The sequence below is a fragment of the Peromyscus eremicus genome, chromosome 13 (assembly GCF_949786415.1).
Source record: "Peromyscus eremicus chromosome 13, PerEre_H2_v1, whole genome shotgun sequence".
Lineage (NCBI taxonomy): Eukaryota > Metazoa > Chordata > Mammalia > Rodentia > Cricetidae > Peromyscus > Peromyscus eremicus.
The window spans coordinates 41,523,134-41,811,491 of NC_081429.1; the positions used below are offsets into that span (position 1 = coordinate 41,523,134).

Here is a 288,358-nt window from a genome sequence, read left to right on the forward strand (position 1 = left end):
CTTACACAGAGTCACAACATTGTGAATGCTCCATAATTGACCTTATTGTCATTGTAAACAATGGCAACCATGGTCCTAGTGACAAAGGATGAAGATAAAATGTGTCAAATGGGAGCTTCAATGGACAATATTTTGAGAGAATATGCGTCAACTTGGTGTTTTCGAACTGATAGCTTGAGTAATTAGTGACTCTAATAACAGAAATACCATTATCTTTTTTCTAATTTCAATAGCTTGCCAAGGCTTATGGTTTATAATATTACAATTTGTTAATCAGAAGACAAACAAACAATAAACAAGTAAAGCCAACAGCCTACCAGAAGTACTCCAATGAGATTCACCATTGCTTTAGCAGTTATTGCTGCTGGTGGATTTGATTTCTCTCTTTATTAGATACTTGATAAGATTAATAACTGTAACTACACCAATTTTTCAACATTGTATTTCGCATATAATTTGAATTTTGAAGTGTTTTAATGGGAAACTAATTCCTAAGTTGTTAAGGGTTAATGGTTATTTGTAGTTATTTTTCTTAGATAACCTTTACTTGTACTCTTCTTGAAATTTCCACTTTTAATATTTGATTTAAAAAATCAATAATTCTCAACCCACTACAACATCCTTTTCATTATTAGGAGTCCGAGTACAGCTAAGTCCCCTGCCAACTAAAGATAAGGTAGTGTCCACTAACAGAGACCATTTATGTTTGAAACAAGATAATCTTTTACTGATAATCGGACAATGAAAGCTTAGTCTGTAATTTAAGCAATTATGTCACTAGTAAATGTTTTGTATCTTCTACAGAGCACCTCACATGACTCCTTATACAGCAATCAGCAAGTGGTAAAGCCCATAAAATACTTTCTCCATAGAGAGGTAGAAAAGCTAATTAATCTAGCTTCTGCATCACACAGCCTTTGATTTGATACTCGATATTAATTGTTTTTAACTGTGTGAATGTTATGTTATTTAGTGTGTCTAAACCACAAATGGCTCCTGGCAAGACCTCATACCATTAGAACAAGATTAACAGAGGAGAATTCAAAAACACTCATGGGGATTGTTTGTTCTGTATTTTTTTTTTCTTTTCATTTTTGGAGCGGGGTGTGCTCTGTGGGATAGAAGGCAGTTTAGAGGAACACTGCAGCCCAGGATGAACAAAGAAGTAACTGACCGCAGCTTGTGAGCGGGCTTCGTGAAGCAGAGGTTTCTAAGGCTCCTCAGCAGAGGGGAGGTTTCTAACGGTCTCCTGCTGACTTCAAATGTGTTCACAGCCTGCACGCAGCAGCAGCCACAGTGGAAACTTACTGGTGTGATAATAATCACTTTGACTGAGACTGTGGTGCAGACCCTCTTCCTCCAACCAGAAATCCCCCAAGTAAAGGCGTCACCCCCTGGGGAGACACAAAGATGTAACGACACAAAAACAGGTGTGTATCCCCCTGACATTCAGAAAATCTGGGTGTGTTAAGCAGTTTAATCTTCAGATCCTCAGAGTGCAAAAATTAGCAGGAGTGAGCACAGGGCTATGTGAGTTTTATGCACCCAGAGCAGAAGTGTCTTTAAAGCATGCATTGAGATTTTTTTTTTTTTTTTGAGACAGGGTTTCTCCATGTAGTTTTAGTGCCTTTCCTGGATCTCGCTCTGTAGATCAGGCTGGCCTCAAACTCACAGAGATCCGCCTGGCTCTGCTTCCCGAGTGCTGGAATTAAAGGCATGTACCACCACCCCTGGCGGAGATTATTTTGATGTATGATGGACAAGTGCATATTCACAGTCATTACGTCAGAATCATGAAGATCAGGATCGGGCCAGAACCACTGGTTTGATCATCTGTTGCCATAACCATCTATTACTTTAGCAAATAACTTCAAAATCTCTTTTTGTAACTACTTTGGGCAATTTTCTCTGGTGAAGCTGAACTGTGCTCTTTAACCTTATGAGGGGCTTTGTAGAAATAAACACACATCACAAGGTAGTTCAAGGATACACATCTGAAGCGTCATTTAGTCGCACAAATCATTTTTAACCAGACTCAGCCTTTCTATTACTTTGCAGATTACAAAATGCTCAGCCCTTTCTTGACCATGTTTTCTACATCAGCCCTCTGAGGTCGTTAATACACTTAAAATATTGTGACATGATAAGATATTCTTCTATTACTTGCATTTATGAAGTATAATGAAAGCAAATCTGAAAATATTTAAATCATAGAAAACACTGAATATCATAAGTGTAGTTTTGCTATATTGACCCAAGAGTCTAGTTCTTTTAAGGAAGACTCACTGAGCATTTGGACAAGAGAACACAAGAGGAACTGTACATCCCACACAGGCAGACAGGGATGTCCCCCCCCCCCCACCATGGAGCTATATGTCTTATTCATTCTTTTACATGCCTTTATCTTGCACACCAGTCAAATTCAGAAGACTGACAAACAAAAATTCTAAAAAATCAACAGCATGTTCTCCCTACAACTGTGACTGCCGGTGCCAAGAGAAAGGCCAAACTTCCCCTCAGATTTAAAACCTCTGTGGATGCAAAGAAGGGCGGATTAATGGGGAACACATTCACAATTACCTAGAGATCATTTTCAGTATGTTTTCCCCAGAGCAGGCTAAATTTAACAGAGGGTAGAGGATAAAGCCCAGGCATGCAGAAGCATGTTTGATACATGATTTACATTTAATTCTCCACAGGTAACTAGAATATTCTGATTATGATGTATTTGTACAGAAATCGAGGATAATAATAAGTAAATAAGTAAATAATGAAAGCTAATGATGTAGCATAGAGGCAGGGTGCTTACCTGATATGCCCAAAGTGGCTGGGCTCAATCTCCAGATCTGAAGACGTTACAAAGAAATTGTAGTAAAATCTATATCATATTTATAACTCCAAAATTAAGAATTCAGATTACTTACCAACATTTAATAATCTTACATAACAATCAGTTTGTGCCCTTACGTTATCTTAATCGAATTTGTTACGGTTCCAGCATCAGGCCACCGAGGCAAAGCAAAGTGGCTCTTTGCTAGAGTGAATATTTTATAATAATTTTTAGCTTAGAATATAAGGCATTGTAAATAAGGAACCAAAATTAGTCATAGGAAAGTATACTCTAACTAAGCAAATGAGTGCTATTTCTTGTTTATAAGCACAAAGAGCCCTCCATTTTTATCACTGAGTGCTTTTTTAATCTAAGCAACTAATATAAACTCTGCTTCACTTATTCATGTTACTTACTTCAAGAGCACCCAGGGGATTGTGGGTGCTGCACCCTAATAAAATTCCTGCAAGTAGGAGAGAAAGAGTTAATTCTATATATCCATATAAAAAATTGAGGCATGCACATATTAATAAGTTAACAGGAGTCTGTAGCTAGGCCAGGAATAGAATCCAGGTTACATATTTTTAGACAAGTGCCTCTTTGATTTTCACACACAATATGATACTTACCCATATGTTTTAAAAGGACACAGCTTTCAGCAACCAGAGTAGTAAGGAAGCAATTTGAATAACCCCAGAACAGAATATGAATCTTCATGGCGTGAGTGTAAGGGGGGCTGGAGTCTTCTCTTCAAACTACGCTGGCATTCCTGCACTTTTTCTTCCTTCCCTAAACCCATTTCTCCACTTCCTCTTACTCTAAGGCAACTCCGAGCTCTCAAGGACGTACCAGCAAGGGTACCAGCTGCTGTCACATTCCAGGCATGATGGCAAGCACTTGACACAAACTGTCTCCTGTGAGGCTTTGCAACAATTCCATATGAGAGATGTTATGCCCAGTTTATAGATAATGAAACTGGGGCTCTTTGATTTAGCAAATGAAAATGTGAATCCTTGAAACATTTCCCTGGGGCTAATGAAAAGCTTATATCACAATTTTTGTTGTTGTTTATGTTGGGGTTTGCTCCAACTTCCTCAACAAAAAAAGCGCGGGGGGGGGGGGAATGGTTAACTGAATGATGTCCAACAATGACTGTCTTTTATCCCTTCTGACGCACAAGCTAGGGAGGCAGAGACATTGAAAGGTCGATACTCTGGGCTTAAATACAACCTCTCTTATTCACGACTTAACTTAAATCTCTTGTTGCTATTTTCTTTCAGGGTAGTATTAGTTTTCACTATCTCACAGGTTTTTGAAAGGATAAAAAAGAGGATAATGCATGTAAATACTTAGTTTCCCATGCGGCACATAAACACTGCCTACCAAATGCCAGCCTTAGCCATTCTAAAAACCTGCTGAAGGTCCTGGTTGTGACCAAGGGTCCTCTCCATTCTAAGTCACAGCAGGGGGAAAACCGCACAGAGCAGCCCCTGGTCACTTATGGGTCCTCAAATAACATAACAATACTTAGCATGAGAGTTTTGCTGCCCACTTTATTGGGACCTAAATTGGCTCTACCTAACCCTCATCAGGATCTACTATTGTATTTTCGGGACTAAAAATGTACCAATTTATTTCATTCTCAAAACTATACTGAAGAAAGATGTTATCAGCACGGACAGGAAACAGATACATGAACTTGTTAACCACTCTTTCAATAAATTACAGACGAGAGTCGACGAAGCCAGCGCCACAAGCCCAGGGACCTGGCTGCAGAGTACTCACTTTGCCACTTTTATGACACTGTTTCTCACGGTCCTATGTGCTTGATTACTTTATTCTCAATCACTCTACTTCACAGAAAGCAACGATAAAATGTGTTTTATCGCTCCCCATTCCCCGTCTTTTAGAGCCTTGGAGGTTTTTGTAATATTAGATAGGCAGCATCCAGGCTGTGTCTTTCGCGAGAATAAAGGGAGATCTGATGTCTTATTACCTGGCAGGACCTTTGCTTTGGAATTACAGCCCTCCGAGTTCCACAGCTGATCACTCCATTTGCTGCGGTGTGCTCCTGTGTCAAGTCAGCACATTACTGATGTCCTCTGAGTATTAAAAATTGAAAAACAGTGACCATAAAACTTGATACCGCTCATTAAATTAAATGTAAAATGAAAATCTTGCATAAATAAAATTTAGTGTTACCTCTTTTTAACGTGAAGGGTAATATATTTTAAAAAAAAAATCGTGTATTTTAATGCCCTGAAAAAATTTCAGCAGTAACAAGTCATCTGCATCCTCGGAACGTCAGTGTGCAAATTCTTTAGGAACAAGCTTCACGCAGCTGCAAGTTAATCCAAGTTTTTGGTCTTTTATGCTATGTAGAGAGAGAGATTTGTGCCAAGTCTTCCAATCATGCCTTTACTTTCTTTCTTTTTTTTTTTTTTTAAAGATTTATTTATTTATTATGTATACAGTGTTCTGTCTGCACATATCCCTGCAGGCCAGAAGAGGGTGCCAGATCTCATTACAGATGGTTGTGAGCCACCATGTGGTTGCTGGGAATTGAACTCAGGACCTTTGGAAGAACAAACAGTGCTCTTAACCTCTGAGTCATCTCTCCAGCCCCGCCTTTACTTTCTTATAAAGCCTGTATGTACATACATACATACATATACATACAGAGAAGGAACCAGAAAACATTGTTTTAGTGTGTGTGTGTGTGTGTGTGTGTGTGTGTGTGTGTGTGCGTGTGTGTATTTTGTTTGTTTGTTTGTTTGGTCAGTTTTGTTTTGTTTTTAGAAAAGATCTTACTTTATAGCCCAGTCTGACTTTAGATTCCTTATCCTTCTGCCTCAGCTTCCTGGGTGTTGGAGTTACAGGTATATACTACCACACTATGCTTTACTATGAGACTTTCTTTATGAGACTCCCTAGGTTTAGGCATATTTTCTTCCTTAAGTTAAGAGGTATGTCTCAGCACTGCGGCAGTCAGCCTAGCCTACAGTGGCCTCCATAATCTGTTTATGGTACTGGGTAAGTATTGTCACTTTCAATATACAACAAGTGTCGCAAGAATGGAAAGTACCATCTTATGATTCAATTCCATGCTGTAGTTCAGTGGGTTAATACCCTATATAGCAATCACCCATGCATACTTTTCAAGGAACAACCAGTACATTTTGTAATTAGGGTTTTCTATATGAAATGCATTTAAAGTGGTTGCCATGGTTCAATTTCATTATTATTATTTTTTTTTTTTACTAATTCCTTCTTATTATCTTACAAATTCTCTGTCCATGATGGCTCTGGGGTAAATGTTTCTTCAGCACAAAGAATGATGCGCTATGGGCAGTATCTACTTCAGTAAGAAGAATTGGAGTTTCTTGACTCTTTCGGTACTACTCCCAAGTCCTTGCTTCTATTTAGAGGGTCAGATTTCATTCTGTACCCTCAACATCCAAGTACAAACTCGTGACGGCTCCCTTAAGGTTGTGGTAATCATAATCATTTCTTGATGTCAACTGATTGTACTAAAGTCTGCGGCCATGATCTTAACTGTCAGGAAACCCAGCATCCTGATGCTACCTGTGAAATTGAACTAAACACGGTGATGCTGATTCTCACTTATTCTCACATGGCTGATGTTAAAGCATTTTTTCCCCCTCTGTCTGCTGATACCCTACCACCCTGCCTCTGACCATTTCCACTTCTGGGCACTATGATTTTCTGAAGCTTTAATAGCCAAAACTTTTCATTTACTGGTATATGAAATATCAGTTCATATAGCTTGCCCCGGAGTTGAAAGGGACAGCACGTGTTCCTCTGGGATTCCTTTACCTCATGGATTCAGAATCACCATTCCTCATCTGGAATAGGGATCAGCCAGTCCGGCAGGTCCCATTTCTTCCTCCCACTATGGTTGTTTACCCTTAGCCAGAAATGGTCTTCATTTACTGAAATTCCCGGATCAAGGATATTCCAGCTTACCCCTCAAAATTCTAATAACTTTGAGCCTCACAAGTTAGGAATTCCAGGGCTTGAGCGGATTCCTACTTAATGGCAGTTTGGTTTCATTACTTTCTTTCATGTGCTAGCTTCAAAATTTCTCTCATTAATAGCCTTTGCCAAAGGAAGTGCACCTCATATATTAATTCTGCTTCTCCAGGAACCCTGTTACTTATTTTAAATTTTGTGTTAACCTTAACATTTTTCACGCATCACAGTTCATTTTAGACTTAGCACCTCTGGCGATGCCCTGACAAGCAGGATCATCATAATATTTAAGTAAGTGACCTTTCTTCTTATGTCTCACCAATTTAAAAATCTGATCTGGTCAGTGATTTTTCTGGGAAGTTACACTTTTTTTTTCAGTACTTTGTTCTTTTTCTACTGCTGTTATCATCTAACAATATACAAATGCATGAGCCCATAGTGACAATTCCCTTAGTAACTTCACTTTTACTTTACTGGCTGAAACTATCTGCGAACTAAAACAAGATTTATAAAGTTCTATGCTTTCTAGAAAGGAGACTTCCAGGTGAAGGTGTCCTTACAGTTCAGCTTTGACCTTTGTACCAGATGAATAGATTCCATCTCTTTCTCTGTGAACAAAACCTCTCTAATACTCTCCTAGGCTGATTATTATTATGGTTGAACACTCTGTTTAGGCCCGGAAATTGTGTTTAAATGCATTCCATCATCACAACAACCCTGTGAGGTAGGGATTATCATCACCCACACTCTCCAGATGAAGTACCAAACCACAGAGGTAGCAAATTTTTCCCAGAGCCCAAGAAAGCCAAGCTACAGTTCAGCCAGGTGAACACTGTTATGTCCCACCTTACCTTGTTTCTGCTTCCCTTTAATTTCACACAAAATGCTCCACGATTCTACCAATGTTTTGAGAAAGAATGTATCTTTTCAGCATATAACATAGTTTCATCTTCCTTAGTAATCATTTGGTTTCTCTTAAACCTAGGATTATCAGATCCTCTCCTCATATATTCCAGGACTGAATATATATTCCTCTTTGAGAGGCTCTCACGTCACAGTTACTTATGTCCCAAGTTCAGTTTCACCTTGTTGCTGATTCATTTTTCATCTACTCTGGCCACTTGGTAATGAGATGGGGGGGGGGGGGACCAAGAAAGAAATGGAGGAGGGTTTGGCCAGATTAACCTAATGTGTGTCCCTTAGAAGTATATTACATTTTGACAAATATCAAGAGGAGTATGTTCCTTGATTCCTATTCCTGGTCTTATTGGAAACATCAAGAGAGGGGACATTTACAAGGTTAAAGTGGGAAGTGAGTTTGGAATTCATTGAACTCAGTATCTCCTTTAAGCTCTCATAGGAGAAATGGCCTGCCTACAGTTAATGGCCAGCTAGTTAAAAAAAAATTTTTTATAGGTAATGCTTTTGGTAGATGATCAATAGTTTCAAAATAGCTCTAAATTTATTTACATTAACTTCAGCACTTCCTGACAATTATTTACTTGAGTTTACCTTTCAGTAAATTTTAAATATATCTATTTCAACAGTTTGTGCTTCTAAGGTGTAGCTGTTTTTATTATGCACATACACACACACACACACACACACACACACACAGGTTCAGAATGGATAAAAAACTAGACATGTGATATGAAAACTTCTACTTTAATTAGGCAACACATTCTGGCAAACACATATGACAGTAGTATATACAAAATATCTACAGAATTTCTGCTGGAGGAAACTTTCTTAAAACGACAAATATGCTCAGAAAGACGGCAAGAACAATAATGCACAGGTTCTAAAATTGCTCTCAACTATAGATGTGTGTCTGCTCAGGAGAAGTACACAGCATGTTTTTGTTTTACCTGCTCCTCCCTTCTTGCTGTAATAGGTCTCTCCCATCCTAATGCTCATTACCCTTGATTTTATATATATATATATGCTGTCTCAAATGGAAGCATGGGCTTAAGAAAATCATAACTATTACAAAGAAAAAGTCTTTTTTTAAAAGACTTTTCTAAGAAAAAGTCGTAACTATTACAAATCAAGATCTAGCATTTATTGATAAAAATCTGCCTGAGAAGGGTAAACTGGAAATCTCGGAAGGCAGAGAAAATTTATAAATTCTGGAAAATCTGCAAGTTTCAAATGTGTTAGAGCTGTAATTATAACCAAACTCATATCCTCTCCTACATCTGATATTCATATTAAAATCAAAATTTAAAGATAATGTGGAAACTAAATTCCACTGTACATCATATGCTTCAATTATGAGATTACACACATTTGCAGACAGGAGCTTGTGGGATGGAGGGGCACTCATTTAATGGAAAGATGATGATCTCAAATAAAAGAGTGGTTTCCGTTCAGCTCTTCCACCTTTTGAAAATAATAAACCACCTCTCTAACAAGGGCTTCCTCTGTGTAAGCATCCTAACGTGGTATGGTTCACCTGGCTCCTCCCACCCAATGAGGAAGAGGCAGATAGCACTAAAGTGGACCATGTACACTTAAGACCCATGGTTTCAAATATAGACACAGATACATTTTAGAAAGGGAATGTGTTACTTTTTCAAAGAAAATTGCAAGAAGTGCCCTGATCATTATAACCAGTCTGGCTGCACCAACATGGTCAGAAAACAGGATGGAGGAAGTGGGAGTTTAAAAAGAAACCCTGGGTTTTCACTGTAAGTGTTGATGTGCATTTAAAATATCTGCTTCATAAATAGACAAAATTTGCTTATCAGCTTTATTATAACCTTCCCACCTACAAGACTACGATGATGCCCACTGTTACTCTTCTTTTATAGCTTTGTTCCGTTTTCATGTTCATTCATACATCACCTCCATCTCAGAAGTAGATTTAAGACCGTTTCTAATAAGACCAGTGCTCTAACCCCTGAGCTATGGAGCCCTCACCTGAGACCATTTTTAATAAATAGAAGGCTTGGGAGATGGATCAATGGGTCGAGTGCTTGCCACGCAGGCAACGACTTGAGTTCAGTTCCCAAAACACATGTAAAAGCTGAGTGTGGTGACGTTCGTGCCAGTAATCCTAGAGCTGAAGAGGTAGAGACAGGTGGATCCCCATAGCTCGTTGGTCAGACAGCTTTGCTGAGTCCATGAGCTCCAGGTTAAATGAAATACACCGTCTGGAGAAGTCAGGTGAAGCATGTATGGGGAAAATGCCTGACATAGACTTCTGGCTTCCATATGCACAGGCACACATGTACACCAGCATCTGTGTGCAGTGTGTATCTGCACACAAGAACGTGTACATGCAACACACACACACACACACACACACACACACACACACACATAAATAAATATGAAAGACTGTGCTAAAAAGTTGAGAAAGTGGGAAAACATGAAAGTGAACAGAGAATGAAGGCAGGAAAAGGATAGCAGCTTGCACAGCATTGTAGCCTTGTATTTCTGGTTTTCTGCAGCCTATGACTGTCATCCTTCCGTGAACTGTGTCCATGGCATCAGAGACAAGCCCTTAGCAATGAGAAACAGTAAAGAAAGCATAAGAACCCCCCAATGCCTCAGGCACATAGGATAAGCCAGTGTCCTCTAATTATTTTACAGTTTTGCCTTCAATGGCATAATTTCTAAAAGAAGGGACCAAATACCTAAAACAGAATTCTGGTCAGCGTTATTTAGGGCTGGAATGCATCCAACTCATCATCTAAATTTTAAATTACAAATCTCACCCTTCCAGAAGTTCTATCTTTTTACATCGGAAACAATATCACTTCTCTAGCCCCGTCCTCATTAGCAGGCATAGAATCTTCACATGTAACTGAGGCTTTCAAATATTTGCTTTCATTTTCTTGTCCCATTCCAGACCACACAAGCAGTCTTCGGTGTCTTTCAGATGCACACCCTTCTAATCAAAAAACGAGTCTTAGTGATGTCAGAGGCAGAGACTGGCTCCATAGCAACTGTGACAGGGACTTCTGCAAAGATGCACGTTTCTAGAGGCATTATGCTTGTTACTCACAATAACGCAAAGGTCTTGCAGTAAAATTACCTTCTGATTCTGGCAGGAGAGATGAGGATTACAAAGAGCCTAAGGCTGTTGCTTAAGCACGCTCCTTGTGCCCATTGAGTTGTATTATTTTGCAACCAGGTTTCTGCCTTTTGAGAGCAAAGGTTCAGAGCCTCGAAGTGACACCAACCGCTTTTTAGCAAAGTGATTTAATTGACTGTGGTCTTCAAACTATTTGTAAAAAAAGACCTAGGATAATTTTGTCACTAAATTTTGTAATTTCCCTTTTCACATATGAAGTCATTCTGCTCCTTTAAGAAAGCCCGCTGAGTTACTATGGAAGGCATTGCTCCTACAGGTTCTAAAATATCAGTCACCCTTATAGTTCATAGAAAGAAAATCAAATTCTATTTTAGTGAAGTTTTCATAACAGCCTTTTGGTAATAATGTGGAAGAATCATGATATATTTAAGAGATATTAATTCCAGTAATAGTCATTTATCTTTGATGTCAGAGAGAGACAAAGGCTTAGGGAATGGAAGATTTACGATGACATATTATAGACTCACTTTCTAGATCTTAGATTTTTTTTTTTACTCTTCCTCTCAAACGACAGATAATGAAGCTTTATCAACTCCCTTTTATTAAAGCTAAAAATATATCCCTTAATAGGATCATAAACATTTAATGAAACGCACAGCTGTACTGAATCTTAAAATTAGGTGAGAACGGCCAAGTAGTTCATAGAAAAGTAAATCAGCATAATTCTTACAATATAAGTTTACAACCCTGCTTATTTTAATTTAATATGTCCCTGTGTCTGACATCTCTCCCGAAGTCCAGATTCATATTACAACTTCTAAAATTAACCTGTTATCCCAAAGTGAGTCCATTTTCTTTCTAAGCATATCTGTTACAGGTCAGTACAGTAAGCTTAAGTTTAAGAAGCTAGATGAAGATGCTGACACTTTCTTTATTTCTGTCTACTGTTTTCTGAGAATATTGAAATTCTTATTATCTCTCTATCTTAAGTTAGAGTTTCCAGGAAAAGACTGAGATGGAGATTTAAGTGAGTGTGTCTTGCAAGAAGTACTCTCCAAGATAAGAAAGGTGAGGAGGCAACACAGCCACCTATGACCAACCATGGGCATGTTGAGTATAACTTTGGCTCTATCCCAAAGGAGAGATCTGATAGCAGCTCTATTCTGCTTAGCCAACATGGATGAGATATGCAAAACCTTGTCTCTGTCGGTGATCTGGTAAAAGTCAACTATGGAAGATGTTAGTCCTCATGGTCCTTCTAACAAAGTGGAACCAGAAGGATTCTAGAAACTTAAGGCCAATTCCACAGTAAGGAGACAGTTTGGAAACATAAGAGGAAAGCCAAAGTACCTGGAAAGAGCCAAAGTACCTGGATATGATAAAAGGTGGAAACAGGTATGGGGATGCACTGTGTGTCCGCTGTAGCCTTCATACAGGTCCCTTTTTCAAAGTAATGCTTAAACAGGTAACTATCCTTATTCCTTTTCCATTTATTTACTTTTACATTATTCTTTGTTCCTTCTCTGTGCATCCTAGTGGTGGAGGTTGAGGAAATCAGTTGCTGACAGTAAGGAGCAACCATATGGGTCCAGGCTACAGTTCCTCCTTGTACTGTGTTCACAGTTTAATAAGACACCATGAACTGTTCTAGCCAGCTCAGAAGTTCAACAGCTTGATTGTGAACCATTTCCCTAGTTTACTATAATCTCTTTAGAGTTGGAATTTGATGTAGGCTTATGTAACAAAAAACACAGACCATTGTTCTCCAGATCATTGGAGGCAGCACAAATTGTAGTTTCAAGGACCTGGTCTCCCACCAGCTTTATATTACAAGAAGGATGCTCTAGCATCATCCATCACTTCCTCCTTCCAAGCAATAGGCATTCAGGAAGATACAAAGATAAAGCAAGTGGTTTACACTTGAGGTAGCTGTTACAGGAGAGCTATTCATATTTATAATGGGTCTGAATATGCCTGTCTCCTAGGTGATTCCAAACCCAGTCAAGGTGACAAGATTACTCATTATAAGTCCATCCTTTGTCAACTTGACATTCAAATGCATCATGCTTTCAAAGTCTACTAATGTCTTTGAAATTAAGATGATAATTCCATCTTTTCCCTCTCCCTTTCCTTCCTCCAAACCTTTTCATGCACCATCCCCCTGTTCTCTCTCAAATTCATAGCCTTTAATTCTTTACATATACATTACATATATACAGCGGAAAGAAGAGGCAGAAAGATTGTCAGAGCCAGTGGTGATGGAAGACACCAAGCAAATTGGGCCTCCCAGACACAACAAAACTGATAAGCGTATGAACTCACAGAGACTGTAGCAGCCTGCACACAGTCTGCACAAGTCTAAGCCAGGTGGGGTCCCACTGTTGAGAGGTAAAGTAGACCCAAGGCCCTTTGCCTAATCCAGAGCTTTCTCCAGCTGATGACTGATCTCAAAGGAAAAGAAATCAGTTTTCTCTAACAGAGTCTCACTGGGTATACAAACCACACTTAAGGACAGGCCCCCGTGCCCAGCAGTAGATAGCCAACAAAAAAGTAACTCAACGGTATTTTGCGAAGGTTTTATGTTTGATTTTGTTTTGTCTCATAATGCTTTGTTTGGGTTTTTGTTTATTTGTATGCATTATAGGTCTTTTGCTTATAAAAATTAATTAATGATTTAAAAACTACAAACTGCCCAGTCTGTAGTGGAAGAGAGGGTTAAAAAATTGTAAGAGCTATAGAAACAGTAACTTTACTGTGTTATTTCATCTCCTGGAAATGTCGGGTGAGGTCTCATCAATGTGGATACCTGTGGTGATTTGAAAGAAAATGGCCCCATAGGCTCATAGGGAGAGGGACTACTAGGAGGTGTGACCTTGATGGAGTAGGTGTGGTGTTGTTGGAGGAGGTGTGTCACTGGGAATGGGCTTTGCGGTCTCAGATGCTCAAGCCAAGTCCAAGTGTGGCAGTCTCTTCCCTCTGCCTGAGAATTCAGATGTAGAATTCCTAGCTCTTTCTCTAGGATCACGTCTGCCTGCACACCACCATGCTTCCTGCCATGATAATAATGGAATAAATTTCCGAAACTGTAAGCTAACTTCAACTAAATGTTTTCCTTTATAAGAGTTGCCATGGTCATGGGGTCTCTTGACAGCAATAGAAACCCTGACTAAGACACTGCCTAAACAAGACCCGAATAAGGACGATATAAATAGACATGCATGCATGAAAGGGGGGAAATGTCATGAGGCCTCAGTGCTAGAAGAAGAAGTATAGGTAGCTAAGGAATCCTGAGAGCAGGAAAAATATTCATCCCCGGGGAGAGGCCCCAAACATATCATATTAACCATAACATTGCACCTCAAACCGCAAGGGATCATGGCCGTATCCTAACGCAAATGTATTTAGTTCATCTGTAAATGTGTCCAAATTGTTTACAGTTCTAACTTTGTCCAAAAATCTCAGCGTTGGGCTGGAAACGTAACTCAGTGGTAGAGCATGTGCTAAGTCCTGAAGTCAAGCCCGGCATTGAAGAAACAAAAACAATGCAAACCAACCAAACAAAAGCCCAGAAAACAAGCAACTTCTCAGACTGGAGAGATGGCACAGCAGACCAGAGTTCAGTTCCAAGCACCTACTTGAGCAGCCTGCTGCTGTGTGCAACACCATCTTCTGGATTAGGTGGACACCAACATTTGCATAAACGTACCCACATTTAGACACACATATACGCCCGTAACACAATTTTTAAAAATCTAAATGTCCAAAGTATTTTCTGAGACTACAGATAAAGTGTAGGGTGTGTGTGTGTGTGTGTGTGTGTGTGTGTGTGTGTGTAAGGGATAGTAGTGTATATGTATTTGTGCAGGGGTATATGCCCATGTGTATACTTTTAGAGGCCAGAAGTTAACATTAGACTTCTTTCTCAATCACTCTCCACCTTATTTTGTAAGACAAGGTCTGTTACTAAACCTGGAGATTCACTGATTGCTTAGACTGGTGGAGCAGGCCCCTGAGATACTCTCGTTTCTGACTCTCAGCTCTCAGATTACAAACATGCACCTCTGCACCAGCCATTTATGTGAATGATGGTGAGTCAACCTTGGGTCCTCATGCCTGTGTCGCAAGCACTTCCCTCACTGACTCACCGTCTCAGCCCTTAAGACAAACGCTTAACTGTGACCCTCTATAAAATCAAAACACAAATTACATGCTTCACAATGCACAGTGGCACAAAGTAACATTTCCATTCCAGAGGAGAAGACAAGGATGCCAGCCAAGAAGAGGGGACCAAAGAAAGACTGAAGCACAGCAGGGGTGACACTGAATGCTACTGCTCCATGTCCAATACACAGGGTTTGTGGTAGCATCATCTGCATCCCACTCCTGTAGTTTCAGTGCATGGCCTTTCTCTTGAGCCTGCTTCACCTTGTGCCTGAAGATTTCCTTACTATGTCTCATGGTCCCGGCAGCTCCAATATCTTGAGATCTTCATTAAAGCTTAGGCTTAACCTTCCTAGAACCATGGAAGAGTTGTTCAGGGTCTTCTCATAGGAATCTGGCTCTGCCACACATGGCCTGGCCTGGGCAGTTTTCTACAACCTTGGTACAAGCATCTGCCATACCATAACTCTTAGATATTGCCGGTTTTAGAAACCAAAACCACGTGGATTTGGTTGCCAAATTCTGCTGCCCACTTCTACCACATCTACTGTCTTCTGTGCCTGGGAGGCCAAGTGTGGGCAAACACTTCCTTGGATGGTTGATTTGAGGCAGGAACTCCTTTGGGGATATTCTCTCTTCAAACTGATAGTTTCTGATAGTTTTCTTCTTCACAAGTTGGAGCCTTTGATGAGTGTGGCCCTGCCTTCAGGCCACCTTTTCTGCTGTACCCATGAGGAGCACATGGTTCTCTTCAGTGGGCACTCATCTCTTTAAGAATTATAGCCACTTTCTCTACATCGACTTTGTCTGTTTCTTAAACTCACAACTCACACCCCTTTCCTCTCCAATGTGCACATTTTACATCTTTCTTCTGTCTCTAACTATAAAGCTAACTAAAAACAATCTGAGGTTCCTGTCCATTAGGGGGTTTAAGCCATATTCAGAGTGGGTCTTCTCTTACTTAACTTCTCTGGAAACTTCCTCACAGAGCCCAGAGGTATCTCTCCCGGATGATTCTAAATCCAGTCAAATTACCAATGCAGATTAACATGACACCTTCTTTGGCTGATTTCAGTATATCAACTTAGCCTTACTATGCGGAGACAAGGAAATAAGTGCTCACATGGTTCTCCCGATCCTGACCAGTTAAAGCATACACCCGTTTAAAGTACTTCATCCAGTCACTCATCACTAAAAGGGAAACTTCAAATGAAGGCATTATCTCACCAGATCATGAGCTCAGAGTTAATGATGAAAATAAAAAATAAGAATGGGTACTATACTGGCTCCCTCTGCCTCCACATCCATTTCTTTTATCCCATACCACTTCATTATATTCAACCTGCTTGGATACTACAGAAATAATCTCACACAAAGACTAAGCCATGTATTATAGGTGTCAAAGAATTCAAAATAGATTGCAGTGATCACACATGAAGAACGGCATGTATCCAATGATCAAAATTCACTCGGTAACTTAAAATCATCTTCTTTACAGTGGAAACACCAGGAGCATATGATTTTGTCCACTTTCTGGTGCTGTGAGGAGCCATCCATCACCCTGGCAGGCCTGCTTTCCAATAGCAAGTCTTCCACTTAGACGCCACGAAAGTTTGTGAACATTCTTGAGGACTAGATCCTCATCTGGAAGTGTATCTACTGGAGGTCTAATTTGTGTTCTTCAAGGGTATACTAATGTGGATTTGAACACTCCATTTTACCACACAAATGGACCTAGCATGTGCTCTGATTCTTCACATTCAGAGCATAGTGAATGGCTGGATATGGAACTGGCCCTTAGGAAGAAATAGCTTTTTCAAGGGATACTACAGTTTTCTTCATGTGACATGTAAATAGGGAAAAATAATCTTACAGGGCGAGTTGCAAGACAGTTTAGTATTTAACGAAGTTTCAAGGGATACTACAGTTTTCTTCATGTGACATGTAAATAGGGAAAAATAATCTTACAGGGCGAGTTGCAAGACAGTTTAGTATTTAAAGAAGTTTCCTCCCACATAGTGGAAAGAAAGAACTGACTCCCCCAAACTGTCCTTTGACCACACAAACATGCACACGTAATAAAAATATAATTCTTTAACAGAAAATTACCATACTGACCAAGATACTTCCTTCCTGCTGACTAGCTCTCATAGTACCAGAAGGTGCCTTGCAGGCTACAGGGGGAGAAAAGTCATCAATAGTCCTATGCAGCAATAAACCCTAAGAACTATAAATAATGACCAGAGTGACAGTGACAGAGAAAATGAGAGTCAGTTTTCTTGAAGGGTTGACAAGAATATATGTATATCACAAACTGGATTCAGTTGAATACATATTTGGAATACAAACTATGGAGGGGATGGGAGGATGGATGGGTGGATCTGGAAGGAGTTAGGAGGAGGAGGAGGAGAGACTGAATATGATCAAAATATATTGTACTATATATGAAATTCTCCAATAATTAATTGAAAAATTACATTTAAAAAAAACTTTGGAATAAGCTCCTGTCAGGAGGTAGCAATTATGGTAATATGTGCACCAATATTTTCGATGAGAAGATAAAATGTTCTAGGAGAGGTAGTTCCATCTTGCTTCTTGGAATGTGGAAACTCTACTTGACCTCAGAACTAATCTTAGTGGAAAACAATCAGTTATTTAAGAAAAAAAAAAAAAGATTAGCACTGTAGTTTCTGGTGACTCACTTAGCAGTTGGACTTGCCCAAACTGGTTCTGGCTGTTCCCTGACCTGCATCAGACAGCAATATCAAAGCTGGTCTTGACTTCTAATGTGTTCTAAACCTTCTATTTTTTCGAGTTACTGAGATGGATTTGTATTCTTTCATCTCTATTTTTTTTTCCAAGAACAAAGCATCTTCCTATTTGTAATTCACACAACCTCAGGTTAGGAATAAGCATTCTACTGGTATTTTATACAATAAGTTTTGCAGGACAAGCCCAAAAGAGAAACAGGCTTCATAAGTTTCCCAAGAAAACCCGTTTGAAACCTTTCCACCTATTTCACTGTATTTCTATAATTTTATTGAAAGTCTCACTTATCTTACTTAAATTACTTACTGTCTATCCTGTGCAAACAACCTTTGAAAACACGTGTTAAGCTAGGTCAAGTTGTGAACCACTGAGTTTATTCTATCATTTTTCATTGCACAGTGCATTAAAATACATCTTTGGTCGGTAGAGGAAGAGATAAATAGTACAACAAATTGAAGATGAGCGACACTCCACTCCGCTGACCTTTTGATACTGGGAGAATGGCGTCATGAAAAAATTCACAGGCCCAAAATACACATGCAGGATCTTATCTACAAAAGAATAAAAGACAAAAAAAAAAAAAAAAAAAAAAAAAAAAAAAAAAAAAAAAGACCTAACCACCTGTCATTTCAGTCTACCATACCCGTGATGGGGGGACTTGATGAGATTGTATTTCTCACAGTCTGGAGTCTAGAAGGTCTAAGATTATGTGCTCATAGACCCAACAACAGGTAAGGGCCCTTTCTAAACTTCAGATGAACATTTTTTCATTGCCCTACACCTGGAGGGGAAGAGAGATAATATGTGTTGTCCTGCCTCTTCCCTAATGGCACTAGAGCTTCTCATCATGACCTGCTTACTGTCAAAGATCTAATGCTTACACCACAAAGGAGACTAGGATTCGGTATATGCATGTAGTGTGGAGTGGGAATCATCCTGTCCTTGCTGCAGTTTGTCCCTGTGTCAATTTAGAATCTCAGCTAACCACGTTAAAATTCAGAATTACGTCAAATGCTTAAAGGGTGCATCAAAACTCAGCACTGACCTGCATGCTTAAAGCACATGTGATAGTTCCTCAGGGACTAGCGCAGGGTCACCTGAAAGAACTCGACAGCTCTTCACAGCTTCACAGCAAGCACAAGGCCTGCATAAATGACATTAAATCTAATCTAACGCCTAGAACTAATTTTCATTTGTATCATCACATAGGAAACTGAAACGTCATTCACTCATTCTAGTATCTTCCCCTTTCGGGCCCAGTGCTCATTATTTAAATCTTTTGTTTTTGTTTAAATTTTGCCAATCTTTTTTTTTTTTTTTTTGGTTTTTTCAAGACAGGGTTTCTCTGTGTAGCTTTGCGCCTTTCCTGGAACTCACTTGGTAGCCCAGGCTGGCCTCGAACTCACAGAGATCCGCCTGGCTCTGCCTCCCAAGTGCTGGGATTAAAGGCGTGCGCCACCACCGCCCGGCAAATTTTGCCAATCTTAACCCATTGCTAGAGCTGTGCTGTTATGTTATTGACTTTTTAAGGAAAACATAGTTTATTTCACTGATTTGTTTATCTGTTCATCATTTTCTATTTAAACTAATTTTTTTCATCTTTTCCTATTTTCATATGGAATATATAGAATACATGAGTTAAAGATGCTTCATTAAGAACATAATATACCATTATGAAAAAACTGCTGATTTCTAAACCTATACAGGCACTGATACTTCAATTCTAATTATTACTATTTATGACATTATTTCTTCTCTGAACCACAGATTATTTGGAACTCAAGTTTTTAGTTAGCTAACACAGAAAGCTTTGCTTCTCAATTATTTTGTAAATTAGTTGCATTTTGGCCTAGAAGTTCATTCTTCATGATATTAATTTCTTGTTATAAGTAAATATTTCTTCTAAGCCTAATAAGTGAGTTATTTCATACAAATAATCTATATCACTTGAAAGAATATATATTTTGTACTTGTTTGAGAATCTGCATTGATCAATTGATCAAGGTTTTAAGTGTTTTGTTCATACTTTCTTTACCATTACCTTTTTCTTTTGTTTCACATTATTAATTTTCAAGGAAAGTCTTTAACTATTTAATTCTGATATATTCTTGTAAATCTACCTATTTTTACTCTGTTTAAGTTGATATCATATTCTTTCATGTCAACAGCCTGAGAAGTGTTTCATGTGTTTGATGAGTTGCACTATAATTGTATATACTACTTAACACAGTGTTTTAATATGATCCCTATGCCACAATATATCTAATAAATAGCATGTGATATCTTATTTTCGATTCACATATATTATACCATCTTCTGTGAACACCCTGTTAATGTAGCTGGGCTTTTGAACTCTGAGAATCTTTTTCCTTTAAAAATGGTATCAACATATTTCATGAAAAGGACACACGGTGGATTTGCATTTTTTCTCACATATTATTCAAACTTTGTTTACCACACACTTCCTTCTTTCATTTTCCACAATTTTGTCTTCTAAAGAGCTAAATATTTTCCCCTTTTATTTTCCTATAACTGGTTCAGAAGTGTATCTATATTATAAAAAAAAAAATACATTTGGTTTGGTTAAGAATGTGTAAAGGTGCCGGGCGGTGGTGGTGCACGCCTTTAATCCCAGCACTCAGGAGGCAGAGCCAGGCGGATCTCTGTGAGTTTGAGGCCAGCCTGTGAGTCTGTGAGTCCCAGGAAAGGCGCAAAGCTACACAGAGAAACCCTGTCTCGAAAAACCAAAAAAAAAAAAAAGAATGTGTAAAGGTAACCATGCTATGTAAGTGGAGCTTAACTAAATAATTTATATTATTCTAAATGATGGATTACTAGGCGACTCTACTTGCACTAAATGTTGACTCTGTAAATTTACTGACAAAGGACCATCGCGAGTTACACAGTTTAATAAGAAAATCCAAGAAACATCTGTGAATATGCATAATACACTACCGTTTTCATACACATCAACAGAGAATTAAATGAAGAAATATGCACAAAATATCTCTTCAAATAAATCTCTGAAACAGGCAGCAGTAGTTGTCCTTGAAGGAAAGAAATATGTGGAATGTGGAATGAGAGTAGGTAGAAAATACTTGCCTTTGAATACCCTGGCATACAGTATGTACATGCGTGTGTAATATGAACATGTGTATATGTTATGATTTTATTTTAATCAGCACCTCTTATCCGAAAATTAATCAAGGAACTTAAAATGTTTTAAGCCTAGTTTCCTTGCTTTTGCAACCTTGGTCTATAATACATCAGTTAGGTTTTGCTACTTAACTGACAACTAAAAAAACTTCCAGGAGCATTCAACAACAAAGGATCATTTCTTAGTTGTGTATTCTTACGTAGGCCAGTTTATCATTGACTGACTGGTCTTGACCCTGGGCCCCAACTGCTTTAGTCCCTGATCTGCTCTGGGTATCTCTGATCTTCTTCCCCCAACCAGTGGCTGTCAGAAACATATTCTTCTCATAGCAGAAAGCAGGAGAGCAAGAGCAAATGCAAAAGGTCTGTACCTCTCGAGCCTTTGTCTCAGTACATCTGTCAACATCCCATCGACCAATGCCAGATACACACCCAAGTACAAACTCCGTGAAGGAAAACAGTTTCCCGTGTGGATGTTGGGTGTGAAGAGTGAATGAATACTTACTAAGTAACAACCAAATATATTACACCTTGTTCTTTTTTCCATTTCCATTTCTTGGAAATATTGCCTAAACGGGTCTCCTTTTAAGTGAGTGTTTACTTTGATTTTCTAAATCCCTGCTGATTTCTTACCAAACCCTGTTCCTTCTATTCCGTTTGTTTTACCTGGTTCGCTTTTCCTCTTAGTGAAATAAATATTTTAGTACGTAATTCTTTCTGCAGGAGTCCTTGAATAGTGAACTCTTACTGTCTTTACCTTGAAATGTGTCTTGAAGGACAACTGGGCGAGTTATAGAGAAGTGTCTGGAAATCAGACTTAATAATTAGCTGGGTAGTGAACCGTATCAGAGTATGAATTCACATCCCTGCCAAGGCTTTTATACAACAGCTGTAATTATGAAAGAAGTAGGCTCTAGAACAAGGAAAAAGCCAATTTGACTACCCTCAGATGAATCTGAGAATTGAGACCGCAAAACATTCCCACCATCAGAAGCAGTCATCGGCTCCCCAATGTAAGAAGACAACTGTTCTCCTCCTTGACAAGCTCGTGACATCCTCTTTAAGGCAGCTGCCTGGAAAAATAAATCCTATATGCTGCAATTGCCTATAGTAAACTTTATTGACTCTACACTCATTACCACTATCAAACCCAAGTATGCATCAAGAGAAACTATGAAGTCTCCCCACATCTGAGATACTGTAATGTTTTGCTTATTTAGATCAACAACTTTCTGAGGAACATGAATTCTAATAACACTAGACAAGGGTTTAGAAGGTACAGTGGGCCAGGCTGGCCGAAGCGAACAATATGATATACCTATCATAAAGTCGGAATTCACTGTATATACTTCAATGACTGAATCGAAAACTTAGAAATTTGTTATCACTGCAATATGGACTCATTGATAGGTGATGGCTGAGGGTGAGAGTCTAGGAATTCTCCTGGTAAGATGAAAGAAATAGTTTAGGGAGATAAGTATGCCCAAGGAAATATATGGTATAAATTGTTCTCATCTACCTTCCTATTGAGTATCATGTGAGCCCTTCAAGTGCATTCCTATAAAACACTGAGGGGCCACTAGCATCTTTGAACAGCTAGCTCTATAAAATATGACCTATGCAAGCTGGCGAGCGGGGCAGAAAATGTCATCACTGAAATAGATTTGCATGAGGCCTTAAGTGGGCAGTCTCCCTGTTAGTTACCCAGAACTGGTAACTAAGCCCAAAAGTTCAGGAAAAAGAGTCTTAAGTAATCTTCCTCTCTAAATATAGTAGCAAGTAATTGAGTAAATCATAGAAGCTCGAGATAAAGAGGCAGCTGGACTGGCAATCCTCTCCCCACTAACTGCCATCCCAGCTGTACTTTTCTTCACGGTCTCTATAAACAGAGAGCCAGGCAGAGTGAGGTAATGCGGGTTTTATCCACCCTCCTTCCCACAGCTAGTAGAAGACAATGAGGTGGACTGGACACTTCCTTTACCAAAGACCAATAAGTAAAAGCTTTATCACTTGTAAAAATGTGGAAGCACCTGTATTCACTTTAATCACTGGATTCTGTGTTGTTGTTGTTTCTTTCCTGAGCTAACTATGGTCAAGAAACATATAACTGAAAAATGATGACGGAGCAAACACAGAAAGACAATGCGTTCATCAGCTCTATTGCCATGGATCATAGTAGAGATGTCTAAATATCCAGTGAATCAAGGAACATAAACAGAGGTGTGGATTATCTTACCAGACTTTACAGAAGCCCACCAAGAAGACAATCAGCCGAGAATAGCCATGGAGGACAGCAGAGACAGCTGAAAAGCACAATGTCAGTACAGAGAGCTCCATGGAAACGAAATCTTTGTCAAATACCACCACAGAAAGGCAAAGTTTTGGCTGTGAGCTGGCAAAAGTCACTCAAATACAATGAAATTCATTTCTTCGTCTGTTTATTATTTTGTATGTATATGTATGTGTACTGCAGAACAATCTGGAGGTTACTGGAAGTGCATGAAAGATGGTTGGAAAGAGTCAAGGGTGACAGCTATGGTAGCCTGTTGGAGCAATAACCAGCAAATACTTCACATCAAATAACGCCTTCTCCGTGGCAGGGCACTCACTAAGGTCATTCAGATATCTTGCTAAGTCACGATATAGGGTTCCCTTTGTCTCTTTTGGAACACAACAGAAATTTTACGTTCATGTATTTCCCTAAAGCTAGTCTTACTGTTTCATTAATGAGACAAACTCTTACATTGATGATTATTTCTACTTTTTATAAAAGAAAAAAAAAACAAAAAAAAAACATGTCCCTGTTTTCAGGAAAGCCAAACTGTTGAAAGTTTCTCTCATTCAGCAACTTCTGCTTGGCTACTTAACCAGCCTGGATTTGTCCTTCACGGCCAGATAAGTTTCTGTCATTATAAAATTTGGCAAGTTAAACCTCTAAACTTTAGAGACATGAGGAGTATGTGTCACAAGAATGGTGGAAGGATGAATAAGGGGTTAATTACCTAAGTATATGATATTTCTCAATTACACAATAATAAATGTTAAATTTATCTTCTGCAAATTTAACATATCACTTCAACAATTTAAGTCCTATAAACTTAACAATTTGAGTCATATAAACCCAAAAGATTAGGCTGTTCATTTCAACAGGACGAGTATGGCTATATGGCTGCTCATTGTGTTTAATAATAGGACTAAAGAGTGAAAACCACCTCTAGTCTGAGAGCAAGGGGGCCCCACCCCCCGTGGCACTATGTGACATTTGGCGGCTCATTATCACACTTCACAGAATCTCATGTCAGCATGTCAGATTTCTCTAAATTTTGACAGAATTAAAGTAGTGCCATTTGATATAATTGATATTGTACAGTTAATCAGTCAGCGGCTCCACCACAGAGTCACATTCTCAAAAGGCTTAATTACTGAACTGGGAAGATTTTCTGCCATCTGGAAGTTCCTTCCCAAAGTTCTGTTCCTGAATTTTATGTAGGGTTCACAAAAATAACTTGGTCCACTTAGAAATCATGCCCTCGATTTGGAAATTAAGATTGTTATTTTTGGAGTTTCATTTGGCCTGGAGATCACAGAAACCTTATGAAAAATAAACGAGCAATGGTAAAGGAGAAAAAAGGAAATAAATGGAGAGATTTCAGCCCTGAGTTCTACCACTCAATAGTTATGTGATCTCGGTCAGGCTCCTAAAAGGATCTGTGCCTCAGTTTCTTCTTCCATAAAATGAGGATATAGCTATAACCACACTTTGGGATTAGAATAACGATTAAATGTTTGAACTATTGAAAGGCATTTAGACCTCTGATGGACACATCACTTACCTAGTGTAAGTGCTTGTTATTATTACTATTAAGATTTTCAGATTCATGTTCTCATATAGAGAAAAACACACCATTAAAATGTTGGTTTAGGGAAGCAACTCATCAATATGATATAAAGATTGTAGATGTATGCACTGAATGTTAGTACTCCTAAAAAGTACTATAGGGTACTTATACAACATGACGTAACTTCAATATTTCTCTCTAGGTCATGCAACTGAATCAACAAAGAAACCTCAGAGACCAAAAGGACCTGACAGTTATCTACAGAATATTCAATCCAACAGGTATAGAATATATATTTTTCTTAGCAAATCAAAGACCTTTGTCTGAAATAAATCACAATGCATACCACAAAGCAAGCCTAAGCAAATACAATAATAGAAATAATTCATTGTATATTATGAATTTGTGATAGAATAGAATGAGAAATAAATTACAAAAAGCACAGAAAGTACATAGATAATTAGATCTCGAATAATACACTCACAATGAACAGTGAAACCGGGAAAAAGATTAAGATTCCACCAACTGAATGGATATGAGAGCACAATTTATCAAAACTTTTGGAACACCACTGAGACAGTTCTAAGAGGAACTTTTATAACTATATATAGTTATACTTTAAAAAAATCTGAGAACTCCTTTATTCTCAGAAATCAGGAGGCAGAGGTAGGTAATAGATCTCTGTGAATTTGAGGCCTGCCTGGTTTATGTAGCAAGTTCCAGACCAGCCAGGATTTTATAATGAGATCCAGTCTCCAAAGAAAAAAAATCTCAGAGATTTAAAAGAAATGATCTAATGGTGCCCCTCAAGAACTCAAAAGAGCAAGAACAAACTAAACCAGAAAGTAATAAGTGTCAAGAAATATAAAAGCTCTGGTAAACCTTGATGAGTCGTCCACTTATAGGACAATATGCAGAATCAAAGAGTTGATTCCTTGAAAAAATAAACAAGATTGACAAACTCCTAGCCAAACTAACCAAAAGACAGAAAGGGAAGAAAAGTCTTAAATTAATAAAATTAGAGATGAAAAAGATGTTGGGATAAATTATAAAGCAATCTGTATGATTATTAAGGGATAATTTTAAAACATATTCAATACTGGAAAATATAGAAGAAATGGATAAAATTGGGGCATGTTTGATCTACAAAAAATTTAACAGTAACCAAAGAAAAGCCCAGGACTAGATGGAGTGACAGCTGGCTTTTAACCAATCCTTTAAAGAAGAGCTTACACCAATATTCCCAGAACTATTCCAAAAACTATAAAGGGAAGGCACACTCCCAACTCCATTCTACAAACCAGTAGTATATTAACACCAAAACTATCTACATCAGGGGAGAGGGGCAGGGGGATAGGGAAACTACAGTCCAATTTCCTTTTTGAACATAGATTTAGAAGTTCCAATAAAATATTTGAGAAATGAATTAGAGAGCACATTAAGATGTTATGACATGTCGAAGTTTCACCCCAGAGGTGCAAAATTGACTCAACATATGCAAATCAATAAATGTAATATAATGCATAGACTTAAGAACAGAAATCACCTAGTCAGCTCAGACAGATGTAAAAAAAGCCTTTGATGAAGTTCAAAATACCTTAATGACAAAATCCCTCAGAGAACTAGGAATGGAAGAAATATTCCTCGATAGGATAGGGGATACATATGACAAGTCTGCAGAAAACATTATACTAAATGATGCAAAACTGAAGTGTTTCCTCTAAAATCAGGGATGAGACAAAGGACCACTCTCTCTACTCTTATTCAATACAGTGTTAAGAAGAGAAAGGTATAAAGGAATCCAGATAGGAAAGGAAGAAGTCAAAGTTCCTCTAGTTGTAGACAACATGATTCTGTACTTGAAAGACCTTAAAAACTCCACCTGAAAACTCTCACATCTCATAAATGTTTTCAGCCAAGTATCAGGATGCAAAAAACAACGTACAAAAGTAAGGATTTTTTTTTCTGTATACCAATAATGAACTTGCCAAGAGAGAAATCAAATGGGGGCAGAATCCCATTTGTAATATATTTAAGAAAAGTAAAATACCTAGAAATAAACCTAACCAAGACCTTGAAAGACCTCTACAATGAAAAATTCAAAACACCAAGGAAAGAATTTTAAGAAGACGAGAAGATCTGCCATGCTCACAGCTTCGTAGCTCTATTGTTTAAAAAAAAATGGTGTTGCCAAAAGTAGTCTATAGATTCAATACAACCCCTGTAAAAATTGGCAGAATATCCTTCACAGAATTAGAGACAATAATCCTAAATTTTATTTGGAGGTACAAGAGACTCTGAATAGCCAAACATCACTAAACAGAAGGAGCAATGTTGGAGGCTTTGCAAAACCTGATCCCAAATTATAATACAGAGCCATAGCAACAAAGCTGGAGGGTATTACACCAACCAGATGTGCAGACAAATGGAAAAGAGAGCCCGATGTTAACCTGCACAGCTATAGCAGGATTGTTTTTAATCAATGGTGTCAAAATGTGGAAGAATAACAATGAAATCACCAAATGGTATGGGGAAAACTGGAAATCCAGAAGTAGAAGAATGAAACTAGATCCCTATCTCAAATTCCACAAAAATATCAATTCAAGATCTATTAATCATCTTAATGTAACATGTGAAATTTTGAAGTTGCTTAAGGAAACTATAATTGAGGAATGGATAAGCATAGGGAAGGAATTTTTGGGAAGGAATCCAATGGCATAGGAAATAACCTTAAAAATTCAGAAATGGGATTTATAAAATCAAAGAGCTCCTGACAGCAAAGGAAATGATCACCAGAATGAAGAGACTAGATTGTGAGGGGAAAGGTCGGCTATCATCAGAAATGGAGCAACACCTATCATATATGAAGAACTGCCAATAGTCATCCATTCAACAAGTGGGTCACTGAACTGAATAGGTAGTTCTCAAAAAAAGAAAGACAATATATGAAAAGTTTTCAATATTAGCAGTCATCATAGAAATGCAAATTAAACTGTTCTCAGATTCCATGTCACCCAGGCAGAATGGCTATCAAGAAAACAAATGACAACAAATCCTGGTGAGACTGTAAGAAAAGAGAGGCCTTATACAGGGGCTATAGACTAGTCCACTTACTATGGAAGTAAGTACAAATATTGGTCTAAAAACTAAAATAGGAACTGGAGAGATAGAGCAAATACTGTTATTGCAGGGGACCCAAGTTCATTTCCTAGCACCCAGGACCAGCTGCACACAATAGCCTACAACTCCAGCTTCCGGGGATCCAGCGCCCTCTGCTGGCCTCCTCTGGCACCTGCACTCACATGCACACAGCTCTACTATTCTGGGTATTCAAGTGGAGAACTCCAAGTCAGTACAGCACAGAAATTCTCATGTAACCATGCTCTACACTATGCACAATAACTCAGAACTGCTCTAACGCAGATGTCCATCAATGAATGAATATGTAGAAGGAAGTTTGGTGTATGCACACAAAGGAATTTTATGTAGCTCCAAAGAAATGTGGAATCATAATTATTGTAAGAAAAATGGGTGGAACTTAAAATCAGTGTGTTACATGAAGTAAGCCAGATTCAGAAAAGCCAATTCTCTCATATCCTTAATCCAGATTGTGTGTGTGTGTGTGTGTGTGTGTGTGTGTGTGTGTGTGTGTGTGTTGTGAAGCCTGGTAAAGGGGCTATTATAGAGGAAAGGGGGGTCTTTCAGGGAGGGGAATGTGACAGAATGCATGTGAAATGAAGCAGGAAGTTATTGAGGGTCTAAGGGAACCAGCTGGAAGGCAGGGAGAGCCAGAGATGGGAGTAAGAGACTGGGAATGAACAGGAGCAAGGTGTATTGGTTTATATGTGTGAACATGTCAAACCAAAATACATTACTTTGCATGCTATCTTAATTCATTTAATATTCAAAACAAACAAAAAAAACCACCAATCTTCATTTGGTACAGGTTCCTAAATTTGAAGCCTCTTTTGTGTAAAAGATAGAATTAGATTCCTACTATACTCCATGCAACGCTAAGAGGGTGAGACTCTATACACGGTAAAAAATCAATTGAGGCAGTAACTAAACGTTTTCAGGAATGGACGTTTAGATCCAAAAGTAACAGACTCATCATCTCTGATGCTGCTAATGATACAGCACTGTGAGGAAGTGTGAGAAAAACAGAGGACAGAGGAAATAGCGGGGCAAGAAGTCAGGTGGGAAGCAAAGGACATAAGGTCTTAAGAAATGGGGAAGCTGGGGCTGGAGTGATGGCTCAGTGGTTAAAAGCACCAACTGCTTTACCAGAGGACCCAGGTTCAATTCCCAGCACCCCCACATGGCAGCTCACAACTGTCTATAACTCTAAGATCTGACACCCTCACACAGACATACATGCGTACACCAATGCACATAAAGATAAATAAATTGTTTTAAAAAAAAGAAATGGTGAAGCAAATACAGGGAGGTAAGTTTCGAGTGTCATAAGAATGAGAACACTGTTGACTTAAAAGAATTAATTTTGTAAAATATGATTATATGGCCAATATAACCTTAGTTTCTAATCTAAAATTTATAGTTAATAGTTTACATCATTTTTTCATTATTCTTAAAAAAACAAAACAAAAAAGACTCTTAATTTGTAGCCTACAATGACTTCGACTATCCATTCTTGTACCTCAGCCTCCTGAGTGTTCACATTACAGTTATCTGCCACCATCATAGGTGTCTATTATTGCCTTTTTTGTTAGAGATGCATGGTGTGTTGTATGAAACACCATCATTTATTTTTCAGATCTTAATATTGTTATCTACATGACTGAGAACATACCAAATTATGTTACCACACTTAATATAAATTTTCCAGTTCCATCCATTTTTCCTGATAGTTCCATTTTTTCATTATGGGTGAATAAATACAATTCCTCTGTGTAAATTCCTTCATTGATTTACATTGTCCTTTCATCTGTTAATGAACATCTAGGATGAGAATTCCTCCTTTTTTAAAAAAAAAAATTTTTAGAATAATTTATTACTGTATGTGTACATGCTTTGCCTGAGTGTTCATCTGTGCACCACATGTGCCTCTGGTACCCACGGAGACTAGAAGGGCATCAGATCCCCTGGAACTGAAGTTACAGATGGTTGTGAGCTACCATGCGTGTGTGCACTGGGAACTGAACCCTGGAAAAGCAGCCGGTGCTCTTAACCACCCAGCCATCTCTCCAGCAGAAGACCACTCTCTTCCTTTGTAATAAGAGTTTTCAAGGATTTCATATGTGACTGGTACCTTGTGAAATGCACAACCTACCTTTGAAACACATCACTGCCTCTGGCCAAAAACAGGCCTGTATCTCTGAAGAGCTACAATGAAGTGTCCATCCTTGGAAGAAATAAGCTGGCTAGAACCTGTTCATAGGATTCAGGAAAACTTGTAGAAATGAATCACAAGCATAGACATGAGCCTATTGGAATAAAATTCTGTACAATATAAAGCTTTTTGATGTAAGAGTTCTCATCTGTAATTCAGGATGCAATGTCCAGGGGAAAGGTATAGATAGTGTTTGATACTCTATAGAGATGCTTCCTTGAAACTTGACTTAGACCAAATGAGAAGACTTTAAAAGCTAGAACATCCTTGGTGCAATGTTGAGAAAGTGGTCTGAATGGGTATATAGGTGAAAATGGATTGTGTGAGTGTAGAGACTGCATGGGGAGATTCTATATTCCAGAGATGACCACAACATCATTTTCTTGCCATTTGCTATTTTAGAAACTTAGTGTGCTCCTATCAAAAGGTAGTTTGACTCCCCTTCTGTTGAATCCAGACAGTAGTGGTAGCTCTTTGTATGAAAGGAATGCAGCAGAGCTGACAGGACAGGAATTGTGAGGTTAAGTTACCAGTTAATCTACTGAGAAAATGACAGTATGCTAAGTAGACTTGGTAAGTGTCGGATGGTAAATGTCCTGTATTCCTTAGAAAAACTATAGGAGTCAAAGATCGGATGCTAAACTCCACAAAAATATATGGACTGACTATATTCTTTAAACACAACAGGGCAACTTTTTAAGTAAAGGTATGAACACATGTCCCAGGCACCTCATGTCACAGAATTCCCTCTTTTACATTGCACACGTGTCTTACAGGGGAGAGAAATGACTTTTCTTCAGTTCCACTAGCAAAGAAGGAAAGCGATGGAGCCTGGTCCAATTACCAGGGTAAAAATGGACCCTGCCATCATAACAGAACTCAATGATGACCTAAATGACAATGATGAAGGGAAACTCTCCCAGTGCGAGGACTGTGAGCAGGACATTTGGTACTCAATTCATTTAAGAAGAAAAGTGATCCAGGGTGAGAGACCCACGGAACCATGGCAAATGGTGAGGTTTGTTTTTAAGTGAACTAAAAAAGGAACCATCTTGAAAACTGACTACAAGAACATCTGTGAAGATGGCATACAATTGCATCTATCAAACATACTGTTCACAAAACAAAAGGGTGGTGATTCACAAAGAACAGTATGACATCCTGCAGACACCAACTGAACTCTCCTTTTAGCCACCCTGGTGCAGGAATGCAGAGGTTATGTGGGCATGGTATAGTCTGTACTTGAAGTTTGTGGCCCCTCTCTCATCTAGACTGACCTAATCGCTACTACAGCCCAGATGCTGAGTAGCCAATCATCAGCAGTGAAGATTAACATGGCACAGCATCAAGCCTTGAGGGAGATGGGACAGCCAGTTTGGGGCAGGTTTACAGCATTGGATCTGCCTTCTTTCTGGGGAGTGTGTGCTGGCCATGAAGGAGGGAAAGTATGAACTGGTAGCTGGTAGCAGAGGAAGAAAATGTTAAGTGTCAACTTTAATCTCAGCACCAGCTGCAGGTATGGAGTATGGACGTTGCAGGGGTTTTTGCTTTGTTTTGTTTTTCACTCATGTTGGCTTTAGAGAGACAGTGTCCTCTACAATGTAGATGAAATTCTAAACTGTCTTAGTAAATAAGAAACACAGAGCCAAATACAGAGTTAAAGCCAAAGAGATCCGAGCAAGAGCCACGACTACCTTATCTGACCACCTCCCGCTGTCACTTCCCCTGAGAGAGAGACCTTCTTCCTGTGACTTTTTTATTGCCTTTCTGTTCTGCCTTCTCATTGGTTCTAAACCCAACCACATGACTTTCTCATCATTGCCTGTCTGTACAGACCTCCAGGTCTCTACGGTTGGTACTGGGATTAAAGGTTCAGGTCACCACGCTTGGCTGTGTCCTTGACCACACAGAGACTCTACCTGCCATGTGATCAGATTAAGGGCGTGTGCCACCACTGCTGGACTTCTACGTAATGGCTCACTTTTACCTCTGATCTTTAGGCAACTTTATTTATTAACATATAAATAAAATCACATTTCAGCACAAATAAAATATCACCATACTACCATATTTGACTTTTACATTTTTCTCTTTCAAGGGAAAAGCAACAATAACTTGTTCTAGGGCTGGAGTGGGGGTGGGGATTAAAAATAAAGGTGAGAGAGATGCATGTGACAGAAGACGCCAGCAGATGTAAATGTTGCAAATGGTGGGTGTTACTGAACATCTTCTAGGCATCTTCAGATCCTCTCAGCTCTGTTTCCAGGTACTTGAATGGCATTGATCAGCCATCGGACAAGTGCAAATAGATAGCACTTTATGCCACATCCACACATATGGCCCTTAAGCACATACTTGAAATACTAGGCAGGGGGATGGGGGCAGTTTCAAGTGGAACCTAGAGATGGGTGTGCTTTTGCCCAATGGAAGATAAAAACTAGGTACATAAGTGTGCCTGTCTCGATCAGGTGCTTCAGATACCTTTCCAGAAGGTTCTATAGTAACTAGTAATGCCCACCAAACATGTCCCTTTCAGACCTTCTTTCTTTCCTCACTGTACCCCCTCTCTCCACTCTTACTTCCTAAGATAACACTCTGATTGAAGGCTCATCCATAAGCCCAGGTCTCAAGGTCTGTTTGAGGGCTACATAGGCTAATACACAGATATATTTACATTCTTGGGAGAACAGAGCTGGAAATGCTGAATTCAAAACACAGGTTCTCAACACGTAGCCCAGGCTGGCCTTTGGAACTTGGGACTCTCCTGTATCAATCAGCCCTGCAAGTATTAAGACTACAGGGCAATACCTTCTTGCCTGGCTGGCTCAAAGCACATTTTTAAACATTAGGTGCATGTGGTTGAAATTATTTTCCAGGGCCAGGTGTTAGTGGCACACACCTTTAATCCCAGCACTTGGGGGTGGGGTAGCAGAAGCAATTAAATCTCTGCATTCAAGGCCAGCCTGGTCTACAAAGGAGGTTCTAAGACAACCAGGGCTACACAGAGGCTCAAATAAATAAATAAACAAATAAATGAATGAATAGATAGATAGATAGATAGATAGATAGATAGATAGATAGATAGATAGATGATAGATAGATAGATAGATAAAATTTTTAAAAGGACAAAAAGAAAAGAGATTGTTTTCCAGGAAAATTTTGCCATTCATTATGGATTTACTCTTATTGGAAATATATAAATTAGCCATTTCTTCCATGCTCATCAGCACTCAGCATCGTTCTCTTACTGATCTATGTTTCAAATGTAATTTTTTTCAAGTTTTGGATTTTCTAAGTTTTAGGTTTCTATGTGAGAATAAACATAAACTTTATTCAGTAAATATGTGTTAATTGCTCACTCATTTATATTAAGAGTAAATTGTATACTTTATCATCGTCCTAACCATTTCATGTAATTTTACTTACAGTTATGAAAAAAACTCATCCTTTCTTCCACATTGAATGCATCTTTCCAATGTGCTATTTGCCTTTTACTTTTGTTTATATTTTTTTAGCTTACTAGATAGAGTTTTTTATTTTTATTTTTTTATTTGATCTATCCTTTGAAACTTTCCTACATGTACACAATATGTTTTTATTGTAACCACACTCTAAATTCCTCCCCTCCAACTTCTCCAAGAGTCCCATGGTGGTTGCCTCCTCTTCCTGAATATAGTTAATGTTATTTGCGTGTGTGTCCATGTGTATGTAGACACCCTCTGAAACGTGGGCAACCTAGAAGAGGTCACACCCTTGAAGAAAGAGAATTCTCCATTTTTGTTTCTATTTCAATGCCCAATTGGTTGGCATCAGAATGACACTGTTTTAGAGAGTTGAGTTTTACGCTGTCTTAATTTAAAGTATGTCTCCTGTTTGGGGGGCGGGGGTGTTTTTGTTTTCATTTTTGTTTTTTTAAATCTCGGGAATTCCTATGTGGTCATTCTTTCTAAAATCCTGTTGGTATGTTAAATTTTAAGAAATGACTCTCACCAGTGCTGGTGGCACACGCCTTTAATCCCAGCACTTGGGAGGCAGAGCCAGGCGGATCTCTTTGAGTTCAAGGCCAGCCTGGTCTAAAGAGCGAGATCCAGGACAGGCTCCAAAACTACACAGAGAAACCCTGTCTAGAAAAACAAAGAAACAAACAAATGAACAGCTTCTTGAGAAGATTCCTATCCTGTAATCATTCTAATAGGATTTTATCTAAATAACCAAATCTGATGAGTTTCCTTGGTCTCTACCCCATGGTGTGAAGTCTATACAACATGGAACACCAAATACTTCACATGTCTTATGACTTTCTTTCCTACCTCATTCTTTGCCACTTTCTCTTCCTTTTCCTATCCCTACTCAAAGCAAGCCTCTAAGATCTGTTCACTGTTTCCAGAAGGAACAAGTCACTCTGTTCTTAAGACCTTTGCCCAGGCTGCCCTGCCGACACATCTTACTCTCCTGTTGTTCCTCTTTGCTGTCTACCTACCTCTTCATTTAAGACATCAGGTCAACCTCCACCCCAGCAGCACTCATAAGTGACTTACATTTAATTTTCTTTGCTGTGTAATCTAAGTATCTTCACAAAGCACCAATATCTTCACATCCCATACTTCATGGTCGCTGTTAGCCAACCCTTAAGATAAGGATGGTGCCCAATGACAGTAGCTCCCAGAATGGAGCCTTATAAAGGTCAATTAATACATGTTGGTTGTTAGAACAAATGATTATTAGTTTCCCTGCCTTGAAAATAGGAATGCTTTTTCAATAAAATAATCTTATATAATAATTAAAGTATATAAATGTCTGAGAGGGCTTTGAACACTAAATATTCACACAGAACATGTGAAGCAGTGAAGGTGTAAGGAGCCGTTCCCAAATAATCAACATAACTACACAGTGAATTTGATTTAACCCCATGATCCTTAAGCACAATTTTTTTTTCCTTGAAAATAGGAGTATTTTTATTCTTTTCTGATAATGTTCCTTCTGAAGTTACACTGAAACTCACTAAGTGGTGGTGTCTTATATGCAGTGTGAAATCTGAAGCCACCTAATTTTTTTTTGTTTTGTTTTTTGTTTGTTATTTATTTATTTATGTTTTTTGAGTAAAACCAAAACTTATTCTAAGCCACAGTCATCCTAGGGTCCCCCCTGCCATATAGCCTCCCTGGTTCTATGGGTTGTAGTCTGATTGTTCTTTACTTTATATCTAGAATCCACTTATGAGTGAGTACATACTGTGTTTGTCCTTCTGGGTTTGGGTTATCTCACTCAGGATGATATTTTCTAGTTCCATCCACTTTAAGCACAATTTTTAGTTTTAGAATTTTTAAGTTTTTTTCATCAGCACTTAAAAATATGCTTATGATAGATAATCATGGTTATTTATCTCTAACCTTTATATTTGTGACATACTCAAGTTTAGAAAACTTTCCTGTGGTAAAAGGTTGTATTGCTCAAATTTTTACAAGTAGTTTCATTCAATTATCTCAAGAAAAAAAATCATGGGTTCTGGAGTCTAAAAACTTTGTGGCTATTAATATTCACCTGAGAATTCCTTTAAAGGGCAAATATGAGCTAGGAATGGTGACTTAAGCCTTTAATCCCAGCATTCAGGAGGCAGAGGCGGGCAGATCTCTTTGAATTTAAGACCAGCCTGGTCTACATAGCAATTTCCAGGCCAGTCAGGGGTATACAGTGAGACCCTGTCTCAAGGGAGGAAGGGGCAGGCTGAGAATCCATACTGAATAAAATATTATATTTAGTATAGTAATAGTTTGGGAAACTAACGAACTATTGAAAAAACAAAAGCAAGCCACCCATTGAAAATGACTGTAAGTGTATTCAAAAGCTGTATTCTCCTAAAGCTTTCAAAAAAATTAAGCAAATATTTTTGTTTAATAAATTGTCACACTGATCTATAAAAGCTGTTTCACGTTTGTGGAAGATTTTAAACATTTTTCTTTAAAAATATCCATTTACTTATGTGTGTTTTAACATAATACACACTACCATGTAACTACTCTTCAGTTACTTAAAGTCATCATGTTTGTGATGAACTGACAGGGATAACATTGAATTAAGCACACTGACATGTAATTTAAGAAGCAGGGGTAATCCAGGGCTGGGAGGATGGCTCAGTGGGTAAAGTCCCTACTACTTAAGCATGAGGACCTGCCTTCAGATCCTGTTCTAGCTTGCTTTCTGCTGCTGTGATGATCAAAAGCAGCCAGAAGGAAAGAGTTGCTTTCAACTGACTGGTTAGCATCCCTCAGCAAAGGAAGTCAGGGCAGGAACTGAACTAGAAATAATGGTGGAATGCTGCTTTCCTAGCTTGTTCTCAGGGTCAAACTCAGCTACCTCTCTTATTCATCGCAGGCTCACCTGCCTAAGAATGGCACCACTCACAGTGAGCTGGGCCTTTCTACATCAATTAATAATCAAGAAAATGACTACAGGCGCATCCACAGGCCAGTCTTATGTAGTAATTCTTCAACTGAAATTCTCTCTTCCCAAGTGACTCTTGATTGTACCAAGTACATGCATACAAACACAAAGAGAGAGAGAGAGAGAGAGAGAGAGAGAGAGAGAGAGAGAGAGAGAGAGAGAGAAAGAGAGACAGAGACAGGGAGGGAGGAAGGAGAGAGAAAGAAGAAAAGAAGAAAAGGAAGGAAGAAGGATGAAAGGAAGGAAGGAAGGAAGGAAGGAAGGAAGGAAGGAAGGAAGGAAGGAAGGAAGGAAGGAAGGAAAAAAGGAAGGAAGAAGGAAATGGATTCTGAATCACATGCCACCTCTGAGCTTCTTCCACTGTGTAGACACCTTTCCATGTTGAGTTTTACCATGAAAGTGCTTCTATATTTTTGTTTCTTTTTTCATTTTCAAATATCATGAGAATCTGCCATTAATTCACTTACCTTTTGGTCACCTCTGCTGATTTTAAATCTCTATAAAAGAAGTTGGGCCGGGCGGCGGTGGCACACACCTTTAATCCCAGCACTAGGAGGCAGAGCCAGGCGGATCTCTGTGAGTTCAAGACCAGCCTGGTCTACAGAATGAGATACAGGACAGGCACCAAAACTACACAGAGAAACCCTGTCTCAAAAAAACAAAAAACAAAAAATAAATAAATAAAAATAAAAAATAAATAAAAGAAGTTGGATATAACGGTGCACATCGTTTATCCCAGCACTTGGGAGGCAGAGGTAGGCACCTCTCTCTTAGTTTGAAACCAGCTTGGTCTACATAGAGAGTTCCAGGACCATCAAGCCTACATAGAGAGACTCTGTCTCAAAAACAAACAGCAACAAAACCAACAAAATATGTCTGAAGAAACAACTTTTATCTTCTTAAATGTCATATATATAAACAGAAGTTTGGTTTAGGTTTGCCCCACAGCACCATGAATTAAAACGCTTTCCTCTCAGTGAAGTTCTGTTAGGTGTTTGGGAAGGTAAGACTGGTCTAAGGCTGCCTCAAGAAACTTGCAAATACCAAATATCCTAGGCACTTACCAGTTCTCAGCCTGAATCCTTTTTCTCTTATGGTTATCACTTTTCAGAGTTTGACGCTCACCTTTCACAGATCGGTATCCTTTTTTACAATTACCTGCCCAGCCCTTTCTTGTTGCGCTCTTACTGCCAGACACTTCATCCAACAGATCCAAAGTCAAACTTGAAGATCTTGGCTTGTACCTTTTGTGTAAAGAAAAACAAGTGATGCAGGATCGTAGGCGTATAATTTGTAGTTAAAACCCATTAATCCTTCCCATCTGGTTGACAGTCCCTTTCAACACCAAATGAAGAAGTCATACATTGTTGATGCTTAAATGCACTCATGATCAATGAAAATCTATTTATTTGTAGCATTGGGTATATGTTGTAGGGTCGACCAAACAAACTAAGTATTAAATCCGTAAAGGATAACTTTAAAATATATTTTCACCTTGTTTGGAAGCAGAAAGACTAAAAAGCAAGACTGCCAGGGATGATCTAATATCGTGTATTATGCAGACTGCCAACAAGGAACTTCTTACGCTATATAGAGTAGGGACTTATTTCATCTTTTTAAAATATGTCCATAAAAATCATATGTCTGTTTTAATACATTGAGCAAACAATTCAAGGCAGTATCTTATGTTTAAGCAAACACTCTGAGAGTTATAGAAGAACTTACAACATTAAAAAACTTTTGACAGATATGCCATTGATATTGAAAATCTGCTGCACCCCTTTTTCACATCAGGGACACTCCTTCACTTTAAAGGCATACTTTGGGGACCATCCCTAGGTTGGTAGCAGGGTGCCTCTGTCTATCATGCAGACAGGCTTCTCAAACTTGCTCGGGAGTGTCAAGGGCCTTCTCAGATGCAACACTTCACTCTTCAATAGTTTCACAAGAAAACTTCTAAGTCTGTCTCCCAAGTTTTTAAACTCATAGATATTTTAAGGACTTTATTCCTCTCTATTTTTAGATACCCTTGATCAAGCAAAAATGCTTTATCTATTTACATTTCCTGGTTTGTTTGTTTTGTTTTGTTTTTTTTTGCTACTTTTAAGTACACACTCCTGTATATAGAATTTTTTTTTCATTTCTGCAAATGGTTGTTTTTGAAACAAAACAGCTTGCTTTTTTAATTAGCAAAATATTGTACGTTCAGAGTAAACAATCCAACCATATCTAACATGTAACATATGCACTTCTATTTCTGCTTTGTACATAAATGAAACCTGTTTTGCTCACTTCACATCTTGTCTCAAAGATTCTATGTCCATATCAAGAAAGCTTATCTACTTACTGTGTGTATTTAAAAAAAAAAATTGACATGTATCCCCATGTATAAGTAATAGGGATTGAAGAAGTCAATTAAGAGATTAGTCGTACATGGGGAATACCTTATTCACTAACATCAAATTTGGTTCCTGTTTTATTATCTGAATCTATCCTAGATTTAAAATGATTGGAAAACAGGAACCAAATTTGATGTTAGTAAATAAAGGATTGAATGAGTCAATTAAGATTCTATTTATAAAATAGAATTTCTCTGGTCATTGAGAGATGATTGAAAATGTTTTCACATTCATCTGGCTCACTTGTTGGATTATTCTTTGTTTCTGTGTGTGTGTGTGTGTGTGTGTGTGTGTGTGTGTGTGTGTGTATGTGCACGCGCGGCCATTTGTGTTCCTGTGTAGGTGCATATGGGGAGGTGGGGGTACCTTAACTTGTATATGCATGCATGATGGAAGCCAGAGGACAACCTTGGCCTTTTGTGTGTTGATCCTGTTGGAGCTATATTTGAGGATAGGACCTTCAAAGAGGTACTTAAGGTTAAATGAGGTGACATGATTTAGACCCTAATCAAACATGACTGACATCTTTAGAAGAGGTAGAACCATCAAGGAAACTTCCCCATAGAGAAAAGGCAGCATGAAGATATGGCGAGAAGCGGGGTCATGGATCTGATCTGACGCACCTTCACCTTGAACTTCCAGACCTGGGAACCTGTTCATGAAACACAAGTCTTTTTGACAGCAGTTTTTTTTTTTTTTTGACGGAATAACATCCTTCTCAACCCTAGGATTGGGATGCTATTGACTTAAGGTAGTTTTCCTGCTTTATGATTTCATTTTTTTCCATTGAAGACTCTCATTTTAAATTTCAAAATATAATTCAAAAGGAAGTAGAGTTTCAACATATTTTTGCAAATGCTAGCCTTTGGGTCTAAAAGTTTGGAAAATCCAATTCACCTATTGAAATGTCACCTGTAGAGCTAGATAAATTCCAACAGATTTTACACTTGGGTTTATTTCTGGGCTCTGGGCTCTTCTATTGCCCTGTCTGTTCATTGTTTTAATTGCCACACCTTAATCATACAATTTAATCCATCATAGGTACATTAAATTATTTTTTATTGTTTGTTTCCTTAAAATTTCTGGATATTTCTAAACATATAAGCTTCCAAATAGATAAAAATTATATTGTCATGGCAAAAAGAATGGAATCTATATGCTATGCTTGTCAGTGAATTTGTAGAAATTTCACATCCTTACAGGATGTGTTGTCGCAGCAAGAACATGCAATCTCTCTCCATTCATTCTCATATTTGTTGGTGTCCTCCCCTTGACCAGTCGGTGTGTATTTTATCCTCACCCAGATTCCATGTATTTTTGGTAAATGTATTCTTAACACCCTTTGTAGTGGGTCTGGGCTCCTCCACAGGGGGAGAGGAGTCACCCTGCTGTGTTGGTTTGAGTCTGAAACTTAACCTCTCCTCAGATCGGCCTTTTTTCTAAAAATGCCATCCTTGAAGAACTTTGATGGGTTTCCTGGTTTTTTTTTTGGGGGGGGGGGGGTCCTGGGCATTCTATGGCTTAAATGTGGAACCAGAAATCTTAAAACGAGAGGTCTCCCTCTGCTTCACAACATCCACCTTGTCACTGTTTCTCAATAGCAGCAAACGTGACCTGGGTAAGCTTTAGTCGCTTAGCAACAAATGGACTAGCTCCTCCCCTCCCCATTCTTCTAGAAATAAAGGCTTAAGCCTCAGGGCCCTGAAGGGAAACATCATTTTGAACTCACAGTGAAGGACCTTTCTTCCTTAATCTGCCTTTGCTCATTTTCAACAGCCCCTCCCCCTGTGCTGCATTCCAAAGGTAGGTAACAGGATGGATTTATAAAAGGATGCCTCATCCCGCATAGCGGGTGCGGAGGAGCCTATAGTGGAAGGTGTCCCAGAGAAGACAGGGTACCCGGAATCCCCCGCTGACTTAGGCTTCAGGATAACATCCTTGGAGACAATGGCTATCAGTCAGTGCTCTCAAAGGAGGGACCAGGAGCCGGGCTCTTTCCAGAAGCAAAGATACATTTCCCTACCTGTTTCCCCTCTGACAATGTGTTGTGAGTGTGGATCCGTGGTGTGTCCCCTTTCTTCCTGCACTCTATTAAGGTTACAAGAAGCTACCAATTTACTCTAGCATCACTCTCCTCTTCAAGCTCCTCTCTTTCGTTTCCTAAATATAAAAACTGCATCTGACGCCCTTCTACAGCCTTTTCACCCAGGGCGGCCAGCAGAGGCTGCTGGGGTTGTCCATTTTCTATACTTGCAAGAGTCTGCTGCTGCCGAGGAGGAGCTAGACACGTGATTAAGAGTTTTAGACCTTTGGCTGGGACACTATTGCAAACAGCAGCTGACTGGACAGCAATCAGCTTTTCTAGTGCTGCTGTGAATTTGCCAGCTGTTTATTTTAGGGGTGTCTTTTCCTCACCTGACAGACTGCTTTTTGACCTAATTTAAGGGTTTATCTGATAGATAAACTAGTTGAGTACTGTTTTCACTAATATCTACTAAGAGAAATATTTAATAATTGAAACTAAATGTGTGAAATTGCGTTAGTAAAGGCCATCAGCGTTGAGAGAATTAGGGCTGTGTTAATGCTGTCACAACTCCTTTGCATATAAATGACATGTTATCAATTAATGCTCCTGTATCGGTTGATTGTCATCCCTATTTTGGAGACAAGGAATCCGAGGCACAAACAGATTAAGAAATTTGCCCAAATCCAGGCTAACTGACTTCAGAGGGGGAGCCTACCCCCCCCCCCCCCCCCCCCCCCCCCCCCCCCCCCGTCTTCTCAGCTTCCAGTTTCTCTGCTTTCTGCCGTTTTTTACTCTTTGTACCGCAGTGAAAAATCTCTTCGCTACCTTCTCTGGCATACCCATTATATCCTCGCCACTTTAGAGCTCCCCTGTCCACATGAGGAAGATCCTTTCCTTCACCTGAGGGAATTCACTGAACTGCCAAAGACACAAAGTGAGCGGAGACTGGGCTCTACATTCCAGAGATGCCAGCATGGCCTTGGAATGCAGCTGAACTGCTTGGAAAAGAGGCCTAAAGGCACCACCATTTCTCAGGACCTGTCTGCTGCACCCACTCTTCTTTCTCATATATTAACTGTTTGGGGTTTGTTTTGCTTTTTTTTTTTCCAGAATGTTCTCAATTTCCCAAAGAATAATACTCTAAAGATGGCGTTGTCCTTTATTTCGGTCCTAAGCACTACTGTATTGGGAAGAAATCCCTATGACATCTGTGGTCTGTGTTTATAACCATCCCCCAAAGTCAGCATGTCTATCCCCTCTATCCCCCACACACTGTCATACTGGTCCTACTTGCTTTAATTTGATCTGAGTCCCTCATATGAGTGGTAGAGCACCTGTCCTATACTGTCATAATCCTGTAATTATTTACTTCCTTTTGATTCACCCCATTATAGACGACCTTTTATTTATTTCATCTACATAAGGAAAACATTTCCCTCTCCCCATTATCAACTTAAACTATGAAGATTAAATAACCAGGGAAACTGTTGTTGTAGTACATGGTGTCCATTTAACTAGGGTGCCTAAAATGTAAATCTGAAGAAAACTGGCACTAATGTTAATATTTTATACAATGTAATTGGTAAGTATATTTATATATTGTAAATTGATGTTTATCTACCAGGAACCTAAATGTCTTTATAGATGGCACATATTTATCAAAAAGTCCCATTGAGACCAGGAAAAACATTAAAAGAACATTACCATGCTATATGGCACAAAGTTCTCCAGTTTCTCGTTTGTAGTTTGTATTCTGGGATGTAGCAATGAATTAGATTCTGGATGTCTGACAGAATTTCACTGACTCCAGTAAAAGTCAATGGAAGTTTTGCCTGCGTCAGATGGTGTTCCTGAAGTTATTTAAACCTAAGTATGAATTTGGACTAATAGAGAACAGAGAATTGATTAAACTCAGGTGCTTTATAATTAATGTGTAAGTCAAAAGCATTCCAGAAAGTTTAATTACAGAAACTGTACCAAAGGAAAACAAAAAATTTAAAAATTTGACACATACAGTAAATTCATTCAAGATATGTTAATCCTGAAAATAGTGAGAGAAAGACCAGTTCCACAATTTTGAGTCAACTTTGAAGCAGGCTTTAACTAAATACTGGCCAGGCTGATGGACTCTGGCCAGGATCATCTCTGGGTTCCCAGGAAATGGCCACGAGTCACATTTTGCAGAGGAGTAAAAAGGCAAAACTTCACGAACACAGTATTTCCCATCAGGTCCAACCATGGACAAGCATGCATCCTGACACATTTCTTGCCCACTACCTCCTGCCCACATCCAATCAAGCGCATCGGGTGCAAACAAACTTTTTCAGGGGAGTGAAAACATGTGGCTTGTTATTTCCCAGTAACCAAAGTCCCCCAAATTCCAAGAAGTTATCTGTCCTTGGGCAAGTGAGGCTTCCAGGTTAACTTTGGCGCTTACAGGTATTGTATATTTTAAGGAAAGAATAGAATACATAAAGTGGAATGGTGTTTGCTTACAGAGGTAATTAAAGCACTGGCTGTAAGGTGCTCGTTCCGCAGGAGGACTCATCAATTACACTATTCCTGGAGTTCTACTAACAAAAGCAGTGGCTACTTTTCCTCTAATGTGGTAAAACACTCTGACCAAGGTTTAGAGTCCGTGACAGCAGAGCAGAGGCATGGCAGGTCAGGAAGCCAAGACTTTACATTTTGTACTTCAAGCAAAAAGCAAAGAGAGCCAACTTAAAACAGCAGGAGTCCTCAAACTCTCAAAGGCCGACCATATTGCCGTACTTCCTCCAGCAAAGCCACACCTCCTAAGCCTTCCCAAACAGCATCGCCAACTAGGAACTGATTATTCAAATACAAACCACGTCTCATTTAATCCACATCTCTCATATTTATGAAAGAGTATAATATACGTGTGTGCATGTGTGTGTATGTTTCATCAATGCTTCATAAACTAACATAGGGGAAAATGTCTTATTTCTGCTATAGAAATTCAACAGCAAAAAATTACTAAACATCACATCTATAAAAGCAAATAAAATAAATTCTTTTCTCATTACTAGAGGCCTGCAAGAGTTCTATTTCTGGTTTTGCAAGGATTGATTATGAAAACCATTAGGATTACATTTTTTTTATAACAACTTCTTATCTTATATCTGGGAATGCGGTATGCTTTTCATGAATGTGGCAGCTAATGCAATTTTATTCTATATGAATTACTCCAAAATAGCACCATGTCTCTCAAGGAAGATCCTAGGTCTTGAACAATGACTGCGACACAGGACATCATGACTGTTCTCTGCAGGTAAAGAGGAGGGTCACAAGATTTGTCAATCCAGGAAAATGAGATTTGGGCCAGAAAGAACAGAGAGTAGAGATAGGAATTTTATTTTTAAAAGGGAGAAATTATGATTGATATAGGATTGTAAAGGTACTGTTCTGGTTTTAATTTAAAATATATTTCATCACTTTTTAGTTATACTTCATACATCCTCAAAAGAAGGGTGAAAAAAAAACCTTAAAAAATGACAGTATTTGACTGAAAGCTGACCTTATGCCCTCAGTAAGAGGGTAATTAACTCTCTGCTCAGTATTGAATTGTGACCCCAGGATTCTTGGATTCACCTTCTCACAAATCTGATGTGTGGCTATTTAAGATATAATGTTTCTATACTGAATTATTTCCATAATAAATTATTTTTGTGGCTCTTTTATTACAACTGAGATGGTTTTTCCACATAGAAAAAAATTAAGGTGGGGGTATAAATGATGGTAGAATGAGTCTTCTTTACTATATCTTGGAAAGATTTAAAAATATATATAATCTTGGTTTGTTTGTCTGAACTATAAAGAGTGATCATAGTTAATATATTGATTTTCCTTATTTACTTATATCTCCAAGAAAATATTTTAAAATGTGTATATTGTTTTTTAGTGAAACCTAATAAATTCCCCTGAAAATATAGCTCCTGGCACACCCCTATCCAGGCAGAATATGCAGTATGCCAGCTTCCCAATTCAAGGGGAAGAAATTAAAGACTTTAGAGCTAATCAAGAATAAGCTTTATGTGCACCGAGAAACATACATAGGAGGAGAGTATTTCTAACTGTCCTTTAGCGACTATGACTGACACTAGCCATGATCTAAGGAAGCAGGCACTAATAGCACATGACTTCACTCTGTAACATTAGAGGCAAATAGCATGTAACACAGCATGGAGTGAATAAACTAAATGTAAATGACCCAGGAAAAAAAGGCCACTGATGGTTAATAAGCTGCAATGTCAACGGGCCAAACAGGTAATACAGATGAGGGAATAGGGACTCCGCGGCACAGCTATGTAGCTGGGTGAACAGAGGGCACAGTGACAAATTAGAATAAGTCCCGCACCCCCCAAAATGGGTGGGAGAGCTAATGGCTTTTCCTCATGCACAGTTTTTCTTTTTTTTTTTTTCAGAAAGAGCCATGTGTTCAACATTGCTTAGCATATTCCTATCTATACTCCTGCTCAAGTATCCTCAATTCTTCTCTAAATTTAAAACCATTATACACAAATAATGGAAAATGTTACATCCACTCACAACTACTCATTTGAATTCCACCCTATCAAAAATAGCTTCCTACTTTGTGACAGGGCAAGACAGTACAGGAGCCTCCATCTAGCATTCTTGCTGAGACCATTTCAGGTTTAACTAGAATTTGGTCCCCTTCATGGAGAATCCCATGGAAAATGACCAAACTCTATTATAGGAATCCAAGATCAAGATGTCCCAGCTAACTTACCTTACCTTCTGTTTAAATGGCCTGCTTGTATGGAAGCCCCTCCAGCCAACTGCTTATCTTAACTTCTGTTAAATTGCTTGCTTGTGCCAAGCTAGATGCCAGGACATGGTTTCTGGTCTTCAAAAACCTCTAACTCCGGACACTCTGGGCTACACCGAGGTCCAGAATACCTGAATATAGTCCCAAACAGCTGGAATAAAGATGTTCACTAGGCTATAAACTGAGTCAGAGTGATCATCTCTGGTGGGCTCCCCATAACAATTTGGCAGTTCCGCATGGGTATTTCCAAACAATGGATTCCTGATTCTCCCCTTTTAGAATTCAGTTAGAATCTCATTGTTTTATCCAGTGAATGACTCCATCATTTGCACTTCCTTAAATCCCTTGAATCCACAAGGAAGACCTGTGTACCCTGTATTCAAATCCACCCAGAGCAAGGTAACTCCAGGCACATTTCTTTCATCATCTGCTCTGGGTTCATATACACACACACACACACACACCACCACCACCACCACCACCACCACCAACAACAACAACAACAACAACAACAGTTAATTAAAAAAAGAGACTATGAACTTAAAATAGAGAAGGACGGATATATGGGAGGATTTTGAGGGAGCAAGGGGAAGGAGAAAATTACATAATAACATTACAATTTAAAAAGTAAAAGAAAAAATTTAAAAAAGGATAAAATATATGGAGGTTGATGGGAGTGTAAAACTAGTGCAACCACTATGGATTTGGTGTTGAGGTTTCTTCTAAAAACTAAAAAAGAACGGCCATATCCCAGCTTTACCACTTAGGAACATATGCCCAATGGACTCTACAGAGATGCTTGCTTAGCCATATGAATTGTTGCTCTCTTCACAGTAGCAAGGAAATGGTATCAGTGTAGATGTCAATGAACTGATGACTGGAAAGTGAAAATCTGTTCCATATGAGCAGGGGAACTTTATTCAGCCATCAAGAGAAATAAAAATTTTCAGGAAAATAGATGGAACTGGAAAAAATGTATTAATTATGATGACCCAAGATTAGAAAGACAGATACCACAAGTTCTATCTCATATACAGATCCTGGCGTCTAGTTGCTAACTATGTATATCTAAGGGGATGGGGGTGTATGAATATGGGAAAAGGCCAGGAAGTTAGAAAGGTACCATGAGAGGGGAAAAGAGGATGGGGAAGACAACTGTCCATGTAATATATTAAAGTGGGAGGGAGAATATCTGGGTGGGGAATGAAAGAAATGAAGTGTGCATGAAATGCCTTAAGGTTTTACCATTGCTTTGTAAGTTAACTTTTTAAAAATTAAAATTTAAAAAGTGGATGAGTGATAGGCGGCTGAGATTTAGATTTAGTTATATAGCCTCAGAACTTTGACTTCTGCCACTGAACTGGTTGACTTATAGAATTCAGGTAGCTTGTGAAAAGTCTCAGAAATCACAATAAGGTGTTGTGAAATAATCTTTTTGTACACTGTGAAGAAGTGTCACTTGGACTGGTTTAACAAAATGCTAAGTGGCCAATAGGTAGGCAGGATTTATGAGGCAGAGAAAATGCTGGGAAGAAGGGCAGAGTCAACAGCCGAGTCAGAGGGAACAGATACGCAAAAAGAGAAATAAAAGCCACAAGTCACGTGGCAACACGTAGATGAATAAAATGTGTTAATTTAAGTTATAAGAGCTAGTTAGAGACAAGCCTAAGCTATCAGTCAAGCTTTCATAATTAATAAGAAGTCTCTGTGTCATTATTTTGGGGGGAGCTGGCTGGTGGGACAGAAAAAGACTAGCAACAACAAGGAGTTTCAATTCTACTGTTAGAGTGAGAAGCTGTCTAAAAATTTATATAGAAGAATGATACAACTAGATTCATATTTAAGAAAGATGCTTGGACAGCAAACTGAAGATCATTTTCTAATGAAAGGAAACCTTAGGAAGATTCACCTTTCTCACTAATAGAGGCTGGTGGCTGAGACTAGACATGAAAAGAAAGGGGCTAATCAAAATTTATTTATAGGATGGATTCATTAAGACTGATGAACTGGGGTGGAGGATAAGTGGAGTAAGACACTAATAATAGTTCACATGTACCTATCTACAATATGTATCAGCAGGTTTAGGGGAAAGATTACTTCAATGAATTTAGATATCAATATGATCTATCATAAAAATAGTTAGATATACTCAATATAGAGATGCTGAGGGTTAGATTATGGAGTCACTTAGTAGATAGCTTAGCATTGGAGCTGTTGATGGAAAAATCATCCAAGCAGACCATGGAGATCAGTAATCAAATAGAACCCAGGATAGAACCATGAAGAAAAACGTGCAAGAAGCATGCAGAGAGAAAAGATCTCGTAAAGCAGAGTAAGAGGGAATGGTAAGTAAGTACAAGGAAAATTTATTGTTGGTTGCCTAGATAGAACTAAAGCAACCTACTGAAGTGGCTAATATATTCTCAAGAAGTAGTATGCACCAAGAGATGCTGAATCAAATTACATCATCATTCAAAAGAGTTAATGTGTAAAGCCATCAGAACAGTAGATAGACAAGCTGGAAAGACATAATGGGTTGATCAATACAATGTCATGCTTGGTATTAAATATGGTATATGATAAATAAGCAATAACGGATGGCAAGGTGCTGGGAAATGTCAAGGAGAGGAATAATGACAGAAGATATAAAGGGAAATGAAATATCTCCTGAGGCTAATAGCTTGTATACCCATTTCCCCTCAATCTCCCTTTTTTATTCAAAACATACCTGTAAAAGTTTTCCAACACATTGAAATCTCTAGATACTGTTCATTATTAACATATGCAAAAGGACTCCACTGTAGCTAGCACAGCTTTCCACACATTTCATCATAATTCAACCATGTTTCTGTCAGCTATTATGACAAGGATAAAGTAATTTTAAGGGCAAAATCAATTTTCAGTTGCTGATTCTGAGAAGCTGTGCAAGATCTTTTAGATTATTGTTTGGTTCGTCACAAATGTGGTATTTGTTTTCAATGTAAAGTACTTGGGGTAAAAGTAGAAATTAGTACTGAAAATATTTAGTATAATAACAGCTCACATTTATGGAGATTATTATATACTTTCAAGCGTGATACATACATCAGCTAGTTTGATGCCTTCAATGGCCATAGACGATTTTTGTTCTTATTATTGCTGTTTTACAAATGGAGAAGCCGAGACCCAGAATTTGCACATTTTCCTCATTCAATAGCAGACCCTGAAATTCTTTCATCCTGATTCCAGTACCCAAGTCATATTCCCTTCAGCTGTTCTGCCTCCAATGTTTCATTATGCAAGCCAATCACTTACTAATGTTCACTTTGTGGCTAAAACTAAATCTTATACCAAGAGGCCTCTCCATCGTTTTAAATGATGCTATATTAATATTTTTATATTTACAGTTGGAGCAAATCCTATTGTGTTGTTTTCTGAACTGAACAATCACACAGAAACTAAACTCAATAATGAGCCACTTACATATAGATTTTAATATGAAATAAATATAAAATTGTGATCAATATTTAATCTCTTACAAATAATGGGCTTATTTCCATTTCCTGGTGAGAAAACCTCTGGAGACCCAGCCAGCCAACAGCATCAGTGACTGGGAAGGGAACACAGCTTGGTCAGGTATCTCTGAAGTCGTTCCTTGCCTACTCTGTTTCAACTAAAATGATTCAAGGCATGTGCAGCACACCGGAGCTCATCTTACTGCATTCCCCTTTACAGTCTTCTGTGATTTCTTAATTGTTGGTGGGTGTTTTAATTTACCAATAGGTATTTTTGACCATTTTATTCTTAAAAGGCTTTAAGAATCTAGATAGGGCTTCTTAACATTTTATATTTAAAATAATAGTTAAATATCTTTTTATATTTAAATTTCACATAAAACACAATGCCTTTACATTTTAGCATTTTGGAAAACAGAATTTAATGTGATACACGCTGATAAAAACCAAGCAATATGCTGGCTATGATGGGTGAGCTAGAGTCTGGCATGACTAAGCCAAGTAATTATGTCACTGATTTTTTTTTTTAAATGAATAAATGTCTGTAATTCAAATGAAAGATAACTGAGTGTGGAGTGAATACATAAGTAAGAATGTCTACTTTCAGGTCTATTCTGCACAGAGGTAATTGTAGAGATGATAGAGTCTTGCACACGCATTCAGGAATCATAGTCAGAGGAAGCTGTGTTTCTCAGAGAAACTGACAGCAGAAATCTTGAGCCCAATCCAACCTTCGTACTAGTGGAAGCAGGATCTGCTTGATGCATTCAAAACTTAAGTACAAGGAGGTTGGGAGGGGGATGGGCATGGTGTTGGAACTATCCAGTGTTTTGATTGCAGTGACAAAACATGGAATGAAAACGTGCTAGAATTGAAAGAATTTCATGCAGGCTCAGATGCGCACTACACTTTCCACAAACAAGTGCAAATAAAACCGAGGGATCTGAATTGTAAAGCTGTTCGGATACATCAATTCCATCACTGGATTACAATATTGTATTCTAGTATTGCAAAATGTTATTATTTGGAGAAAGGAAACAAAGCTCACCCCGATAGATCTTTCTGCTTTATTTGTCACAATGGTATACAATTACTGCAATGAAAATTTCAATTAAAACTAATCATATGCCGGGCAGTGGTGGCACATGCCTTTAATCCCAGCTCTCGGGAGTTTGAGGCCAGCCTGGTCTACAGAGCAAGATCTAGGAGAGGCACCAAAACTACACAGAGAAACCCTGTCTAGAAAAACCAAAAAAAAAAAAAAAAAAACACCAAAAAACAAAAAACAACAAACATATACTTTTAAATTAATTTTGTTAAACCATGAGTTAAAATAAAATTCATATTAATTAAAAAAAAAAAACTATTTCTAAGGTGGCACATCCACGCCCAGCCCAGGTCTCCAATCATGTGGCCATGCATCATTTTATTAAAGCTATGATGCAGAAGGAGCAGGGTGGAAAAAAGGACATAGTTAGCCCTATCAAAAGTTGTAAGAATGTGTGTAGTGGTCACACGTGCAGGCTCTGGAATCAACAAAATGTGGGTTGGCACATCCAATCTTACTAGACATGCCAGGATGGGAAATTTTTTAACATTTCTCTACGACTCTGCTTCTTACCTTTAAAATGGAGATTATGATGCTACTAGTCGTGGTGTGGGTTTTGGTTGTTGTTTGGGTTTTGTTTGTCTTGTAAATAGGATCCTCTAACGGCCACAGACTCCCTTTGTAGCTGGTGTTGAACTTGAACTCCTGGAGCTGCTGACTCTACCTCCCAAGTTCCGAGATTATAGGCATGTGCCATCACACTTGATTTGACTGATTTTTCTTTGTTTGTTTCCCCTAGCTGAGGACTGAATCCAGGGCTTTGCAGTTTCTAGGCAAGTGTTCTATCAGAGAGCTAATTAGACCCCTTTATTGTTTGTTTGTTTGTTTGTTTGTTTTACTTTAGTGAGTAAAATACTTAGACTTTCCCAAACATTTATTAAGTAGTCAATAGAGACTATATATTAGTAGTACGGAATTCATAGTATAAAAGAGTCTGTTACTTTAATGGCATGCTATAAGACTAGGTGGCTAGGTAGAAACTGAAAAATATTCTCCCTAAATGGTGCAGAATAATCCCCTAAAATATCAATCATTGTTATGTGAAATATCATCTTATAGAATTTGCAACAAGTAGTTGCAAAGACCTAAGTCCTATGATGCTAAATAATCAATGTTTTCTAGTGAGAACAATTTTTTTTTCATCTGTGTGGATGTGTGTGTATATGTCTGTGTGATGCGTGCATGTGTTGGGAGGGGGGAAGCACATGTGTACATGAGTTGGCATGCATGTGTGTTCATGTGCATGTGGAGGACCAAAATTGACATCAGACATCTTCCTTGATCTCTTTCCACTTTTCTCTGTTGAAGTAGGCTTTCTCAGTTGAAAACTGAGCTTATCAATTGACTAGTCTTAGCTAGCCGATTTTTCTGGGGATATCCCATCTCCGCCTCTTGAGTCCTGAGATTCAGGGGCTTGCCAAGATTTTACATGGATTCTGGGGATTTAAACTCTGGTCCACACTCTTGTATGGCAACCACTTTATACACTGAGCTATTCCTTCAGCCTGAGAAGCATATTTTTTTTAAGCCAAAGTCTCTGCTTCCTGTTATAAGTTGCTGCCAGAGTGTGCCTGGTAATGAAAGTCCTATGTGGAGATATTGCTCGATACTGTCCAAATGTATGAGCATCACCATTACCTCTGCCAGCAAGCTTTTCTACCTGGAATCTATCCTTTGTGGCCAGTCTCAAATCCACAGTACACACCATCATTTGGATGCTGGAGAATGCAATCAGAAATGCTTTCCCAGGTGTTGTGGATAACTTATTGTTTGCTTCTCTGGCTACTGTGTGGGACACATACATTTAAAAGTACGGCACTTAGGGTGGTAAGTTTATGTGCCAATTTTAATGAGCTGAGAGATGTTCCATAACTGGAAAATTATTTCTGAGTATATATGGATAGATGAGGGAACTAATAGATATGTGAGGATAGATGAGGTGGATGGATAGATAACCTTCTAGAAGAGGTTAGCAGTTAAGTAAGGAAGCAAGATCACTGTGACCAGTCCTTTCCAGACCTGAATAGGTCAAAGAGTGCAAAAGACTGAATTCTTTCTCTTACTTCTTGGGCTGTGTGATGGTTTGAATGAGAATGGCCTCCATGGGCTCATATGTTTGAATACTTGGTCCCCAGTTAGTGGAACTATTTGGGAAGTATTAGGAGGCGTAGCCTTGTTGGATGGGGTGTATCACCGGCAGTGGGATTTAAGGTTTCAAAAGCCCCGTGCCAGGCCCAATCAGTTTCTCTCTGTCTCTGTCTCTCTGTCTCTGCCACTATCTCTGTTTCTCTCTGACTCTCTCTCTCTCTCTCTCTCTCTCTCTCTCTCTCTCTCTCTCTCTCTCTCTCGCTCTCTCGCTCTCATCTCTCTCTCCCCCTTTCCTCTCTGCTTGCTGCCTGCTCTCAGCTGCTTCTCTAGCACCATGCTCGCCTGTCTTCTGCATGCTCCCTGCCATAATGACAGCAGACTAACCCTCTGAAGCTGCAAGCAAGCTTCCAATGAAGTGCTTTCTTTTTGTAAGTGTTGTCTTGGTCATGGTGCCTATGCATAGCAATAGAACAGTAACCAAGACCGGCTGAGACATCTGTCCTCTCCTGGTCTGGAACATCTGAGCTTTTGAACACCAGACCTCCCATGACTTGGTCCTCTTTGCTCTGCAACTTAAATTATACGTCTTCATACCCCAGTTCTCAGCCTTCGGAGACTGGTTTTCCTTGCTTACTTCTCCACACAGACAAGAGATAGAGGGTCTCCATTTCATGGGCACCAATCACCATACTAAATAAATCCATGTACACCTGTGTGTCTGTCTCTGTCTTTCTATCTGTCTCTGTCTCTGTCTCTCTCTCTGTGTGGGAAGGTTGTGGGTTGTGATGTAGTGTGCTATGTGTTTGGGTTCTGTTTGTACAAGCGTATTGCTGGATCTTGAGTTTCTTTTTTCTAAGTCTTTTCTCCTTTCTGCAACTTGGTGGCCTTTTCATACTCCCTCCACAGAGCAGACATCATCAAGATTTCAGAGTTAACTTGTCAAGGAATATCTTTGAGTGCTACTTCTGTGCTAGGCACAGGCTTTACGTGTAAAATTGAGACCTCTCTTCTAAAGACAGAAAGTGTAAGTGACAAAGGGACAGTCACACACCTTCTTTGCGTTCTTAGCTAAGTTCGTTTCCCTTTGGGGCTGTTGCGAGACAAGTTTCTTGCAAACTCATTCTAAGTCTGGTGACCTTTCTGGTCTTTCAAATATGTGCCTATGCCTCCTAATGTGTTTCTTATCTTATTCTAGAGTTGACAAGTGATATCAGTGGACTCTAGGTTCAATCTCATAAAGCAGTAAACAGAAATTGTCAGTGTTTTACATATATTGATAGCAAGATGTATCTGAAACAAAACCTAAACATCCTAAACGATTTCCCAGAGAGCAGCTCTGAACTCTTTCATATTAATTTAAGGAGGTCAGAGGTCACACCTCTAGGTTCTTATTCTAAGTAGAATATTTTATATCCTAAACACCTAGCTGTAGTAGTTATGTCTCCTTTTACAAATGTTATGATTATTTCCTTGACTATTGAAGTAACACTAAATGCATGTTATTTAAAATGTCAAAAACTAAAACAAGGCAATCAACCAAACAATTTCTTGAAAATTATCTCAAATTATTTCAATTATACAGTTTACCACCTAAAGTTTGTTTCAATTTTTCCTACAAAATATAAAACTTTTATAAAACTAAAAGTTAATTTTAAAAATCATGGCTGGCAAAAATAAAGACAAAAGAGCACAGATATAATTTGTCTTGCATTTCAATTTTTCTGTTGCTTCAAAAATCTCTCCTTCCTGTGAAGCTATTGGCCAGGAATATGAAATACTATTCATTGTGTAGACAGAATTTAACATGCGTCTCCTTTTCCTTTTTAAGATCTCCTGCTTGATTTGTCAAGAATCAATCAGATTAAAAAGTAAAAATCATTCTAAGCTTCATCTCAAATAAAGAAAAGACTTGCTCAAACTGACAAGATGTGCTGTCCTTCATTTATAATCATAAGGCTGACATCCTGTCAATATCACTCAGCATGGAGCTGAACAGTGATGGCAGCTTAATGCTGAGCCATGTACAAAGAGTCAGGGAACATGTTATGTGGGAGATGGATCTGAACCGGGGCTCTAAATAAGACTGGGACTAAGCTGATTTTGGTCCACACAGTAAGAGTTAAAATAGTGTTAGGGGCAAATTTTTCCCAAGGTGTGAGTTTCCTCCTGCCTCTGGGATAATTACTGAGAATTAGCATGGCCTGACTATGTTGGCCAATAGCTGTGAAAGGTCATAAAGATAGTATGTGTGTAGACACAAAGATCTGTAGAAAATTCTCTTATGGCTAAAGGGAGAAAAACATTAGAATCTACATGCACATTTATGTTAATCTAAAATAAACACATTAACATATATTTATAGTGAATACCAGTGGACCCAGATACTCTTAGTAGATCTCTTGTTGTTGGTGTGTGTGCTTCTCCATACAGACAAAACTAGATTTCAGATCCATATTTTTTATTAGGTGAGACCATCCTAGACAACCTTTGACCCCAACCCAACCAAGGGCCCTCAGTCTTTTTTCTCGGGTAGGATTTCTTTTTTGCAACAGTACTTAAAGTAGGTAATTCTGTAATCCCACGGTACTGTAGTAGCCTGCATTGATTTGAGAAAGTGCCCCACACAGTCCACATTTAAAGACTTGATTTGGGGGTGATGCTGTTGGGAAAAGTTGGAACTTTTAAGGGGTACATCAGAGTAGAAGGTCTTGCTCCATAATCATCTTAGTTCATTTCTCTTCCTCATTTTTGCTTCCTGACCTTGCGATGGGCACATATGACCACGGTAATGTATTTGCTGCCTCACCACAGACCAGTGTCAGGGGTGAGCTGATAGACAGCAGCAACTGAGACCGTGAGTCAGAATAAAATGTTCATTTTTTTATAAACCAATTGTCTCAAGTATTTTGTTATCATGATAGAAAGCTGATTATAATACAGGACTATCTAGCTCGTTTCATATTAATCTACTTGCTTGTTTTTATTTATTTATTTATTGTTTGTTTGTTTGTTTGTTTGTTGAAAATGAATTTTACCATATGGACCTGGCTGGCCTGGAATTCACAATATAGACTCACTACACAGACTTTTGAACGTATACCGCTTCTTCTGCTGAAAAGTACATTTTTATAAAATAGATGTCTTAGGAAGAAAATAACAATTATTACTCACATACGGTACATTCCAATTCCAGTTTGCCGAGGAAAGAGGCAGCATTGGAGACTCTTTGCTCACTCGTAGTAACCTGAGCTTTCTGAGAAATAAAGTTCTCCAGCTGGAGGATTTGACAGGGAGAGCCTTGCTTGGTCCTCCATTTTTAGTCCCTTAGACTTTACACGTATGTGGGTAAGTGATTTCATGGACATGCCAGGTAACTTTTATTGGTCTCTTCAGACCTACGCCTTTTCCCCTTTCCTTCGCCTCCTCACCTGGGAGCTTGATCTCCAGAGTTTCATTCAGGGTCTGTCTCTCTCTCTCTCTCTCTCTCTCTCTCTCTCTCTCTCTCTCTCTCTCTCTCTGCCTCTGTGGTATTTTGTATAATCCTGGTAACACTGCCAAATAGATATCTGCAAAAAAACATAAATAGTCCTTCCCTCCATGGTAGAGGTCACATTCTCACCCTGAGTGCAGTAGTAATTACTTTTCTAAAGAATCACACTAAGGTAGGTGTCTATATAAAGGAGGATTTTGCAATGGTATCTGCTACCACTTTTTTTTTTTCAGTTGAAACAGTAGAAATGAATTTGTCATATTTTTAAAAAGCAAGTTCCATATCCTGGAAGATAGATCACTTAAAAATACAATTTTCTAATGTGGCTAACATATTTCAGTGGGTTTAAAAGGTATTCATCGGAGACACAATGATCAAACTTTTGATTACTCTGTGAAAACTGCTAATTGAGATGGGGAGGACAGAAATTTAAACTCACAAGTAACACTTTAACACACTCTGAGCACGACTTTGGAGATAAGATTGAAAATCAGAAACCTCCCAGTGCAGATAAATAAATACACTTTCACTCAGCCCTGTCTCTAGTTGGTCAGGGTCTCTAACAATGAAAGGCATCAGTCCAAAGTATTACAGTACACTGAATTTCCAAACAGAATGCTTCATTCCTTGCAGAGAAAGATTTAAACCAAGAATTTTAAAAAAAAAACCCACATTTGCTAACAACAACAAAACTCAAGATATTAAGAGCCTGCCTCTCTGGGTCACAAAGAGGCTGAGCATCATTGGCTCACTGCATTATATTATATGAGTAAAAATAAACTTTTATATATTGAACCATTGTGATTTTAGTGTTTAGTTACAGCAGCTATTTTGTCTTGATCAATACAGAAATCAGCACTTTGATATGTGTTACAATTATTACAGCCCCCACCCCATCCCCACCCCAAAGAAGTGGCATTGGTTTAGTTCCCGGCCAGCAAAAAAAAAAAAAAAAAAAAAAATGATGAGGCTAAAATCTTGTAAACTAGGTGTTTGCAAAGTTCTACCTCGCCTCAGCAAGGTCAGTGGAGCTGTTGTGAGAAAACGTGAAAGGCAAACCACACGGCTACCGAGTGTGTAGCTGTAGGGGATGTATGTCGTTGGAAAGGTCAAAATAATACTGTGTGGTCCACAACAGGAGCAAGAAAGAGATGTGCCCGCGTGGGCTCGGGCTAATTCTGAGTACAGAATGGAGGGAAGAAAGTCCAGGGATCAAGGATCTTACGTGGTTGGATCTAGAATTATAAAAAAAAAAAAAAAAAAAAAAAAAGAGGCTCTAAGTGGCAAAGGACTAGTGTGAGATTTCTCCAACAATTCAGTCCTTCAGTAAACATCCACATCCTTCACATCCTTTTCTACCATGGCATATTGTTTCAGGGAGCCTCAAGGTGCCTTCCACTAAGTTGAAGGAAAAGCATGAGGACTAGGAAACAAAGAGTAAAGCAAACTTAATAACTGTCCAATATAAACCTTGGGCCCGGGAAGGATGTGGAAGCAAATAGATCCAATCCTTACTACATACAGAAATCCTTAAGAAACTGCAGTGTCAAAGGAGCTATGAGCCTGGGCCAAAATAGCCTTCAAACAAAGCTTGGTTTGAAAAAAGAGGAGGATGAGGGCCGCCCAAGTGCCATGGAGATGACATTCCTCAACGACCGGCTCAATTATTGTCATGCAACATACTGATTAAGAAGACACTCTCAGCTGGGCGGTGGTGGCGCAAGCCTTTAATCCCAGCACTCGGGAGGCAGAGGCAGGTGGGTGTCTGTGAGTTCGAAGCCAGCCTGGTCTACAGAGTGAGTTCCAGGAAAGTCTCCAAAGCTACATAAAGAAACCCTGTCTCAATAAAACAAAAACAACCAAACAAAAACAACCAACTAACCAAACAAAAAGAAGAGGACAGTCTCCAGCCAGGGAGGTGTATCAGAAGGTAAGGGTACTTTGCCAAGCCTGAGAATGAGTTCAATCCCAGGACCCATGTGGTAGAGAAAATAGATTCCCTCAAGTTGTTCTATGATCTGCAAAAACACCAGGTGGCCCACAGCCTCCTTCAGTAGATAAATAAATGTAATTTAAAAATTGAAAGGTAGCTGGAGAGATGGCTCAGCAGTTAAGCACACTGACTGCTCTTCCAGAGGACCCAAGTTCAATTCCCAGCACCCACATGGAAGCTCATAACTCTCTTGTAACTCCAAGACCTGACACCCTCACACACAGACCTACATGCAGGCAAAACACCAATGTACGTAAAATAAAAAAATAAAATGAAAATTAAAAGAAGAAAAATAAACTTAGTGAGAGCAGCCAAGGGGCACAGCAGTGGGATTTCTTAAGCATCTCAGGAACTGATTAAAAAAGACAAAAGTGTGCCATCTTGAGCATATAGCATATTACACTTGGATCCCTGGACTTTTTTCCCTCCATTCTTTAATGCTTAATCATATCACAAGGACACTTGCTCAACTATGTTCATAGCAGCTTTATTTGTAATAGCCAGAACCTGGAAACAACCGAGACGCCCTTCAACCGAAGAATAGATAAAGAAAATGTAGTGATGTAATGTCATACATTTACACTATGGAGTACTACTCAGCTGCTGAAAATAATGACATTAGGAAATTTGAAGGTAAATGGATGGAACTAGAAAAAAATCATCCTGAATGAGGTGACCCAGACTCAGAAGGACAAACGTGGTATGTACTCACTCATAAGTGGATACTAGATGCAAAGTAAAGGATAACCATGCAACTATCTACAGACTCAGAGAGGCTAGGTAACAAGGAGGGCCCAAGGAGGGATGCATGGATCTCCCTGGGAAGGGGAAATAAAGGAGAGCTCCTGGGTGGACTGGGGACGGGTGAAGATGGGACATGAGGAATCAGGTTGGGGGTGTAGACGGAGGGAAAGAGTACTGAAAGAGATGACAGGAAAGTGGGGGACATTTCAAGGTCAGGTAGAAACCTGATGCAAGGGAAACTCCCACGAATCTACAAGGATGACCCCAGCTAAGACCCCTAGCAGTAGTGGATACAGTAGCCTGATCTCCTGTGATCAGACTGGTGGCTACCCCTATCTTGGAGAGCCTTCATTCAGTAACCAATGAAAACAGATGCGCGTAACAAGTACTCAATAAACGTTTATGTTTCCTGTTTATTGTATCTAAAAATTCCTAAGTTTGAGCTGGAAGGATGGCTCTGCAGTTAAGAGCACTGGCTTGCTTGGGCAGAACAGAGGGGAAGGGGCAGGTACCTAGCAGTTACCTGCTGCCTACTAGGGACGGTGCATCAGGGGTAAAGCACAGACAACCACCCCTACACTGGCTGCTCTTCCAGAGGACCTGGATTCAATTCCTAGAACCCACATGGTAGCTCACAATCATATATAATTCCAGTTCCAGGGGATCCAATGCCCCTCTTCTGGCCTCCATGGGCATCAGGCAGGCATATGGTACATAGATATACACTAAGATAAAACACCTACACACACAAAATTCATTCATAAGAGATTAAAGTAAAACTCACAGTTTTGGCAAATCTTAATGCAAGCAATCATGTCGCAATGTCTCCCCTACATCCAGCTCTCTTAGCAGCCTTGGCTTGCTACCCAAATGACTATGTTCAGAGTCCTTCATTGCCACATTTCATCACAGTAGTGACAAAGCTGAAGTGGCTGAGAGAATGTAGTGCCTGTTCATAAAAACATTTCAAGTAAAGGACTCCAAGTTCCTTCCAGCTGTAAATTCAAATCTCTGCTGTTACTTACGGCGGAAAGTAGAGCACCGAGGTCCCTACTGAACTAGCACTGGCTGAGCTGAGCAACAGGGCATTGAGATGCAGTAAAGACAGTTATCACAGAACTAACTTCTACTCAAGTATTCTGTTCTCTCTCTCTCTCTCTCTCTGTCTCTCTCTCTCTCTCTCTCTCTCTCTCTCTCTCTCTGTCTCTGTCTCTCTCTCTCTCTCTCTCTCTCTCTCTGTCTCTCTCTCTCTCTCTCTCTCTCTCTCTCTCTCTCTCTCTCTCTCTCTCAACTTTGCACGATTAAAATTTGCAGCTGAGCCAGGCGGTGATGGCACATGCCTTTAATCCCAGCACTCGGGAGGCAGAGCCAGGCGGATCTCTGTGAGTTCGAGGCCAGCCTGGGCTACCAAGTGAGTCCCAGGAAAGGCGCAAAGCTACACAGAGAAACCCTGTCTCGAAAAGAACAAACAAAAAAACAACAACAAAAAAAAAAACCTTGCAGCTGTGTGCATGTTAAGAAAATTAAACGCAATAGGCTACAGCTTTCCTACTGTAAAGATATGAACCACAGTTTCAATACTGTAAAGGTATGGACCGCAGCTTCAATACTGTAAAGGGATGGACCACAGCCTCAGTACTGGGAAGTTGATACATATCAATTTGAGACTGAACACGTTGCTGCTGCGAACATTTTGTAAATTTTTATCATTCTTTCCAAAAGCCAAGCTGGTTACCATGGAGATGATTATGATGTCACAGAGGATGATGACTTCTCCTAATCTATAAGCAGCAAGAGCAGATGTGCTTGTGAGAAACAAAGATCTTGTTTCCATACAAATGTTCTCAAAATAAAACACAATGGGAGAAAAATACCCTGAGCACATAATGTGAAGAAAAAATAATGCTTCTAAATAGAATGTTTTACCAAGTTTTCCATAAAGCCTCAGCTGTTACTCAAAGCACAACCAGCTTGAACATGGATAGCAGACCTGAAATTACAGTATTCACAGAATTAGCATTCAGCCTGCATAATCTTCCCCTTTCAAAGGCTTCATGCATACTTTATGTGTGCACAATCATAGAAGCAGGTAATGAGAGCGATTTTGATTCCCCCTTTGTTATTATTGTACTTAGCTGGATAAGACCTAATAAAAAATGCTTTGTTAAAAATAAATCTAAGCAATAATTTATTAATTCTGTTGAAAAGATCTTTTGGCTCTTACATTGAATGCTTTCTCTAAAGCACACATCTGCCCATCGATATGGAACGCAGCTACTTTTAGTAAAGAATCAAACTTAGGGGCAATCTGTAAGCGACAGTAACTTCTATTTTTTTTTTTTTATTATTGCACACCACAGTTAATTTCACTTTAATTATTAGAATTTTTTAAAATGATAATAAAAATCTATGAGTTATCAGCTTCTGAAATGCAATAGATGTGATAAAATATATCAAATGAATGGATTATTTCAAAATGTATTGTGGTGTTTCCATTATATCCCTTTGGGTTTAATCCTGATACCTTGCCTTGATGGTCATGGATACTCTACTAAATTAACTCCTTCAAATTTCTCTTTCTCTCTCTCTCAATATGTTCAAATATTTCTTAGATGTAATTAAAGTTTATATAATAAAACGAGTTAATTATAATAATGTGCTTAGCCCTTACAATAAAAATAAAAAACACTACATCTAACTTATGATGTGTGTGCCAATAAAACTGCAAGCTCTCAGATAGCTAAATGAAAGCTATGAACAGTAGAAAGTAGACAAATCAGCTGTTTCGATAATTTCCCTTAAAAGAAACTCCCATAGAACGTCTTTTTAATGGTAACATGGAAGATTAAGACCAAGACATATTAAGTTTGAGCTCTGTATTGCTATTAGGTATCCGTAGACTTTACTTTCAATTAAGCATCCCAATCAATTTTTTTGTTGTTGTTGAGAAACACAAAGTACTAGAAGACTTGCATTAAAAGTAAAATTAAGAAAAGAACAAGAACTAAAGGCTTCCTGTGTTTTCCAGTCTGACTTAAAAGAAATTGAGAATAGTCAACAGGTGCTTCTGAAGGCTTAGCTTTAATCCTAGTTCTACTCCAGTGACCATATCGAAGTCATACACTATTTTAAGACATAAGCTCACTTTTTAAAAGCACATACACGAATACAGTATCCTAAATGGACAGTCAAATTTGAGTCATAAGCTGTGAGTTAAAACTCTACGGGTGATCATTAACTTCTGAAAAAGAGGACTAAGAAGTACAACACACGGGATTTTTATAAATGTTAGAAAGAGTTAGGAGAAACTAAACAGATGTTTGTCTCAGAGGTGCAGAAGGAAGAAATAGTGGGGTGGTTTAAGGAAAGGACAAAGGACAACATAAGAAATAAAATAGTCTTCTGAATATAGAGAAAGAGAAGAGAAGTTGCATCCAATAAGGTTTTTGGTTTTTTTTAAAAAAAAACTTTTGGAATATTGTGTTTATGAAGAATTCCATCTCTGTGAAAATTTTGTTTAACAGAGACAGAACAAAATCTGTATTAAGCACTGTATTGGAAGAAAGAAGGAAAGAAAGAAAGAAAGAAAGAAAGAAAGAAAGAAAGAAAGAAAGAAAGAAAGAAAAAAAGGAAGGAAGGAAGGAAGGAAAGAAAGAAAAGAAAAAAGAAGAAAAGAAAGAGAAGGAAGGAAGAAATCACAATGAAGATGCATCTCCTTTCTCCACAATGACTCTTACAGTAGAAAAGAACACACAACACATGAAAAAAAATATTTCATTGCCAACTAAGGGACAACACTATTGATGTAGACAGACAGTGCTCAGTAAGTTAGTGAGCTGGCTAAGTACTACACACTCGCAGTATCTGGTGTCAGCACAGTCCAGCTGCAGAAACAAAGGTGTATTTCAAGTGACTCAGTGGCGTGAGAGCCACAGGTGAGCGGGGGTGAGAAGCTATGGGGCTTGTCTGTAGATACTTCTCTCTTCTTTCTTTTCTTTTTTTCTGTCCCTTCCCTTCCTTCCCCTTCTCTTCTCTTTTCTTCTCTTCTCTTCTCTTTTCTTCTCTTCTTCTTCTTCTTCTTCTTCTTCTTCTTCTTCTTCTTCTTCTTCTTCTTCTTCTTCTTCTCTTCCTCCTCCTCCTCCTCCTCCTCCTCCTCCTCCTCCTCCTCCTCCTCCTCCTCCTCCTTCTTCTCTCTCTCTCTCTCTCTCTCTCTCTCTCTCTCTCTCTCTCTCTCTCTCTTGTGTCTATGCTTTGACTTCATCTAAAACACTTTTGGCAAACTAGCTATTTAAAAGATTCCTAAAAAGGACAAGCAAAGAAAAACCAAACAGTTTTTAGTCTAAGTTAATGACAACGTACTTGACAAATTGTCCTAAACCATGTGCTTCCTAGGTTGGTACACACTAGTTAAGTCCAGTTTTGCCACATGAGGTTTTTCCTAAGCCAGGACTTAACCGAGGTCAAGAATCAGATAAACAAACAAAATATACAAAAACAACAACAAAAAACCCTAACTGTGACATATTTTATTAGAAATGCTGCATTTTGAAGATGAGACAAACAAAAAAGGGTGCCCCAATCCATGTAAAAGAAAATGTGTTTTTCATCTTTCCAAGTTATCTTTTAAAGAATGACCTTAGCTATTTTGAGAAAATAAAACAAATGTTGGCAAGAAAATCAACAGAAAAATAAGGTACAAAGCAATGATCAGCTTTTACACTGCTGCCAGCATGAACTATACTATCTTCACATCACACAGACCTAAGGCCATTCACCTAAGTGTTAACGAGACTGCCAGCTGCTTAGTTTAAGAAAAGATAAAACACTCAGAAGGAGCAGCACTATCTCAGACTTGACCAGATATAACGTTAACCCACTTCATGCTGACTGAAAACTCCTGAGGTAAGTTCCCTTATTCCTATCTATTTGTAACAGTGAAGAAATAGGATGAAGAAAAACTGTGAAATCACACAGTAAGTAACAGAACTGAGTTTTGACTCTATACTTATGGATTCAAAGTTCTTGATCATTTTCCATCAATGATACCGTTGTCATTACCTTCACAAGTCCAGTTGAATTTGGAGGACTAAGATAGAGGGGTACACACACACACACACACACACACAGAGTAAAGTTTTGAAAATTATTATTCTTGATGCTATCATTTTAAAAGTTTTGTATTCACTTTTTACAGCAAGAATTTCTTGATGATTTACCCACTTGATTCTCAATTTCTTTCATTTGCATGTGTGTACATGTTTATATTCATTTGGTGTTCTCTGAATTTATTATGATTTAATTTTTTAGAGAGTATTGTTGGCTCAATCAATCAACAACTTCAAAGACGAGCCATAAATCAGTCCTGTGCAATTCAATCAAAGAACCACTAACAGTCATTTAAAATGAGCTATGGCTAAAGGGTATCTTTTAATTTTTCAATAGAACACACATTCATTCATTCCTTCATTCATTCATTTACTCGTTAGAGGAAATAATGGCCATGAGGTTCTTTTCACGGGGTGTCAATGAAGTTAATGGTAATCTCTCTTGATTTTGCCATCCTAGGTAAAATGATGGCATCTTATGTCTTTACTCCAAATGTAGGAAATAAAACTCAATGGTTCAGGATGCCCTGCCTTCATCTAGCCTTAATTCTGGTACTAATGAGCTGATTAAGAGGAGTCAAATTATTTAAATTACAAGGGATGTATTATATGGGCAAAATTTTATGACAGAATCCCAATTCTTTCAGCTCCCTACTCTGTCATGCTGAACTATTATTCCTTAATTTCACATATGATGGAGCAAGGCTAAGATCAATGAGATGAACCAGACAGAATGAAATACGTAAGGACAGAGTCAGAATTTGAACAAAGGTCTCTTGGCATCTAGAACTGTTCCTCATGAAATTAAACCTGACAGATACAACTCCTCCTCCTGTCACTGCCTCTTTCTCTTCGATTGAGCTTGGTGTTTTTCTCAAAGCGATGTCTTTCTTTTTTATTTTGTACATTTGCCGCATGTACATATGTAAGCAAATGATAGATGTATTATTTTCTATGTTTTTAGATTAACTAAAATGATCTAAAAATCCTTTTACAATTGGCTTATTTCATTCAACTCTGTGTGTATGTGTGTACGTGTTTTTGTGTATTTATATATATACACACACGCACACATCTCTCTCTCATGGAGTGGCTTTACTTAGATTTCCACATGTTACATCTCAGTTGGTGTTGTTTGCAGACTTATGACCTCATTGACTTGAAGGTCTATATAATGCTATTATATATATATATATACACACACATATATGTACATGTTATGTATATGTGTATTGATATATCTTGTATAGTATATAATATAGATGTGATATAGTATGGAATATATATAGTATGAAATACTAAATCACATGTATATACTGTAGTACACAGTAATGATACATCTAAATTTATTTATCTATTCTCTTGATTAGTGGCTAACTTTTGTTTTTTGCCATGTACTTCATGTTCATAAATAAATAAATCTGTGTTCATAATTTACATGATGACTAGTAGATACATATATATCTGAAATAAATGTTTATCTTTAAATTAGTTTTATTATGTGCTAATATATGGCACTCCATTCTGTTCAATTTTTTATATTCTGGCTATGAAGGAATAAATATGCAACCCATTGATAGGTTATAACCAGACAACAGAAAAATGCTATTCTGTATATATAATTTTCAAACCACTGTAACAGTTCAAATTCCTTGATATTTCCAGTAGGAATGAGTAGGAATCTGGGATACCAAGGGAGCACAGTTTAGAAAGTTTTCAGACAATGAAACATGCAACTATGTAGCTAGCATGTTGTATTAAACATGTGGTTGCTTAGTTACAGATAACATGTTTATGAACTGTGGTTTCTTGGCTGATGTCTTATTGTGAGATAATACTAAGAAGAAACTGGATATGGATTTTTAAGTAAGCAGTTCACAGTTTGAAATGATGCTACAAGGTCATATTAAAGGGTTTCTATGGCCAGTACATCTGCAAACTGGAATTTAAATATAAATATGTATTTTAACTTATGTGTGTATCTGTAAGTTGGAATTTTAAAAATAGGTATGTATTTTTAACTTACGTATCATGGCTATGGAAGACTGGCTATGGTTCATAGAGTGACTTTATTTATATTTCCATATGCTACAGCAGTGGGCTTTACAGTTGCTTTGCAGTATATTATTTGCATGACCTCATTGACTGGAAGATCTTCTATAGTAATGCTATAATGGGATCCTCTATGTTTAACAGAGAGATCATTCCTTTCAAAAAGAAGATCTTTAGTTCCAATATGTGTTATAACTATTTCCTCTGGGTTGGACATGACCAATGCCATCTTCATGCAGAGTGTCTGCGATTACCTGCAGGAGACCCTCAGGAAATTAGACCCCTCTGGCAGGAGGCAGGAGGCTCAGGAACCTCTCCCAAGATTTTTAGAATACCATCACATGTAATCTCCCCAAGATTGTAAGAGGTAAAGAGCTGAGGGTGTTGGAACTCCAGCAGTGCGACTTTTCACACCTTAGCCACGCTGGGGTGGAACTTTCCAGTGACATAGTTGCCTTTTAGTCTCCCAGGCTCTTAAGGTAAGCTCAGCAATTTTGTTGGTTCACCAAGCTCTACATGAACTGCATCCTTTTTTTTTGCTCTTTCATTGCTCTCCATCTGCAGTGAACAGATGTTTCTTTACATCCACTCTGGAAAAGTTACACATGATGGGTGCATGCTAGCTTGGACTTGAAATTGCATTTTAGCCTATGGATGTGACTAGAGACATCAGAGTACTTTTGTGTCTAACAATGGTGGTAATTTCTATTCGCACTTTCTATTTTCATGGGATTTAAGTATGGTAATCCTTTTGTCATTAGCTCTCCGTACACAATGGTTGGCAGATCTACTGGCTTGATGAATAAACCAAAGTCCTCATTTGATCCAGAGGTTTTAAACTGCCTTGTTTTCTTATTCTAATTTTAGAGGAAGCAATGGAGTAGAATTGCCTAAGTTTAGAACAAAGAACCCTTACCGTGTAAGCACCAGAGCAAGCCAGTGTTTGGAGGCTGTTATTCCAATCAGTGACCATTATACAGTATTGATTTGTGGCGAACGTGGACTTCGTGGGAACATGTATGGTTATGAAAATTTGTAACACGATTCTTTCTTCCTAGAGTACAACAACCGATGTAGCCATTGGCTATAAGGCAAAGATTTGAATAATGCTGGTCATGGTTAACCTCAGATGGCTTGGCCATCTGTCTGACTCTAAATTGCAGTAAGAAAGTTGATATGGACAGAGAGATTCAGTATGGTAGAGCCTGCTCAGGTCAACTCACTTTTCTGAGCTCTCAGTTCCCACCCTGCCTGGCCCCTCTCCTATCTTGACAATGCACTTGCTCATTGCCCCCACCCCACCCCCCACATGCCCAAATTCTTCCAAGAGAAACAAAACAAAAAGCATCCGTATATGCATCCTTGCATTCTTCAACAAGGACTTTATTTCCTAAATGAAAGAGCTCTTTTTTGAAGCTATCATTTCCCTTTTTCCCAAAAGGGGTAAGTTTCCTTCACACAACAATCAAGACACTTGTAAATTTTATTAGTAATTACAGTAAGACTCCAGCTTTCCTCTGAGACCACACGTTGAAAACTAACTTAAAATCATCTCTCAGACTGCCATCTCTTGTGATTCATCTTGCTCTGGGTTAGAATATGGAATCAGCTTGCCTTATAAAACTAGATCATTTTGAGAGATGAAGAACTCAGTTGTCTTGACACTGATTCTTTTCTACCACCTTTCCCCAAAACTTCCTTCTCACTGTTCTATCAGCTCCATTCATCCCCAGCCTCTGCACCTACCCAGTTCAGTATTTCCTCCAACCATTACATCTCTTGAGTTTAGCTGCTACGACTTTTAGTACTTCTGTCCTTTCTTTTCCTTGCTTTCGATCAGAAATGTAAACTCTTTGGTCTTTATTCGACCCTATCTTTTATAGCCATCCCCTTAGACACAAGCTCATCGGGACCCACAGGCTTAGTCTCTCTCTGTTTACCTCTCTCCCTGTTCTGGGTCTGTTGGTATCTTTTATGCAGCTTACTCTTTGCCACATTGCTCCAATATTCTTCTTTTAATTAAACTGAAGATCCTTGACTCAACGTCTTCTAGCTCACCATCTAGAAAGCCTCTTAGTTTTCAACATGTAGCTTATTATTTTCCAGACTATCCTGTTCTTTGAGCTCCACAGTAACTATAGCACTACACATATTTATGGCTTATTTGTGCCAGCTTTAAATAGGTCTTTTATACTGATTATATTTTTTCTGTAACTTTTTAGTTAATCCCCTTCATATTTTTCATAGTAATTATTTCAAACTTAATCTGGTGCTCTCTCATTTATGCTTAGTAAATAACCCTGATATTATCTTAAAACTCTTTCTCAATTTACCATTATGAAAATTAACAAATTAACTTGCATCTGTGCCCATCATTCTTTTCAAGCCCAAGAGGTATGTTCTTGTGCTCTCTCTTGTTCTCTCTCTCTCTCTCTCTCTCTCTCTCTCTCTCTCTCTCTCTCTCTCTCTCTCTCAGCTTTTTGAGACAAGGTTTCTCTGTGTAGAACTGGCTAACCTGAAACTCACTCTGTAGACCAGGTTGGCCTTGAACTCAGAGACCTGCCTGCCTCTGCCTCCTGGGTGCTGGGATTAGACATGCACCACCACATCCAGCCTGGTATGTCCTCTCTAACCTGAAGCTCATCATGCCAACTGTGTAACAGTCTTTTCTACTGTTGCCCAACAGAGACTCATCTTCATCAGTCTCTGCTCTCTTCCTTCAGTCCCTTCATTGCTGTTGAAACATTTCCATTAGTATTGGGAAATGATGAAGTATTACTTTAAATGAAAAACAATCAACCAAACATCTAATCAATCAATCACATATTCCTTTAGCTCGGCATGATCTTCTAGTTAAATCTTCATCTTTCTTTGTCTAGCTAATCATCTTTATTGTTTATATTCATGGTCTCCATCACCTCACTTCCTATACCCTCCTCAATAACTGCCCTGTCTTCTGCTTTCACAATTAAGGACAACATTTGATGTCATGCATGTCTTCTTCCCCATTTTTAACTTCATGGGGCTTTCCCCTCCCCATTTTGAGGGGGTGTATTTGGATAGGCTGTCTCAGAAATACTATGACCTCCATGACTCTCCTTCAGTAGAGTGACTGGATGGAGGGAGGATGACCCATTGAAGCCCTAAAGCAGGCAACAGGGTGAGCCTATAATCTCAAGGGTCATTTTAGAATGCTATAGTCTTTGTGGGATCCAAAGTCAAGGATTTGGATATTAGTCATGAAGGGTTGACAATAACTCAAGCTGAAAGTTACACTACTACGCTGTTCTTAGAAAGCAGAACTATACATTTTCAAACTCATATGAAATGGATGTAAAAAAAACCATAACATTTATTTATGGAGAAATACATGATTTTCAAGTATTCTCTGTACTCAAAGAAGAGTCATATAGAAAGTGAAAATATCCAATAATTGCTATTGTTGGTTTTAGACTCATGAAGGGGTTTTTGGTAGACTGTCTAATGGCGATAGGCCGTACAACCTGCAATGTCCAACTCCATAACAGGACTGAACTCTGAATTATTTACACAGATGTGCAAGGAAGATACCTCTCTTCCACCCATATTACGCCATTAAGTAAGATTTTTGTCTAAACAGTCAATCAGTTTAATTCATTCTCTAACATAAATATCTAAAAATTAAATTTTATAAAAACAACCTTATGAACATACACATATATTCTTATTATTTCTTACTTTCAGGGTAGCTCTTCTGTATGGGAACAGGTAATTCAATATGTGCTAAATTTTAGCTAACTTCCCCCCAAAGCCACTGATTAACCTCCTTCATGGTGTCTTTATTTTCAAATAAAAGTCTCATTTTATTTTTAATTAAAAATAAACCTTGCTTTAAGAAAGACTATATATTCTATGTTGTTTTAATGTAGTATTACTGAGAAAAAAATCTATATGCAGAATCTGTAACAATTTATTTGACTTGTTTCGTTTTTGGAATAAGCTCTTGCCATATAGCCCTGAATGGCATAGAACTCACTCTATGGACCAGGCTGGCCTCAAATGCACAATGATTTCCCTTCTTCTGCTTAGTTGAAAGTAATGTAGGACTGGGCATGTCACTCAGTTGGGAGAGTACATGCCCAGTTCTTACATTACTTTCAGCTAAGCAGAAGTCTTGATTCAATAATAAGCAGTAAAGCCTTAATTCAATCCTCTGGACTGTGTAAGCTGAGCATGGTGACACACACCTGCGATCCTAGAACTTAGGAGGAGGAGGCAAGAGGATCAGAAGTTCAAGATAATACTCAGCTATATATTGAGTTCAAGGGTAGCTTTAGATACATGAGTGTCTGTATACAAAAAAAAATCATAGTTTATTTTTTGTTTGTTTGTTTTTGTTTTTTTCAAGACAGGGTTCTCTGTGTAGATTTGGAGCTTTTCCTGGAACTCACTCTGTAGCCCAGGCTGACCTCAAACTCACAGAGATCCACTTGCCTCTGCCTCCCAAGTGCTGGGATTAAAGGCGTGCACCACCACTGCCCGACATAGTTTCTTTTCTTTATGCCTATGTTCATTCTATTTGTAAACTAAATGTGAGATAAAAATCCTAAACTGACAGCTGTTTTCATTAACAAAAACTAAAACAAACAAACAAACAAAAACAAAAGCAATTTGTGTTTTCTGAGAGGTCCAAAGTATCAGTTAACAATTCCATAACAATTTAAAATCTCAGTGTTTATCACATACACCATCCATTCACACTATGCACATGTGGGTAGAGTCTAGAGCAGGGAGAAGTATCATCAACCCATTTGTCCAGACAGTAGATCAGAAATGATCTCCTTTGAAAAGAAATGTATAGACATGTGTGCCAACCCAAATTTAAAGTTCTGTTCTGATCTTTATCATCATCATCATCATCGACTTAATTTGTTATGAGGTGATTCTTGCTTTACATTATTCCCAGTAGATCTCTCATATCACCCACCTGTCCAGAAGAGTGCTTGTCATGAACACCTATGTAGTAACACAGCACTAAATACCAGTTAGTTTGCCGCTCATATGTAGATTAGCACCGGGGTTATCAGAGTTCTGCTTTGGTTCCACATTTGATTCATCTTCTCAGGATGTGCTGGGCATTCAGTTTTCTCTCAGTGGACAGTTACCGAAAGGGCAATGTTTATACAAAAAAAACAACAACAAGATTTTATGACTAAAAAAGACAGAGGTGTGATGGTTTTGAATATAGGCATTTTAGAAATGCTCTCAAGCTGTGGAGCTTAGGAAAATCAATTAAATCTCCAAGCCTCAGCTTCATGTAGAGAAGAAGGAATGTACTCTATTATAGATGATAGTGGTTTCCAAAGGAGCTAATACACAGAACACGATTGCTTTACCTGAGTACTTGTCACAAGGTAAGTGCCTATAACAATGATGGTTTATGTGTTCCTTCTAGCCAAACTGGTACTCCAGTTTATTGGATCAAACTGTACCATGAGTCTAGGGTGCTAGCCACCTACACCAACACACCCCTATAATCCCAGCACTTGAGATGCAGAAGCTGGAGAATCACTGGGAATTTGAGGCCTGACTGGTTCTACAACAGTGAGTTCTAAGCCAACCAACACTATATAACAAGACCGTGTCTCAAAACTAAAATGCTATAGATTTTACATGTGGTTTTTTTTTTTAATTGCTCAATAATACAACATTTAAAAGAAAGCAGTCCATCATGTGTAGAAGTGTTTGGAACATGGTTCATAGTACCTTTAGTGATAGTCTACTGTGTGGGATTTTCCCAGGTGTCTAGTGCCTCACCATCACCTCAAATGTGAAGAACCATTTGAAGGTTGAACGTAGCTGTTGGGGGAGAGGTACCAATAGTATTATGGTATTATTTTCCCTTTCTGCATCATACCTTAAGACAGACAGTTCAGAACGCCACGCTAACTCCTATATTAAGCTAACCTTTCTCTAAACCACAGTCTTGAAGACTGGGAGGGGGTGACATTTGACTTCACTACCTGTAGATGACCTTTCTTTGAGCCAGATCCCCTTTTCATAGTACACATTGCTGTTTAGAAATTGTCAAACAACAAACGGCTGCCGAGGTATATCCCTCTAAGGCTCTTCATTACTGAGGCTATGACCCTCTGACTACTAAAAGCGGGAGGTTGAATCCCTGGATATGTGAGATTGACTAAGCAAGTCATTAGACCGCACCACTGAAAGAAGCTGGTTTAGAAGAGGTTGATGCTCCTCACAATGGCTGGGCAGGGACTTCCGTGGGCTTTTCACGACTTTAGAAAGCCTGGATGGGGTTGCTATTGACATTGGTTTGAGAGATGTCACCCATCGGTCAGTCAGCTTCCATCCAATGGCTCCATGCAGCAGAACCCACCCTTTGCCATTCAGAACTTTAGTCCAGTTCTTTGCATTCCCCCTCCAAATTCCACAATTGAAAGTTCATTTTGGATTTTTCCTCCCATTCCTGGCAAACTAAAGTTTCCCACTTCTTGAATTTAGTTGTTAAAAATATTCTGGGCTATTAACAGTAGTTTTTGTTTTGTTTTTGTTTTCTAACCCATGTCTAAAGCAACTAATGTCATGTTCACTAGACTTTCTTTTTCCATTTTATTGTTATCTGCTACGTCTGAGATTTGTTTCTAGAGAATCGATGCTTTTGTTTCTTTGTGCCAATACTTTATTGGGCATTCCAAAAACTGTACTGTACTTTTTGTGTGCTAACATTTTGGGTTTCTTAGAACTTCTTCCTAAGGACTTTTAGATGGGATTGGTTTTGCATGGTATTATTTACTGTAGCTTGAAGCTCCATTTTTGTACAAATAGAAGTCTTTTTTTCTTTTTCAAATGCCAAACACGTTTGCATTTTTTTTTTTTTTTTTTTTTTTTTTTTTGGTTTTTCGAGGCAGGGTTTCTCTGTGTAGCTTTGCGCCTTTCCTGGAACTCGCTTTGGAGACCAGGCTGGCCTCGAACTCACAGAGATCCGCCTGGCTCTGCCTCCCGAGTGCTGGGATTAAAGGCGTGCGCCACCACCGCCCGGCTACACGTTTGCATTTTAAAAGCAATTATGACGGATTATAGTGACATCTTTAAAAATACATGTTTTCATGTATTCTGAAACCTGTAAATTCCTCACTTCCTTTGTCTATTGCTCAGTTTATAACTTTCATCTGCCATGGCCTTAGTTCTTCATCTGTTCTGTGTCACGGAAGTGCTTCCTGGAAAAGAACAATGTTTCAAGGTATAAATTTCAACCATGTTATCTATTCTAGGGACATGGTGGGTATTTGCACAAGATTCTTATCTCTGACTGCAAAGTAACACTCTTTAAGAGTATTCAAAGAGCCGGGCGGTGGGGGTGCACGTCTTTAATCCCAGCACTTGGGAGGCAGAGCCAGATGGATCTCTGTGATTTCAAGGCCAGCCTGGGCTACTGAGTGAGTTCCAGGAAAGGCGCAAAGCTACACAGAGAAACCCTGTCTCAAAAAACAAACAAACAAACAAAAGAGTGTTAAAAGAACAGAGTTCAAGATAGAGAGGCTGGAAAGAACTTCCTGATTTAGACCTTACAGGTCAAGCAGCCAGACCCCAGACTCTTAATATACCTGGGGAGATGAGCTGGAAGGTACAAATATCCTGACTTAGGAACTGGATTTGGGATCTTAGAATGTTTTCATTGAAACTCTGAAAAGCCAGAAACAAAATCAGAGTTTCGAGGGAAGGCATCCTCAGTTCCTGCCTTCCTACTCCTTCTTTAAGTGGCAAGAACGAGACAGCATCTTTCCTTCTCCTGCTTAATAATATAATATTAACAGCAGTCATCTATGTGTACATTTTAAATTTCATTTTTTCTAGAGGGCATATTCCAACTTGTACTTTGTGAGATTGTTGCATCAAAGCACTAGGAAGACATCAAAACATAATGTATATGTAGTTTTCGAAAAATTCTTCTTTGATATTACATAAGAATCACAATGATATAATTTGTCCTCCTAACCCCTTACATACTGAAAATAAAGCCAAAACTTAAACATGTAGAATTAATCCCTAAGGCAAAACAAGATAAGAAGGAGAATTTTATCCAAATCCCTTTAATGGGAATTGAAGCTAAAACAGTTAACACAAACCATTCAGGAGGAAAAAAAATGATGATATTTTATAATTCATCTTCTAGCCATGCTGCCTTGTAAAATGTTTCTTTTGCTAATTGCACTTAGTGGTTATAAAATTAAATGGGCTGCAATGGCTAGTCACCTGGTTTCCTGAATTGTCAGGTAGCCAGAAATAATATGTTTTGAAGTTGAGGAATTGTGGAAGTGCATTTCAATCAAGACTACATTTGTACAGAATTTTGCATCTTGCGTGCAATTTAGCCCCCTTTGCGACTGATATCTGTGTAATGTATTTGATAGTATCTAAGAGGACATCAACATCCTTCATGTGGATAAGGAAGAACTAGCAAGCGAAGGACACTTGTAACAAGACTTAACAGCTAAGAGCTGACCCAGCTCATTAGGGAGTCAGAATTTATCCTTGTTATGTTTGTTCCTTGACAATACCTTAACACATGGAAGGAGGATATGTGCTTTCCTCTTTATCCATATTCCTTCAGTGTTTATTATCAACTTAGTGCCAAACAGTGTGCTGGTTCTGAGAAGCTAATGAACTCATAAAACACAATCTCTGTTCATTACAAGAGTGAACTTTAGCTGGGTGGTGGTGGTGCACGCCTTTAATCCTAGTACTCCGGAAGCAGAGGCAGGTGGATCTCTGAGTTCGAGACCAGCCTGGTCTACAGAGTAAGTTCCAAGATAGCCAGGGCTACACAGAGAAACCCTCTCTCGAAAAACCAAACCAAACCAACCAAACAAACAAGAAAATCAAAAAGTCCAAACAAACAAAAAAACATGAGTGAATTCTAGTTGGGAGCTCGGTTTCATTTTAAAAACATCAACACATGAATAGAATATCACAACTGTCTTGTACAGGAAATATGTCAAGTTATGGAACAGTTCTGGGAAGGATCAGCTTCCACAGCCTGAACAGAAAAGATGAGAAGGAAATGGCAACATGAGAAAGGGCAGAGAAAGGGAGGTCTGGCTCTGTTGTCATAAATTCTCCAAACTGAACATTGTATTTTCCAGCAAGATAACTGTGAACTCTTCTACTCTCCCGGTGGCAGCTTTTCTTACACAGTTCAATCATAGAGCTGTTTAACAAATTGTATACAGTGTAGCTATGGCCAAGGGCACAAGTAAATCCACTCTTTAACCGCTATCAAAATATCATGGAGGGCAATCTTGGACAAAGTGAACTGCTACAGTTTATATACGGTTACTTTCTCATGAATGAATTTCATTGTGAGTATGATTTGATTGCCAAGAACACAGAATTCTGAGGCACGAAACAGAAACACCCAATTTAGTTTGTAAACATATTCACGACTTCTTCAGACCAATTGAATTCATCATGGTCTGCCTGAGAAAGAAACATGCGATGTTAAAAAGATGGCCTAATTCTCACACTTCAGAATGTTGCCCCCTAAAGTTTGTGCTTCATTAGTCCCTTCCTAATTATCCCACTCTTGGGGAAGACCGTGGCAGCTAGTAAACTGACTAGAGGTCTAACCACTAGAGGGAGAAGGTGTGCCTCTGGCGACTAGGGAACCAATGACAGGCACTCATTAACAGGGTAAGTTTGGAGGGATCTAAATTAAGCAGTAGTCAGCTAGGGGCAAGGACTGTATCAACTATGGTAGTTTGCTAACTTGAGGATGGAGCCTTCCGATTTCACAAAGGCTCTTCTTCTGCAGATGAACTCTGTTGCTCTTCACTATGAAGACGTTGCCTTTCAGTACTGAATGTTTTCATCGTTTTGAAGGACCACTATGACTGTGCAGATACTTAGAACATTGAAACCTACTTTTCAGAAGAGAAGGAATGTTTAGAGGACGTCTTTCATATATATATAATATTTTATATAATATAAGATATATATATATATAATATATATTATATATATATAAATCTTTATGTATAGTATGTCACCCTTTAGATAGTGTAGTCACACATTCCAGGTTTCTGAATTTGCTGCCTATTGAATTGATTAGAATCACTCCTTGAGTCTCTTTAGTTTGGCCTTTCCAAATCTTATTTTAGGAGAAAAAAACAAAAACAAAAAACAAAAAACATTTCATTCAGATAGTTGACAAATAGGTTACAAATTTAATTTTAACAATGTCACAGATACTGCAACTTAAAAAAAAAGTCATCAGACAAATTTGAAAACCTGAGCACAAGAACAAGTGATTTCTCCCCAATGAAATGGTGTATCTTTTCTTAATACCATCATTTGCCATAACTAAAAAGAAAAGAAAAGAAAAAATGAACTGAGCCTACAAGTACAATTGCTTAATAACTGCAATGCACAGAACAAGCTTTTAAAAAAGTAAAAATAAACACATTAGACGCTGTTAGGGTATCCGTTGTGTACCACTGTGAATGAATCCTTTGCTCACACCGAAATCCAAACACAGGGCAGAGTGGTGCTTCAGATGAAAGTTGATTTTATTTTCAATGTGTCATACCGCCTGCTTCAGCAGAAAGGGGCGGGGGGGGGGGGAGAAAACTCTCAGCAACTATTTCTGGGATTCTTTAAAGGAGTGGGAGGCACAGCGCCTGCTCCTCTTTCAGCATTGATTTTCTACACAATTTGCGATCCGGTTTCTCAGAAGTGCTGTTTGCCAGTCCTGATAATTTCGTGTGTTTTCAAACTTAACCCACCCAGGCTACACAGTTCAGTATTTTCAGCTCCTTTCATTTTCTTTTCCCTTTAATTATAGAAGTCTCTATTCCCTTTTCTGTGGTCCAAGAAAGATAGTAAATGCTGCTATTTGTAGACCGAACATGCATTTGTTTTTTCTCAGGACGATTCCAATACTTTCCCATCCACCTTCCCCCCCCCCCCCCCCCGCTCCTCCTCCCCGCCCCCACCCAAACAACGTCGTGATTGACAATCAGGCCAGGCAACACTCCCAGGCGACACAACTTTTTGGACCCTCACGGTTCCTTTGACTCGGGGTGGGGTGGATGTGGCACACGCCGGGACGGGCTTGGATATAAACGGCAAGTAAACACTCTAATTTTAAACTTGCACTGGAAAGCACTTTCACAATGGGGACAGTCGCTCTCCGTGTCTCCCAGCGCACTCGCCAGGGCCCCTTCGCCGCCGGGCTCACAGGTCCCGGGTGTTCCCGGGTGCCGGGGGTGGGTGTGGGTGTGTGTGGGGGGGGGGGGAGGAAGCCAGCGTCGGGGAGGTGGCGGGCCGAAGCGAAAACTTCCAGCGGCCGACATGAGCTCGGGGAAGCGGCGATCGTCCCTCCCGCGCGGCGAGCGGAGAACGTGAGCCCGGGAGGCGCGCGCGCGCGTCGGCGCGCGCGGGGCGCCGGGGAGCGGGAGAGCGGGGCGGAGCCGGCGCGGGGGGCGCGCGGGGCGCGGAGGGGAAGGAGGAGGAGGAGGAGGAGGAGGAGGAGGAGGAGGAGGAGGCGCGGAGCCGCGCGGCACTTGTCCTGTAATCGATTGCCGAGCGCGCCGAGCGAGCCAGCGAGCGAGCTAGCGAGCGAGCGGCCGAGCGCGCAGACACGCGCCCCCGCCCCTCCCGCCCGCCCGCGCGCTCGCTCGCCGCCTTGCAGGCTTTCACCGACCCGGGCGCTCGCACACGAAACCCCCCCCCCCTCCGCCCCTCACGCTCCCCCCCCACCCACCCCCCAACTCCAACCCCAGTCCGTGCACGCGCGCCCCCGCCAGCCCGCGCGGCGCGTCCCCGTCCCCGTCCGCGCCGCCGCCGCCGCTGCCGCCGCCGCCGCCGCCGCCGCCTGCCCTCCGCCCGCGGGCGTCTGCGCGAGCCCGGGGCCGGCGGGGGAGATGTGCTCGGGCTCCGCCGGATCGGTTTCTCGGGGTTTGACCAGCTGTCCCGGGCTAACCCTGCTCCTCGCTGAAGATGGAGGAAGTAAAAACAGGATTACCCTTAGCTACAGATCCACTGCCTTAGTTTCCACCACCCACTGCAGTGCACAAACACACGTTAGGCACAAGGAAAGAAAGAGAGAGAGAGAGGGAGAGGACACACTAACAGTAAACACAAACAAAAGGGTGATGGGATTATTTTACTGCATGCACGGCTGAGGTAAATCTCCGCTTGGCTTTTTTTTTTCTTTTCTTTTCTTTTTTGCGTGGGGAAGAACAGCTCTTGTTTTATTTGTCTTCTGATTCATAGATGATCTATCAATTCGTGTATGGTTTGCAAAGTGGGGGGAGTGTTTTCAAAGTTAAGTGTAATTATATGGGATCTTGTTTGGCAGTGTGGTGTGATCGAATGACTTGTTGCTGTTAACCAGGGATAATAATAATATAGGCGCTTTTCTTTGGGGAGGGACGGGTCGTGGCTCTGATGAGGGGTAACGATTTCTGTAAAGGACGCTCAGGGAATCTGGTTGAAGATGATGTCCTTAATGTACGGTCCCCTCCTTGTAATCTGCTTCTGGGATGTTAATGGATTAATCAGTTCTCATCTCTATAGCTGTCATGGATTTGGACTTGTTTTTTGCTTTGTTTTAACTTGAATTCCAAGAAGAAAGATTGGATAGCCTGGCGTAAATTGCAGCTGTCTAGATACAAGGTGTTATCCTGTTGAGATTGGAAACAAAACAAAACAAAACAAAAATAATAACAACAACAACAAAAAAACCACTCTAATGTGACACATGTATTAAAGCAGCAGCTAAATCGCTTTGACAGGTTCTGGTATGGGCGAGAGAGATGGAATGAAGATTTAATTTCTTTTTCTTTTCTTTTCTTTTTTTTTTTTTCTGTTTTGCCAGAGGCCACAAAACAGTCCTGTGAAGTTGGCCTAGGTTCCTTGCTGGGTTCTGCCTGACTGTCCCTCCCCTCGTTCCCCCCCTCCCCTTTTTTCTTTCAGTTTTCTCGTCTTAGCTTTTGGTCGATTCTTAAGGAACCGGTGGATCAAGTTTTTTCTCTTCTTGTTAATCGCATTGCTGTAGCACTGACTGACCTCTCTCTCTCTCTCCCTCTCTCCCTCCCTCTCTCTCTCTCTTTTTTTTTCCTCTTTCCTGAAAGTACGTGGTGCCATTCCTGAGTGACTTTTCCTACTAGACCATCCCAAAGGGACGAGGGGGCGGGGGAGGAGGAGGACGAAGAGGAGGAGGAGAAGGAGGAGGAGGAGGTTGGGGGGGAGTGTTCCTTCTCTCTCATTTCTTGGTTTTGTTTATCAGCCGATCTGTTTGCTGGATTCGGGCTTGGAATGACCCACCTGTAAAGTGCTTCCCTCCTCCTCGCCTTGAACTCTGCAGGGGGCTTGGCCTGGAGGGGGCCAGGGAGGGAAGGGGGGGGGGGACACAAAAAACTTCTTTCTTTCTTTCTCCGTTTCTCTTCAGCCCGACATTGTCACCTCCTCTTGGAGGGGTTAGAAGAAGCTGGGATCTCCCGACAGAGCTGGAAATGGTGATGAATGTATTTTAATCAAAGGACAATTTCTTTTGTATGTACATTTCGTTTCTCTTGATCCTTTTTCTTTCTTTTCCTTCTCTGAGGGTTTAGTAACCAGTTCACTGATGGGGCAGACTTCTTTTGCTTCTAACTGACGCTTCTTTTCAGTATGTGTGTTAAATGTGTACATTTTTAAAGAGGTAGACTCCTCTGTAAGATCTCCGTAGAAACTGCTCCCCTTTTAAACTTTACGGATCCCTTTCTTTAAAGCCTTATGTAATCATAATTGAAAGAATTTGATAAGAGTAGAGCAGGTCGGGATTTAACTGCTATGTAGTTGCTGAGGTGAGAATTTGATCTGATTATTCCATAAAGAAAGAAAGAAAAGTTTTTTGGGGGGTGGGGGGGGAGGGAGGCTGGTGGTGAAGTGGGGGGGGGGGGGGAGAAGGGAAGTGGTTTTGGAGACAAGAAGTGAAGCTGCCTGTTTTCCAGTAAGTAATGGAGAAATTCCAGGAGCCAGGGCTAAATATACTTGGCGATCAATACAGAAATGGCTCATTGTGAATAATTTAGCTGCTGCTGCTGTGAGAGTTTTGAAACTAAAGGCAAAAAGGACCAGGGCCAAAGGAAAAAAAAAATAAGTAAAAAAATCTTTTCAGCTCTTGTCAATTCTTTAACTTTTCCCCTCAAAAAGAATACAGTTAGATTATCGATCTTTTCATTATGGAATCAAAGCTAGGGGGTGTCGTCCCTTGCAATTTACTTTTGTTTCTGGGGATTAAGTTCTGTTTTGTGTTATTGGTGCATGAAAACCATTCCCTGGTACTTGGGGTCGAAAATGATCCCCTCGTGCACAGGCAGAAAGTTTCTGAAATGTTGGGAATCTGCATGTCTTAAGTAGGCTTGGCATTTGTCTCCAGCCATAGTCTGGCAGGAAATTAAGGGTACGTTGAACAGGTGCTTACACAGAATTTGGGGTAGGCTGAAATGTCAATACAAGCCGGAGAGTTGGCCAACTGCTACCAAAGTCTTCAAGATGCAGTGTAGCACTCAGTATTTTTGTTTTGTTGTTTTCTTATGTTTGTTTGCTCTCCCCTCCCTATTAGAACATGATGAACCAACTCGCAACAATTGTGAATAGAGCTGTCTGTATACTAGGGAAGTCCTCAAACGATAGTGTGATTGTGGGAAGTAGCGAATGGTCAAATACTTAGATGGCAGTTAGAAGTTGGCGAATTCCAAGTATACCCCCTCTGCATTTTCTTTTTCTTTCTTTTTTTTTCTGATAAAACAGGTAACTTTTGAGTAAGAGCGTCCTTCTTTGCTTGCTACAGCCCATCTTACAGCTCACTTATCTTCCCTGTCCTATCTCCAGCAGGGATCAGATCATTTGCAGAGAGTTCAGTGACTGGCAAATGAGCACACACAGTACACTGTAGCGTGTGTCTTGGGCACAGGTTGCAGGAGCAACATGGACTAGCTGCTTGGGGCTTCCAATAAGTTAAGGATTTCCTGGCAGATACCTGGAGGCATCCTTGGGTTAAGGTGGTGATCTTTTGTTTTACAGCACTGCACTTTGACTATGGAAACAGAGGCTATTGATGGCTACTTAACATGTGAGTACTCATTCCCATTCATTTGCAGCGTGGGGGGGTGGGGGTGGGAGTAAAGTTAGCTTCTCGGGTACCTGCATGTGAATTCCTGAGCCTTGAGTTTTTAGGACTCTGTGGTTTTATTTGCCAGTCACCATTTTACCTTTTAATGAGGAAGGATTAACAGAAGCAAAATGTAAGAAGGAGGACATAGAAACATACTCATTTGATAAAGGGCATTATTTAGTCATTGTAGCTTACAGATCTTGAGTTTTCTAGTTGATTGTTTTCTCCACTTAGTTTGAATTTAGAATACATCCGGTCACAGATATATCTTCTAGTGTGGTGTGTACTGAAGATTTACTGCTAGGTGACCTAATTTTCCAGACACATAGTATGAAAGAATTAGCTTCTTAAGTTCACTTTTGTTTTTGCTTTTTTTTTTTTTTTTTAAGCAAGCTCTGTTTGAGCCATCCAGCTAACATTTTAGGAAATGTTCACTTTAAGTACTCTATATTGAAGAATTAAATTAGATTATTAAAAAAACAAAACATACTGTTTTCACTAGAACTATTTTGGATCTCAAATACTTCCTATTCCCATTGACCTGTAAAAGTGTTTTATGATAATAAAGTTTGTTCATTTTTTTTATTATGGGCTAGTTTTTTTTTTGTTTCATTTATTTACTATGTGTTTTATTTCTTTATAGTTTCTCCTAAAAGAAAAGCATGTTTCTTAAGCATTCAGTTCTGCATGCCCTTTGAATGTGAGGCAGTCCGAGTAATTAGATGTTTTATGATGAAGAACAGAAACCAAAAGATTTTATTTTTTAAAAGCAGGTGACAATGAGCTTTCACCCGAAGGGGAGCACGCCAGTATGGCCATTGACCTCACCTCAAGCACACCCAATGGACAGCACGCCTCCCCAAGTCACATGACAAGCAGTAAGTCTTCATTTTATGTTTTTTTTTTTAAATTCTCAAGTGAGAGAGATTTGAACTTGTCAGGTCTGTGGGGTCTACTCACTCTGTGGTGTAGTGACTGCTGTAGCTTTTGCTGAGGGAAGAGCAACCCAGATTTATTTCCGTTCATAAACCATGAGCCTACTTACTAGTCTGAACTATCCCAAGGTGGCGTTTGCGAGCTGGTGCTTACCTGTGCCAGGTAAGAAGTGTTAGGATTTGCTGACTATTGTTTCGACTTGAAGGTTCACACCTAGATTTGTTGTTGCTTGATGAAACATCGTGGAAATGTGTCGTTTCCAAAGGCTTCCTTGTAGTTATTTAAAAAAAAAAGTAGAAATTTTGTTGCCTTGGTATGAAGCTAAAACATCAGTGGTAGGATTGAAGTATTGCTTGCTTTTTCAAAACAGAGGAGGCAGTGTGAAAGTGTAAAGGAGTTAGAAGTGAGATGTCATTGACAATTTGTGGCACTCATTCACATCCATTTCTTTAACAAAGACGAAAGCAGTTTGTTTTAGATTGTCCAGACAAGAAGTAAGACTATTTGGAAGCATGTTTTGGGCTTGCAGGCATGGCAGTTTTGGCTCTTTGGGTGTTTCTGATTTGGAATGTAATATACGTTGTTGAGGGTACCAAAAAGGCAATTGGCCTGCTGTGAGTGTCTAATGCTTTTATTTGTTAAGATTGTAGTTGGTCTCTTAATTAAAATGTCTTATCAGATTAGTTAATTAAGTGCAAATGGTCTACCCCTCCTACTCAGAACAACTTGAGATGTTTCCTTTGCACTTTGGGTATATGTTATGGTCTTAAGTGGAAAGGGCATGGCTTATATTAAGTTTAGTTTAATTTACAACTTTTCTGCGTGGGTGATAGGTGAAGGAGACTATCTTTTCCTCTTTGGAGATTTAATAACCAAATAACCTAGTTAATTATAAGAATATTAAGTCAATTCTGGTTATCTGAAGTTCTCCTTTCTCGTTCTCTCTTCTATGCTGACTTAAGTTACTTGAAAGCTGTAAACTTCATAATTGGTGAAGACCTCTGAATTCTAAGCAAAGGTTTATCAATTACCCTTAAATACATTTTTCACTTCATTACCTTCAAATGATTTTGGCTATTGACTTGAAATTGTGATTGACCTCTTTGACTTTATTTCATTTAAAAGTTTTCTTTCTTTTATGAATGAGGAAAACTTATTCAAAAAATTTCATTCTTGAGGAGGGCTTTGAAATCCCTCTATGATGTAGAAAGGAAAAAGTAATGATGTTGTTGAGTGATTCATGCTGAATTATATTGTTACTTCTCTTTTGATGGATCTTGTAGCACTTTTTTTTATGCTTATTGATTTGAGAAAAGTTATATTACTGTAACAGTATATAGAGATCTTGCACTTTAATATTTAATGTTATTAGTACTTTGGTAGAATATGTTATTTGTTAGAAACAACTTTTTCATAAAAATCTCTCGTAGGTTAAATTAGATTTACAAGGAGTTTCTATTGTATTCTAGTTGATCTTTAGCTATTGTTAAAAACATTGAGTATGTAAAATAGAAAGTAGCTGTTGATCAGACTAAACTGTCATCCTGGTCACAACCAGAAAATTATTAAGAAAGTATTTGCTTAGTTGACCCTTCGTGGTCTGCTTTTCTGACTGCTTCATTCAAAAAGGCATTTCCCTTCTTTTTAAAAAATAAACATTGCAAAGTAAGGAAATGATTAATTTGGACAAATAAGAATTGCATTTTTTCCACACTTTGAGCTTTTCTCACCCAGCAACAGTAAACGTCAGTTTGGTAATTTTGTGGTTTTTTTTTTTTTTTTTTTAAATTTATTAGCCTATGGCAATTCCATGTTAATACAGCTTTTGGCTAAGCTCTCCGTGTTTTTAGAGTTGCTGGTTAAATATTTTGGCTCTCACTTCAGAGCTGTCTGTTGCATCCTTTATGTAGCCTCTATTTACAGTATCTAGGTTACCCACTTAGGTGTTAGATGGAGAAGATACCCACTTTTCCTCTCTGTGAGATCCAGGAGAATATCAGCATTGTAGACTGCGAAAGCAAACAGAGTTGAAGAAAGACTCTTGTCTGTTAATTAGAACAGACACCTAGAATCGGTCACTGGGATGTTTGAAACTTGGAATAAATTTTGTATGTGGTGCCTGAAAATTCACTCCTATGTGAGATCACTCGTTTCTTTCTCCGTTTACACACGCCATTGACTTTGATTAATGAAAATAACATGTTCTCCGCATTAAAAGATATCTTCAAATGTATTTTGTCCAAGTCCACTTCTTCCAAACATGGAATTAAAGTTTGGACTGGAAGTATTAAAACTAGAAGTCAGTGTGCAAACTTTTTTGATAGGATAAGATAGCGTTTAGTAAGTGGGAAAGAGGGATTGTATGTGTGATGGGGGGGAAAGGATTCTATTTAAGTAGCATGAGGAAGAAGAAGAAAAAAAAAACCAAACCAATCCATGATCTTTCATAAACTAGCATCCTGCCCCGTAGCACCGGTAAGGTATGATAGCCCATTTACTCTGCCTTCAGGAAAGGGGTCAGTATCATTATAAGTAAGATACCGATCATCAGTTTAGTGGCCTCAGTGACTGTTCTAAGATGAAGGGCATCTGTACACCGGGTGTCAGCTATGGCATAAAAACAATGACAGCAGCCATCGTTATTTGACAGTACAGGATTAGAGCAGGGACGACTTGGTAGAGAAGGAAAAATGTTATAATGCCTGACAGTTTGGGGTTTTAAAATCACGAATAAGATAACCTTCAAGGAAGTAACAGATATTAGTGATCCAGACATCTTATAATGATCCCTTCCTGTGTTTTAGAGTGATTTTTCGCAGAACACGTTAGACTTTTTCTTCTAGAATAAAGATCTCTTTGATAGGAGTGTGGACATTGTTGCCTGAGATCATTAGTGTCCATGTTGAGTTTGCTGACAATCTTCGGTGTCAAGGATGACAGTATGTGCCTTGATGGCTACTGGAAATACACAGTGTTAAGTGACTTTAGACATAGAATCTGGAAGTTAAGAATCTGAAATAGACAACTCAGACAGAATGATATAAAAATAATCTGTATTGTGTTTTGGCCTGTGAGATGAAACTTACCTTGTGATTCAGTCTGTTTCTGGGTTAGCTTGCTCCTAATTCTTGTATCCTTGCCAGAGTATCAGTTTCAAACTATTCTATACTTACGGCTGTCTGTTTTTAACATTTCATTAAAAAATATAGTTACGCCGGGCGGTGGTGGCGCACGCCTTTAATCCCAGCACTCGGGAGGCAGAGCCAGGTGGATCTCTGTGAGTTCGAGGCCAGCCTGGGCTACCAAGTGAGTTCCAGGAAAGGCGCAAAGCTACACAGAGAAACCCTGTCTCGAAAAACCAAAAAAAAAAAAAAAAAAAAAAAAAAAATATAGTTACTAATTGATTTGTGTGTATGTGCACATGCCATGGCGTGCATTACAAGGCCATAGAAGAGTGGGTTGGAGTTAATTCTTCCCTTCCATTGTGTGGATCATGGCTATCGATCTCAGGCCACCAGCCTTGGCAGCAAGCTTTTTTGCCCCCTGAACCATCTCATTAGTCTTTGAACAATTTTTTGAGGCTCAAAATTCATATTTTTTTCTTACATCTACTTTTAGGCCAATAAATGCATTTTCCGAGCAGGTTATACCTTAAATAATATGGAAATACAGTGTGGCTTAAACTTCGTTTCTATTACTTTAAAGCTCAGCCATGCAGTCACTACTGCTGATCAGCTTGATGACCAGGTGGCATGTATGGGATCGGAAGAAGTAGTAATTCTAGTTTTACAGGGCTCTCACCAATAATCAGGTCAGGGAATCTAGTTTATTCTTTTCATAGCGCTTTACATTCCTTCTTTTCATAGCTGGTTTCCGTTTTTAGAACACAGTGAGGCAGACGTGTATTCCGAGTTCTATTTCTCACATGTGAAAATTGAGGCTGGAAGAAACCAGTTGACCTCTCGAGCCACTGAAGGAAGACGAAGTACTCAGAGTGGGGGTGTTATCTTGAGGGTTGGTTAGCTAACCCTTGTCTCTGCCATGCCAGCCTGTGATGTTGTCTGCTGTGTCCAATGTTGACCCATGTTTTAGTGACCCCCCCAAACCAAAACCCCCCCAGCATTTTAGACGTAGAGGAATACTGGTATGAAGATGGAGAGATGTCAGTATTCTTGTCAAGCTGCCCTCCAATGTGATTTGTATAATATAGCTTATTATGGGATTCCCTGGCTCTCTGAGTTGTCTTCTACAGCTTAGTTTGGCAGTCATCCTTGGGTGCATTTCCATAGGTCACACCCTAATGTAACACCAGCTGAGCTGGATGTAAAGCCTAGCTGTTTGGACTCATAGCAGTGAAGTTGTGTGTGTGTGTGTGTGTGTGTGTGTGAGCGAGCGTGTGTGCGTGCGTGCGTGCGTGCGTGCGTGTGTGTGTGTGTGTGTGTGTGTGTGCAGGTGTATATATTGACATTTAGTTCTCATCTGCTAGAAAATTTAAAACAACAACAAAGAGCTCCGACGTAATGTCTTGACATCTATCAGAGATAAGTGTCATGACTGTATCAAATGGAGAAAAAAAAAGGAAAAAAGTTAAAAAGGAAACAAGTGTTAGCATATGTTTGCAGGTAATTAAGAGCAAAAACCATTGTGTTTCTTCCTCTGCGCCTCATTCCAGCCTGGCTACTCCATTTCTTTCTTTCTTTCTTTCTTTCTTTCTTTCTTTCTTTCTTTCTTTCTTTCTTTCTTTCTTTCTTTCTTTCTTTCTTTTTTAAGGCTGCTTAGAGATGAGCATTAAGGTCTTTCTTGGGAAAACAAGGCAGCTTTCTGTAGAAAGGTTATGTATCTGTTGAACTCTGTCTCTCCTCCTTGAAGGACTTTTTTTCTCTTTTTAAAGGTAACATGATTGATAAGTTCACCGGGAATCTTCCTATAAGCCATCATGTAGGAGGACACCAGGAGCCAATGCTTCTCTTCCCTTTTGATACACTGATGTATTTTGAATATTGATGTATTTTGATCTTACGATATTATAGAAAATAAGCATCCCCGTCCAAAAATTGAAGCAAAATACATTGCTTCTTTTAAAAACTTTTTCATATTTTATATATGTATATGTACATTGGTCTGATAGTATTTCCCCTTTGTGAATAGAGACTCAGAATCTCTCTCCTTTGAAACTGATAAAGAATATTTAGGAGTATTTATGAATTCCCTTTTCCTTACAATCCTTATCACTGCTGGATTGGGTGGAGGTAGACTTGTATACGTTATTGTGGGTACACCAGGTGCTCTGATGATGGGAGAAATGCTTTCCATATTCTTTTCTTGGTCTTCACACTAACTCTGTGAGGAGGGGAAAGAATTTCTGTGCTTGATAACATAAAGCTGAACATCAAAAGGTGTATGAGCATTCACTGACTTATGCTAGAATGCTTGCTTTCCTAATAACCTACTAACTTCCCCTAACTTGAGTGCGAAGTACGGCATTTCACATCACCTCTCTGAGCTCCAGTTTCTCACCTGGAACTTGGGGCTGACTAAAACCGACCCTACTCTGCTGTTGTGATATTTAGATGGGGTAATGTATGAAAACTGCTCAGCACAGCTCCCAACACGTGGTTGGATCTGATGAGTGGTCACTGAGATTGTTGCTCAGGACAGTCAAGCTATTTATTTATTTATTTTTTTAATGTACAAATGACTCACAAGGAAAAGGCATTGTCTTCAGATCCAGATCTGTTTGAGATCTGGGCCTTTTGTTCTGGCTGTTTATTGCATGGGGCCACGGAACAGAGGCAGCATTTCTGATAATTTAGTCTAAAAATGGAAGAAAACTATCCATTATTTGGCGCATCTATGAAGTGTTTGGCTAGAAAGTAGTGGAGTTGGCCTATGTATTGGGTTTTTTCTTTTAGTGGTTTCAGTGTTCATAAGTAAAGGTTTTTCGTTTTGGTATATGTAGAGGTCTTTGTTTATCGTTGTGCTCCAGAGAAACCAGTCATTAAGACAGCAAACAGAAAGTCCTAATGGAGTTTTCTATCCATGTTAACCATCAGTGCTTTCCTGGAGTCTCCATCTATCTAAACCTTAGTCTCATTGAATGCTTCTGAATTCAGTATGATAAATTCTTCTATAAAAATGTATTGTATTTTCATTTATGAGTATGTCTATGTGGGGATAATTGTGCCCACGTTCAGGTGCCTACGGAGTACAGAAGAGAGTGCCAGGTTCCCAGGAGTGGAATTACAGGTGGTAATGGGTTCTGGGAACCAAATTCAGATCCTCTGCTAGAGCAGTATGTGTTCTTAACCACTGAGCCATCTCTCTATCCCAGAGTGCCATAAATTCTTTTTTTTTTTTCCCCTTTGGTTTTTCGAGACAGGGTTTCTCTGTGTAGCTTTGCGCCTGTCCTGGAACTCACTTGGTAGCCCAGGCTGGCCTCGAACTCACAGAGATCCGCCTAGCTCTGCCTCCCGAGTGCTGGGATTAAAGGCGGGCACCACCACCGCCCGGCCAAATTCTTATCTCATAATCACTTTGTCCTTCACTTTGTACATTTTTGGTGTGGTAGTTTGTTTGATGTCAATTAAAAGTATGATTATTAGTCTTAGACGGTTGACATTTTGCTTTATTATTCTAGTAGATTAAATTAATAAATGTTTGCCTGCTGTTCTCTATAAGGTGAGGTGAATAGAGAGGTCTCCTGTTTTTCTCCTGCAGGAGATAGACAACAACTTATACTCAGTATCATGTTGTAGTAAGATGAGTCTTGATTGTAGGTGAGAAGTCATACGATTTAAGAGGGAATTTTCTAGAGAGAAGTTGTTTTAGCCGACATGTAGTAAGTATAAAGGACTTGAGGAAGAAGTGAAAGACTTTCATTAAATGGTTACTCCCAGCAAGGGGTGAGAAATAACATATAGCATTCTGGGAACGAGAAATGAGCAGGTTGGTGTTTCTGGAGTGTAAAGTTGGCCTGTAGGAATTTGAAGTCAAGAGATGGCTCTGGAGAGGTAATCAAAGTAGGATACTGGGATATCTTGTATGACAGGAAACCTGGCTTTAACTTTTAGTGGAGTCCAGGGTGCTAACAAAGCAGGTGACTTCAGTGTTTTTGATTGACGTGGGTTTTAGTGGCTGTAACATGGGGGGCAGGGGCATGGGCTGTGGATAGCCAGCCGGGGCATCTCTATCAGGCTGCTGTAACGATTAAGTGACAAGCCATGAGAGCTAGCGGTCATGAGATGAAGAGGGAGAGAAGAAAGAAGGGTGTGGGTCGCGTTTTAAAGTGGGCATGACTTTGACAGTAGCGTTTAGGAGATGGGAAGTTGATCACGGTCCTTAAGTTCCTGGTTAGATGGGGGTGTGTCCTGTCTGTCAGCAAAGACAGGGACTACTTAGAGCTAAATTATTGGAAAATAATTTCCCCAAATTGAGTTTGGGAGGTGATAGCAGTTAATAGCGGGACAGGCTAGACTGAAGTATGAAGTCTTCGTCAGTGGCAATTATGCCTCTTCACTTCACTGCTTCGCTGCTGTGTTATTTTAACACCGGTGTTTCTTAAAAATTCACTCGTCAGTAATTGTTAAAATTTTGATCAGTGGCCTTACTCCCTCAATTATCCCATTGAGCAAAAATTCTCTGTTAAAATGGACAAGCACATGATTTTGTAAACTCTTTGCTTAACAGAATCCTTTTATTCTATTTTCAGAAGTTGAGTTAACTTATGGGATTGACTCACTGATTTTTTAAATAAAATATCTGAGCCCTTTTCATTAAAATTTTTGTGGTATATTTAGTATTATACATTATATATATATTTTAAAGCTCTAAGCCAAATATGTGCCATAAATCCAAATGTTTATATTCTAATGAATTACATTTATTCAGTAACATATATCTTTCTTAATAAATAGGTAACTCATAATATATGACTAATTATTAGCTGAGTGCCAGTCACTTCTGCGTAGTCAAGGAATTTTAGCATTCTAATCCAGATTCTTTTTCAGAACTTTGAGATAAATATGTAGATACTATATGTATTGTTTTTTTTTTTTTTTTAAAAATGTATAATATTACCTAGGGAATAATGTGCTACTGCTAATGCCTTAATTAACACACTTGTTTAAAAATATGTATTAGAGAATTTAATTTTAAAATAGGAATTTCCTAAGGTGCCATATTCTATATGAATGTTAATAACTGGAACACCTGAGACTTCCTTTATGTAAGGAATTCAGAACTCTGTTAAATGAGTATTTAACTGGTCTAGCAAACATTTATTGAACACTTACTTTCTGTGATACATAGCTGATTTTAAGGAATGGAAAATGATGAGGGGCTTGGAAGAGGGCATCTCTAAGGGCTCCGGGGAATTGTTATTTCATTCCATAACATAGGGCCTGCACTCCCCTTGGCTCGATCAGATAATTTCTCTCTTGTGAACTGACCTACATGGGTGAGGAGTGAAGGTCACTGGGAGAGTTACAGATTCAAGTATTTAATGGCCCAGTGTATTCAGCCCCACCATAGAGAGAGCGCTGCTACCCCTTCGATATGATTTCTTCTCCTTTAAATGGTAGTGGATTTAGGCTGCCCAGCTCTGGTTTCAGTGAAAAGCTCCAAAATAACAACAGCAACAACAACAACAACAACAACAACAATTTCTTCTTCCTCCTCCTCCTCTTCTTCTTCTCCTGCCTTCCTCAGCTAACACAGCCAAATTCTATCTATTACCTACATTAATACATGTAATCAAGTTATAAGCAATACTTGCTGGCCTGGGATCTATTCATTTTCTTTAATGTGATTTATATCTGTCTTAAATTTGTTAAGTGTTGATTTTAAAATGTAAACCCATAGAGGCAATCTTACCTTGCCTGTAAAGGCTTCCTCAACTCCTATTGTAGTAAATTTCAACTTGGATTCACAGAAGCATTGACAGGTGAATGTGGTCAGCAGTTTAAGAGGCTTTACTGCTGTTTTAGGTGAAGATGAGAAAGAGCTCTGACACTTGGAAAAGTCGCCTCCAGTGAGCTCAAGATTGAAAGAACAAAACAAAAAGTATTCCCTGGAACCAGTGACATAGTCTGACCATTGCAAATGAGATTCTCTCTCATAATTATAATACTTCATGTTAGCCATTATAAAAGATATTGTAAGTACTGAGTATAAATGACAGAATATTTGTAAAGCATATATTTGTATCATGGGATCACGTGGTGATTGCAGAGAAACAAGTCTGATATTTCTCCTGCTGTCATTGATGACTACGGTCACATTTTATCTGTCTACCTAGTCCCCATATATGGTATGCCCTGTAGATGACCAGAAAACATTTACTGAATGAAATAACTATTAAGCATACCATATTGCATACCTATTTAAGACAAGTGCTTTTGACCAAGTCGAAGTAATTTGGAATTCTGATTTCTTAGATGTTAAATAACTTAAAAGCCTAACTTACCCGTGTCTTTCCAAGTATGTGTTTATTTTTATAATACCTCATTCTTAAATATTTGTCATCTTGAAGGCTGTCCCCAAAAGATGATCTGTTAGAGTCTACAGCTCTCTTGAAAGTTTTCTTGTACAATCATTTTCAGCGGGACCCAAGATAACGATGCTGTGAGTGCTTCCGTGAGGTATCATCGTCTTCAGTACTATTGTACAGTCTTTCCACAGAACATTTAGAGTTTACAGATTGAATTCCATATGTAATTTTAAAGACAGCTCTCTGTCACTTATTTAAAGCTGTTTTTAGTAGCATGCACGAGATGAAATGCTTCAATTAACTTTTCTTGTGCATTGCAGATATTTTGAAGAGCATGTAATTAATCAGTGAAAAGTCACGTTCTAATAAATTAGCATTCATGGTGTCGACACCCTTGACATTTTTGTCATTACTCTCTTATTATCATTGAAGCTGTAGATCTCCTTACACCTGACTGTATCAGCTCTGCCTACTTCTTACTAAATGTAAGGCTTGGTAGTGTTTTGAAGGGCTGGGGGTACTACATTATTCCCTTTCAGTTGAATTAACGCTGAGAATTTTCAGTTGAGTTCTGCAAAGGCACCATTTTTGTAAAACTATACTGTATAGACATTTTCTACTGTGCCCATTCTCATAAGGTTTCGTGTTTTACATTTGTTATTTAAAATATACACATTTTAATGCATTATGTGTATATGCACAAATGGGTTTCTCTTATAAAATGTCTTACATATGATCTTTATTTAGACTTAGACAAATTTTTATCTTTTAGGTGGTCTGATATCACTTAAGTTTCAATACATTGATTACTGTTAATTTGAAAAGTGGCATTTATGTAACTTATAAGGCTGAGAATTTGTTCAATTACTGAGTACAAAATAACCATCCCAAATACTTTATAAAGCATTGTTTGTCATCTGAAAATTGGAAAGTGGGCATTTTAATAGAATTTGTAGCTATTAAACAAAAGATAAGCAGTACCTAATCATTTGGGATATTGTTCAAAATTACACAGAGTAAAAATACTGACGAATATATTATTTTTAAATATAAAGTGAATTCTATTACGATGTTAAACTTTTGTAAAGTATTTGAAAACAGCTGATTTTGCTTATACAGACTGAGAACTAGAAAAGAATACTGGTGTTTGCTGTGTATCTAAATTCTCAAAGTGTCAACTATACGCTAGTCACCTGTCTCAAGTTTATGACCCAATGACTATTTAGGTTCAGGATCTGGAGAACAGAACAAACTGAAAAATAGACCCTATGTGTCTCAGCAACATGAAGTCAAAAGGTTGTTTTTATGCAGGTTACTGCAGTGAAGCTAATTCTGTATATGTCTTAATGAATTTAAGTGGCTTTAGTTGGAGTACTAATCAAGAAATCTCAGAGCCCATTAATGAATTAGATAACAGATCTCATTCCATTTTGTACAAGATAATGCTAGTTATGTTTTAAGGCACATAGGTGAACAGTGTATGAAACCTCAACCAAGAGAAAACCTTGTGCCTTTTATGCCTTTCATGCATTTTTATGATTTGTAAGTGTGCAGACTGGCCTTTTTTAAAAAATTGTAAAGAGGTTTACATTCTTTGGAACTCTTATAAAGAATGAATGCATTTGCTACTTGTGCAATTAAAATAAAAAAATAAATTGATTCAGTTAGCCATCTTTCAAAGAAATAAAACGCGGAGCTGTTCTGTGAGAGAGCCGATTGCGGCTGTGACCCAGGAGCTTGGCCTCGAATGGCAGTGTTATTACGCCCTCTGAAAATGGTCAAGTGCTGCCCCCGAGGGCAAATATTGAAACCCGAGGGCACTTCTGTATGCAAATATTAGCCTCATATTTATTGAATACTGTTTTAGTTGTCTGTAAATTCTTAATGGCTATACTGCTGTTAAAATTCCAGATAATATGCTGTACTCCTAAATGTGGGTGATATCCATTCACAGATTAAGATGTTATGCACTTAATAATGCACATCAAGATGCTAAAATGATTTCTGGCAAAAACAAGGGAGAATTTGTAGCAGATAACAGAAAAAGAAATATGAGAAGAAGGAGTTAAAAATTACACATAGATTTTCTGTTCTGTCTCATATAGAACAAACAAGTTTTCTCTTTCTTTTTTTTTCTTTCTTTCTTTCTTCCTTTCTTTCTTCCTTCCTTCCTTCCTTCCTTCCTTCCTTCCTTCCTTCCTTCCTTCCTTCCTTCCTTTCTCTTTCCTTTTGGTTTTTTGAGACAGGGTTTCTCTGTGTAACAGCTCTGGCTGTCCAAGAACTTGCTTTGTAGATAAGCTGGCCTCGAACTCACAGAGATCAATCTGCCTCTGCCTCCTGAGTGCTGGGATTACAGGCGTGCACCACCACTGCCTGGCTACAAGTTTACTTTCTTATAATAGCCTTATTATTCTCTTTTGCATACTCATTAGTTTATGACTCCATTGAGTGTTGCTTCATGGTTTTAAATTTCATTTTCTCTTTTCATTTTGTGTGTCTAGTGTGTAGGGGCATATGTGAAGTCTGAGGTCAACATTGTTGTCTTCCCCTATTGCCCTCTAACTATCTGGTTTTGAGAATAGGTCTCTCACTGAACCCAGAGATCACCCATTTGGTTAGACTGGCTGGCCAGTGAAGCCTTGGGATCTGCCCATGTCTGCATCCTTCAGAGCTAGGGTTACAGGTGCACGCTACCACTATTGGCTTTTTTTTAAAAAGTGAGTTCTGTGGAACTGAAGTCAGGTCCTCATGCCTTCACCGCAAGCAGTTTACCCTCTGAGCCGTGTCCCCAGTCCAAGTATTGCTGATACTTGATGTGAACATGTTTAGACAGAGACTGTTTTCAGTAAGATGACTGTGGTATACTATTAATGAGGTAGGACCAGTGCAATTAGTTGAGGCATTTGAAAAAGAAAAGGGGGGGAAAAAGAACAAAGGTGTGAAATGATAGAAAAATCCAAGACAGATCATGAAGGATCAGAATGGCGAATTCCTAAGTGAGAGAAAAATCCACTCCGCTGGAGCTGTAAAATAAGAGCTAGTAGACAGTCAAATGGCAAACGACATAGAATCTATTCCTCCTGTTCATTTTTTCCCCAGAAAATGTAAACAAAAGAAAATCCAAATTTATCAGTCACTTAAGGAACGTTCTTGCCTAAGTGAAGAATATGGCCCTAAGAGCGGTTCTGTGGAAGGAGAATGGACAGGCATTGGATTCAGTGGGAAGAAACAGGCTTCTTCAGATACCTGGAAGTGGAAAGTGGGAGGGTGGATGGTTGGGAAAACCAGCATCTTAAATGTTTGGCCTAAAAACACTGGCTGGTAAGAGCAACGTCAAAGTTAAGGGTGCAGGGGTTGCCGATGGAGCCGTTGGTGGAGTGCTTGTCTAGTTGGCACAAGGCCCTGGTTCTGTGTCCAGGAGCACATAAATCGGGCGTGTAGCACATGTCTGTCTGTAATCTTAGCAATCAGGAAGGGGAATCAAGATCGGGAGTGCCGGGTGGTGGTAATGGTGGATCTCTGAGTTTGAGGCCAGCTTGGTCTACAGAGCTAATTCCAGAACAGCCAGGGAGGGCTACACAAGAAACCCTGTCTCAAAAACAAACAAACAAACAAACAACAAAAAAGATCAGGAGTACAAGGTCGTTCTTTGCTACATAACTAGGTGGAAGCCTGCCCAAGCTGTGTGTGTGTGTGTGTGTGTGTGTGTGTGTGTGTGTGTGTGTGTGTGTATGTGTGTGAGAGAAAGAAGTGTGTGCGTGTATGTGTATATGTGTGTGTGAGAGAGAGAGGGAGAGAATGAGTGTGTGTGTGTGTGTGTGAGAGAGAGAGAGAGAGTGTCTGTGTATATATACATGTATATAGTCAGCAGTTCCTACAGCAGATTATCTAACGAACTGGTACTTTGACCAGAGGCCACCTTGATCACATTGATTGGCTTTATTTTTTTCATAATGCTTTAATACTAATGCTTTGCATATGAAATACCTAACTAGTGTATTCTCAAGTGGTCAAGGATGCCTTAGACATTGGTCCTGTCCCTCAGCTGCCATTTCCCTTCACTGCAGTGTGACAAGACTTTCTGTAGCTCACACTCCACCAAGGGTTCGGAATCCCCATGTTGGCTTTTACCCATCAAAACATTTTTTCTGAAATTAACCCAGTGTTAATTCTTCAATAAAACTTTATGAGACATGAGCTGAAATTTATGTGCATTATACTTTGTAAATTACTGTAAAAAAAAGGTTCATGAAACCCATAAATAATAAGGCCAATCTGGGTGTGGTGGTTCAAGGCTTCAATGCCAGTACTAGGGAGGCAGAGACACGTGGGCCTCTGTGAGTCTGAAGCCAGCCTGGCCTACAAAGTGAGTTCTAGGCTAGCCAGAGCTACATAGTATAAACAAAAATAGTCAAGGAATGTGCTGAACATGCTTAATAAAACAATTTTTAAAGACTATTGGAAGTAATTACTGTATTTCTAAGATACACTCTGCAAAATGATTTCACAGCCTAAGTATAATGTCCAGACTAAAATTAAGCCCGGGACTTAGTTCATCTCAGAAGAGTCTTCAATTTTGGGGTGGTACTTAAATACTTCATTATTTGTCACTGAAGACTAATTAATTATATTTTTAAAATGATATAATTGAGTGTGTTTTCCTCTTTCTCCTCCCTTGATTCTTACCAAATGTGGGTATCTGGACCGATCTCGGGGGATCTCAGCTTGATTTGTGAAATGTGGGCATGACCTGGGGATAGTGGTAATGAGCATTAGAAACTATGTGTGTAGATTTTCTGGAATGGTGGCTGGCATATGGTGGGTTAAACAGAACGATGGTTATTAATTAGTGGCTTATAACATTTGTAAGTTGAGAAAAGCTGAGTCAAGTCATAGCGAAGGAGGACCCCACACCTCCGTTAAATTTATATTATTGTATTATTTAATGGTCTCCTATGGAAGAAAGGACTTTTGGTCTCTGCTTTTCACTAACATCATGTGTTTTTTTCTTTTTTCTTTCTTCCTTTTTTCTTCTTTTTCTTTCTTTTTTTTTGGTTTTTCGAGACAGGGTTTCTCTGTGTAGCTTTGCGCCTTTCCTGGAACTCGCTTTGTAGACCAGGCTGGCCTCGAACTCACAGAGATCTGCCTGGCTTTGCCTCCCGAGTGCAAGTGCTGGGATTAAAGGCGTGCGCCACCACCGCCTGGCAACATCATGTTTTTGAAGTAGCCTAAGTCATTATCTGAGAACTTCACAAGATGCCTGCATGTCTCACTAGATATTTCCCTTTCGGTCTGTATTGGTGTTTCCAGGTAAACAGACTCACGGATATTGTTTGAAACTAAATGTGTAGCCAGCTATGGAGCCGTTATTAATGCTGTTGTATTCAAATCAATTACTGAAGCAATGAAAACAAAATTACCTAATTAAAGCAAATCACAAGCAAACCTGCCATGTTTGTGTGGGGAATAATTGAAGTAGTAATTACGCATAGCAATACATTTCTTTTAAGGATGGCGACTGAGAAGCTGTGTTTGGGGAGAGGGCGGCACTGCCAGACTTACGGACCTTCTTAGCCTTGTCCAGAGTGTCTTACTTCTCTTTGCCTTTTATTTTCTTCTTTAGTGTGACCTTGTGTGCTGACATGCTAAGATGTGGCAGTGAGTGAACTCCTGGTGTGACTCTGACGTTTCGAGGATTTCCGTACTAACCATCCTGTCTTCTCCCCCTTGTTGTCTTGCTGTTGCTCAGCTCAGAGCTTTGTGTCAGACATGTGTCCGGTCTGCTTTTCCTCTTACCTTCTCAAGAATCAGGGAGAAGATGGGATATCTTTCCAAAGATTTCACAGCAGAATATATATAAAGAGAGGTTTTTTTTGTTGTTGTTGTTGTTTTGTTTGTCTTTGTTTTTTTCATGTGTCAACATTAACTAGCCTTTGGACCTTTGGTCAAAGTTACCTGGGCATACACATGATGGGTCCATATTGCCGACCGTTTTGTTTTAGCCGTGCCTTCTCTAAAAGCTGGGAAGAGTTTCTTTATCTCCTGTCCCGTTTCTCCGTGCTTGGTGACTGTGGCGCAGTGCTTCTGTCCTGTAGGACTGGAAACAGCTTGAGGGCAGGGAAAGTGGCCTTCTAATTTGTGCAACTTGAGGGCAGCAGACAGAGGAGGGCTTTGGAGTTGGGGGTCTGGGTCTGGTCAGCGTCCAGTCTTCCTTGACTGGTTTATAAACGAGGACAGGCTGATGCTTATCTTTTCTGGTTGTAGGGATCCGTAAAGGAAAGTCAGGAAGCTTTTCTTACAATGTCTAGTGCATTTCAAGACGCCTTTTAAAAAATATGAGTTTCTCATTTACACGAAAGCTAGCTAACATGGTGGCCGATGGACAGTGGTCTCTCTGTTAAGAAAGCTGTCGACGGACTTCGGAATACATTGCAAATGTGGATTGGCTGAATGAATTAAACCCCTATCCTAGTCAGTCTAGATGCCACCTGATCAGTTGCTTGCTTTGGTCATTTCAATTATGTTATCTGTTGAGGACACCAGAGATCACGTCATCCAGTTTTAAAATGAATGCGCCGCCGCGTGAGCTCCAGCTCAGCCTCTCTTCTCCACACTCATTCGAGCAGAAGACTCAGTTGACGTAGAAGCTCAGGGTGTCTGAAAGCTTTATGTGGCTTCCCGACAGCATCACTAGTGTTGAGAGATGACTCCAGGAGAGTTCGGTAGAGGATAGCCAGATGCTCACACCCTAACCAGAAGAGCTAAAAATCTGCTCCCAGACAGTTTTCTTTTACTTACGGGGAAGAAGGATGAGTTAAAAGGTGGAAATGCTTAGAGTTCTAAAGTCATTGTTAGTAGTCTTCTTTCCAGTGGTATTTCTAATCTCTCGGATCCAAGTTCTTAACAACATAAATTGGCCTTTCAGTAGATACATGAAAAAGGCATGTAACACTATTGTTTTGAGTCCATTTTTATCCAGAATGTAGAAATGAAAGATCATGGAAACTGTTGGACAGTTCTGTTTATGCTGGATTGGGAGGCCAGACCTCAATTTTCCTCTGGCAGTTGTGGTGATTATCACATCTGACCATGATGTCATTATTATAATAGTACCTGGAGTGGGAGACACAGGCTTTCCCGAATGGTTCCCCCTCAGTTTAATCTTTTCTTGAAATATTCTTTAAATGTGTCTAAACAATGTCCACGCCGTTTGTTGGATGAGCGACCATTATCTAGTCTGTCAGGATTCCCTAGAGCCGAAAGATATAAGGCAGTGTGCTCATTAGTGTAGAGACTATCAAATGTATTTTAACAGGCCATATTTTCATTACGTTTATGTACTTATGAGTTTGTGTTTGTGTGCGTGTGCGTGTGTGTGTGTGTGTGTGTGTGTGTGTGTGCGCGCGCGCGTGTGCGCGCGCGCGTGCGCGCACACACACTAACTTGCAAGCACACATGAGGCAGTCACTGGACAACTTTCACGAATGGGTTTTACTTCTTTCTCCATCATGTGAGTCTCAGAAATAGCTCAGGTCTTCAGGCTGGGTGGTAAGCATCCTTACCTCCCAGCCATCTCCCTGCCCCAGGCCATCTTAACACTGAATCTCTTCTTTTCTTTTCTTTTTTTTTCTTAAATGTTACAACAAAATTGTATGCTATTTGCAAGCTCATAAAATGTAATTTGCTTGGCACAAAGATCTGTGAATTAAGTCTTTAATATTTAACTGGTAACATTACATAGGAAAGCAGCATGCTTAATCCTAACTGAAGATGCAGGCTGGGGTTTGTAAATCTGTGGTAGCAATTTAATGATAATGGTGGTAAAGAACCTTTTGAGCTAATAAATGTGTCATTTTCTGCTTGATTTTTTTTTTGTCCTTTTTTTTTAAAAAATTTTGTGAGTGCTTTGAGTCACTATAAAATAATTTTATCTCCTTTCAAAGTTTGTTTTAAATTACAATTTAAAAATTGGGTGAACCCATGATGACCCCTACCAGGCTCCAATGGACACTTCCAGGTCAATGCTTACACAGAAAGCTCTGGTCACAAAACAAAACCAAAAATCATGGACCTGGGAAAGGGGCAGGTCTGGATGGGAGGTGAGTGTTGGTGAGGGCAGGAAGGAGATAAGAGAGTATGGAAGAGAGGAATCAAAATGTCATATATACTTGTATGAAACTGTCCAACCACAAATTCCGTTTTAAAAAATGATTGAGTTAGATGGGCAAAAATAAGCAACTGGGTGGCCCCTAAGAATGTCTGATAGTTCAGCATGCCCCACCTGCTTCTTTTCATTGTTAAGCTTACGGCTATTGGCGATTTTAATGTGTCCTCAGGATCACGTGTCGGAATGGTCACAGCCCTGGAGACGGATGCTATGAATTGTATTTATCATTTTATTGCAAAGCACTTATTCTTTTAAAGTCCTCATGCTTTGAGAGGGGTGGGTTCACTTCTTTGCTGCCTGTGAGTCCCAGAGCTTAGCTGTGAATACTGACTTCTGAGTTTCTGTTTTTACTGTGTTTGCATTTTTCTGGATTGTTGTCTATTGGAATTGGAGGAGGCGATCCAGGAAGTTGGCATCGTAACGAGATGCTTTTGGTAGAAATGGGAGGTGTGTCATCTTCTCTAAGGGAAGGAAATGGGGGAATCGCCTAGATTACCCCTAGAGGTCTTGTAGTCAGTGGAATAGACTCTACTACTCACTGTCATCTTCAGGCAGTCAGTCTGTCTCCATCAGCAGATTCTCTTCTCTCATGATCTATATAGAGACTTCAGATGGATTTGACGATGTGATGGTCTCTAGTACCATTGCTTGCCACAAACTTCCAGTCCTTCATTGGCCAGTGATCCCCACATAGCTCCTGAATGGAAGCTGGTCCTGCCATGCCTTGTCCTGTTACTTCAGTCTGCAGTCATTTCAGCCTACAATGTGGCTGCAGGCCATAGCTTTGTGGAAGTAGTTAAGATTGACTTTCAGGGGGCTGGAGAGATGGCTCAGCGGTTAAGAGCACTGACTGGGCCGGGTGGTGGTGGCGCACGCCTTTAATCCCAGCATTCGGGAGGCAGAGCCAGGCGGATCTCTGTGAGTTCGAGGCCAGCCTGGGCTACCAAGTGAGTTCCAGGAAAGGCGCAAAGCTACACAGAGAAACCCTGTCTCGAAAAACCAAAAAAAAAAAAAAAAAAAAAAAAGCACTGACTGCTCCTCCAGAGGACCTGGGTTCAATTCCCAGGACCCACGTGGCAGCTCACAACTGTCTGTAACTCCAGTTCCAGAGAACCCTCACTCAGACATACATGCAGGCAAAACACCAATGCACATAAAATAAAAATAAATAAATTATTTAAAAAAAAGACTGACTTTCAGGTTGTTCAGAACTGGATTCAAGTCTTTACTTTTGGGGTTACAGCACAGAATTAGGTGATATGTTACTGTTCGACCCATTGACTAGATGAACTTGAGAAAAGTCCTTGAATTTTCTAAACTCAGTTCCTTCAGTTATAAAAATAATAATAATGATATCTATCTATCTATCACATTTTAAGACATAATTGCAGTGATTTGCATAAGTTTAACTCATTTTCTACTGCCATTTGGTATTTTTATTTACAACCTGTAAACATTTTTATATGATTTTTCACATTTATTACATGGGCTTTATAAGGTTTGAGAGTTAAGCAATAGCTACTCAGTGTAAAGTACCATTTATATTCCAGAGACTATATTTTTTTCTGAATTGATTGCTGTAATATTTTGAATATTCTTATCTGTTAAAAAACAAACAAACGAGAAGCCAAGTTCACCCCTGCTAAATTTCACTCTTACAAAGCTGTCTTTTTTTTTCCACAAACCCATTTTGTTAATTTTACAATGGTAACTTTATTTAGCTTTCCTATTTGATCTTATATTATACTTAATAGTATTTTAATTATTATGGTTGATTATCATTGTAATTTAATGATCTCATAGTACTTAGGAAAGTAAATGTTTCATAAAAAATCAAATCTCATTTTTTTCAGTTCCTTGGGTGTTTGGGAATATACCTTTTTTTAAAGTTAGTTAATTCTATTAAAAAAATCTTCTGTATTTTAGAAAATTGAATCTATCAACTCAAAATTTTGATTAGGGTGTGAAAACAAGTATACTGTAGATTCTAAACTACTGTAATTGGGTTGGATTAACTATTGTTTGAATCTTAGATGGTCTTTTAATAAAAACCCCAGAGCCAGATATCAGGGTGAAAGCTGAAAGGTCAGAGAAGCAGAACAGCCAGCCATTAGTTCTTACCTCTAAGAAATCCTCAGCCTAAACAGAGTGAGTTCCTGTTTCCTCATACCTTATATACTTTTCTCTGCCCTGCCATATTACTTCCTGGGATTAAAAGTATGTGTCACCACTGCCTGACCTCTATGTCTAATCTAGTGGCTGGCTCTGTCCTCTGATCCTCAAGCAAGTTTATTAGGGTATACAATATATCACCATAATGGCCTATTTTCATCATATAACTGTTGCCCATTATAGCTCAAATAAGGGGTTCAGAATGTGATTAACTATCTGGAAGGAGGTGGTAGTATCTAAACCCCACAGCTGGAGAATATGAGCATTAAGACATGAATTTATTAGTACTTTTTCACACTGTTATCCAGTGATTACAGAAGGCTGGGTAGAACTGACATAATGAGATTTGTCTTTTGGAAAGTAGCATCTTAACTGTAACAGTGTCCCACTGGGTATTTAATAAAAGCACCATTTCGCAAGAATAGTTTAGGGTTTATACAGAGACCTACCCTTGTATCTTAGTTATTTATAAAGCTTCTTGTGCAGATCTGGAGAGAGGCTTGACACCATATATGAAGCATAACTCTTGTCAGTGTCCCGGTGACGCTGTCTCCACAACCTGCCAGGAACGAAAGGCCTTTATTAGTTATGCTAATTAATAAGCATAACTGTCTTCTACCTATTTTATTTACAGTTTTCATAGCTAATGAATTATCAGAAAAAGTCCACAAGGACTTGATTGCTCACCTCTCTAATAGCAATTTACAGATGATAGGTGCTGTGGCTCTTACAAACCGTGTCCTATAATAGCATTCGATGTAAGTAGCTGTTTGCCATTCTGTATTGTGGTTGGAACCAGAGAAACAGAAAATTGGTCATTTCCCGGCAGATAGCAGTAAGTTTCAATTCAGTCAAAATGCTGTGTGTACTGTGATAGGTTTATAATTATTACCTAAAGATTAATGGTTTTTTGGTGAGTGTAAATTTGTGCAGCAGTAATCCATTAAGGAATCAATAATCAGTCCACTCTGATGTGTGGTTCCTATTCACTGTTATAAATGTGTGCCAGAAGCTGAACCTAATGTTTTTGTTTTGCTTGGTGTGTGTGTGTGTGTGTGTGTGTGTAAAATCATAGTTTACACCAAGAAATAAAAAAATTATATATATATATATATATATATATATATATATATATATATATATACATTTGTGCTTTATTTTTATGTGATGTGTGCATATGTTCATGTGTGTGCACATACATTCATGTGCTTGCGCAGGTCAAAGTGTGACATCAGGCACCTTCCTTTTGACTGTTTGAGACAGGCTCTTACCCAACCTGGAGCTCACTGATTACTCCATGCTGGCTGTCCATGGAGCCCCAGTGATGCCCGTGTGCCTCTGGGCACTGGGATGACGGTGGCTTGCACATGTGCGCGCACGCACGCAGGCACGCATGCACACACAGCTTTGCATCCAGCTTTCTCTGGATGCTGGGGTTCTGAAGTCAGGTCCTCATGCTCGCAGGCGCACGCATGCACTCACGCACACAGGCACGCACGCACATCTCTGCATCCAGCTTTCTCTGGATGCTGGCGTCCTCAAGTCAGGTCCTCATGCTTATGCTGCAGGCATTCTACCACCTGAGTCTTCCAGTCCAATCCGTTATACTTTTCTTTTTCAATCAAATGTGCCCATACGGCATACTTGCTTAAAATGTGTGTATTTTCTCACCATTTTAGAAAAGCTCCTCGGAACTCTTTTAAAAGTGCCTGTCCTTTTTTGCTGTGGTGTTGCTTTGTTTAGTATTGGAAACAATATTTGGGTGCTTTAATTAAATCATTGTTTCTCTAATCGGGAAGTAATTTATTGCCACCTCTGTGTGGTCGGGGAAGTTGAAGATTCATGCTCTTTACATTAAAATTCTAAACTTAAAGCTATGATCTCACAGCAGACAAATGGAAGGTTTACTTTTATAGCCAGTACTTTTAAGGCATTGGGCTGGATGTCGCTGGAGGAAGTGAGGCCTAACGCATAGCTGACCGTACTCTCCGACGAGCTTGTATGTCCGTGAGGTTTAAGAGAGGAACGGGATGGGCAGAAAGGCAGTTGCTCTGTGTGTAGCCTTCTGCTCTGTAGCTAGAATTTCGGTGTTAATGTGTAATAGTGCTGGACATGATAAGGTGTGTGGCGAGCTTCATCCCACAGGCTGTTACAACACTCTCCAGTCAGAGGTTCAAGAGCAATCCATTTAAGTAGAGATTATAAAACATAATGTTGTAAGAGCGTATGATTCAGTTAAACTAGTGAAGAAAGAAATGAAGTAAAAAGTGAAATCCATCAGTTTCTTGCATGACCAATACCTAAGTATCCATCCATTTCTTTTAAAGTGTGCACTGGCGCATGCAACTCTCTATGTGTATTTTCCCTTTCCTATGATAATGCTAACAGGATTATGTGGTGTGTACTAACTTACGGCTTGATTGTTTTTTTTCGTTTTAATTGTTTTCAGATTTACCCTTCATTCTTTTCTTCACTATCTGCCATGCATTAAAGGTGTGCAGGGATGTCCTTCACCTGCAGGTTTATTTGTGATTTATCTGATCGTCATTGATGAGCACCTAGGTTGTTTGTAGCTTTCGTAGGGAATGTCCGTGGCCGTCCATTGACATACACCCCTAGGACAACGTAGCTGGAACTCTTGTTAGTTTGGGTAGATAAAGTATGGCGAATTGTCTTTTGAAAATATTACTGGTGTCCATCACCTCAAACACTGGATGAGGTTCTGTTTGTTGTTGGTTGTTGTTGTTGTTGTTTTTGTTTCCCACTTTGCAACAGTGTTTCTTCTCAGTTTTGGTGTATCTAATAAGGAGAAATGATATGTATGCTAATGGTTTTTAAATTGGGGTACCTAAACATCATTTCAGGTTTATTGGCTGGAAAAATCTTTGTTTAGTTTTTTTGCCCTAGACACATACTTCTGCTTTATTGTTCAGGAGAAATTATAATTTAAAACACTTTTAAGAACTAAGAGAAAAGAAAATACTTTTTTTGTGGGGGGAGTGAGCCGTACTTTGAGACATATTTATTGAAGGGTATTTGGAGGATATGAGATGTTGGATTAAAATTAGGTGAAGACATTTGAATATCTCACACACTAGAGCAGAAGGAGCAGCTACCACACCCCTGTCTACTTTCCTTTACCTGGTTCATCCTGGTAAATCACATAAGAAACTGTCCTCAGGAATGGAGCATAGCGCTTTCGAAGAGTTCAGAGGTTAATGGCGTTTCAGTGTTAGCTAAGAAACTGCCCATCCATATTCTTTTAGCAGAGTGTGTCTATCTAGAAAATGGAAGTGGCCAGCAAGGAATCCCGAAAGGAAAATCAACTTTTACTGACAAATGTGATCAACTCTTATATAGACTGCCGAGTGAACTGTGAGGAGAGTTGACACTCTGTGCAGGGGGAATGGGGTCGTGGACTTGATTTCTTTTGAAACTGTCCGAAGCTGCTGGAGGTCTGTTGAGTTGTCTGGAAACTGGCAGGCTAAGCCTAGTCCCGAGACAAGCTGAAGTCCGGCACATTGTCCTTTATGTGCTCATCCAGGAAGTGCCTTCCTCACATGGGAACCCTGAGTCCGGTGGAGAGCAGGGACAGTTCACTGTGTGACATGTTTTTACATGAGCAATTATGCATGGAAGTGTGGTGGTTTCCTCTGAATCTGTCCCAAGAAAAAGATGGTTGTCAAACTGTTAAGGAACACTGGACGGGAGTGAGTTTGATCTTTAACCTGAAGAGACTCCTGAGGTAGGAAAATCCCGCGTGTCCTTCCCTTCTCCTGCCATGGCAGTTTCTGAGGGAATGATTGATCCCCTTGTGCTCTGCACCTGTAAAATCATGTTTTAAAATATCAGTGGTCCAAGTTCTCTTCTGGAATACAGCTCCGCGTGCGTGTGCGCGCGTGTGTTCATCCCATCTTTCCACTGAAAATCAAACACTTGGACATGACCCTAAAGGTCATTTAGAACAACTTCCTAAACCAAACAGTAATGTCCTCCAACAACTTCCTAAACAAAGCAGTAATGTCCTCGATAGCCTTAGTAACAGGTGGGCCCTGCAGTTTGACTTCACCACTTCCAGTGCAGGAAGCGGATGATTTTCACATTGTGATCGGCTGTGATTCCTAGAAATCCCTTCCTCGTGTCCCGGCCCTCGTCTGCTGCCCAGAAGGCCACTTTTTTTTTTTTAACTCTAAATTTCCCCCCTCTAATTATCTTAGGGGAGTTTTAAATTCTTTTTTTGCGCGTGTGTGTGTGTGTGTGTGTGTGTGTGTGTGTGTGTGTGTGTCTGTGTTAGTGCTTGTAGACCAGGTTTTCCTGTAGATTTTTTTTTAAATGAGTTTTTGTCTCAACCTTTGTGGTTTAAAGACTATCTTAATTTCTTAAGATAATAACTTCATAATAATAATTTATTAAGGAAATAATAACACATTAGCCATGGTTCATGTAGATACTTTGTCTCTTGCCTCTTTTGCCCATACAGATGCAAATCATGCCAAATGTTTGCAAAAGCAAAATAAATCCTGAATGTATTTTCTATCGCTCATGTCTTATTTATGTGACTCTTAGGGATTTTCAACTTCAAGCTTTTAATTCTTTGACTTGGTAATCCAAATTCGATTATAGTTAAAGTAATAGTTTGCTTTAAACCTATGCATGTTTTGGAGACAACTATATTCTGTTTTCATTTATAACATAGCACAAAGCTGTGTGTGTAGGTGGGAGTTTGAATAGTAATTCTGTTGTTCAAAAACCGAACACTTGGTGAAGCAGTACTTAACAAAATGAAGGGAGAAGCCAGGTGGTGGTGACACAGGCCGTTAGTCCCAGGACTCCTGTAATTACAGCACTCGGGAGGCAGAGGCAGGCAGGTCTCAGAGTTCTAGGCCAGCCTGGTCTACAGAGTGAGTTCCCGGACAGCCAAGGCTGTTACACAGAGAAACCCTGTCTAGTAGTAGTAGTAGGAGTAGTAGTAGTAGGAGGAGGAGGAGGAGGAGGAAGAGGAGGAGGACAGAGACAGAGACTCATTGAGGAAATGGAATCATCTGTGAGGGTTTCATTCAGTTTTCCAGCTGACATTTCTGACGAAAGATTCCTGGGTGGAAAATGATAATACCAAACTTCTAAAAACGCTTCTAGTCCCTGGCCTTTGTTCCTCTGAGGATATTAGCAGGGTCTGAGTTGGCTTACAACTTCGTATTTCTCTCTCGCCTGACTGGCAGTTTTACTGATCCCTTATTGGATTTACTGTTGTAATTCGATATGGAATTGTGCCGGGAAGCAAATATTTCACTATGTTCACCTTAGCAGTCTAAATCGTTAGGATGGTGACTCACTGGAATTTGCCAGGGAAATCAGCTGGCTTGGTTTGTGTGAACATTTCGGGAGGAGCTGACCCTAACTGCACGAATACCACCCGCCTTCTAGGTCACCTAATGCAAAACCCAGCACTAGGCTGGGTGGTAGTCTCTTAGGCTAAGTTACGTCAGGTGTAGTTTTGCTTTAGTTTGGAGAATTATCTTCTTTGGAGATTCACTAGCTAGGAAATGATTAGAGATGCCCATTTAAGAGATCTATTAACCCATTTAATTATGCCACTGCAGACTTGTTAAAGATTTATGTGGAAGGTCAGATGGTATCCAGCAGGCCTCCCAACATGAAGAAATGATGGAATTTGGGGGAAAGAATTACCCTCACAGCCAAACTATTTAAAAAATAGTTATGTCACAAAGCCCTGTTTGCCAGCCTTGCTAGATCTTAAGAACCATCTAAGATGACTTTTAAAAGTAAAGATTCCCAGACCTCACCCCAGGTATTCTGAATCAGAATCCTTCAGGGAGGAGCCTATGACTCCAATCTGGATCATCAGTCAGGCAGGTTTCAGAAACCTTATCAAACAGCGTTCTGTGCCGGGAATGGCAGAGAACCCGAAGGCTGGAGCAGCCAGAGGCTACAGCATGCGGCAGTCAGAGGCCCTGCCTTTCCTGCCGTGGATGGTAGAACATGAGGGAACTGTGTCTTTAAAGCTCTGTGTAGGGGTGCTTACATTTCTTTGGCAAGAAAAAAATAAATTAAAATGTAAATATACATGTATCACCTGCATAGTGCTCTGTGCTAATAAGCAAAAGCTCTACTTTTTTTCCTGCCCGCCCCCACTCCCCACTCTGTATCTGCCTTTGCCTGTCTTACTCTTTTTTGGTTTTTGCCTTTTCCTGTCTTTTTGTTTGGGGTGTTATCATAATATCATGTGTAATATTTTCCCACTGAATCTGATGACAGTGAGTATATTTTCCCCTCTACTTCTAAGTTGTAGTCCTTCAGCTTGCCGATGCAAAAATGTACACATGTTCCTGTTTCGGCAAGGGGTAGGGTGGGGTGGGGGTGGAAGTGGGGGCTGCTCTGTGCATCTGTTGACACTTCAGAAATAATCAGTTGAGATTTCAACAGCTGATTAGAGCGCCCTTAACCAAGCTGAGAAGTAACTCTTGAGAATGACAACAGGTATTTTTCTACTTAGATTTCTGTACAACAAATGCAATACTGGCAATTTTAGGCCAGTTCTGACGTTATAAACAGCCTCGTCCTTTTTTTTTTTTTCTTTATTGGACTGTTTAGAAGCTTTTAAAACATTTAGTGGCCTGTAGTAATGCAAGTCACATACCACAATTTATCAGAAACTTCACATTGAGGTCCTTCATTCATAAACCACTCTGCAGAGGTTAGGAAGAACGCTGGTAGAATTCTAGGAATATCCTATATGATCTGCTGCGGTTTCAGGGACTCTAGCTCCCCACATTGAGTTACTACTGAATGTAAGAAATATACCCAGTGGTGTCAGCATGGCACCCAAGTACTGATTATTCTAAGATAGGAAGTCATAGCCCCACGACCTGCGGCCAAAAGGAAAGGAGAGCTGCAGGGTTTAAATGCATTTGTGCAAACGCTTCCCTGGCTGAACTTCTTCAGAAGTCTGTAGAACTAAGCTAGAAATGGTGTCAGGGAACTGAACAAAATTGATAGGTTAGAAATGCACTTAGAAAACACGGTCTAGAGAAAAGGTTCCACAAGGTGATGGCTACACAAGCTAATTAACAAGTGCTTTTGAATACTTAACAAAAAAAAATTACTGTGTATTGGCTAGGGAAGTTAAAATCTTCCTTTAAAGAGAATGAACTTTTGCAGGATGAGATCGTAAATTAGAAAATTAAATATTTGAATATTTTAGGCGCAGGTTTGAGACGTTCAGGCAGGTATAATGGTTTGCAAATGATATCCATATAATTAAAGCACAAGATAACACTGACTGCTTAGGAAGAATTGGAGGGTGTCTGCCTTCTAGTTAAATTCACAGAATTACCATTTTCCTTCTATAATCTTTTCATCATTTTCTATAATAAAATCTGTTTGCTATCCCCTTCCTGAAAAACGTTAATGACTCCCTTTATCTGTGACATGAAGTCTGATACACTCCCTTGTGTTCTATTCTACGCTCCTTGTTAAACATTCATCTTTATCTCCTGAAATTCCCTTATTCTGTGCTGGCAGCCAGACACTTGCCTTGCCGCGAACATAATATGTTCTTTCATATTGCTTTATTGTTGCACAAACCTTCTCTTTTCCTTGAATTTCTGCCCCCTTTCTCATCTGTGTAAACTCCCAACACTTCCCTGAAATATTAGTCACTCTCAATGTCCTGCAGCACCAAGCGTGTTTAGTCTCCATTATGGCATTTGTCAGGTTGTATTGTTATTGTTTTATGGTTTTGCCTCCTGGGATGGACTTTGAGATCCTCCAGGGAAGGGGCTACACTCTTGTCCTCTCTGACCTGCAGCCTTCCTGTCTGTGTGCCTCCTACCGAGTGGGTGCAGCCTTCTATAGTGACTGTACCCAGACTGTCACCTGAGCTAGGAACTGAGGTGGGGACTAGTTGAGGAAATAGTTGGAGTGACTTCCTTAAGTAGGAAGGGAGAAAAGGAAAGAAAAGGGTGTGACCCAGGCTTCTGTAGCACGGTCTATCTTCAACAGCAAATCCTTTCTCCAAACAAATAGCTACCCTATCACCTAGGTCAAGTAGGTAAGGTTTCTCCTTCCCAGGTTAGGCTGCTCCTTCTTCACCGGGTACCTTCCTAAGTGCATAGGACTCGTCAACTCAGTAGTGAATTTTTCCTGCTTTGCGATCGTGGGGAAGGTGAGTTCTGATCTGAGTTGATGTGATGTTGGGCAACAGGATCCAGTAGAGATCCCTATAGTTGATGACCCTTGGATCCAGATCACAATTCAGATCTATCTTGCACTCAGTGCTAAGAGCTTGCTTTGTGTTTGTTCTTCTGGCTTGGAGCTAACCGAGATGGGCATGTCTGCAGCCCTGCCTCAAGTAGGGTAGAGTATTCATGAGCAGATTCCTATGGACTTCCTTCTATGTGTCATCTGTAACAGAATAACAGTGGAACACCCTTTCTTCTTTGTCCTTCTCATGTTTCTTCTCTCCCACACTTTCATCTGTCCTGTTTGTGCTGGCTCATGGCTTTCGTCTTCTAATGAAACTTCCTCTGGCTAAACTTAGGGAAATGTGTTTCAGCTTAGTCATTTGCCCTTTGTCAAGCTGACCTATTTCATTAAAAAAAAAAAAAAGAAAGAAAGAAAGAAAAAAAAAGGAAAAGAAAAAAGAGGCTGTGGTGGGATGAGTCCTTAGAAAGCAGGAAGGGGCATGCCAGGTTGTCCCAGCTGAGGTTATATAGTGCCAGCATTGCCCTAGCTAAGGTTATGTGTTATATAGATGGGCTGGCTCTGATGAATTCTATGAATTGCATTTGGGTCCTTTTAGCATTCTATTTTTCTTGCCCTGTTTTTTTTTTTTTTTTTTTAATAAACCCACTTCCCCTCAGGCTAGAGAGATGGCTCAGCTGTTAAGAGTGCTTGACGTTCTTCTAGAGGACTGAGTTTGGTTCTCAGAACACCTACTAGGCTGCTCACAGTCACCTACAGCTCCTGACCCAGGAGATCCAACACCCTCTCCTGGCCTCTCTGGGCACACACATGGTACACGCACACATAGAGACATAAACATATATACACAAATAAAAATGAATCTTTTGTTTGTTTTAAGATAAGGTCTCCCAATGTAGCTGTAGCTGTCCTGGAACTCATTTTATAGACAAGGCTGGCCACATACTCACAGAGATCATCCTCCCTCTCTCTTCTGCGTGCTGGGATTAAAGACATGTGCTACTTCACCTGGCTAAAATAAACCTTAACACAACAGCATCAAAATCACTTCCCCTGTGATATTTGTATGCTCTTCACTGTCCTGGGGGCCCTGCCTTCTTAGCTTCGGACTGTACAATGCTGATATGAGTCTGCACAGTCCTTTGTCCGTTTCAAACAATGTCTGTAAATTCTAGGCAATCTTTTCAGTTTTCTATTTTGTCTTTGAACAATTCAAAGCAGCTGATCTAGACTGAGGTTTTTAGAGATCAACATAGCTTAATAGGTGTGTGTCACCGGGAGGTGGTGGCGCACGCCTTTGATCCCAGCACTTTTGGGAGGCAGAGCCAGGCGGATCTCTGTGAGTTTGAGTCCAGCCTGGTCTACAGAGTGAGTTCCAGGAAAGGCGCAAAGCTACACAGAGAAACCCTGTCTTGAAAAACCAAAAAAAAAAGGTGTGTGTGTGTGTGTGTGTGTGTGTCTGTCTGTATGTCTGTATGTCTGTATGTCTCTCTGTGTTTGTGTGTTTCAATAAAGGTGTCCCTAGAACTTCCAATTCAAACCAGAGGAGTAAATCTCAAACAACAGGAATTTCAGACAACATGTTATGCCAGAGGGCTTCAAGGAGATTTTATGGCAATGAACAATGAATAAAAGTAGTAAGATTAATTTCTTCCCAGTCCAAAGGCGGTACCAGATCTGAGTTCTGGTTACAAACCTGTCAAATAATATTAGGATCCGAAGGTGAGTCCTTGGCTACTTTTTGACCTCTGTACAAATAACTGTTTGGTGGAAAAAAAAACAAACAAACAAGCAAAAAACCAAAAATTAAAAGAAAACAAGGAAGAAACAAAACGAGAGAGGTTTGAAACAAGAATTTTGAACTGATGATCTGATTAACAGTTACTTTTCTTCCCTTGTTTTGTTAGTGCTCTTTATTTTTGTTTTAGTATAAGAACCCTCTAGTTATAGTTTTATAAATACAGAGCAGACTTCTTCAACTGTTGTATAAATATAACTGAATATTACGTAAATAGGTACTTGACACTGTCAGGAGGCCACCCTCAGCCTGTCTGCCCACGATAAGAAGTGCTCGGTCCTTTCCACTGTTAAAGATGTGTGCTTATTAAGTAATTGCCACTGGCTAAGATTCTTCCATAGAAGAGAATTTTGGCTATTTTGATAAGAAACCCACAGCTTCTAAATATCCTGAAAATAAGAAGAGCCACAGTTATAAAAACAATAGATTGTGAGAAGATATTTCACAAGATATTCAAACTCACAAGTGTTTTCTACAGCTATCCAGTGTACCATCCCAGGAAACAGAGAAGAGCTGGTTCATGGAGACGGGGACGGTGCAGCCTCTCATGTGATACAGCTAGCCTCTTAGTTTATATATAAGTTGCTCTTCTACTGTATTCAAATAGGTTTTCATTCTGTCCTGGTTACAGTGGTGGTGAGTGCACCAGTCCGTAAGAGTTACAGACTGTGCTATGGTTTGTCTCCCAAATGTTTTTGTTAGAACCCTAATCCCTGAATTCAGATACCGATAAGATAAACTCAAGATAAGCTGGGTTACATGAGAGTAGATGAGGATGAGACCCCATGAGGCAGTTAGTGACGACACAAGAGAACTGAGGTCTGAGCTCTCAGACTGCTCTCCGTGTTCTGAGCATGTGATGTCTCCCAGCATACTGTGCTGGATTTAGCTCTCCACCATGCTGTTCTGTGTGGCTTCCCAGCCTCCAAACTAAGAGAACTACATTTCTTTTTCCTTTCTTTCTTTCTTTTTTTCTTTCTTTCTTTCTTTCTTTCTTTCTTTCTTTCTTTCTTTCTTCCTTCCTTCCTTCCTTCCTTCCTTCCTTTCTTTCTTTCTTTCTTTCTTTTTTTTTTCTAAATTTCCCAGATTCATGGATTCTGCTTTAGTAGCATAAAACGGACTTAGAAAAACTGTACTAAAAGGAGAAAATAAAAACCCAGTTTCTCTCATGAATTTAAAAAAAAAAAAGACAGAGTCAAGGAAAGATTTTTCTTTTGAGATGTTATAAAAGTAAGTGGCTGTATTCCCCAAATAACCAATGGAATGGCTTATCATTTGATAACTGTCTGATTGGTAGAAATAACAGAATTATGCAAATCAGCACTACTTTGTTTTCAGAACTTGAGAGGTATATTTTTCTCCGTTCATGGTCAGAAGTGGGGAACAGAACTAAGGGAATTAGAATTCTGGTCAAGACTAGGCATGGTGGTGCACACCTTTAATTTCTCATACTTTGGGGGCAGAGGCAGGCTGATCTTGGTGAGTTTGAAGACAGCCTGTTCTACATCGTGAGTTCTCAGTCAGCTAGGGCTGCGTAGTAAAACCCTGTCTTAAAAAAGGAAAAAAAAAATAGTAATTCTGGTCAGAGCCGTGGTGCAAACAATTACCAATAGTGGTCAGGCTCCGAGAGACACCCGGAAGAAGATAAACAGTATTAGAGTGAGTGGATGGCTTGGGAAAGGGTGATAAAGAGTACTAAATTATAGCCGGGCGGTGGTGGTGGCGGCGCACCCCTTTAATCCCAGCACTCGGGAGGCAGAGCCAGGCGGATCTCTGTGAGTTCAAGGCCAGCCTGGTCTATAGAGTGAGATCCAGGAAAGGCGCAAAGCTACACAGAGAAACCTTGTCTCGAAAAACAAAACAAAAACAAAAACAAACAAACAAAAAGTACTAAATTATAACGAAACACTAGATGTTCTGGGAAGCTGTTGTCTAGTAGGGTGACTGTGAAATACAGTGATGCACTGTATATTGTAAAAAACTAGAATTATGTACTATAGTAATTTATTTTTTTTTATATATTACATCCCAACCCCAGTTTCCCCTTCTCTCCTCTTGGAAATGTATTCTTAATGTTTTTTTCCATTAAAAAAAACACACCTTTGTGGGGATAGCTATGCTTGTCTTGACTTGAAAATTACACAATATATACAGATATCAAAATGTCACATTATCCATTAATATGTATAAATTTTCCATTAAATAATAGGTGGGGGTTAACTGTTAGAGACTGTTAAAGCAGAAGTCTTCACTGTTTTACCTATGTATTAATGTGTTTTCCATTGCTATAGTACAAATACTTGAGGCTGGGTAACCTAGGAAGGAAAGGAGTTTGTTTATCTCACAGTTTTGGAGCTTCAGGTACATGACTTAATGTCAGCTCACGTCTGGTGATGGCCTCACGTGCTTCATTTCATGGTGGATAGTATCATGGTAGGTGGGTGTGTAAGCAGGAAAGGTCACAGGGAGAGATTTCATGGTGAGATAGGAAGCCAGAGAGACGAGGGAGGGGTCAATCTTGCTCTTTGAAACTTCTCCCGGGAGAGCAAAGCAGGGTTTCATGAGAAGCACCTCAACAGCTTCTGAGAAACGCATCCCTTCAATGACATCATGACTTCCCACCAGATCCACCTACCTCTTCATGGTTCCATTGCCTTCGTCATAGATACACTAGGGCCACGCTTTCTACATGAACTCTTGGTGGTAGATCAAAGCTAATCCTTAGCAGCAGTTCTAAACGCTCTGCGACACCTGACATTTAGTCCTTTGTAGGTTCTCAGGAGTTCCCGAATAGAAACTATGATTTTTTTCCCCCATGTTCAAATACAGGCACTCACCAGCTGTAGGATCTTGACAAGTTGCTCTGCAGAGTGTGGAAAGCTCCTCTTGGGGCTGTGGGGAAGATTGATTGGCATGGGGCATGAAAGCTGGTAGCAGAGCTTGAGGCATGCCCTTGTGTCCCACAGTAGGTGCTGCAGTAAATGTTGGAGGCAATTTGGTGACTGCTGGTAGCACGTAGCAACCCTGAAGGCTCACTGAGTTGTGGATGCAGTGTGGTAGTATTCACTCATCTACTTGTTCACCGGGGTTTAGCCTTCCCATGAAATTCATTAATTTCATAGTGAAGCGCAGATCAGCAAGATGCTTCAGACTTTAACGCTTATTCCTTCTCCATACACCCTTTCCATTTTGAGCTATTTTTCCCTTTGGGATTTTTCCCTTAAAGGCTATTGAGCAAAAAAATATTAGGTACACCAGTTACATGAGGAGTTTATGATATGGGTTGATTTTCTTGGACTGTGATTATTAGACATGAAAATAGCGATTTAAAATTAACTATATTTTAAATTTTTATTTATTTATTTTGTGTGTGTGAGATGTGTGTATGCCACTGTTGGCATGTGTGCATGTGGAGGTCAGAGGCAACTTCAAGGAGTCAGTTCTTACCTTCCACCTTGTTGGGGGAGGGCTTCTCTTTTTCTCGTTGTGCTGCAGTACTTCAGGCTGTCTTTCGCCTAAGCATTAGACTGCTGCTCCTGTTCTTCCTCCCATCTCATCCTAGGAGCACTGGGATTGTAGATGTATGCGTGCTATCCCATCTGACTTTACATGGGTAAAGAGAGGTCAAAGTCTCGTCATCAGGAATTGTGTGGCGTGTATTTTTACCCACTGAGCCATCTCACCAGCCTCTAAATTGGGTATTAATGATACAGACTTTATTATACCCATTTTAATAGGATGAAAGTGTGTTAGTTAAGGAATGAGGAAATTTTTTTTTTTTTACAAGTGAAAATTGTCAGTAGGAAAGCTGAGGCAGGAGGACAGCTGCAAGTTCAATGCCAACCTGAGTTACATAGTGAGTTTCAGGATAGCCTGGGCTACAGAGAGAGATCTGCAAAATGATGAGTGGAAATTCTCATACAGTATGTATTATATAAGGCAAGTCGTAAGTGCTTTGCATAACATTCTTTCAACTGCTCCAAGGATGACCATTTGGGTTATTTTTCTATTCCCATATAAGCACACGAATGGAAGGGGATATATAATACAAAATTTTCATGGTATGATTGATTTTCCTAAACAATTAGACATTCCAAACCTTTTTGTGACTAAGCATGTGTGTAATATAGTTTTAAACAACTACAGATTTTTGTGGTGGTTGTTCTATGATAATCAACCTAATCGTACATAATTTTTGTGCTCCTGCAACTAAAGAAGACTTTATCTTTTAACATGTTGATAATATGATATTGTTCTGTACATGCTATTTTATGAACTAGAAAGGCAGTAACTATGATCTGGTGTTTCTTCATGTTCAGTGAGGCCCAGGTAGTCATTGATGTTTTTGAGAGTTTTACTTTGTTTTGTATATGACCTTGCTATTTGTTTCGCCATGAGAATACTTTGACTTTCTCGGTTGCTGATATTTATTAGTTGTATTTTAAAAATGACTTTTGGTTTGTATGGGACAAATAGCCTCATAGCAATATGCGTTATCTGTGACAGTAACTGTGATGGCCTTGTTGAGATCTACATGGTTTGAGTCATATGGGGCCTTCGCCTTTTCCCTTAACTTATTTTAAGGCAGGAGATTAGAGTGATGGACCGGTTTCAGGGTGTGAACACCAGTCTCTGATTATAATTCCGGAGATATGTGGATCTGAAGCTGATGGGCAGGCTGCCTGGTTAGCCAGGGAAGCTTCCATTATGTCAAGAACCTGGACTGATTAGTGCTATCATTTGGAGAGACCTCGCTGTGGAAGCAGGCATTTTCCCAGGGTGGCAGAGAACACAGGGAACATCAAACTTGAGGTTTAATTCTTTCACTGTTTCAAGCCTCTAGCAGTCTTTCTGAGTTAGCCTGTTTAGGAGGATTCAAAGAGTTTTGTTTTCTCCTCCAGTCACTAACGCTCCTCTTCCAGTTTCAAATTAGGACCATTTTATACTTAAGGCATTAAAATACATAAGTTTACCCGGGCGGTGGTGGCACACACCTTTAATCCCAGCACTCGGGAGGCAGAGCCAGGCGGATCTCTGTGAGTTCAAGGCCAGCCTAGGCTACAGAGTGAGTTCCAGGAAAGGCGGAAAGCTACACAGAGAAACCCTGTCTTGAAACACACACACACACACACACACACACACACACACACACACACACACACACACACACAAGTTTAATTTTGTACGCCAATGCACTGGCTAAAACTTCAGGGAGCTTATTGAAGAGTCCTTGAGGGAATTAGGTTAAGACCTACATAGCGACATGAAACATGACTTACTGTGTATGATTACCCAGCTGTTTCATAGTTACCATGCTCTTAACTCCTAGCTGTGATTTTTGCCTTCATTCAGCCAGATGTGAAACTGCTCTTTTCCAACTTTGAAGGCTTGCCATGCACTTGCATTAATTTTGGACCTCTTTCTCAGGCAGACTTTTGCTTTTGTTTCTTAAAGGGTCCATGGGTTGACCAATCATACTGCATCAAATGTTATAGAAGGTCTTTGCATTTTTTCAATGAGACTTTAGGGAGAATTTCTTACTTGACAACCCGAGTTTCATATTCTCTTTCATGCTTTACTGCGGGGAAGGCATTTGATTCAGAGAGTGTCAGAAACAGAACAGGTCAATGGATACGATCACTCTTACGTTTCTCAAGTCTACCCAACAGTGACTGAGGTGGCCGAATGGAGTGGGGGCCAGAGCGGGGTCGGGGGAAGGCTGGGTTGTCTTTATATATTATTTAATTCAAACCATGCTATTAATGTAACACTTCAGATTCTGACAAGTGAAAATGATCAGAGTATCTGTTAAAATCACCTAAACAAGACCTCCTTACATCTAAAATATGCTGGTGGTCTCTCTTTTTCTCTGACTTTCTGTTTCTGTCACATACAGTGTTTACTTTAGAGCAGCATTTCTCAACCTGTGGGTCATGACCCACACAGGGGTCTCACATCATCAGATATCCTGCATATCATATATTTATATTATGATCCCTAATAGTATTGAAATTACAGTTTTGAAGTAGCAATGAAATAATTTTATGGCTGGGGGGGGGGTCACCATAACGTGAGAAACAGTATTAACGGGTTGCAGCATTAGGAAAGTTGAGAATCACTGCTTTGGAGTAAGGGTAAATGTCTCTGAGAGAAAGAAAACACGTTTCTCTTCCAAGAAACCCTCGTTTGCAATAGGAGCACTGAAAGCCCATTGGAGAGTTGCATTCCACTGGCATTGGATTCTGAGACTTGGGACTGGGTGTTGGAGAAATTCTGGAAGACAACCAAGGGCAGAGAGCAGGGTTCAACCAGATGTATTAGACCCATGTGGTATTGCAGGTGTATTAGGAAGAGGTACCATGTGATATTACAGGTGTATTAGGAAGAGGTACCATCTGGTATTGCAGGTGTATTAGGAAGAGGTAGCATGTGGTATTACAGGTGTATTAGGAAGAGGTAGCATGTGGTATTACAGGTGTATTAGGAAGAGGTACCATGTGGTTATTACAGGTGTATTGGGAAGAGATACCATGTGATATTGCAGGTGTACTAGGAAGAGGTACCATGTGGTATTACAGGTGTATTAGGAAGAGATACCATGTGATATTGCAGGTGTATTAGGAAGAGGTACCATGTGGTATTACAGGTGTATTAGGAAGAGATACCATGTGATATTGCAGGTGTATTAGGAAGAGGTACCATGTGACATTACAGGTGTTTTAGGAAGAGATACCATGTGATATTGCAGGTGTATTAGGAAGAGGTAACATTCTGGTAGCAGTGAGGTAGGTGTTTTGTCAGCTTTGCTGGCAATCAGTGTCCTTGTGATAAGTATAAAATACCCATTACTCTTATGTCTGTCAAACTCATGTCCCTTTGCCTCTCCTTGCTCAGTGTGTGCCAACTTCAGGACTATAATGCCAGTCAGGTTTAGGTACATGATAAAACAAACAATCCCCTACTTTTACCCAAAGTCTCCTACAAAAAAAGGAAATAAATTTGCAACAACATACAAACAGATTTCTCACTTGCAAAGTAAGTTAACTTTTGAACATGACTTAATTTTAATAGGAATAGACCTTTGCATTATTACATATTTCTTCTCCAGATTGTACCTGGAATTAAAGTAGTAAGCATACTTGCCAAAGGCGGCTTACATATCAATGCTGTTTGATATATATTTAATGGATAAATGCCAGAAAAGTGATATAGCAGTGAAATTACGTCTAATAAAACTTGTTCCTGTCATCTCTAAATTTCACCTTAGGCTAGAGCTGGGGTATTGGGAGTTAAAGGAGAAATGCGATCACCCCTTTTCTCCAGGCTGGATTTGAGGTTTCTTCATCCTTAAATACCATGAAGATTAGGAATTTCAGCACAGATCTAATGCTGCTTGCTGAAGCTGTGCCAGAGACATGCTTGGTTGGGTGTGATGGTCCAGGGAGACTCACGAGAAAAACTCATCTTCTGTTACTGTGGGAATGGTCACTAGGTCCGGGTTCTCCACCATGTGCTTGTGAATCCTCTTGCTCTTGAAGCGTCTACGTATTTACGTGTTAGCTTATAAGTGTGGAGAAGTAAAGCTTACCTCTGCCTCCTACGAAGATTGTTGACCAACTCACTTAATGTCACCAGTGTAGCTGAAGTTTTCCTGTGTCTCGCCCGGTCCACAGCTGCTCAGACCCAAATAAACACACAGAGGCTTATATTAATTAAAACTTCTCAGCCATTAGCTCAGGCTAACTACTGACTAGCTCTTACACTTAAACTCAGCCCATTTGTGTTAGTCTATATGTCACCACATGTTCCATGGCTTTACCTGTGTGCCATTACATGCTGCACTTTGGACGGTGGGCTGGTGTCTCCTCACTCAGCCTTCCTCTTCCCAGAATTATTCTTGTCTGCTTATCCTGTCTATACTTCCGGCCTGGCTAATGGCCAATCAGCATTTTATTAAATCAGTGTACAAAAGCATTATCCCACAGCATTTCCCCTTTGCTGTTTAATTAAAAAGGAAAGTTTTAACTTTAGCATAGTAAAATTACATATAACAAAACAGTTATCTAGCAAGTATTACGGTTACAATATCTAGTCTGTTTGTGTTTGGCAAAATTAAAGAAAATATTCTATCTACCCTCTATTTGTGAGTCTAAGGTTTCATACCTTCTCTCTTATCATAACCAAGGAAAACCATAATTCCCATCACACCAGCCACTTTAGTGACAGTTCATGTGAGGGATAGTGAGCTCATACATTCCAGGAATTGGATGGATACTGACTTCCTTATGTGCTGATGTTAATGGCAGTCTCTTCCACTACTAAGTTAAAGGTGGAAGGGAGTAGGAGACAGAACAGCAACGTTCCAGAGCATGTCTTCCAGAAGCCTAGCAGACAAGTGTTGTCTTATCAAGTTTACACATTTGAAATCTGGAGTATAAACTTATCTATCCTTTGCCAGAGAGTGTTGTTCACTACTGTGGAATAGTTAACAAGCACACAGTGTAGCGAATTAAAATATGTGCAACATTTTGAGAATGAACTAGTAAACTGTAATTTCTTAGTACATTTGGTGTTTTTCACCAAAGCCTTAGGTAAACTGAGTGTGTACTTTTGTGGAAAGGGGGAAAGAGGCAACATTGATGTTTATTTAATCCAACCAATATTTATTCCTTAAAAGGAAGGCATAGCCAAGATCTAGTTCTAAAGCAGTCAGACATTTAGATCTTGTTGGCATCCTTGCAATTACTTTTATTAGATTATAAATAATTTATATTTTTTAATGATTAGTTTCTTTCAGAATTTATATTTGAGGGATATTGGTTTCCATTTAGCAACTGTAGAAACAAGGGAATTTTGTTTTTTTTGAGACAGGGTTTCTCTGTGTAGCCTTGGCTGTTCTGGAACTCACTTTGTAGACCAGGATAGCCTTGAACTCATAGAGATCCTCCTGCCTCTGCCTCATAAGTGCTGGGATTAAAGGTGGGCACCACTACTACCTGGCTGGGATTTTTTTTAAATCAAATTAATCAAATATATTTTAAACACATGTTGTCTGTATTACTTCACTTAAAAAAAATCTCTGAGGTGAATGCTAGCATTAATGTTGCCTGTCTGTCTGGATGCATTTGTGTGAGCATATTTGTTCTTTGACAATTTCATATATGTATTCAGCTTACCTTGGTCATATCCACTCCCATTTTATTTCATTTTTTTTTAGACAGAGTCTCATTATATAGTTCAGGCTGCCATCTAATTCATGATCCTTGTGATGGGATTTTAAGTGTTTGCCACCTTCCCTTGCTTGGCTTCATCCTGTAAATTAAGAACTGAGGTACAGTTGAAGTCCATAAGGCAAGATTATCCAGGCAAAATGGTTCAAACTTGTAACCCCAGCACTCGAAGCTGGGGCAGGAGGATCAGGAGTGTGGAGTCTTCTTGGAACACACGGTAGAATTCCGTCTTAAAAAGCCAAAGAGAGAGGCAGGGTGCAGGGAGGAGGTAAAGTGGCATGCTAAGAATTTAGCTTGTCTCGCTCTCAGATCTTTGTTCTCAGCTAATACGACAATATTCCTATAACAGAAAATTATATTGTCTTGTCAGTTGAAAAATCAGTATAGTCTGTAGGAGTCAACACTTTAGTAAAGTATCATATGATAGAGTGGGATATGAAAGTTATGTATTTGTAGGTGTATTATTTTAGGGTACTATTGTTATAAATATGCACATCTATATTGAGTTGCAATAAAAACATATTTTTCATTGTTTATCCAAAAATGTTATCAAAAAATGTCTGCAAGTCACTAACCTGTCAGTAGTTCACAGCTTTTGATCTTCTGGAAATAGTAGGCGTTCAGTAATCTTGAGTTGAGTTAACTTATTGTTAAATAGAGAACAAACAGAAAATAGAACCTTCAGACATAGTACTTTGATGCAATTCCCCTGTGGAGTAAGACTCAAAATGTTAGTCCCTGCATCTAACCAGCAGAGCCCAATCAACTGACTTATACCAGTTCCCAGGACAGACTCAAGACCTTGCCCCAAGTCTTTCTAGTAGACATTTGAATTACAGGTTGGCTTCTTTTACTTTGTATTATCAAATATCATGTTTAAATATCAATGACAATTAGAAACTAGTAAATTAATGTAGAGTTCCTTAAGGTAACAATACATTATTGACAGATGAGGTTTATTTTAGCAACATGAGGATGGTTCAGTTATAGGAAACCTGCTAACATGTGTTGTATTAAAAAGGAGAAAGTCATAATTGTATTAATAAACACACACACACACACACACACACACACACACACACACACACATACCCCTAACAAAATCTCTCTGTATTCAGTAAGTAGGAATAAAGGGATACTTTTCTGTTGTAATAAAACATTATTTATAGTCTATCCAAAGGCTGCAATGTTTTATGGGAGAACACACAGGTATGCTCAATAATGCCAGAAACAAGACCAATGCTGTACACATTCTTCATTTCCTTTAAACGCTGCTCTGGAAGAAATTTTTAAGGCAGTTAAAATGGAAATAGTCATAAAAAATTTGAAAGGCAGTGTTTTTTTTTTTTTTTTTTTTTTTTTTTAATGTTACAAATGGTAAGGTTTTGTACCCATAAACTTCAGATAAGCAATTGAGTGACAGTTCCTAGACAATAAAACAGTTCAATAGGAGGGAAACTCAAAATTAAAGTACAATTCATGGAGTAATTTGTTTTGTTTGCATTAAAGGTTATGTGAAAGGATTCTTAAGAATGCGAAGACATACTGTATTATTTAATGGATCAATGTGCCAGCATCCATATCTCATAATGAACTTCAGGATAAGTTCTGAATTGGATGAACAAATGTAAACGAAAGATTGTAACTTGTTTTGTTAATAAAGAAATAATCTCCATAATGTGGTATATTATTCCCTAGTAATTAAGAAGATAACTAAGGGAAATTTGGTCAAATTATACTAAAGCACAATTCAAAGAACTACAAAATTGGCTTTTACACATGTAAAGAGACACTCGGCTTTACTCAAAATAAGAGACTCCACGCACCAGTTTACAGCGTGAGCAGAGACCCTGTTGTACAGAACACCCTGTTGGCAGAGCTGCAGGGCACCAGGGATTTTTCATACACTGTTGAGTGAAATCCAGACCGATGTGAATGCAAATAGGAACAAATGCACACAAGCTTAGGTGTTAAGTGTACTTGTTGTACAAATTTATTAAGTAATCAACATCGGGACACTGTGCAGCGTGTACGCGAAGAATACACATAGAGTAATCATCCAAGACGAAAAATATTCCAAAATAAATTCGTACGTAAAAAAAAGAGTCCCAAATAAAGGGGAAGAAAAACAGTTATATTTGTGCAAAAGAAAAAGGGAAACATTTGCCTGGAGGTGTATAAAACATGTGGAAATATGCACCCGAAAGTGCCCAGCTACAAATTCAAAATGTAGTTTTCAACATCAAGAGAGAAAAGAAAAGGACATGTGAGGAGTGATTGGCATCACCACAGGGCAGAGGCATTAGTGCCACCTCTCAGTTTCTTGCCCGTGCCAGCTGGAACTGGTGTGATGCATTCATTCGCCCCTGACACTCACACCCACTTTAAAGGTCGGTTCTACTCACTCAGACCGTCCATTGGTAGTTTCATTTCTTTTGCGTGTTCAGTGATTCCGATTGCATTTTCTGTCTTGATTTCTTATATTTGCATGCAACAAGCAACTGCTATGTGTGCGTAAGTGGCAGTCTTAAAACACTATCTCTCGGAGGGCTTGCGACCCAGCTCAGTGGTGCAGCGTGTGCCCAATGTGTGCAAGGTCTTGGGTCAACACAGGAGCAGACTGCTTCACCAGACTCGGCTTAGGCCTGGTGGCTGGTACTTGTAATTCCAGCTCTTGAGAGGCCATCAAATAAAGACTGCCTCAAATTTGAGGCCAGCTTAGGCCACAGCATGAGACTATGTCTGTAAGATAAAAATCCACAACCAGTAACACCACCACCACCACCACCATAAAACCTCACACCAGTTATATAAAAATCAAGACAGATATTCACTTTTAAATACCAAGAGGCATTTTTATACATTGTGCATCTTTTGGAATCTAGAGAGTTTAAAAGCTTTGTGTATTTTACCACACTGCTTAATCTTGAAAACGGCATTGTTGAATTGTTATGTTGTGATATGCTAGTAGTAGTTATTTGTTTTCATTAGAGTTACAGTACAGCTGGTAAGCATGACTAGATACTATTAACTTTAAGCGAGACTGTTGAGTATCTGTTTAGGTATGGGAAAAAAGAGCTGCAGTATAAGTTTAGGCAGGTTTCATTTACTAGCTGCTTGGATTATTTAACCTTTCCTCAAATGGGTTTCTTTAATCTTAAAAAAAAGATACTAATGTTTGGTTTATACAAGTTGAGGTCAAGATGGAGTGTGTTCAGATATACCTAACATAGTGCCTTGGATATAATTGCCCAGTATCAGCATTTATCATTTCAGTAGTTATGTTAACTGTGCTGTGTATCCCTGTCACTGCAAGCTGGATGTTAAAAAGCCAGCATGCAGTTTGCTACAGCTTACATTTGATTTTCTTGAATTAACAGAGGTGTTGGTTATAAAATTTCCACGGCTATGATTGTGTTTTTGCTGACATTCTCACTGACCGAAAGCTTGTGGTTTCATCTGTTGAAATCCCTTAAAACTAACAAACCCAGAGTGTTTGGTAGGAACAATCGACTGTTACTTTGAAATATTCTGTCATCTAAGCAATGCAGAGCCATTAATTAGAATAAAATGAAGCTAGTAGAAACCATGTGCTGCCAAGAAAACTGTAGCAGAAGAATTTTCCAGAATGTATAGATTTGAAAAGTCGTGCAGGTTTATATAAAAGGATCTCAAATTTGTAAATGAAAAGCTGCCATGTATATGTTATTCAAATGGGGGGGATGTATTCAATAAAATATTTAGTGTTGAGGTTCTTAGTGGTTACCTGTATCCTTCTTAGATCCTGTTGCCATTATTACTACATTTTACAGTGAACAGATACTGCCTCCTTAGCAAGGGGAAATGTAGTGTACTTGCAAATAGTCACTGAGAGTGTATTCAGAATGAATAGTCTAAATATATGAGCTCCTTTGAAGGAAAAACAGTTCACCACTATATTAACCCAGTGGAATCTCATTCCAGAAGAGTAGAAGTTGGCACCTTCAGGCACCCTTGGAACGTGTTCCTATTGAGGGGGGATTATTTTGGTAAAGTAACACTACCACTGCAGCCCGAAGGCCATGGCAGTGGAATCAGATCTCAGGTCACATCAGTTCAGTAGCTCAGCATGTAGCTCAGCTCTCTGAAATTGTGGGCCACAAGTAGAATTGCTCAGAAACTCTGATCCCAATGCCTTTCCATGCACACAATCTGCTGTTCATAACCACAGGGCATTGAGGATGGCAGTTGTAGAGAGTACACTAATGGAAGTCAAGTTGTGTTGTATGAGTGCAGAAGGGATTGTTAAAAATGTGTGAGATTCCACCATGCCCCTGCTCAGCACAGATCACCTGCATAGTCTCCATTGCATTGCTTATCAGGTGTTACCTAGTGGCCATCAGACAAAGCACCCATTCTGAGTACTTGAAATTGCAGTAAGATTTCCACAGTTCAGCCTGTCTTCCTGAAAGTTCATTATGTTGCCATTGTTTCTTGCCTAACTTAGCATCATATTCCTGATTATTTATGTTTCATTTAATCATAGCTTTGATAGAGTCCTTCCTTTTAGACTGAGAGAGAGACAGAGACAGAGAGAGAGAGAGAGAGAGAGAGAGAGAGAGAGAGAGAGAGAGACAGACAGACAGACAGACAGAGACAGAGACAGAGAGACAGAGAGAGACAGACCTAGGAAGTATTAAGGAATTGCACCAAGCTATTCACTATTCACTCCATAAACTTCAAGTCCTTTGACATCCTAGTTCAGGGATGCATTGTGTCCTGCCACATTCCAGAATTTATGTTTAATTCTTGAAAAATGTTGTCAATAATCCTGTAGACTTGTGATATCTTTCAAGGAGTGAGGAATCTGTTTTTTATGTTGTCTGTTCATTTAAGGAGACATATCTAGACTAACACACACACACACACACACAGAGAGAGAGAGAGAGAGAGAGAGAGAGAGAGAGAGAGAGAGAGAGAGAGAGAGAGAGAGAGAGAGAGAACAAACAGTAGTACATGAAGGTAGATTTTACATTTTTACAACTGGACTTAAACCAAGATTTACATGCTCTCCCTGGGAAGTTCCCTTCCAGGTTCTCGGGCAGTTTGAGCAAATCTGCTCTTTAGTCGGTGAAAGAAGCCTTTAGGAACAGTTTTCCGATGCTAATGGAAGTGGGAAAATGTGTGTAGGCACAAGTACATAAGGCAGCGACAGTTCTCAGGGTGTCAACAACCCTGCTCTTCGGCTGCCACAGCCCTAAGGTAGGAGGCCTTGGGCCGAGCCTTCTTCATAGGCAAGCAATAAATCTTGCCCAGTGAAGAAATGCTCACACTTTTTCTCTAAGTGTTCACCTTCTCGTGGACCAGGGTTAGAAGACTCCTTCTGAGGACCGTTATTGGCTTCTCCGGTGCCTTTTGATGGCCCTCGTCATCATTTCTGAGGGAGAGGGAGTGCTAAGTGTTTCTGAATCAGGGTGGGTTAGTGGGGCCAGTGCAGACAAATGGGGCTGTTGACAAGTGGGAGCGTCCTTCGTGCCCCAGCCTCCAGTATGTGGTCAATTTGATCTAAACATTCAGGATTTTCTCCCTTACCAGCTTCGTGATCCATCTGTTCTGTACCACCTGAAGGTTTTCTTGGTGAGTGACACAGTTTGAGTGAACATTGTAGAGTTATTTTATCTAACAGCTGGGATGTGGGAGACTCCTTTGTCTTGTTCTCCTGTCCAGTGGCAAGTACCAATCACATGTGCGCCTTAACGCCTTCAGTTCATAGTCCTAAATGTGAGCGATAAAAGAATGAAACCGCTATAATTTACTTTTAGATTTTTCCAGGTAGAAAAGGGCATTTAGATATTTGGTATCAGAAATGGAAAACAGGATGAGGGTATAGTTCAGTGGTGGGTTGTTTAGACTGTGTGAGTTAATCCAACAGACCCAGAACCCAAAGGGAAATGTACTAGGAAGAAATATTTTTCCTTACAAGTAAGGAGACCATGTTTTCATTTTTCTTTTAGAAAGGAAGAATCTTTTTTTTTCTTTCTCTTTGTTTTTTGTCTTTTTTTGTTTGTTTTGTTTTGTTTTTTTGAGACAGGGTTTGTTTGTATAGTTTTGGTGCCTGTCCTGGATCTCACTCTGTAGATCAGGCTGGGCTCGAACTCACAGAGCTCCACCTGGCTCTGCCTCCCAAGTGCTGGAATTAAAGGCATGGGCCACCACCACCCAGCAGGCAGAATTTCTTAAGCAGAAAAATAATTGGTCTTTTTTTATGCTTTTTTCAAACCAAAGAAGGAGAAAAAAAAGCATTCGATTAATTTTCTGAATATTTAAATACTAATTATTTTATTAATTATTTTAAGTAATTATAATAGGGCTAATTTTAAAGGTAAGTAGTCATTTAGTAGATTAAATAAATTTATATCCTAAAAAGAAAAAAATAAACCTCTTTATTTTTATTGCTGTATTTCTGCTTATTAGAAGGCGTTGATTGAAGAGGTCCCAGACAGAGTATGCAGTCACCATTTGCCTCAGAGATCTGGTTATTTAAAGTAGACAGAAAGGTAACAAGGAGCAAGTGATTAGTTGGAAATTCTCGGCTCTTAGTGCCAGTGTCAGAGTGCAGTAAATCTCTGGAGGGCTTGGGGAAACAGGAGCTGGAGAGCTGGGTGCTCAAGAGGGATGCTCAGAAGTGAGTGCCAACCCTGCAAAAGTTGTAGCTGAGGTTGTGCTCTGTTTTGTCTTTAAATATTTCAAATTTCCAGGACTTGATAGGAAGTTTGTATGAGTATTTGTACTTGCGTTTTGATTTGGCCACACTTTGCTGAGTAAGTTTTGTAGAAAAAAGATGTGCATGTGTGTGTGTGCCACACATACATACACATATATGTGCATATATTCTGCATTTATTTAAGAGTTCCACCTGGAACCATTTTATTAAATAATTTGCGAATGTTTGAGTGTACCCAAGGTGGTAGGATGTATCATATAGAGAGGAAAGTTGGAGCAAACCTCAGGAATTATGGTGCCGTGTGTGTGTGTGTGTGTGTGTGTGTGTGTGTGTGTGTGTGTGTGTGTGTGAAGAGGAGCAGGGGACGACAGAGCGACAGAGATAGCTATGTTGTGCTTTCTTTGCTCTTGTGGTATTCTTACCCCTCCTCAGACTCTCTAGGGGCTTTTCACTCACAGTGATGTCAGATTAGGTTCTTCTGGGAGCAGGTTGGAAAGGAAAACAGCAGGGGAGAAGAGGACTGGATCTTGAGGGAATGCCTGGGAGGAAGACAGTCTGGGGAGTTGGTTTCTATGGGAAGCTCATGGGAGAGAGCTTGGCAGGAGAAGTCAAATCTTTTGGGAGGTTCCGGGGAATAGAAGATGTCTTAGTTAGGGTTTGTATTGCTGTGATAAAATGCCGTGACCAACAGCAACTTGGGGAGGAAAGGCTTTGTTTGATCTCTCACTTCCAGACCATAGTCCCTCACCTAGGGAAATCTGCAGGAACTCACGGCAGGAGCCTGGAGGCAGGAACTGAAGCAAAGGCCACAGAGGAGTGCTTCTTACTGGACTGCTCTTGAAGCAAGCCCGGACCACCTACTCAGGGATGTCACTACCCACAGTAGACTGAGCCTTCTCACATCAATCATCCCACAAAAACATGCCCCTCAGATTTACCTATCGGTCAATTTTAAGAAGAAAATTTCTCCATTGAGAGTCTCTTTCCAAATGACTGTAGCTCATGTCAAGTTGACATGCAACTAACCAACACAGGGTGACGGATTAGACGCTTTAGGGAGTTGCTGTTAATAGAAATAAGGGAGGTGCTAACAAGGAAGGAAGCATCTCTGGGATACTCTTCCAGTAAAGCCAGTGAGGGAAAACTTCCAAATAGGATGAGAGAGGAGAGATCCTATTTTCTCAAGCACCCCTGTTTTGAGATCCAGTTAGGACCTAGTGTTTGGAGAGTCTGCAGAGGTGCAGGTACAATTGGGCGGGCTAGCTGTAGAGACCTGCATGTGCCTGGGAATGCGATTCTGATTGCTTTCCCCCCCTCTTCCTACAGTCTTATCTGAGTATGGGAATGGCTGAGGGCTTTATTGCTATCTCTGTGTTGCATGCTCTGTGGATCTTTTAAGGTGTGACCTTATCAAAGCTGACATCTAAATGCAAAGAAAAACGCAGGGCAAGCTTGTTCTAGTTGAGGTTGCCGGCACCAGACCATAGCGATGTGGAACAATGGATGCATTACCTGAATCCACTGGGCGAGAACGGAGTCCCTGTTTCCACGTATTCCCTATCAATGTTTCAGATAGCACCCAGTGCTGTGAGTCCTACCCACCGACAGAAACTCAGCCAGCCAACCCAACAAAATTCCCAGACACCTCCTCCTTCTCCTCCTCTTCCTTTTCTTTTCATTCTTTATACATAGTTGGGGGAAGGCTTTGGTCTGTACAGTTGGAAAATGTGGGAAAACAAGACTAGAAAGTCAGGGCAGAAGAATGAAACTTCTCCTTCACTCCGTAAAACGATACCTTTGGCTCAAGGCCAGGGACACCTAGGAGAGTTAAGGATGGTGCAGACTGGACTAGCGACAAGTTTGTTGAAGAAGGGCCTCAGAATGCCTTGTCTCTCCCCTGTGGTTTACTGGTGCGTTCTGACTTTTAACTCTTTGTTAGTTGGAACTAGTGCTACATTAAGGCTCAAAAAATCACAGCGAAAGGAAAATTTGAAAGCACTTGCCATGTAGCCTAAGAAGAAAGCTCCCAGGTTCTGCTGTGATCGAACCAGCAGTGGATTTCTGAGGGTTTGTGATACCTCCATGTGTGGGAGGGTTAACTGTTTTCTTCCCTTGCCGTTTTGTCTGTATTGCAAAGGAAATGTGAAGTGTGTGGGTATTGTATGGAAACAGCACACGATTCTGCCCAGAAGCCATCTCTTGGTCATGCTGCCTATATAGCTGTTGTCACTCAATGTATTTTAAAACACGCTATTATTAGTAAAATTCAGAGTAATTTTAACACTTCCTTATAACTTCGATCACTATAGCTAAGAAAGAATTTTATGAGATTTTTTTTCTTTGAGCTTCATGTATTTTTTTCAATAACTGTTTTCAGGTATAGCATCCTCAACACATCCATAGACACCTTGAAATTGCTCATTCTTAATGCAGATTAGCTTCTGATATTGTATCTTTCTTTCCTAATTACTCAAAGTTAAAAAAGAAACCCTTTTGGAAAGTCAAGTATATAGTTTTATATTGAAAAGATATTTTCTTCTACAGAAGAGAGGAACAAGAAAGATCTAGATTCCACGTCCTTTTTAAAGGAGCCTGCTGCACTGGGGATATAAGTAAGCTGGTAGAGTACTTGTCTAGGATACGTTTAAGCCTTGTATTGGATTCCAAGCAGTTCATAAAACTGAACATGGTGTTACATGCCTTTAATTCCAGCGCTCGGGAAGTAGAGGCAGGTGGATCAGAAATTTAAGGTCATCCTCGACTATATAGAGGCTAGACTGGACTACATGAGACCCTGTCTCAAAACACACATCCCCCCTGACCTGCTCTTCACACAAACAAAAACAAAAACAAGAATTCAATAAATTAAAAGTCCTGACAGTTGATCACTAGTCATCTTAAACTTACTTATCCCTCAAGATACTAAACTTTCATTAATTCTGTCTCTTTTAATATGTTGATTTGATAAACCCAATTATTTTGTAAGCATCAGTAAAACATTTTATTAACCTTTTATAATTGTTTATTAAACTATCAGTCCAGATTTTGGAGACAGTCAGCCTGCCCTAGACTCAACTCCAAGTGTTACCATTGGTTGTGCTGTTCAAGATATGTGTGTCTGTTCCTCACTGTTTACACAAATGAATAAGGTAGCTCCTGAGTGACCTGGTATGAACACATTGACTTCCTGTGGCCTTGGTTGCCTACACATACAGTAAGAATACTTACAGTTGCAAAGACTGTTAGAATTAAATGAACTCTTATTTCATATAGATGCAGTCATCATGATCACCCACATGTGAACTTGAGTGTCCAGTTGGTTCTTGATTCCGTACTGGCTTACATCTCTTATATATCCACTAGTGCTTGTCCCACAATATTCTGTAGATAAAAATAACTGTGTGGTGGGGGGAGGGGAGGGGAAGGGAGGGGAGGCTGTTTCTCATACTTACTTCCTTCTGGGTGCCCTAAGAGCCTTTTGTGCTCACTGGGGAGCTGGGAATATGACAAGAAAAATATAATATTTGATCATTTAGTTGTATCAACAGCATGGGCTTCTGTAGCTGGGCTACCATCAGCCTCTCCTCTTTTGGTATTGTATTTTTTTTTATAGCTCGTCTCTATGCAGATTTTTATCCATTCTAAATCTTCTGATGAAGTTATCAAAACCTTATAACTGATATCTTATTTCCTTTAAATTTTTCATACTGCTCATACACTGGAAACCAACAAGAGAGAGTGTACAAACAGCCTTCAAGCTTACGTTGGTGACTGGTGAACTCCATCATAGTTTTGTTTTTTCACTGCCTGTGATGGACAAGGACTGTATGCCTCTTCATTCAGCAGTAAAAGGTCTGTCTATAGGCTTTGACTTTGTCCACTTTCTCTTCGTGCACCAAGGGCTTACTACCTTTGCTCCAGCTGGAGAAAAGTTGGGCAAACAGATACCTTGACAACTGCCAACAACACCACGCCTCACCTTCCTGGGTACAGAAGGTAGTTGGTCTTTCTGAGAATAGGTTATCTGTCCCCTATGAAAGACTCAACACATAAAGGCCAATGAAAATATAGTGCAGTGGGACTGAAATTTTAAATGAAATATAGAACATGGTTGAAATACATATATTCCTTGCACCTCTTTCCAGGCCTTACCAGAAAGAGTGGAAAAAACTCGAGGTAGCAAATTCAGGTCAATAGCCTGCAAATTGCTTCCTCTTGGCTCACGTGGTGACACTGTTCTACACGCCAGCTTTGAATACTAGTAACCTGTCACGGATCAGCTACCCGAAATGTCAGCCTTATTTGTGAAGGGAGGAATGACACTGTCTCATGTCCTTTAGACAGAACTGAAGTGAGAATACAGTGGTGCGAATGCTCTCTTGCACTCTGGGTGTGAATGTACAATCATTTGTGCTACGGATTTGATGACCCACAGCTAATCTCATTAGCATCATGGGTCAAACACGGAACAAGCTGGACTGTCTTTCATGTATGATGGAGCTCAGAGGCTGATTAAAAATATTCAGAATAATAAAATAAAATAAAATAAAATAAAATAAAATAAAATAAAATAAAATAAAATAAAATAAAAGTACTCGGAATAAGATTATCCATCCAGTAGCTGAATGTGTGGCCTGACACCTTTGGAGACTTTTTAAGGTTTTTTTTCACTTGTGGACATTAAGCATTTTAATCATTGCTTTTTTAAAAAATGGAACTAATTTGACTTCTCATAAAAGAATTTTCATTACTTGAAACATTATATAAACTAATTTAATTTATATAATTTGAGAATTATCTGAATAGTCGGTATATCAGTTGCAGCAAACCTCTCAGTATGAAGAGAATTCATGTATCTCTATCTCTTTTTCCTGGTGTATTCTTCAGGTGGATTGGAATTAAGATTCCATTTAGAGTGTGGTGTCTTTTGGTAGTACCTGAGGTAAAGATATTCTTAGTATACCATCTAAAAGACGAAAACCATCTCCCAAGATAGAGGAATAAATAATAAGCACGTCTGGTTTAGAACGTGCCTCCCTTTCCAATCCCCGTCACTCCACAGTGTTTGCAGGAACCAATGGAAAAATGTCCATGTTTTCTGAGAAGGTTGTAAGTCGGACTTGAAGGTAAGAAGTGTTTTATATATGATAAACCAAACTTAATTAGGCTGATATTTCTGTCCATCTTATTTATTGTATTACATTCTCTTAGGGGTAGGGAATATAGAAGTTTTGTTTTATTACTGGTTTGTAAGTGTGCACACATGTGAGCATACATACATATGTGTATGCATTTATGCATAGGTTGGCCCTAATAGGCTTCAACTCTATTGGTAGGTCTGTTGCTAATGTGATTAATGCCAGAACTGATATTCTGTTGAAGCCATTATATAGGAGGCAATACTGAATAAAACTTTTGTTTTCTGAGTAAACTTTAAAAACTAAACATTAGTATGTATTACAGATTTTGTTATTATATAATGTCAAGGTTTCTCTTTATATAGGTATGCCTCTCACATTCTTTTCATACAACCGAAATTAGTAACAATCTCCCACACGTCCCAGAGTTTACTGTAATGACTTAATATGCAAACATATGAGGTTTTTTTTTCATTGTGTTTTATAGTTATTATAGACTGTTCTGTATATTGAATTACAACATAGTTGCTTCATCAAATGGCTTTCGATGACAGTGCATGAAATATGTATTTGTTTTTGGAAGGAGGAGCCAGTATGGTATATTGGCTGTCTTGCTGTTGTTTTATTTTCTATTTAGTATTGAGATATATTTAAATAAATATCATTGCTAAGAGTTTTTAAGCTCATTATTTACTGTTATCTGTTATTTCTGATGTCTTAAAACTTAGTCTTCTATGTGTCATGTGTGTCTGTACATGCACCAGATGCATGCAGATGAAGGAGCCTTGAAGGTCGGAAGAATGTGTTAGAATGGAGTTAGGGATGGATGTGAGCCACCCTGAGGGTACTGGGAATGGGAGCCAGGCCTTCTGCAGTAGATATAAGTGCCCTTAAGTGCTGAGCCATATTACCAGCCCTTCGAGTATTCTTTAGAAGAATCCTGTTGCCCATGCTACAGTCTAAGGGATAGAAAGTGTTTGTTTCCAGTTTGCTTTGACATAAATAAAGAAGTGGGGAAAAGCTTTAGAACTTTTATAGAATATAACATAATTATGTAAAAATGAAGACTTGGGACTACAATTGGTCAAAATTTTCACTCCTATTGTATTATACAAATGTATTTGTGATAAACTTAAGATTTAAAAGATTGGATTTTTCCCATATATCACTTGAAGAGTGCTGTTTTAGAATACACAGGAGTCGATTGTGTTCATTGTCATTTAACTTAATTGTGGTATGTGAAAATATGCACCTATTTTCAACCAAATCCCATTGCTGGCCTGTGTGTGCAGATAACAATAGAGTTTGTGTGAAGAAAACCGAAGTATACGTGGAAGACAAGCCTTTACTGAGTTCGTAGCATAGCTTCTGCTCATACACTTAATAATACCAAATATTGGGTGCTCACAATGTGCATGTATAAGAGGGTTTGTTCTTTGAATCTCAGCTAATCCTGTAAGAGCACAATGGGGTAAGCCACATTTTACCCTCATATTCCAAATGTGAAACTGACAGTGAAAGGTGTTCAAATGAATGTTCTGGTGATCGTTCAGCTAACGAGCAAAGCAAACATTAACACATGGCTTATAATATGATTAGGCTTCTGTACCTACTGCTTTTCAAAGAGGAAGTAAAACAGCACATCATATGAAGAATGCTGTTGGTACTCATAGGTAAAGCTTTTCTTGTTTTTATTTTATTTTATTTTATTTTACAATATAATTTAATTCTACATATCAACCACAGATACCCTTGTTCTCCCCCCTCCTATCCCCCTCCCCTTCCCCCCAGCCCACCCCCATTCCCATCTCCTCCAGGGCAAAGAATCCCCCGAGGATTGAGATCAACCTGGTAGACTCAGTCCAGGCAGGTCCAGTCCCCTCCTCTCAGGCTGAGCCAAGCGTCCATGCATAAGCCCCAGGTTTCAAACAGCCAACTCATGCACAGAGTACAGGACCCAGTCCCACTGCCTGGATGCCTCCCAAACAGATCAAGCCAATCAACTGTCTCACCTATTCAGAGGGCCTGATCCAGTTGGGGGCCCCTCAGCTGAATGGAAACACATGAACTATGAACCAATGGCTTTTCTTGTTTTAATTAAAAGAAAAATACTTGTTTCATTTTTTAAAAATGTAATGTTGTAATTTAACTACCCTGCATAAATTCTGATGCTTTATGTTCATAACTTGTTATTTTAGGGGGAAAAATGTTTTGAAGCCATTTAACATAGTTAGGTTGAGTTACATTAGTAAGTTAAAATTGATCATGGAATTGGCATCCTGATCATGGGATGAATAATGACAAACCCTAATGAGCACTTCAATGATTTACCTCAAAAGTCCCAAATGGCCATTTATTTTTCCTAGGAAATGAGTTACTTCTAAACAGAAGCTTCAAAACATTTGCTGGTTATAAAGAAATTCCTTCCAATTAAAAATTACGAGGAAACAATATGGAAAACAGAGTTTTAAGAACACCAATATTTCCATATTAGAGCTAACAGTCATATGGTAGATTGGCACCAAGACTGGATCTACCTTGCCTCCTAATTTACAATGTTCCTGTTCATTCCATAGCTAGTCCACTGGAACATATAGGTCTCCGAATTCCTCGTCTGAATTCTCTCTTCGTAGAGTGCTGTTACCATTAGCATCACCAAATTTTTAAATGATGATTGGGTTCAAACAGAATAATACCTGCTGTTTTCTTTCAGTATTAAATGATTGAGCCAAATATGAGCCTCTGCACACTGGTTTTAGTCTGCTCATATCTGCTTCCTGTACATGACTTCCCAGTGACTGTCTGTTCTGCATTTTATTTAACAACCTCCTTTGGACATGTGTTTCAGTGATTTCCAGCTATTTACATTATAAATATGTTTACTACAAGTAACAGAAATCTACAAGCTTTAGTGTCCGAATCAAACTACTTCCTCATGATAAATTCAGCAATGTAGAAGTGTATCATCAAATAATTGTAAAGATGTTGGTATTTTAAATTTGCCCTTTGGAGTTTTTGTGTCAATTAGTAGTCTCTCTGGGAATATGTGTGAGAGTGTCTGTTTTTACACACATGCTGATTTTTTTTATGCACATGCTAATTTCACTTCTTAGAATGAAGGGTCTTAGGAATTGGTGATATTTAAATTTCAGATATTCTGTAGGGGTTTGGAATTTTATTAGAACATACTTCTGAAACTGGAAAACGATAGGGTGGATTGTTTCCTTCCTAGATCCTCCAAAGGAATTAAATGAGTACCAAGTGTGGGTCTGCCTTGTGAACATATGCAATTCTGTTTAGTACATGGCAGCCCTTCTTTGATGGCATGTCTATCTTCCAGATGGGAAAGCTGGTGAGTTCAGAGATGAAGTAACTCATTCTCGTCTGTTATTAAAGCTGGGAACTAACCGTCTCACCAAGTGCTGCATATCACATGCAATTATCTTGTCTTGCAGGATTTTCCTTTCTTTTGTGGAAGAGTTGGGGTTAGTTCATTTTGTCTGTTAGGGTGGGTTATGGACTTTTTCAGACACACTTTTTGTTTTTTTTGTAATAGGAGGAAAGAGACTGTGTAGTGTTTGGATTGTGTGCAGGTTTAGATGTATTTTTTTTTTATGTACCATGCTACGGTATCAGGAACTGGTGAGAGGTAAAAGGGGAAAGGTGAACTAATGTTTGCAAATCTGCATTGCTGCCTTCGCTTGAGGCTTCTTCAGATACGTGGTGATCCTGACCTTGCGGTGTGTTAATACAGATTCGTAAGGTTAATGTGCTCAAGTGATGGAGACACATTGCTTCACTGTTTAAGGTGGAATACGTTTTCCTGGCAGAGGAGATGTGCTTTCTGAGTGTATTTTTGTTCTATCTGTGGATGTAGATACTCAGCTTCCTTAAAACATGCACGTAGTACTTAAGATACTTTCTCCTCTGACTTCTACAATTGTCTCTGCAAAAAGAAGAGAGGTAAAGGAGGACCACTGTGGGGTTAATGGTAGGCAGGGGAGTGTAGGGTCTCCTACAAAATAAGCTGTCAGAGCCTTATCAGTGTACAGGTGAACTCAAGTTGGTTTACTGTACACTTTCCTTTTGTAAAAATTTTATAATTTCACTACTAATACTTCATTGGATTTATGTTTTGTTTGTCTTCATTTGATAAATTATGCTGCTGATCATGTCCTTCCGCCTGATTGCCACTGAGCAGAGTTTAAAGACTGAGACTAAAGTCACTGTCACGGGCAGGACTAGAAGAGGTAACTGACTCTGTGGTTCTCTGCTGCCCTTCAGGGGACTGGATAATGGAGAAACAAGTGCCTGCATGTGTTGGATTTTGTTAGTTGGATCCAGCTCCAGCAAAGAGACACCCGAGGTCACGGCAACACCTTGGAAGGCTGGGAAGCGGGAAACAGAGCAGCTGAGCCAATCCCCAGACAAACAGGTTTTAACCAGGACAAGAGTGAGAGAATGCTTGGCTTGGAAGCTCTTTGCCCATCACCTCAGGCACTGGTTCTGTTTGTATTTGTTTTTCTGATGTTTGCTCATTTTTATGGAGACTTAGTTCCCCTTACAAATGATAAAAGGTAATTCCTAATTTCTATATTATACTATAATTGGATTATAGTGTTGTTTGTTTTCTTCAGTTTAAGAACTAAAGGAAGGTTTAGAAATTAAGGTAGCCTGTGGTGGGGAGGACTATGGCAAAGTAAAGGGGTGATTGTTGACTCTCAGCATTTTGTGTAAGGCTAAAAGCAAAGTAAGAATGGTAGTTACCTCAAAAATGGCTTTCATTATTTCCAGATTCTGTAGTATCGGCCATTTAAATGTTTGGGACACTGGAATCAAAGTATCTTATGATTCTTAACAACAGAGTCCTGGATTCTAGTCTCTCCCTTCCCAGAGGTTCATTGAGTACATTTTTTAGTTACTCTAGTCCCCTGTAACTTAAGAATCTAAGTCAACTGCAAACATGAGGATCACCTGGATTGCTTAAAAAACGATGTTCAGGCCCTCCTACCTCATACTAGATTAATAAAGATCTTTTCAGGTTAGTCTTGGACATTTGTTACAATTTTGTAATTTTTTTTGGATAATTATGATGTATTTTCAAGGCCCAGAGCCAAGGATATGTAAAAATACAGCTCGTCTTGCTTCTGTGATTGTATTAGGTTAATTAGCACTTACTAACCCTTCTAATCACCCTTGCAACGGTCTGTTGATTTTTCTCAGTATTGACATGGTAAAACATCTTTAAAGTGGACATGTACTCAGATAATACTCATTAATAGAATATAAGGGTGTTTGGCCATCGATATTATAAATGCATGATTATATCATAGTATACCAACATTTAATTATAAATAGATATTTATCCTTAAGTACGTATTAATGGGGGATTGAAAGTAAAGAGACAATAAATGTTTTTCATTCAACACCTCTGTATACTATGACTGCACAGATATACTCTAATTCATTAGCCTCTAGTTAAAAAAAAAAAATCAGGACTCTCATCATGAAAAAAGGAGTCAGGACTTAAAGAGTTTGCTAATTGAATTTTCCTATCATAGCGTCTCTAAAGTGTAACCCTAGAGTCATACGAATAGCTCATCTGCACATAACCACCATGTGAACCTTTCCGCATACTACAAATGTGTGAAATTAGGGGCTGGAGAGGTGGGCAACTCCTAGGAGGACATGCTGCTCTTCCAGAGGACCTGGGTTTGTCTCCCTACGCCTACACTGGGTGGATCCGACACCTCTCTGGCCTCTGTGGCAACTGTGTTCACATGCATAGCCTCCCCCATACGCACATGAGTTTTAAAAGTTTGCATTTAAAATATAATATTAGGAACTAGTCATGAGATTTAGACAGAGAAAAAATAGTCCTGTGAAAGGATCTGTTAAATAATATATTACAGTGTTACATAGTAATTCTTGTTTAACTATGTAGTTTATGTGTATTTTATTTATTTGGTAGTGATGGCGAAGATAGAATTTTACTTTAATGGTTTGGATATCATTATTCACTCATAAAAAAGGTTTAAAAATATCACATGCCAATCTTCCATTGTCCAAGGCAGGCATGTTCCCAGCTCGTAGGAGAAACGAGAACCGTGGACAGTATGGAAAGCCCTATCCGTATGTTTTTCTTATGTGCTTACCTGTATAACGGTTTGTGAGTCATGTATGGTAAGAACTAACAGCAATCAATAATAAAATAGGATAATTATAGCCGTATACAACAAACATTATTCAAATGTTGTCTTACAGTATCTTATTGAACATCCAGCTTTTCTGGCAGCTTCTCTCTAGCCAAGCAGATGGATCACTAGCACCATTACTGATGTGTTTGGGGGGCTGTGCTGCAAAACCAACTGTTACTTGGACAACAGTACTGCAGCAGTATGACAGTTGATGTAATAAATAAGACAGTAAGCAATTAACAGACAGGTGACCTATTTCATGCCCTGGGAGGTATGGAGCACGACAGTGTGAGATTTAACCATATTTCTCAGAACTATTTGCAGTTTAAAACTTAACCATTTCTTTACTTATGGAATTTTCCATTTAGTATTTCACACTATGGTTGACTGGCCTAAAATAGCTAAAATGTTGCCAGTAAGCCCTGAGATTAGGAGACACAACTGTATCAGTTCTATATAAATGAGATTGTTTCTAAGTACTGCATGATTTTTGAGAACCACTGTGGTCAGTGTGAACATCTAGAATCATTCTTCAGTTGTATTAACTAACACAGGAAACTAATTGTTTTAGGAGAATGTACCATCAAACTGGATGCTATTGCATATTCACCGCATTATCTTTTTATTTTTAAATATAAAGACAAAAGTTGTTCCGTTTTTCAGTGACTGATAAGTTAGCATTTTTCATAAAGTGTTTTAATTGCAGGAGTTAATGAACCACACAATGAACTCATCTTTGCAATGCCTTAAAAGATAAAGAATGTTTTCCTCTATTTGTGATCAGCAAAATGCACAAAAAGATCCACCATGTTTCAAATACCATGATATTTAAAAAATTACTCTTCTGAGATTATCTTATATCATTAATGTGTTTATATTATAATATGACATTATAGTAATAGTACTGATAATTTTAGGCATTGATGATAAAAGTACAAACTGATGCCTTGTTTTAGGTAGAAACTATATAAATTAGTATCTGTATATTGTTGGATTTAATGAGATTTCCTTTAATTCTCTAATCTTAAGAAACTAATAAGATATTGACAAAGGCTTATGTTTGTCAGATATTAGGATAGTCACAACGTCTTCCTTATTTTCATGTGTTTGGAATTCCCTTATTCTGTTCTTTTACCCTACTGTGGTAACTATCATTGATGGTGAGGTGTGTTTCAAACAAACAAAAGCAAAAATAGATCCTGTTACAACATCTAATCTGCTGTTCTGTGTCTCATTATTGTGGAATTAAACTATTATTATTGAGAGTTACTATTGAACAATGTATATTGCGTCCTGACCTTTTGTTGTTTTGTGGTGTTTTACTGGACTTACTATGCTTGTTCTGGAATTTTTTAATTTATCTTCTGTGACCTCTTGGGTGGGTTTATCCTTCTTTTCAGATTGAAGTATTCCTTCTGGTATTCTCCCTAGAACTGGCTTAGTGGTCATAAATTCCTTTAATCTGTTGTTATCATAGAATGTTTTTCTTTCTCCTTTCATTTTAATATGTAGTTTTGTTGGGTGTAATAATCTGGGTTCACAGTTGTCCAGGACTTGAAATTCGTCTTTAAAGGCCCTTCTGGCTTCAAAACTTTCTGTCAAATAATCAGATGTTATTCTGATGGGTCTGCCTTTATAAATTACTTGGTCCTTCTCTCTTGCAAGTTTTAATACCTTTCTTCTGTGTTTTTAATGTTTTAACTGTAATATGTTGTAAGGAGTTTCTTTTCTGGTCTTGTGTATATGGAGTTCTGTAGGCCTCTTGAACCCAGATGAGCATCTCATTCTCTAGGTACGATATATTTTTTTCTATGCTTTCACTAAAAGTATTCTCTAGCCTTTGCTGTGGTATTCATCTCCTTCTGTGCCCATAATCTGAAGGTTAGATCTTTTCAGAGTATCCTGTAGCTCACATTTGTTTTATTGTTGACCTTGACTGAGTGATCTAGCTTGTCTCCCTTGTCTTTTTGTCCTGATTCTGTTTTCTATATGATTCATTTTGTTGGTGAGCCTTTATACTGAGGATTTCATTTGGTTTATTTAGTTTTTTATTTCCAACATCATTCACTTTCATATCTTCTTTGAGATGTTTGAGAATACTTATAGTCATCCTTTTGAATTTTCTGCAAGTTCTTCCAGATAATTTTTATTAAGTGTCATTAATGTAGGGTTAGTAATTTGTAGAGGGGACATGTTGCCTTGTTTTTTTGTCTGTCTGTTTGTTTGTTTGTTTGTTTTTAAATATCACTTCTTTTTCTGCCCTGGAATTTGCGCATCTAACATCTAATGTAGCCTTTTTGTTTAAATTCTCTTCCTCCCTCCCTCCCTCCTTCCCTTCCACCTTCCCTCCCTTTTGTTCTTTGTTCAAGTAATCTTTCTCTTTTCAGTGGAAGTATTTACAATATTCAGGAGAGGAACAAGTATCAGTAGGGTTGAAATGCCCGCTTTCCTCTGTGGGGCTGTTGCAGGAAGTTTTGGAGTGGCATGAGCAGGCCTAAGCAAGTCGAGCCAGGGTCTCCTGCTTGTTGAAAGAGATGATGCAGACTGGGTTCCTGGAACTGTTGTTGGGATGGATGCAGGAACAGAACCTGGAATGTGGTTCTAGGCAGTGAAGGGGCCCTAAGCGGAGATCGACTCCCTACTTGCTGCAGGATGGAGTTGGGGGTGGGAATCCTATATAGAAAGTTCCCACGTGGCATAGGCAGACCCCAGACAATGGTTTATGAGTACACACTATAAATGAAACATTAATAGAAATTATTTTGAGAGACGGTGTGTGTAGATGGAAGTTTCTGCCCGTGTGATCCCACAGCCATTCAGTCCCAAATAAACAAACAGAGGCTTATATCAATTACAAACTGTTTGGTCTATGGCTCAGGCTTCTTACTAGCTAGCGCTTACATCTTAAATTAACCTGTTTCTATTAATCTATGTATCGCCACGTGTCTTGTGGCTTTACCTGTGTTGCATTACATCTTGCTCACCCGGCTGTACTCAGGGTCTCCCCTGATTCCCCTTCTTCTCCTTGTCTCTCTGCTTGAATTCCCTGCCTCTATTCTGCCTTGCCATAGGCTACAGCAGCTTCCTTATTAACCAGTGGTAGCAACACATACACACATTGTACAGAAAGACCATCCCACAGCAGGTATGTAAGTAAATTATGGTTATTCCATGAAGTATTACGTAGTGTTTTATACTTTATGATGATCAAGAGTTTCTTAGTGACGTGAGAAATGCTTTAGGATATTTTAGGGGAGTAAATTGTATTTATAGTATGTATTATATATGTCCATACTTTATTAATAAATACAGTTTCAACTTTCCTTAAAAAGAAACAACAGAGAGATATAGTGTATTAGATAGCTTTTCTCCCTGTGGCTAAAACATTTGATAAAAGCAAATTAATTCTTTTTAATTTAATTTTTTTTTTAAATTTTCGTACATGAGTATTGTATATCATTGCCATCCTTCCTTTTCCCTGCTCTGAATTCTGTGTCCCCCGCTAAACTCTCTCAAATGTATAATCTCTTTCATTTTTATTATTTAATACACAGCTTGTATATACGTGTGTGTGTGTGTGTGTGTGTGTGTGTGTGTGTGTGTGTCTAAAACCTGCCGAGTCCATTTATTGTCACTCATAAGATCACAGGAGCCAACCACTTAGAATTGGATAGCCTATTAGGAAGCTGGATAAAACTTGATTTCCCTTCTTTCAGCAGCCATTCATTTCCTGCAACTCTTCACCCAGGGGTGGGGAGTTGTACCATTTACCCCGTCCATGCTGGCATGTCAGCTGGGGTTGTCATTACGCAGGTCTTGCTTAGGCAACTGTATGGTTGAGATTTCACGGGTGCAGCTTCCCTGTTGTGTCTAGCATCTTTGTGTGTGTATGGTGTGCATGTGTGTATGAGGTGTATGCATATATGTGCATGAGTATGGGTATGCTTGTGCATGGCACTCGTGTGGAGGTAGAGGACAATCTCATCTTCCACCTTGTTTGAGACAGGGTCCCTTTTGCTGTTTGCTGCTGGGTGTGTCGGGCTAGTTGGTCTGTGAGCTTCTGAGGATTTATCCATTTCTGGCTTTTGTCTTGCTAGAAGAAAGAGCACAGGGATTACACCTGTTACTGTGACTGGTTTGATATAGTATTTTCAGGATTCAAACTGAGGTCCTTATGCTTGCATAATAAATACGTCACCCGCTCAGCCATCTCTTACACCCAGATCTATCAGTTTCATCCTATGGTTTTAGGGGTCTTAGAAGTTCATGTGTGCTTGGCACATATCATGACAGGAATGTGTCACACAGGACAATGCTTCATTTCATGGCTGACTAGGAAAAAACCATTGACAATGGTAACTAAAGATAATATATCTTCGAGGACTCACTACTAATAACCCATCTCCACAAATTTCCAGTACCTCAGGGAATGGCACCATTAGTTGGAGATGAAGTATTCAGAACTGGGGCCTGTGGGGGCCATTTGGGATTCAAACTGTAACACATGCTAAAGTATTAAGGCTCTGGGCGTGTTTGGGTTTTACTTTGCCTAGATCTCTATAAGCCAGTTTTGTATAATGAGACGTTGTTATACTGGTTATTAGGGGGAAACACAGGGCAATGAACAAGAGCAAGGCTTACACATTCTTAGAGCCCTGATTGGGGAGGGTCAGGCTTGGTTTGCAATGAGACATTCTGAAGATTCGAAGATGTTTCTTGAGCCAGTATTTTGTGTCAGTCTGTCTATGAAACTGCTGTCATGTGAAGTCTACATCCAGTTCAGAGTTTAGGTTCTCTTAATCGAATCATAGATTCCGTACCTTCAGCCAACAGGTGTAACAGTTTTCTTTTAACCCTTCATTTCATGTACCTTCGTGAGTAGTTCTTGTAGACTTGGGTAGGTAGACTTCTCATGAACTCTAATATTGAGATGTTGCTATTATCACCAGGCGACGGGCTACTTATGACTATCAACTACTATTAAGAACAGATCAAATGAAGTGTGTGTGTGTGTGTGTGTGTGTGTGTGTGTGTGTGTGTATGTGTGTTTTAATTACTCTAGGTCATTGGTTCTTAACCTGTGGGTCTCCTATCAGAAAACATAGATATTTACATTACAATTCATAACAGTAGCAAAATAGCAGCTGTGAAGTAGAAATGAAAATAATTTAATGGTTGAGTTGTCACCACAACACGAGGAACTGTATTGTGTTGCATCATTTAGGAAGGTTGAGAACCACTGTTTCAGGTCAATCTGAAAGTGATGTTTCAGCTGTCTATAATTATCTGTATAATCTTTCCATCATCTAATGGAAAGAGTTTCTTTAAATGAGCTAGAAATATTAAGTTAGAATCCTCTCCCCAATTTTTCTTCTGAAGCATAAATAATAGCTTATTAGTAAAATATGATTCTCAACATGAGCTGAAATGTTAGTTTGCTCAACAACCTTTTATTAATATGTATTCCTGCGGAAAGAATCATCTGGAAAGCCAAAGCAGGCTCAACAATATGTTAATTTTTATGAAAACATTGTTATTTTTAATATTATTTACCCAAAGGATCCTACTATGCATCTTGAATTGAGGAACATTTTTTTAAGATGAATGTTGGTGAGTTGGGAAGATGGCTCCACAATTAAGAGCAACTGTTGCCCTTCCAGAGAACAGAAATTCAGTTCCCACTACCCACCTCGGGTGGCTCACAGCTACTGTACCTCCATCTCCAGGAGATTTCATGTCCTCTCTTGGTCTCTGGCAGCACCTGCACACACATGCATGCACATGCTCACATAGATACACATGGAGATATTTATAAATAAAAATACATCTTATTTATCAGATAAAATGTATCTTGGGTTTTTTAAATGATTTACTCAGTGCAGTATTATGTAACACACTGATTTTTAACTTTGGACATGCTTTGCTCAATTTTCCTTTATGTGGTCTAAAAGAAACTTCAACCCATCCTTCCATTGAATATTCATTTTTTCAATCCACCAATAGGAAGCCCCTAGCTACCATGATCATATCCATACTGACATTTGCTTAGTTTCTTCTAAAGTCTATACCTGTAATAATAAAATTCAAGCTGTATTTTAAAAAGTTTACAAATAACTATAAATAGAATTTGAAGCTCAGCAATTGAAAAACACAATCCTCCTATGTCTCTCCACTCACATTTCTTCTCTTTCTAGAGTACTTTGTCTCTGTGGTTGACAACTCTCTTCCCTGACTAGCTCACCAGGCTAAAAATCTTGGAATCCTTGAAGATTTAATATTTCTTTGTTTCTCATAGTAGACTGTCCCTAGCCGTTCTTTCCTCCCCTCCATTCCCCTACGCCTTTAAAATTCTCTGGATTTGATCTTATTTCCCATTGGTTCTTGTTCATCTAACTTAAAAAAAAAAAAAAAAAAAACAAAAGCTAATACTGACCCTAGACTTACAAGTTTAACATATTTACTTAAATATTTACATTTTTCTATGAATTTTCCATTCATCATGGGGTCCCTGATCCCTGAAATCCTGCCGAAGACTGGGCAGCCCATCAGAGCTCTTGCATCTCAGCCTCCATCTTCCCTTAGAACTTCTCTCAGGCCACTAGAGGCTCAGACTCCTTCAGGAAGGAGCTGCCTCCAATTTCCTTCCTTGTAGATCTCGAAAGAACTAGATTTTTATCCTTAACGCAATGAAAAAGTATTTCAAGAAGTTTGCACAATGAGTTGGTGGTATTTTATTTATTTGGAGGATATGAAGAGTGAGAGCTGATGCAGAGGCCATGGAGAGGTGCTGCTTACTCACTTGATTCCCATGACTTGCTTAGCCCACCCTCTTATAGAACCCAGGACCACCAACCCAGGGATGGCACTACCCACCATGGGCTGGGCCCTCCCCTGTTGATCAAAAATGAGAAAATGCCTTACAGTTGGATCTCCTCAAGGCATTTCTTCATCTGAGTGAGGCTCCTTCCTGTGATGACCCTAGTTTGCCTCAAGTTGACGCACACAACCAATCAGTACACTGAGTGATAAATAAAAGCCTTGGAGGAAAAAAAAGTTCCAGGATATATATATATATTTTTTAAACGAATCCCTCTGGTGTGGTATGTAGATTTCACTTGTGCATGCTTACTTATCTCAGATCCGATTTTTGAAATTGTAAAAAGTCACTTTTGGTGTTCTGGCTTCCTTCTCTGAAATTGTTTCTCAAACGGTCCTCAGAACTTCCAAAGCTCCAGAGACCCAGCTAATGTAAGCTGTGTTGATTTCCTGCAGCTCCCTTAACCAGCCTGTGCTGTGCCTCTCTCCTGGCGTCCCATGATTTGCTGGCTGTGCTTTTTGATGTGTAACTTTATCTCTTTGATCTTTACTTTCTTGTTTACATTATCTGTAGGTTTCTGTGTCCAAATTTACAGTTTTTTGGGTTTTTTTGTCCCGTCCTCCGCCCCCCCCCCCTCCCCGAGACAGGGTTTCTCTGTGTAGTTTTTGTGCCTGTCCTGGAACTCACTCTGTAGACCAGGCTGGCCTCGAACTCACAGAGATCAGCCTGCCTCTGCCTCCCGAGTGCTGGGATTAAACAAATATGCATTTTTGTAAAGGTATCAGCCCCAGTAAAGGTAGGATCCTTCCTACCCCAGCATGGCCTCATCCTGCCGTAATTATTTTTCTGCCATTTTTCTGAAACTCCAATTTTGAACTTGGTATACTATCGTGGCGAAAACAAAGGGTGATATTATCTGGTTCACTGTATAATTCTATGTATGGCGACAGCATTAAAGTGTGAATGCCAAAGTAAATTCGCCTCAGGCTAGCAGCACTAAAATGACATGTTTGTTTAGTGTACATTAGAAAGCCTAGAAGGAGAGAGGATTTCCTTACCTCCCCATAAGCTGAGCCGCCATGCTATAGACCTTTTGAGGCTGTGACTTCTATAGACGACACATGAACCTTATGGAACAGAATCCAGTAGTTTCTATTTCCCCACTGGATGGAGACATGGACATTCCCCTTACCTGCCCTGTTTCTAATGACTGAGCGATGACTGTTACCTCAGATCTGTCCATTTTCTTAACTATCACCTCACCACATGTGGCTTAATTTTCTGCTCTGCGTCCCAAGTTTCTTCCTCTTCAGTCTGGGAATACCATTCTGAAACTCAAAGCCTGCACTCCAGTCCAGGTTCTGGGTTTTTTTTTTTTTTTTTTTTTTTTTAAAGATTTATTTATTTATTCATTATATATACAGTGTTCTGTCTGCATATATGCCTGAATGTCAGAAGAGGGCACCAGATCTCATTATAGATGGTTGTGAGCCACCATGTGGTTGCTGGGAATTGAACTCAGGACCTCTGGAAGAGCAGCCAGGGCTCTTAACCTCTTGAGCCATCTCTCCAGCTCCATGGTTCTGGGTTTTTTAATAGGAGCCCTTACCCCAGCTTTTTGCCAAACTTTCTCATAGGGGCTGGTCCTTCAAGTACTAGGACATGCCTCTTGACCAGTTTCTGATCATATCTTTATTCTAGAATTCATTCCTTAAGAAACAGCTCTATCATTTTTGACCCTCAATTTTACACTATACGCATTCAGTTGTAAGCCAATAGTGTAATGAAGAACAAATGACTGGCTCTATTTTCTTCTCCATACTTGTAATTAGTCACCCTCAGTTCAATTGCCCCCTCTTTACCTTAAAGAATAAACCTTGCCATGCACATAAGTGGTTACTAACAGCATTGAGCATTGGGGCTAATGAGAGGAGATTAATTTGGGGGTAAAGCAGACCTGTCAGCCAAATTTGTATAATTATACAAAGGATTAGATATGTTAATGGAATCATTACTGGTGATTGTAAACTTTGTGCATATGGTGTATTTGAGAAGCAGCAAGGTCATGAGTGTGGTTGTAGTGCCTTGAAAGAGGGAAAGAGTAGAGAATGATCTATGTCTCAGAAGGGCTAAGCCCAGGACTCAGGAGAGTGGACAAACAGAACCGTAATGCCAGCTGGGTGGTGGGTGAGAAGGCCTGCAGGTATAGGATCGGAGTGATCCAGTTAGATCAGAGTTGTGGAGGGGTGAGGAGTACCCTAGAGCCCAGCTTCTTGAGTCTTTTTGCTTTTAAAAATTGTGCATGTGTGTCTGTGTGAGGTATGTGCACATGAGTGCAGATGCTCCTGGAGACCCCAGGAGGGTGCTGGATCCATGGAGCTGGAGTTACAGTTGGTTGCCCCTGGTGTAGGTGCTGAGAACTGGACTCAGGTCCCCTTGAAGAGCAGTAAACACTCTCCACGACTGATCCATCTCTCTGGCCCCATGCCCAGCTTTTTATATTGTGTAACTGAATATAGGGTTCATAAAAAACTTGGCAACAGGGTTGAAGAGATGGTTCAGGTGTGAAATCGTGAGGACCAGAAGTTAGATCCTAACACCTAGGTAATAAGTCAAGTGTCTCAAAACGCCTGTAACTCTTGCCTTAAGAGATTTTATGCCCTCTTCTGATCTCTGTGTGCATATGTGTACACCTGAGCACATGGCAAACATACACACACACACATACACACACACACTACTTTTTTAAGAAACAGTTCTTAAATGTGTAATAATGAAAAACTAGTTCAAAGTCAAGTACTGTCTCCAGGGTGTGTCTGGCATTGCTCACCTGTGTTGCATGACATGACTCTACTTCAGCCCTGCTAGCGAACACACAGTATGCCAACTTCATTTTGCACATGATCTCACATTGTGAGGTGCCAGTAAAAGCTGCCTGAAACACTTCAGCTCAGTGTCAAGGGTATGGTATGTTAGGAATCACATTGTCTTTTACAAATGATATTTTCTTCTCCAAAGGAAATAAGAGTTTACAGAAAGCAAAACTTACTGCTTTTATCCAGCATGTATCAAATTAGCACACCTTTGCATTCTGTTGTTAGCTGTTTGATTTTAAAAGCTGTTGTTGGAAGTTTCATTAAAAATTGCCCGGTGGATTTTGTCTTAGGATTAGAACAAAATTTTCAACAATTTATCAAATGGCTCTGGACATATTTATATGAAGTGGTATTCTCAGCATTTCTGATTATAAAATCTAAATATTGGTGTTAGATACTTTTCTATTGCTATGATAAAACACTATGACCAAGACAGTTTATAAAAGAGAGCTTTTAACTGGTCTTATAGTTTCAGAGGGTTAAAGTCCATGATGGCAGAGCATGGCAGTAGGAACAGCTGAGAGCTTACCTCTGGATTGGCGAGCAGGAGGCAGTGAGGCACACTGAGAATGGTTCCAGTCTTTTGAAACCTCAAGGACTACCTCCTTCAACAAGGCCACACCCCCAATCCTTCTCTAACAGTTCTACCAACTAGGGATTAAGTGGTCAAATATATGAGTTTTGGTGGACTATTATCATTCCAACCACCAGAGTAGGTCAACTCTGAAAAATGTTGAAGGTGGTTCATGTTCTGTTGCATCGAATATTCAGCCAAGACTTTATTCTTTATGTGAAACTGCAAAATAATCATACCAACTTCATTAGTATGCAAATTTGCTTTTGCATTTAAGAAAAGGTAAAAACTATTTACTAAAATTGTTTTGAAGCAGCTCTACTATTTATTTTTACTAAATGTTTTTGGATTATTTTATATAACTATGTATATGGGTTAATGTCAACATTTGTCTAGTAAAGGGGGACACACAGAGTAGAAAAACTGTGAGCATCAGTGGCCTAGAGCCTGGTGCTGTTGGATTAGAAGGGGCTTGTGAAGAGCAAAAGGAGGCATCAGCAATGGCTGCTAGGCTCTTGCTTAAATAACCCAGTGAACAGTCCTGTGATTTCTTGAGCCGAGACGAATGGATGTGGAGTTGGTCAGGGAGAACTCTTATTTGAAATAGATGAATTTTAAAGGTGCATTTGTAGAAGTCATGCAGATGAATGTGTCTTAATCAAGCCTCTGAGCCAAAGAATTAGAGAGTCTGTTGCTCTTGCTGAGTGTGGCCATTGTGAAACTCTCTAACAACGTGGTGGAGGACCAGGGCTGCCAGGAGTTTTTTACGACTTGGCATCCTTATGTGCAAGTCACCATATATTCCTTGTTTCACTGGATTATTTTGAAGATTAAAGTGGATAATACTGGTGAATCTCTGATAGTACCTGACATGCAATTAGCACCCAGTAAATATCTTCATTTGTTTTTATTGTTGTTGTTGTTGGCAAAAGGAGTATTTTTTTTATTGAGATTAAATGTTTTGGAATGTGATCAGGATTTGAGCCAATAAGTGATAATGGACAGCCATTTGAATGTACATATATACATTGGTACATACATTTATCTTATTTGAATTGCATTCTTGTCTTCCATAGAAGTATTATAACCTATAAATTTGAATTGTGTACGCATGTGGGAGCTTAAGATTTATCTTTATATTTAGTGCTGTGAGGTAGTGTTCATGGCCTCTTAAGTAGGATCTACAGTACTTTATGCAAATCAGAGTTCCCACAGAAATAATGAGTCAAAACACAACCCTCAGGTCGTCTTTGGATTGCCGCTTTCTTCTCTGCTCTACTTGGGTCAATCTTATCGTAGGTTGAGTTCCACAACTCTTGATTTTACTCAGGGTTTCCACTGACTAGACTTTCCTGTACTCCCTGCCTTAAAAGTTAAGATCGCTACTCTCAGTGGGCTCATATTCTAGAACTTTTGTTTTGTCTTGATTTTTGTAGAGTCAGTGCATACTGCAGAATCTTGAGACTCCCCTTATTGCATTAACAGATCCTTGAGGAGCAAAGGCCAGATCACTTAAGAAAACCACAGTCTCTTTGGCAATAGTGTTGAACCTGGAGGAAAGCCAGCCACAGCCAGTATAAAGTTAAATTCCATCCCATCAGCATAATAGTTAATAATAGTTGACTGAAAGGGATGTGAAGGGTGTTGTGTCCGTCTCGTTCCTCTGCCCCCCCTTATCCCCCCCCCCCGACCCAATTCCACACTAACCTCTCCAGGGAATGCACCATTCCTTTCCCCATTCCTAAAATTCTTTGCTTGAGCACAGCTAGGGGCTGCAGAGCTGGTACCTTCTGTGCAAGTGGGGTAGAGGGGTCTTTCTGAAAGAACCCACTGTCCTGGTGGTGACTACTGAAGAATCCAGCAGTCTCCAGATGTCTCTAGGAATGCAGAAGGAAGCTTCCTCTGTTGTTGTTTATATGTGAACAATAACCCCAGGCCTGTGGCTCCCCTGCACTGTCCCAGGTAATCAGGATCCCTTTTCCTTTCTTCTGGCCAAATGGGAAAGGTAGACTTATCTTGATGAGCTTAGTCGTGGTAAAAGTAAATTAGTTACATTTGCAGCCCTCCCCCCCACCCCCACCTCCTTTTTGGATGCAGGTATTTGTAGAGTATGAAACTATTCAAACAGTTACAACATTCCAGGAATTCTTTCCCTGAATTCTGCACACTCACTTGTGGCGTTACATTGAAATAGGGAGAAGTATTGCTGCATGTGAGATCCTCTTGTGTAACATTTACATGAACCTTCCAGAGCATTTTCCCCCTTCTTAGTGGAACCAGGTTCCGGTGGCGAGCAGCCTCACATTGTGTAACTGTTGAAGTCAGCCTTTGGTGCTCCCTGTAGTTTAGGGTAGCAACTGTTCTTTACCCCACCTCTCACCACTACAGAACCACTCGCTAACTTTTAATCCACCCCCTTCTCAAGTTTAAGAACTTGGCCGGTGCGATGCCGGAAAGTCTCCACATTTTCCAGTGAGTAAGGTCCATCTCTTCTGGAGATCTTGACACCGATCATCAACAAGCGTGCAGACTTCTTACAACAATGGAACAAGGAGACCTGCCCCCCTGAACATATAGTAAAGCATAACCAGGTTGTCCCCGAGGATAAGGCATTCCTAAATAGAGGGCATTGTGCTGTCCAAGCGGCTGGCCCAACGTCTCCTTCCCTCCTTCCTTCTCCAGATTATGTTGTGGTTTCAGGTGTTTTCTCTCAGGTCAATTTCCCTGTCATTAAAGCTGCAACACCTCTGCAGAGCAGATATCTACTCTCCTGTTCTTTTCTTACACCACCGTGTAACTAACCAGCACTGGTGACTCTCAAGGGCTGACGCTGTTTGTAAAGAAAACCTTGAAAACAGTTCCTGGGATAAGGAGGTAGAGGATAAAGTCCTATATTATATTTTTAAACAAGGCTCCATCTAAGTGGAATGACACTATACTAAGTCAATAGTGAGTGGTAATGTCTGTACCATCCACTCTTAAAGATTCCAGTAGTGTTACTCAGCGCCCTAGTGAATGACAGCATGTGTCCAATCTATTCAATAATACAAGTAATCTAACAGTATTTAGTAGCTGTCTCCAGCATCCCTTTAATAACAGCAGATTCTTACCATTTGGTTTTTAAACAATGACCATCATTTTCTAAGTATTTTTTATGCCAAAAAGAAAAAGATGGCTTGGGAAAGGATTCAGTTTGATTTAGTGAGCATTCTCCAAGCATTGCTGTGTGCTAGTCTCTGAGTTAAGTGTTTGGACCGTGGAATGAATGAACTTGTCCCTGGGTCACAGTGTACAGTGTAATAGAAGAGACAGTCAGGTAATTTCGTGTCCCTTTCAATTGGGGTGTGGAGTCGCTCTTGTTAGAAGCCATTAGTGTGGCCAGAATTGATCAGAAAGGATTATTATCCTAGGAAATCAACATTGGGTCTGAACCTTGAGTGACGGGAGCTGGAGAATGAGGACAAATGGGGACATCCAATGAAAAGGAGCACCGCACAAGCGGACTGACAGCAATGTATGCAGGGGAAATGGGATTGCTGCAAGGTGGCAGAGTGTGACTTCCACTTAGGTCAATGTGATTCTTGTCAAAGAAGGCCAGATGCAATTTTGACGTATATGAAAGACCTTCAGATAATGCCAGGACTTTAGAGTCGAACTTGCTAAAAGCACGTTAGAAAACTCCTACAGAAGATAGATTTGGGTTTTGATTTTTAAAGACTCTGCGTGTGTGTGTGCGTGTGTGTGTGTGTGTGTGTGTGTGTGTGTGTGTGTACACGAATTGTCTATGGAGACCAGAATAGGGTGTCAATCCCCAAGAGCTGCTCTTACAGGTAGCTATGAGTAAGTACTTCCTGTACTAGGTACTGGGAACTGAATTTAGGTCCTCTGGAAGAGCAGTGTGTGCTCTTAACTGCTGTGCCCTGGAACTGTGTCTCCTTAAATAATGTAAACTGCAGAGGTTTTCAAATAAGTGAAGATTTCCTGAGCTTGAAGCCCCTATGTTTTTGTTCGTTTGTTTGCTTTATTTATTTATTTATTTATTTATCTATTTATTTATTTATTATTTTTATAAAGAGTGTATTTTTATATCACTTGCACATTCATCTACCCATCAAATATACTGCGCTCTGGCTTAGGACATTAGGTGGCTGAGCTAGATGTATCTTCCAGCATAGTACTTAAAGAGTATGTCAAAGCTGCTGGGTGATAGTGGCACACACCCTTAATACCAGCACTTGGGAGGCAGAGGCAGGCAGATCTTTGTGAGTTTGAGGCCAACCTGGTCTACAGTGTCCTACAGAGGACAGCCAGGGCTACACAGAGAAACCCTGTCTCAAAAGCAAGCAAACAAACAAACAAACCAAAAGTATGCCAAAGCCATTATTTTTCTCAAGTATATTCCCATTTTTTTAGTATCATAGATGATGTTTAAATTCATGTATTTAAGCATTGTTTCACAGGTATCTTGTGTAGACTTTGGCACTTTTATACGATCTGATATATGTTTATTTTTTTGTCCCCCACAAAATAATAAGTAAGTGGTTTACTATCACTGACCAAGGAAGTTGGTGAGTACTGTTGTGAGCAAATTCTAGTCTGGAAGAATCCTTTTGTAGCAGGAAAGGGGTCGAGCTGGAGTTGAGTATCTGCAGGCTAGACGCTGTGTACGGCCATTGCTTGTGTTTATTTCATGTATGTGTGTCATTTAATCCATAAAGTATCATGTCTGGAAAGCAGTGTTACAACTCACATTTCAAACTAAAGAAGTATTCTAGGGTAGGAAAACGGAGGCTAACATGCCCTGTTGTGTACCGGTCGGTGCTAAATATCGGACTTGGGCTTTGAAATGAAGGAATGAGGCATCCACCCCAGGCGGCTGCTTCTCCGCAGCGTGGAGAAGTGTGCATCCGTAACTGGTGAGTGATAGTGTCAGTCTGAGTGTTTAAAAAGCAAGGCTTGTCTTACTCCAGCCTCTGTGTTTCTTCCTCTGAACTCACGCAGGCTGAACTTCAAACACGGTAAAAGCGAGTTTTCACAGTGCAAGGCAGTGCTTAGTTTTGGGGTGTTTTACTATTGCCATAGCCTTTAGTACTTTTTCCCCCATCTACTTGCTGCATTTTAACAAAAGGTTTTGAGAGATCATTTTCTTACATCACAGTAGAAAATTGCTGCCATCTAAAGCAGGTACAAGAACAAAGTAAGCATAAAATGCTTTGGTGTGACCCTAAATAGATTCCTGCTACCTGCAAAACCAAGCCTCTCCTTGGGAATTGTATCTGGCAAGCCCGTTTTGGAATGGACAAAAGGAAAACTTGAACTGTAAAATGTCCCAGCTTTTATGGATGCTATAAGCTAATCAGCTGAAAATCCCAAGTAAAACAATTATCACCAAATTTATGAGGGGCTCCTTCTGGTACTTACGCAGGGCCGACAGCCCTGCCTTACCCACGTTCCCATCAGTCTTGGGAAAGAGATTTTTGTGACGTCATAAGACAGGGTTTAAGTATTTCTTGCATCTCATAGACAGGATTTTGTGTAACTGTAATGGCAAGATATTTCTGCACAGATGTTAAATTCCAAACCCTATAGCAGCAGCCTTAGGATTGTCCTGGCCAGAGGATTGGCCACATCACTACAGCAGCACAGATTTGGTGATGAACATTTCTCCTTTGCCACTGTTCTCTTCATATCATCACAGCTGGCTGGCACAGCACCACAGGGCCCCATAAAAGGGACACTGGTAAGTAAAAGAGATAGTTAACCTGACGATTGCCTAACTTTGTATAAATGCTCATCTGTTTAGGTAGCTGCTTTATTTCCTTAATTTGGCTGTAAACTCTGGAAGGCAAAGTTCCTTCTCCGTCATTGCTTTTATTCTGCAAAGACATCACAGTCATTTTATATAGCAAACCTTCAGTATATTTTTTTATTGCTGCTGGATTTTATAATCAGTTGTTTCAACATACAGTGCATAAACACTGAATAGACCAACAGTGGGGAGAATCTAAACATCTGATTTTTGTAATTTAAGTAACTAAGGCTTTAACCTCATCCTGTGTTCCACTTGTCTTCATGGCCCTTTATTGGGTGTAAACAATTCTTATAAAATATTACTTGTTTTAGTTCCTAAGAAAATATGGTTAATGACATACCTATCATTTTAGCTTCTGACCCTTGCAGCTGTGACCCTCACCAGGGAGGGTCTTAGGAGCTGTGAGATGACTCCTGAGGTCACTATGAGCAAACCTGTGATGTTATCCCTGGTCTCACCTTGGTATCTCATTTCCTCTTAGTGTGAATTTGTGCTTGTTCACAAGGTTCTGGTTCTCTTGCCCCATAACTTCCTCACCACCAGACTGGCACTCCAATCTTGCACACTCAAATGTCTTTATACTTATTCCTCTGCCCAGCAAAACTCTCAAATCCATTTTCATGTTTGAAGGTGAGGTTTATTTCTTTCTCTTTGGCAATTCCTTTCAGCCCTCCAAACCACCTTGGGCCCTCTCTGCTCTATCCCTGTTCACAATGTGATTAAAGTGTTCATAGTGCTGTGTTCTCAGCATCTGTTGGCTTTCTGTCTCTGTTGGATCTTGAGCTATTTATTCTTATGTGAACGTTCAAGGATATGAATGATTGGTGTTCCTCGCTTTTAGATCAGTGCGGACAAACTGCCCTGCACTTTCTGGAGTTTAATTAAAAGCACCAGTGGAACACTCACCATCCTGTCCTTGGTTGCTGTCTCTTCCTCTCTCCCCTTTTCTTTTCTCCACCCTTCCCTTTTCTCCACCCACCTTTCTTCTTCATCTCTTTTCTCTCATGTCTGGGTACTATCTAATTTCCATGTCCCTTTCCATCCTTTGCTTGCTGGGAGAACAACTACTGTAAATCCTCCTGACCTGCCTCGTGAGATTCTTTCTGAGCCTTTCTTGTCCGTTCACTAAGACATTTAAGTTTGTCTGGCTTGACAAATAGTAGCAAGATGAAGAAAATAATGATCTATCACTGTTACTAAAAGCACACCCAACTCAACCGTTTATAAAGGGATATTTAGTGATAAGAACTAATTTAACAAGAAGTCAAAACCGTGCTAAACAGTGTGTTTGTTAAATGGATTATAGAAAGAATTGTGTAAGTCACCCTCGACACATGTGTATTTCAACTGTCAAGACTATTATTAGGACTTTAAGTTAATGACATTCGGTATCATGTAGTTGAATCATCATTCAAGCCTTTCTCATCATGGTTAACCCAAATACTTCATCTTATATTTGTTACAGTTTTTAAAACAAATGTTGTTCCTCTGAAAATACTAACCAGCAAGTGAAACTTTATTTGACATAAGAAACTATTTGCAAGTGCTCATAAACATTTAGTTTTTTTCATATGTATTCTACCTGAAATGCCCATTTCTTAAGATTTTTCCCATACTGCTTATTGTCATCATTTCAAGTATTTTTTTTCCTTCTGATTTTTTTCTATTGCAAATATTGTCAAAGTTTTTTTTATTATAATTACTGTGTTTTCATATCTTGCCCCTGGAATGATGGACTGCTCAGCTGATTTGCTATTCTGTTTTTTTTTTTTTCCTTTTAATATGGAAAACTTGATTTTGTAGAGAATTCAAATGAATCACCACTCCATCCCTTGGCTTCAAAAGTTATCAGTTCATACGCAAATCTTTTTTGTTGTTATTGTATGTGAAGCCGTTATTCTGCCAGATTCCTTTTAAGCAACCCCCCAGTTTCTTTAGAAGTTCATTACAAAGTATTGATAAATTACTATTTATGCAAATAACCCCCCCTTTCCTAATATACCACACTAGAACTAAATGTTACAAGATTCCTATCTCTGTCTGTGTGTGTCTTTTTAAGTTATTTCACTGTCCACGGAAGCGCATGTTTGACGCGTACGTCTTTTTCTTCTGAGTAATTTTTTTCTTCTTTTGTTCTGTCTGATTTTCTAACTGTAAGTCATAGAAACTGCTATTGGGATATACATAGGTTTTAAGTACTAATCACATTCTTTGCTAAAATTTCTTATCAGTTTATCAGATTAGGTAATTGGTTTCTTGAAAAGTTTTTGGCAGACTTCCAGACAGTGGGAGAAAGGATGGGAGCTGACAGGAAAGCCTATCCAGAGCATTGCTCATTTAGGGGTGGTCTTAGAAAGGGTAAGCTGGGTGTCAAAATGGAGGGCTGGAGAACATATGGGGCAGCAATTAAATGTCTTCAGGGCGCTCACACTTTAGAGACAATGGAAATGGCACAGAGAGAGGCAGAGAGCAAACTCTCCTTTATACTTTTCTCAGACTGGCAAGCATTTTATCCAATTATAATGGACAATACCAGGTTCCTTTCAGTGGCATGTTAGAAATTCATGGTAGAGGTCTATGGTAGTGGTCTGTTCGTTCCTCAAAACAAAACATAAGAAAGTGTGGTGTAGTAGTCTCCTTTATCTGTGTTTTCACTCTCTGGCATTGTCAAATACTATCAAAATAAGTTTTAAATGGCATCCCATTCTGAAGATTCCCAACACCTGCTCCATCTCACTCTGGGACTCAGATCAATCCTTTTCCAGCATATTCTTGCTAGGGAACTACCTGCCCATTAGTCATTTAGCAGCTGTCTGGATTGTCAGGTAGACGGTCACTGTGTCATGGTGCTTATATTCAAGTAACCCTTATTTTACTTAATAATGGCCCCAAAGCACAGTAGTGATAATACAAAGGAGGAGCTGGGCATACAGCATGGATGAAGAAGTGTCTGTGGCACTGTGTGGCACTGTGTGGCATTGCTGCAGGGTGTATGGGGGCTCAACTGATATAGATGGTTTGGTGCTATTCAGTTTAAGGCTGAGGTCTTGGAACATTGAACCTGGAAATAAGCAGGAGCTACTTTTTTTGAAGGGTTTTCCGGTAGAATTGATCTTAAGATCACGGGTGAGGCTTTTCCTTCTACCCCAATACAGCAGACAGTAATATCCATCATCTAACACTTGTCCATCAGAGATCTGGTGACAGACAATGTAAAGAACACAGTTGATCATGAGCACAATTGAGTAACATGAGAGAAAGGAATATGTTATTATGGCAGGGAAAACTACCAGTTCTAATGGGTATCATAAGCTTTCTATCTGGCCTGGGCACCTAGGACAGGAAATTGAGAACTGAGTAATCCACGTTCACTTTATTTTTTTTACCAGAATTTAAATTATCTTTCTAGACTGAGTTTTCAAATGGTTGAAAAACAGCGACTGTGGGAGGTGGGGTGGGGGTGAGGGGATCGAGCTCAGACTTTCCCCACTACTGATTATGTAATTTTGCTCCAATCTTTTGAGTTTTCTGGGATTCAGTTTCCTTACATGCTGAAAGAGAGTAACAACACAGCTACCTCATGTTGTTTGGTTGATAAGGAAGATTTGAAACTTCTCAGTAAACTGTGTATAGAATTATCTAACTTACATTTTCATATAAATTCATAAGCAAATAGTGTTTCTCATAACCTCTATAAGACACAGACTCTGTTGTTGGAAAGCACAACAATGGATATGCAAGAAATAACTAATAAGATGTCACATAAAAAGAGAAAATGACCATTAATATATCTATCATATTAACACATGCTAAGTACACACATTAGTGGGATTCTCTCTGGTGGTCTCATGGGTACAATTAGTCAACATTGGTCATCTCCATCTCCTTTTGTCTCCGCCTCCCCAGTTAAAACAACCTCTCTTTTATAAAGAAAAACATGCTGTTACTATTTACCAGAGGTGAATTGCTGTCTACGCCTTGTTTCCTTACTAATTTCTGCCATTTTTGTCTACTCTTCTAAAATGAGGAGATCTTGCTAAATAAGTCCCCATATCCATGAATGTTTAAAAATGTACATGGATAGATACTCTGTTTAAAGATTTGAGGACACAGGAATATGTAGATTTATTGGTTGGATCTTTAGTGGAATCATAGTTCTTTGAAGTTAAAAAGAAGCATAAGATATTAGATTTCAGATAGGAGTATTTTGATCAAGGTAAACATATTTTTTTTTCCAAAAGGAATACACCAAATCAGAAAGGTCAGTTAAAAAGGCTTGCTAGTTGAAATGTTAAAGTTTACACTTTAGGTCTCTCAAATCCTTTTCTCTTCTCTTCTTTTCTTTTCTGTTTTTGACAAGTTCTTACTATGTGACCTAGGCTATACTCAAACTCACAATTTTCCAGAGTAATCACAGATGAGACTACAGGTATGTACCACCATGCCTAACCCATTCCTCTCCCTCCCTCCCTCCCTCCCTCCCTCCCTCCCTCCCTCCCTCCCTCCCTCCCTCCTTTCCTCCCTTCCTCCTCCTCTTTCTTATTTTGTTTGTTCACATTCATTAAAGATAAGAGATAATTAAAGACAGGGGTTTAATATAAATTCTTAGTGAAAATTAAATTTAGACAGTTTAAAACGTATTTATATTACCAACAAACAAACAAACATTAATATTAATCTTTGAGCTCCAGAAGACTCCATGGGATGTGTTAACTTCCCAGGGATACAGTTTAAGAACCACTTACATAAACAAACAATAAATTAGCATTCCTGTCTCTTTTCCTCTGTTGTCGATATACATTTGCTTTCAAAATTTTGGAAGTTAGTAATTTGGTTACTAGGAGATTAATAAGCCTCTCTACACTGTCATCAGTGAATGTCACGTACACAAGGTGCATATTTCTAATGTTAAGCAGGCTACCTAAAGATGTTCTATGGTCCGTTTGGTGTATTTTTACCGCTGTATGACTTTCTTCTGCCCTAAGGAAAACAAAATTTCCCTCGTCCTAAGTTTTACATTAGTTGTATGCCTAACGACTTTCTAAGTTGATATACTTTGATTTCATAAACTGAAATGTAGAATCAGGGTATAGAAAAGGACATTTATCAGGCTTCTTCTAGTTGTTTGTAAACAATTGGAAATACCAAGACCAGAGTGTTGAATATAAAAAAATGCGACTATCCCATTTATTTTAATTTACATGTGAAATATTTAATAATTCAAAAGTGTAATAACTGCATTTATGCATTTGAATTAAGTGCATTTGACTTTGTAGTTGAAAGGTACTTCATATCAGCATTTAATTTAAATAAATGATGAAATGTGAGTGCTGAAGGTGAGATATGCTGTATATATAGCAATCTCAGAATTAAACACAATCAATTCTCACAATAGGATTATATTCCTAATTTATATTTATATTATACATTTATAATAACCTGTCTCCAGTAGATCTGACTCATTTGTATCTTGTTTTTTTTTTATCATACATTTAGGGATTTTATTATTATTATTATTATTATTATTGAAAGTGAGGTTATATAGCATGTTAGCATTTCACTATCATCAGTATTTCACTGAAACACGATCAGTGTTTTGAAATGAATGGAATATCTATACATAGATTCTTCCATAAAAGTGAAAATATCTGATATGATAACTTTGATAACATTTGGGAAAATGGTAAGTACTTTAATGGAATTTTATGAGGTTCAATTCAGCCCTTTTTAAAAATCGTTGTTGTTTGTTTTCGTGAGTGCTTTCAAAACATCCAACTTAATGGAGCTGGGGAGAAGAGCGATGGGTCAGTGGTTAAAGCGCCTGCTGTGCCAAGCCTGAGGATCTGAGTTCAGATCCCAGGAGCTGTGTGACAGCCTCCTACATAAACATGCATCTGTGCTCCCTGTGCTCCCCTGGGGGGACGGAGACAGGAACGTCCACAGATCCCCAAGGGCCAACTAGCCTGGTGCACACACAGACTGTCTAAAACGGGGTTGTCGGTGAAGACCAGCCCCAGACATTGTCCTCTGACCTTCACCCTTGACCCCTTCACAAATGCAGCTTTCTTTAAATGATTCCAATTTTCAAAAAGAGTTAGAACAATTGCTTTGTAATCAGTGACTTGAACATGTGGCTGCATCTATGTGCTTTGAAGTATGCATCAAATGTCAATGAGGCATCATTTGCTTTCATCTCTGCCATGTGACCCAAATTTAATAAAGAATCATCTCAGTGGCTACATTATTACTCGTTGCTTACAACTGTATGTCAGTGCTTGAATTACGTCAGGACAGAAGTGATTTGGAAGTGCTGGAGAAGCATTTTTTTAAAAACCTGAAAACACCTGATTTAAATATATGCTGTTTACATCTTAATATAACTATCTTAATGGTTATTATGTTGCTAAGCAAACATTTTCAATAAGGGTACAAGTTTCATTTTTAAAGAAAAGTTGTCTAGTACCTGGGAAAAGCAGGATTCGTATTATAATTCTCAAATGAGAGTTTTCAAATGGCAGTTTGTATCCAGCTAACATTAGGAACAAAACTGTCTGCCACTCTAGAAACCTTTGACAGATCATCGAGACTCATGTGTCTTATTGCATTAGATGCATTTCCTACTGACTATCTACACATATTCAGCATTCACACTTACTTCTTGATTAATGTGAAGTGTGTCCACCAATACCTTGATCTTACTTGTTTGTCTGATTGACTCATGCATATAATATACAGCAGACACAAATGTATGTTGTATACATATATACAGCAGACACAAATGTATGTTGTATACACATATACAGCAGACACAAATGTATGTTGTATACACATATACAGCAGACACAAATGTATGTTGTGTATACATATACAGCAGACACAAATGTATGTTGTATACACATATACAGCAAACACAAATGTATGTTGTGTACACATATACAGCAGACACAAATGTATGTTGTATACACATATACAGCAGACACAAATGTATGTTGTATACACATATACAGCAGACACAAATGTATGTTGTATACACATATACAGCAGGCACAAATGTATGTTGTGTATACATATACAGCAGACACAAATGTATGTTGTATACACATATACAGCAGACACAAATGTATGTTGTGTATACATATATAGCACGCAAATGTATGTTGTGTATACATATACAGCACACGCATAAGACTTGTTTCACTAATGCATACAATAACTTTCAGAAAATTTCCCCCAGATTTAGCATTTTATATTTTATGTGAGTGTGTGGGGATGGGGAATATTGAAATGGAGACGAGGACGTAGTTAAGACCAACACAGTATCACCGAGCACAGTGAGCACTTAGAGTAAGAAGTTAGAGGAACAGCTCAGTGCCAAGATGCTCATCCAGTGGGTGCAGGAACTACAGCCTTGGGCTGCACACTGGTTTGTTTGACTGGGAGACGTGTTAGTGCGTCAGCGCACACTCGCAGTTCCTGCGCTCCGCGTTCAAGTCCAAGAGGATCACAAGTCCAAGGGCAGCCTGGATTCCATAGGAAATTACAGGCTAGCCTGCACTACACAAAGGAAGCGGAAATTTGGGAAAATCTTAATTACATTAAACAAAGTGACACACATAAAAAAAAAAAAAGACTTCAATATTCTCTTTTACCTGAGATTTATGTTGGTAACACCACATAGTGCAGGCAGCCAAGGACCAGCTGATGTCTCTGCCTTTTCAGACTGTTTTTCTGGAACACACGTGGTACAAATCTGAAATCACTGAAAGTTGGTTTTAAAAGAGTCTCTGTCAGTAAGATCTGGGCCTATCTCCTGTTCTAAACATTTGCTTTTTAAATTTTTAAAAACTTAAGTGTGTGTGCGCGCATGCATGTGTGTGTGTGTGTGTGTGTGTGTGTGTGTGTGTGTGTGTGTGTGAGCATGGGTTCTGTGGATTAAACTCATGTCCCTCGACTTGTCTGACAAGTGCCTGTACCTACTATGCCGTCTCACTGACCCTGAGTATTTACATTGAATGAGCATTTTAAAAATGTAATAACATTCTCTCGTCACCATGTTACTAGTCCCTTAGGAGTCTTGTTCAGGAAAAGTTTTGCAGAGTGTATAGGAGATATGTTCTTCCTAATCGAACCACCTCTAGAGACTGGTATCCTGTCACTCTAGAAAAGAGTGGCAAATATTGAAGTAAGACCAGATTCTAATTTCTTGATGAAATTTGAATTTGGCTTCTCTCTAATATCATAGAACTTTCTCAATTTATGTATGCATGCGTGCTTACGAAAACATAGACAGGCATTGGAAAGCATACTGGTAGATCTGAGTTAAGTATTTGTTCAATTTAGGTACATAATAATATTCTATACTGAATACTTGTATTTACATATAGTTATAAACATGCCAGAGTAATTTATTTTCTTATTCAATTTTATATTAAGTTGCCACTAAAAGTCAAAACATAATGAACAAATACGTGTGCTATGTTCTGGTTTTTTCAGTTGCTGTCTGGAAAGTTCTATTCTTACATATTGCAATTTTGTTCTCCTGTCCCTTTGAGTGATCTTTAGGTGGGACTCCGGACTTTTGCAGCAAAATCGTGAAAAATATTGTAGCTTTCATAAGCTTGTGGGAGTATTAAAATTCACGCAGAGGCTCCAGGAATGTGATTATAGAGATTGGATCAAATAAGTACAATTTTCTATACCTCAATGTATTATCAAGTTAAAATTCATTTTTTTCTCAACCTGTGGATTTTAGAAGAAAATATTCATGTCATTCTGAATTTTCTTAATTTAGGTTAATGATAAGTTTCACTAGACCTCTTAGTTCCCTTTTATCTATTTCCCTCTCCTGGTTTGCGTCCTCTACAATTCCTGTATTGGGACCTTAAGACACGCATTGGTTTTCTACTGCTTTTCTTCTGGTGTGGAGTGAGACGCTCTGAGCGTATGTGTAATCTGTTGCCCATTAAGCATGTGACTGATTCTGTCCTAGTATTGGACATTGTTGTGGTTGTGGGAAAATGAGCAACCCTACATTCTCTGTTTACCTTCCAAAGAAAGTTCTTTTGGGGGTAATTAGTGATGTTAGTTTATTTCCATTAACTCAATGACAAACCGAGATACTAATATTTAATCTGTTTTGGCTCATCAAATTCCATCCATAACTAGCAAATAGACTTGGGTATCCTATAACTACTTAGTTCTCCGCCTGGATTAGTCTTAGTTTCTAGGGCCACAGTGAGTATTTGTTTCCTTTGCTAGCTTTTATTTTCGATCTTTCTTAAGCAATGGAAAACGGTTATTATTTTCCACTCCTCTCAGCCAAGCTTCAACAGTAGAAGATTCTAGATTTTTCGAGTGTCTCTGTCTATTCCTTTACACTCCCTGCCATTTTGTACCCAGGAGGACACTGTGCTGTATTGCATGATAAGTATTCCGCGTTAATACTCTCTGACTTATACATTAGTCAGTGAATTTTGAAGATGAGAAACTGATTAGGCATAATTCGAGGATGTAGTATGGGTTTAAACGGTAAAATATCAGAGAACAGAGCATAATCGAGGTTCCAGATGAAGGAGCTTCAACAACTTAAAACTTCCTTTTCATGTACCATTTCACTTGAGTTTTCATTTCGTATTCCAGATCATACTTGATTTCTATTAGATTGTTGTTTTTAAGCAATTTTCTATAAAAGTTTGAGATAAGTATACTGGCAAGTATAAAACCTGTACCTAGGCTTGAAAAAGTGACCCACGTGGAAAATAGAGGTAAGTCAATGCGTTTCTTCCTCTCATCGGAGTTACTTTGAAAGCTCAGGAAGTTGGTAATTAAAACACAAAACTTGGAGACTTATCTTTTGCCTCCTCTAATTTAGAATAAGGGACGTGGTGCCATTTTCAACTCTAAGACAGGTTCGCGACCCAGTGAATGATAATAAAGTCCACGAATTGGAGACCATCTTCTGTACACTTCCCTCCTGTCTCACAGCACTACAAATCTTAGCTGGTTTTCCTCAGTGTACTAGCTGGTGGCAGAGGGAGTTTAAAAGACAAGGAGCTGACTGGCAACCCTCAGGCCGATCGCCAGAGGAAGAAAGAGCCAAGAGATCTGAAGGCGAATCTTTTCCTTGACCAATTAGTGGCAGACATTTCTGAGTTACTTATTTCTTATTTTTCATCATTAGATGGTTTGATTGGGAAAAGAGAAGAGATTTTAATTTTACTCTTGTCATTCGGTACAGGAATTCACCATTTCAAAATGGAACTGACAGGTGAATTTCATTAAGATGGATAATAGGCAGCGCCGTAAAAGCTTGCAACTAATATCAGCGAGAAGGAATTTTAACCAAGCTATTACTTTTTGACCAGTGTTCTATTACTTGTCGTGACAATCTTGTATTTAATGATGGCGGATATAATGGGTTGAGGAGCTTTCATTTTAGGTTTTCATTTTAACCTCTGTGTGTGTGTGTGTGTGTGTGTGTGTGTGTGTGTGTGTGTGTGTGCGCGCGTGTGTATGTGTGTGTGCATACGTGTGTACTCACAGCAGCAGTTTTGTATTGAGGTGCTACTTTCCTAGTCAGGAAAAAAAAGGTAGATAATTGTGTTTATATTTGTGATGGAGACAGTCTAGGAGTTATTAATGAGAACTGCCAATTGATGCTGATATGTATATTTCTAACAGGAAATATTCTGCTTTGCTTGTGGATATTTGTAAAAACTGAAATCTTCATCAGTAAAATCCTAACGAAGTGAACGTTATTCTGAGGTGTGGTAGGGCTGAGAGTTCCAGGAATTTGCGCATGCCTCTGAGACCTCCTCTCCAGTTCTGGGCCTTTGTTCTGATTCCTTCTGCTCAGACAGACAGACTTTTGCCGAGCTCCGGTCTCCCTCATCTCCATTTGGCATAGATAGATTATGAAGTCAAGACCATGTGTTTAATTGTTGTAATGCCTTTGGTGCGTAGCAGAGTGTCTGGCACAAAGTTGTGAATCCTCGGCATCTCTGGATGGGACTCATATTGTTAGGCCCGCTTGAGCTAGGTGTAAAGTCCAGTTTCAGAGCTTCCGGTTGCATTTGCTTCCCTCCCTCTGCAGATTTTCCCATTGTTTGCTGACATCACGACTTCAGTGCATTTGCGTTTTAGTGAGGAGCTATGTTTTAACGTTGCACATCTGAATTTGTTCTTTAATATTCCATTATTAGTTATTAATAAATGTTTGTTCATCTAATTCCCAGTAAGATGTGGATGGTGCCATCAGTGGAGAAGGAATGTTAAGTTCCTGTTGTTTGGTTCCCTTTACACTAATGAAATGCATTGGGGAGGGTGTTTCCCTGGCTCACAGACATTGGCATGTAGCTTTATAATACCGTTCTGGTCCTTCATTTCATTTTCCATCGAATGAAGGCAGTACTTACCAGATAGACTGACTTAAGTGTTAAAAATGGCTTTTGGTACAGACCACCCACCTGAATGAGCTGTTAGTGTTTTTCCCATCCTGCTCATTTACCCCTTCATTAAAAGCTGCTTTTTTAAAAAAAGGGGGGGGATTCATAATGAATGAATCGCTATGGCTCCAATGATGCTAGTTTTAATCGTAAAGAGCTTAAATATTTTGTTTCTAGGTATACTATTTCGAGACTTTCCTGGATCCTTTTCCTACTCCTAGATATCGTGATTTTTTTTTAAACCAGAGACAGTACTGTGCCCTTTCCAGGGAACTAGCTTTCTTGTTTGGATTCTCTGTGTCCAAACAGACTGTATCTGGGTCTGTCTTGCTCACATGGGCTCTCCAACAAGTGTCTAGAGTGTGGATCACACTTTGTTAATGTGAATTGGGCTTCTCTATTTATCTGTAATTTTATGGGAAAGGGTTGACAGGAAGGTAAAACTACCAGGAATGCTTATGAATTGCGTGACCCTAGAATACAGCCTCTTTAGGCACATACTCTCTGCATTTGGTATAAATAATAATAAAAATGGTTTGTTTGTTCTTGAGACACAATCTCCTGGATCCCAGGTTGACCTCAGATTTGGTGTGTAGCTGAAGATAACCTGAAGCTTCTGACCCTCCTGCCTTAACCTCCCCACTGCTGGAGTTTAGCTGTGTCCCAACAGCACCCAGTTTATAACAGTAAGAATTTTAATACAAGGAGAAAGAAGCTGTTTTCCGTCTTCAAGACGCTCGTCTCTGGTTTAGATCATTCCATTTAATGCTTATCTGATCTCTTAATAGCCTGCCCCCATACTCATACTGTTTTGAAAATAGTCAAAAATAGAAGGCCGATGCTTTCCATTTTTTTTTTAAAAAACTAAACTAAATCATAATTTTCCTCTATTCTTGTTCACATTGTGGTTTTGACATTCTAATCTCATCTGGACCTGTAAGCCTCATGGAGTTAGGAAAGGTAGTTTACTGGCTGGAAAAATGGCTCAGCAGTTAAGAGCCATTGCTGCTCTTATAGGGACCTGCTTTCAGTTCCCAGGATCTACACCTCGGACTACAACTCTAGAGATCAGGCTCCAGCCTCCGTAGGCCCCTGGCCTGCATATGCTACATGCATATAAAGAGAGGCAAATACTCATGCACATAAAAACTTAAAAATAAGTGAATAAATCTTTTTTTAATAAAGTTAATTCAAAATTTTGGAGAGTTTTTTTTTTCTTTTTCTCTGATTATGAAAGTTGAGCCAAACATTTGATAATAAATCCAATACTGAAATGTATGAAAGTGGTCATTTATTGCTGAGCATAGTGGAGCAAGCTTTTAATACCAGAGCTCTGTGAGTTCGAAGCCAGCCTGGTCTATATAGAAAGTTCCAGGCCATTAAGAGCAATATAAGGAAAAGTTGTTGTTGTTGGTGGTGGTGGTATGTGTGTGTGTGTGTGTGTGTGTGTGTGTGTTGATGCATATATGCATGTATGTATTTTAAAATTCTATTGCTCAAGGAAAGCTACCTTGCCATTGGATAAAGACATGCAACAGGTTTAAACTACTTAGACAGGGGATGATATGGAAGCAAAATTAAAATAATTTAAAGGATAGTGTCCGATCAAGGGGACAGATAGCTTGCTTATGCCAGCCACATGGCGTTCCCTTTGGTCTGGTGGCGGTTGCGATGGTTTGTTTAGGTTTCAACGTGTCCCAGAAGGTGTTGCTGTACCATGAAGGTGTTAGGCCCTGCAGTAACGACACAGGAGATGAAATGGAAGGCTCATAAAGTGTCTTATCATTTGGGGCCTTCCTGGAGAAACCCAGCTGAAATTTCTGAGTGGTCAGCTTGACATTTGAAAGCACCGAGAAGTGTGCCATTATTTCTAGACTACTGCGGTAGTTAGAGGAAAGACTTAAAGTTCACTGCAGTAATTGCTGACAGCTTCCTCGGAATGAGAGGTGCTTTTAGTAAGCATATGCAGCCTGCGGAAAAGGCAGCCTGCTAGGGACCTGAAAGGGAACAGTAGACCTTGTAAGATGAGAGGGAAAGAAATGTAGATTGAGGCGCTTTTTTTTGTGTGTGTGCCCCTGAAGTAATTACATTCATTTTGTAGGTAGAAAAGAAGGAAAATGACTTTTAATGGCTGTTCATGTGTTTATGGTCTTCAAGCAAAGAACAATGCCAGGCTTCTGAAATGCCCCTATATATTTTCAGTATCTAAAAATACAAAACCTGGTGCCCAGGTTGTCACCGGGAGCCAGGCAGGTAGTGTCACTGGACTTGGCACAGTGCATGCCAAGTGCTGAAGCGCTGATCCCTGCTGTAAAAGCATTCCCCTCCCTGGAAACCTGCAATTTGCCTCAGTCCCAGATGGGGAGGAAGCTCACAAACAGCCTCGAGCCATACATAATGGCAGGGCTCACATCCTGACCCAGCCAGAGTAAAAGAAAGGAGAAATTCAAGAGGGTCCATAACTATTCGAGTCGAGAGTTTTATGCTTTTAGCGAAGGCGGTGGCACTCTTCCCCTTTGTGAAGTCGAGTTTATTCTGTTTGCTTTGCCTCTCCCCTCTCCCTCTCTGGATGCCGTCCAATTTTCAACTGAAAGAAACACGTGAGGATGGCATTTTAATCATAGTGCAGTCTCATCTGCTTAAGCCACAAACATTTATTGCTTAATAAAGAACACCTTACACCCGTGCCAGCCAGCTTCCCAGTGTGTATACCGTACATATATGCACATGCACTCACATGTAGTGTGCTCTCACCGTGACCTGCAGAAACACAGTAAGACGGGGAATCAAGAATGTTGTGTTTAAGGCAGAAGTTTTAAATATGTCCTCTAAAAGTTGGATCTTTATCCAAACTCTACACCTAAGAACATGTTTTTATGAATAAATCCATATCGCCATACCAAAATGACCATAATAATTACTAATTTCATAGCTTGTTATTTATATGAAAATTTGAATAGTCTGATATAGTCTGTAAATATAAATTCTGAAGAGTAGAGGGACCTCAAGAACTCTGTCCCTTGGTGGGGTGGCATGACATATTAATTTCATCCATTTCTTAGGTCAGGAGTTCCAGCCTCTGAGAAGGTGACAAGGATCAGAACTTCTGTGCTAAATCACAAGTTTTAAAAAAGGAATAATAAAATGCAGTGTATGCAGATTTTACTCTCTATGTTACCTAACCAGAAAGCACCAAGCATTGTACATGAAGTATTACTAGGGGGATAAAGTGCTCTCACATTTGATAAGCACACTAGCTTACCTTTACAAGCTGAACGCCGTTTATATGTACTTCAACTGTATGAACTCTGCTTTGCCTATTACCTAGAAATATATGGTTACTTTAATGTTCCACGTACTTCAGTTAGCAGCTTCGGAAAGACGACTAAATGGGTGATTTGGAAATGGAGACAAACAGCTCATGAGTAATCAAAACTCTCGTTGTTGAATAGAAGGAAAATACATTTAAAGTGTCCCAGTTCAGAAGTTTCTTTTTTTCCCACTGATGAGCATATGGAAGCATTTCTTGATCATTTATGCCTTTTATTTTGCACTGGCATTTCATAGTAGTTCAAGATCAGGGGTGTTCTGAGTCACTGTTTTATAATGCATAGTCATTCACATATAAAATGGGATGCAGATATATATACATTTAAGCAGAGAACATGACAGATATTGCCCTGCAATGTTACTGAGCCTAGTACATATTTGTAGGACAATGTAATGAATGTTTCATGCACTCATACGTGGTGTGGTATCTATGTTTGGTTAGAATGTTCTATCTCCTTTTATTTTATAATTTCTTCATTATGTAAACATTCAAAGTACTATCTTCATCCTTTTTATAGTGTGTAGTGCCCTATCATACCTATAGTTACTTCCCTGGGCACACCAGTACACCACAACTTCCTATTCCTATCCATCCATAACTTTGCACCCATTGACAGCCAATTCTCCGTCTTTCTCTCCCTCCTGCCTCAGGCCTCTGCTAACTACCATTCCATTGAGGTCAGTTGTTTTAGATTCCATGTATGAGTAACATCATACAGTATTTGTCTTTCTGTGCCTGGCTTTCTTCACTTAATATAATGATCCCTAGTTGCATCCATCCCATAAATGACAGGATTTCATTTCATTCTTTTATAGCTAAATAATAGTCTCTGGTCAATCTACCATATTTTCTTAACCTATTCATCACTTGATTGACAGACAGATTTATTCTGTATCTTGGCTATTGTTACTAATGTTGCAGTGAACATGGGTGTGTAGTTGTTTCTTTAGCAGACTAATCCATTTCCTTAGAGTATCTACCGAGTATTAAGATTGGCAATTCACGTAATAATACATTTTTAAGATTCTGAGGAACTTCCATACCCTTTGCCACAAAGTCTGTCCTAATTTAAACAATTGCACCCAAGGGTCTCTAATCCACTTTCTTCCCACCTGTTGTCTCTTGTCTTTTTGATAACAAGCATTCTTACTACATGGGGTGATATTTCATGTGTTTCTGATGATGTTGAACATTTTTTTATATACAGCGGTTGGATATTTGCATGTCTTTTATGTATTAAATGTCTATTTGGTTCTTTGTTTACATTTTCTGTGTATACACAGAGGACATGAAGGTGTCTATCAGGTGTCCCCCTGAGCTGCTTTCCACCTTATTTTTTGAGAAATGGTCTCTCATTGGATCTAGAACTTGCCAAAATTGGGATTACAGACATGTATCAACACACTCCTCTTTTTCATGGTCCTCATGCTTACATAGCAGACGCCTTAGAAATGGAACCATCTCCTCAGCCCCCCTTAACTGTGTCAAAGGTATAGTTTGCAAATACTGTCTTCCATTCTATAAACTGTCGCTGTAGTGATGTTTTTGCTGGGCAGCGCAGAACCTGTTCAGTTTGGTAAAACCACACTTGCCTGATTTTGATTTTATTTCCCCTGACTTTGGAGTCTCCCCACAAAACTCCTTGCTGTGTCTAATGCCCTGAAGCATTTCCATTAGGTGTTTCTTCCTAGTCATTTCTCCAAGTCATTTTGTATTGGCAAGTCTTGAATTTCAGTCTTTTAATATTTTTGGTTAAATTGATTAGGTTTTGTAACTGGTATGAGAGAGGGTTTTGGTTTCGTTATTCTGCATGTGAGTGTGCAATTGTCCCATGAAGGTCTGTTGACAAGATTGTCTTTTCCCAAGCCTGCTCTTGGTACCTTTGTCGAAAATCAGGTGGATGAAGGAATGCGGGTCAACATTTGACTCTTGGTTTTGTTTCATTGTTCCATGCCAGTTTTTAATGCCAGTGCCACGCTGTTTTGAGCACCAAAACTTTGTAGCCCAACTTCAAGTGTGATGATGTGATGCCTCCTGCTTTTCACCTTTCCACCTACTTACTCCGGCAGTTTGAGAGTTTTGTGCCTGTTTTTGTGGCCTCTTCAATTTCTTTTAGAGCAGTATTTATTTATCATCTGTGAATGTGAGCAAGTTTTTATCGACGCATCTGCGTGCCATTAGCATGTGTGAGGTCAGAGCATGACTTGCAGGACATGGGACTCAGACTCGAATACACAGGCTTCTGGGAGTCTGACTCGAATACACAGGCTTCTGGGAGTCAGACTCACTCCAGTACACAGGCTTCTGGGAGTCTGACTCCAGTACACAGGCTTCTGGGAGTCTGACTCCAGTACACAGGCTTCTGGGAGTCTGACTCCAGTACACAGGCTTCTGGGAGTGAGTCAGACTCCAGTACACAGGCTTGGCTACAAGCACCTTTACTCCCTGAGCCATCTCGCCAACTCTAGTTTCTTCAGCGTTTTATTATTTTTCTTTGAGGGGATTTTGCCTCTTTGGCTAAATTTATTTGTAGGAATTTTGTCTATTTATTTATGTTGTCGCAATTGTCAAGGATGTAGCTTCTTGATTTCTGTTCCAGATAACTGGCATGTAACAATACTGATTTCTGTTACGTGTGTGTGTGTGTGTGTGTGTGTGTGTGTGTGTGTGTGTGTGTATTCTATTTTATAGATAGTGTTCATTCCTTAAGGTTAGGAAATAAGGTATGTTCATAGTTAATAAATGTGATGCTGTTACTTTGAAGAAAATCAGTATTTCGCACAGATCTGTTAAAAATTTTGCCTGGTAAATTACCGTTAATCACTGTTTGTTTTTTCCTTTCTCACTAGTCCAAGTGCTTTATTAGCTACCCATTTCTTGCATCTTGGGACCACATGTAGACTTTTCATTTGACTCAAATATTTGAAGTAAATATAGAATATACTGGAGTGAAAATAGAATAGCAGAGAGAGATCCCTTGCCTTTATATGTAACAACAGCCCAAACTTGTCTGTGAAGGACGTCATTGGCTTTTCATAGGAGTTACGTTGAACTTGTAGTTGACTTTGGGCAGTGTGGACATTTTAATAGTGTCCGCTCTTCTCATCCCTGAACACATGGTTTCTTTTCAGTTTGTTTGTGCATGCCCTACAATTTCTTCAACCAATGTCTTATAAGTCTCACTATATAAATTCTTTGCCTTTTAGTTAAGTTTATTCCTAGGCAATTTTTGTACCAATTTGTGAATGGGATTCCTGTCTTGATTTCTATTTCCCATAACTGGCTGCTGCTCTGTTGTGACAGTATTGGGGTTTGTATGCTGATGTTGTATCCTGCATCTTTGCTGTACTTATTTTCTAATAGTTTTTTTTTTTTTTAAATGAAGTCCTTGTGATTTTTATCCATATAAAAGATCATGTCATCTGCAAATACTGGCAACTTGGCTTCTTCCTCTAGCTAACACTTCTAGTAGTGTGCTGAATATATGAGGTGAAAGTGGGCACTTTTGTCTTATTCAAGATCTTGAAGAACAAGCCTTTGGCTTTTTCCACTTAGCATTATGTTAACTGTTGGCTTATTATTTATGTCCTTTATTACATACCAGTTTGTAAGTATTGTCTTAAATGCCACTGTGGGACCTTCTTACCTTTACTTTAGTAACGATACACCAAACATTCAACTTATTTAATGGTATACATTTATGATATGGTTTTATCCAAATTTTTTAATAAGCCACATAGCTTTGTGTGTTATGTATACTATTATGCTTAATACTCAGAATGTAATATCTTGATACTTATTAGACAAGAAAATTGAGACAGGTTTTTTTTAAGGTCCTATGGCTAATAAGTGAACGAACTTGTTCTTAAGCTCCAGGATCTAGCTTGTGCTCGTAATCTTTGCTTGTTCTAACTGACTATGTGGCTGCAGTCTTGTGGTTTTTATGTAGAGGATATCATCCACTCTGTACATACAATAGGAAATGAGGATATTTGGTAGGTGACTTAACATTCATACATTAGTAATTTAAAGACAGGTATTCTAATGTACCCTTTCCATTTCCTCATGTGGTGCTTTGTGATTTTTTTTCTTTTGACATAGAGGCTCTGTAGGACACTCAGTAGAACCAGAAGCCAGACATGAAGGTTGTAAAGAGAAATGCTGCTGCCACATTGTGGAAAACCAAAATAGACTTAGAAGTATTAAGATTTGCTTGGCAGCTGTCCAGGTTACTGTCTCTTAATCACAGGTTTTCTCTTCGTCACTACTTGATAGGTTTTTCTGGGTTCTACTTTAACGTTGACCAACCTGCATCGCACTGGCCAAATGTGGAATCTTAAATGATGCAGACAAGTAAGAGTGTGTTTGGAAGCCCTTGGAAGGACCTTCCAGTCTTGATCTCAATAGGTATGACCACGCAAGGAGGGTGGAACCCAGAGTATGGACAGCATTGGACTCTCTTGTCACTTCAGAGACTGCTGTGCTGAGCTGCTGAAGAGCCGGGGGCTGGATCTTCCCTCTGTTGGAGTTGCTCCATTCCTTACTGCCTTCTGACCTCGTTAAGTGTCCTTAGTGGCCTCTGGTGATCCTGTGCTGTGCTTCCCTTTGGGAGCATGCCCACTGGGCTGGATTGTATAGTAATGATTTTCCCTCTTACAGAAGTCAGGTTAAGAATTTTGTTCTCCTCTTATTAAAAATATTTCCCAATATAATTTGTTTTGTAAGCCTCCCATAGTTATGTTAAACACATGATTGCCAAACACCAGTTCAAAGTCAATTGCTCTTACATGAGATGAAATCCATGCTCAGAAAACTTGGCAGTAAGAGCTGGTCTTTTTTCCAAACAGACTCACACAATTTTTTCTTTACCCCAAACTGGCAAACTAATTACCCGTATTAGACATAGAATTCTATATGTACACACTGTGCTAACTTATCCTTTCTTAATGTGTTGGCATTTCTTTTGTTGTTAACTAATAACGTGTCACTGCCCTGTTTACAATGAACAGGTGATATAGTAAGAATTTGGTTCTCAGTGAGTGCTGGGTCCCAGTCTTAGTTGGTTCTGAATTGCTGTGCAACTCAACTTGTTATTTCACTGATATTTTCATCCATAACATGAAGATGAAAATATACTTTAGTGATTTTTGCTATTAAATCTGTTAGTAGTCTGGAACAATCACCTTTCCTACAGTGATATTGATGATATTTTGTGCTTAAAACTTATCTCTATATCATTAAGTTTCTCAGGTGTGGTTAAATTTTGCAAGTTTTCAGTAACTTAAGAAGTAGAGTAAAATGCATAAGTCAAAGCTGGGCGGTGGTGGCGCACGCCTTTAATCTCTGTGAGTTCGAGGCCAGCCTGGTCTACAGAGCGAGTTCCAGGACAGGCACCAAAGCTACACAGAGAAACCCTGTCTCAAAAAACCAAAAAAAAAAAAAAAAAAAAAAAAAAAGCATAAGTCAGCAGCAATGGTTTAACAAAGTGCATAGTAAGTGGCTAGTGTGTGTGAGGTCATGTGAGGACAGCACTGTTGTACTACTGATTTTACACTGTGTAACCTTTGATGACTGTAATGATGGGCACTGTAAAATTAAAACTTATGCATTAATAAAGTCACCTTAGTGTTAGGACAACATGAGTTTCACAGAAAGAGAACTTGCGGCCTAAAAACTTTCCTGAAAAGAGTAAAACAGCAGATTTGACCTCAGTGTTGTATTTATTTGGCTGGGAAAGGCTGGGGAGATGGCATTACTTGGTAAGTGCCTGAGGCATTGTCATAAAGACCCAAATGTGGATCACCAGCACCCATGTCAAAAAGCAATATTCACTGACGTCAGGCCTCAGGGCACATATCTGTAACCCTAGCACTGGGGTGGCGTGGAGGGCAACGTGGAAACAGGTGGATCGATGGAGGTCTTTAGCTAGCCAATCAGCAGAGCCAAAAGAGTGAGCTCCAGGCTCAGGAAGAAGCCCTGTCTCAAAAATAAGGTCGAAAGTGACGGAAGAATACACTCAGCTTGGAACCCTCCACACAACTACACAGACGTGCAAACATCACCACACACACACACACACACACACACACACACACACACACGGGCCACATTTCAAGGTGATGGGAAGAGCAGCCTAATAGTGCTGCCCACACATAGCTGCTGCTCGGCTGACACCAGTGTCTGGACTTGTCCAACCCTCCGTAAAACAAACACTTGAAAGATCTTGTGAGGGAGCTGCTTTGCAGGATTTACCCATCACTTCCCCACACTTAACAGGAATAAAGTTTTTATATCCTTTGAAACTTCACCGAGGAGTTAAAAATGATTGCACGTACTTTAAGATAACTCTGGTTATGATATTTTTTTTATTTTGTTTGGCCCGTTGTTTGATTCTTGGTGAATAATTGTCCTTTACGTCAGTTTTGAAGTTATTTTGGTTTGCTAACACTTTATTTAAACAGCTGCTGGACTAGTAACCCAGATTTCATCAAGTTTGGTGTGTCTTTTTCTAATGTTTAAAAGAAAGTTATATTCGTGTAGATTCAACTTCAGATGGTTAGATAGAAGTATTGAATCAATTAGTGTATTTAACGCTATTTCAGGTAACTAGCATAGACTGAGAGAAATTGTTTCTGAGTTTTAAAATCCCTGAAGTGCCCACTTGAATTCTTATACAGCAGAAACCGAGTATATAAAAATAGAATCACACATGATAACCGCTTTAATTTGGGAAGAACGACATTCTAGTCTCCTTTTCTTCTTCTTATGAAACTAACATTACTTGAACTCCCTTAGTATTTGCTTCCATTAAAATTTTTAATTCTAAATTTAGTGCTGGGGAGGTAGTAACATGCTTGCCATGTAAGTATGAGAACCTGAGTTCAGTGTTCAGAACTTATGTCAAAAGCCAGATGTGGTGCCGTGGGGGTGCAGTCCCAGGGATGAGAAGGCATATCTAGGTGGATTCCCTGAGACTTGCTGGCCAGTTAGCCTGGTGTACTTGGTAAGTTTCCAGGATAGTGAGAGACCTTGTTTCAAAATAAATGTTTAAAAGGCATGTGATACCTGTGAAACTACCCTCAAAGTTGTTCTCTGGCCTTCACTCACACACACACACACACACACACACACACACACACACACACACACACACGGTAGCATCTAAAAACAAATGGCAAAATAACTTTAGGAACAGCTTCAGAGCTGTTAAGAATTTAATTCAGTTTGATGTGTATAACCATGCACTTTTACTTTCCACCACAATTATTGTAAAATAAAAGTAGATCAGTTGATGAGAATGAACTAAAAAGTCAAATGTGAAGTAGTGTTGTATCCGCACATGAATGTAACATTCACATGGACCATCTCCCTCACATAGCAAGAAACAAAAACAGAGTTTACTTTAGAAGTTGAGTTTTTGCTTGATTTTTGAGAAAGAACTTAAATTTGGGTAAATAGAGAAGGGGAGAGGAAGGAATTGGGGGAAGGGAAAGAACGTGATAAAATATATTTAAATGTTTAATTTAAATATTTTAAATATGAAAATTGTTTTAAGTAAAATAATAATAATAATGATAATAATAATGGAGTCAGAGAACTACAGCCAGGAGTAGAAGTCAAGCCAAGTGATTGTTGAGCATACACAAAGACCTGGGTTAGGTCCCTAACACAACCTTCTCACCAAGAAAGGGTAGAACACACTAAAACATCTGCTGCTTATTATATTTTATTTGACATTTATTGGTGGTTGGCGATTAAAAGTAAAACAAAACCCATTTACTTAATAAGAAACATGCATTAACAAGGCAGTAGGCATATAAAAAGAGATCATGAAGGAGTTTGTACCTAAAAACAGATATTTCACTAATATAATTTACTTATACAACATCCTTTGGACATTTTGAATAAATTGAATATTTTATTATATATCCATAACTCAAATTTCACCCAAGCATCTGCCTTTGCAACACATGGGAGTTTGCCATCTCTGGTGACTGATTCCTTCAAGAAATATGAAATAATTTAAAAATTTTTAACAAGTAAGTTTTTATATGCATGGTGGAATATATGAAGGTAATTTTTAATTGTGTTGAGAGGATAGATTTTACTTTTCATAAAAGAGAATTTGGTTTTCAAAAATAACCTTATTAAATTTTAGTTGAAAAGTTGTGGAAATAATGTAGTAACCAGAACTGGAAGTATAATTATCAGAATATTTTGATGATATAAGCTTTCTACAAATTAAAACTTTATCACTAGTATGACCTGATTCTACTAACCCACAAGCAGATTTGTTAAGCTTCCCAGACAGGAAATAATACAAGGGGCTTGTGATGTGTTTTCTGCATTTGCAAGGATGTGTAGGATAATCATGTAGAGTATAAGAGCAGTTTTCCAGGGTACTTTCTGTCAAATTGATGACTTACTTCAGTTTTTCAAAAACATTTTTAAATTTTCAGTTTTTGGGGTGTGTGTAGGTGTGTATGTGCATGCATGCTTTGTAATAATCTGTATCTGTTTACCTGTATATAAACTTGCATTCAGTGTTCTTGTTAATGTCTCACTAAGGAATGAACGGCAAGTCTAGTGTGGCCCTCTACTCCTTGTTATATCTTGACACAATGATGTATATATCTTGACACAATGATGATTTTGAAGCTTCTGAGTGTAGGTAGCCCAGTATGGTGAAGCTTCTGAGTGTAGGTAGCCCAGTATGGTGGAGCTTCTGAGTGTAGGTAGCCCAGTATGCTTATTAAAGAAGCTTATAATAGAAGATTGTTTGGCTGAGAAGTCATTTTTTTTTTCTAAAGAGCTTCTTTTATAGTTTTGAATTACACAGTATGGAAGAACACATCAGACTTACATAATATCAAATTAGCTTCCGACTTATATAGAGTGAAATTAGCCTGTTTATGAGAACATATTCCTAGACCACATTGTGAAAATAAGTCCACATAGTGAAAGTTAAAATTCCAATTCCCAAAATTGAAAACTAAAGTATAATTAATATTATATTTAGTGATTGACAGTTGTATTAGGTTCACTATGCTTTAAACAATGATAGTCAGTCAGCTCTTTCTTAATGTGGAAATTTAAATTTATACCTTTTCCCTAACACTTGAATTTTATCATTAAATACTTAAAACATTATAGGTTGTCTGTCATAATTAGAAACATCTTATATTGAAAGAAAAACATACCATAGTTTTTTTGGAACTAGAAAGGCTTCTATTTAGTGGTAGGATTTAAAGGACATTTTATTTAATTTCCTGCTTCTTTAACATAGGATTTCAACTTTAGACACAGACATTAGAAATGAGTTATAATGGAAAATTTTTTGTAAATGGGCTACCATTTTGGGTGAAGTTTAGTGTATGAGGTGTATATTGAAACATGTTACATTTTACTAATTTACTATATAAGGAAAGCAATGGGACACAGATTTACATATGATAAGCATGATTACTTACAGCATCGGTATAAAAAACCCATACTATACTTTATCATTTTTTTCTGTCTCAATTCCAGCAGAAATAAACATTCCCCCAGTGTTTGCCTCCATTATGCTCATCTAGGGAGAATAGCTCCTCACAAGGATATTTTAATCTGACGGTGTTTTTAAAAAGACATTTTATCTATGTCCATTGTTGTTGGGTTTGGATATCCTCATTGTAGTGTCCTCTGATATTTAAAATCAAGCTGTATTTTTTTATAGTTCCATTCTATTTTGATATTTGAAAGATCTATACTTTTATGCTAACAGTCTGAACATGCAGGCATATTTTTCTTGAGTTCTGAAGAGGAACTCTGGCAAGCTTCATGGTGGTTAAATGTGGCTTATCAAACAGTAGCTAATTCATGAATAAAATGGAAAGTCAAAATATTTGCAAAATACATCAGCAGTGCAGGCCTATGTTCCCGGGTAACGGGGAATAGGCCTGGGAGGAATTCTAGGGAGAAGTGTTCCTAATAGAGTATGTTTTTTGGAATATTTGCATTGCATAGTGAGGTATCTGGGGCAGACACCTGCAGTCTGAACGGAAGTAGTTATCTACGGTATTTCCAGCATGTTCCCCTGCTGGCTACAAACTGGCTTGTGTCATTGGTTGTGGAGTATTCTGCTTATGGCGTCACATTGGTCCTGAAATCATTTTAGATATTAGGGAGTTTGGGGTTTTGATTTTCAGAATAAAAAAAAAAAACATTTAAACTCAGTGAGAAAAGTTTGACAACCTGGTAGAAAAATGGGCAAATAATGTTGATGTACAGTTTTCAGAAAGACCATTTAAATTTATAACAGTGAAGTTTGTTCATACTTTTAAATGCCTGTAAAAATACAAGACTTTTCACACTGATCCTTCTGTGTGGATATCTATATATGTAATAGCAACAGAGAATGGATGATCATAAATCTCTGCTGATAGTCTAGATATATAATTTATTTTACATTTTAAATGGATTCAGATAGACTTCTAACTGTGAGCATTATGATCATGATTTCTTTAGAAGCAGAGACTGAAGGATTCTGAGCATTTGCTAAAAATGACTTAATTTTCTCACTCAATCCTTCATATTGTTTGTCTTTCTTTACAATGGCATGGAAACTATAACACAAAACAGGGCTGGAGGAATGAAATACATAATGATTTTAGTAAAACTAGTGAGTGAATACTGCTTGAACAGCTCCTATACATCACGAGGTTTGTGAGCAGGCTTGCTGGGGGGCGGGGATATGGTGTTGAGTAGAATATGGTCCCGTCTCTTCTTAAAAATCCAATAGGATCATATCATTTTCTAAATTGCTAGATTCAGTAAGGATGGCTGTCCCTTTGTGGATTATAGAGCAGTTTACATTGTGTAAGTTAATTAATCTTCACCAAAATCTTACAAAGTAACTGTAGCACCATATTGCCTGAAGAAAAAGAGAGATGCATGAGTACTGAGTTTAACAATTTAATGCTCAGATCAACCCTGCAAAGTGGAGGCATTATCATCTCCATTTTTTTTGGAAGACAAGGAGAAATACTAAGATGCTTAACAATTTAAGAATGTAAGTATCTCCACTCTTACCAAAGGTTCTGCCCAAACCTTATTCAGCAATTTGAATTCATTGCCGCTTTTCAAATGCACAATGTTAAGATTCATAGGTTAAGTAATTAGTTTAGGATTATACTGCTGGCACTCTGTAGCACACTGCTTCTGATTCGAGAGCTCTGCAGAGAGGGCCAGAGACACGCCATCATGATGGCACCCTGTCCTGGTAAGCAATAGTCATGAATCAAGAGTACACCACCTTTTCAGGAAAACAACTGTAGTAAACAGGGCATACAGGCAGGAACCATCTAATTTGTTATGTCGAGGAGCTTCAGTATGGATTCTTAAGAAACTTTCAAGATCGCGAGACCGAAAACCTGATACTAATTTAAAGCCTGCCTCTACTTTGTAAAAGGACTGAGCCATTTAGATCAAGGGCTGTGCTAACAGAATTCCAACTTTTCTGTGGGATGATCCAAAAACAGCAAACAGAAGGCATTAAGTTTCTTAACAGTCGCAAGTGTGTACATGAATGCTATGCTGTCACCGGCTGCTCTTTGATTTGCAGAGATCAGCGTTCAAGCGCTTTGGTTCACAACCTGGTAGTATGTTCCAGAGAGGACTATTTTTGTTGCATGTAGGAAACAAAAACAGGGTAATTTAAGATGGCAAGGTTTATGCACTTTCCCTCACACTGATACAGCTCTGAGCTGAATGTTTGTGTTTAGTCTGACTTGGGGACATTTGCCTTGACAGTGTGTCTTCATTGGTGACAGACGTTTGTGGGATTAAGATCTTGACTTGTTTCTTTTGCTCTGCGCAGAAGCAGGTTGACACAGGCACTCTGATGGGAAGCAGAGAATGTGGCATGAACGTGATTGTTCAATTAAGATGAGGTGTGGCTTAGTGGGTTAAGAAACTTTTAACCTTGCGTCTTCCACGCGTGCTTTTCATTCTTATTAACTGCAGTGAGCAACTTTAAAAAACACAAGAATTAGTTCAGGACTTGCATAAAAGCAATGTAGCTGAGTGAAATAAATGAGGAGGAGCGGAAGTCGAGGGTCCGTTGTTCACTTAGAGTGCTTCTGAGCGGTCTTCACTCTCCCCAGAGGCTCACTCCCTAGAAGAGCATTGCACACAGTGTGGATTGACTTAGTACATCCTTCCCATCCGCTCCGTAGAGTGACAGTGGACAGGAAAGAAAAGAGGGTAACAGCACGTAACAAATGTCTTCAATTCTTTTAAATTACAGCAAATTCTGTAAAGCTAGAAATGCAGAGTGATGAAGAGTGTGAGAGGAAACCCCTGAGCCGTGAAGACGAGATCAGGGGCCATGATGAGGGGAGCAGCCTAGAAGAACCCCTAATTGAGAGCGGCGAGCTGGCTGACAACAGGAAAGTCCAGGACCTTCAAGGCGAGGGAGGAATCCGGCTTCCGAATGGTAAACTGAAATGTGACGTCTGTGGCATGGTTTGCATTGGGCCCAATGTGCTTATGGTACATAAAAGGAGTCACACTGGTAAGCAGCTGAATGAATAACCTGATGACTGCCCGTGGCATCTGATGTTGATATTACCTGACATCTACTCTCTTTCCTTTTTATTCAGGGGTGGCAATGTGAAGTTACCTTTTCAGAATTCTGCTAGTATTGGATTGCTGGGAAGCAGAAAGTAGCCTGGGTCTTGACTTCCAGCCTTCAAATCTGAATAGCATGTCAGAAAAGAAGTTTGGGATTCAGTTTTCACAGTTCTTAATATAGCAATAATATGATAGGGGTTCAAAAGGTATAGGAGAATTTCACTGAGTAATTTAATCTTTTTATATTTGTATACCTATTTTACCATACCCATGGGCAGGTAATAGAGTTTGCTTCCTAGGACCTTATACTACAAAATAGCACTCACACATTTATGTAGGAATGAACCATTTTCACTTTGGTTAACTCCTTGAAGTATTGTTTCTGGTCAGTCTTTGCCGACCAAAGGTCTCTGTAGCAGGAGGGTGCTTTCTCTAGTTCAAGGCTGTCACTTTTAGTTTTCACTCTGGAAAGAGATGGTTAGGGTGAGAAAAGTCAAAGGATGGCAGGGATGTAGGTAGAAATGTGGAATTCTGGAATTAGGTGAGGAAAGTACCTGTGGATAATTTAGTATATGCTGTCACGCATTGAGAGATACAAGTACTTCATAAAAACAGGCCAGATGAGGAGGCGACAGTGTTCTGTAAATTTCTCAAAGCTTTTGATAGAGGGACATAGGGAAAAAAGAAGGACAGGAGGGAAAGAAGGCAGGGGAGAGTAGGTAAACACAACACAATGAAGTTGTGTGTGTATTGTTTTAAGGGATAACAGTTAATTTTTGATGAAGTTTCAAGTTGAGCAGGGCAGGGTGGCATGCACCTGTAATCCCAGTGTTTGGCAATTGGAGGCAGGTGGATCAGAAGTTCAAGGTCATCCTAACTTATATAAAGTTTGAGGCCACCCTGTGCTACATGAGACTGTCCCCAAACCAAACAACAACAAAAATTTTCAAATCAGGTATAGTGGTACACGCCTTTAATCCCAGCACTGGGTAGTCAGAGGCAGGAGGATCTCTGAATTCAAGACCAACCTGGTCTACATAATGAATTCCAGGCTAGCCAAGGCTACATAGTGAGACCCTTTCTAAAAAAGAAAGAAAAAAAATTAAGGACTATGTTTTCTACTAAAATGTGATAGTATTCTCCAGTAAAATATTAATAATGTTCTCAGTTTTAAAATGTGATATTCTTTTGAAAGAATGAGAAATCACATGGAAGAAATTTATTTTAAAATTTTACTTCTAAATAATCAACTTAAAATTTTTATTCTAAAATATGTGCTATAATTATACATTAAAGCATTTTTAGTTCAGACCTCTCATGACACACACTTGAAGAAAATCAAGTTGTCTAACTTGTGTCTCTTACCTGGAAAAGGTCACTAGTGAGGCTGGAACCATGTTACTCTGATTTCTAGGCTAGTTTAATTCCAACACACACAAGTGGAATGTTACTATACCAACAACTTATTATAAAGTGTCACTATAAACTAAGGCTGATACTTTTTATATTACAGTAGAATTTTCACATTCAGATTAATATAATCATATCATCTACTTTCCAATGTATGCATTTTTATAACTATAACAATTAGCAGTTTTGCTTTGTTATGAATATTATTTTAAAAGAATGTCATGTTTAAAAATGTTTATATCACTAATGAATTTTTCCTTTAATATTTTAAATGTCTTGGGAAAAGTTAAAATATACCAAGCTTTGGTTTCTATTCCATAAGAAAAAAAGGACAGGACTATAAAATTAATCTACTTTTATTCCATGCTCATGAAATAATACTGGCTGAGAAAAGGAGTTTACAAAGCTATGTTTATTATTATGTTAGAGTGAGTGTCTTGAAGAACATAACACCGATTTAAATGAGTAATTTTCATTTGAAATATTAAAAGAATTGAATTATCTTGCAGTTGAATTTTATTTACTGATAAGTTTAAGACTAAAGTTTATGCTAAATATTAGTTTGGAAAGATTTTTAATAAATCTTTTTTGTTAGAAAAATTCAAAGAACACTAGAACTGTCTCTTGAAGACTTAGTTTTAATTTATATTTTTTGTATCTGTTGTGAAATTCATTTTTTAATAAAATAATTCAACACCTACTCCACTTTCCACTATGTATTTACAACGAAAGTGGGATGGAATTATTTAAACACTGAAAATGATGTCATTGGTATAGGACTTGTTTATAAATCACTACACAGATTTGCACACATCTTAGAATATGAGACTCACTGGTAAGGGCAAGGAGAAAAAACCCAAGCAACCATTTAAAGTTCACTCAATAGCACCAACTCCATTGCCTTACTGACCTATTTTAAAAACTAGAATTCCTTCTTCAGATCTGGGAGACTTTTGTAATTTCAATAGATATTCATAGAGGAACTTAGGATGCTGTGACACTCCGTTAGATATGGCATCTTCAAATAGGACTTGACTATGGATTTCTGATGACTTAGTTGATTCCAGTTGATTGTCATGGTCTCAATTCTCCTGTAATACTGTTGGTGACAAGCTTCTTTGTGTTTCTTTAAACTTAATGTAGCAATGTATAGTCAAAATATAGTCTCTAACCAAGTGTTTCTCTGTAATAGTAGGAACTACTGTCTTCATTAGAGAGTTTCCCACTCTTAAAAAAAAATGTATTTGTGGCTAAACAAAAGCCGCTCATTGTCTTAAATCCTTTGTGAGGCCCTTAGGAAGCTCCTAAGAGATCTAATGTACAATTGACAGTGAATAAGAATGTATGTAACCACCCAATTTCTTCCAATTACATGAGGTATCAGATCTGCTGCACCTTGCTTCTTCCTCTTTTGTTCTCTACTAAAGTGCCAATTCCAGTGTCTTTTAATGGCTGGCTGTCACTTCGTTGGCATTGTCACTTTAGTAAATAATCAGGTAATATTTTCATCAGATACTCCAGGCACTCTTCGCTGGGAGTATAGGTACAGAAAAACAAACAGCAAACAAACAAACAAATAAATAATTGTAGAGACTCAATTCACATGTGAACATGAGTATGTGATAACATTATAAACGTAGGCAACCCTTCGGTTTGCTTCTCTTTAGGATGTAGCTCTCTTGTCTTTGTAAATTACAGCATTTTCTAGCCACTCTCGTGCTCCAAGGCTCTCTAACGTTGGTTGTTGGCTTTCTAGCCCAACACAGGAACACTGTCTTGTCTTTGAGTCACAGAAGCAAACTGGTTCCTGTTCATTTACATGCCATTTGAATGCTTAAACACATTTTGGATGTGTTTGTAAAATTTTATCAATTACTGAAATTTCATTTCTCCACAATAAAAAATGATGTATAAACTAATTCAGGCAACCAGTAAATTGGTGGGCTTGTGTTTCAAGAACAATACCATCTTAGCATGATGGAACACACCTGTAATCCAGGGAAGCGGAGGCAGGAAAGAGCAAGAGTTTGAGGCCAGTCTCTGTTACAGAACAAGTTCAAGGCCAGCTGAGCTTCCTAAGACCATGCATCCAAAAGCCATGAAACACAACATAAACCTATAATCAGGTTTAAAATGGATGCGAGGACTACTATGACCACATCTCAATTAATTTTCTTTATTGTTAGTCTAGTCTTCTGTACCCACCAGTGGGAAGATCACTTGTCACAAATACAATAACCTACTTTGGTTTTGAATTGGATTGCTCTACAATATTAGTACTGTAAGCAAAGAATCTGTGAGGTTGTTAAAACTTTTTTTCCATTTGTATATGAAGAACATAATACTTTATATAAAATATAAACTGACTCAAAAAGAGCCAGCTGATTCTCCATTTGGTTTGAAGAACAAATTAAAATAATTATGCATTGTTTAAAGCCCTCATGACTATATGTCATTGTTTTGTACTTATATAGAGAAAAAGTAGGTAATTTTTTTACCCTAAATTCAAAATAATTCTACCTGTATGTATAGGCTGGGAAATATTCCACAACATTGAATATCAGGATTCCTACAGAATTGTAAAAATTGAGTCAATTAATTTTTATTAATTAACTATACATGTGTTCATACACATACATACATACATACATACATACATATAGATAGGTAGATAGATATACACTCTATTGAAACACTCCTAGAATTTAGTTATGTATACAAAGAACAGTTAATCTGGTTTATCCTCTTCTCTAATAGTAGTGGTATTGAGAGTATTACTCTAATTGTAACTTCAGTGTTGAATGCAATAAAACAACTATGTCGTCAGAGTGCTATCTAGTTCTAGATAATCAAGGCACTAAGCATAGTTAAACAGATTTCATACTAAAATGAATAGAGCCTGGAGCTGACAGCCACAGAGCAAACTGATGGAGATGTCATAGTGATTCACACCAGCATTTCTCAAAGGTGGATCTGGTTGAAATCGGAGTAGCTTGTTGCTAGAGCCTTTTCTGTTATCAGAGAAGAGCTACTGTTTAAAGCACACCTAGCCTTGTTCTTTACGTCTCATGCCTGTGGACACGGAGTCCTCCTTATACACCCAGCAACAGAGCCATACCAGATGGACATGGAGCTCATCTCATTGTCCACCCCTCTATGAGGTGTTCTTAGTAAAAAACTTCGAAGATACCTGGAGTATTATTCTGTAAATGTTAACACGTAGTTACTCCATCTTTACGTTCATAAAACTTGATTAGGTTACCTTAAAATTAGTTTTAAAAGTTCTTTTTAAAAGGGGTTCCCCTTTAATATTATTAATATTTTAAATGCCGAATTAACTACTTTAATGTAGAGATTAAAACCACCCATTCAAAGATTATAAATGATTTAAAGACAGTGTAAATCAGCTTGCTGCTAACGCAAACATGATTTCAAAATTTTCAACAGACGTACTAATTTGAATTCTTTTTAAAGTTATTTTGTGCCAGTTTGTCACTCTCCTAGGAGAAACTTACACAGAAAGAGTCCAAGAGTAAAATCGAACAGTTGAAGTAAAAAGTACAATTTATGTTTGCTGTCTTTTTTATTCACAAAGCTACTTTGTTGAAGTATCCCTGTCTTTCCTTTTATTAAAATTCCACGTCAGGGTGGAGAGTAGATAATTATGATTTTAAAGTTGCACTCTGTTATTTCCTTGGAGAAAAGAATTTCAAGGAATCAAAGCTATATTGTGTATGTGTATGAAATTTAAAAAGATCTTAAAAACTTAGGTTTAAGAGCCCGGCATCACAGCACACACCAAAGAACAAGCCTTTGGGCACTCTAAGGCAAGAAAACTATGCATTCAACTTACACTGCAAGACCTTTCTCAACAAACAAAACAGAATATTTGATCAAAATTAGATTTTGGGGACAGAGTCTCAATCTGTAGACCTAACGGTCCTTGAACTCTCAGAGATCCCCTGTCTCTGCCTCCCAAGTGCTGGGATTAAAGGCATGCATCACCTCTCTCAGCCAGAATTAGATTTTAAAACTAAGTCATAAGACTTCTTTGAGACATTTTAGATTTTAACAAATCAAACTAGTTAAATAAAATTCGGTCTAAGCTAACTTTAATATGCTGAGTTTTTAGCCTAATGTCTTTCTTAGGACCTTTTGTAACTTAGCTTTAAAAGCTCCATGTTTGTTTTTTTTTTGTTGTTGTTGTTTTTTTGTGTTGATTTTTTGAGACAGGGTTTCTCTGTGTAGCTTTGCGCCTTTCCTGGGACTCACTTGGTAGCCCAGGCTGGCCTCGAAGATCCGCCTGGCTCTGCCTCCTGAGTGCTGGGATTAAAGGCGTGCGCCAACACTGCCCGGCACCATGTTTTTTTTTTTTTTTTAAGAAGAAAAAAAATGCCATGCACAAACCTTTTGGTACGTACATCATTAACTTTCTAAAGGAATGAATGATGTAGAATCCAGTATGTACTTGATCTTACCTGGTTTTAAATTATTTAGGTTTTGTAACAAAACTGTGTGACAGAATGTAACAGTGGCAGCTGCCAGAAAGTGATGAAAGCTTATCTGATTTTTGCTCCCCAGCTTTCTTTAATAGAGAAACCCTGGGTTTACATTATATAACAGGCCAAATATGTTCTGAGGTTCACTTCACTGCCAATATAAATATTCTAGCCAAAGACCCAGGAGCATGACAATTCAGTGTACCAATCAGGAAAACTGGAAATTGTACCTGTCCTGTAACAAATGCAGAAAAGGTTCCTTTCAACTGTAAGGAAGTGTTTAAGCTTGGTTTTCTCTAAACTTTGAGCTTTAGGATGAGATATTTTTGCTATATATTTATATGTCAGTTTGTCATTTATCTATGCTTAGAGACAAGCAAATGAAAAGTAAGAGTATTTTCGTCATAGTTTGATAATGTTATCCATTTGATTGTGGCAGTGTTACTGACTTCTTGCCTATATGGATTTTGTTAATTTTGATAACATTGGTAACTACCAGTTGAGGGTAATAGACAAAACCGATAATGCAGGCTTACATAATTTTTTAACAGCTTCACTGATAGAGAACCATAAGAAAAGATTCCTCTTCAACAGATGTTTTTCACAAAATAATGTGCAGAAAATATCTGGAAATAAAGTATTCTTTGGATTCTCTCAGGTATACTGGGGATTTTTGCCAAAGGTTTCATTAATGGCCAAGAGACCAGGAGTTCTTCATCTCTATCCAGAGATTTCCTTTGTAGGCTTTGAAGGTTTATTTGTTGTTTATGCCTGCTGTGGTTCAGATCTCAGTGCCAGTATTGTCAGATACTTTGCCATTTTTGACTTCTGGTTCTTCATTCCTAAATTTAAATCAGTACTTCCTAAGCATTAATGGGATGTGAGGATGATTGTACTCTATGGAAGTCAACGGTCAGCTGAGTGGTGACAGCTGGCTAGCTGTTGAGCCACTGGTAGAGACTCTTATTGTTCCTCTCAGCCAGTGACAGGAATCTTGTCAAGTTTATATTAAATGAGGAAATGACTGCTTGACTTAAAGTTTGAGAACTTAGTGTGACCAGAGAGATCTTCTAGGAGAAAGTATGGACGATGTCCATTGTGAGCCTAGGGAATTGTCTGTGGTTAACTGGCTGGCACATCGTTCCCTCACAGTAACCTGCTTGCTCTTTCCCACTCTGTCTTCAGGGGAACGGCCCTTCCACTGTAACCAGTGCGGAGCTTCTTTCACCCAGAAGGGCAACCTTCTGAGACACATAAAGTTACACTCTGGAGAGAAGCCGTTCAAATGTCCTTTCTGTAGCTATGCTTGTAGAAGAAGGGACGCTCTCACAGGACACCTCAGGACCCACTCTGGTAAGTGTCACCAAGTCAAAGATAAAGTCAAGAAGGTGTTCAGCATTACCTTAAGTAGCATGTAGCCGTGGCCTAGAGAGCCTTGTATGTTATTAGTGGCATTTGTAGGATACACATGGATCTTCAAAGATCAACAGCCGTGAAAAAAGGACACTGCCACTAAAGATTTTGTTGCAGCTAGAACATAAATTTTCTTTAATTTTTATAATTATCAAAGTAGTAATTATGTTTAATCCAGGGTTACTGGAGCCTAGGGAAATGTCACACTTACTTTCTGAAGTTTCCAGAAAACATGAAAGCTGTAGAGTTTCTTAACAGTCCAGTAGTACTCAGGCTTAGGTCTCAGTGAGCAATCAAATATTGTTCTTTTTAAACTTGAAAGTACTTACTCATTAGAAAATTAACTGTTGGAGGAATTTATATTTCATTTAACTCGCCTTATTTTGCTAGCTTTTAAACTGTACTTATTGGGAAAGATCTGAACATTTTTATCTGCTTCATAAATGATTTAATGATCTAGAATGTTTGATGTGCTAAGACAATACTAGCTTAGCAATATATAAATGAGGAAGAATAGTCAGAAATCGGAATGAATCTCATCTGATTTGAGCATGAACTGCCATTGCTGAGAAATTCAAGGTAGAATATTATAATAAAATACTTTCAGAGCAGTTGTATGTGCTTTGTCTATAATGACATGTTAAATTTTAATTTTAATGTGAAGATCTGAGAAAGTGATATTCTCATGTACATTGACAGATTGTAATTCACAGCACTGGAATGTGGGGCAATGTTTAAGCATTATTAGCCTTCTTTACATTGTATTGCTATCATTAAGGCCAAACTTCATTTTTTAAGATAATATAAATTATAGAAAGCAATTTTAAACATTAACTATTAAATTTGGGACAGTTATAAAAGTTAAATTAACATGCATATGAAAACAACATGTTCTAAGAATATATTTTACTTTCCTAACTCAAAAATAATTCATTTATTTACATGTCATGTATTTTTTGAAAATTATGCTACTCTAGTTAACAGTTACAGAGGTATTATTTTATTATGAAAAGTATCATAAGTTGAGGGGTATTTTGAAGAGATACCCATATTTCCATCAGCTTTCTATATATTCTAACTCATTGAAGTGTTACTGAACTAAGGACTGTGTACCTCATAAGAGTTTATGGATATGACTTTTTGCCTTACCTTCATACAACAATTGTAAACATCTTAACCTCTTTGTTCTCAGACTCATGTCTTCTTTCTGTGGACAGGGTATCTTTAGGCCATGTTGCTGTATCCATAGAATATACTAAGCTGTGCCTCAATGGCAGCCATACAGGAAGCCTTCCAGTGGTAGGCCATTTACCACTCCACTTAGCCAGCAGGTAGTGGCTGGTGGAACGTGAGGAATGTGGATGAATTCTCTAGGTTTGAGTTGGTCGTATTTCTTTCTGTTAAATAATTTTCTTGTTGAAGGTAGTTTGATAAGGGATATCATGGTAGTTGGTAAGATGTTCTGTTAAATCCACTCAGGAAGCAGCCTAGGAAGCAATGGGAAATCCTCCTTAAACATCTTTCAGTCCCTATGAGGATAGATATATCCATTTTCTGTATTGTAAGGAGTCCAGTATAACCTACCTGACTCCACTTGCTGGTTGATCGCTTGGGGAGTAACAGGGACTCAGAACTGAAAAGTTCTGAGTCCAGCAATGGTAGTAGCTAAATCAGTTACAGGGTAGGGAGCACATGGAACTGAGTTCACAGTGTCTACCTCTGCTTCTGTTATCATTTGAACATGGGTCCATTGATCAGACACTAGGGTGGTAAGGCAAACACTTTGTTGTCTATGGATGTCTTACTTTGCCCGAATTACTATTAGCCTTCTCCACAGTGGATTCTTTTAAGAAGAAATTAATGTAGGATACCATATCATCATATTTCGTGTCAATTCTGAAGGGTACATCTATATAACTCTCCATAGACTCCTAACACCAATCTTCTATTTTGTTGGGCATATGGCCATGACATGTGTCATTTCCTCAGACTGTCTCTTCTGCCATACACAGTTTACAATCAAGATGACTTGTTAAAATCCCGGCTGCTGAGGAATCTCTTTTCCACTCTGTCAAGGCTAGCTTCTCTAAACACGGTTGTCATAGCGAGCACCAAGGGTTATGCAATTCATTTGCAAACTAGCCCCACAGCATTTCCTTCTCTATTAGCTGTTCATTAATACCACGCCACAAGGTGATTGATGTAGGTTGAAGGAGACAGATTGTGGAGTAGCAGTTGCCATGGACACCCGAACCACTTGCTCATGAAGCATGTTTGGGATCTCCAACTGCTTGGTCCAAGTTCATTTAGTGGTGAAATGCTGTTATATCCCTCTTATGTTATATGATTTTCAGATAATACCTAGTTCATAGTGTGTGATTTGGGATAGCATAATTAGCATCTACTAGCAAATTAAGAGCAGCCTTTTAAATAGAGAATAGCTCTTGGTCAATGATCTTTATACAAAACCGTTAGAGCTTAGCACGCTGAGCTCTACCTGACAAAGATGTCATATAGCACCTCTCCTTGCCATCAGTTTTTCTAGAAATATTGTGTGTGCTGGATCTTAAAAAGCCAAGGCTGGAGGGAGCTTTCATCATGGGAGGTATATTGCAGGCCCCCTTTTGCCCCAGGCTCCTTTCAAAAGTGGCACCCTGGATTATTTAGGGCATATGTCAAAGCAACACACTCCAGTGTGGCCTCTGCATCTTTTAAAATCCAGAGACCAAGTTTTGTGAAATTGCAGGTTACAGAAATTTATCACAAGATCTGTTTCAGCAAACCCAGACCACTGGGCTCATAATATTTCACCAGAATGTTCATGGACTCTAGGGGAGTCTATCCACTGCCTTCTAGCATTTATCTTAGGACAGGTCTTGGGATGCTTGTTGCTTACTGGTCACCAAGTCTAGCTTGTCTCATGTAGCTAACGATCAAGATTTCTCCAGACTCTATTATGGTGAGGAAAGGTCAGAGTGTGAAAGTATGGTGTCCCTACAGGGAGAAGGCACACTGCTTCCAATGAACTCTGGTGATAAGAGCTATTTCACAAAGAAATCATGTTAGTACTTGAGAATAGTAGCTGTGGTAAAGACTTTAGGGTGAATGACACTGGATTTTGGTGTTATGGTGGGATTCAGTCTACATTCATCCTCAGGCCCACCTTCACAGTGGTTTGTCCTAATAAACAGTTTACTAGTTGTATAACATCATTCCCTACTCCAACTTTTTCCATATTCTGATAGTGTCACTAACATCTGTCATTCACCCATGGATGCATTGTCCCTTCCCTGTCATTGCTCCATGGCCAGGAACTAGTAGTTTGGGTATTGCTCATTTTATACAGCAGTACCATTCCAGAGCCCTTCAAATCAGCCTTTTGGGTTAGTCTTCAGCATTATTTGCTCTAGGCTTAGGTAAACAATGGCCTTTTAAAGCAGATAAACTCTCTCAGATCCCACCTTTGTTTGACTGGAGCATTTAAGGCTTTCCTCTTGTCCTTTCATTCTGTGCGTCCCTTAGAACCATTAAAACTAGTCACAAGATAAGCTTTACTCTCTCTTCCGTTACTGTACCTGTGTTCTCATATAGATGCCACAGTTTCCCAGTGCTTACCCTATGCCACATTTCATTCCATGCTACGAGCAGCAACAACACCTTGCTAAGGCTTTCCAGTATCCCACCAAGGTCTAGCTCTTTTTAACTCTTTTCAAGCCTTGACAACAAAATCAAATTCTATTTTGACTGATTGGACAGCCTTAGGCCATTATGCTACCATAACTCTTGCTGTTCTAATGGTCCTGACTGTAAACAATGTAACACTCTGTGGGGACCATTCAAGGGTGGATATTTGCAAGAAAATGGTTAGACACAGGGCCTGCCCTACGGAAGCACTGAAGCCAGCTCTTTCAGGGTGCTGTTTATCCCACTAGTCTGAAAGGCAAGGGGCCAAGGAGTCACTGGAATCACATAGCAAGGATGTGAGCCCTGACTTGAGTGGAGGAAAGCAGCCCCTGCCAGCCTGTGACATAGTCCATACACACTGACTCTCCACCTCCCAGTATCTTTCTGGTCCTCACCTTGACTCAGTGTAACCAGAGGTCAGGAAAGGGGAGCCTATTGCAACAACAGAAATCAGCTTTCTGCAGGAGCAGCACAGAGCAAAGAAGCTGAGAAGATGGCCATGGAAGCCAAACACGTTAACTGCTGCTTAAGAATTAGTGCTTCACGGTGATTTTTCATCAAATTCTGGGTTTTTTTTTATGAATATTATTCTTCATAGGAAGAACTTTGCTGCCCTTCTCTCTGGGTAACTACTGTCATTGGTCTACTGTATTTAATAATCATATCGAATATTAGCGCCACGTATCTGCTTCCTGTGTTGAAGACTTGAAACTTCTCCGTGTTGATTTCTGTTAGTAGTTGGTAGCAATAGGCCCGGTACTGGTGAGCATTATATATTCCTGTCACAAATATTCTAGTTTAAGAAAGGCAAACACTTCAGAAGGTTTCTGGAATGTATAGAGTCAGCACTACTATACATGCACGTCTATATAAAATGTCTTGTATGATGACCATTTAAGCTGGTTACTCTTCAAAATGTGGGACTCACATTTTTAAAGGACGCAAAGTAGTCATGATTAGTTACATTGGCCCGGTAGTGAGGACTTATAAGTAATACCTAGCATTCATGAACAATCACTACATAGCACTGTACTAAGCACTTTCCATGGATTGCTTAATTAATTAAAACTCCATTTTCTCACAGCAGCAAAAGGAGATATTCATATGAGCAAGTCTAGCAACAGGGAAAATGTTTTTAATGAAAAAGCCTTTGCTTCAACACATATAAATATTGCCTGTGTGTTTCTGCCGCGCCCCCCCCCCCCCCCGGGATTAAAGGCGTTGGCCACCACTGCCGAGCCAACGATGTATCTTCAGGTATAAAGGCAGGCCCTTTTTTTCAGAGAGGAGCTTAGGTTTAATTTTTCTAACCTAAACCATATCCATAATGCATCATCTATACTTATATTTATTCTTAGTTTTTCAAAGAGTTTAAAAAGATTTGTGAAGCTATCTCTGTTCAATTTTGGTAATTTTATTCAGTAATCTTTATGATTCTCTTTGCCCACCATTCTTTAGCAATATTTTTATCAGGTCATTGACTCTTTCCAAAGTGGTAAAATTCATTTTAATAGAAAGCTCTTTTTTTGTAATTATTGGAATTTGAATCCATGATTGATTTATATGATTATATTTACAGGTATAGCTGACATCAATAGGTTTGACTACAGTCATACTTAACTTTGTATGTGTGTGTGTCTGTGTGTGTGTGTGTGTCTGTGTCTATGTGTGTGTGTGTGTGTGTGTGTGGTATGTGAGTGTGGTGGTACTAACGACATGACAGGCATGTAGACGTCAGAGAAGAACCTCAGTGCTTGATCCTTGCCTTCTACCTTGTTAGAGGCAAGGATTCTCTTCTATTCATATCTACATGTGCCAGGCCAGCCGATTGGCTCGCCTGCATCTCACTGAAGGAGCGCTGGGATTTTTAAAGTGCACTGCCATGACAGTCTTTTTGGATTCTAGGGTCTCGGGTCCCAGTGCTTGTACAGTAAACACTTTATCTGATGAGCTCTCTCCCCAGTGCTCATACTGAACTCTTAAAGGGATAGTGACGTTCAGGTTACTCATCGGTGTGTCTGCAGAGAAAATAGAGGAGTTTGGCTAAGAGAACTTCTCGCTGTTATTCCTATCATGCTGGAGAGGAGGCTGAGGCAGAGAAAGGGTTCGAACCAAGGCAGTCAAACTCCAAAGTCTGTCGCCTTTGCTCCATGTGGTACATGGAACTGCCCATTAAAACGCTCTTAAAGTTACTACTAGTGGCAAAGGAAGGGGAAGGAGAAGAGGGGGGAGCATGCACATGCCCTATTAAACAGTAAGTCTGGCACTTGGGCTTAAGATTGAGGTTGCGCCGGGCGGTGGTGGCGCACGCCTTTAATCCCAGCACTCGGGAGGCAGAGGCAGGCGGATCTCTGTGAGTTCAAGGCCAGCCTGGGCTACCAAGTGAGTCCCAGGAAAGGCGCAAAGCTACACAGAGAAACCCTGTCTCGAAAAACCAAAAAAAAAAAAAAAAAAAAAGATTGAGGTTGCTGCAACTAGTTGTACCACTTTGTCTAGTTATTTTCATTCATCTTTGCAGTCTTCCTGGAGTACGATTAGCCATGGTGCTAAATGTTCTTTGTTAACCTTCCAGCCGTCGACCTAGCCTACAAGAGCACTTTCCAGCCTTCCAAACTTGGTTGTTTCCTTGTTTGTCGGTCTTGTTTTGTTTTTAGCTTTTCCAGTTTATTTTAAATTTTAAAGTGAATGCATAGGAAACATTAAATAAAGGTTGCCATCAGCTTTTCACAGTGACCACGTTCTTTTTCTGCTATTCCCCGCCTTTCACATCTCAGAAAGAAAACTTTCCCCAAGTAATTCAAGTGACATAACTAAGAGTGAACCAAAGGGCCGGAGAGATGGCTCAGGGGTTAAAAGCACTTGTGCCTCTTCCCGAGGACCCAGGTTCAGTTCTGTAGTTCTAATCCCGGGGGTTCATGCTCTGTCTTCTGAAGGTACTTAGTACATTCACACGGTGCACAGACGTACACAGGCAGAACAGCCATACACATAATTTCATTTTAACAAAGGAGAAAGAGTAAAAGGAAAAATGAAGAACTGACATGTGTTATCCACAGAGCATTAGCTAAAGAGCACTGACAAGCTTTCAACACATTGAGAAATGAGCTACGCTTTGAAAACTATGTCCCAGATTTCTATTAGGTGAAGTGGTAGAAGAATTGAAGATGCTCACTCAGATTTAAACTCTTGTTCTCCAGCAGTCTTGAGATTTACCATATAGTCATCCCTTTGTATATACCATATATGTGTATATACACTATACACACAAATATAGTACATATATAATATATATATTGTAATATTTATGCAGTTTAATGTCAAGTCAGGGAGTCAGTACTACTACATAAAACAATTCATATTACTTTTGTGCTTAGATTTTCAGTTTAACAAATCATTATAAACTCTTCCTTTCTAGATATTGAACAGCACGTTGCATATTTTATATTTGTCCTTTTAGTTTTTTTTTATTATAGCTAATACTCTATGGAAATAGTATTGTTATTAATCCCTGGACCCCTTTTAAATAAAAATATCTAACAACCCTCTTGTTTTTCAAAATGTCATAGGAACTAGAATTGTATATGTATTTTATCGTTAATATTTCAATACTCATGTACTTATACCCACACATAGACATACACACATACTCTTAGCTAAAAAATAAATAAATAAAAATAAGTAAGAAAAAAAAGGAAAGGAAAATGCAAAAAAGGTTTTAAAAATAAATTGTAAGCATATAAATATTTGTGTTTACAAAACATTGTATAAGTTGTAATGTGAAAAAAATTAATAAGAATTCTCTCACAGGGTCATTAGTATGTTATGCCATATCAAAAATATATTGTCAAGACTGGAGAGATGGCTCAGGGGTGAAGAGCACTGGCTGTTCCTGCAGAGGACCCAGGTTCAATTCCCAGCACCCACATGGAAGCTCTCAACTGTCTATAACTCCAGTTTCAGGGGATCCAAAGCCCTGCTCTGTTCTTTGTGGACACAGGGTGTACACATGGTGCAAATACTAAGCATAGGCAAAACACTCATTCATATAAAATAAATTTTAAAAATTAGCTTTGGCCATGGACTGGTGACAGATTTTGATTCCTATGAAAGAGAGTGCTAAAACAAAAGGATCAGTTAGAAGCATTTGAAAAGAAAACTGTTGCTGCAAAGAAGTCCAGTGAAATCTAAATAAAGCCAAATCCTCCTTAATGTGCCATTACATCAGACTCTTGAGTTCCTTTTCCAACATGTATGAGAGCAAGAAATTAAGAAGCAGGTCAGTGCGGACATTACTCTAGTTCAGGTTTTTAACCCGCATTTTAATAATAAAATCAACTCGTGTCTGTAGCAACACTTTCCATTAAATTCTAAGTAAAGTATTGACATTCACTTAAAGAATTGTTTAGCATAGAATTCTCTTTGTACCTATCACTCAAAAGAAATGTTTTGGAAACCACTTTGTATTATATATCCACATCATAACCCCGACTACAGCAATTGAAGGGACCTTCCACTGTTAAAGTCCCGTGACGTACGGCGAATAAGCCTGTGTTCTGAATAAATACTGAATTTATTTCTAAACATTCTAAAAATGTTGGTTTTTTTTTTTACAATGTTTTATGGCCTTCTAATATTTGACATTTTTTAGCTCAAGAAACTTGTTATTTATGTCTAATTGTCAGTTTAAAGCAATTTTGTCCTATAAAAGGGACCAGACCAGATGTGTCACATAAATGCCCATCTGTTAAAAATCTTTCTCCCTATTGTACATTTTTAAATTTTTCTAAGAAGAACTGTCTTGATTACTCATGTCCTTGTAACTTCAAGGGCTATGTGTTATCCACAAAAAAAAGTTCAAAGTTATCAGATGATTATGTATGTTCCAATACTGATTTTTTTTAAAAAAGCAAATAGTGCCGTGGTTGTTGAAAACTCACTAATTTGCCTTGTAAGAACTATTTAATTTATACAAGTTGGGTAATTACACCTTTATTATGAGAAGTCCCCATGGAGTTAAATCTATTGACTTACTCTTCCTTTGAATATATTTGCACAGTTTCCTGTATTAGGATGGTAAACGCATCCATGGGGATTTTAGAGGCATAGACCTTGTGCCCTCAGAGAGTTTGATAGAAAAGATGGCCTTTTTCACTTAAAGTTTTTAAAAATTCAGAACTGTTACCTGGTTTCAATTCAAAGGGACAACCTTTGTCCATATTACTAAAGATACAATATCAATTGCTCTAATTATACATTTCATATGAAACAATGTGTTGACTGTGACTATGTCAAACATAGTTCGTTCTCGTTCTCTCGTTCTCTCTCTCTCTCTCTGTCTCTCTGTCTCTGTCTCTGTCTCTGTCTCTCTCTGCGCGCGTGTGTGTGTGTGTGTGTGTGTGTGTGTGTGTGTGTGTGTGTGTATGTGTACATATAACTACTCAGTGGGACCTGGGGTCACTGATTAGGTTAAACTGCCTAGCCAGCTTTTCCCGGAGAACCACCTGTCATGGCCACCATGCCAGTCACCAGCACTGTAGTTACAGATATGCACTGCCATTCCTGGCCTATGACATGAGTACTGGGGGCTCTGAGCTGAGGTCCTAAGGCTTCTGCAGTGGGCACTTGGCCAATCATGCCACTCTTCCAGCTCCGAGGAGTTCTTTCTTTAAAGCACAGATCCAAAGGTCAATGTGATGATAGTCACATTAGATTAAATGATGCTAGCTCATCAATTGAATCCGGTACCACTCATGTTAATGGGGACAGTGTGTTTCAAATGCGGTATAAATTGTCTTGCCAGTTTCTCATGAGAAAGACCTGTTGTAAACTGATCTTAGCCCAGCACCTGGCCCATTTTCTGGGTTATCTCCCAAGTGTGAACTTTCCCCACCCTCACACCCTCCTTTCCTTTCTGGAGGTGGTTGATAGAACTGGATAGCACTGATAATCACACAAGCAGTATCAGTTGCACACATACTTTGCATAACCGTGGATTGCTGATTCCACCCATCCAGCCCTGATAATGACACCCCAGTGCCTCTGTGTCCTCTACATTGAAGAGAGGGGGTGCGATTAGGTTGTTGTTCTCTTACTGAAGGCTGTGACCACCAGATAAAAGCCACTTTGAGTCACACCAGCTGGTAAGACAATCCACCAACATCCGCCGAGTAGAACCCCTCTTTTTCCACCGACAGTAATAACCATGACCTATCTCCTTCACCTCATACGTTCTTTATGTATAACAAATCATAAGTTTATCAGCATATGCAACCTTGTCTTTTACAGGTAGTGGTTACTCTGCTTTGAACTTCCTATCCGTTTCTAGAAAAAAACAATTATTGATGAGAGGTTTCTGCCGTGGTGTATTTTCATCTCACGAAGCTATTCTTGTTTCATTTTAGTGTAGACGCGTTTGTTACATCAACTTGGACCCTTTTCCTCCCTGCCTTCCTCTGGTCTCGGGAGCTCTAAAGAAGCCAGCAGGACTCATGGACCACTTTCACATTGTTCTAAACGTTCTGCAGGCATTGATCTCATTCCAGGGATTGCTAGCAGTTTGGGGCTTCTGTGGCTGTTGGCACGGACGTGCTTAACCTTAACGTGTTGCCAGTTCACATTTCCTTGTAACAGTGGGTCTTCAGGCATGATCCAAACAGAAGCAGAGAGGTTCCGCACCAGCTTCAACTCATTATGAAACACCATAATGGGGACTGTTTGTGATTATTGACTGACTGATTGATTGATTGATTGATTGATTGATTTTTGTAAACTAATCTCCATTCTTTGTGTTCTCCACTTGAACCAGAGTTGGCAAAGAACCCTCTTCATCTGTAGCCAGTTATATCTTGCAGATCTTAGAAGAAGAGAAGATTTATATGGCAGAAAAAATCAAGCAAATAAAATTACAGCATAGCTTTTGCTATCACCATTTAAATGTTTAGAATGTAACTAGCATTTCATTAATGGTATAAATCGTCAGTCAGTGGTATCCCTACAAATTGCAATATGATGGTAATAATACATTCGTAGGGTTCAGATATACTAAACCAGGCATCTCCAATGAGGAGATTTCATTATATTCAGCTTTCAGCCCATCGGTAGAATAAATGGACAGACTTGTTCAGACAGATAGTCTTACTAGAAAGTTTAAGGTGAATGAATGGATATCAGGAGTGGGGATGTATTTTCCAGTCTCACTCTCTCCCTTACCCCACCCCCACCTTTTTATGCTTGGCATTCAACCCAGAGCCTTGACCTTGTTCTACTGAGCTGCATCTCAGCCCTGTTTTCTAGAATATTAGATTGTAGTATGTATATTCTAGAATAATAGATAGTAGTCCATTGAAAGGATTCGACATGGCCAGTGTTTCATGGGTTCTAATTTTTATGGCAAGCCTCATCTTAAGGGCTTTATTTTACAAAAAGGAAAATCAAGTTTGAAGAAAAGCATTTCCTCATGTACTTGCATGTTGTATTATCACTTATTATATACATTATATTTAAATGCAGTATGCCCCTGTCCTTTAAGACAGCATACTTCTGCATTACTTCTTTTGTTTCATTTTAGCTAACAGTGCATTAGTTATCTGAGACCTCATACACATGTAGCCTAATAAAACTAAAGCATTATACCGTATTCTTACAAATCATCTACAATAATTGAGACCATAAAGATGTTAATAATAAAATAAATAAATTTCACAATAGAATAAATTGTCTTTTGAAGAACACTTTCAACAAGTTATGCTCTAGTGTGGTAAAATATCTACCATTGTAACTACAAATGCACATTTTACATGAGTCTAATGGACGTCTGAACAACCAGGCTATGACGTGTGATTGCCCTGACTCTGAGGCCTGTGCTTTCTGAATCTGTACCTCTGCTCTCCAGTTTCTTAGTCACATAGCAGCCAGGGCATTCTTTTAAAAACCAGTTTAAGCTGAGTGTCTTGTCCCTAACCCCCGTGGTCCCAGTTCCTAGGAACCAGGGATATGAAAATGAAGGCTCAGGAGTTCAAGGCCAGTGTCGCCTACCTAGCAAATTTGAGGCCAGCCTGGGCTACATGAGTTCTTGCCTCAAGAAAATAAGTGAAATTGTAAATCAAAAATCCAATATAAGTCACGTCACCTTTCTGGTCAAAATCACTGAATGGCTTTCCGTGGTCCTTGAAGTAATGCCAAACTCCATAGGTGGCCAATGGAAATTCTGCCCAAAGTTCCTGTCTAAATTTACACCATTTTTTCTACTCTCTTTGAGTTCTTCATCACCTCAGATTCTTTTTCTCTTCCCTACCTCTCCATTTTGTGGTAAGCCTAGAAGTCACTACCTCCAGCTCGTTCCCTGGTTCTTGGGATGATGACCTCACTCTTTCCTGAAGCTTAAATGTCACCCCATGGAAAGCATTTGCTTCCAAAGCACTCGTGGGAAAGCCTCCTCCTTGGCACTCTGCACTTTGCTACCTCTACTTCCGTTCTGAAAGCAGGGGTCAGAATCTCTGGTTGCCTTGGGTCTTTGTGCATACATACGTTACTCCTCTTCTTAGTGTGAGATCAGTTATGGGCATGGTGTTTGGAACTTAATGCTAATCAAAAGTACTTGTCTGTTGAGTGTTGCGTGCAGACTATTTTAGGGTCCTCGTTATTTTATCTAAAAACCAAACAAAAAGCACTTCAGTAGAAGGAAGTACTAATTTGTTCTAACTTTTTTTTTTTTAGCATCAGTTAATACTCTTCAAGTTTGTTAAACATTTAGGGATTTAGATATCTTTCATTGTGAAATTAGATGTGGCTCATGCCTTTTACTCGAGCCTGGATAATAAGCAAAGCAGATATGGGTGGTGGCCACTCACACTTGGGAAATTTTTACTATAATGTAAAGAAGTTCTAAAAGCTGTAACAATGAAATCAGATTTGTTCACTGAATATAAATTTCTTGGCTTTGTAGGTGCTAGGAATTTTTCTAGACATTTGAGATAAAATAAGTAAGAACAAGAGTTGTCCCATGAAACTTACGTAATGAGAAAGTAACAGTACACATAACAAAAATTTTAAGTTCATATGACAAACTAGAGAGACACATAGCAAGTTGTTGATGCTCAGTAAGTGATAACTCTTATTATGACTTAACAGTCATCACCCTCTAATTTATTATGTGATTTGCATCAACATTTTTATATATTTTGTTTCCCATATGTATTTTTAGAAGTTTCTATTTTTATTTTTTATTTTTATTTTTGGTTTTTTGAGACAAGGTTTCTCTGTGTAGCTTTGAGCCTTTCCTGGATCTTGCTCTGTAGACCAGGCTGGCCTCAAACTCACACAGATCCACCTGGCTCTGCCTCCCAAGTTCTGGGATTAAAGGCGTGTGCCGCCACCACCCAGCTCTTTTTTTATTTTATAATTTAATTTTACATATCAGCCACGGATTCCCCTGTCCCCCTCCTCCCGCCTCTCCCCCTCCCAACCCATTCCCCATTCCCATCTCCTCCAGGGCAAGAACTCCCCTGGGGATTCAGCTCAGCGTGGTAGATTCAGTTGAGGCAGGTCCAGTCACCTCCTCCCTTCACCCAGGCTGAGCTAAGTGTCCCTGCATAGGCCCCAGGCTCCAAACAGCTAGCTCATGCACTAAGGACAGGTCCTGGTCCCACTGTCTGAGGGCCTCCCAAATAGTTCAAGCTAATCGGCTGTCTCACTTATCCAGAGGGCCTGATCCAGTTGGGGGCTCCTCAGATATTGGTTCACAGTTCATATGAATGTTTCATGCTAGATTCAAATGTTGTCTTATCTAAATTAACCTAGGATTCATAAACCATCTGTATTAGGTCTAGAATTTGAATCTACACACACACACATACACACACACACACACACACACACACACACACACTCATGCATACACATACTTTACTCCTAATGACTTAAATGAAGCAATTTACCTGCTTCCAGATAAATTCTTTTTGCATCTCTGTGTTTTCCAAATGTGTTACTTCCTTGTAGTGTCAGTTCTTATAGTATTACAAAGTGAGATGAAAAAAGAAGAGTTTAAGAAGAGAAATTCGGGGCTGGAGAGATGGCTCAGAGGTTAAGAGCACTGACTGCTCTTACAGAGGTCCTGAGTTCAATTCCCAGTGACCACATGGTGGCTCACAACCATCTGTAATGAGATCTGGTGCCCTCTTCTGGCCCACAGTCATACATGCTGTATACATAATAAATAAATAAATCTTAAAAAAAAAAATACTTTAAAAAAAAAAAAAAAAAAAAAAAAAAAAAAAAAAAAAAAAAAGAAGAGAAATTCCGCAGGCTGTGGATTCAGCTCAGTTGCTATAGAGCTAAAGAGTTCTAGAGCCCACACAAGAAAGCTAGGCATGGTAGCATGGGCTTGTAATCTCAACATGGGGAAGCAGAAACAGGAAGCTCCCTGAAACTCATTGGGCCGTCACCCTATCCTGATCAGTGAATCCTGGGTCCCAGTGGGAGACCCTGCTTCAAAAGTCAGTGGATGACTCCCAAGGACAACACCTGAGGTCATGCCCTAGTTTCTAAGTGTACATGTGCACACACTGTGCCCACATAGGGAAAAACAGAAAATTCATCAAAGAGAAAGTTTACATGATTGGCTTATTTATTCGTCTGAGTCTAGAAAGCTCTTAATTGGCTTCCTTCCTTGTTCCTTCAATGCATGTTTCATATCTGAATAATAATGAAAAGCATCAGATATAGCCCCTTGTTTCGTAGATTTTAATATAGCCCTTCCATGCTGTGTTACTGCTTTTCATGCCTTTGCAGTTTCTCTAGCTCTTCTTCTTACCTTCATCAGTGAATCAATTCATGCTACCACTATAAAGAAAATGTGGGCATCCCTCTGAACTCCTCATGGTTAACAATAGTAGGATAATTTAAAAATTTATGTGTATCTATTTGAAGCAGCTGTAACTTTTTTGATATCTAAACTTATCTGTTTATTACTTAAATAGTTATATTCCATTGGGTAATAAGACATAATCAATAAAAGAAGACATTTTATGTAATAAAAAAGAGTGCAGTAGCATAGTTCTTCGAGCACTTCACAGTGTGCATTGCAGTTCATTGTGCTTCCTGATTTAGGCATTCAGCACAGGAATCTGGGGAAAGTTGCCAGTTAAACAAAGTGATAGAAAAGTAAATGTCAAAAATTTACACTTTTCTGAAAGTAATCTTTCATGAGTCTACTTTTATTAAATCATGCCCATTCTTCTTTGCAGTGGACAAAAAAATAGATATGTTCTTTTTCTTCCAAAAGTCTGTGATTTGTTTAGTTATAAAGGCCCAGCTTGGAGTTGTTTTGTCTCTTAGATTGTATTATTGCTCTGTTCTTGTTTTCTTTGTTTTGGTTTCTGTTCTGGTTTTGGTTTTGTTTGGTGGTGCTGAGAATTGGACTCAGGATCTCAAGCATGCTGGACAAGTGCTCCACCTAAATCATATTACCAGCTCAAACACCAACTATATTTTTGGTACAATTTCCCCTGGCGAAATTGTTTTTTGTAAAGTTTTAAACTGAGTTCTGAAGTCGATGTTATTAACATTACAAATGGAAATGTTGGAAAGGTAAGCGTTTTGTTTTTAACACAGTGGCGATGTCCGCCTTGTCATCTATCATATTCATAGTGATTAAAAGATGCTCCATAGCACATATTGATGGGGTGATGAAGGAAGCTTAGTCCCTAAATCTCATCAAGCCCTACATAAGAAAAATAAAATGCATTAATGACAGCACCCGGGGTCTGTTCATTTTAAGACAATTTCCCAGAACATCTGCACAGAAAGGTCTATTTATTGGGGAAATTAATAGTTGTTAAAATAGAAAGGTATGTTTACAGTAATTGGGAGAAACATTGGGTTAAACAAATTTTATTTCTTTGCTTCCTTGTTTTGTAGAAGTACTCTAAACATATCTTGTAAATCCTTTCTCACACACGCACTGTGTTGTGAATGAACCTAATTTTAAATATACATACTTAAACATTCTTCTCCCCAACTCCCAACCACACTGGTAAACTTCCTGGAGAGTAGAAAGTTATTTGTGATAAATTTTGACTGACACCTGATTATACTGACATGATTTAATAGAACAGGGATTCTCTGGGGGATAAAAGAAGCTCACTTTTCAGGTACAGACCTGCTTCCTTTCCAAGATTCTAAGATGTTCTCTTCCCACTTAATCATTTTATTCAAAACCATCTGAAGTCATCAGTATTTGTAAGGATTTAGGGTTTTTGGTATTTTTGTTTTTTTTTGTTTCTGAGGGTTTTTTTTAAGGGGGAAAGATGTGAGCATTTCTAAAACATTCTGTGTCACAATATTTTACAGACTGTATCAGATAAAGTAAATCACAGAAGGGAAGAACATTAAGTTTTTTGTCCACATGAAAATAAAAATCCTCAATCTCAAAAAATGTTTCAGTTAGATACTTATTTCAAACAGACCAAAGAGTGACTAGGAATGGGTACAACTTTAAACCTAGGAACCACCTGAACCACAAATACCCCATTCATAGTCCATATTCATTTGTACAGAGGACTCTCTTTACCCTAAAACAATGGCTGAAGCCAGACTTCATAAAGACTTTCTCATTGAATAAATGGAGTGTGATAAACACCATTGAAACTGAGCAAGTAGATTACATTGTCTCTTGGGTGGGGAAGGGTAGATATTATTGTCTACCTCTGTAACAGAATGTCTCTTGCGGGCTTCCTAAGCAACTACTTTACACTCCAATGTCCCTTACTGTAGTTTTGCGAAATAGATTCAGCGCCTTAGTGGAAATTTTACTATTTTAATAACAACATTCTTTTGTCAGTGGCAGTGTAGGAAAATGCCTGTCTCATAGACCGCTAGGGTGAGTATAAATTTGTAAAAGCTTCTTTTAGTCTGTCATGTAACGGTGAAAGCTCAAAACCTTAAAATTGGGGGCTGGGGATATGGATCAGTGTGTGAAGTGTTGACTGCACAAGCGGGAGATTGTGAGTTCAGATCTTCCACACCTACATATAAGCTTTGCTTAGAGGCAGGCGCAACCTGGAACCCTGTTAATGAGAGTAGTGACTACAGAGATGGGCAGATCCCAGGGCTCACCGCCAGCTGCAAATGATGAAAACAGAGAGCCACAGGTTCGCTGATTCTGTCTCAAATAAATAAATGAATGAATGAATAAGGTGAAGAACAATAGAGACAGACAGCAGGCATTGACCTCAGACCTCCGCCTGTATGTGCATGGACAAATACACCTGCACACACATAAGTACTACACACAGACACATACAAATGCACAAGAAACTTAAAATTGTTCGTGTGTAGCGTCCCTCCAATATAACAAACCACTAATTCAAACAAAGTATAAACTTAAATGTAAAAACAGAAAAATTAAATTGTCAATGGTACCATGTTAGCGATAATCTTCCTTTGGGTTAATTTGTAAATCTGCAAGCAACTATCAAGTAAAATCATATTAAAATCTCCAAATACTTCCACTCCTAAAAGTATTCATAAGTGGATATTTTCAAGGGACATGAATATGATATGTAATTAATGTGCTCTTGCTGATTGTGTCCATCTTTAAATGGTAAATGTATTTTCTGCATAACAGATGTGGGTTTTTTGTGTGTTTCTTCCTGTGTAGATATAGTTATATCTACATAAAGAATAAGATATTTATCAGTAATATATATATATTATAATTTGTTTTATACACTCACTAGAAAAACTATTGAACTGACCTATTTCAAGAAACTATAAATGGACAAGCCTTGGCTTGCTATCTGTCTTCATAACACCGTATGAACTTACAGTCAACATTCCTGCTACAAAAGCTTTTGTGGGTATTGGCTTGCTCTTACTTTTAGGTAGGGTTAAGGAGATTCTAATACACAAGAGCAGCCAATTGTTTCTAGTCCTTATCAAGACAGACAGGGAAAACACTGTTGAACTGTGAGCCAATGCAAACATTAGCTTTATTTCACTCCGTTTCCTGAATCTTCAGTTTCCTATCCATTCCTCAGGTCTGGAGTTTGTCTTTACAGCTCTAACTGATTGAGTTAGTATGTCTGTTATGATAGAATTTTTGTCTAGAACGAAGGGATGTTAAGGGAAAGACTGGCAATAACTCTTGAAGTCGTTATAAATGCTGGCTGTATTGTCTTCTCTAAGAATCTTCAGGGTCACAACTTATCTTCTTAGAAATACATTCATAAGAAACATTGTGCCAGTTACCTGTATCGAGTTGGTACAAAAATTTACAAAATTAGCTTGACTTCTTGGTATCGATTTGCATGTCTTCTCAGTATTTGTCAGTTAAAAATGCAACTTTTGCTTCCAACCATGATGAATGTTGGGGTCAGATTTGCCCTCCCAACTTAATCATCTAGAATACCACAAGGTCTATTAAATAACCGAATTTTCCATATAACAATAGGCAGTGTGGGACTTTGATGCCTGAGTGACAAAAAACAAAGACGTCAGATACTGTAAATTGTCCCAGCTGACTTTCTGGAGGCAATGTTCATACAACTTCTCAGCCAGACAACCCAGCTAGTACCAGGCAGTTGACCTGAACACAAGAGGCAGAGATTGGAGCTTAGGAAGCTGTCCAGGAAGAGGTATTACATTTGTGGGTGGTCCACTTGATCTTTAGGTTAAATGGTGATCAGCTTTCCTGATGCTGGGAAAGTAACAACCAGAAAGCAGAAGACCAAATACTTTAGAGCTTACAGAGGTTAGGAATGTTTCGTTCCCACCAGGGAAAGTGGAAAGACCTTCTAATGCCACACGTTTCAGTAGTGTTCTGAAAAGACCTGACCTAGCTGTCTCAGGATGCTCTGGGCCCCTTTTAGACCATAGCAGCAAACTTCAAAAGGACCAAATTGATTCTAAGCAATGTAGCTGAATATGGGAACGTGTCAACCACACTGGAAAGAAAGGTAACAAAAGCTAAAACCCACTAGTACAAAATTCATAATATCCATTAAAATTTTATAGGCATGGGGAGGAAAAACATGTCCATAATTAGAATAATAATTGCCTAAATCCAGATCCAGAAAATGCTGGATTTAGCAGGGGAAGTTAATAAAATCAATACAATAAATATACATTGTATGTTCAAGAATGGGGAGGAAGTATCAAGATGCTCAGAATGGAAGGGCCGAGAAGGAAATGTGTGGCATTAAACGCCCGTATTAAAAACAAAGAAAATGCTCAGCTCCATCTCCACTTCCTTCTTGAACAATATAAAAAGAGCAAGTTCAAACCCAATGTATATTACAAAAGGAAATAAAGACAAAGACAAAATAAGTAAAACCAAAAGGAGAGAGAAGCTGGTGAATGCACAAGCTGGTTTTATGACGGGAACAATTTAAAGAGGAACTGAGATCAATCAATGAGGGAATGCTCATCTGACCAAAGTCAGCAATGAAAATAAGATTTATGTGTAAGTCCTAGGTGCGTTGGAAGTGTGATACAGAACTAGTATCAAGAATTTGATGTCAGTACATTCAATTTGGTGACATAATTTCTGCGTTTCAAGGAATTTGTCAAACCGCACTCATGAAGAAACAGATACTTAGGCTAACCTTTATTCACTCGGGGAATTGAAACAGGAATTTAAAACCTTTCCAAACCAAAAGCCCCACATGATGTCACTGGTAAGTTCTTAATTATTTAAAGAAAAACAGTGGAGGGAAAGCATCGGAGATACAAACTCTTCCAGAGAGAAAAGAGAGTGAAATTTGTAATCGAATTCTCTGAGTTCAGCTTTACCTGTTAGCAAGTCACAGATGAGACAAAAGATGAAGACTATGTAGCAGTAATGCTAGTGGATAGAAATGCAAAATTCTTTTCTTTTTCTTCAAGACAGGGTCTCTTTGTGTAGTCTGGGTGCCTGTCCTGGATCTCGCTCTGTAGACCAGGCTGGCCTTGAACTCACAAAGATCCGCCCGGCTCTGCCTCCCAAGTGTTGGGATTAAAGATGTGTGCCACCACCACCCAGCAACTTGTTGAATCTCTAATTAAAGAATTTTGTTTTTACACCAGGCGATGGTGGTGCATGCCTTTAATCCTAGCACTCAGAAGGCAGAGCCAGGTGGATCTCTGTGAGTTCAAGGCCAGCCTGGGCTACAGAGTGAGTTCCAGGAAAGGCTCCAAAGCTACACAGAGAAACCTTGTCTCAAAAACAAACAAACAAACAAAATTCAACAAGTTGAGTATAGAAACAGAATAAAAAGACAACATATCACAGTTGAGTGGGCTTTATTATGAGACTATTTAAGTTGGTTTAACATTGCTAGTAATCCGTTAATAGAATTCTTACAATTAACTTGTCACTGAAGACCATATAATGATCTTCATAATTTCAAGTAGCAAGTTTGTCATAATGAAATGTTCAAGCAAAATAAAAGTTTTCAGCAACAGAATAGAAAGAAATTTCTTGACATGAAGGTCGGGCATGATTAACCTTCTGCTGGTAGCATGCTGAAAGAAAAATGAAAATTCAACCTGATCATCAGAAGCAAGGCAAGAACGTCTCCCAGCTCCATCAACATCATCCTAAATGTAGTCAGTGGAGTAATGGGAGGGGAAGAGAGACGACGCAGTATTATTACAGGGTAGAAACAGATCACTAAAATGGCCTTAAGTATTGATGATACAGTCGTCTTAGCAGTGCCAAGGAATGTACGAAAATGTGAGAAGTATTGATTGATTTTGTTAAGTTCAAAGTTCAAGGCCAATATGAATTAGCCAAGTCCATGTTTTCTAAAAGTTAATTATTTTAAAAGATAAAAGTTCTTAGCTGGGACGTGGTGGCGCACGCCTTTAATCCCAGCACTCGGGAGGCAGAGCCAGGCGGATCTCTGTGAGTTCGAGGCCAGCCTGGGCTACAAAGTGAGTTCCGGGAAAAGGCGCAAAGCTACACAGAGAAACCCTGTCTCGAAAAACCAAAAAAAAAAAAAAAAAAAGAAAAAAAAGATAAAAATTCTTTAACATGTACAAAAAGCTGTTTTGATGTATGTGCACATTGTTGAATCACTAAATATAAGCTGTTTATCATTGCTCAGAAGTCTAAGATTTTTTTTTTCTGGTTAGAATACTTAAGATCTACACTTCTGCAGTTTTCAAGAGTATATTAAACTCTAGCCATCACATGCTACAGTAGAACTTCTGAGAGCTTACTCCTCCTACTTTACTGCAGTTTTATACAGTTTAACAAATGTTTCTCTAACACCCCAGCCCACCCAGCACCCCAGCAATGCTTCGGTGTAAATGAAATAATACAGCTATCTACTTAACAAAATCAAGTGTATTCATATATGTGATAGGAATGGACCATTGGCAATTTGAATTTAGACTGGGTTGCCACATATTATAGCATCCAAAATTTATGAAGTACTTGAAGATAAATTTAAGTAAACATGCATAAGAAAGGTACGCTTAATTCTGAAGCATGTTGACTGAAGAGATGGCTCAGTGGCTAAGAGCATTGGCTGTTCTGTAGAAGATGTGAGTTTGGGTCCCAGGACCCACATCAGGCAGCTTACAACCATCTGTACTCCAGTTGCCTAGGATCCAACACCCTTTTCACACCATACACACACACACACACACACACACACACACACACACACACACACACGCACGCACGCGTGATCCAAGTAAACAAGGAGATAGAGTATGATGATGTTTGAAAACATCTACTGCTACGATATTAATTGGTGGGAAATGGAACAATGGTCTCAGCAGTTAAGAGCACAGCCATCCCTCTTCTCTAGGTTTCATTCCCAGCATCGACACGGTGGTTCACAACCGTGTATAACACCTCTTCTAGTCTCTGTGGGCTCCAGGAGTGGTGCATAGATGTACCTACAGGCAAAACACCCAAGCACGTGAACATGAAGTAAAAGAGAACATTGTAAAAGGACACTAATTCTCCTGAAGTTAAGCCTGTCCTTTCCATGAGATCTCATTCAGCATCCAGGCAGGCTTTTTCCTTTTTGTTTGTTTGTTTGCTGTTATAAACATTGGCAAACTTATAGATAATTTTTTTTGGAAATAAAAAAAAGACCTCAGTTTTTTCAGAGAATTTTGAGAAAGCTAGGTTGGGTGACTTATTTAAAGACTGACTCTATTGGTAAGTCTTGATTTGCTGACTTATGGATAGAGATAATAGAATGGAATAGAGTCTAGAAATGTACTACAAGTAAGTAGCCAGTTGCTTATCTTAGTCACAATGGATATTATTTTCTGTAAGTGACATGAAACAATCGATATCCCTATTTTAAAAAAGAATGCTATTAACATACATATATAAAGGTTGAGTCACAGACTAGCTGCATCTTTAGTAACATGTATATATTATATAATATGTATATTTATACATGTATAAATATATATAGCTATATATTTACATGCTGTTTATAAATATTATATATGATGGACACACATTTATTAAGAGCGGAAGGGCATGCATCTAAACTCTAGATTAAAGACACGCTATTCATATTTCAGACACTCCACAACATCAAATACAAACAGATGCTAAGAGCTTTGCAATGAACAGGCTACATATAAAACCACATTTGTATCAAGTATTTTAAAAGAAACTAAAGATTACTGGTTCAATAGAACAAAGCCTTCGAATTGTAAAGGGAAATTATTTTATTTCCAACCTGGAAATCCTGTACTAAAGAGAGGGAGAGAAACACATTAGATTTAGGCAATCAGAGAGGCCAGTCATAGAGAAACAGTGGGCAGTACTAAGACTGCAATTATACAATAAGCCAAAAGCGCCGTCGGTTCTGGCGAGTTTGGAGTCCACCTGGCTGTGGGAAGTCAAGAAGGGAGGGGGAGGCATGTCAAAGACCTGAGAATGGCTTGGGATCACAATGTTTAGAACTGTTCTTACTAGGTGTGAGACATCTGTGGGGGGAGCAGGAGCCCTGGCCACAGTACCACAAAGAGCAGTGAAAGATAAAAATGCAGTTTTTAAATAGGAAAACTTGAAAACTGTACAAGAACTGAAAAGGAATTGAATCCCGCCATATAATAGGATGCTGTGATTAATATCTCCATTAATAATGGACATTTCCATTTTATAGCATTAATTTGAAATTGTCTAACTTGAAATCAAAGGAGGCCTGAGAGGATGTTTATGGATGCTGAATCCTTACCAAAAGGCAACGTATCATCTCTAACACTGATGGACAAAGAAAAATATGTACGTTGTTTAATAGGATATAATCATGAGACATTGGGAAATGTTGCTTCGGGGATTATGATTAGATTATGGGGGACAGACAGGAAAGGCTTAATGTATTTTATTTATGTTGTTTTAGTTTTCTTTACAAATGGGTATGTTTAGCTGGTAAAAAATAAAAATAATCATTAAATTAAAAAGAAAATAAACATGCTGGAGAGATGATGACTCAGTGGTTCAGAGCACTTGCTGTTCATCCAGAGGACCCAAGTTTAGTTCCCAGCACTCACGTGGAGGCTCACAATCACCACCCATAAGAGATGTTCCTACCTCAGACCCATCTTCCTGTTCCATCATCTCATACTAAAGATTCCATATGTTATACTATCCCCCCATTCTTTTACACTGCAGAATCTGTCACAATCTATAGTATATTGCTAGCAAATGGAGTCCCTGTCCTTACCAGACTGTAATACACACGTGGGAACCATGATGGTTTGTTCTACACTATATATGTCAGTTTCAGCATTGTATTGGTACCTACTGTTCCTTTTGATAAATATATATTTAATAAATGAGAGCAGTAAAAGAAAGGGTAGAATATTTCCAGAGCAACTTTCTTTGAAATGGAATAGTATTCTAGTAAGACTTTGCAGAATCCAGAATGTCACCCAATATTTGTTTCCTTGCTATAAAGTGGAGATGAAGAGGTGATGAAATTGAGTTTATGCTTCTAAAACTCCATTTTAAAAGTTAATTGCTGACATCCTTATTGATCTCACTGGGCACAGGATGAGATGAAGAGGGAGGGCTAGTATGTTGGAAAATAACTCAATGACAAAAATGGAGAAGAATTAAAACACATTAAATAGGTTCCAAAAAAGAGGGAAGCTAGGAAATGAGCCGGCATCAGTAAAAAGTTGTGACAGTTAATGTTGGGTGTCACCTTGACAGTATAGAGAAGGACTAAGAACGTCGTGAGGGGTCATCTAGAATAGGTCAGCCTCCAGCATGGCCTTCGGAGTTATATTAACTAGGTTAATTGAGGGGGAAGACCCACCCTAAAATTTGGTGGTACCACTCCTGGGGCTTGGGTGCACAGAAAGGAGAAAAAAATGGTGAAGAACCCTGTTCATGGCTCTCTGCTTCCTGGTTGTGGGTCTGTGTGACCTTCCGCCACTTTAACTTCCCAGACAGGCTGCGCTGTAAACCGAAATAAACTCCTTCTTCTGCTGAGTTGCTTCTGTCAGGGCATTTCATCACAGCAACAGGAAAAGATACTCAGACAAAAGTGTGTGTGTGTGTGTGTCTGTGTCTGTGTGTGTGTGTCTGTGTGTGTGTACTAATATATAAATATGTTACTATATCCAGTAAATTGGGGGGTTACAGAGGTTAGAAGTCAAGAGCAGTAGCATATATCCATACTTCCGTTAGGTTGACATGGTATAAAGGATGCTTAAAGTAACATGGAGAAAATATGTTAAAATAAACAGGACACAGGTATCATAGTATCCAGTGCAATAAAGCTAACATCAGGATTGTTGGGAGATGACTGAACTGTTTCACAGTGGACTATGCTTGCAATGTGAAGTGTGTGATGAGTATTTATTGGTTAGTAGACTTACTCGGTATAATGTCGTCATTGTTTCTACGGTAATAGAAAATGAGTGCGCTGTTAGGTAGTGTCACATCTTGCGGTATACTTACCTGTAGATACATATTATTTAAAATGTTTTCATCTAAAAGTATTTTCTTATGTTTTAATGCTCCCGTGGAAGACATATACTACACATGTATTAACATCTACTTTCCAGAAGTAGAACAATGAATACCTGGTCTTCAAAAATAGATATTATCCCCCAGTATTTTAAAATGGCTCATCTTGCCTTAGATCACTTTTGTTTAAAATGATTTATAAAGTGTACATTATGAAATAATTGATTATAATGTGTATGTGCATCAAATAGGATCCACGATTTGAGCTTGGTTTTGTTAGGTTTTGTTGTTGTTGTTGTTGTTGTTGTTGTTTCTAAAATGCGAAGGTTAGGCAGCTTTGAGTGCTTCTGCTTGTGACAGCTCCACAGTTCCTCTGTGTCCTCACCTGGGATTATAAGGTAGCTGGCAGTGAGGTTGTTACTATGAAAAAGTAGACTGCTGTTTCTTCACTAGGCAAACTGAATGATTCCCCGGGAATCCAATGAGATTAACTGGCCTGATTCACACTGTCCTTCAGGGCTGAGGGCCCTGGTGTTGATCACTTACTGGTGTCTGTTGTTCTGGACCCATGTCAAGCCAAGAACCAAAGTGCTCCAAGACAGCCTTGTGGATAATCCTGTCCCCAAATATCCCCCAGTCCATACAGGTTTTTTTTCTTTTCCTAAGATTTTTTTCAAAGTTGTCCGCCATAAACATCGCATACATGTCTTAGTGGCTATATTGAGATAGTGGCTCCCTCACTATTAGGAGAAATTCCCTCCCATAATATGAGATGCTTTGGAAGGCACCATTACCATGGCAACTAAATAGTTAGGGCTCCAGTGGTTCTCCTTAATCGTCCCAGCTCACGGCACCTCAGAAGGTAATTCTTGGTATTACAGAGGCAGGATCTGCACAGAAGAGCATACCCACTTGTTGCTAAGCTCTGGTGTGTGAACAGTTACTATCCAGTGGAGAGAGAGAGAGAGAGAGAGAGAGAGAGAGAGAGAGAGAGAGAGAGAGAGACCCTCCCTAGTTATATCTATAATTTTTTTTCAACACTTGAATTCTTTTTAATTTTCTTGGTACCCATGAATAATCCCTTTTTATTTAAACAGTGACATTTCAAGCTGTTGCATTTTTAGTTTTTCTTCAGAAAAATTCTCTGCTCTTACTAAAACTCATATGTGCACACGCGCGCGCGCGCGCGCACACACACACACATACACATACACACACACTTACTGTACATATGCAAGATAGCCCTCATCTGACCTTTCAATGAGTGAAACTTGGCATAACTGTGTAAAGGTTAATGTGTGTTATAGTCACATAATGCAAAAATTGGTCATCAGCCATTGAGGACGGGAATACAGAGAACACAGTCAGAACACGAGTTGATTCAGTATTTCCCCTACTCCTGAACGCGTGATCTTCCTATCTTCTTGCCGTCTTTCGCTTTGGTAGACAATTTATTGTTTTCGCCTAAATTGGAGTGTGGAGGAGGAAGAGACTGTCTGAAGAGCATATAAATGTCTCTTCCAAACTATGAGAAACTAGCTATTCATTTGCTGAGGTGAGGAGCACGCTAACCCTGACTCTCTTCACAGTGGGTAAGCCTCACAAGTGTAACTACTGTGGACGAAGCTACAAGCAGCGCAGCTCACTGGAGGAACACAAGGAACGCTGTCACAACTATCTCCAGAATGTCAGCATGGAGGCTGCCGGGCAGGTCATGAGTCACCATGGTGGGTAAAAATGCATTTGTGCTTTTTGTTCCTTCCTAGTCTGCTGTGTACAGTCCCCTTCGAGGGTTGTTAGATCATTCCGTCTCCTTCCTGCAGTTCTCAGCCACCTTTACTTTGTACGGGATTGTCTTCCTCAGCAGTTGACGTGAGCTGTTTTGGAACACACTCCGAACAAGATTCTCGAGTTCCCGTGGCACTCCCAAATCAGTTCTGATAGCATGTGTTTGAATTAACACAGTAATGACAGCCAGCATTAGAGCTACATTAGAAATGCCACAAGGAAGTACTGTTTGGTCTTCTCTTGTATTTCTCCATTGAAATGGCTCCACAGAAGTCTCCGTTCCCTGCATGAATGCAGAAGGTGTTAACATTATAACTCCTCTCAGAGATGCTCAATCAACTTGAGATCGCGCCTAAGAATTTATTTGAGGAATTAGTGATTTTACTTTATACATATGCAAGAGACAACCCAGACCCAAATTTGACCTCTCTCCGTCCCCCTAAAACACACTCTGTCAGAAAAACATCTCGATCCTAACAAATACACTGTGGCAGTGTGGAAGGTGGTCCCGATGGTTAATTCAGCTAATCAGTCTTACAAAGGACAGTAATGAATTTGAGTTCTTCAATTCTTAGTGTCTCTCTCTTTTTTTTTTTTTTTTTTGGTTTTTCGAGACAGGGTTTCTCTGTGTAGCTTTGCGCCTTTTCCTGGAACTCACTTGGTAGCCCAGGCTGGCCTCGAACTCACAGAGATCCACCTGGCTCTGCCTCCCGAGTGCTGGGATTAAAGGCGTGCGCCACCACCGCCCGGCGTTAGTGTCTCTCTTATCTTACCACTTATACCAAATGATTTCATACAAATAAAAACAGAAGTTCTACCTTATTGGTATTTTAATGTTTTATTTTAAAAGGATTGCCTAATACTAGATGGTATAATTTGCCTAAGTCACTTTAGAAATATTAATATTCATTGACTTAGATATAGACAAATCAAAGGTCATTTATCAAATTTTTTAGTTTGTTTTTTATATACATAATATGCTGTGGAAGTATGCTTATTACACAGTTAACGATTTTTGTGGTTTTGAGGGTTTTTTTTTTCACAATTTTAAACATACTGTTATTTTACATAGAGCCCTTTCATAAAGAATGATTCTGTCCACTAAATGGATGAGGGAGGCTAGCACAGGACCCAGAACGTGGAGGCTATACAACTATGGGCCTTGAATTTTGACAAATCTGGACTGACTATCTGATGTGTGAATGTGTTGGTCCTAGGTATGCTGTGATAATTAGATGTAATAGGTTATATAATAAATGTCTCTCAAATGATTATTTTGCTATTAGATTTTAGGGCATTAATACTAAGAACCAGTAAATAGGCCATTCTCTTTAATGTTATTACTGCTTAACATTGCAGGTTGCATTTGCCTGCTCAGAACATTGTTTTGTTCTAACTCAGTGGCTCTCAACCTTCCTGATGCTACAACCCTTTAATACAGTTCCTTGTGTTGTGGTGACCCCCACCCTAAAATTACTTTTATTACTACTTCATGACTGTAATTTTGCTGCTTTTATGAATCATAATGTAAATAGTTTTTGAGAGAGAGGTTTGCTTGAGAACAACTGTTCTAAATTTTTAGTTTGGGGACAGACTGGAGGCAGAGGACTGAAGTCCATTTAGCAGCGTGCAGAGGCTCTCCAGAGATGCTCCATAATGTCCTTATTAGTTTTTTCATATGATACTCCCCCATTGTAGTTCTGGCCTTTGATTGGAGGACGTACGCAAATTCTATTAAGTTACTTTTACCTTCATTTGTTTACAGAACTCTGAATTACATTTCTACCCAAATAAAATCCAGAGATTTTCATAACTGTATCTTCTTGTAGAGAAGATATAAATACATAATTCTGTATATTATGGAGCTTTCCTAGAATTTGTGTCATATGTTGTGTAGAGCCAACGATGGGTCTTCTAAGTAGCTGGGGCTTTGGTGTTGTCCAATTTCCCAGACTGTTTAGTCCTTCTCAAGTAAAGGCTCTTGTGATGACCCTAAAACACAATAGGGATGAGCTAGAAAGAGACAAGGCAGGGCACTGGGACCAGCAGGGCCAGGCTAAGGAGGAGTAAAGTAATGATGGGTGTTGATGTTATAGGCTCTAATATTTGTTCTTATATATTAGCTAGTGCTTCGACCACGTTCACTACATGCTTAACACCACTTCATGCTGTGTTTTTCTGGGTTCATAGGAATATTCTGAGAACACTGTAAGTCTCCTTTCCCATCCGTGAACATATTTAATAGCGAACTGTATTGAGTGTATGAGGAAGCCAATGACAGATGCCCAGCAGGAAAAACATCGGTGGGATGCCACCACAATTGTTAATCGTCCCATATACATAGCTTGTCTTGCATCTCAGAAAATCATACTTATTCCTCTCCTCTCTTCCTGTCCTATTACCTGTTTCTCCCTTTCTGTGAGTAGTGTGAGGGGAGGTTTTTTTTTTATCAGTATGGCTGCCATGAACTCCATGGCTTGCATAGTTATTTTTCCTAGCCTCTCTTTCCCAAAACTTGTTTGTCCCCACACTGGTTCTTCATGGGAAGATGGGTCTGAAAAAAAAAAAGAGGTATTCTTCCACTTCATCCAGAAAAGACTATCAAAGACTTGCTATGGAACATTCTGGAAATAGAAAGTTAAAAGGTCACACTTTGTATACCTTTATCGTATTAGCGAGCAACCCAGATTAAAAATAACAAAATGAACTGAAGCAAACGCCGCAGTAACGATGTCTGTGAAGTTCTCCAAGGTCACAGACACCTAGCTGGTGGAGAAGTTGAGGGGGGCTTCGAACATGCAGAGCAGCAGATCTGAGAATGAGGTGAGAGGTGAGAGAAGGTCCATATACCAGACAGCTGACAGACTGTATACTCCATGCAGAGATGCGGGGTTCGGCCATCAAAGGCCATTAGCAGATAATTCAAGTTCAATGAAAGAGTGACAGAAAGCAAGGCTGAAGCAACAGGGTGGGAGGAAAAAGCACTGTGTGCTGCTCCAGCCTGTGGATGCCATGGTTTAACTGGTAAGAGGCCACTGGGTGATAGATATCAGTGCCGTCACCAATGCAGAGTAAGGGTTGACGTCTTCCTGGGTCAGGGGATAGTGTGAGCAGACCGGGCACCATGATGCCAAGCAAAAGATGAAAAGGCAGTGCCAGGACAAGGGAGCAGGGCAGAGCACTGAAGGCATATTTAAGAAGAAAAGCAAGTGCTCTTGTAAGTACCAGTTGAATTGGAGGAAAGGAAGTCTTCCTAGAAATTGAAATTTGATGGAATTTTTGGTTAAAAGAAGCAATGTTGGGAATACTTGGGTGGACCTGTCTTTATAGTTTATTTGCGTGATGAAATATGATCTAAAAAGATAAATAGACTTTTATCTTCTGTATTACTTCAAATAAAGTCGAAAAAGATGAAGAGTTACAGAGTTTGCTCCAACAAATGAAGTTATTATTGTATGTAGCTAGACCTTTGGTCAAGTTAAATGTCTTGTCATGTAATTAATACAATTGAAACATGATCTAGAAAATTTGTTTCGACTTCAACACAGTATAGATCCAGAAAACTCACATTTATGAAAGCAAAAACCTCAGATTATATAATCAAGGGGAAAAGTGTCAGGTCTTTTCCCATGAATGTACAAGGCTGTCAAGCTGCTTTATATGATGTCAATTTTCAAAATCTGTCTACAAAAAATTTATAGCTTATTCCAGGCATTCCCTAAAACCAGATCTCCCAGGATTAGCATTCTGCCAGTAATGCACAGAAAAAAAAAAATGACTTCAAATCTTGGTATATTTGATTCCCTATCTGTTAAAAAAACAAACAAACAAACAAACAACAACAACAACAACAACAAAAACACCACCTTCTTCCTGGGGCACTTGAAAGTATTGTGTAGATGATTAAATGTAAAACCTTGAAGTATTACTTATTATCAACTTTCTGTCCATTATGATTGCCAGTGTGGCAGAAAGGTCGTCTTTTGGCATGAGAGGCTGTTGGGAAGGAGAAAACAGAGCAAACTCTGTTGTAGTCATTGTTTTCAGTTCACATGCGCTTCATTGAACTTGAGAGAAGTCATCTGAGTTGAAATGGATGTGGTGTGGGACAGTCCCCACCCAGGTTTCATTTTGAGTGTTAGGTGTGTGCAAATATGAAATTCAGTGTAAAACCTAAAGCAAAACTGCCACACTTAACTACTCATTTCAGAACCAATTAGCATATTCAATTTGTGGGGCAACCCCACTGACTGCCTTTACTGCTTTTTTGGCAAATTTTACAACAATTTTTTTTTCCTGCCAATATTTTTCATTTGGTGTCTAGGCCTGTGATGTATTTCTTCTTTGGTTCACACGTGGACTACATTGTCGTTTTGTAGCTTGTTTTTGTTTTGGGAACAGACTCTTGGTACGAACCCCAGGCTAACCTCTAACTTATTGGCAGTTCTCCTGCCTCAGCTTCCCAAGTGTTGTGTTTACAGGCATGAGCCACCATGTCCAGCATGTAATTATTTTGTTACGGTAGTAAGTGCTTATGAATTTACTGCTGAAAACACAAGGTCTTAATCTACATTCCAGTGCGTGTTTCCTCAGCACACCAATGCCATTATTTTAGCCTCCTGCCCCCTGGCTCCCTTAGCTGAGTTCTGTGGTCATCTTGGCCTTTTTTTTAATCCTTTGGTTTAACATATTTTGATTTTTCTTCCAAGTTATTTTTACAGTTGTTAAAAGATCACATACTATCTTATGTAATGTTTTGGGAGAAATTTTCCTCTCAATAATATCATAAACAGTATCAGTGTTTAATGCCCATATTTCTAATTTTCACCTTGCCTTTCTTTTTTCCAAGCTGGCATGCAGCAGTTAGAGAATTCCTATTATTCAGAGCCAGAGGGTGCCTTATTAAATGTAGATTAAAGGTTAACTTCTTCTGATCAAGCCACTAGGTTACCCAAACATTGATTGTTGATTTTTTTTAAAATGGCTGAGCAAAGAAACCTTTTTGATGATCTTTTTCATTTCAAGATCAGTAACAGGAATTGATAATCAATAAGTTGTGTGAAATGTACTTTCATTTCACCTTTGCTATAAAATTTTTACTGTTTGTCAGCAGGATCCCCCTGGTAGATTAGAATGCATTGGTTTTCACACAGTAGGTCCATCCTCTACAAATAATAGGCTCTAGGTGAATCACTTTACAGTGTATGCTGAATGAAGAAAGAGCACCTAAGAGATGGAACTTTCTGGTCTTTCCTCTGAGCACTAATCACCCTATCCGATCTGTGTGAAATGTTACCCTCTTCCTAGTTAAACATCCTGGACAGGATTCTTACTGAAAAGCAACTTTCGTGAATCACTTGTCTATCCTGGTAATGTCCATACTGAAGCCAACAGCAGCTGAGACAGGTGTGATGAATGGAACCCATCCAATGACGTAGGACAGTAGTTCAGCGAGCCAGTGTGACAGTGTGGAAATGGGTTCCTGTGTCCTGCGGAAGGGCCGTTTTTAGAAATAAACTGCAATCTTAAAGCTTGAACAGTTTACTGTGTACAGACAAGTGCAGAACCCGACCTCCTGCATGAAGGATCTTGTGCGGGTGGTTATGCTGCCAAGAAGGCCAGCACCTCACCAAATAGAAAATCATCGGGCTCAGGAAAGCATGTGGGGGAAGAGTCACCAGGTACCCTGCTGCTGCTAAGCCTTTCTCCAAAACAAGGTGACATATGTAAATTACTTTAGAAAAATAAAGTCGAAAAGTCTTGATAATAGTGCAGTCTAAAGTATTATCAATTTTGATCTACACTAAACAGACTTCAGAGGAATAAAATAAGAAAAAAAAATCAGATGAATATGTTGATCACCAGTAGTGGCAACAGTTTATATCACTGATCTGAGAGATAGTCATAAAAATAAACTCTGTGTGTGTGTAATATTAAAGAATAGTCTTTAATACTGTGCGTTTTACTTCCTTTTATTTGAGTAGACAAACTTATCTTGTATAACATGTATTAAGATAGCATACTTATCTGTGTCTCTCAAATGTTGGAGAAATCACCAGATTGCCTTTGTATATGGTTTTATGTAGTACCGCCTATGGAAGATTGTAAGGAACAAGAGCCTATTATGGACAACAATATTTCTCTGGTGCCTTTTGAGAGACCTGCTGTCATAGAGAAGCTCACGGCAAATATGGGAAAGCGCAAAAGCTCCACTCCACAGAAGTTTGTGGGTAAGCAGCACAGATGGACGATGGATGATGCCACACCTGGTGACTGTGATGGAAAAAAAAAAAACAAAGCATGATTCCATGTGTTAGACATATGAGTGGTGTGTTCTGTGATATGAGAAAATATCCATGTCCTTGCTCCATCATTCTCTCCCATTCTATGACACGCATATACCACACACACACACACACAGAGCCTTAGGTACGTGGCAAAGGATTAAAGGATATTTACTAGGTAGTAGTAAGCACCATGTCAGCATGCAATGATATATAAAGTGAGATTATACGGTAAAGCTAGCATGTTATTTTAATTCATACTGAATCAGAGATGAGATCTAAAGCACCGCTCACATTTGTGTTATCTTTTCATTTCTATTAGTGTCAGCTTTTGTGGCTGTTTAGTTTCTGACATTAATTCTCTGAGTATTTGATCTAGAATTAAAAGGCACTTTAAGTGTTCCCCAACTTTGTCTTCAAAAAAATAATGTAGCAGTGTCCATCTAAAATGTTTCTTACATGGATCTGTGTTGTGTGTTTTGATCCTCATTTTTCATCCAGCCTATGATTTTTTTTTATCTGAAAAGATGAAGAATCATGTGTGTAGACTTCACCTTTCATTTCTAAGTATTTAGCTGTTCTGTGGTATGTCCAGTGTTGGCGTCACTCTTCATCTATGCTGCATGTTCTAGGCCACCTCTGAGGCCAGAGGGTCTTGCACTTTTTTTTTTTTTTTGGTTTTTCGAGACAGGGTTTCTCTGTGTAGCTTTGCGCCTTTCCTGGAACTCGCTTTGGAGACCAGGCTGGCCTCGAACTCATAGAGATCTGCTTGCCTCTGCCTCCTGAGTGCTGGGATTAAAGGCGTGTGCCACCACCACCTGGCTTGGTCTTGCACTTTTTAAAGGATGTATGAATCAGAGAATTTCAGTAGAAAGAATTCTTAAAGAACCATCATTTCTCATATATGTAATATCTCTTTTCTTATAGTGATATGGTTAAAAGAAGAGGTAAAACTATTAAAACAGGTTCTCACATTATACCACCAGAGAACTTGATAGGATACCCTTACTAAGCAGTGGCTAAGACTAGCCTTTTCCTTGGTTATTCAAGGAGGCTATGAGAATTCTGTTGCTCCAGTAAAACCATTAGAAGGCTCCTTTTGAATTTGAAGTAGAGAACTAGCAAATCACTTGTCACATTAAGACCAACTGAAGGGATTTAGTGAGCACCCATAAGGCAGGCTAATGGATGAGCCCAAGAGCTATGCTTTGTATGAAGTTCAACACCCTAGACTGTGCTCAGTGACCCAGGGTGGCAGCTTTCCTTCCTGTTCCTTTTTTTTCTTGGTGTTTCGAGACAGGGTTTCTCTGTGTAGTTTTGGTGCCTGTCCTGGATCTCGCTCTGTAGACCAGGCTAGCCTCGAACTCACAGAGAGCCGCCTGGCTCTGCCTCCTGAGTGCTGGGATTAAAGGTGTATGCCACCGCAGCCCAGCCTTCCTGTTCCTTTGTAAAGGTGTCTGTGAACAGAAGAGAGGTGGCAGTTCATTTGTTTATTTTATCTTATATTTTATTTAGGTTTCATTTGGTACTTGTTTTTTTTTTAGACCATGTCTCACTCTTGACTGCACTCAAGTTCACAGCAATCCCTCTGCCTCTGCCTGTTATGTGCTAGTGTTGCAAGCATGAGATACCATGTCTAGCTCTTCATTTAGTTTAAAAAATGATTAGTTTGTGAGATAAATATTCAAATCTAACTGACTACTAATGTAGTCGGAAAGTACAGTTTACTATTATTTCTAACTTCGGAATTTATTCCATCACAGTTTGTGTTCCCCTTGACTCAGAAATGCGACCTTCTTTTGTTTTGGTTTTTTTTTTTTTTTTTGAGACAGGATTTCTTTTAGCCCTTTGCTACCTGGAACTTGCTGTGTAGATCAGGCTGGTCTTGAACTCAGAGATCCCCCTTCCTCTGCCTTCCAAGTGCTGGGATTCCTCAAAAGAGGATTTTATAAAACTACAATGTTATAAAAATATATTTTTAATATATATTTAAAAAAAAATAAAAAATTATATTTTTTATTTAAACTTGATGATTTTTCTTAATTTGGAATACATTCGGGTAATATACAGCAAACAGTAGCTACATCAATTGAGTAACTCTTTCTATGATTTCTCTTAAAATGGAAATTCTCATCATTCCAAACTTAGCAGGAACCCTTTTCACATGCCCCTCAGTTAAACACTGCTGTTTGACCTATTGCATTCTCCGGCAGTGATTCCTGAAGTTATGCTTGTCGGTCTGTCTCTTCTACCCTTCTTTATGCAACTTAGATTTCATACTTCATCCCTTTTACCACTGTCCTGCCAGTGTTCTTGACTCTCTTGCCTGGTTGTCCTACTTCTCCTAGTGACATCTCACTGTCCCATGAGTCAGACTCAGCATCATTTCCACACTCTGTCTCAGCTACCAGTAAGTGGTTCTGGTGAAGTTCGTAGAGCCTTGTGAATGACTGCCACAACAGGTAAATGTGTAATTGATCTGAAATACCAGACTGCCCAACCAAAGCACGGGGTGACATTGCTTTAATATATCCCTGGATAGTCTTCTCTCCTACTCTCCATCATGGCCATTTTCCACATGGCTCTACTCTCTACACACTTGGTATGTCTGTCCTTGGAGATCTTCTATCTGTAGTCTCAGGGAGCAAATGAGATGCTTTCATTACGCTATCCCCAGTGCTGTAGGGCTGTGGGCATCCATGTAAACACTTCATGTCCTTTCCTTCTTACAGTGGAAGAAGCATCCCTCTTTCTGATTCAGATGACTTCCTGGGGTTTGCGCTCCTGAATTCTCTGTCCTGTCCTCACACTGTTTCCATCTTTCTCCCTTTCCTATCTGCACTTCATGAGAAATTCTGTTAAGTTCCGCCAAAACCTCCGCTCAGCCCCAAGGCTCCATCTGTATACTAGAACCTGCTTTCTCCTCTCCAAAGATGGATTTTCAGTGCCTCCTTCCCATGCTTCCCTTCCTTCTACTCATTTTCCAGTGCATGCAACCTCAACCTGGCTTTCTAGCTTAGGCTGCCCTGAAAGTATTCTCTTAGAGACTACAATCTATTTGCATGATTCTGAACCCAGTGAGCCCTTTTTAGACAGTGTCCTACACACACATCCTAAAGAGCATCTGCCACTATTGAAATCTTAAACACTCTTCACTTGGTTTCTATATCATTTCTCTCTCTCCTTTTCTTCCAGCTTCTCTGTTGCTCCTCACAAAACTGTACACATGTATAGAATTCTGAAGAGCCTCCCACTAGATCTTGGGAGTGAGAACGTAATTGCCCCATGGAAGACCTGTTCTTGTCTCTTTTCGTTTTCACAAACCCCCCCCCCCTCTCTCACACACACACACACACACACACACACACACATTCATAGGTACCCCTACCTGTCCATACAAGTTCCACGGAGACAATCAGATGCTTTCTAAGGATTGGCCTAGGCACATGCTTTCCAGTAGCAAAGGAGGTACAGACCTGGAAACACACTCAGAAACTGCTACTGAAGAATTTCTGAGGTCCTTGTACAGAAAAAAGTGAAGCCTTCATTCTCTGGCATTATAAAATCCTCATTCTATGAGGAGCAGGGCCAGAGGCCTTCTAGATACTCTCTGAAGTGTAAGAATCCAGCTTGGCTCTGTCTGTTGACTTAAAAGAATTTTCCAAACACTCTTCTTGGCCTTTTCTTCAGTTTACCCTTGGCAGAGTGATTCTATCAGCTGCCATGCTTCTAGAGTTGCCCTCTATCACCTGAGGCCATCCTGTCTGCATCTTACACCCAGATACCTCTTCTGAGGACTTACCAGATATACCTGTTACACATATTGATCCTCAAACCGAAGCGATCCCTTTTTCTGTCTCGCTGTCATCCACTCCATTTTCCAAGACTGAAAACTCAGCTCACGCTTCCCTTCCACATGATCTCTGTCTAGATAAACACAAAGGCCTAGTAACAGTATTCGTGAAATCGCCGTCCATTCCATTAACCATTCTCCGTCGGTACCACCGCTACACTACCCCAAGCCTCTGACTACAGCAAAATTCAGAATCCTCTTGTTGAAGGAGCGTCAGATCAGGTCATGCTCCCTGTTTAAATACTGCAAGCTGCAGTGCTCCCGGGATAAAATCCCTCCCTCTCCTTCTATGTGCTGTGTTTTCTGACTCATTTTAGTCATCTGTTTCCACTTTCAGCCATGTTGAAATGTAATTGCTTATTTCTCAGTCATCCCCTCGTACTTCTAAGCCTTCCTGCCTGCAACTCCACCTCCATGCTTCTTTACTAGCCAGTGTTTGCTGTCCCACTCTCCACCCTAAGGTCTTTCAAGAAGTCTTCCTTTACCCTTCTTATACAAGTTAAATCTACCTCTTGTTTGAGCATAAAATACATTCTAAGCTCTCCGTCTCTAAATTCTAAGCTCTTTGAGAACATGGGTCAGATTTATCTAGCTTAACTTTGAAATTTTTTAAAGTTTAATATCATTTTGTTATTTGTTTTTGCTTTTTGGTTGGTTTGTTGTTGTTGTTTTGTTTTGTTTTTCTGAAACAGGGTTTCTTTATGCCTTGGTTGTCTTGGAAATCTGTAGAGTCTATAGTCTAGACCAGGCTGTCTTTTAACTCAGTGATCCCTCTGCTTCTGTCTCCTGAACGCTGGAATTAATGGTGTCTGCCACCACACCGGGCTCAATATCTTAAATTGGATGTCAGGAGGTGATTTTTTTTTCTTCAGTTGTTTTTATTACTCCATCATTACCTCAATCAACTTTTAGGCTATTTTAGTTTACTTTTGTTTTGTTTTTTGATACAGGGTTTCTCTGTGTAGGCCTGGCCATCCTGGAACTCACTCTGTAGACCAGGTTGGCCTCAAATTTAGCAATCCACCTGCCTCTGTCTCCCAAGAGCTGGGATTAAAAGTGTGAGCCACCACCACTTGGCAAGGCTATTTCTTCAAATCTGAAATAATCCTAAAGTTTTAATGCTGCCTCTTCTAGCATTATGTGAATCTATCATCACTAGAGATTAGGCCTTTACACACAACATACTGTAGCATACAACAACATACTGTTTTAAGAAGCTTTACCTGTAAGTTTTCCTTGTCAAAGTAACTAGATAAACATTGCATAGTTTTAATGGCAGAGCTGTTAAAAGATGAACTACTCTACCAAATAGGAATATTGCTTTTTTTTTCTATTTGAAGTCCCCAAACTGCTTTATGGTTAATATTCAGACCTTGTATTGAAATAAAATTACTGGGGAAGATTTTAATTTTTTTTTCCAAGACAGAGTTTCTCCATGTAGTTTTAGTGCCTATCCTAGATCTCACTCTATAGACCAGGCTGGCCTCGAACTCACAGAGATCTGCCTGGCTCTGCCTCCCGAGTGCTGAGATTAAAGGCGTGCGCCATATTAAAGGAGAAACAATATAGTTCAAACAAGAAAAAGCAGGCGGATTAACAACGGGCATACAAGTTATCATTGTCACACATCTGGACATATCTGGTGTAAAAGTCAAAAGCTGCCATTTCCAAGAAACAAAACTGAAATACTTTTCAACTTTGTGAACAAGTATTTTTTCTAAGTAATCCTTGATATATTATTAAGTAGCTTTTAATTCCATTTCTTTTATCAGGCGATACAGCTTTCAAACCACTTGAATAATAATTGTTTACATTCTCCTGCCTGATCTCTATTGACTCTATAGCTTTTCTTTCCTAAAGTAGTAGTTAAATTAGCGAAATTATCCCTGCTCTAGAGGGAAGCAGCATAGACGGCATGGGCCATAAGCAGATGCCATATGCTCGCCCGGTCTTCGTAGCTCATTCACTGTGTTGGAGAGATGCAGGAATGGGCACAGGTTCTGATTTATTTTCACCGGGCATTTATTCTTTCTCCTGTGATCCTGAGCACCTTGCAAATGAACATTTTTAATACAAATTAAAAATAAGATAAAAAGCTTTCAGGCTGGCTGCATTTCTGTGATGGCATTAAAGCCAGTGCAGATGGCTTGTGACAAATGCCTTTGGCATGGTATCAGTCCCTGGGCATCTCGGCAGAATTAAAAGAGCCCAAACACTTGACCTGAAGAGTAAAATAGCGCCATTTGTGTAAAATGGAGGAAATGTTTGGTTAACTTCGTACGTTTTTCTATTTTTAATCCAACCACTAATTTTGTTCTGTTTCTTTTTCTTTTCTCTTCCTCCTCTTCCTCCTTTTTTTTTTTTAATTTTAGGGGAAAAGCTGATGCGGTTCAGCTACCCAGATATTCATTTTGATATGAACTTAACGTATGAGAAGGAGGCTGAGCTGATGCAGTCTCATATGATGGACCACGCCATCAACAATGCAATCACCTACCTTGGAGCTGAGGCCCTTCACCCTCTGATGCAGCACGCACCAAGCACAATCGCCGAGGTGGCCCCGGTGATAAGCTCAGCTTATTCTCAGGTCTATCATCCGAACAGGATAGAGAGACCCATGAGCAGGGAAACGTCCGATAGCCACGAAAACAACGTGGATGGCCCCATCTCTCTCATCAGACCAAAGAGTCGACCCCAGGAAAGAGAGGCCTCTCCCAGCAATAGCTGCCTCGATTCTACTGACTCAGAAAGCAGCCATGATGACCACCAGTCCTACCAAGGAAACCCTGCCTTAAATCCCAAGAGGAAACAAAGCCCAGCTTACATGAAGGAGGATGTCAAGGCTTTGGATGCTACCAAGGCCACCAAGGGCTCTCTGAAGGACATCTATAAGGTTTTCAATGGAGAAGGAGAACAGATAAGGGCCTTCAAGTGTGAGCACTGCCGAGTCCTTTTCCTAGACCATGTCATGTACACCATTCACATGGGTTGCCATGGCTACCGGGACCCACTGGAATGCAACATCTGTGGCTACAGAAGCCAGGACCGTTACGAGTTTTCATCACACATTGTTCGAGGGGAGCACACATTCCACTAGGCCTTTTCATTCCAAAGGGGACCCCTATGAAGAACTGCACATGAAGAAATACTGCACTTACAATCCCACTTTCCCTCCGATGGTGACATACTTTCTTCTTAATACTGTCACTGTCTATGATTCTTACTTTGTGGACAAAATGTCATTTGCTCTGCCTAATTATAAAAAAAGAAATAAGAGAAAAGGGATGGGATATTCACTGATAACTTGGCTTGTTTGTTTTGTGGGTGTAAAGCAGTTGATTTCTGCCATGCATCCATATGAAGGCCTGTCATGCTTTGGGAAATCGTTTGTTTCATAGAGATTCACCTAAAATATTCTGATTTGCCATTGATGTTCAGGATTGTGATGGAAGGCAGGAAACTTGAGAGTTTTCTGGGTAGGACTTGGGCAATTTAAAATGGTCTAAGTAATTTTCCTCTCAAAGGTGTTTCAAAATGTAAACCCATTTTATTTTCTGTTCTTAGAGATCAAGGAACACAAACACATTATTATTTTCAATAACTCCTAGGATGAGTTGAATTGTTGTGGGTTCTACGTTTACCTCCCCTACGGAATTTATAATTCAGTATGTTTTACACTGTATCATATAGTAAAACTTTTAAACTACAGGTAGTTAAGGGCCACTACGATACATCTGAGGTCCTTTGATCTTATTTTTCTAAACTTGCGCACTGTTTTTCCATAGTTTTGATGACTGGCATTTTATAGACACCCTGGCAGCCTTACTTTTAACACCTGTAACAAATAGTATTTTTATGTAGTTTTCAGAAAAGCATGTGGTCTAAGAGTGGGTAAGAGGCAGTCAGTAATTTCCAGGAAGAATTCTGCTTTTCACAATTTGAGATTTTTTTTAAAGTTGTATTGCGATGGCAGCCTAGTATACATATTTGTTTCTAAAGGTGTGTTTACGATCGTCACTTTATCAGCATTTAAACAGTGTTAAGCAGTCAGCAGAAAAGTGTAATTAGGCTAACAGTAGGGGGAAAATCCCACTCTGAGAACCCTTTTCTGGTATTTTTCTTCAAGCTGTGACCACTCAGTGTTCTGTCCATAGTCCATTCCTCTTTGACTCTTGGAATAGAAGGTCTTAAGAAGCCTGGCTATCGGCTGCTTCTTTCAAAATCTTGGAGCAACTGCTAATTGGACCTGAATGTGGTCATTTGAACCCTGGAAGGTCATTCATTAACGAGGGCTATTTATTCCACTACTTCTTCAGTAATAACAGTTACTACCTTTGCTGCAGACGAAAGGGAACTTCTTTGCAACCCGAAGATCACCCTGCAGGTCCAACAAAAGAGCAACAAAGTTTTCTTTTACCCTTCTTGGAGTTGAAAATGTGACAGTCTTTCAAAAAAATCAGTTCTGTTAAGTTCTTGTCAGAAATGAATCTCAATCCATTGGTAGAGAATTTTCTGTCTTCTCTTTGTTTGCACAAGGCATATACTTCCATATTTCATGTGCAGGTTTGAAGTTGATCTCTGTGGGTGCTTGCCTTCTTCTCTGGAGTCCACTGGCATCTGTGGGTGGGACTGGAGCACACTATTCTCAAGTCATTTGGCGGAACGCTTTTGGCAGACATAACTTGCTGCTTGTGTTTGAGGAAAACAGGCCTGACCATGACTGGATTCTCTGACAGCCATTTGTAAATGCTAAACAGCGACAAATAACTGCTCCGAGGGCCTGCCTACCTTAGAATAGGATGCTGAAACCATGTAACTGCAAAGTGACGTGGACAGTGTCAAGACTTGAGAACTACCCACTGATGAGCAGTGTTCTCTTAACTCGCTTTGCAGATTTCCATCTGTTCACTTAAGGAACTTCTTAGCTCTAACATAGCTAGCGCTTGGTAGAAAATGTTCTGACTTACCTCTTTTACTAATCCTTACCTTAGTTATTTCTGGAGAAATGTCCAAATGGTTCCTTTACATGTAAGAAAATGCACCCAAACAGAGAAAAAGCGAATGCCAGCGGTGGGGTTTTCCATCTTTTGATTTTTTTTTTTCATCCCTTGGTAATTTGTGAAAACACAGTTTACTCAGGGATAAAGCGTCTAATCAAGACTCCCTTCCCCCACTTACCCGGCACATGCTCAAATCATGAGGGAAATGGCATTTATGTTTGAATGAGGTAAATAGTGTTAAGGCTCATGATTTTGTGTTTTAAAACTGCAATTTGACAAAGCATTTGGATGCCTGTCAATGTGTTCATAATTTTGGCTGTCTGAATTTCTGCTGGCATCCTTTATCAATTTTCTTCATTCTCTCTCCTCATACCTACTGTATTAACGATCATATATCTCCCTGCACTAGGATTAAACTGAGTTTAGGTGTACATAAAGATTTGTGTACTCCCCCTATGAAGATGGTACTAACACACTCTCTACCTTTCCAATTCCATCTTGTTGGAAAACCTGATTTATTTAAGGGAGTTAGCTGTGACGGTATATTTGCGGGACATACACACTAGCTTTTTTTTTTTTTTTTTGTAAGATGCATGACACAAAGGACAGAAAAAGACGTAGATGGCTCAGGTGTGACAGGGACAAAAGAGATCAAGGTGAATTCAACATTTGTGGGTTACAGTGAATTTTGTGGACGGAGGACTGTCTGAAGGACTCTCAATGACTTTTCACCAAAGACTAGAGGTGACATCTAGCACCTAACACTAAGTGGGAGGGCCAGATACCAAATAAATCAAATTTGCATAACAGTTACAAGCCCAGTTGATTTAGGTGAGATTTTACAATTGAGAGCATATTTGAGGGGGATGAAAATGGGTTATCCTCTGTGTTTTCCAGTTGGGCAGAAATTTATCAGATGACTCTGTCCTAATTTTGTGCAGAATTTTTTTTTGTCCCCAGTTTTTTCTGGAGAAACACACTGTCTCTCTCTAACAGTGATGAATTGCTGTCACAGAGGCTTTCTAGAACAGTGGTCGGCACAGTGAGCAGATAGAGGCATGAAACACTCATTCCAACATTCTCTTTAGAATTTTCTGAATCAAGTGGGGAAAAATGAGGGCTGATATTTAGGATGAAGTAACCTGGCTGGCTGGTGTACATACACGTGACTGTTGGAATACATTACCGTTTGCAGGCCATGTGTATTGCACATTCTTTGAATGAGGAGTCACGAAAAGAAGCAGATAGCATCCCCCAGATGTGTTCCAAACCTTAGAGTTAAAAGTACAGTTAATACATCAGCACTTAGGTCGACTTTACCAGGTTGTACTAAGAAATCCCAAAGTTGTCAGTGTATCTTTAGGACTAGTGGCAACTTCTATCCCAAGGTCCATTATCTACATCCAGGGAGGAAAAAATTGAAAAGATATTAAGTTGACTGGTGAAATATTAAAAAAATATAGCTTCTTTTTTTTTTGAGAGGAAGAAAAGGCAGGAAATGATTTAGCAACTTTGTCTTGTATTTGTGCTTTTTGTGGCACAGTTACACATCTCACAAGACCTTGACTTTTGTGTGTTTCATATTTTGACTTTGTGTTTTCCAAGTCTTACTTCATCTTATCTCCAAAATGGTAAGTTATGGTAGAAAGATTAGCAGAGGAGGCGTTACTGGACCAGGAAAGCTGCCTGCCCCTAGATTCAGGACTATCAAGGATACCTGGCTATACAGTTTTTTCAGCCTTGAATTATTCATTTATAATAAAATTGTAGGTTTATGGTCATCTTCAATTGTATTTCACGTGTTATTCTAACAAGGACTGCCTGTATGTATTCTACAGTAAAAGCTCCCCATATTCAAAAGGGAAAAAAAGCAAGGGGTAAATTTAAGCTTTGTATATATAAAAGTTATTTTATAAATATTTTAGTCTTCCAGTTTCTGCAAAATAATTAAAATATACAGTAACTGGTCTCTTAAATCCTGAATTTAATGTATTAAATACTTATAAAATTTTATATTGGTGCCTTTTAAAAATGCATTGAGAGTGTTGGTGAGCTGTTTTAGCTGTACCACACTTTTACTGTGTATTTTTTTAAAAAAAAATCACATGAAATTTAAGTACTCTCTAATTCACCTTTGTGTTCTTAGCAAAAATAATAATGATAATAATAACTGCTAAAAGAATTTCCAGACTTTCAGCTGAGCTGGCAAAAGTGACAGGAAACTTTGAAACCAGATTTTAATCTTTTTAGCTTAATAATATTTCTGAACACTATTATATGATAGAGGAAAATAGAAGGCCCAGTCATGTCAGCAGCAAACTGAATTATGCTGTGTGTTTTGCTTTATTCTTGAGGAAGAATATGTTTTGCGTCACACAGGGTTTCTTCGTAGAATTTGGAGTCAATAATTACAGTATTGTTTTGCATTTTCTTTTCTACCTGACTAGTGTTACTCTAGTCCTGCATCCTCTGTCTTCTAACCAGTGGTTGTTTTATGAAATAATGTGGAAATGCAGATCATTGTTTCCCTTGAACAAAACAAAACTCAGCATTCACATCACATTGCTCTTCTCCAAAGTGTCCTCTCGGATATTTTGTACGGGGGTTGTCTGTCACTTGTGAGGGTGTCTTCATCTATGACAGCTTTTTAAAAAGGAGCTGCTGTATAAAGTCGACATCACATGACCAAGAAGCTATGATGTGCTAGTGTTTCCTTCTGTCATAGTATACTCTTAGGCCAAATTAATGACACCTTGAATATTTTTACATTTATTACAGAGACCTAAAATTTTGGAATTTCCACAAGGTTTTTAATGTAACCTATTTCTAGGGGTTTTGTTTTCTCTTGCTGTACTGTGAGTTTGTGGGTATTTTTTCATATGCACTCTTAGAAATGAGTTCTTAATTCTATTTATGATGTCTTTCTCCCACAGTACTCCATTTGTATATGTTCTGTACAGATTTGTCATAAATTCACCTTTATCCCATATCGACAGTGGCACCTAAACAACTAGTTTCCTAAGATGACTTTTATGTTATGAATTAATATGAAAATGTAGAGGTCATATGCTAAACCACGTTAAGGGCAGAATAAAAACTTCTGGTAGGTACAAATAAGCCAGTTTGCAGTGCATCAGGCCTTCAGTTTACCTCACCTAACACATAACAAGGGAAGCTTGGACAGATGGAGGTCACTGAATCCCCTACTATGCACTTACTAGGTGATCGCTGAGTTTTATTTACTGGAAATGGATTTTCAAAGGAATACACTGTCACTGTAACCAGAGAAGGAATCTAGGGTTTGCTATTTTTGTTGTAGTTGTTTTGTTCTTTTTAAAAAGTTGTTCAAATTATGAAACTGTGATCTAAAAATAGTTTTGATGGTGGAGCACTTGAGATTTTGTACATCGATCACGTGCCCTTCTGTATGACAAAGTTGGGTTTTTACCTCTTCGGTTGTAACTTCCTCTCACACCTTTGTCTCCACACTGTTCACAGCTCTTCCTCCATTGTCTCTGGATTCTTGACACTCCTCATAGTTAGAAGAGGAGGTCAGCTCTGAACTTCTGATTCATTAAGTCTTAATTTTTTTCTGGTAGTTTTTCTTAGCTGTATAATCTGCTGGTGTATTTTTATACTCACGTGTAGTTCTATATTTTTAATGTGTGGTTGGGTTGAGATGGTAAGCTGTAGAGAGTCCTTTACTTCGTTCTCAAGTATGAGGCACCTAACATGGCCCCTGAGACTCTATAGTCAGAGGATATGTCTGGTTCCTTTATGCTTGGATTTTAAATTGTTTGGCTTTCTTCCAAAATATAAGTTATAAAGAATAGATATCCTCCTCCGCCCCCCCCCCCGCAAAAAGCAAAACAAAACAAACAACAACAACAAAAAAACGCTTAGAAAGAGGATAAAAATGTAAAGCAAAGAGTCTTAACTTTCTTCCAATTAAGAGGACGAGTGCTTTAAAAGTTCTGCAGTAATATTCCAGGCTCGGAAGGGGTCTCGAGGCCCCATGCTTGCTCCAATAGTCCAGCCTTTTAGACTTTGTTATTTGCAGTTTCAGAAGGGTTACTTCTGCTATCCATAAAAGTGCAATACCCCTCTTGAAGTCTTAAAAACTATGATAATTTTGTTTTCTTTTTCTGACATTTCTTCAAAAAAGAACCGTTGGAAATTTAGCATGTCAAGGGACATTACAAACAAGGATGAAAACCACTCCAGTATCAAAAGATTAGAAATTGTAGAAACAAACGGCTTTTCTGACTTTCTGGAAGCTTCCTTTAGCCTAAATAACCTTTGAAACCATGAGTGAGAAGTATATTCTGAAGCGGAAATCTGAACAGACTGGATTTTTTTCTCCCACTCTTACCTAATGCTCTTAAGTTAAATAACTAATATTTAATGTTTTTATTTTTCTTCCTTTTGGAAAATAAATATCAAAGCACTTAGGTCAGGTTTCAATCCATATTACCTGTTGAAGAAAAAATTTTAAATATTTGAAGCAGACCTGTTTTCATGCAGATTGAGAAATATCTTTTGTATCATCCATATTTATATGTAGTTTGCTGTTTTCTTTTTTTTTTAATACCTGTGTTCCCATAGTAAAACTGCTGTAATGTAAATACTTGTTTTGTTTAAAAGTAACATTTCTTTGGCATTTCTTTTGAAGGCATTTACTGCATTTGTACAGTATGTGTCTTGGCTACTTAACTTTTTTTTCTTTAACAATACCAAAGGTAATTAGACTATTTTAAGGACTAATTGCTTGACAGTTTCTAGAATTCTTTGATTTTTTTTTTTTAGAAGAAAAAAGAAAAAAAATCAAACCAGTAAACCTCATTTTTTCAAACTAATAATTTGGGGAAATAAAAACTATTGTTTAAAAAGAAATATATATATAAATATCTGTAAAATTAAAATTCCAGACCTTGTATGTCAGGTTTGCTCAGTGTAATGTAGGGGGTTTTGTTTTTGTCTTTGTTGTTTTGGTTTTGTTTTTTTTAAGGCTCAAATACCTCAGAAAATGGGGTTTACTGTGGAAATACCGCCACAGTCTGCAGCTGTGTGAACTGGCACTCTGCTGCGTACTGATTGGGAGACCTCCACTGAACAGTTTTATCACTGCAGACTGAAATGTGGGACTTGCGTTTTCTTTGTTTGTAATGCACACCCATCCACGCTCTATGCGTGCGTGTGCGTGGGTCCTGTGTATCTGCGTGTGAGTGTTGTGTGTGCATGTGCGAATGTGTGTATGTGTGTGTGTGTGTGTACAACTCAAGAAGCTGCAGAAACTTTGTAATACTTTGTGAAAGGGTTATATTATAAAGGTTTGTACTGTCTGAGTGCACAGCTACTGGAGTAAACTTAGCCAATCTCAGGAACAAGCATATAATTTGTCCAAGATTTATTTCTCCTCAGAAGTGTAAGTGCAGTTTTTAATTCTGTATATTATTTAATATTTTACCAATAAAATAAAATTCTGACAGAAACTGTTGGTTATAAAAAAAAAAAACTTTGTTGAGAATTCTATACACGACTACATCCCTCCAGTCGCCGAAGATGGAACTGGTGTTGCACAGTGGCTTGGTCATGGCCGTTGTTTGTGTGTGTCTCGGTCCTGTCCCAGAGCTCTGATGTGTGTGATGTCATCGGCCCCCCATCTTAGATGTTAGCCGCGCCCCAGCACTCTGTAGCGTCTACTGTGGCAGAGAACAAGGTATCACATGCTTTGCCAAGGATGACATCTCAATGCTTTGGATAATTCTCCCACGTAATCCTCTTTTTAACCTTTATAATTATTCTAAGATATCTCCATGTCTGAGTTGCACTGCTTGTTCTAAAGGACGTCAGTCATAAGGAAAGAAAAATGTAGCTTGCTCCAGATTACCACTGAGTAACACAAGTGGTTCATGCTTTGATCACTAATCATATCATAAACTGGCATTTCTTAGTAGTCAGAACAGAATGATAGTAATTAAAAAATCATGGAGTAAGTGATAGATTGGCAATAGCATTGGAGTAGATTTGATTGCTAACTCTGCTTTGTGTAGCTCTACCCCTCATACCTCAGATTTCATAAGGACTGTATCTTTTCCATGAGAAGATTGTTCTATTACAAAGACAATTCCCGAGTAGAATTCTAAAAGGGTCCAGATGACTGAAAATTTATTTTACTTAGCTTTAGCTATCTGCTTAGCTCTTGTGCCAATTTATAAAGTCCCACACACTTTTGAGATAGCTGTTAAATTTTCATTGGTACATATTTACAGAATCTGTGGATATTTGCAATAGTTCTCCATAAATTCCCTTCCATATGTCACACGGAATGAGAGAGAGCACAAATTCAGATGAACACATATAACCTAGACCAGAGCATCTTTCAAAATAGAAGCCCATGGCTGGAGAGGGTGAATGGGAAATAGCAAGCAGAAGAAACTTAGCAAAGTACTACTAGTACTAGGGTTAGAAAGGGCTTTTCTCCATCAGAAATGTTAGACTCTGGTTTATCTATTAACAGCCATTTATTTTAATTGAACATCCCTTATGCTCTTGAATCTCGTTGAAATCCAGTCAGAAGTAAGATGACATCTTGATATGCTAATACATTATCAACATGCTCAAGCCAAAGGCCCCATCTTGAGATCTTCAGGGACAAGTCACATGATGAAGCAATTTCATAGAGTGTTTTGACAATGTCCCTTCCTGATGTTTGTGCCCTGAGTGTCAACAAAACCCAAGCATAGCCCTAAGGGAAGTTCCCAGTGTTCTTTTATTTTTCATTAATCTTAATTTGACAGGTGGGCTTTCACAATACCTAAGGGAGGTGTTTGCCTAAACTTTCTAATGGGCAAAAAGGAAATAAAGTCATTTGGAAGCCCACAAGCCATGTACAATTGGATAAAGGTGAGGGCAAGTCCAAAGAGATGCTCGCTCTGAGAAAAATCAGCATGCCAGCCTCATTATTTCTTCTTCCTGTGTCTTACACTCTTGGATGATATCTCCCATCAGACCAATTGCTTTTAGCTTCAGCTTTACCAGGCAAAATATAAGCCCCTCAAAATGGGAAAAACAGATACTGCCCAAACTGCTGTTGAGATGTTTATTCTAGAAACCCTCAGAAGAGCTGTTTGAACATGACCTTTCATACCAACTGGGATGTCAATGAAGAAGCTGGATGTTTCAATACTCTAGGAAGATACAAAGGTAAAGTGTGTGTGTGTGTGTGTGTCGGGGGGGGGGGGAGTAACGTAAGGGTATTTGGACTGGGGTCTGCTGCAGCTTAGGCGAGCCTATGATAGAGGAGGAGTGTTCTGCTCTGCATTGTCCTATTACTTTAACAGATGATGTTGGAGTCAGACTTAGCCAGCTCTACCAAGAATGCTTAGTGAACAGCTTAATGTGGAAGTAGGAACTGGCAACAGTGTCCATATAAAATGTCAATGACCTAGACCCAAGTGTTGGTTCTGAGGATAAAAGCCTAAAGGATTCTGATTCATGACGACTTTTTTTTTTTTAATGATGCCAAAGTCTCCAAATCTAATATTCTCTTTTTAAAATGAGCAGTGACTAACTCGGGATATGTGGTTGTTGAGGTAGTGAAGGTGGATGCATCATGCCTTGGAAATGGGATATGCTTAGCAGGAAATGAGTGGCTGTCTTTCTTTTCCTTTACCGTTTTCCCCCTCTTTCCTCTTTGTTTCTCTGCATCAAACCTAGTTTTTCTCTTTTCTCTCTCTTCTATAGAATCTGTCGTGATCATTTTCTGAGTGCTCGCCATGACCCTGTCACAATTTTGATTAAATATTCTGAAATCTAGTCTATTTCAACAACGTGAATGATTTTGTGCAATTAGATATATGCAAGTTCTAACCAGATCCTTTCTGGTAAGTGCTTTACAAATGAGCACAATTATTGCTGGCTTTTCCTAAGTCCCTTTCACATTACTTGTGGAAACTATATACTATCTACTAGTAACATTCATTTTATTGGCAAGGAAACAGAGTTTGAATCAATTATGGTTGGTTGGTTTGTTCGTTTTATAAATATCCAAAATCAGTCACAAGACTAAAACTGACTCTAATTCTAGAAACATGTAGTACGGTATTTTGTTTCCTGAACCAATTTATTCAGAATTTGGTGGGTAAACTCCATTAATAAAGGGAAGGAACCAATGTTGCATAGTAACAGCTAGCAAGATAATAATAATAATAATAATAATAATAATAATAATAACCAACAGAAATAACTTAGTGTTCTACTCATTCTGATTTTTAAACAGAATAACCCCAGTTGAAATCATTGGCACAGTCAATGTGGTAAGGAGGGGTACTGAGAAATACAGTACTAAGTTGCAAAGAAAAAATAATCTGAAATTTAAATTTTACTAAAGAAGATTTTGAAATTTAAAATCTTGAAAGTTCTAAAATTATGTAATAGGTTTTCTAGCAGACCTTTTACTTAATTTTAATTAATGTGGGTTTTTTCTAGTTGTCTTTGAAATTTCCTTCACAGTTGATGAAATTACTTATCACTGAGTTCCTATCACCGAACTCATTTCTTTTATCAAAGGACTTAAATTTCAAGGCTTGGGCTTGGCTGTCTTACTCCTTTCTAGTTAAAACCTTGAACCTAGCCTGGTAAGAATGTAGGGATTCACCAGAAGCTGTGGTCATGAGAATTAAATGTTGCAGCGCTGTAGTTTGCTGCCTGGGCATTGTGGGTATTCCTCACAGGTGTTCAAACCTCTCTACCAAGTTATCATCTTGCTGTTAGTTTTAAAGCATAAAGTATCCTAACATCCACCTCCCTCTGTTTGCATTACAAACCGAGTGATATATTTATCATCCAATTCAGCCTCCTGTTATCTCTTCCTAGGAATGAGACAAATACTGCCACTTGGACATTCCTGACTTTGATCTCGAAATCACTGCAGTCTTCCAGAAGGGTTGCTAGAGCCACACCTACCACCGTGTCTTCCTTGTCTTTTACAATCTTAGTAAGTAACCTCATTTTTGGCCTTCAGAGAGTCTATTCTTTTTTTTCCCAACACCTCCCTGCACTGTTTACTTATTTATTTATTTATATCAGATTGTAATCTGCATGCATATTACTGTCGTTTGCTAATACTCAAAGGGAAGAGGGAAAAAACTGGGACACAGTATGAGTCATGTTTTTCCAGACACTCGGCCAAATTGCTTTTTGATCATCCCGACAAATGGTAGTTTGGTTATACCATAACACCAATGTATTTTCCAAGCTACAAGCATACGCCCAATGTTTTCTACTTTCTTCTTTAATGTTTTGACAAGCCTGGTTACAGCTGAGTAAAGGATAACTTGCTCATATACCAAGCATAAAAAGAAAAAATCTTCTACATGCATGAAGGGAAAAAGAGCACCACTATACACATAGAAGAATTCAAGTCACTTTCCTAATAGGGAATGGATCATTGCCCAATTCTCTCTAAATAAACATGAGCTCCACAGAAATATACCTGTTAAGTTTTTATTTTTAGTTGAGATTCTAATGTGCGTACGATATCATCCATTTAAACTACAGCATGCTAGAAAACAAACTCTTTCTGCCTTAATTATACTAATTTATTTTACTTTGTAAAATAAATTCAATATCTGCACAAAAGACTCACCACACTGGAGTGATATGTCTTAGTTTTAATAAATGCTCATTTTTGCTAATGTATTTTAATTCTTGCTAATTTATCCTGGTTCATATCTTCTTAGTTATAAAGAACACTAAAGAAATTAAATTGATAAAATGTAACTTTGGCACTGTATAGAAATTCTCTAACATGTCATTTGGATTACCTTAATGATGTGGTTTATTTTTCTTTTCTCTTATGAGCAATCTGTCTTACGAATGTAAAGAAGTTCTGAATGGATACACCAGATTATATTCCTATTATATATGACTCAGGTAAATCATGGTACAAGTATCCTGTACAAATAAAACCACTTAAGAAACCCCCCAGCCGGGCAATTGGGGCACATGCCTTTAATTCCAGTTCTCGGGAGGCAGAGCTAGGCGGGTCTCTATGAGATCGAGACCAGCCTGGTCTACAGAGCGAGATCCAGGACAGGCACCAAAACTATACAGAGAAACCCTGTCTCGAAAAACAAAACAAAACAAAACAAAAAACAAAACAAAACAAAAAAAAAAAAAAAAAAACAAAAAAAAAGAAAGAAACCGCCCCCCCCAAATGAAGATAATGGACACATATTTTCCTTTCTGAAATTGTTTCATATTAATATTGACATACCTTGTTAGCCACATTTTCAATGTGTTCATAACTCAAGTAGGATAACTAGTCACCATAAACACATTCATATGTAGCTCTGAGCAGTACTAGTGTCCCATGGCATTTTGGCCAACTGAGTGTAATATACCAGCAATGGCATTTTGTCATTCTGACCTTCTGCTGATGGACGGTGAGCATCACCCATAATTCACCAGCACAGGGTTAAGGCATAACTATCACCATTTATGCATTTGCTGCTACTTCATTTAATTATGTAGACTGTGATGTCTGTTTACTGTCTGTTTGGTCTGCAGTTTTCTGTGGGCTGAGTTATATAAGTTATCCTTGTATTTCTCAGAAGCAAGTCCTTTTTCTATTTTTCTTATTTTTTAAGTCAGACTTATTTTCACTGTTTCGGGGCCATGTAAATCATAAATGCAATTGTTTAGGAGGATTGACCTAATACCTGTTTTTCTCCTCTAAAATTGCTTCGATCGATGAGATCTGAATTAATTCCATTTATCTAGACTATTACTGCCGAACTCCATAATAAAAGTCATCTGTAGAAACAAGGACAGCTACATCATGGGCGTTCTGAGTGACAGTAAGAATGAATGACTTAACCCACCTCATTTATCACAATGTACAAAACAGGCCTGATTTATATGTAACAAAACCGAATCGTGACACAGCAAGGCCTTTTGATACTCTACTGTACATAAAGTAGACCCATGATAAGTGTAAGTGTGATCCTTGATCATCTGAGTGCTAATACTGAACAGAGAGTATCTAGATATGAAAATACACATATTTTAAAACCTGAATTGAGTCTTAATTTTAATTTTAGCCCACCTTTAAGCCTAAATTCAAGATGAGTGGAATAAAATGAAATCATCCTTTGAAAATACCAGATTGCTGCTTTTTGAGAACCTCAAACAGGTTACTTGGTAAATAGTCCCAGGAAGATTTTAAAAAAAGTAATGGGGAGTGGCATGTTTGCATTTCCGTTCTAGGCCTCTAGCCTTCAGAACATTGTTTATCGTGGGATTTTCAGAAAGGTTGATTTGTATCCTGGGGAAATCTGAACAGGTAGCTAGAGAGCTAGCTGTAGGGTCAGACTTGGAGGGAATAGAATGTTGAGATGATTTCATTCCCAACCCTAAATTGTCCACTTGGAAAGTTGAAAAGACCATACATAAACTCTGCCTCTTTTCTTCCTCTACTCTTCTGTGTGATCAGTTCCCATCTGTGTCCACACTAGAAAACCATCTACAATGCTCATGACTGAAAAGGAAATTGGAAGCAAAGGGAACGCATCTTCAGAGTCCAGATGGAGAGATGAGGATGGGCGGGGGCGAAGGAGGCTGAGACAACACGGGGGGGGGGGGGGGGAACACAGCGTCACATTTAGAGAACTGGGTACCTAATAGAGTTTGGAAGACAAAAAGTCCAGTAGAGATGAGAGGAGAGACGAGTAGTACCAGGCAGGAGCTGTAAGAATCTGAACTCTTATCAGTAGAGACGGGGACCCATGAAAGTGGTTTGGGAGTTACTGGTTAGATTTGCAAAACTGCCTGAGGTTCCATGTGAGATCAGATCGCAGCAGGGGATTGCCAGACTAGAAGGCAAAGCTACTGCAGGAGTCCAGGGTAAGGCAACGGCTTGTGTTGTGGGAGTGGTGTGGAAATGGAGAGGGATGGTTAGATTCTGAAGATACTTGAATGTGGTGGAATGTGCTGGACTGGTTTGTGCTAGATTGCATGTAGGTAGTGTGGGAATGCGGTTAGTTCAGGATAAAGCTCTAGTTTCTTACTGGGCAGGGTAGATGCATGGGGGGGCTGTTTATTGTCCTCAAAAACACAGAAAAGGAAGCCGATGAAAAGTGAACGAAGATGCTGAGTGTGAAAGGCCGGTGAGATATCCAAGAGGAAAGGCCTAGAACGAAAGTGGTAGGAAATTAGAGATGCCTGGTTAGTATAAGAAGGGAGCGCAGAGGGAGGGAGATTAAAATCACAGATTTGGTGAGCTTATATACTGAGACTGTGCAACAAAAATGAAAAGGTTAAAGTCAATATAATACTGTATTTCATTTTAGTTAAGGTATGAGATTTGCATAAATGTCCTATAATAAAAGCAACTATCAAGAAAAGCCATCAGTGAGTTCCCGGGCTTCCATGGTAAAGTCTGAAGGGCAGCAGTACCTCAGAGAGGATGGTCCTGAAGGGAGGGTTTGAAGTTTTGTTGGGAAGATTCTGGATAGACAACTAAGAAGTTGGGTGGGAATAATACTGCAGAGGAAATTCCAGTGAAATGTACCTGTACTGTCATTCCTTTTGAAATTGAATGCGCCTTTAAAGGTGACGTGGCCAGCAGAAGCAGCGAGGCTAAGTCTCGCTGATACAAAGCACTCCTTGGTCCAGAGAGTCTGGTGTATCTCAACAGGTCATGAAGGAGTCTAGCCGTATGCATCTCTTCTACCAGGAATGTTTGATTGTTGTCCTTGACATGCAGAGTAAACTAGCATTCAATAGGATCCTCCAGAATGCAGTACATGTTTTCACTTACCTATTCCCTGCTTTGCCATCTTCATTTGAATCTTATTACAGATACTTTCATTGATAGAGATGAAAACCGAGGCCCTTGTCCTGAGGCTTTTGATGGATTTATTTAAGGTTTTTTCCAGAGCTAGTTATCTAGAACAACCCTGTATTTCCACACAGAATTTCAGACACATTTGAAACGCAAGGGAATACTAACCTTCCGGTGTCCAAATATTTTGAGTTAAATTAACAAGATCTTCTATATTATATAGGTATTCAGTTAACTACACATACTTAAATTAATGGTATTCCTGGATATATTTGATACCTAAGTAAATTCTTATCGTTTTCCTGACCAACCTAAGGAGGGCATCTTGCAAAAATGATTAAAAGAACCTTTTAATATCAAATTATAATATAAAATACATTATCTTTCTCAGTGCCAAAATCTGTACGATTCCAAAAGAGAACAAATTCTATACACAGCAAAATAAAAGATTCTAAAATATTTTCATTATATATATATATAATATATATATATATATATATATATATATATATATAAGAACAAGTAAAAGTTCATTCTGCTAAGTAGAGAAATTCTGTCTCAAAAACAAAGTTCATTCTAATAAATTTCATTTTTTTTTCAAGACAGGGTTTCTCCATGTAGTTTTGGTGCATGTCCTGGATCTCGCTCTGTAGCCCAGGCTGGCCTTGAACTCACAGAGATCTGCCTGCCTCTGCCTCCTGAGTCCTGGGATTAAAGGCGTGTGCCACCGCCGCCCAGCAAATTTCAAATTTTTAAATCATCTCTTCAGCAGCCAACAAATAGTTTAGGACGAGACTTCTGAGTGGAACTAAGTTACTCCTGGGTTGGCGATGGTCATTTTCTCAAGCAGTGTTCAGCCAAGGCAATGGGATGCACACCACAAATACAAACAACCCAAGGAAATACAATCCTTCTAGTAGCCATGTTAAAAAATATATTTTTAATTTAGTGAAATTAACTTAACATTTGACTTATTTCAGGGTCAATTTATTCTAAATTATTCAAACCTATATGTACATAAATAAATATTGACTAGTGAACTAATTGACCCTTTTGTTTTTAATACTAACTCTTTGAGACCTGGCCTGTATTTTACATTTAAAGTATTTTGCATTTAAAGCATCTCTCAGTGGCCAGGCAGTGGCACATGCCTTTAATCCCAGCACTCACTCGGGAGGCAGAGGCAGGCAGATCTCTGTGAGTTCGAGGCCAGCCTGGGATACAGAGTGAGTTCCAGGACAGGCTCCAAAACTACACAGAGAAACCCTGTCTTGAAAAACAAAAATAAAACAAACAAACAAAAAAAAGCATTTCTCAGTTTGGAGCTACTTTTTCTGGTTCAGTAGCAGATCTGTGGCCTAAGAAACTATAGTGGTACTCCTGTGTTATAGTCATGACCATAGCTACCTATTTAATATTATTTACATGGCGATTGCTATAGCAATATTCATGTTTCAAAGGAATGCTACAAGCTACTGTGAATCTTATTTTCTATACAGAATGACTAGAGGCTTAAAAAGATTTTAGGTCTTGCCTAAAACTACCAAGTTAACAGATGACAGGCTGAGACTCAAACAGGACATATGCAAGTGTATTCAAATGAGATTCACAATTATTTCATGCTTTTATATGGTTCTTGCATGTATAATATTCAGAAAACGTAGTTAGTTCATGTTAGAGGAAAGTACACTTTTTTCTTCCTTTCTTTTTTTTTTTTGGTAAAGTTATTTAAATGGTCTGATAGTTGTAAAATCCAGACACCACTGCTCTATGTCACTTGTGGAATAATAAGATAATTTGTAAATAGCAAAAAGGAAGAAAAGAAGGAAAAGAGGGAGAGAGTAAACTAAAAGACCATGTCTATGACCTTGCTTGATAAAACGAAGTGAATTAGGGTAGGAAGGATAGGATGTACCATGGCCTTTTTTTATATAAATTTATTCAGTTATTTATTTTACATTCAGGATGCAGTTTCCCCTCTTCTCCTGGTCCATCCCCCCCATCCCCCCTCTGTTCCCACCCCACCCCCCAATCCACTGCTCCTTGGTTTCCTATGAGCCCCGGTTAGTTGGTTCTGTGAGTTTTCTGGTGGTGACCTTGACCCCTCTGGCTCCTACAATCCTTTCTTTCTCCCTCTCTTCTGCAGGATTCCCTGAACTCCACCTAATGTTTGGCTGTGGATCTGCAGCGGTTTCCATCAGTTGCTGGATGACTCCTCTAGGCACCAATATGGTCACAAGAGATGGCCAGCTCAAGCTATGTATCTGCTATTTCTAGGGGTCTAAGCTGGGGTCTTCCTTGTAGATTTCTGGGAATTCCCTTCAGCAGGGTTTTTATCTGACTCCGAAAAGCCCCCTTTCCAATAGTCTCTCTCAGTACTCCCCCCACTTTCCCACTCCCCCCCCCCAACCTAATTGCTCCTGTTCTTTTCCCGCCAATCCTCACTCACTCCACCCATGAAATTTCTTCTATTTGTCCTCCCTAGGGAGAGCTGAGTGTCCCTTCATGAACCCTCCTGGTTACCTAGCCTTTCTGGCACTGTGGATTGTAGCATGGTTATCCTTTACAGTTAATATCCACTTAAGAGTGAGTACATACCAAGTTTGTTCTTTTGGGGTTGGGTTACCTCACTCAGGATGATTTTTTCCTAGTTCCATCCATTTGCCTGCAAATTTCCTGGTGTCCTGTTTTTATCAGCTGAGTGGCACTCCATTGTGTAAATGTACCATATTTTCTTTATCCGTTCCTCAATAGAGGGACCTCTAGGTTTTTTCCAGGTTCTGGCTATTACAAATAAAGCTGCTATGAATGTAGTTGAGCAAGTGTCCATGAGCATGTCTTAATGAGATGTTAGAAAGACAATTGAGTTTGTGGTAACAAACTCAAAAAGTTGTTGAATCTGGCCGGGTAGTGGTGGCGCACGCCTTTAATCCCAGCACTTGGGAGGCAGCACTTGTGAGTTCGAGGCCAGCCTGGTCTACAGAGTGAGCTCCAGGAAAGGCACCAAAGCTATACAGAGAAACCCTGTCTCAAAAAACAAAACAAAACAAACAAACAAACAAACAGAAAGTTGTTGAATCTGTATTATTGAAGATTGAAATAAAGTGAGCAACAAAAATGTTTTTTAAAAATCAGCAAATTGATTTGAATACTAGCTTATAAGCTAAGAAAAATCAGTAAATGATATGTTGTGTAAATATAATCTAAGAACTAAAGAAGGGTATCAGGCAAAGACTGATTTGGATGAAATCCAAGATGAATGTGAGAGCCACTGCTATAGAGTTTGGTGGTCCAGAAGTATTACTAATAAGCCCTCCAGGGATTCTAGGATGTTAATATTCTAATCACCCTCCACGTAGCACTGAATTTGCTCATTTTTTTTATTTGTATCAATTTCTTATTCTTGTTTTCTAAAAATTTTTAAATTTTATGTATTTATTGTGCATGGGCACACTTGTTCTGTGGTGTGTCTGTGTGTGTGTCTGTGTGTATGTCTGTATGTGTATATTTGTGTATGTTTGTGTATGTGTGTGTCTCTCTCTGTGTATTTGTGTCTGTATGTTTGTGTATGTGTGTGTGTGTCTGTGTTTGTGTCTGTGTATGTGTGTGTGTCTGTCTCTCTGTGTATATATTCCTGTCTCTGTGTGTGCGTGGGGGGGGGGGTCAGAAGACAACTTGTGAGAATCGTTTCTCTCCTTCTCCATGTGGATTTTCAAAATTGAACACAGCCCCTTAGGCTTGGCTGCAGAGTCATCTCACTACCTAGTTTCTTAATCTTGCCGTCCTTTCAACTTTGCTAATTAGATCTCTTTTTATCTGAACACTAAACTATATTTTTTCTTTACTATTCAAGATACCACTTGGGATCCACGTGTTCCAGGAAGTCTTCCCAAACCACAAATGGAACTTACAGCATCCTCTACAGAGTGGAAGAATGCCATAGGTAATTGATGCATGTGTGCTCATTCCATGAGTTAAATAATGCCATAGGATCAACCTCTAGCCTGTGTTCTGGTTGACTTTCCCACCCCAGCTTCCCCATGACTGGTTCAGACCACACCATCTTCCTTCGCGCTTAGGTCCGCTTCCTCTCCCCCAAGCATTCCTCCCCAGCCCCTCTTGCTTGCTGCTTACCTCCATAAGGAGACAATGTATCGAGCAAAGCCAATATGAATACACACAAGCAGCTGTTGGTAAAGAAAAGACTGAGGCCAACATGCACTCCCCTCCTTTTCCTGCAACAGAGTTTACCTCCCTAGCTGACTAAAGGAGACAGCATACTTGAAAGAATACACCAGCTTCAAAGCACACAGAGCAAGGATCTAAGTGCAATTTGCTGTGTTAATACTACTTGACATTTCATCTTTAGGGTCTCCGTTTCCTTGCTTACAGTAGTGACAAGAATATGAGGCAGGGTTGTATGTATTCTTTTATTTATCAATTAATTTGGGGGAAGGAAGCAGGCATATTGACCCATATGTATGTGTTAAATGTAAGATATAAAAAATAATTCTTTCCCTTCAAGAAGTATGCCATAGATTAAAAAGAAACAAAGTGTTAGTCAGATTATTTCAAAATAGCATGTTGGGAGTAAGAAGTGAAAACAGTAGAAATAGTAACAGAGTAGCTATCAGTTTACCATGGACAGCCAGGTTCCATTAAGCTGGGGACACCTGAGCGGTAATGAGAGGACAGAGGAGAGGTACGTATTCTGGATTTCTACTAATGTGTTTCTTCTCTCATCAATGTTTCTAAGACATGCATATTTCTCCATGTTCACAGTGCCTATACTCCACATGGAAAAGAGACAGGTTAGTGGGCAGATGTGCTCCGATTTGACTCAACTGACTTGGCAAATTAACCAATACTATCAATTTAAAAAAAAAAACTGATTAATAGTCTGAGCAGAAAGAAAACTCATAGCCAGGAGGCCGTGCTCCAGTGAGCCTACACACTGCTCTCATTGGCTCGGTTGCATCCCTGCCAAGAATGAGTTCTGTTTATTCCCAAATTGTTGATGCCAATGGGCTTATTATTGTAACCATGTAATATAATTAAGCATCACTTACATAATTCAGTGAAATAGAGGGTAAAATGAATGTGTTGTTTCTTTGAAAGTAAGTTGACTATGTTGGAAAAGGTCAAGAAAATAAATTGCTAAAAAATTTTCCAGCTAATTGGGGAGAGGAAGTATAATGCTACATCATTCCCCACAATTCCATATTCCTGCTGGTTTGTCAGTGTTGGAGCTTTCACTCCACTTAGAGAAATGGAAGTGAGAGGTTACAGATCGTGCCCTATGACGAAGAAAAACTGCATGGGTCATCAATATCCAAACTAATGACCATTGATCTACATCAACTAGCTGGTGAATAACTGCATTAACTGTGTTAAGTTAAATGGTTAAATAATTGGTTCTCTAACTGGCCTCTCCTTCTAGACTCTATATATTTTATTCTTCTCCTTATGGGATAAGAAGGTAAAGAATTGTGTGTTGTGATGCAGATGTTAGAAATCTTTGGTGGAAAGATATGGTCCCTTTTAATGAGTAGGACAGCTGAGATAAAAAGGAAGTCAAAGGAAGGAGACAGGGGCAGAAAGCAGAGCATTTACTTCAAGCAAGACATGGACAAAAAGTGGGACACAAGGATACAGGAAAGAGATGTTGGTAGCCTCGACTTTGGTCATAACAACAGCATTGGAGATGTATGGTGGGCATTAGATACAACCAGTATAATCTAACAGGATATAACTGTCGTCCAGATATGAGGCCGGTAGATTGAGACAGAGAAAATATGATTCCCACTTTCTGATTTAAGAAATGAGTTGTGGCCAGGCGGCGGTGGCACATGCCTTTAATCCCAGCACTCGAGAGGCAGAGCCAGACCAATCTCTGTGAGTTCGAGGCCAGGCTGGTTTACAGAGTGAGATCCAGGACAGGCACCAAAACTATACAGAGAAACTCTGTCTCGAAAAAACTAAAAGAAAAAAAAGAAAAGAAAAAGAAATGAGATGTGTGGTACTGTTTGTACAAACAACAGCTTTAATGGAGAAGCAGAGAACATAGAGAAGAGAAAGCCATTCTCACGTGGAATCACCTGGCTTGTGTCACAAGACATAGTAAGTAGAAAAGTCCTTTGAGCAACCATGCATATTGAGTGCAGGAAAGAAGAAAAGCAAGCTGGGAGAAAGCTCAGTCAATTGAAGTACTTAAGCACTTAAAAACTAAAACTGGGATGCTGGCACACACTCATAATCCAAGCACTTGGAAGATGGTAACAGGCAGATCCCTGGGACTCGCTGGCCAGCTAGCCTAGCCAAGTGGCTGAGCTCCAGGCTGTTGTGAAACTGGCTTTGAAAAACAAGGTGGACAGCTCCTAAGGAACAGCACCTGAAGTTGTCCTCTGACCTACACACACCTGGGTATGCATGCAAACACAAATGTACATGCACCCACCAACACATACACACCAAAGAAGAAGAGGAGGGGGAGGAGGAGGAGGCAGCATCTGAGCATATTCAGTCGTTGAAAACATGAAATGTAGAGAAGGTCTCCCAAGGATAGTTAATAGAACTGAAAGAGAAGACAGGACAGTTGCTTAGGAGGAGACTGAGGAAAAGTGGTAGGGAACTGATAGAAAGGGAAGGAAACCAAAATTAAGATAATTAAAGGAGCAGAGAAAGAATTGGGGGTAAGGGGGTGTTCTAAGTATTCACTGCTGCTGAATGAAAACTACCCAGTAGATCCCACAGTATATAGGTTGCATGTAGGTATCTCCAATTGAGGTCACAGTCAGTGGACTGTGTAGCTGAAATTTTCCTGTGTCCCACCCAGTCCTCAGCCACTCAGAATCAAGTAAACACACAGAGGCTTTTATTAATTAAAACTGCTTGGCCATTAGCTCAGGCTTACTACTGACTAGCTCTTACACTTAAACTCAGCCCATCTCTGTTAATCTATATTTTGCCACGTTTTCCATGGCTTTACCTGTGTGCCATTATATGCTGCTTCCTGGATGGTGGGCTGGCGTCTCCTGACTCAGCCCTTTCTCTTCCCAGAATTCTCCTTGTCTGTTTATCTTGCCTATACTTCCTGCCTGGCTATTGGCCAATCAGCATTTCATTTGTCAACCAATCAGAACAACACATATTCACAGCATACAGAACATCTTTTTATAAAAGGCTGCGGGACTGTGGGTGAGAGATTAGTCCTGACTGTAGTCCAGAAAAACTTCTGGACTACAGGACTGTCTAGTAGAAACTAAAGCACTAAGACAAAAGGCTGTATTGAAATGAGGAGTGAGGGGCCGATAAGGCAAAAGAGGTGAGGAGTGCCATAATTTTGCTATTTGAAAAATCATTTGCAATGTGGAGTAGAGAATAAGAAAAGCCTAGAACACATGAGAAGGGCAGATCTGACCACCTTGCATTCCAAGGTAGATGGGACTGAATTTTGTATCAGAAGATACACAAAGCGCAACTAAGTATAACGGAGATTATTCTACTTAAAGGAAGGGAGCTGGCTTTGACAAGAGTGTAGAGGATACCATTAGCACATGTGGTTTAGTAAAGAGAATTGTTAAGTTTCCCGAAGCTTGCACAGAGCTGCATCCCAGCAATTTGCTACCGAAAATACAGCACTCAAATTTACATAAGACCTAAAGAGATGGAGGCTATTCAAGTTCGCTCCTTTACTAATGTCATTCCTAACTTTATCATGCAATTATTTTCTAGCAGAATGGGGAGAGAGGAGCTGGAGCCTAAGCTCTAGGTTTGTACTTAACACCAGATTTGACTGAGGGAGGGAGTTAACACACATGAACATCGTCCAGCCTGTCTACTGGCACTGGGAAAGAAGACTGAGGAATACTGAGTTAGCAGCCACTGTAGCCGTTCAGAGTTCAGCACCACTAACAGGGATGGTGAAGAGAAAAAGGACTCCTCAGGTGAAGTTCAAGGTCAGCAACAACTAGATTTGGGGGCTGCAGAGATGATAGCTCAGCAGTTAAGGGCACTAGCTGCTCTTCCAGAGGACCTGGGTTCAATTCCCAGTACCCACATGGCAGCTCACAACTGTCTGTAACTCCACTCCCAAGGGATCTGGCACCCTCACACAGACATACATGTGGGCAATATACCGCATAAAAATAAATCTTAAAAAAAAAAAACTAGATTCAAAACCTGTTTGATTGTGAGAAGTAAGGCATCATCTATAAAGTCTTAATACTCTTGTTTTATTTTGGCTGTCCTGGCACTGGCTATGGAGACCAAGCTCACCTTGAACTCATGGAGATCCTCCTTCCTGCCTCTGCCTCTCTAGTGCTAGAATTAAAGTGTATGTCTCCATGCCCCACAGTTTAAAATTCTTTAGTGAAAGTTTTTGCTGTGCCAGACACTCCAAGAAGAATTAACAATATCCATTTCTTTTTTCAGTAGCTTTGCATCCTATATGTCTTTATTCACATTTTTTACAGATAATAAAACTGTAGTTTTGAGAATTAAGCCAGTTCCTAAGTTCACCAAGATTTTTAAGTCAGATGGCAGATTCACAAATCAACCTCATTTTTCCTTTCTCAAATATACTGTGGCTTTCACATTGGGTCCTTGGCTTGTTTGAGGTTCATATAAATGCAGATTATATACATGGGAAAAAATTTAGGTATAGAAAAGAAATGATGAGTTCGGTTTTAAACATAATTTTTTAAAAGCCTAGAGAATATCTCTGAGAATTTTTAGTAGGCAGTTATGTACATAAGTGAAAAATTTAGGAGAGATGTTTTGAGGGAGGCAATGTTATTTAAACAGTGGCTAAAGTCACAGGAATGAGTGAGATTTGACAGGGAGCCTGAAACATGAGGAGAGATCTACATGGTGAGCTAAGAAACTCCAAAGTAAAAAAGGAGGTCAGAGAAAAGTGTCAGCAGGGAAGAAAGGGAAGATACATGATAGAGAACTGGCGGAAGATGATGTTACACCACAGAAGGACAGCGTTCCAAGAGCAGGGTGTGATAAAACCTCATCAGCTGCTAGAGGGTGGCCAAGGAAGATAAAGACTAGAAAACCATGTACGAGATTAAGCATAACTGTGAGAAATTTTCATTTACAGCTCCCAAGATTGTCTACCCGGGTCTCACATTCTACACTGTGTGCAAGAGAAAAGTTCAAAGCTTTAGTTGCACATACAAAGACATGAGTTTCATCCTAAAAACTTTGGATGCTTATGACAGCGTTCTTCTGACAACATCCACATCGCAGGAGTTAGGAAGACAATCCCTGTATCAAGGCATCCTGAGTTGGAAGCTTGGGTGTGGTGCTTGCTGGCCTTCTAAGCATGGGCAAGGTGCTTAACATCCTTGTGTTTTGGTTTCTGTATCTGGATATTAGGGCCAGTAAAAATAGTGGAGGTGTTGTGGACTAAGTGAGTTTAACTCTAGTTAAGAGAATAAATATGGTTAAGTGTTCCCAACAGTTCTTAGCACAGTCTAAGAGCAGATGAGAGTTTGTTAAACTGATAAAATAATAATAAGATTGATTTAAAGGAGCCATATGTTCATGCTTTGGACACACCTTGAAAAATATATAGTTAAATATTTTACAATATAGAAAGATATTAATAGATTAAATTAGGAAAAAATTGTAAATCATGTGAATAGAATGATCTCACAATTGAGTGAATAATATGTCCCATTGGACATATTTATTGGCGATATTTTAAAAAAATTAGAAAAATATATACCAAGGTTGTATCCAAGTGGTTGGGTTATGGATTTAATAATTATAATTTCCTACATTACATACATACAAAAACTAACAAAACAAACAAAAAACCCATTATTTTCATGATATAGAAAAATACAAAATATCCAGAAGGTCATGGCGTGGAACTGTAAACAATTCTCTTTTAGCAGACTTTCCATGAAGTACTGCAGAGCGAGAGCCTAGAAGCCGGCACACAACACGGGAGGATCTCTCACAGAGAGTACTTGCTTGTCTGGATGCTCCCAATCCAGGAAGACTGCTGTTAACCATTCAAATATCTTCCAAACGATTACAGTTTCTGCACTGGCACAGATCAACAGAGCAGCCAAGCACAGGAGGTTAGAGGAGAAAATTTTTAAATAAAAAGCATTCTGGAAAAAGGAGTATTCCAGCAGAAGCTTCTGTACATTGCTGCTGGGCTCAAGGAAGCACCCAGAACCCACTGCCTATGGGAACTGCCTCAGGATCTCGTGAAGAAGATGGACTCAGATGCCAGATGGTCTGAAAGAGCAAGATAAGGAGGCATGTACTGTTTTAAGATGGGCTCTTCCCACCTGTCATTTATATAAACTTGGTTTTGTGTCTAACCTAAAATCTCTTGGATGATCTCTTCTAAATGTAGATTGTTAGCTCCAGCCCATGAGTGGGTAATACTCCTAATGTTCAATGCTCCCAATGTTCAATAAAATCTACTTGAATGACTAATGACTTGAGAAGTATAAATCCACCACAATGAAAAAATTTTTAACTAACGGCAAATAATTTTAAAGGCCTATTTAGAAATGGAGTTTCATTTTGAATTTATGATTTCGATTTAGACAAAAATTCTAAAAGTAGGTGAGAATAAAATCCCAAAGAATTATGCTATCTTTGCAACCAAGTAGCAATCTTAGATTTTTGCCAATTTTAATAATTATGTAAAAATACCATTTGTACACAAGTTACAATTCTAGATCATAGGGTGAAAGTAGAAATAGCCATAATGTATTTTTTTTTTTACTTTTAAAAAGGCCTTAAAATGAAAATACAACCTTAAGGGGACATAGAGTGTATGGTGCATATACAACAAAGTAAAAATAGTCGTCTTTTAAAAGGACCTTGACCTCAGGTATCATTTCCTTTGAATTATAAGTCGATCCCATCCAGGTTGTCTGAAAATTTCAGACTGCGATAATGAGCCTGTTCAGGCCGCCACAACTTTCTTAATATTTAAAGTCCTCACAAATATCAGAAACATAGCCAGGTTATCTAAATAGACATTTCTAGCACTTTCCAAAGTTCAAATAGACATAAAACACAGAAGAGGGGATGAGAGCTACATTAGCAGTGTGCCACCACTCCATAGCTCCCCCACTCCCTTAGACTTCCCTGCCCTCCTTCCACAGTCCTCCCGCCCCTCCTCCCCATCCTAGTCTATAGACAAACAAGCTCTCCAATCTAATTCTTATCACGATGGAAACAAGGCCAGACCTGCTCTTCTAGATAAAATGCTTTGGCTTCTAACTGCCTGGTTGCTTATCTTTGATCTCGCAGTGTTCACCATAACCCTTTTCCTGACCTGCTCCACTTCTTGTTTTCAGATGAGCAACAAGAGCTGGGGGGCGGGGGGGGGGGAGAGGCGGGGGGGGACATGCTTAAATGGACAAGTTCACTCTCCCGAGCCGCTCACTCGCTCTCTGTTCCTTTTCAAGTCTGTCCAAACCTCTTCTTGTTTAAGATGTCATTCTGAAATGAACAGAAACCATGTAACGTGCTCCGTGTGACTTGATGCATTTCTCATTCTCTTTTTTTTTTTGACTTTTACTCTTCCACATTATAAAACTGTTTCTATCTTTTCTTACGTGTTGAACTTTTCATGTTGATCCCCCACCCCCCGGGACAGTGGAAGGGTTTCCTGAGGAACAGCAGATTTCATAGTTACCTTCCCCCATCTCTTGTCTACTGAGACCAGCAGTTCTCAACCTTCTAATTTTGCAACCCTCCAGTAAAGTTGCTCATGTTGTGGTGAACCCCCCCCCCAGCCGTAAAATTATTTTCTTTGCAACTTCACAACTGTGATTTTGCTACTCTTACGAATCGTAATGTAAACATTTGATATGCAGAAGGTCTTGGGTGACCCCTATGAAAGAGTCGTTCGAACTACTGGCTTAGATCGTAATGAGCTAAATGGTTTTCTCATCCAAGCTGTGTGTCTTACCTAAGTTCTTACATTTTCATACAAAGCATTGAGCTTCCTGACCTTTCTTGAGCAGAGACAGTGAATGACATGCAGACCTGAGCAGTCAGGCCATGTTAACTGCCCTGTGTGGTTGTCTTGCTGGGTAGTCAGACCATGGAAGTGCCCCGTGTGGGTTGTCTCGCTGTGTAGGTTTAGCTGTGGCGTACTCTTCATACACTCTCACTCTTCGTATGCGAAACAGAGAATGGAACTGCTCTCCTTTGGTCTTGAGAATCCCGAGAAGCCAATTCTCCTGTCTTTTGCAACAACAATGAAGGTGAACTGTGTAATAGTGCACAGGACCCTGGGGTTGTAACACTGTGTTCTGGGTTATGACACCTTTACCCCACACAAACTCATGTACCTGAACCTGCATGTCCTTGAAAATATGGGAGTCTTTCCAAAAGAACTGGAGCTCCTTGGAAGAGAATTTTCTAACACAAGACATTTGTTTGGTTTTTATTTTACCCTTAAAACTTAGCATTTGACACAACAGCAACAACAACAAACCCTTATAGAGAGTTCTTGCTTCCAGTCCAGCCATTTGTTTTATTTTCTTAGCTCAGAAAGCATTGCGTCTTAGAGTCTTTAGGTTTTTCTTTTCCTCTTTCCAAATTAGGAATCTGATTGATCTCCTGATACTCTTGGTTGGTTTGCGGTGCCAATGTTGGCTCTATTGGCGAAACAGTATTACTAAACTCAGTATGTAAATGCACAGTGTATGCTGGTGTCTAGTAACTACTTTCCTTAGTCCTGATGGGGATAAAATACCTGCATTTAAAGAAATGGCAGCAGCCAGGCAGTGGTGGTACACGCCTTTAATCCCACCACTCAGGAGGAAGGAGAAGGCAGATCTCTTGAGGCCAGCCTGGTCTACAGAGTGAATTCCAGAAGAGCCAGGACTGATTCACAGAGAAACCCTGTCTAGAAAAAACAAGAAAGAAAGAAAGGAAGGAAGGAAGGAAGGAAGGAACGAAGGAACGAAGGAAGGAACGAAGGAAGGAAGGAGGGAGGGAGGGAGGGAAGAAAGAAAGAAAAGAAAGAAAGAAAGAAAGAAAGAAAGAAAGAAAGAAAGAAAGAAAGAAAGAAAGAGAGGTATTATCCCAGAATAATGAAGTGAGATATCTATGGCTATCTATGGTGTCCCCAAAGAATGAATTACTCCAAGTCTAGAACAACACCTTCCTAAAAACTGGAAGACAACAATCATGTCTCGTAGTACGTGTCTATAAGGAAGGTTATTGTTTATTTCCAAATCCATTATCTTCAAGTACTGTTTTCATTAGTGGAGACCAATAGTTAATTAGGAAATGTGTTATATTTCTTACCTTTTGTACAAAAATATCATAAGCAAGTAATGTGTATGTGTAAGTATCTGTGTGTGTGTGTGTGTGTGTGTGTGTGTGTGTGTGTGTGTGTGAATGTGTCTGGGTTGTAGAAGACAGAGCCATGGGCTTTCCAAACCTGCTAGCAAGGGTTCTGTCAATGAGCTGAGCTACACACCCTCTACCCATATTTAAATTAAATTTCCCATGATCCTAACCTGCCCCTAACAATTCTACAGGATGACTGAATTTGTTGCACTTTGAAAAGGGGTCAGGTGGGGGGCTCCTTAGTAAACTGCTACTTCAGAAAATTCTTTTTCCTTTGCCTAGGGTTATGAGATGTCATCTTTCTTGTAGGCCAACTTTTCTTTCCTTTTTTCTTTTTGTTTTGTTTTGTTTCAAGAGAGGGTTTCTCTGTGTAGCCCTGGCTGTCCTGGAACTCACTCCGTAAATCAGGTTGGCCTTGAACTCAAAGCTGCCCGCATCTGCCTCTGCCTCTTTCTCTGCCAGGATTAAAGATGTGCACCATCACTACCCACTAACTACAGGCCAACCCTTCACTACACTTTCTTTTCCTATAATAGTTCATTACCACAGTATGAGGGAAATGATAGGTTTAAATCAAATCATTTACTGTCAAATGATTGAATACCTTCCCAGCTCACCAAAACTCTGAAAGTACAACCTAGAGCAGTAGCATCGAGGATCAAATTGCATAATGATTCATAGGTTTCACTGCCTTGTGAAAACATCTTTAAACGTTCCTGAAAATCTCCTTGTATGAAGGAAATAGTTTGGGTTTTTTTGTTGTTTGTTTGTTTTGTTTTTCTTGTTTTGTTTGTTTAAATAGCCGGGGCTAGTTCTGTAACTCAATGGTAGAGCATTGCCTATCTCATAGAAGACGGGAAGTGAGAGAAAAATCAGTTTGACTGGAACATATTATAAGAAGAGAAGGAAGATAAAACTAAAATTGGAAAATTTGGGCCAGAGTTTGACTCAAAGATAACTTTAATGTAGGAAGATAAATCTAAGAAGTGGGTTGGAGCAGGGACCAGTCTGGAAGTGGATGTTCAGTTAGACTCATAATTAGCTTATTCAGTAACAAGAAATGGCCGTATGAGCATAATAACAGCGCTAATAGGACGCTGGAGCGTGTATGTGTGCATGATCGATAGCTTTGGATGAAAAAGACAACAGCTATGATGTGGTTACTGTGGATCCAGAGGACAGAGTTAAATCCAGAAAGCTGTTTTGAGTCTGAGTGAAGGAGTAGGATAGCAGTGGGACAGACGTTGTAAATGTCACCCAGTGTATGAGTGTATGCAAAGATCAAGCTTGAGGGAAGGGGACTCCCAAGATCTCTGTTCTGGGACCTAGAAGAACTCCAGGGCTGGGGCTCAAAGGAGACGCTGGTGCCTTGGTTCTACTCAGCCTGAGAATGACTAGGGAATGGCAAACACGGAAAAAAACAAACTTTGAAAACACTGAGAAAAATCTCGTCGATTGCCGTGCATACCGGGAAATGCACAGCTACACGGTTAACAAAGCAAGAGGCCCAAGAACCAAACTGGAGGGCTTATGATACCTCATTTCAAGATGCACAGTTGCTTTTTATGGAAGAGTGTGACATCCGTGCGTGACAGACACTCCGATGCAACAGTAGAAAGAAATCCACTCACGCAGGATGATTTGCACATCTTCACAGGGACAGTGGGATAGAGAAAGGATAGAACGTCTTCTCCACAAATCCTAGAATAACGGAATAGCCATATATCATTTCATGAATATTCCCCATACAATATATAAAAATTAACTGCAAATGGATCACAGACCTAAAACAAAAATTAAAAAAAAAGTTTTTAAAATCTCAAATTAAATATTTCTTAGAAACAACGCAGAAGAAATCCAAAGTGGGGAAATAAGTCAATTAGAATCCACAAAAATTAAGAACTGTTTAGAAGACACAATTAATAAGCAGAGCATAGCTGGTCATAACACTGGGAGAAAAGTACTTGAAAAATGATATTTTTGACAGTGAATTTTCTAGAACAAAGAAGTCTCAAACTTGGTATAAGAAAACAAATAGCAATCCCATTCCAAAGAAGTTGTAGATGTCAAGTTAGCTGAAAAAACTTATTCAACATCATTAGTAAATAGAGAAATACAAAATAAAACCTTAGGGAAATACCACAGTACCTCCTCGTGAATGTCTAATGATAGAATATTGATTACACCAAGGACGTGGGAGGTTTGTAAAGAGCTGGGCTACCATTGGTTTACTATCAGGAATGTAATCTGCTCAGCGTTTGTGGTTTTTTTAAAGTAAGTTATTGGGATGTCATTATCGTTATTATTATTGTTGTTGTAAATATGCTAACTTGTTAGTTATACATTCTAAACAGTAACAATGGAAGTAGGGCTGGCAAGATGGCTGAGTAGGGAAAGGCACTTGCTACCAAGCTTGAGATTCAGTCCCTGGGACCTAAATGGTAGGAGAGAACCAACATTCACAACATCTACATATGTCCTTTGACCTCCACATATGTGTATTCTCTCTCTCTCTCTCTCTCTCTCTCTCTCTCTCTCTCTCTCTCTCTCTCTCTCTCTTTCCCCTTTGCCTCCCCACCTCTCTGGAACACGTGCACCACTTTCAAGCATACACGCACATACACAATAAATATAAAATGAAAGTATATTTATTTTGAAGGAAACTTGCACACTTGTTAATAGAAATATTTACATATAATAACCAACTCAGATATAACTTAGCTGTCAAAAAAACTAGATAGAATTTAAAGCATGGTGAAATGTACTGTATTTGTACAGTGAATTCACATGCAACAATAAAAAAAAGTGAACTAACCACGCATGAAACAACATGATCAAATTCAAAATCATTGTACTGAGTGAAGAAAAAAATTTACACCAACAACAATAATAATAATTAACGATAATAATAACAATAATGTGTTAATCCACTTGTAAAGTCCTTGGAAAGGAAAACTAACCTCATGTGGCAGGTGCCGTATCAGTGATTGCTTAGGGATGAACACTGGAATATGAGAGGAGGAGGAATCTTTAAAAACATCCATGACTAAATTTTAGAGAGTAACAAATATGTTTATAATTGTAGTGATGTCATATGAATATGTTGAAAACTTCAATAATACACTTTGAATATGTCCAACTTATCAAATGCCAGTGAGCTGTTGAAAAAGACCTAAAGGCTCATTAAATTACTACCCCCATAGAAGTTGTAAAATAAATGAAAAGTTTAAAAAGCAAATAAAGAGAATCTGTGTGCAGCTGTGAGAAGAGGCAAAATGGAATGGAGAATGAAGCAGTGATTTAATGTGGGTGCCATTAAAAAATATCCATGACACATACCAAGAAGAGGACAGAAAGAATTCCAATGTGCATAGCAAAAAAAAAAAAAAAAATCCTAAATGACACAGAGACTTGCCGCAGTCACTTTAAACCACTTGCTCAGAAAGCTGTGAAATGAAAACCAGATAGATGAGGCAGTTAGCTAGAGGGGACAGTAAAGTGAGCTAAAGGTCTCATGATGAAGTTTGAAAGAAGAAAAAAAAAATAAAAGTAACTAAGAAGGAAAAAAAAGATTCTAGAGATGAAGGTAAAACATGTGGGAACAAGATTCTTGAGGAATTTGGAAGGGATGAAATGGAAGGTGCAGCGGCCAGCCCACGCCTCAGAAAGGAGAAGTCCTTAATTATTAACCCCTGAACCTCCTCGAGAAAGAATAAACTATAGAGCACATGTGTTGATTGTTTTAAACGCTGAGAAAAACAGAGTAATTTCTGCCAGCGGAATTCTTGAAGATCAGTGTAACCAGACATCCCCAAACTCCTGAAGAGCGACTTAGTTATTTTCTGTTCATCCCCTGCTGCTACCATCTAAACGGCTCCTCACCACATCTTGTCACAGGGTCTGTGGGGGCAACTGATTCCTGGCCAAGAAACACAAGCAAATTTGCCTTGTTCAGCAATGGATTAGATGAAAATTGGCAATACAATATGGCCCAACTGCCAGAAGAGATGCCAGAGAATAACCAGTATGGATTCATCAGGAATCGCACCTTGAACATGGACATTCACACTGTATCAAAGACACTACCATCTACCACGTTAAGTTTCAAATGTCGCTATTGTCTGGTCAGTGGGACATGCTTTATAGGTAATCTGATTTTTTATCCTTTTGTTTATATGGCCATACTCTAGAAGGTTGGTTCAGGAATAAATATGTGAAATCTTTAGGGTGGGGAGAAATTGATTACTGATCAAAGAAGTCATTTTAGTCAACATCTTCATCCCCAAACTGTGCCTCTTCCACGCTGTGATCTACTGACCCCAGCCCGTAGGTCTTTGTTCCAAGCCTAAGCGTTTAATAATACTTCCGCTTCATTTATCTCAATTGCTCACTGCTCCAGGAAGATTACCCAAGACAGATGTTTCAGGAGGAAAAGAGAGCAGGGATAAGCTGTGGGTTTCTGTGTACACAGAGATGGCAGAAATCTCCATGGAGATAAAAACAAGTATAACCAGAAGGCTGGAAGGCATGGCTAAGGCTCTCAGCATAGTGAAAAGTAGATGAGCCTTAGGACAAGCCCTGGTGTCAAATCCAACCTCCTTGTCTCTCTTCTTCCTGTGCTGTTGGTCCTGTTGCCTTTTTCATGTAATTGGCGCATGTTCAAAGAACTCATTAATGGTGGCGCTGAAGATGGCATAGAAAAGATGTGGACAGTTTAGAGTAGCCGTAGATACTGTATTAATGTCATATACTAGATAGTCTTTTTTTAAAAAAATGTGTATATACATGTGCTTGAATTTATGTGTGTGCCCCATGTGAGTGCCAGGGCCTGCAGAGGCCTGGACTGGAGTTACAGGTGGGTTATCGGCTGTCAGACATGAATGCTGGGAACTGAACCTGTGCGCTTGACTGCTGAGCCATGTCTCCAACCCCATAGTAAATATTCTTAACTAAAAAACATACGCCCAACGTGTATTGATTCTGTGATTTGCTTACCATGGGTATCCAGCTAATGTTTCAGTGATTTATGTAGTCATCCTCTTTATTTAAAAAAAAAATGACAGACGTAACTGAAGATAACAAATCATTATGCACGGGTGAAGTCAACGTGCTGACTGCTGGTCCTGCTTCCTATCAGAATGCTCCTTCTCTTTTGATTTATACTGCGACTTGACACCATCCTTTTACCCCCCTTGTCACAGGGAAATTCTACAGTGAGAAGTCGGTAACTTAGATGGCTCCTCTGATTCTTCTGATAAAAGCCAAGGAGAAATCTTCTGTGCAGTCCCTGGCCAGTATCTTGTAAGGCCACGAAATGGGGCCCATGTTCTGCATAGACTTACAATTTTAATTTCTGAATATAGATTCATTACCAAAAGTTAGACAAGGTACCTCAACTGTTTCCTAGGATCAAAGGGAACATAACTCTAAAATAAATACTTTAAATGCACAATACTTAGTACCTTGAACTAACTTTAGTTATAGTAAGCCTACCAATGAGTTGTAGCAGTTTGATATCATGAAGCTGAACTTCTAAGTACAACTTGTTGTAAATTTAAAACATTCTCTGTTGAGCTGTTAAAAGGCTCCAGAATTTATGGGTGACATCTATTATCCATTTATCAAGGCAAAATGAAATGCTTATGATAAATACTCATAATAAGTGCACAAACTCAATAAGATTTGGCAATTCAAATATGAAGCATTGGGATAATCTTAGTCATTGGGAATTTGATGGAAAGCAAACTGGTCTTGAGTTCTGCACTACCATTAAGCATTAGTTCAAGTGCAAGGTGGAATGTGGCTGTAGTGATCAGGATACATCTGCTAAAGATAGCATCCCCCTTGCCCATCTGATCCTCCTGGTGCCAGTGAGCTGCATGCTGAGTCCTATGACTTAAGAGTTATAACGGGTCTGGCATGAGCTTTTCCCCATGTTCTGTCATGGCTGGAATGAGTTGATCACCCAATCCTGGCCTTTGGTTTGGCTCTAAGCACTACTAAATTAAGTTATCTCTTACTTCAGGAAGATCTGCCCACAAAATATGTTCTCTTTGTCTCCTTTAGCTTTGGAGAGGAGGAGAATGGGCAGACTATGACAGAAGCCAATCTTTTCTTTAAATCAAAAGAGGTGTGAGTGTGCCACATGAGTCAAAATTTACAAAAACTCCCCTAAAGCTGGCTGCATAGTTAACACTAAGTCAGTAAAGTTAATTTAGCACTCGTTTAATGATACACATTATTGCACTACATGGTAATTAGGCATAAATGGCAAGCAATTAATATATATGGCTGAAGTTAGAAGTTTTATATAGTCGAACCAATTTGAATTGATCTTTTTCTTCTTGCTTCATTAATTTTCCATTTTCTATAAACAGCATCAATGTTGACAGCTTCTCTGACACCTTGCCTTAAGAATCTCGGTAGGAAATTATTGTACTTTTTAAAAGATGACTTGATATTTGAAGAGACGTGCCTTCCCTGAACATTATACAATCTATATATATATGTATCAAAGCATCATTTGCTACCACATAAGTATGTGCATTTTTATGTGCCAATTAAAGATAAATGTAAGATGTACTCAAAATCACTCCTTCAGTATGGGTTTGTGCTGTTTAACAAACCTATGGTGATGACATAAATATTTATTACAAAGGTTTAAAGGGATGTTGGACAAAGTCATTAAGCTCCTTGACTCTTGGGTGCATTCTTCTTCGACTATGCCCAGAAGCCTGGATGTCTGGTGTGTAGACTCCATAGGAAAGTTTTCCTGCTTTCTGACTTCTAGGCAGGCAAGGAAAACACAGCAAGAAATAGAGGTGTGGTTGGGTATGCATTCCTCAGGCTCTAACCTCTGGGCTTTCAAAGCTTTCTTCTCTGTCCTAGTACCTTTTCTGTAGTCTCCAGGTTCAGTAGCATGGGTCCCTGCTTCCCTTTCAAACCTAGGAATTGTGCAGAGATCTGTCTCATGGGTGCATGGCATTGGTCTGAAGTTTTCTTATATCCACCTCCTAAAGCGACATTAAACTCTTCTTACACATTCTGAATCTGAAGACACATCTGTTTCCTGCTTGGACCCTGACTAATTTGAAAGGTATAAGTTCACCTATAAGCATGGTTAACAAAAAGCAATGTTATCATAGCATGCTAGTATTTCTTGTTTTGCTTGTATTGTGCTTTATCAGTCTGGGTACGTGGAATGTAGCAGGCACTGAATCTGTGCTAAATTGATGAATGAATTCATGTCATTATATTATTCCCTGAGTTACAGTTTCTAACAACAATGCTCACATCATGAGTTGTGTGCAGAGAAGGTGAACTGTTGTTGCTATATAGTTGGAGTCAAATAATTAACAAAGATCATGATGTTACAGGTAGTCACCCTATAAACCTGCCTGTTGTACCGAAACTTTTTTTTCTTTCTCACTTACCCTTTCAATTTTTGTTCTTCGTTATTTCAGTGATATAATTCTCTAAGTCATGAATGTAATTGCTTTTCACACATGAAAATGCTTAGTAACATTTAGTAATAGGAAACAAAACCTTCCAAGAACTTTGACCTCCTTGCAATCTAGCAGGGAGGTGAAATAGGCACAGAGAAGCAGTATAATGAAAAGAGCAAGGCAGCTAAGGAGTTATCTTGTGGCTTGGGGAGAACATGCAGATGGATGGCATAAGCAATAAGCGCCAGAAGAATGGGCTACGAAATGGATGGGGGCTGAGGGCCTTAAGAACTTTGATGGCAAACTTGGCCCCAATGGATAGGAAGAGAAAGGAGAATATTCATGATAGAAAATCTTCAAAGAAAGGCAGGGCTAGAATAAAGTTGAGGGCCAGAGAGACGGCTGGTGGTGTAGAATGTTTGCTGCTCTTCCAGAGGACCTGAGTTCAATTCCCAGCACCCAGTTCAGGCAATTTAAAACCATCGCAAATTCCAGTTCCAAGGGATGCAACATCCACCTCTGGCCTCTGAAGGCACAGCACACATGTGGTGCACATAAACCCGTGCAGACAAACACTCATATGTAGAATAAAAAAATAAATCTTCTGCCAGGCAGTGGTGGTGCAAGCCTTTAATTCCAGCACTCAGGAGGCAGAGGCAGGCAGATATCTGAGTTTGAGGGGCCAGCCTGATCTACAAAGTAAGTTCCGGGACAGCCAAGGCTACACTGAGAAATCCTGTCTCACAAAAGAAAAAGAAAAACAATTCAATTTGAGCTGGGGCTGTTGTGGTAGAGAACTGGGGATGAGGGGGTATTTCCACCCTTTCCTTGTAAGCTTTTCTACTCCTCCCTTTAAGTGACAGGGTGGGAAAGTGAGAGTAGGGGAAGGCATTCAACTCTCTTCTGTTTCCCCAAGGCTCGATGATACTTGAAATGCTGGTCCAGTGTGTTGAAGAACTACGTGTTTTCAAAGTCTGACCTGACAGTCACCCTGAAGACTCACTTAAGTGACAAGCAGTAACTAAAATTGAATGCGCTTTAATTCTAAATTCCATAAAGATGCGATTTCTTCAAAGAATAGTGTATAAATTGAAAATGCATCCTCTTTAAATTACCCTGGAAGTCATAAAGAAAAATTAAAAGTTCCTGGGTAGATAATTGTGAAAGAAGTTTATGATGTGAGTTGCATGTACTGAAATGAGTGGTTCATTTATATAAGTAGATTTTTATTTTAATCTGTGGGGAAGAGGTAGTTCTACAAACTCCTGGTTCCATAAATGGAGAAAACTAGTAAAGATAGAGTAACAGAGGAGTATCCATAATGCCCCACATCTTAGCAAATGCCAGACCAGGGATGAAGCCCAAGTCACTCCCAATTTTTTTTTTTTTTTTGCCCCTGGAATGCTTTAAAATGCATGGCTGAATTGAACCTTTGCTTGTAAACTCTGAGACGCTGAACTAGATCGACACTGAGGCTTCTGTGGCTCTCACATCCCCTGAGTTCACCTCTCACCCCGTACATACCTTGACATTTGCTTGTGTGTTAAAAAATTAAGGGTTGGATTCACATCCACACTTCCTACTCCACTTACACGGCTCAGGTTTGAAGCTGTCTGTCCTCACTCCCAAAGGAACACTCCCTTCCCAGAAACCGACACCAAGTGCTCTGAGTTTTGAATAACGTAGGAGGATAAGATTCCAGGTCTGTGATCAGCAACTCCTGTGTCGGATTTGCAGTTCTCCTAAATGTTCCATGTAGTGAAGGACCTATTTTCGGGATGCAATTGGAAATTGTCCAGAGTTAGGACAAACCCAAGCATACTATTGACAAGTAGCTATATATTTTTTTGACATTAAACAGATAGTCTAGTTTGAAAGGATACCCCTAGTCACAACAGAAGGGCATTATTTACATGTTAAATTGTTTTAACATAGTCTTGAATAACTGCCTAAATTGCTGTCAGTATAAAAGTAAGTAGCTCTTTCTGGCACTAGCCTATAACCCTAATGGGTCACCAGCTCCATAGGGGACACATCAAGATTCCAGATCTTCTCTGACGTTTTGGTATCTGAGGGAGAAAAAACATCATGACAGGTAAATAAGAAAAGTAAGCCTCGCCGGGCGGTGGGGGCGCACGCCTTTAATCCCAGCACTCGGGAGGCAGAGGCAGGCGGATCTCTGTGAGTTTGAGGCCAGCCTGGGCTACCAAGCGAGTTCCAGGAAAGGCACAAAGCTACACAGAGAAACCCTGTCTTGAAAACACCAAAAAAAAAAAAAAGAAAAAGAAAAAAAGAAAAAAAGAAAAGAAAAGTAAGCCTCAGTTTTTGGACAAAATAAACCATTCTGTTTACCTTGAACTCCATAGCTCACAGGCATGACTCACACAGAATTTTAAGCAGATTCATTATTACCTACACTTCCTGGACGTGAGTGTGCAACAGCTGTAAGAGTTACCTTTTGCTCAAGCACAGCAAGCATAGGAGGCAGCAGGTAGATAGAAGCCACCCCCACCTACCACTGTCCCTTTCTCCATCTTGTACTTAATGAAGGATGTGTCCTCGGAGAACCTGTCTCTCAAGGAAACATGGTGTCCACGACTCAAAGGTTCTCGAGACAAAGAATTACATTTCAGATCAGATACAAGGTTGAAAATGAGCATCACACTAAAGAAAAGAGGATACTGATTGGACAGTCATCACAAAGTGTGAAGGAGAGGAGAAGGGACTTAACATTTTCTATTTAAAGATCCAAGAGTGGAAAAAAGAGGACAGATTGTTGTTGAAAGAGAAAGACAGATTCTGTGCACTTAATTAATATATTTACTAAAATGATTCTATGCACTAGGTTGTCATAAATAGCAATGAAGAGCCACCCAAAGGAACCACTGATTGAAGCTATGAGTCTCTTCTTCATTGTCCAAGTTCCCCACAATAAATGTGAAGCATTTCAAGTTTTAATAATACCCCAGAGTCATCATTATTATTTCCTGTCACATAAAAGGCCAGAGGAAAGAAAACTTGAGATGGGAAGGGAGACATATGAGAATAGGAAAGGTTCATTTTCAGAATTAAATTCCATTTAAGAAACAACATGGTCAGTGCATGGAGTCGAGAAAGGAATGTGGTGAGAACTGTAGCCTGGGAACTTCCGGTGTGCTCCAAGAGATAGATTGTCTTTCTTGGTGTGGCCCAATGAAATATTAACAGTGTTGCAGAACATTTTGAAGTGTCTGATGAACCCCTCCCTTTTTTCTTTGCTTCTAGCAACCTGTAATTCTAAGCACTTTCTATCTCTTTATACATTTTTTTTTTTTAATCTGAAGCATAGGATTTAGTCTTCAGTTTTTAGATGCAGGCAGTTTCTCTCTTGCATTGTATTAACTCTCTAAAACCACACTTATTGAGTTGGATCCACTACACCACCTTGGTTATTATCTGTCTGAACTTGTTTCTGATTTCCCCAGGATGACATCTACAGACTTGCTGGCAGCTGTGTTTGGGAAAATGGTAGTCCACATCAGCCATATTTTAAAAATATCTGATGGATATTAAAATCATTAGTATTTTTCTGGAAAACTTCTAGGTATTAGATGAACAAATTTATCATGGTTAGAATGACTTTTTGGCTTCACTAAAAAGCAAGAAGTATGAATGTATTGGCAAGATTATGAGTTAATACCACAGACATGAGGAATAGCTGAGATAATGCTTACATATGACTTTAATAAGAATAGAAATTTAATTAGCTTTATTAATGGTAAGACCTAGAGTACGATTTGACTGTCCATTCTTTAACAATAACACTTTATTTCTAAACATATGTCTATAATTCTATATTTTAAGTTGTAGTCAACTGCCCATAGTCATATCGAGCCTACATACTCCAGTTTCTCCCTAAGACCCAGCAGGCCCCATGCAGTTATGTTAGAATTGCATACAAATGACTGTGAGGAGTAGCTGGTACTCCTTCTATGATGGAGGGTCAACAGTTAAAACAGCCCACCTCTGATGATCCTCTGCAGCAGACTGAGCTGGTCTTATGAAGATGCCAGTTGGTCTGCTCAGAGGATAGGGCTGTACAGCAAATAAGCACAAAGACACCAAAGTTTTGTGCATTTTAATATCACATGTATGAGAACAAACATATCAGTCCAAGGGCAGTTCCAGGGTATTCTCTAGAAAGTGCATCCATTACTTTTTTTACATGACTTTTAGACAACCTATGTGGTATGGTGCTGAGCTGAATCAACTTTTTTAAAACGTTGAGTGATGACAAAACACACATGTTGGGTGGAGCTCAGTAGTAAACAGAGAGAAAACACATAACATGTACAGACATGAGTCAGACTGCTACCAGATAAGATTATTTTAAGAGTGGAGGGGGCATATCTGTAAACAATTTGCAAACAGAATAAGTGTCCTTTAAAGAACACAAGCAAAGTGCATAGAATTACTATTCTTATTGTTGATGATGTTGTAAAGGAAAAGCAAGCAGATTTCTTGACTCTTGATGAGTTTGAAGTCTCCTTTCAAGTCTCCAGATGACTTCCAGTGTCTGTCCCCACCAGAATTCTTCATCCTTGGAGTAGAGCATGGGCTTTTCACTTCACAAAGCCTTCCTTCTGGGGTTTTCTTCTTTACATGATGTTTTGACTCACTTATATGAATTCTAACTAACTGTGCCTCCAGGCCCCTGGTTCTCCCAGCATTAGAAAATACCTCCCTGCAAAAAAATATTTACGTGTGAAAATTTATATGACAGCATTAGAAAGTACCTCCCTGCAAAAAAATATTCACATGTGAAAATTTATATGAGAGGCCTCCTTGGAGATATTTTGTGAACGTTTCTTTTTCGCCTGATCTGTTAAAGTATGTTCATGTCCCTCATCCTTCCATCCCTTCTTGTCCTAGCTGCTGAATTTATAGTAATTACATGTAAATCTCATTCAGAATTTGAACAGATCACTGCTGACTGGTTGGAATAGAGTAACAAAACAATTCTCTCTCGTTGGCACTATGATGTTTCTACTGATCTGTTCGGTGATTCCATATTTATCACCCTAATCATGAGCTAATGATCACAGAGCTGTGGGAGGAAATTTACATTACTTGCTTGAGTAGGACAAGTCGTCGTCGGTTTAACCAAGATAAAAACATCCTCCATCTTTTGAGACCCTTTAACTCGTCAAAAGAGATACCTTTCATGGCAGCTGAGTTAAGGCAGTTTTCCAAGAACAAACACTACTCCCACTTTAAGAAGTCGACTTGTCATGCTCCAAACATCTTTGGAAGCTTTGTTATGTTCTCATTGAGTGACATGTACACTCATCTCCTACTATTTTGCAGTCAAAAGGACACAAAAGAAAGTATTGGCAAGTCTCTTCACAAACCAAACAAGGTGGAGGAATGACTTACATATGAAAATGCAGCAAAGGCACAGAGTTTTTAGATCTCAAGTAAGAAAACTCTCTAATCTTAAAGAGAGTGTAAGCTATTCCCCACTATCCCTGGGGAAAAAAAAAACGGTTGTACACATTGTACTTTCATTTTCCTGTTGACAGAAATGACTCTGGGGCTTGTTTTGTCATTAGAAGACCATCCTTTTATTAAAGGAGATAAAGGTCTTCTTGTAAAACTTCCTCTGACCATGCTGTTCTATTCAGTATGATTTGGGCGATTCTGAGAAGTGTTATAAAGTAGCAGACCACCAAGTGCTCCCTAAGAGATTAAGAAAAGATGAGTAAGCAAATTAGTCAGCTAAATGAATTAGCTGCTTCGGAAGCCAGGAGCTCTTTGCCTCCATCATGATATGCCTCATTAGTTCCATTAGCTCCTCAGCATAGTCATTACCCTACCCCACTTCTTTCTAGGCAGTCTCACTGTGTCAACTTTGATTTCTACCCTGTACCTTTTTTCCCCCCAGCTTATAGCTATTATATCACCTTCTGAGAGCATCGATTTTAAGTCAAGTGTCACAAATTTCACCGTCATCATTTCCTTGCAAGTCTGGAACTGACTACCGCTGCTTCGTGCTTTCATTATTTCAGAATTCATCACTTGCCCCTATTGGCCAGTTCCAGCAGCCTCCTGCCCTGTTAAACTCGGTGTTTAATTGTTATGTGTTTGAATTGACAGATGCTAATGTAACGCTCCATCCTTGTGTGTTAGCTAAAGTAAGTAATTAAGAGGGGTAGTGGAGAGGCTGACAATACATTTTTTATTAAAATGATCATATGTTTGTAGGACATCTATTATGTGTCTAGAATTATAATAGCTTACATTGGAGACATGACAGAAATACATGCAATGACAAATCTCAGGTCTTGAAGTTCTGACAGTCTTAGTATATGAAGCAATGGACAGATAGGTTAGAAGCCCATGCCATGAAGCTGACTTAAATTTGATTCATTTTACATTCCCTTACATTACCTTAAAATTTCAGGAAAATTCAATAACTCATCAACGGGTGAAGAATTTTTTTCCGTAAAATATCAATAATTGCTAAAACTCTGAATACTGACTTGAAATATTTGAACTAGAAATGTATACTTATAGCTGAAATTTTAGTCTAGTTGTCACTAAAGGAGACTACGCCACCAAACTCTCCAGCCCAACTCCTAAAAACTGCTAAGTCATGCACTGCCTGTTCATCTTAACACAACTTCCACATGCAGAGCTTTTTCTTTTCCTCTACAGAAATATAACCAGAATCACCTTTTTGCGAAAACTCCTACAGCTATTTAACAACGTTGGACCTCTTTTAACTAGTCCAAAGAGCAGCACTTTAAGGAGGGATGGTACAAATTTACATTGCATGGTCTCATTGAAGTCATATCATCTGTGAATAGTGTGTGTATGTGTGTTCATTGGGATGTGTGCAATATGTGTGTGTACACATGATATGTTCATTTTGATGTGAGTATAGGCATACATACATGTGGTACATGCATGTGCATGTTTGCATGTCTACAGAGGTGAGAGATCAACTTCTAGTGTGGTCTCTGATCCATGTCTCTCCACCTTATTTTTTTGAGACAGGGTCTCTCACTGGCTAACTCATCATTCAGCTTGTCTGATTGGCTAGTGAGCTCTGAGGATCCACCTGTACAGACAGTAATTTTTACAATGGATATAGAGATGGTGACGCATAATCATTTCATTTTTCAGATGTTACAAATCACCAGGTAGGAAGTGGTTTAAAACGAAGTATGATTCTAGAGGAAGACAAGGATAGAGATAAGGAGAAATTTGTATCCTGAACAATGGAATTGTACATTTGAAGTTTCTTTTGTGGAATGTAGGATATAATATTTTGAAAACCAATATTTTGCCGGGCGGTGGTGGCACACGCCTTTAATCCCAGCACTCGGGAGGCAGAGGCATGCAGATCTCTGTGAGTTTGAGGCCAGCCTGGTCTCCAAAGCGAGTTCCAGGAAAGGTGCAAAGCTACACAGAGAAACCCTGTCTTGAAAAACCAAAAAAAAAAAGAAAACCAATATTTTTTCTTTAAACCATAAGTGAAAATGTTAATTATTAAAAGCACAAAGAGGAGTTAAATTACAAAACTGGCCAAACTTCCTCTGCAGACTAGGTTACATCTGTTTCCCCACCCCACCCCTTCCACATGCTTACGGCAATTCTCAACTTTTGTCTCAAAGTCTGTCCTTCCCCTTCTGACACTTAACAAACTTTCTTAGAAAGAGTTTCAAGATGATGGAGCTGTGAGCTAAATACAAATTCCACATCTTCTTTCCCTGGGCAAATAATGACCTCATTTCTTACAGTAAAACTGAATAATTCTAAAGACCAAATGTACCTGTGCAGCATGGATATTATGAAACTAAAACAAGTCAGCCTAAAGAAGACATATTCTCTGTCTTACTTAGCAGTGGATTTGAAACAGCAGCATAGGAGCACATTTCATCCAGAGGCTGGGGGATATGCTATTTGTCCGCTAGTCTGTAATGGCAAACTTCTATTTGTCTGTATTTTCCCAAGTCATGAATTCAATGCTCGCCTATCGTATATTTAAGCTCAATCAAACTTGAAGAAACTATGGGAGATGTCACTGAAAAGTTAATGGATGCATTTGCGTCAAGACAGACTTAGAGGACTTTCTGTCTAGTCGCTGGCACTCTGAACACTTGATCAGGTGTGTTAGGATGTTTCTCTAGCCACTGCTCTTGGAGAAGCCTTTGGTAGTTCTGCACATCCTGAGTTAGGGCTTTATTTTTCACTGAACTGTATTGGTTGTAAATATGTTCATATGTTATGTTATCTTAAAGATTTCTCATTTTCTGCACAGTACTTCACTGATGCTATGATAGACAGCTACAATTGTGTTTGGCATTGTTGGGTGGTAAGTACCAGTTCTCTGTCACCTTTCTCTAAAGAAATTGGCTGATTATGTACATGTCCTCTTATAATTTATTCACTCTAATATCAGACTACTAGATGCCTAGAATTGGCTTTTCTCAATCATATCTATCAATGTTAGAAACTCCAATAAGTTTGACCTATTGCTTAAGACAAACAAGTGTAATATTAAGATGACATTAGGCTATTCTATAATTGTTTTCAGCTATAATACATGAGAGTGCTTGGTAACTGTGGTTCTGTTATTTAATTTGAAAGACAGAAAATATGTCTTACTTAGCCTGACTTGAAATTAGCCTTTTATCTGTGCTCTACACTATATAGCGAGAGACAGCACAGAGAAAGGTAGCATACACACACAGAGGCATCACTGGCTTAGTGTTTCTCTTCTGGGACAACTCTCTTCAAACTTAATTTGAGGAAATGTACTCATAGGCTTTCTATGTTGTGTTCCTTTAAGAATGTAAACAGTGACCTAGATATTGTAAGTAGTACTTACACACTCAAAACAAAATTCCTCATAACTAGTGACTCTTCCAAAAAAGCTGTCTTAAAGTCATGGTTTTCCTAGTGATGTTATGAAATAGGAGTCTTGCCTCAGATGATGTTGCACTTTTTGCTTAATATTTCTAATCTTCCACAAAATGTGCTCATTACCACCATGGAGGAATGAGTTAGCTCACTGCAGTACCTCAAGGATGCAACCAGACTCAAAATATCAAAATGCCAGCTTTCTGTCCTAACATTTCTCCCGAAATTCAGTGGTGCATGTCCTTGGAACTATCTACTGTCAGTAACAAAGATTTGTTTTTACTATGCTGTATATTTTTTCTTTTAAAAAATAAATAAACTAGCAGTTTTCTGTTTATATATTTTAATGTTATACTTATTCCAAAATAATTTTAAAAATTTTTCATTTATCTTTAAAAAGTCCTTTTATCACTGCTAATTTATACTCATTTTATCCTAAATCAGTCTTTCTTTTAAATAATTCAGGAAATGAAAAGTATTATATATTATGTAGATTAGCCTATTATTTAAGCAGCAGGAGATTAACTAGAATATTCATCAACATAAAGAATGATAATAGCATGTAAGAAAACAAATGTAATTCTCCTAGTATAGTATAAACCATGGCCAGTAAATATTGACTATTAAATATTATTTTTCTATACTCTCTACCATTCAATGTCAGTGTATGTGGTAACAAACCTAAGGAATTGTTCCATTTTATTTAATTGTGAATTCTATGTTTTTATGTTTTTATTGTTTTGTTTTACTAGACAGGGTTTCTCTGTGTCACCCTGACTGTCCTGGAATTCACTCTGTAGACCAGGCTGGCCTCAAACTCAAGAGACCCACCTGCCTCTGCCTCCCAAGTGCTGGGATTAAAGGGGTGAACCACTACGACCCTGGACCGAGTTTGATGTTTTTTTAAAAATCCTTTAAAAGTACACTTCCAGGGGTGTGGGGAGAGGGAGGAAGAAGGGAAGAGTATGCCATTTGTGTTATGGTGGACAGGAAGCAGCGTTTACTTTCCTAGCATCGGTCATTCCTGTTTCCAGGAAATTAAGGGATCTGGGCTCCAGTATCACAATGCAATCCCCAGTAATGCAAGGGTTTCTGTCATCACCACGCCTTGCTCCTCCATACTGTGTTGACAGTCTTCAGCAGGCCTTGTCTTGGGCCTTAGCTACCGGCCTCAACATTCATATACAAAACCTACTTCTCTACAGGGAACTTTATCTAAATACTAACTAGTTTCTGTTATCACGCCCATGTAAATCTTCTCTGAATATCCTCTAAGTGCAGAAATTAGGTTTTAAGTCATCTGTCAGTATCCTCATTGTTGCACTTAGGCTTGCTCTCTTTCTCCTTGGCTTCCCATGACCGGCTTATGAGGCACACTCTCAGCCTCATTCATTTCTAGACTCTCTTCAGAAGTCATCACAGAACACAACTTATTCATAGAGCCTTTCCCATCCTAGGAGAGGCCAAAGGAGCTCTTTCTAGAGACATTGCCAACTTGGTTCCAGCTTTGCGAATTTACCCTTGTGTGTGGGGGGGAGGGAGGGGGGTTGTGTGTGTGTGGGGGGGTGGGTTGATGCTGCATTCAGTTATGTAGAAGTAACCATCTTATTAAATAAGAAACACAGAGCCAATGTAAAGATAAAAGCCCAAGAGGTCAGAGCTAAGAGCCTTACCCTTCCTGCTTCAGCTAAAAGAGACCTACTTCCTGTGTGTTTGTCTTTATATAGACTTTCTGTTTTGCCTTCTCATTGGTTGTAAACCCAACCACATGACCGCCTCATCACTGTCTGTCTGTACAGACCTCCAGTTCTTCTATGGTTGGTATTGAGATTAAAGGCATGTGTCTCCAATGCTGGCTGTATCCTTGACCACACAGAGATCTACCTAGCTCTGCCTACCAAGTGCTGGGATTAAAGGCGTGCACCACCAATGCCCAGCTCTGCTATGGCTTACTATTAGCTCTGACCCCCAGGCAACTTTATTAACATACAAATAAAATCACATTTCAGTACAAATAAAATATCACCATACAGTTACATGAATATGATTAAATAATTTCATTGCCTATGGTGTTATCAGAGTATCTCAAATGTAGAAGCAATCCATCCCTACACACATTTCTAAATCTCATGCAAGTGCATACAAGCAAAACTGAAGTATGTTTGGGGTTAGTATGTAGCCCAGTGCATAGATATGTAGCCATGATAGCAAATATTAGTGTCCTGTTGTTAAAAACTCTCTAGTGAATACTGCAATTCATAGTTGTACTGGTTTTCTCTAAAGAACTGGTTTAAAAACTGTGTGACCTGTATAGATCTGACACTGACACTTGACACTGGCAAATGGAGCACTAGAGCATGATTTTAGGGAAATATCTGTTTGGGGCTCTTCTTTCGTATTATTTTGGTTACTCATTCTGTAGTAGATAGATTATGTGTGTAAATGTTTGCTTTACTTTTTCTGTGGCCTTCCTAGTAACAAAGTCACACCCATTGGGTCACCCATTTTTAAGGTTAGCCAAAGGCTAACACAGTCTGGAATCCAACCAGTCTGAAGCCTGCTAGAAGACACCATTTAACTCAGAGAGAAGCATGATCCAATGACAACACTGTGTCACCGGTTTGTCTTTGCCCAGGAGCAAGTGTCTATATCCTGTTCACTCTTTAAGATGAGTGCTTGGAATCTTTGCTTCAAACTTGGGGTGGAAAAAAAATTTCAGATGAGGTGAGTGAGTTCAAGTACTCACATGAATAAACAACCCCGCATGGCTTTGGAATTGGGAAACAGGATGTCAAAGTGGAGAAATTTTAAATGACACAGTCTCTGGATAAACAAGAAGAAAGTTCCCTTTTCAGTTCATACCACTTCTGGGGTGGGAAATGACACCTTACTGTGGTCAGTATTTATTGTCTACACAAGCCAAAGACCTTCTTATCTGTGGTTCCACGGTGTGAAATCCTTTGAAAGTTGGATTACCCAAGAGCGTGCTGGAGTGCAGCAGATAGTAACGGTGGAGAAAGCTGTGCTCAGTGGTAACTCTACACAGGAGTATTTCAGGATTATATGTAAATTGTATTTGTCTAGAATAGGATGTTGGGTCTGGCTCACACTTCTGGGTTGGAAGACAACTTCAAATCATGTATACAGGAAATGGTTTATTTCTTTAAAAATTGGCATCTGGTGGCCCAGAAATTAAAGTCTGTATACCAAATAAAATTCAGAACTTTGTTTATGCAAAACTTTTTTCTCCCATTGAGTTGAGTGTAATTCTGTTGCTTTTGCTGTTATTTTTAATGGATGTATGTGTGCCTGTTCCTGAATGAGTACAGGTGCATAAGTGTGTGCATACATGTACGTGTAGAGGGCAAAGGAGAACCTCAAATGTTAACCTTAGAAATGACACCACTCGCCTCCTTTGAGACAGGGTATCTTGTTGGCCTGGAGCTCACCAATTAGTCTAGACTGACTGCCAGTAGACCCGGGGGATCTCCCTGCCTCCATGTCTGCACCACTGGGATTACAAGCGTGCACTGCCATGCCTGGAATTTCTGCATGGGTTCTGGGGGTCAAAAAAAGGTCCTTATGCTTGAGGTAAGCGTGTTGCTGTCTGAGCTAGCTCCTGCACCCCTGAGTCAAATGCAGTTCTTAAAACTATAATTCCCTTACCTTGGATATTGTACAGTGTCCTGGCAGGAATCACTTCTAACCTGATTCTACCCCCATGATTCTTTTGTGCTTTAAATTTCATGCAGCTTATTCCATAACTGTCCTGGTCTAGTGACCTTTTCCCTTAATTTGACACGAAGAAAATATTGAAGACTATCTCTGACCTGTGAAAGTTAAAAACTATATGAAATAGTAAGAAGTGGGAGGTATAAAGCTTTATAATAGTGAAGAGAGATGCCTTTCTGGAAAAAGGTATTCATTGTGATGTTCATTAAAATCCACGGCATGTACTACAACAGTTATGGGTTCACATTACACTAAAAAAAGAAAAAAGGAGGAAAAGGAAAACAGTATCTCAGGCTTTAGAGCTACAGGAGTCTTTCAGTACAGACCAGATAAATGTCTTCATTCTACAAGGATGAGCATTCGGAATCAGAAATGGCAAATGAGCAGTCTCCAGGCGGCATAGCCAGTGGCAGGGGCTTCTCTCCTGCTGTCGGTTTAGTCCCCTTTCTAACGATCTACCACAGGGGCATTCCCACAATGGTGCAAGGTGGAAAAGGAATTGTGCTGAAGTCACACATAAAATAGTCATTTGTACATGAAGAAGGAAAAAATCAAAAACAGTAAAAACAATCAGCCAGCAAATGCATAAGTAATAAACAAACAAACAAATAAATAAATAAATAAATAAATGTGGGGGTCCATTTAATAATCAAACTGGGTTCTAGTTGTCCTGATCATATAGGATCTTTAAAAAGAGTATTATAAAGGGGTCGGGATGAAGTGCTTGCTGCACGGATATGAGAATCTGATTTGGATCTTGAGTCCACACATAAAAGCCAGGCTCTGTGGCGAATGCCTATAATCCCGGTGCTAGGGTGGTAGAGACAGGAGGTTATCTGGAGCTGGCTGACAACCAAACTAATTGAATTAGGCGAATTCCAATTTCAGTGAGAGAATCTGTCTCAAATAAATAAATAAAAGTGAAGATTAATTGAGGAAGACACTCAATATTAACCTCTGCCCTCCACATGCTACATGTACACATACCCATAACCACACAAATACACACACACACACACACACACACACACACACACACACACACACACTGTTTTAAACTAAGCAAAGCAGCCTGTTGTTCCAATTAATCATAATTATATATAATCCATTAAAATCTCTAAAGTGTTAGAGGTGAGAAATGACTAACTCAGTTTTTTTTTATTGTATTCTTTTTCTTATATACGATTCTTTCCAACATGATTAACTTGTTGGTCCTAAACCTGCTTTACTTTTAGCCCATTTGCAATGTAGGGCTTCCTTCCTCTTTCTGAAACGATAAATCCAGTGTTATCAGCCTCGGGAATCAGACAGGATACTTGGGAAACTGATGTGCCCCACAGAAAGCATTTTGCATGGCATCTGATAAGGGGAAAAAAAAAAAAACCACTTGCGATCTTCAGATGTGAAATCGCCTGGGAATCTCCTAACATCACTTAACAAGTGACGAGTAAGCAGGGCAAGGCACAGGATTGCATTCCCCTTTAACTAGCCAGGGCCATTTGGTAGCTGGAATATCACCTGGGAGAGAGAGATAACTAAGGTGCATGAAATGTAAAGTACACTCCAGTTTGCTTGCCGGGACAAATCCCCAAGAGAAGAAAATGTATAGTGCGGCAGCAACTTGGATGCCATGGAAGGAGTTTATTAGCCAGCTGGGCAGAGGGAGTGACATTTGGTTGAGGCAGGGTGTGGGCACAGTTCTCCAGGCAATCTGGCTTTCGTCTTCCCTAGAATTTGGCAAACTCATACATCCTTCTTCTCTACTCCCCCTCATATCTGAAGTCGTCATCTCGGGGCCAGATGATTTAGTATATTATATTTCACATAATGTGACTTAAGTCATTTTCCGAGCAAGACAGACCTCCTTGAAAAGATGCCCAGGTCAAGAAACAGTTGGACTGGTCAGCTCCAACTAGGAGCTGGTCTGATGGACCTCAACCGTTTCTGGCTTCCTTGTGTCCCTAAAAACCTGCCTTTGTACTTAGAGGTGAACCAGAATCAAGTTGCAACCTCTTTAGATAGGGCAGAGAACATGAGCTGGAAGCTCCATTTCCCTGGCGGAGCCAAGGAGCTCTCAAGGCTACACAGAAGAAAAGCCTCCAGCCGCTCTCTTTGTTTACTGCTTCTATTTAGGGGACAGTCAGGGTTTCCTCATCCTGATAAAGGGTGGCGAACACAGTACTTGCTCCCAGGCGACTCTTGTGTTTTTAGCTGCCTTTGTTTGCCCGTATCTTGACCTGCTTTGGTCAGGCTAAAGTTCAGGAGGCAGCTGTAAGGAGTTCACCAGTGGAGTACAGAAAGGATGAGAGCTGTGTGCCTCCTCCTGCACACAGATAAATCCAGGCTATTATGTAGCACAACCTTCCCGCTGGCTCGCACACACGGTGTCAAGGTCAGGACCTTAAGTAGGGCGTGCTAGGACGGGGAGGTTAGCTGTGAGGAGGCTAGGGAGGCTAGCATGTGAAGGTGGTGATGGAATGGTTACATTTATTTCATTTCCTATGCTCTTTGTGTTCATGAGATCGCTATCATGAAAACGGATTTGCGCTGCGCCATGTCCTGTTCTGGTTACACTTTTTTATCAGGACCAGAAGGTACCACCAGGTTTAAACACCTCGTGTTGAACTGTCTGCAGGAACTGTTTGTAGTATGACTCTTCTTCATACATGGTGGTGTGCTCTCTCGGGGCTTGGGACTATTAGGATGGAGGCCGGCAATGCCTTCCTTCTGTGTCCCATCCTACCCACCGAAACTTGCAGAAGGTGCTGTGACTTGCTTCTGCACCATCCACCTAGACTTCCTGTGCTCACTGTTTTGAACAGCTCAAATGACATACCTGGGTGACAGTCAGACCGTATCAGAGAAGGGGCACAGCAGAGCAGTTTCCAATTATCATCAAAGAAGTTCTCCCCCATTACTATACTGAGACTGGAGGCCCTTGATACGGGGAGATCAAAAATAGAACACAGTATAATAAGACCCTGTACTTTCTGCACCACCTAGAATCAGACTAGCTAATGGTCCAAGCCTTTCAAGTGCTTCCTTTTTAAAGGTGGGTTCAGTTTTTGTGAAAGCTGCTGAGTTGACGGACTCAGGAGCCTGTGGAGGGGAAAACTGTTAAGCTCTCTCTCTCCTTGCTTCTCCCAAGTATACCTTCAGCCTGCCCTGGAGGGATGTCTCAAGATGAGACGCGTTAGTTCTTCCTCCAAGTACTTTTAGTCTTTGAGTCCAGGAATAGGTGCGTTATCCAAGCTTATTATGAGGCCTGTTTCAAGACGGGGCTACGTTTCCTCACGTACCAAGGCTGAAATTGACAGGACATTGCAACCTGCAAAATCACTGGGCAAGAGTCAGTTTGGAAACGACGTGTATCTCCTAGCCAGCACCACAGTTCTTCAAGAGAGTTTTGCAGTGCACAGTATGTGGGTAAAGTTTTAAGAGCTCAGCTTTCAGTGGAATGACTATAAAGTAAAACATGCGTTTCCTCATGAACATTTGCTTATGAAGTTGCAGTCATTGCTACTGCTAAGGCACCCCTCTTTCACAAGAGCAGCAGAGCTCAGAGCAATGGGGATGAGTAGGAGGAACTCCTGATGTCAGTCAGAGGTCGAGACTAGTGAGGCAGCCAAAGTCTTTCGTTACAGGACTTGCTGATACTGAGCAACTGTGTTCTGGAGATCTATGGAAGCATGTTCAGGGGTTCTGACATTCTGTGTGATTTGGTTGTGAGCTTCTAACTTAGTCTTTTTCCGAGAAGTTGATGAGCCTAGCTTTTATCTAGGTTTCAAGATCTTCTCATATTTTAAGCATCTCTATGTTAGGTAGAGTTGGAGAATGCTAGACACTGAGCTAAACAGCCATTATCTCTATCAGACAGCTATGACAACTTTCAAACTATCACCCAAGAGTTCAGACTTTAAGAGAACTTGCGCCGGGCGGTGGTGGCACACGCCTTTAATCTCAGCACTCGGGAGGCAGAGCCAGGTGCATCTCTGTGAGTTCGAGGCCAGCCTGATCTACAGAGTGAGATCCAGGGCAGGCACCAAAACTACATAGAGAAACCCTGTCTCATAAACACTGAGAGAGAGAGAGAGAGAGAGAGAACTTGCTGTTTTTGCATGTGACTCCTAGTCAGTTCCCCAAACTCACATGGTTCCTCATAACCATACACAACTCCAGTTCCAGGGAACCTGATACCTGATACACATGTATGCGTGTATATATACATATATATATATACATATATATGTATATATACACAAATATATATATACAAATATACATACACAGAAAATAAAAATTAAAAATAATTTAAGATATCCCCAAGATAGGGCTTTTCCTCATACAATGAAGGAAAGAAAAGCACCATTGAACCTTCACCTGAGATTCCCGCTGCTCCTCCCAAACCTCTCAGCCATTCGCACATAATTCTGCACAGAGGAAAATGTTTGTAGGTTCATAGCATTTATGTTGATTTTCAACTTTTAAAAGCCTGGCTCCTTTCTTCTTTGGATTGTCTTTGTATCTGTGAAAGGTACTGCACTTCTTTTTACCTTGAGATGATGTGTATACAGTACACTTCACATCCTAAGGTAGGCTACCAGAGTACAGAAATCAATAACGGCTGCCTCTCTGCAAGCAGTACCATTCAGCACAAGGAAACGTAGGTCCCTTCGCAAAACACTGTCTCTTTAAGAAAGGGAAACTAAAAAAGACTATAACCCAATGTTTAAAGGATGACAAATTATAAATTATGGTACTTTTGGTATGCCAATTCAAACACAACTACATTGCCTGCTCTTACTGAAAAAACAAGAACAAAAACAAAAAGCAAACAACAAAACAAACAAACAACACCCCCCCCCCCCGAAAAGCAGCTAAAAAGTAGTGTTCCTCCTAGTCTAGTGAGCGTTGTTCTGGGGAGTTCATAAGGTCAGGCACTTGACTCTGGTTTCGACTAGAAGCCAGTCAAGCAGGGTTTCTTTGCCCTCTGGACAAATGGTTGGCCTGCTTCGGGAATTTTGAATAATTATTGCTGCTTTGTGCAGCCAGGAAAAATTTACCGTTCACAAAGAAAAGAGCTGGTGGCATGAGCTTAATCCCATTGCCTGAGAGTACCAAGTCAGTCCTGCTTTGCCGTAATTATTTCTAAATTTATGAGTAATGAGAAGCATTTTCTCTTCTTCTTTGGGTCTTCATGACAATGAAGTGCCTGAGGTATTACTTAGAGCATGATTCAGTGCCGGGTCTCTCATACTTCCTGGAAGGAAATCCCTTCATAAACACAATGCCGTAGGAGGAGCTGAGAGAAGGCTCAGTGTCTAAGAGAGCTTGATGCTTTTTCAGAGAACCCGAGTTTGGTTGCCAGCATCCACAATGAACAGCTCAGAACTGCTTGCATCTCCAGCTCCAGGGGATTTGACGCCCTCTTCTGGTCTCTGCTGGCACCCTCTGACATGTGCACATACCTGCTCAGAGACACATAAATAAAAACAAAGTAAAGCTAAGAGGAGCTGGTAGCTCTTGTGCATCTGATACCCTTTGTCTCTAACTGACTTTGAGGCAGCAATTTTATGCTTGGACCCCTGACATCCATCGGAATATGTTTCAAAGACTTTTCCCACCGAAATCACACTTTGATCTCTACCCACTTAACCTTCTGGCAGTGAAACTCTTGGTGTCAAAGTCGGTTGTCTGTACTGAGATCGTCACTGTGTTGTTATGAAACAAATAGTTGAGGAAACTGAACTCTTCCGGGATCTGGTTCTTGAACAAAACAAGCATCTCTGATGCATTGAAGAGGATACAAGATTAGCAATGAGTGGCCCAAATTGCAAGCACTATATTTTCATCAGGAAAGCAAAGGTCCCTTCACTTTTAACTCCCTCTTACTATCCCCTGGTGATTTCTATTGTTTTGGAATCATTTTCTACCATACATAACAAGTGCCATTAACCATGTGGGATTACCTATCCAAATTCCCAGGGAACAAAGTAGCTGTGAATATTTTCGAATACTTCAATGTTATTGCTCTAATGATGCCTCAGATTACTAGAGTAATTTTTACCATGAATCCCCCAAGCAATTGACACCTCAGGAATTATTCCACATACACACACACAATGGGAAAATTGTTAGTTCTGAGAGAGAATATATTACTGTTTCACAAGCAGTGTAGGTGTACACACACTTGCTGTGGCAGAGATATAACACACAACTTTGACTCTGTACCTTGGGTGAGTTGTAAGGGTGAGTTTTGTTTATTTGTTTTAATTTGTTTTTAATCTGTTGTTTTTCAGTTGTTTTGCAAGAGTCAATTCAAAGCATTTAGTTGGTCTTTTATTTGGGCCTAATACATGCATCCCTATACTTTAATTCAACCTCTGCAATTGACCTCGTATCCTGCTAAGCAGACAACAAAGCTTCAGTTTTATTAACCTAGTGACTTACGATGTATTTGCCCATAGTTTGACTCATGTTTGTTGATTGCCACAGTGTTATTTCAATCCTGAAAGTGTTTCTAGATTTAACACAAAAATGAAAATAATTAATTAAGTGGTCTTGTGCAATTTGCTTTGTTGCCTTGTTCCTTAAGCTTCTCAGTTGTATTTTTATTTATATCAATATCAGGGACACAATCTGAGAAACAGCTTTAGTGACATTTACCTGTTTACCAAGGATTTTGCTACTCATTAGAAAAAGTAAATATCTACAAGGGTCATTTCATGTCAGCATTTAATCACACGATTCCATGAGCTTTTAAGAGGTGACGAAGTTAAGTTGGTGATCAGGTCCAACCTTGGAATTTTGCTTCTTCGAGTATAGGTTGAGTTATGAGAATGCAGGCGGTCACAGATCTGAAATCTTGATGGAGGAAACTTGTCTGTGTTCAGATCTGAGAGGACAGTTTTCCTTTCACGCTTTATTTATGCAGAGCGGCACTAATATGAGACCAGCCCTCTTAGACGTTGACATCTTCGGTGTTGCTAACCGGAGGCCTGGTGCTGAGCAGTGGGTCTCTAGGACTTTCTATTTGAAAGAGTAGACCTTCTTCCTGTGTCCTGCTCTCTGCAGCACCTTGGTCCTGACTACTCTACTCTCTGTGCTTTTCTTTTTAGAGACTTCTTCTGAATAGAGCCAATGTTTGTCTTTTTGTGATTGCAATAACTCACTTAACATGGTATCTTCCGAGTTCATCCATATTGTTGCCTATGGCAGAACTGCCTAATTTTATAGGTTAAATAATATTTCTTATATAACAAGGCCAGTTTCTTTATCTCATTTGTTTTTGATGGCCACATAGCTTGTTTCCACTTTCTTCATTTTGGCCACTGTAAATAATGCTTCAGTGAGCAATGAAAGATATCTCTCATAATACTGATACCAGTTGAATAACTATCCAGAGAAGGATTGTTGGATTGTGTGCTTTATCTATTCTTTTAATCCCCATTTTGTTTTCTGTAAAATCTTTAACATTTTATGTTCCCGTCAGCAATGTCCAAGGGTCCCAAATCTTTGTCAATGGATGGCTGCGTTATTATTTACAAGGTAATAGCATTGTGACTTTAATTTGCATTTCCTCAACCACTGGTCCCGTGGACATGTTTCCACACACACCTGTCCTCCATTTGTGCATCATCTTTAGAGAATGTCTCTTCATTCCACTGAGCATTGAAAAACCAGATTTACTGTTTAATGGTCCCCTTTACCTGTTGAATTGAACGACTTGAGAGTCTAGTTCTGATATTCAGTGGGACACTTTTTTCCCAAAATATTCGCTTTTCTTCTTTTTATTGTTGTCATTGAAAAAATACTGGGGTGTTTTCTTCCTTTGGTCAAAGAAAAAGATAGAAAAAAAAAAGGAGTGCAATAACCTCAGATCAATAGAATAAAGTTCAATTTCTGTGAGGATTTTTGTCCATAATTCTGTCACCTCTATTCTACCTTGACTTTCAGCAGCACACGGGCATTGTAGAGAACCTCTAGGGCAGTGGTTCTCAACCTATGGGTCATGACCCCTTAGGAAGGTCAAATGACACTTTCATAAGATCATCAGAAAACACAGACATTTGCATTACAGTTCATAACAGTAGCAAAATTATAGTTACAAAGTACCAATGAAAATAATGTTATGGTTAGAGGTCACCATAACATGAGGAATTCTATTAAAGGTGGCAGCCTTAGGAAGATTGAGAACCACCGCTCTAGGGAGATGTTAGAGATGGTATCTTTCCTGCAACCGCCAGAACCACATGCCTCCAGGTCTTCTTTGGTTTTGTTTTGTTTTCGTTTGTTTGTTTGTCTGTTTCCCAACAGTCTAATGTTGCCCAGATATACATGCATATGGGGACATTGGAGCAAAGGAAACCTACCACATCCCTAAAGAAAACTGACTATCCTCCTAGCAGCCATCAACTGTCAATCAATAGGCTCTTTGGCTGGGGGAGGAGGGACTTATGTGCCCCTCCCCTGTCTGGGCTGGAATACTGACTGGCTAGATCGTGTATGCTCTTTTGCAGGGAACACCACAGCTGCTGGGGGTTCATGAGGGCAACAGTCTTATCAGATTCTAAAAACACTTTTTTTTCCCATCCCAGTCCTCTCCACCCTCTGGCTTTTTATAATCTGTTATATTCCCCGAGTCTTGGAAGAAAGGGGTATGATATCGATATCTCACGTGTGGGTGAGCACCCTACAGGCGTTTGTTCTCTGCGCTGTGGTCAGGTTTTAGTCTCTGTGTTAACCACTATCCACTGTAATGGGACGCTTCTTTGATGTGGGGTTCGAACTGTCCTAATCTATGGGCATAGAAATATGTGTTTAGAAGACAGCTTGATACTGTGTACATTTAGAAAAAGAATGAGACTAGATTCACCCCTCAGGACTACGAGCTCTCCATCTATGGGTCCTTGACCAGACTTGCAGTATTAGGCATCAGTTTTCTCCTACATAATGGGCCTTAAGTCCCATCAGAAAGTTCTTAGTTACCCCCACAAGATTCATGCTACTATTGTTGTATACATAGGAATATCTTACCAGGCCAGTTTCATTTCACAGCTGGTTACAGCTGATAATGACTTTTATTTCCCAACAGCACTCATAACACCTATAGGCACTATGCAAGCAAGCCAGCAGGAGACCTTCTGAGGTCTATACCCCCTTGATTTCTCCGTATCCTTTGACCAAACTACTGTAATGCCTTCATCCATAAGGTCTTACCGCCAAGCTCTGGTAATCAACCAACAGCAAGTCAAGAGTCTGTATTGTTTAGGGGAGGGTTTCTATGACCTTACCCGTGACCAACAACTTGAGGGACAGTATCCCACCCACACTTGGCATCGGACTTTTTTTTTTTTTTATTTGGCAGCCTATCATTTCTGAAAAGAGTGCTATCCTCCATGTTGGGTTGCTCCATTTAAAAGTGTGTGTGTGTGTGTGTGTGTGTGTGTGTGTGTGTGTGTGTGTGAATGAGTGGATGGAGTTCAGGGCTGTTTTAATAGTCTTTGTTAGTAATTCACGTCACGTCGCCATCCAGTCATTTGTTTTACTTCTCGGGATGTCCTAGTCTTCTCGTCTTGGCTAGTTCCTTTTTCACAAGTGGAACCTCTGAAGACTGGAGTACTCCAGATCTTAGCTGGGCACACACTCCCCTCAGCTCTCAGCTCCTCTTACCAGCCCTATAAATGTATGCACTACATAGACGCCAAAAATGCTTAAGTCCCCTCAGACCCTAATACAATATGACATCAGTCTGCTGTCAGTACTCCATACAATAAACAAGTCAAGTTTAATATACTAACAATAACTATTGATAACTTACCAAGTCCACCTCCCTCCAATTTTCCTTTTCAGTCAAGCTAAAAAAAAATGTGTCTTTAATTCTTTTTCCCTTTTTCTCTCCCCTGACATATTTCATCACTTAGTGTCTCTATCTCTCCTAACACCACTTTAGTTTAAACCATCCCACTGCCTCAGGTTCGATGGCAGAGCTATGACTCCTGAACCCATAGCATGCCCAGTGGTTTCCCCCTGAAGTGGAATAACCACCATGTTGTCCAGTTTATCTCCTTAATAGGTAGCAAGATTGTATTTATTCTCTTCCTGGAAGTCCTTTAGCTTCTGATAGGCTTTTTTAAAAAAAAAAAAATCTAAACTCTCTTCATTGGAGTTCATGATCTGCTCCCTGCCTGCTTTATCCACACTCTTCCTAGCAATATTTGGTATGTAGTACACACTCACCGAAGGCAGTTAAAAGATGAGACTATGCTTTCCTCCAAGCAAGTGACTTAACTAAGTACTTCAGCATTTGGTGAGCAGCGGGACAACTATTTTTAAAGATGTAAAAATACTGAGGCATAGAGCAGCGATATAAGTCGCCAAAATTTACTCCGCTGGTGTCCTCGAAGATTTGAGACTTCGGTCATCAGCTTTAAGCTCTCTCCACTTCAGAGCTAGCCACTTGTTTTTAATGGCTTAACAGCAGGGAAGGGTTAGTTTCATTTACTGCAGAAAAGCTGAGATCTTTACTGCTCCAGCCATCCCAGGAAAAACCCACAGGGGATTTTTCTGCTGGCCCACATGGTATTTTATTAGAAATTAAGTCACAACAGTATAGGATGTACTCCATCCCCCAAGAGACCT

The 288,358-nt window shown here is 39.2% G+C and overlaps 1 protein-coding gene across 5 annotated transcripts; it reads left to right on the forward strand.

The window, feature by feature from the left end:
• Positions 1-79,321: 79,321 nt before the first annotated feature.
• Ikzf2 (IKAROS family zinc finger 2) lies at positions 79,322-235,332 on the forward strand. 5 transcript variants are annotated; one of them, XM_059278299.1, is made up of 8 exons: positions 79,322-79,447; positions 80,963-81,011; positions 81,824-81,931; positions 182,245-182,511; positions 189,665-189,832; positions 216,101-216,238; positions 222,386-222,529; positions 228,809-235,332. In XM_059278299.1, the coding sequence occupies exons 1-8, from the start codon at positions 79,418-79,420 to the stop codon at positions 229,531-229,533; spliced, it is 1,629 nt and encodes a 542-aa protein (XP_059134282.1). In that variant the 5' UTR covers positions 79,322-79,417; the 3' UTR covers positions 229,534-235,332. The 5 variants fall into 5 exon arrangements, with proteins under 5 accessions (XP_059134282.1, XP_059134285.1, XP_059134283.1 ...); XM_059278302.1 differs by having other exon boundaries at positions 182,245-182,433; XM_059278300.1 differs by having other exon boundaries at positions 81,827-81,931.
• The last annotated feature ends 53,026 nt before the right edge of the window (positions 235,333-288,358 follow it).

Coding starts and splice junctions, on each gene's coding strand:
- Ikzf2 (XM_059278299.1), top strand. CDS start 79,418: ATGTATTTTAATCAAAGGACAATTTCTTTT. Junction 79,448..80,962: donor ATCAAAGGACAATTTCTTTT/GTATGTACATTT, acceptor TTTGTTTTACAG/CACTGCACTTTGACTATGGA. Junction 189,833..216,100: donor ACACCTCAGGACCCACTCTG/GTAAGTGTCACC, acceptor CTCTCTTCACAG/TGGGTAAGCCTCACAAGTGT.